Source organism: Orussus abietinus, unplaced genomic scaffold, assembly GCF_000612105.2.
Source record: "Orussus abietinus isolate OABI.00-Male unplaced genomic scaffold, Oabi_2.0 scaffold87, whole genome shotgun sequence".
Lineage (NCBI taxonomy): Eukaryota > Metazoa > Arthropoda > Insecta > Hymenoptera > Orussidae > Orussus > Orussus abietinus.
The window spans coordinates 684-289,041 of NW_019396015.1; the positions used below are offsets into that span (position 1 = coordinate 684).

Here is a 288,358-nt window from a genome sequence, read left to right on the forward strand (position 1 = left end):
TAATAATTTATTTAAACGTAAAGCCTAGTATTGTTTAATTCAGACTTAATTTGAATAAATCGATTTTTTTAAGAAAATCCGTATTTCCGTTTACCCGTCAACTTGACGGGTGCTCGTAGAAATAGGTATATAAAAAAACGCCCGTAAACCTAGCGTTAATCGAACGTTGATCCGTATTGAACTAAGAACGAATAACCATTCGATTTCGCTCTCGATTTTTAAGGACCGGCCTAATGTGCCGCAGATTTTTCAGTGTCTAACTCAAGCTACTTGGTCCGGCACTACCCAGGCCCGTTTCCTACTCTTTTTATAATCGGATTAAAACGATTGATAAGTTCCTCGCAATCAAACACCTCTACGTTCAAGATTTCAAGACCAAGAATCGATCCGATTTCGAGTTATGAGATGGACGGACGAACAAACGCGCAAACGATTGCAGATTAGTAGGCGAAATTGTATGAACGTTGCGGGTCTCTTATACATATGTTCAAGTTGTGAATAGGACGAACGAGAACTACGGCACTCTTGAGTGTATCTTGATATACGTTGGTCGTTGGAAAAGAGTATCTCCTTTTTCTCTACTCCATGCTGCGCCAAGGATTTAAAATAAAAGGATTATCTTTAAGCTTTCGCAGTTAAAAAAAAATCTGTCTTATAGGTGTAATGTAAGGATAATTAATATATGAACGTAATGAGTTTGTTATAGAGTGAATAAAAATAGTCGCATACAAAATATACGGTCGAACATTGGCATGGAATATCTCCCTTTCCGGCTGCATAGAAGTGCATCGAGATCGAAGGCCAGAATTGGCACTAGCTTGGGACTTTATGGATTTTGGAATGACCGAACGAAAGTACGTTGTTTTTAAGTTATGACTAAGAAAACATACGTTTTTAATACGTGCAATTTTAAGATTAATTCTTTGAATATCTCCCTTTCCGGCTGCATAGAAGTGCATCGAGATCGAAGGCCAGAATTGGCACTAGCTTGGGACTTTATGGATTTTGGAATGACCGAACGAAAGTACGTTGTTTTTAAGTTATGACAAATAAAACATACGTTTTTAATACGTGCAATTTTAGAATTAATTGTTTGACATTAGATGCTAGGAATTTACTAATGTAATGAATTCGTTTTAAGGTGAATGAGAATTGCAGTACTCGGGACGTGCAGTCGAATATCCGGTGTCTCTCTACGAATACGGGCCACATCAAGATCGTAAGTCACCTACAGTAACACAGGACAACGAGTAGGGAAAAATACTGTCTTCAAGTTATAATACATAAAAAGTATGCCTTTAACGAGAGTAATATTATTGTAGAATTTTTAACTTATGCGAGTAAAGTGCATATTACAAATAGTGGGTAAGATCTGCTTCTGTCATCCGAGCCGTCATGTTCATAGAGGAGAATAAGGGACGAATTCAACCCTACACCATCAAAAGCAAGACATATCGCGAGTATACAACGGGAAAGGTAAAAAATTTTAATTTCTGGCGTTTTCATAAAAGGCACGGGATTAAGACGGTCAACTTACGAATGTAACCGGCTTACTTTCGAAAGGGATATTGCATTGCATCATTGTGTTAGGAATAGCCGGAGTTATGTTACAGTTATGGTATAAATTTTAGCAGGTGTAAGACGAAGGTGCACGGCTCATAAATATTTAATCTCGGAGAGGAAGGTGCATGGCATTATTGCATAATGTGAAAGGAATGGGTAGACGGTATGAATGGCAAAAGAGTGGGTCGAAGTATAACCTGCTGCATATCGTATTGCAATTGTTTCGTCTAAGCCGGAGACAGGTAAGAACTCAGGATTGCGAGAAACCCGGAAATCTGGGAAGACTGGACGGACATACGCGAAGAGATGTCTGCATTTTGCATTGTATTAAACCCACACGTGTATCTCCGCGTGTACGTGACAGGAAGCTTCTCAATGGAGGATCTCAAAGTTGTATATCTTCGACACCACCTTCTCCTTATTTCTTACATGCATACAAAATGCCCCGGGAGAAAGTAATAACTCAAACCAAGTCTAAAAAGATACGCAGGTTACGACGACGGAATACTTAATCTGCGAGATACGAGCCAGAAGACATATCCAAGGCGTGATATTTGTACTTTGAATTGTGCCAAATGAACGTGTACATCTCCACGTGGACACGAGAGAATGCTTAAAGAATCAGTATCATATCGGTAACGCTATCTACTCGTCACTTCCTTGTATACCTACGTACATGTGAATGCGATAACTCAAGATATATCTACAAAAATATGCAAATTACGTCGAAAAATATTTACTCAGCGAAATATGACTCAAGAGACGGACCTGAAGCGACGTTTGTACTTTGTCTCGTTCACGTGATATCCTTCGCGTGTACACGAACGGACGCGTGAAGGATAGAAGTCGCGTGTACTCGGTACATCCCTGTACGTGTACGCGTATGTAGAAGGCGACAAAGGGAAAGCTGCCTCGAAACGTGTCCGAAGATATATGCAAATATAACGTGGAAAAAGCATTTAATCTGCAAGGCATAGCTCAAACGGTATGCTTGTGCGATATTTGTACTTTATGTAGTGTCGAAGCGTGTATACCACCCCGTATACGTTACTGGATGCATTATAGAGCTAAGTCGTGTCTTCGACATTGCCGACTCATTACTTTCGCGTACATAGATCTTCATGGAGATGTAAAAGTGACAGGCAGAACATGACTAAATAAGTTGTAAGATACACGAAAGGAACATTTATCCCACGAGGTAAAAGCACTTGTAGCCAAATCAATAGTCGAACGGCGACTGTAAAGTAACGCCCTCGGGATGGGGTCTTTGAACTCTGACCCAATTGAAAAGATATCGCTCGATCTCGATTTTTCGTTATTCATTCCTTCCCTTCGTTAATTTCCCGCCGTCCACTCCCTCAGATACCATACATTCCAGTTTACCATCACGTTCCCTTTAAAGATCACCGCTTTCTCGACACTGCCCAGGCAACTCAGGGAAATGTCAGCGACATTCCCTCGAAGCCAGGTGAATCCAATCATCCCAGAAAGGATGACCAATCGATACTTTACTGAAAATATTTGTATAAAGTCCGAACGTTTCCTCCATTACACCGTCTTATTCCCATTAAATGGTTCTCTCTTAACGACACCGCGCGTGTAATTTAATTCCACCTGTTTCTTATGTCATTAACCGATAAAAATAGAGTTAAAAAAGGGGGTTACATTTATTTTCTAAATCGGGTTGAAATATAGTAACAAGATTTACAATTCTTTTTTTCAAGGCTCTTCTATTGCGTTAACTCCTACAATTATAGTTCAGGTGGTTATGGCCCATACGGAAAGAAAAATAATTACCCGAAGAAGCGATAAAATTCCAATTACGGGAGTAAATGGGTTGATAACAAGGAATGAAAAGCCATATATCGTAAGGAGGTTACACAATTTCTCTTCGAAGCATCTGTAACGTCAATTTCTTCGTATAATGCACTTTTTAAACGGGGTTTATTGCCATCGTAATTCCTTGCGGAGTGCCGTTAGTAGTATTCACTTTGGAAAAACTTCTCACGGAGCCTTCAATTCCTTCAACAGCGGCGACTTATTAACGTTAAACTGCGTAAACCCGGTACGTTACCGTCTATCCTCCCATCTTACTTCCCATTGTCCATTCTACCAACTAATTGCACGTATAATTTCATTGCGTTCGCGTTCCCTCGATCTCTGCGTAACCTCCCGTTTCCCCCTCCCGTGGACGCACCTATACGCTGTCATTAACGGCGATAATCGTCATCTATGATAAGGATAATTGTGCCTTCATTACCGTTACCGACACCTCATCGGACGGCTATCTGATTACCGGTTGAACACCCGTGAAAACCTAACGGGACTGACCAAGTCATCGTTTAAAAACCAATTTCCAGCTGACGAGGAATTTAATCATCCCATAGTCTTTTTAATCTTCCGTGATAATTAACAGTTTGTTAATTATTAGTAACCAAAGGGAAAATATCCGGAAATTTTTAATCAATCGGTATATGGTGTGCATAAATTTAATGTGAATTAATAAACAAATAGTATACGCGGATCTGACACAGTGATTCTATAAAAAGATTCCTGCATCACTTTTTTTTTTTCATTTTTCGAAAGCGTATACTCGCGGGACAAAAATTCGATTCATTTAACAAAATCGTTCGATTGACTGCATTTTGTTCATGTCAGAAAACCATTTGATTGAACGAACTTAAGTTTGGTTCATGTGACCAAACTCGTTTGCATCAATCGACTAAACTATTTCGGTTAAATTGTTTTGTTAATTTTAGAAATTATTTTAATCGATAAACCAAGTAATTTAGATAAATACACCAAATGACTTTAATATTTTGTTTGACTTACCACAGTATTTGATGTGATCAGCGATAAATTATTAACCAAAGAATTTAGTCATGTATGACTAAACCAATAAAAATTTAAGGTGAAGTGAAACACGTCGAGGAACTTGATCGACGTCGGTAAAGAAGATTTTTCTAAATACCTACGTTGCAGATGTTCGTTTTTATATCGATAGCTGTGTCGAATTATATTGGGTATTGGACTAAATGGCATACTCCACCTGTCGTTTTCGTACAATAATTATAAAGAAATCGAAGTAAAACTCTAGAAATCCTCCGGATTCATGCTTTCTGGGGCCCTGATTGACTGCAGAGGGACCCTCTGCGCCATCTGTGATTTCCAGGTGAATTAAATTTTCACTCCGAGACCTCGTATTACCATCGTTTAAGCATAGAAGCGCATGCCACACTTTTTTTGCCTTTATCCCGTTCAAATGCGAGTTTATCGACTACCAGAGTGTTCTAAATTGTTGTAAAATTTTCCTGACCCTTTCGATTCTCATATCAGAGCCTTCGATAATTGTATATTGATCGAAATATAAGAGCTGAACGCCATTTTGGTTCTGGTCTGGGCTGTGTTAAAAAATTTTTTTCTAAAATCCAAATTTTGAATGTGTCAGGACAATTCTTAGATGATCAGGAGGGATGTGTCAAAGTTTCGGACAGTTTGGTCTAAATACCCTTAAAAAAAGTGTTGTATTCTAATCGACTGATTTGAAGGGGGTTTCACGTCACCTTAATTCGTTGAAGCAAATTCTTTTCTGCACGCATCCTTCGAGTCTCTTTGGTGTATTCTAGTATTTGTGGAAACAGTTACGCATCGTATTCGTGCAATCATCCAAGTGCTAATTCACGTACTATTTCCAGAATAGAGCATATCGACGTCCGGATGGACGACGGTCGTAAAGAGGTCGAGGAAGATTTTAAGGATACACGAAGGTTTATGCAAGTCATTTAGTACATACGTTTACTAGGGAGATTCCATTGGATCCGGTACCCGCAAAGTATTCCAAACACGTCCGATGAAAACCAGGCCGCGGAGAATGAAGGCTTCGCACTTTTTCTGCACTTATTTTCGTTTTACCGCATAGGCTTATCCGATACATAGTCCGACTTTACGTAACGAGATTCTATTCTGGAGGGGCAATATAAATATCCTTACAGAAACGCGGCAGAAAATCTCAGAACGTATGGTTTCCTCCGTATACACTTCCCTAATTCTCCGTAACCTAAAATGATTCTCCAGTCCTTGAACAGGAATACAAAATAAGATGGATATTGGTTAGAACGATATGCAACGAATCCGTTTAGCGATTTAAAATTTTCTAATTCTATAAATCCTCGCGAGAAATAGACATTCCTGTAATACAAGAGCATAGTTTTAGTGATATTACAAAAATGTAATGAATTTAGACGTATGACCGATATAGTCCAGTGACGATTAGTTTTCCTACGGTAGACTGTCATAAAGTAAAATGAAATGGCTTTTACAGACCCCTTTGTATGTGCCATGATGAATTCGCGAGCTTATCATTTCGTTTATCCTTATCTCCGATACGAGGCATTTAGAATGTCATTGAACAAAATATCGTGTCGGACTTAATGTAAGAGCGAGCAATTCAAGCCTACGCTCTTCTACCGAGCATGAAATTCGCCACGAAGAAGACGAAATTAACGCCGCATTGCGGAACAGCTGGTGCAGATATCTGCACATCTACGGAATTCTAATTTTAATTTTCCGACCAATTCGATGATCAGTCCTACGTATAAGCCGGTAAAGCTCAACGAACGTAGAAAGAAGAACATGTATAAATATAAGTTACACCCATAGTGCGCTTCTTAATTATTCTAAATGTTATATTATTCAAACACGATGCACAAATTGCCAACTTTCAAGTCGTAACGATTTATTGACCGAGCTATTAGATTTTCCGTTAATTTATTCTACGTGATAATGAATATCGCCGTTTGTGTACCCCGCGAGTAGGTAAGCTAATGTGCTGTTAACTCATTGCTAAATACACGTTAAGATGTACTTAAAATGAAGAAAACAGAAATCTGAACCAGATCGGAGATGGTGAAATCTTAAAAAGAGAGTTAAGTGCGTGCCTTTCAGCCGTGCAATTTTCTCACCATTTACACGTGAAAACCGTGTGAACGCGCTTTTACGTTACGATTCCACGAAAATGTGATATTTTCTTTCCGAGAATGTACACCGTATACGGATTCTTTCGAAAGTGGACATTTCATTCTGGTAATAAGCCCATCCGGATTGTACCTCACTTTTTACACCCGACCATTTAATACGCTCTAATGGCGAACGTAACATACCAAATATAAAGTAACGAGTAAAATTGCAGGTCAAGCATTTCTAAGGAACATTTCTAGTTCCTCTTCAATCATCAAAGAGACAAGATTTTTACGTCCTTTTTTTCTTAATTATTTTTAAGGCACAGCTATTTTTCAGAGTTTTATTTTTGACTCCTGTAATTAATAGAAAGAACGTTATATAAGAAAGAAGAAAGAACAAACTAATAAAAAAGTAGCAATCTCCTTAATCATAAAAATTATCTTCCACGTTAAAGGTTAAGAATTAAATTAAAATCCATATATATCAGAAAGCTTTTTAATGGAATTTCTGAACGCGCCTATATCGCTTGATAATGACGGAAGTGTACGGTGGTATAAAAAATGAAGGGGTCTAGGAAGTACGAGCTCTAAGGTATTTAATCTTCGGTTCCCACGCCCTGGGCTGTAATAGAGGGTTTTGCGCCCCTTCGTGCTCAAGGAAAAGTACGCGCAAAAAGACATCGCGGTCGAGAGTACATGGCTTTTTTATTTTCCGAACAAAATCGGAAATTAACCTTCTAAGCCGTCTATAATTCGCGTAAACCACGAGTCAGCCTCGCTTTACGGTCTCGATGGATTAAGTAATTCGTAACGCGATGCAATACATAATTGAACTACTCCTCCTGCAACGCGATTACTTTCGACAATGAATTAATACCTACATCGACGAGGGCCACCAAATTATATCCAACAGGAAGTGAAAAAAAAAGACTCATCGTCCCGTACGAAATAAAAATAGCCACGTTCTCCTAGCATGAGAATTCAAAAATAGAAAATCCAAAAATAAGACAAGATCGCTGGAGTAACGAACGAACGTGTACTCCCAAGTTACATTTCCGACGTAAAGTGACAAATGATAATTTATCTATCCAGGGAAAAATATTCCAAACAACCTACACCTTTCTAATCAGTTTTCTTCTTAGTATATCACAGAGGCAAAGATCCGTAACCACGTCAGCATGCGACCGAGCAGACACGAAGATCCTTCTCTAGCATCATATTCCGATTACGAGTGTACGCCAATTGCGAAGGAACGTAAAAATCCCCGCCCCTCGCTTTCTACGGTAATTACCACCGTTGTCACACTTACCGAAGGAAATTTAACCAGCCGTGTGCTTTCTACGTTTTTTGCGACCATGTCCAGCCTCCTTTTCAGCTTCGAAAGTGGGGAAAAAAAGCCCGTCCGACATTGCCCGGTAAATTCACGGCCCTCGGGGGGATATTTGGCAGTGATCGATGGGCAATCGGTGGTCCTCGATCAACGAGGAAGCGACCTCGGCCAATCGATCCGGCCATCCGATCCGCCTTGCCGATCGATACCGATCGACCTTGATTTAAGTTCAGCGGGGGACCTGACCTGCCTCACTCCGCGCGGACGTGAGGCACGAGCTTTCCAGTCGGTCGTCTAGTCCATCGACTTAATCTATGACCACGTCCGAGCAGAGCTCGATTGCGTGTGGAAAATGGCCGGTTGTATTTCTGCAACGGTGCAATGTCTAAAGAGAAGGTCAAGGCAAGGCAAAAGGTTGACTCCACTCTCCGGACGGTCTACCCGGCGATTTTTATTGGTCCTTTATCAACCGATTCGTTCGATTTCTTTTGTTTTCGAAATCTCAAAGGTTCGATTATATTCAAATCCTAAAGCATAACAGAAGCAAAACTGCATAGAAATACCACATAAAGTATGTGCTTGAATATATATCTAAATATATAAAAAAAACTGCACCGTTTTACTTATAATGTATTTACAGATTTTTTTATTAACGTGGTATGAAAGTGGCATCTGAGGTGTCAATCGTTTATGAAATTTCTCTGCAGACTTGGTATATCGAGCTGTTTGAAATTTTACCGCGCCAATATGGGAGCCCCAAAGAAGGATCCGACACCTATAAAAATGTAGTTTTTATGAAAAATGAGAAACGTATTTGGAACCAAATTTTAGAAAAATGATATTTTATGGGTATCAAGACCTTCCTCAGAGCCTACATAATCGTGTAGCAAAATTTCAAACGATTCGGTATCATCCAATGGAGAAAAATGTTTCTTAAACGAGATCTATCGGATGCCACTTTCATATCATCTAAACCCTTTGCGGACGAATGTCGCCAAATAGCCGCCCAAAAGCCTTTATAATGGAAAAGTCTCGTCCGCAAAGGGATAATTTAATTTAACATAATTCGACGTATAACCAAGATTTAAATGATTTGTTTTACTATAGTGTAAAATTAAAAGTATTAAAGGCATAATTCTCTATTCTTACGTTTTCACGCTAGGAATACGTAACGGGCACTTAATCGTTTTGCAACGATTAATACCGACGATGAGAGAGAAGATGCAATATATACGTAACGAGACCTGATCTACCTCACCTCTTCGTGAGAACGATACTTTCCACTCGTTCTCCTTGCGCACTAACGATAATCGATACCCGAGTAACTTCGAAAATGTGAATGCACCATCGCATGAGGAAGACGGCGAATAATGTACTTGGCAAGTACATAATCTTTGCAAGAAGGTTTAAGGTGATGCAAAAGGTTGGGCGCAGAACGTCTGCATATTGACAATTTCTCTCTTACACAACGTATTCACTCCATTTAACTATATATTTAGATATATTTCTTAGTAAATAATTTTTTTAATTAACTCGTGATACGCAGCCAATATTCGGAAATTCATTTCTACGTTGTCTTTAAAAAAGAAAGAGGGGAACCGCTGAACTTTCAGGCGGTACATTTCATTAGAAAGTACTTATATTACTGCACGTAATTAATCCGCTCCACCGCGGTTAATGAATGCAGTGAGAAGGAGGGTGGTAAAATATATTCAATGAGACCTGACCTATCCCACTCCCATCAAGAATAAGATTTCCAGGCGTTACCTTCGTAACGATAATCAATTCCGTAGTAATTTGAGGTGCAATTAGTCCACGGAAGTGTTAGCACACAATTGCGTGAAACTGATGCCAGCATAATAACATTTGCCACATTTTATACGGCTTAATAGTAATAAGGAAACCGACGTTGAATGCATCTTAAATTTAATCTTCGCCTGGAAATGACTAATAAATGAGGTGCAGACTTAAAGTAGAGCAAAGTCTCAAAGAATGGAGTTCGTGACTTTAGGACGTACACTGTCATGCAAATAGCATAATTTCAGTGCGGCTTGATATTAATCTATCTGTTTTACATATTTTGCATATTTTCCACATTTCGCATACTTTGAGACCGATGAGCGAACTCATTCGTGACACTTCCTGGCAAAAGTTTCAAAACATTCTACAGTAAACGGATAAGAATTCGTATCATGTTACTACGTTACCCAGAGATGATTAATTTTCACCTCCTCTTATCACTAATTATAAGAAATATGATCAAGATCGGCAGATCGAGGCTTAACGAAAGAATTTAATAATCCGTCTGATAAATATTTCCCTAACGCATATCAATCAATGCTTTGATGTTCGCTTTTATTTGTAATTAGAGATGCATGTAAGACTGTTTTCAGGAATTCGGACGATCATAGATCTGCATTACCGCAGCTGTAAAAACATACAAACTGGGCGCCGTCGTTGTTACAATTGACACGGTTTGCTTTTACGACTTGCTATTCCTTTTTGCGATGTATAGATCCATGAAATCTGTTAATTCTAGTGCCGCATAACGGGTCTTTAAAGGTAAATTTAAACATTCCCACGCCCCGTAACGGTCGCACATTTACTGCCATAAATAGAGCAGAATATTCAAGTTATAATAACGAGATATAACCATCCATAGATTTCCATTCAATGGTTCCGTTGTCTTTTTCCGGACGACTACGTTTCAGCTTCAACTTTTACCCCGAAAAACAAAAAATAACGCAATAATTACTAATAAAATCATTTCTTTATATATTAACACAGGTAGTAGCGCACATAATTATTCCCAGTACCAAACAAAAAGTTAACCACCAATTTCATTTTCCTTGAATCATTATAACGTCATAATTTTACAATAAAAATTCCCACGGAATTCTAGGCCTCTCAGAAATACAGAAAAATTTCACAAGAAATGTTAAAACTAAATGATTACCGGATTTATCAAATATGAATTTAATAGCAGTCAGCGACGAAAAATATAAATAAAAATATATGTACATAAAATACAAAAAAGTCTTTCATTCTAACAATAAATCTACGCCTACTTTTAATAAAAAAAATCTATTTCAAGTACTAAAGAATTATTTTTTTCCGACTTCCGTGCGAAGCAAAAATCCAGGCTGCGGATAGTTACTTCTCACACTCGGCACGGCTGAGAAGTTGTCATTTGATTTTAATTGCATGTCGATTATCCGAGGTACTCGTACCTTCGCTAAAATGGCGAAGAGGTTCCCCCCCCCCTCTCTCTCTCTCTCTCTCTCTCTCTCTCTCTCTCTCTCTCTCTCTCNTCTCTCTCTCTCTCTCTCTCTCTCTCTCTCTCTCTCTCTCTCTCTCTCTCTCTCTCTCTCTCTCTCTCTCTCTCTCTCTCTCTCTCTCTCTCTCTCTCTCTCTCTCTCTCTCTCTCTCTCTCTCTCTCTCTCTCTCTCTCTCTCTCTCTCTCTCTCTCTCTCTCTCTCTCTCTCTCTCTCTCTCTCTCTCTCTCTCTCTCTCTCTCTCTCTCTCTCTCTCTCTCTCTCTCTCTCTCTCTCTCTCTCTCTCTCTCTCTCTCTCTCTCTCTCTCTCTCTCTCTCTCTCTCTCTCTCTCTCTCTCTCTCTCTCTCTCTCTCTCTCTCTCTCTCTCTCTCTCTCTCTCTCTCTCTCTCTCTCTCTCTCTCTCTCTCTCTCTCTCTCTCTCTCTCTCTCTCTCTCTCTCTCTCTCTCTCTCTCTCTCTCTCTCTCTCTCTCTCTCTCTCTCTCTCTCTCTCTCTCTCTCTCTCTCTCTCTCTCTCTCTCTCTCTCTCTCTCTCTCTCTCTCTCTCTCTCTCTCTCTCTCTCTCTCTCTCTCTCTCTCTCTCTCTCTCTCTCTCTCTCTCTCTCTCTCTCTCTCTCTCTCTCTCTCTCTCTCTACGCGTCTCTTTCTTGTATGTGCTAATTGCCAAATAGAGTGGTACAAGTTCGAAGACACTCCCCGGCACGCCGTACACCGGACGTTCGAAAATTCTCGAGGAGGAAGAGGAAGAGGGAGAGAGAGAGACAGGTGGATGACTCGAGGAGAGAAAATTACTCTGGTCATCGAACCTCAAACGTCTCACGTGTGATACACATCAACGTTCTTCAACGTTCCGCGCGAAATCGCGCTTTTTTTTTCTCTTTTCATCGAAGTGAAAAGAAGGCGGATCGAGACGTGATCTGATTATATTCTCTGACAGATCGCCTTTTGCAACGATCATTGGCGAGCCTGATTATTCTCCACGGAAGAAAAGAAAAAACGCCTGAAGTTCCGCATTTTAAATACACATTTAAAATGCGCGAAGTGTATAAGTAGATTTAAAAATGGGGAATGATTCATTTTACTTACAATTCTTTTAACCCCTTAACGCACAGATTTTTTGAGGAAAAAAAAACCGGCCAAAATTAATTTTTTTTAATGTAAAAAAAACATTAGAACATTGTCTTGGCAAAAAAATAAAATTCCCGATTATATTCGAGGGTGAAAAATTATAGTAGCATAAAATACAACGCCGCTCGAATTATCTCGAGTGTGCACAGTTTGGCCTTTTTAGCGCGCTCGAATTAACTCGAGCGCACAAGTTAAGGGGTTAAGGTGAAGTGAAACCCCCTTCAAATTAGTCGATTCGAATACAACACTTTTTTTTAAGAGTATTAGACCAAACTGTCCGAAACTTTGACACGTCACTCCTGATCATCTAAGAATTGTCCTGACATATTCAAAATTTGGATTTTTGGAAAAAATTTTTAATTTAGCCCAGACCAGAACCAAAATGGCGTCGAGGTCTCATATTTCGATCAGTATACAATTATCGAAGGCTCTGATATCAGAAACGAAAGGGTCAGGACAATTTTACAATTTAGAACACTCTGGTAATTGATACACTCGATTTCAACGGGATAAAGGCAAAAAAGTGTTGTATGCCCTTCTGTGCTAAAACGATGGGAATACGAGGTCTCGGAGTGAAAATTGAATTGACCTGGAAATCACAGATGGCGCAGGGTGTCCCTCTGCAGTGAATTAGGGCCCCAGAAAGCATGAATTCAGAGGATTTCTGGTCATTTACTTCTATTTCTTGATATTTATTGTACGAAAACAACAGGTGGAGTATGCTATTTGGTACAATATCCAATATAATTCGATACAGCTGTCAATATAAAAACGAACGTCGGCAACGTAGGCATTTAGAAAGATCTTCTTTATCGACGTCAATCAAGTTCCTCAACGTGTTTCACTTCACTTTAATGCCGATTTCAGTTGTCACTAATGATATATGAACATTTTTAAATCAAAAAAAAAAGAGGAGGTTGGAAGAGACGAACATGAAGTTTTATGTTTTTCTACGTTTTTAAAAAATGTGCATTCGGACGAACACTTTTTCGATGTTTTTCTGTTTTGTGTGCGTTACAGGATAATTCTTGTGAACTGTGAGTTCTTTTTCAATGTTAATTTCTTCAGTTTGAATGGACAAAAATTAATTTCTGTTTAGTAAAGTAGGTCGACGTGAAGGGTTCTTATTAAACAATCTTGAGGGGCAGAATTAAAAATAATATCTTTAACGGTAGTCGCACTTTAAAAGTGCTATGTTAAATGTAACGGACAACGGCGCAATTCTTGCGCAAAAATGATCGATACCGATCGGGATCCGATTGCAGGGTTCGGCTTAACGACCGATCGTTATCGACAGGCGTTATCAATGGAACGTGACGAAGACGCGTTCTCTCGTTAAAGAGGTTAGGAATAAAAAGATGCGTTCCTTCCAGATAACCGGCACAGAACTCTCTAGTTGGATTGATGGATCGATTCGATAAATGCATCGTTTATTTTCCTCGAGGAAGACACGTTTCTCAAAGCGGGATTATCGAAATGAATAAATTTCGACACCGTCAAATGTTGATATATTGATATCGATCTTAATTTAAAAATAATAACAGCTTCAAATGACCAAATTCCCTAAGAAATTACTGTTTCTCTTAATTTTAAAATGTCTCCTGCGAATAATATTAATATTATTCATTTTCCCGAGCTTACTGGAAATTTAGAAATCTGATTGGCGAAATAATGAAACGACTAAGCATTCGATCTCCTGAAGTCCCATATTTCTTGGAACTGTTATACTTTCTAGCGTTGTTTGCTATTTTTTTCTTCTTCATATGCAAGACGGATCAGCTAAAGTGTTACAAACTCTTTTCCGCATAAGTATAAGAGATAACGAAACAATTCTTCGCGTGAAAGTTTACTGTTTACTGATGGGAGAAAAAAAATACATTTAATGAGTTCATTATTTCTCATTCTGAACGTGTTAAAATAAAATTTCTATTCTTTATAAAATCCCTTATTTTTATTTACCACTTTTCCGAGCTGCCGGACTACAGGATATGTTTATAAAGACTGTTCATTAATTCATGGCGAAATATCATATATGATTCTTTTTATACATTAAAACGTATAAACTTAAATGCAAATAGCGTAACTAAAATGATTAAAATGATAATAATACATAAAACGGATCTGGACATATATAAGTAATGAACATTTCAAATTAGATGGCAGTAAAATCGCGTGTTCTATTTTTTTAGGTACACCTCTTTTTCCCATGTAATCATCAAACATGAAACGATTCCTATCGCGTAGACGTCCAATTTGATGCTTAGCATATTTGGACTGACAAAATCTTTCTCACAGTAGAGAGTCTCTCTTCCTACATTATATGATCGAGGAGATGAAAAATGTACCTCGTTAAGAAGTCTGTTCTCAGAAATTTCCCACAGACGAATGTGCAGCACTAACATTATATAAATGCACATAGGATCGTCGTTCATTACGCGATTCCAATGATGTGAACCACCAAATCCATTTCGCAAAGTGCATTTAAAATTGTAAACGAAATTTCCCGCCAATTAAATTTTCTATACGCCCCATTAATGAAGAATATACCCTGACATTAAAAATGAACTATTTGTAACTTTTCTCTAAATGTAGTAAGTTTCTAAAGGGATTTAATCTACTTACATCTTTAATTTTAATTACTTTCAGCAACGGAATAAAATTAATTCTCGATTATTTACGTTGCAAACATTCTTTTTGTTCAAGTTAATAATATATTTGTCACTGTGTGCTGTGAAAATACGTTTCAAGAGAAATTCTTTTACTCCAAGATGTCGTTGATATCGCATTAGAAAGTTACTAGGACACCCCCTGGGAAGAAATTACTATCCTTCGGTAAAGCAGCCGCGAAAGATAACGAGATTACGGTCAACGAGTATGTAACTCGCTTCATTTTCATGATCAACGAGGTGACCAAATACTACTCGACTCGATTTAAGTCACAAATAACTGGAATCAACCACATTGGTGAAATTTTCTGGTCATGGTCGCTTCAAGCATCCGAAGGATATCCTCCTTTTGTAATATCTCCAAGAAAACGTCGAAGTATCAGCAATCTATTCTAAATTGCTATTATCAAAACCGATATATAATTTCGCGATAACGGTGAATTCGCTAATGTATATCTTCGCGCTCTGAATATGCAACTGGTGGATATTTTCATGGGTAAAGCGACATCGTTAAGAAATCTCATTATCGCATCCCCCTTTCCTTAAAAAAAATTAAAAATATAATCACCCATTTACGAGATTTTAATGTACATTTTTCCACGAAATATCTTATCAAAGCTGCCCTTTAACTTATTTTTTTAATAATACCACCATTCGCTAAATTTCCTGCGATCACACATAGCGTAAAAAAATAGTGAAAGAGATCGCTCGCGGCATAAATATTATTCTAGTAATTCTAGATGGATGTATTCGAGATAAGTCCGCAAATCGCACCTTGCGTCGAATGGGCGGTCACAGGAATTTTTCTTGTGAATAAAAAAAAAACGACGACTTTCAAGGCCAGGTTTCTCAGGACGCACGCAGCTCCGGGATCTCGCGCAAGTCGGCATGTCGATTTAATGAAATGGTCTTCCATTACGCCCAGGGGCACGAAACGGAGGTACCCTTACACGAAAGAAAGTCACGTTGAATGCGTATCTGGCAGTCGCGCTTAATACACCGGGGCCTTGCAACTTTTGCATGCAACTGTGCCACGCGAGGAGGAAATTGCTGCGCATTTTTCTCGAGAGATTCTGAGTCCGATGACGCACGGAATGTGTTCCTCGCGAATGCACCGCCTTCGAGAGAAAACGCCTTGTCGATGTACCCACCTCTAAAAATTTTAACGGCGGCTTTAAAAGGGACTTTCCATACTTGGGCATTGTTAAAAGCGCGGAGAAAAGTTACCCCGGTAAGAAAAAAGTCTCGGTACTTCGGAGGAGGAACGAGCACGGGTTTTCCAGTACACCAAGTGAATCGAGTGACGCCTGCACCGACGACTTGTACTTTATTTATATTCACGAATTTATCGTAAATTGGTCGCCTCATTTTCTCGAATCTATCTTATCGGCGTTATTACCGGATTATCTGACCGCCTTGTTTTTAACTCTTCGACGATAAGCGCAATTAAACTCATTGTCCCGGGTAGGAAAGTAACGTCGGGTATAAAACCTCGTCGAAGGACATGCACTTGGCGCGGAACTCTGCCAAGTTTCTCTACCAAACCTCGAACATCCTTCCTAGAGAAACCTTAGACAAGTCTTGTTCAATGGTCTAAAAATCCCAAAATCCAATCTTATCCACCAGGCAATAATAAATGTCAGAATAATGTTCAATACCGATAAATGTCCAGCCTCTGCGTTTCGTTCATACTCTAATTAACGGGCAGAAGTTGCCCGCTAGGGAAACATTTTCCTTTGTAAGACCAGAATACCATCTTCACCCGCTTTGGAGGAAAACAATGTAGAAAATTAAATGAATGGTATACAAATAGAAGAAATTCAAATTACTCACTGAAGTAGTTAAGCGTCTCTCGGATCTGATCCGGCGATAACTTGAGATCAGCGTCTTCCAACCTGAGTGCGGGTGCTGGGATGAACCAGTCGGCGTTCTCGTATCCTGAAACGCACCATCAAAGGTTAATTGCGATCCTCATCGCCTCCCTGCACGACTCGGTGTACAAGGCGGTTCAATTTATGCCCTAGGTACACTTGCAATTGGAGCAAGCGCTCCCATTTCTCGGCCAGTGGCCTAGTTCTTGCCAACATGCGACTTAACGCGCTTAAGGTGAAGTGAAACACGTCAAGGAACTTGATCGACGTCGGTAAAGAAGATTTTTCTAAATACCTACGTTGCGGACGTTCGCTTTTATATCGATAGCTGTGTCGAATTATATTGAGTATTGGACTAAATGGCATACTCCCCCTGTCGTTTTCGTACAATAATTATAAAGAAATCGAAGTAAAACTCCAGAAATCCTCCGGATTCATAGTTTCCGAGGTCCTAATTGACTACAGAGGGACACCTGCGCCACCTGTGATTTCCGTGTCAACTAAATTTTCCCTCCGAGACCTCGTATTACCACCGTTTTAGCATAGGAGCGCGTAAAACACTTTTTTTGCCTTTATCCTGCTCAAAGTTTATTGATTACCAGTGTTCTGAATTGTTGTAAAATTGTCTTGACATTTCTCATATCAGAGCCTTCAATAATTGTATATTGATCGAAATATGAGAGCTTGACGCCATTTTGGTCCTGGGCTGGGCTAAGTTAACAAATTTTTTTCAAAAATCCAAACTTTGAATGTGTCAGGATAATTCATGGATGATCACGAGTCATGTATCAAAGTTTGCTCCAATACCCTTAAAAGAAAAAGTGTTTTATTCAAATCGACTGAATTGAGGGGGGGGTTTCACTTCACCTTAAGGTGGTATTCGAATCGACTGATTTGAAGGGGATTTCACTTCACCTTAAGATGAAGGAGGTTTCACTTCACCTTAAGATGAAGGAGGTTTCACTTCACCTTAAGGTGAAGTGAAACCCCCTTCAAATTAGTCGATTCGAATACAACACTTTTTCTTAAGGGCATTAGACCAAACTGTCCAAAACTTTGACACATCACTCCTGATCATCTAAGAATTGTCCTGACACATTCAAAATCTGGATTTAAAAAAAAAATTTTTTAACTCAGCCCAGACCAGAACTAAAATGGCGTAGAGCTTTCATATTTCGATCAATATCCAATTATCGAAGGCTCTGGTATGAGAATCGAAAGGGTCAGGAAAATTTTACGACAATTTAAAACACTCTAGTAGTCGATAAACTCGCATTTCAACGGGATAAAGGCAAAAAAAGTGTTGTATGCGCTTCTATGTTAAAATGATGGGAATACGAGGTCTCGGAGGGAAAATTTAATTGACCTGGAAATCACAAATGGCGCAGGGAGTCCCTCTGCAGTCAATTAGGGCCCCAGAAAGCATGAATCCCGAGGATTTCTGGAGTTTTACTTCGATTTCTTTATAATTATTGTACGAAAACGGCAGGTGAAGTATGCCATTTGGTACAATACCCAATATAATTCGACCCAGCTGTCAATATAAAAACGAACGTCGGCAACGTAGGCATTTAGAAAAATCTTCTTTATCGACGTCGATCAAGTTCCACGACGTGTTTCACTTCACCTTAACCAAACGACAAGACTCCGAGTTGTCAGCGCCATTCTTTAATACGATCGTATTACATTAGTTAAAAATTATTTCTCGCGAAATCAGAATACACGCGTGACGATAAACAGACAAGTAAGATCGATTTCGAGTCGGTCTTTCATCGGTGTTTATGCCAGTTAGCTGTTCGGTGCGGTGTCGGTATCTAATAATGGAGCCAATTAGACCGTCTTTCTTACGAAGTAACATCAGCTATGCATTCGAAGCGATTTCTAATCGGCATTAATACCCGTTCCTGCCATTTGCGTGAACCGCGTCCCGTGGAATGTTGATCGTGCATACTTTTTCATTCGTATTCATTTTCAAGGCAATGGCCATTATTCTTCAACATGATAAGAAGAAAAATTTGGTCCATTTAACAAAATCGTTCGATTAACTGCATTTGGTTAATTTCAGAGAACGATTTGGTCGAATGAACCGAACTTTAGTTCACTTGATCAAACTTGTTTGCTTTAATCAACTAAAGTGTTTGGGATAAATTAGAAATCTTAGAAAATATTTACACGATAAACCAAATATTTTGGTTAAATATATGAAATTACTTCAATATTTGCTGTTATCTGTCACAATATTTAATGTAATCGACCGAAAGTTATTAACCAAATATTTTTGTCACGTCAACCAAATCTTTGGTTCTTTATATAATAACCGTATTCTGTGGTTGCACCAATAAAAATGTTATCGATTCAACCAAATATTTTTCTGCGTGTAGGTGTATCCCAGGTGTGAATATTGAGTAGTTAATATTTATGATGATTAGTGGCTACTTTTAAATGAACGGTAAGATCCAGTAAAACATACTTAAGGGGTTACACCACTTTGACCCACCCAAAAATTACGGTTTTTCAAGAATTTTTTGTTAAGAATTAAAACGTTTTTTATCCAAATTTAAGTACAGTAAGGTATTATACTACTATTAAACAAAAAAAATGCTTTTTTTGTATTTTTCTTATTTACAAAAATGGCGGCTTGAAAGGCGATTTACCGGAGCGCTGCGAAAATCGATGATCGTGCGGTGGGCACGGTAACTCGGTCCAGGTTTAAGTTAGAACAATAAACGAAAAAGAATTAGTTTCTGTAGCCCAAAAGCTAGCGAAATACGTAGCCGTTTTCAAAAATATGCATTTTTCACAAAATGGCATCGATTTGAAAGGAAAGATACGTATTTTGCCCTAAATTTCGTTAATTAATGTGCGAATATCAATACATTGAAAAAACCATACGTATTTCGCTAGAGAAACATATCACGAATAAAATATAAAAAAAATCAAGACGAATGATTGAGAATTGGCGGAGCTAGAGTGCCCACCGATTTTTAAAATGCAGTTTTAAGAAAAACGCGTTTACAGTGTCCGTGAAGTTGGCCCCTATACACCTATACACCTGCCCACCGCACGATCACCGATTTTCGCAGTGAGCGAGTTTAATAGTAGTATAATACCTTACTGTACTTTAATTTGGATAGAAACGGTTTAACGCTTAAAAAAATATTCTTGAAAAAACCGTAATTTTTGGGTGCGTCAAAGTGGTGTAACCCCTTAATCGGTTTTAATAGACCCTTTCCTGACGTGATCCTTTTAGTAAGGACGACATGAGGTGTGCGAGGAATGTAATACGCACCTACGTTAAAGGGACACGATAAAGCTTCACCTCGTTAAATGACATCTGACACGGGGAGAAGTTACGGAGCTTCTTTAATCAGTAACATAATCCCCGTAATAGATTTTACTATTAACAACGCGAATAAGGGTGTGTACAGTTGGAATTTTCGTCTGGCTTTTCGGAGGACGATGGAAGAAAGTCCCTAAACAACTTCCTGTAGAAAACTTGACTCTTAAAAACCCAAAATGAGTTTAATTCGTGCACCTACGAACGAGGGCACCGCACCAAGTGCACAAGATTATTTAATTCGCGTCAACGTTATTTCGTTTTTGCGTACCTTGGTTCTGTGCAATTTATATTAACGTTAATATCAATGGAAATTTTATGCAAAGAGGTGGCGTATCTCCTGATATAATCTACATTAATTAGTACGTCCAAATGGGAATGAAACGGAAGGATACAAAAGTCACATCTGTATGAAAATTTAGTCTCTACCCTCCTAATAGGTTTAATTTGTGCAACTGGAAATTAGGGCACTGCACCAAGCGTATAATAATCTTTTATTCTCACTAACTTTTTCACGTTTTCCCGTACGTTGGCTCTGCGTGAATAATATTAATATTAATATTAATATCAATGTAAATTTATGCGAAGAGCTAGCGTATCTTGATGTCCATTTACGTGAATTAGGGCGTCCGAAGGAGCAAGACAAACTGCGAGTCCGCGAGCTGCCGAGATCTCTCGCAAGTTGAGGTTAGAATCTCCAAGAGGGCTCAGAGAAATGCGAGAAATTTATTTCAGGATCAACTTGACCGCCTGAGGCCACTTGCTACTGCACAGTACCGAGGTTTTCGGCTACTCGGAACTGCGCATAATTGGCGAGAGCATTAAATAAACGAGTACTCGTTTCACGATACAGTTCTCATGGATCATAACGAATTCCAAAGAAAATCTTCGATGCAAAAAAATTAAAAAAGAAAAAAAAATCATAAGAGCAAATATTCTTGACCAAAGTGAAATTCATAAACATAAATGTAACTACTTCGAGATGCTTCTTTTCTTCTCTTCAAATAATTCGTCGTAAAATGTTCGATTAACAGATCACGCTTTCTACCTAGGTGTGGATATTAATCTTCGTTTTTGAATATTATATGAGAGCTGTTCGATATAACTGCATTCAATCTTGTGGAATGTTACAATGTACGATTATTTTGGGATTTATGAAATTCGGGCTTCTGTAAGTTAGGAAAAATCTTTGGAATTCTTTCGGCGAGTATATTCTTGAAAAATGCCCAAAGCTCCAATTTTTTCGGGCTTTGGAGAGTAGCAGAGCATTAGCCATGTGCAAACCGACCTTGGTCTTCGCCTAGTGGTCGATGTCGACTCGAGAGCATCTTCTCTAAGGTCACATCCCCTCTTTCGTCCGACACTTTCGATCTTACCCTCGTTTCCTAGCGTTACCTGCTTCTCCCAGTTCTTCCAACCGAGGAAGAGAGGGAGAAGGCCCAGAGAGAAAAATAAAATGGGAAAATAAACAACGACGGAAATAATTCTTACCTTGAAATTGTGTGATGGTGTCTGCCCGTAAGCGGTATTGCGGTATCTGCTCTTCTAACAAACTGATTATTTCGACTTCCGGTAGCTCCCCTCCGCTGCACACCTCTGGAACATTTAATTTAACAAATGTTAATATTAATAAATGTCGCGTTGCAGCCGAACGAACGAAAAGATGTATAACAAGTACGTGAATAATTCAAATAAGCGATTGGCCTTAAAAGCTAATTTAATCTTAAAAACTAATCAAGCACAAATATATGCTACATCCGGGTGCAAGTTTTCACTGTAATAAGGCGCAGTTTTACGTCCTGCTAGTCCCGCGTCTTCAATATATCAGAAAAAAGAAAACTATAACACCTAAACATCAAAATTATGCAAGTTCGTTTACCACGCGTATCGTTTATCATTATGAAAAGAGACTGGCCATATCTCAGAAACTACAAATATCTTTTTTCATCAATTTAAAATCGCTATCTCTTTCCATCATCCTAAAAAATATATACGTCGTTCACAGGCCAAAGTGATTAACTCGACTATTAGAACCTGTAAAATCTCAGTTCTAAAGCACTTAGTTGAAGCTCAACTTTTTATATCCATCTATTTTCTCTACTTTAATTATACGTGAAGTTATATTTCATCACTTTGTCCTGTGAACGGTTCTTATGGTAGTCTCACATTAATAGATATCGCGGTTTTTTTAGCGAATAGGGTATGCGACAAAAATAATATCAAAACATGTATTACCGATAATTTCAACTAGAAACGTTTTCGTCGTGTAGGAGGTATTTTGGATATGATAAATGCGAATGCAAACGAACATCTCTGTCGAGAATGGGGACGTTGCAACAAATAGAGTGAAACCCTTGCTCGGTTGTAAAGGAAACCTAACCTCTCGCGATCTACCCCACGGAAACAGGCACGGCGAAATTTTTTGGCAAAAAGGATCTGCGGCAAGAATAATATTAATACATGTATTACCGATAACTCCAACTAGAAACGTTTTCGTCGTGTAGGGGGTATTTTGGATAGGATAAATGTGAATGACAACCAGCGCCTCTGATAAGAATGGGGATCTTGTAGAAAATAGAGTGAAACCCTTGCTCGGTTCTAAAGGAAACCTAACCTCTCGCGATCTACCCCACGGAAACAGGCACGGCGAAATTTTTTGGCAAAAAGGATCTGCGGCAAGAATAATATTAAAACATGTATTACCGATAACTCCGACTAGAAACGTTTTTGTTGTGTAGGGGGTAATTTGGATAGGATAAATGCGAATAAAAACGAGCGCCTCTGATGAGAATGGGGATCTTGTAGCAAATAGAGTGAAACCCTTGCTCGGTTCTAATATTATATTATTTCTTCTACCCCACGGAAACAGGAACGGCGACATTTTTTTTGCAAATAGGGTTTGCAGCAAGAATAATATTAATACATGTATTACCGATAACTCCAACTAAAAACGTTTTTGTTGTGTAGGAGGTATTTTGGATAGGATAAATGCGAATGACAATCAGCGCCTCTGATGAGAATGGGGATCTTGTAGAAAATAGAGTGAAACCCTTGCTCGGTTCTAAAGGAAACCTAACCTCTCGCGATCTACCCCACCGATACAGGTTCGCATTGCGTTAGCGGTAAACGCATAGCCCGGCCAGGTTGCGTGCGAGCTTCTCGACTTTCAGCCACGTATTATCTATGTAATTAAATATGGCGTCCGAGGCTCGCAGCCCCTTCGGCTTCGGGACAAGAATTGCTCCAAGGAACGACGGGACGTCAACCTGACACCTGCCACATGACACAGGGGAAACGCGCAAAGTGGATCACCGTCTTTCTTGCGTTCCGGCGGAACGTCGGTCATCGAAAATGATTTGTCTCGAAATAGATTGGATGATGTAAAAGGTCCAGAATCACCAAATGGAAGAAAAGTCATTTGCAGTCCTGGCAAGAACAACATTGCCCACAAAGTTTTGCTTTTACTGCAGTAATAATTCCACTAACGACAAAAATCTTTGCAATTGCATCGAACGTAGACGTAAATCTAAGAGGGTCCTTTAGAAGAAAATGTTTACCAAATTAGCAAATCAATTTGAAAAACGTATCGTCGTTCCTGCTCGATCGAAGGAGTATCATACGGTTTGATGTCAATGATAAGAAATGTTGCAACCATGAATGCAATTTGTGTCACCCAAGTATAGTAATATACTTTTATTGTTTCCCATGCAGCAAGATCGTTTCTACAAGAAAGATTTCCTGGTCCATTTTGAAGCGTTTATAATGTTTGCCAAAGCGAGTCAAATGCATCATAACTGTGAATTATTTTTCCGCGTGAGTGCAGCCGCGAATCTTTATTTTGCGTTAATTTTATTCCTTTCAAGGAATAAGAAATTGGACGATGACGTCGAAAGTATTCATTCGGTCAGCCCGACATGATCATCCGCATGGTGGATAAGAAATTTCAAGAGGAAAGTGATAACACCGACCTGACATGATAGCACGGTATACGTTCACTTATTTAGGTCGTATGCAGCTCTCGACAGCTAAACAACGCCTCGTAGCATGATGCGATCCGTGAACCTGTCGTGTAACGTGATCATAATCCCGGCTTGCCAGTGTTCTATAACGTTGTATAACGACTACCGGTCATTGCACTTGTCGCACTTTTATTCTTGTCATTCTTTCTCGTAATACCGGTCCAGCCACCTTTTGCGAGTACCCGCTTTTATTTCGTTGCATCAAAATCGCGCACACTCTCGTTTTATGCGGTCGTCACATCTTTATGGTGACAACTCTCTTTCGTTCGGTCTACAGGTGGCTCTAAAGTGTTGACGAAAAATACAAACTCCACGGCATGTTACTTCTCCTCCAAAAATAGGGTTAAACTATTTGAAATTATGAAAGAAGTTGCGATTATTTATTTATCATAAATTAAATATATAGGGAGTTATAAAAAATATGTTAACGTTAGAATCGAAGAGTCAGGTCGAATGAAAATTAATCTTTGTGCTCTGTTGTTAACATTGAAGAGGGTCATCATATGACATTTCGATAGCATTTATACGGTTATTTTTAATATCAGGCAATTATCGATCTTATTATACCTGTCCTTAAAACACATTTCAAACGACTTCAAATAAAGAGGTACTTTTTATAATTAATGCAAGAGAATTGCATCGAACGATTATTATTAGTTATATGCATAAGGGATATTACGGTGTTAACGTTTAACTCCAAACATCAAAAAGCGCTTTCTCCTCTTCACACTTGTAAACGGTCTTGAAATTTCTCAAACGATTTCCTAACCGAATTCAAATGTACGCCAGGTAATCGCTAGACAACAGGGCAACCTATTTTTCTAACATCGTGGGAACTCTCAGGCCATTAGACCCTTAAGAATATTTTCGTTGTCAAAGCTTGCAAAGCGGTTTCCTAGTCGCGTACAAAGACTCGTCGGGCCAGTCACTAGACCGCCGGAAACTCCGTGGCTTCCGACGTCGTGGGAATTATTATCTCTGTTTATTATTTAAAAACTAGTAAAAACGACTTCCAAGCCGGATTCGAAGACGCGTTAGCTAATCACTAGACCACCGGACGTCCCCTTTTCCGTCGCCGTGGGAATTATTTTCAGGTTATTAGGCATAGTGCGCATGTGCCGCTGCGCGCGCGAGATCCGCAGTCCTAGACGACATCGCCTGTCTTACGTATATTTGACGTCATCGACGATTACTCCTCTTTTCCCAAAGGTCCTTGCTCACCGACGCCGAGCACCTCCTAATAAATGACATTAGACGATAAATTGTCGTAATCCGCGTGACGCGGTGCGGTTTAGTTACGACAGACATGTTAAAAGCAGCGTCAACTCGACTCTCTACTCGGCAGAGTATTTCCAGATTTTCCTACGTTTTCTAATACGTCGAATTATTCTTCCTTTATTGCACAAATTATAATTGATATTACATTATTTTATGATTATATTTTGCCTTTTCCTTTGCTTTTCATTATTTACCTTACAATTGAGAATTCCCGGAGGAATGAATTTCAATCGAAATCATATGAAATAATGAGTAACAAGTGGGGAATTAAGGAATTTGTATTGATACAATTATAAGCCAACAATACGGTTACCTGCGGATTATCTACCGACTTGGATATTCTCTTCAAATTATCGTAAACAGTTTAACCACGTATGATTGGATCCAATGAAAGGGATAATCGGACTAATGACTATATTTGTATTTTTCTTTTTTTTGTTCAAGTTTAGTTGTATAAAAGTCTCGTAGAGAGGATAATTCGGAATGTGGTTGCAGGTGAAGCGGACAGGTGCTGCCGCGGCTCTTTCGTGCGGTGAATCGCGGTACCACTCGGCAGGTAAGGTAGACCTTCAAAGCATCCGTCGGTATGACAGATCGCGTTAAATAAAGTATCAAATGTAAGAAATGTACCTGCTTACTCTCTCGCAAGATCGCTCCACTAGACAGTTACTTTTTTGATTCTCCAATTTGATGAATAAACTTCTTGAATGTCATTAAATATGATATATTAACCCTACATATTCCCTTTTATCCAATACATTTAATAGTTAAGTCAAAATCGCTAAACATTTTCGTTTCAGAAACACCGCAGAAACCTACGAAACTACCCTTAGATAAATAAGAGTAAGGTTAATAATTTAAGATAAAATTACTTACTAGTGGAAACATCTTTCTCTTTACAAATTTCATAAACTATTAATACCCATTTCATTCATGAAAAATTATACTGATTTGATTATAGATTTTGAAAAGCATATATCTTGGCTCGACATCAAAGTTACACCTACATTTCTGGATTAAACGATTTACGACGTTTTATCCCAAAACTTTCAAGATTTTTTAATAATTCATCTAAAATTCTTCCGAAGTACCAAAAGCGTAGGGCAGGCTTATCAAAAGCATTCTTATCTAGTAAAATTCATTTTAGCAGCCGCGCAAAGCTCTTCGTCAGGAGACCTTTGAACCTTGAGTTAAAGGCTGGGAAAATGTTGGCTCCCTTCCACACGATGCACCGCCGTTTAGCATTACAATGAAATGGTCCATACTAAAATAGAGATAGATATTTCTGAACGTCACGTATCGAGTCGAGGGATGCGAGTTAGTTTGTTTACCTCGGTGAAGTACCAAATTAGCCAGAGCTCGGTGTAACTATATATAAGTCGTTAAGCGCCAGGTAATGGCCCCTAATTCTCAAAAAAAAAAAAAAGTCATACCAACACTCCCCATCCCTAATTCCATTTTCATCATTATTACCATTAAAATGACTTTTTGTAAGAATTTTCTAATTTTTCAAGATTAAAAGCTGTGAACAATTCTAAAAAAACTACTGGTAGGTACATTTGCGGTATTACTTTCCGCCGTTGTATCACAACCCCCGTAAAAATTAAGCACCGTGTAACTTTAAAATTTCATCGCCCCTTCCCAGGAGTGATACTCTGAGGACCTAACGAAGTCCTCGTAAACTCCCCCGGGGAACATGAACTTTTTAACAAGATCCTAAAGTGTGCTCTCAAACCTCAGGTTATCCAGGTCCACAGCATCCCGAATGCACTCCAAACTTCCCACAATATTTCCGCAAGATCGCGATATCCCGTGTCGATGTATTAGTCATGAAAAAGGAGAGTTATGGAGAATTTGAGGAATATTTCGCCCTACCATCGCGCCACTTATTGAGGACAGCTTCTCTTCTCTCGAGGAAGTCCTTGAGCCTTGCAGGGCCTCCACGCCGTCGAGGTCCACCCCCGGCCAGGAACATATCTCTTCATCAACTCCGAAAATACCGCCCTTTCTCTATCATCGATCAGCTGATAGATTTTTCGGACCCCCAACCCTTCATCTGGAGTCAATATCCTCGACAGGGTAAGTCATAGAATGTTTGCGATTTCTTTTAAATTCATTTTTCTCCCTTTCAGAAAATACGGTCCACGAAATGGGTCGTCCACTTTCGCGACAGTTCACGAACAGTTTTTGGGCACAACGCAACCTTTGCGAATACGGAGCTTTGTAATCGATACTGCTTGACTCGGGTACTTGCGTAATTCGACTGCAGAATCAAGAGTGGTTTCCTCGAAGAGCCCCAGCCACGTTCCCTTTTGAGGTTTTCTTCGGCATTGTACGTCGAATCGAGAGTCTCTGATTTTTTTCAAAATTATTTAACCCGATTGATAGATATCGATCAAAATGAACCGATAGTAAGATTGCGTTTACGTCAAGTGATTTATTTATAGATTCCTTTTGTAGCATCTGAGTCACAAAATTAAGCCTGGGGAAATTATTTGAAAATTAATTCGATTTGTAATTTTCCGGAAACCCTCTGTATTTGTATAAATAAAGTAGGAGGCGTTTCTAAATGGAAATAAATTTTACCCATATCTAGACATTTTAGTAGTCCATAAAATAGGCCAGCCAACGGTATCGACATTTGCGCTAAAATAATGAGACTCGATAACTGAAGTTTGGACAATGACCTAATAACTTTCCATGTACGAAGTTAGAATGAACTCGATAACGTTACCTATATTTTGGAACGGAGAGAGATGAATTTTCCCAAATCCCGGAGAACATACAGCAGTTATATAACCGATTTGCGGAAATTTATAAATAACTTTAACCGTGTTTCAGGTCTCGTAACTCCTACACGAATCTCGTCGCATGATTCAATCCTCTTAATTGGGGGTATAGTTGAAATATTCAACGCTTCCAGGTGGGTTACACTAAAGTCTAGGAACTGTGAACGATTCATTAATTTCCCCGGTAAGCCCTACCATATTTATTAAATAATTCATTGGAAAAATTAAGGACCCCACTAAAAAAAGTTTAACCGTTCGTCGAGATAAAAACTCAGTAGCTCGGCGTCAAATGACTTGACACCAAAACCCCCTAATGCAGTTAATAATTTAAGTAATAATAATTTTCCATACTTTTCCTCAGACCGAGTGATAACACGATCATCGACGACAAGATACGTTCCCCCTACAAAATGAAACCTTTACGAAACATTTGGCAACCAATGCCTAGCTAAATCGTTAGTTAAATATTAATTACATTAACACTTCGATAAGGAGAATATCTCATGCCAAAAGATTGAAAGATAACAAATTTTCGGCACATCGAGCGAGCACGCCTAAGCTGACAATACTTATGCAATTCGGCCCGATTAGCGAAGATTTATTAATAACCCTAACCGTGTTTCAGGTCTGGGAACTCTTCAACGTTGTCGGGCTTCTAATTGAAGCCGATGTTGACAGAATAGACCGATGCGACTTCCTAGTGCGTTATATTAATAAATTTTCGAGTACCGGCGAGTGTTTTCCAGGTCGACGTACATCAGGATTTATTGGACCTGTCAGTATTCTTTAATAAAATCCATCTTAGACGAAGAACTCAGGTCGAAGATCGGTAACAACTTCAGGAAGTCTTGCGTTAAGACGTCAACGACATTACGAATGGACGTCTTGGTGGGCGCGCGATAGTTATCCTACAGAACAGGACCTTCACATAAAGCGTTTGTGACAACATGGGCGTAGGACTCGACGGCACTAACATCCGGCACTTGCATAATCCGAGAAAGTCAAACCGAGAAGAAGGAAATAGTCCTAGGACAACGTTTTATACATTTTATGGGAAGCGGAAGGTATGCTTCAAGGAACTGACTAATTTAAAGGTGAAATACGCTCTCATAGGATAAAGTCACACGACAAATAATCGATTTCGAGCCTCCTTAAGCTATACATTATCACGAATCTCGATTTCAGAGAAGGTCTAAATGTGTAATATCGGTTACACATACATCACAAGTAGGTATTAAAAAGAATGTTGAACGTCACCTTTTTGCGTCCTTTGCGAAGCACTATCAGTCCGGGGTTTGATATCGATACTACAAAGAAAGAGGAAAAGAGCGAGAAGTCAAGGAAATCCGCAGTTGAGTCATATTAAAAATCGATCATTATCGTTCATCAAGATTTCACGGACACTTCAAATTTTCCATATATTTTAGAAATCAACTTTTCACATCCTCCGCCAAGCCCTGTCAGTCCAGAACTCAATAGCGATGTTACGAAGGAAAAGGAAAAGCGAGAATTCAACCAAAACTACGATTCAACCGTATGATAAAACCTCCGTTAAAGATAACTCCGATTTTTCAAAATGTCTCGTCCTCGACTAAACATACATCACCACCAACAAGGATTAGGAAGAACTTTCTTATCCGCGCGTATTAAACGTATCTTATTATCCTCCGGATTAGAGACCCATTCCGTCCATCGGCTACATATCCCAATCATGGCAGACAAACAAAAAATTCCGTCACGGACTTAAATTCTCCTGTCCCAAGCAAACCGTAATCCCCGCGAAGCACCACCGATGATAACGAGTCCCGGACTTATTGATAATTCCGCGAGATCGGACACTTGCGTAACCGCCTCGATAAAGCACAACTTATTATTATCCCGGATTAGAAGTATCGTGTATAGAATTGCAGCCGTTCAATTATATTTATCACGTTTCCAATCACTGCTTGGCCGATCTTGACCATCTCTGAGGGAAGCTCAACCGAGGCTTCCGAAAAATCCGGCGACCGGCGAATTTTCAATTTTTTTTTTTTTTCTATTCTCAGGGTGCAACCTACGCGTTTCTTACGTTTGACCGACGAAACTTATATCAAGAGGAGAGACTGCGAATAACTCTATGGATTTCCCAGGTCTCGAGCCGAGACTAGCAAATTTCGAAGACGGTCCTCGCGTCGAGAGACGAGCGGACCAAGACGTGCGCGAGTCGAGGAACAACTCCACCTGGATTCGCTCGGCTAGATAGGAGAAAATAGAAACCGACCCTCGTGATTGGACGTGGGCCAGTTTCGAGCCGACGAAGATCGTTTGCGACCTGTCCAGAAAGGAGTCGAGATCAATGGGCCCGACGGCCGACGACTCCATCTTGAATTAAACGCCGAAGCGATTCACCTCTTACACCTCGTACTTGGCGAGTACTCCAATAATTTATAATTACTTGGAAATAAGCATAAAAAGTGCGGTAGTCCAGCATCTTCCAGAGTAATTTGCTGGTTTGTGAACGCGAGCATCGGTAAAATTTCAAAAATTATCAGTAAAACTGTTAACTAGAAATGATCGCAGACCCCATAGTGCGATGAGCTCAGGAAGTGATGAGTGCAAATCAAAGCTATGTGGCAGATTTTAACTTCTGTGCGGAATTTTACTGGACCAAGAAGAGATTCTAACAAGGAAGGTATCCCAGGTCGATCTCTCCGATTTGATTTCTTTTATAATATGTTGTAGTAGACTAAAAACTAAGCGACACGTATTTTTTTTATCTGCCATTAAACACTTTAAGGGGGTGGAACCACCATCCAAAGTAAGGCATGTCAAGGGGCGATTTGGCAGTTTCACCCACGAGAACGTAATATTTTGTAACCAATCCACCTGGAAAAGCTTTCTCATAAGGAGAAAAGAAAAATATAATTTTATGAATTAAAAAAAAAAATTAAGGGGTGAGCCATCCCTCACAGGTCTTACTTTGGATGGTGGTTTCACCCCCTTAAGGTGAAGTAAATCACCCTTCAAATCAGTCGATTCGAATACAACACTTTTTTTTAAGGGTATTGGACCAAACTGTCCGAAACTTTGACACATCACTTCTGATCATCTAAAAATTGTTCTGACACATTCAAAATTTGGATTTTTTAACAAAATTTTTTAACTCAGCCGAGACCAGAACCAAAATGGCGTCGAGCTCTCATATTTCGATCAATATACAATTATCGAAGGCTCTGATATGAGAATCGAAAGGGTCAGGACAATTTTACGACAAGTTAGAACACCCTGGTAATCGATAAACTCGCATTTGAACGGGATAAGGGCAAAAAAAGTGTCGTATGCGCTTCTATGCTAAGACGATGGTAATACGGGGTCTCGGAGTGAAAATTTAATTGACCTGGAAATCACAGATGGCGCAGGGTGTCCCTCTGCAGTCAATTGGGGCCCCAGAAAGCCTGAATCCCGAGGATTTCTGGAGTTTTACTTCGATTTCTTTATATTTATTGTACGAAAACGACAGGTGGAGTATGCCATTTGGTACAATATTCAATGTAATTCGACACAGCTGTCGATATAAAAACGAACGTCGGCAACGTAGGCAGTTAGAAAAATCTTCTTTATCGACGTTGATCAAGTTCCTCGACGTGTTTCACTTCACCTTAAACTGTTTAATGGCAGATAAAAAAAATACGTGTCGCTTAGTCTTTAGTCTACTATAACATATTATAAAAGAAATCAAATCGGAGAGATCGACCTGGGATACCTTCCTTGTAAGTGAAAAGACTATATGGAAATAAGGGGGGAAAAAAACGACGTGACAGTGAAAGCGCATCAGGTGCACCGAAACGAAACTGCAAGCGGTGCAACGAACTGCACTCGGGTCTGGTATATCGTAGAAGGTGGGTGCGTTATCAAGGACGAGAAACCACGTTATGGTCACCCGTTCATGACTGCGCATAGTTAATACCATTACGGTGCAATGACTTCCTGTGTAGTGACCGACGAAATTGAGACGTTGCATCAGGGGAATGACGCTCATAAAAAAAATACGGTTCTATTATTTTTAATAAAATTGGGACGACGGTGGTGCTGCGAGTTTTCGAAGTATTGGCCATTGCTCTCAACATTTTATAGTTTTATGCACAAAGCTACTTTTGGAAAACCTGTTTTGGCGGACTGTACCGAGCCCAACGCCTTAAATCATGGGTTGCATAATCGACAGGAATAAACGTCCGCTCGTAGCCATTGCGGATCAGCCAATAAACCTACGTCTACGAGTCTTGACGTCTTGTAGAATGGCCGTGTTCTACGCACGCAGATAGTGACCTAGCCCAATAATTCGCGGCTTCGATCTAAGATTGTCGATACTCGATGTATATAAAGCTGGAATTACCACTTTAGCACAATTCAATACAATTTGTTGCAAAATTTATTGCTAATTCATTGCTACTTTATTGCACAAGAAAAACATTTTTTGCTCCTATACTTTTCCGAAAAATGGTGGCAATGTCAGCTTTATATAAAGCTAGTACTGCCACAAAAAAAAACAATTATTAAGTAAATGTTCATCGATGAATTATATACCAGAATTTATTGCTAATTAATTCCTCGCAGAAAAACCAAATTAAAATTTTCTTTTGCTCACCCCTAAAGGGGTGAATCGCCACCCCTAGTGCTGATCGCAGGACAGAAACATGAAGAACATGGGAGAATCGAACTATTTCTTCACGTTGGAATTAATTGCTAATTAATTGCTCCGAGAAGAACCAATATCTTCGTAAAAAACAATTTTCAAACCTACATTAATTCGCGATTGTTCCCACGTGAACAAGTAGTTCGATTCTTCCATGTTCTTCATGCTTATGTCCTGGGATCAACACTAGGGGTGGCGATTCACCCCTTTAGGGGTGAGCAAAAGAAAATTTTAATTTGGTTTTTCTGCGAGGAATTAATTAGCAATAAATTCTGGTATATAATTCATCGATGAACATTTACTTAATAATTGTTTTTTTTGTGGCAGTACTAGCTTTATATAAAGCTGACATTGCCACCATTTTTCGGAAAAGTATAGGAGCAAAAAATTGTTTTCTTGTGCAATAAAATAGCAATGAATTAGCAATCTATTTTGCAACAAATTTTATTGAATTGTGCTAAACTGGCAATTCCAGCTTTATATACATCGATACTAGCCGAAAATGCTCCACCAGCAATGATACAAAGATTAAGAAAATGTAAAACACATTTTTACATCGACTAGGACATCGGTACATAGTCAAACTCAATTTAATACTTGTCCTAAAAGAAAAGATATTTAATATCAATGTGATTTCTTTATGATTCCCCTTTGCAAATGCAGAAATGGAGAAAAAAATGTTTAAAGTGAACTATCTCAACGACTAATTAGAATATCAACGAATTGCTGCGATAAATACTTTTGCAACATTTTTTACGGTTTAGATACTTTTGTTGTAATTTATTTTTGAGATTTATTTATTTACCGTCCGATTCAAATGGATAAAGATTTTCTTCCTCCTTTTGTTTCATCTCTTTTTCGAGACGCCTATATCGATTCACTCCGGCAAACATTTGCTGCGCTCTAGGGCTGAACCGAAGCAAATCATATGAAACTTACGGTTTAATATCATGATCATACATTCCAGATTCCATGGTGCAGTAATTCTTCTATTCGACATTTGCCCACACGATTTTCCGTAATATTCCGATCCGTTCGACAGGAATTTTTTGGAAACTTGTCATTATACAAATTTGAACGTTTTCCAATCTATAAGAAGTCACGAATAGGAAATATTTTTTGAATGTATAAAGAACAATGGATACGTCTGTTTCCGTTTGCATTTTTTAACGCAGTCGTCAGGGACCGGCGCATTTATGCGAAGAATGATGGAGGAAAATGACTCCGTTGTCTGCCATCTTCGGAAGCGAAGTTTGCGGGCATTCAAGAAGAAAATTAAATGGCGACAAGCTCGTAGCACCATCAACGTTTACGAGGGGGAATTGCGTAAACGCGGGTCGCAGTTGAACGACTGAAAAAGCAATTGCTATGACGTATTCGCACTGCAACTGTGTAACCAACTGCAGGAAACATGTGCCGATCCTCGTGTTCTCAAACCGCATTCCGCCACACAAATTTCCATTTTCGATCCGCAAGCCACCTATTCCAACTAAACTGAGAATAACATATAGCCCAGGTAATTAATCGTAATTGCCGACACATCTTCCATTTACCGTTTAAGTACAGCTTCAATTTCCCCTCAGAATCATGAAAGTCAAAATGTCTACTAGGCATACATTACCAATAAAAAAAAATTGTAAATATCCCAAACCCACGGAAAAAGTATCCCAAGAAGGTTTCAAGAAGAATCCAACCAAGGAAATGATCCACCATAAAAAAGTATACCACTGTTCCAAAATCGAAAAAGTGACCTGATTTAAGGCACCACCGAGAGAAGTCATTTCCGCCTACAAAATAACCTGAACTCGTCGTTATAAATCGATTTGTAAATCGCAGAAAAATTCTGCAACAAAGTAGACAGGATTCCCTCTAGTTCCTGAACATTCTAACGTGTCAAAGACCGACCGATCGCGGACTGATGACAATCCGAAGGCAGAAAACCACTGACATATAAAATAGCAGCCTCCATGATGCAGTTAGCCACCTAACACCGGACGGAGCACACGTGGTTTCCTAGGAATAACAATGTTCCATTATGCTGCCAGGAACGCCTCGCAAAAAGAACTCGAAAAATAAAGGCGACGGTGACGACGACGATGAAGATGATGACGGGGATAATGATGATTACGAGCGCACAGGCAGTTAATGTGTCTTACTGGCCAGATGATGATGATGATGATGATGATGACGATAATGATGATGGCCATCGCTACGATGATGAGAATCAGCCCTGGTGCATTATCCACCGCTCCGGAGTAATCATCATTTGGCTCGGACCAATGGGGAACACCATAAGTCTTCCGACCAGCTGAGCCCCGGAGCCGAGTCCTTCATAAAACTCGCGATCCTGCGAGCACCAGGGACAGTTTCTCGCCGAGTCGATTGTAGGCCGGAAGTCCATCTTTCATAAATAATATAATACATTTCAATGCTCCAGGATTGAGGCACTGCGTCTTCGATAGTGCCGGAAGTTCGCGCGGGCTTTCGCCCTGCGAACGAAGGGGTTCCGAATTGAGATTTCAACCCCAAACTGTGAATGTAACCGTGAATGGTGGGACGGAATATTTCATAAGCTTCGGCCGTACTTCGGCTTCTATTTGATGGTGGAAAATTTGGTGAACTTCTACGGAATTTGGTGGATCGTACTTCATCGTCCAAATTATGGACTACCGAAAGCTGGACTGTACAAAAATACTCTGACCGACCCTGGACCAGCAACAGAAAAGTGGGGTCTCAAGCTGCGTGCTAAAACTCCGTTTTACCGAAAGACAATTTAACATTTATAGTGGCTGGACGGTTTTTCGGAATTTTTTTTAAGGAGTCGCAACAATTGTCGTTCGCAAAGTGGTAGATCACGTGGCTGGAGTTAACGAATGCAACAGCTGACATCTGTCGCCTTTCGGTATTAAGTGTCGAGTAGAGTTTTGTCGTTCGTATCCTAAACAGATTCCCCGTTAATTGTTACAGTGTTCTACGTAAACGGATTAATTTTCAAAATTAATCGACACGTGGATCGTCTCCCATCAATGGAATTAGGAATCGGTGAATAGTCACTGGCCGTAAGTCAACAATCATCGATGGGCGTTGTTATACGTAAGCCATTGATTCGATCACCGAGTCCGATCGATCAGTGAATCAGTCGAATCGGTGCTTTTGAACTACTGACAAGACCCTGAAACCAGTCGCGAAAGAAGCAAGGTAAGAAACGCATACTCCAAAAGCAAGTGATCGCATCGCAATGCACGAGACCTTGAACTACAATTATCTAAGAAATTCTTCGCGTTTCATTAAACGTCAATTAAATCCAAATTGCCCCGACTTTAAAACAGCAATTACAAAAACCTTACCCCGGATTAATATTAATAAACCTTAACATCCAACCGCAAGAATAAGCACACCCGAATTAACTGGACGTATAAATTCAATTAGCCTTCCCTTCATTTCCGGGAGCCTTGAGAAATTAAAATCAAAGATAAAGTAAATTCTCCACGTTGACTAAAATCATTCGAAACGTTTCTGCCGAGTTTCCCTCCCGGGTCAATAATTGCATCATTTGGTGCCCCTCGTAATTAATAACCCCGGCTCAATGTAATTTAGTGTACCTTATAAATTCGCACCTTTGAATCCGTTTACGTCGGCGACACGGTACGGCATTACGTTAAAATCCTCCTCGCCAGTCGTTACCTGTGCAGGTGCATCCCGATACGTGTAGCACGCGTAAAACCGCATAGGACTTTGCATTTTTCGCCGTTTTTGCCAAGAGCGTCGGTGTTTCGCGTTAAATACCGAGGGCCGTCGTATTGCCATAGCCACTTGTCGAGGTGTTACTCCTGGTACACGGACGGTGCACTCCGCGATCATTCTCGGTACTTTTTCGTGTGTACCGGTACTCGACTGTGCAGCAAAATTAAATTGGTGTCGCTACGTGTGAAAGTTACTAACATGAGATTTTTAGAGATTACTCAAAGCTTCATCCCATAGAAAAACTGAAAGGAAGGCTGCAAAGAAAACGCGAGTGAAGGTGTGATAAGAGACCGTAGATATTTCAGGTACGTGGACACGTATAAAAAATGATAATCTGGCATTCTAATTTTAAGCTGACAAGTTAGAACTGAAATAAGAGTGCCGACGTACGAAAAGTACCGAAAAGGAAGGGAATTAGTAATTTTGTAAGTTGTCGTTAGTCGTAAAAAAGAGAGAAACTCTGAAATGTTACATTGCAAATTGTCTACGAACATCGATTTTTAAATGACATAAGAATCCAGTTTTTTAAAACCTACTTGTATCGAATTTTAACGTTAAAATGTATTAATATAGTTTTAGAGAGGGAGACTTGATCAAGGCAACTCGTTTCACGTGTCGTTTGCAAAAAGTTGATCGATTTTTACTCTTGACACGTTTGTCTACTTCCGCGAAACCCTTTATAAACTAATTAAGTGCTTTGATGGAATAATGTTCGATGGCTAGCAAAGGTACGCCTTTACCGGCTAAAATGTTCGACCAAAAAATCAACTAAATTGCTTAAATGAGCGCATTTAAGTGCAACGCTTTATATAGCGATATGCAAAATCGATGATCTTAGTTCAATATCACTGCAATTAGTGTGACATTAAACTGGACATCCGATCCCACCTCGTTACGAAATAATGACACGCAGCTGTCGACGAGCACACTATGCTTATTTTATAGGCATGCAAAGACGACACTAGCGAGGTAAATATCTTTTATACACGACTGGAATGAATATGCTAATTGCGCTCAACTCTGTTGCATGCAAAGATATTTCTACCGTGACTCTCAAGTATCCTCTTCTGCCTGCCTCTATAATTTCTAAAGAATCTACTCAGTAAATTCCGCGGTAAATACGACATACATTAAATCATTAAGATAAAAAAATCGAATCAACAATTACTTAGAGAAAAATTTTAAATCCCAGTATTAATTACTCAGAATCTCGAAAAAAAATTAACCAAATATCGGGTTCTAAGAACATATCCTAGAAAAGTATAAGAACACCTTTTTTTTAGCACCAATTTACCCAACTCGATATATTATCTGACATTTTGGGAACCCTCGTCATCGAGTGAAGTTTCCATCAAATGTTAGTATGCGCTTATTTCTAAATGAAAAAAAAAAAAAATTACAAAGTCAAGTTTGCACGCAAAGTAACTATTTCAAGCAGCCAATTAGTAAGTTATTTAAAATACCTGTCGAGGTATAGAGATGAAATACGACTTACCGGTGATGGTCTCGGCGTCACGGGTGCTAGCGGAGGTGGCTAGCCTGCTTCGAGGCGACCGTAAGGATTGCAGAGTGGCCCTCGTTGTGGAGGACACCTTTATGGAGGTGGCGGTGGTCGGGCCTTCGGGCCGCTTTGGACCCACATCCTCCACGGCGGCCAGCTTGGACGCTGTGGCGATGAGCGGGATCGCCTCACCTTCCTGAAACCGACATATATTTCGTTACCTTATTATTTATTTCAAAGAAACGATAAAGTCACATTCTCCACTTTGGTCAACTTGGACACTGTGGCGATGAGCGGGATCGCCTCACCTTGAAACCAACATTTATTTCGTTACTTTATTATTTAATTCAACGAAACGATAAAGTCACATTCTCCACTTTGGTCAACCTGGACCCTGTGGTGACGAGCGCAATCGCCTCACCTTGAAACCAACATTTATTTCGTTACTTTATTATTTATTTCAACGAAAGGATAAAGTCACATTCTCCACTTTGTCAACTTGGACCCTGTGGCGATGAGCGCAATCGCCTCACCTTGAAACCAACATTTATTTCGTTACTTTATTATTTATTTCACCGAAACGATAATGTCACATTCTCCACTTTGGTCAACTTGGACCCTGTGGTGACGAGCGCAATCGCCTCACCTTGAAACTAACATTTATTTCGTTACTTTGTTATTTACTTCAATTAAACGGTAAAATCACATCCTCCACTCTGACCAACTTAAACCCTGTGGCGATGAGCGTAATCGCCTCACCTTCTTGAAACCAATATTTATTTCGTTTAAACGGTAAAATCACATTCTCCACCTTGCCCAGCTTGGTCGCTGAGGCAATTAGTAGCATCGCTTCACCTTAGAATCAATATTTATTTCGTTACTTTATTATTTATTTCAACNTATCCTGTACAACGTGTGAAATTTCAATGCCATGGCAGCAATTGAGATCACCTTACCGCCTTTAACCAATTACTTATTTAATAATTTCATTACTTAACACTTCACCTACAGGAAACCTATTATTCGGTTTTGCGATACCCGTGATCGCCATTTATATCCAAATCCGCCGGTCGGTAAAATGTTAATTACATTAGCAACTAGAACCCGTCCATGAATTAAAAAATCTGCCCGATGAATGTACCTATCGTTAACATTCCACTAACATTTCTTTATCATTTTTCGGATGAAGAATAATTGCGCCTATTCTTTCTATACTTAGAATCTGGATTTACAGTGAACTTAGGTCATGCCTGCGCAAGGAGCAAACTTGATCGATTAATTCCAATTGGTTTAAAGAATCAGGATTAACGACAGCGGCACTCTTTATCGTAATTGACCGTAGAAAAGACTTGTTGAAATGCCAACGCTAATAATACAAGCAATGACGTAACAAGTACGATCTATTTTGTTTGGCTTCCACGTTCAGCACTCGCGCCGGTTAATTTATCCCATATCGACGACAGTTTACGAAATCGCATTAACGACCCAACAGGTATGAAAACGACGAAACTAAAGAAAAGGGAAAAAAAATTCATAAATAACCCTAAAAACCATTAATTCAACGACGCGACGAAAAGCTTACCCAAGACGGTATATCGACATCCCAAATCTGAAGACTGGGCATCTCATCTTCCAAAAAGCACCTTTCAGAGCACTGCGCCCATTCCGTCTGAGAATTCGACATTTTGAGAAGGAAATTCTGAACTCGAGAAAAAGAAAGTCACCGCCACCTGGCCACCCTTTATCGCACACGGAAGAACCTTTTTTTCTCACACCCGCGAAAAACGGCTAAAAAGACGCTGACGAATCGCAAGAACCTCACGTACGCGCAAGAACGAGACGAAAATCACCGAGGTCATGTCTTTCTCGCGTTTACATTTGACACTTGTTTGCTCAACTCGAAGGTCAGACTACGACTAGCCTTGACCTGCCCCAACTCCCTCTGTCAAGCATCGCCGTTCGACTGAGGATTTCGAGGCAACCCCCGTTAGGCATTACCACGTGGTAATCGGCTAGGCTCGCAATACCTTTTTTTCCTCCCTCAAAAGGGTATTACACGGCAATTTGACAGCTAGGTAGAATTTCGGGAACGAACGAGTACCTCTGCCGAAAGGTCATCGGCAACGTTGCCCGGGGTTGACTCAAAGCCCAAAGAGGGGAGAACGCAGCAGGACACTTCCCGGGAGTTGCGTACAGTCCTTGACGTTAATTTTCCGCATTTTGGAGGGGAAAACTGGCAGGTCGGTCCTAGGAAATGGTTACAGGTTTTAAAAGGCTCCAATGAATTGCCTTGCCGACGATTTTAAACGGCGTAACTCAATACTTATCGCTAAAATTACACGATTACCACGAAAGGCTTATTCATGAAAATACATAATTACTGTTAAACATTCGTTGGGAAAATTGTATCATGATTATTAGTAGTTTATCGGTGAAGTTACATAATTTGCGAGTTTTCACGCAATCAAATCTTGACGTGAATCAGAAATCCATTACAAAATACAGTAGAGTCCCGTATAACGCGAGTTCTTCCAACGCGAATTCCTATAACGCGCCAAAGATATTGCGACTGCGGTTATCACATAACGCAACTCTTCGTCCAACGCGCCAAATGACAAAACACATAATGCGCGTTACACGAGAAAAATTCTCGTGCGGAACGATTTCCTATAACGCGAATTCATATACTACGTAACAGATTAACCGCGTTACATGGGAGTCCACTGTATACGATTTGCGAATATACACATTGGATATGTACTTTTACGAACAACTTATAAACCGACGATACAATTTGTGCATTTCCTTCTTTTCAACTGGCATCGTAGAAATAAACAAAATTGTTTTATGGAAAATTTTGACGTTTCCACCTGCAGAGCGAGGTGGTATAAACTGTAGCAAAATTTGCGAACCCCAAATTCCTATACTACGTAACGAATTAACCGCGTTACACGGGAGTCTACTGTATACGATTTGCACATATACACATTGGATATGTATTTTTACGAACAACTATTAAACTGACGATACAATTTGTGCATTTCCTTCTCTTCAACTGGCATCGTAGAAATAAACAAAATTGTTTTATGGAAAATTCCGACGTTTCCACCTGTAGAGCGAGGTGGCATAAACTGTAGCAAAATTTGCGACCCCCAAATTCCTATACTACGTAACGGATTAACCGCGTTACACGGGAGTCTACTGTATACGATTTGCACATATACACATTGGATATGTACTTTTACGTACAACTTATAAACCGATACAATTTGTGCATTTCCTTCTCTTCAACTGGCATCGTAGAAATAAACAAAATTGTTTTATGAATAATAAAATTTCGACGTTTCCACCTGCAGAGCAAGGTGGTATAAACTGTAGCAAAATTTGCGACCCCCCGAGTGTCCTTTCCGTCTCCCGGTGCGTTCGTACACTCCAGAGCATTCGATCCAGGATTACTGGCTACCTGGATCCCTAATTTACCTAGGAGTCTTTGAAGTCGTGTCAGGAGGTTAATCCCCGACCCCATAATTCCTGGCCGGTGCCATTGGGCTGTAGGATTTCGCACAATACCTAAATGCAGACCGTTTTAATTCGTTCCCGTAAGGTAGGAACCGACCTCGAGACTCCGACTGCACCTTGGACATTTAAAATTTCCGTATATTGCACCCGGAGCACCCTAATCAAATACAATACCCTCTGTTTTATTTGACAGCGTTTTGTTACCCCTGCTACACGTCCACGACGTCAATGGACCCATAATATAGAGTCGTTAATGATTCGTCGAACTTTACAAAGTTAAATCTAATTATTGCCATAAAAAGACGTTCAGACTTCCAACTATTCGGGTAAGAAATATAATTTGTCGCGAGGCTCTAGGTCTATTACTTATGCACAGCAAATTATAAAAGAAAAAAAAAAAGGAAAAGAAAAAAAAAAGAAACCTAGTAACGTCTGATGCAGCGTTAATAAAACTGGTATTAAATTCCCATTTCTACAGGAACATACGATTTCAAGTGATAAACGTGTTAGGCTGAAGAATAAATTCCCGCTGTTTTTGACGTAACATAACGTGATTAAAACGGCGGGAACTCATCCCTCAACCTGATACAATATATTTACCTAAAAGAATGAAACACAAAAATTCGATCTGTCGAAATTGATGACGAAATCGAAGGAAAACATACCGTCTCGCCGAGAAAGACCTCGTGGTTTCCGGTTTCGGAGTCAACTGGCCGAGCTAACCAGTAGATACCGACCGGGTCTGGATATAGTGCGTGCTCTCTGGAATGCAAGATGCACGTGCATCTTCAGAAAATGCGCGATGAGACATCGGTCACGTGACTTTGGTTCGGAGGACGTCGCATTTAGCATGATGGCGCCACTGCTCGATGGGTCGTGTTGCTCCCTTTTCGGATTAGGGGAAGGTTTATTTCAGGGCAGTGACTGTTGGACTAAAGGGGGGACACCTCCTACTCCTTCCCAAATTCTGCTTTTCGAGAAATCGGATACGGCTTTCGACTGGAGAACGAGATCTCCAAAATTGCCATAGGGGAAAGCTCTCTCGATCGGTAACGGCGATCTCAAACTTACTCGGATTAAGGGGCTACACCACTTTGACCCACCCAAAAATTACGGTTTTTCAAGAATTTTTTGTTAAGAATTAAAACGTTATTATCCAAATTAAAGTACAGTAAGGTATTATACTACCGTTAAAAAAAATGCTTTTTTGTATTTTTTTTTATTTACGAAAATGGCGGTTTGAAAGGCGATTTACCGGAGCGCTGCGAAAATCGATGATCGTGCGGTAGGAACGATAACTCAGTCCAGGTTTAAGTTAGAACAATAAACGAAAAAGAATTAGTTTCTGTAGCCCAAAAGCTAGCGAAATACGTAGCCGATTTCAAAAATATGCATTTTTCACAAAATGGCATCGATTTGAAAGGAAAGATACGTATTTTGCCCTAAATTTCGTTAATTAATGTTGCATAAAAAATGCGAATAACAATACATTGAAAAAACCATACGTATTTCGCTAGATAAACATATCACGACTAAAATTAAAAAATAATCAAGACGATTGATTGAAAATTGGCGGAGCTAGAGTGCCCACCGATTTTTAAAACGCAGTTTTAAGAAAAACGCGTTTACACCTATACACCTGCCCACCGCACGATCACCGATTTTCGCAGTGAGCGAGTTTAATAGGAGCATAATACCTTACTGTACTTTAATTTGGATAAAAACGTTTTAACTCTTAAAAAAAATTCTTGAAAAACCGTAATTTTTGGGTGCGTCAAAGTGGTGTAACCCCTTAAGGAAACCAAGAGGCGATTTTTCATGTATATAAAGCTAAATAGTTCGATTCTCCCATTTTTTACATGGCCGTGCTGGGCGACATAAGAGGGGTTGGCCTCCCACTTTAGAAGTTGTGCAAAAATTCGAAATTGGGTTCTTCTCGGGGCAATTAATTAGCAATTGATTCCCACGTGAAGAAACAGTTCGATTCTGCGATTCTGTTTTTCATGTTTCTGTACTGCGATCAGCACTAGGGGTGGCGATTCACTCCTTTAGGGGTGAGCAAAAAAAATTGAAATTTGGTTTTTGTGCCAGCAATTAATTAACAATAAATTCTGGAATATAATTCATCGATGAATTTTTACTTAATAATTTTTTTTGTATTGTGGCAGTGCTAGCTTTATATAAAGCTGACATCGCCACCATTTTTCGGAAAAGTATAAGTGCAAAAAATTTTTTTCTTGTGCAATAAAATAGCAATACATTTTGCAACAAATTTTATTGAATTGTGTTAAAGTGGCAACTCCAGCTTTATATACATCGATTTTTTGCTGGTGGTATTATCGACATTGCAGTTTCTCGAGACATTTCGAGGTTTGCGTAGCGATTTGAGTGAAATTTTGAAACACTCATTATGGCTCGAGAGGGTCATTTCCTGACTGGGAAAACGATCTTTGGATAAATGTCTATGAAATGTTAATGCATTATGGGGATTTCGATGCCACTGTGTTTTTTCAAGTAGCAAGTAGGAGGAAGAAAAATTTGTTAAACGAATTTCATTCAGCTAAATGCTATTTTCTTCGATTAACGCGGGTCAACTGTGGTTTTAGTAGTCAGGGGACAAAGTTGAGAGCAAGTTTCCGTACTAAGCTAGAATAATGAGTTGCGAAACACACTTCATAAAAAGTTCAGAATTTACAATGAGGATGTTCTGTACTGAATTTTTTTTAATATATCGTTTTCGAAATCTAAACACTAGGAATGCATCATTAACTTAAACAATTGTCCCAATTGTTAACTAAAAATATCAGAGTGCATCTCCAAGTTTAAAGAAAATGAAAAATGTTGAAGCTGAAAGCATTTCCGATTCAACATTTAGCTCAGACTGGAACCAAGTAATGGTTCATGGATGAACTGAAGGAATTACTTTTGAAATACTACAAACTTTAAATTGGAAAATATCTGAAACATTGAAAAGCCTAAAATTCTACATATATAAAAAAATCTGTAAAAGTTTCGACGATTCTGAAAAGTAATTACCATCTGCATCTTTCGCGCAAATCAATCGGTAAAGCAGAACTTTCGCGTCGCTTTTATAAGCGATTCTTCACTAATTATATAGTAAATCACGGATTGTAATATATATACACTGACTACGCGTCAGTCAATCGGCATGGAAAAAGAAATCAGCAATATTAATGCAGACACAACACGTTGCAACACCACGATCAATGATTACTGCATTGTTTTCAAAATAGGTATCGACATTATAACGAGCATGCAATGAACGGTTCACCGAATTTATTAATCACGGGGATACTGAACCTGCATATCAACCGAGTCATTTACTTGGTGCAACCAGTACGAGAAAAATGATTATGCTTGCATTTGCATTTTATGCACCGCAAGGAGTACGATCCACTCATTTCCGCGCAACGAGCCAACTTCATTATTTTCGATACATTTATATATTTCGTAATCACTTTTTTTATCGCCAAATAATCGATCGCATCGACAGGAAGTGAGAGAAAAAATATTCGATATCAGGGAATCCTCGCGCATGTGGGCAATTTCATATCGTTACTTTCTACATGGAAGATTACAGATCAGACTGATATCCTTGGATCGTCATTGCTCGTTTCTACGGAAATAATGTAAGTACGGTGTTTCGTCACTTTCTTGATCGAGCATAATTTTTAAACATTAATACATTTTTCTAATAAAAATATTCCAAGCGTGAGAATAAACTGCTCGATGTTAAATCTCTGATGTCACTTCTCTAAATTTTGGTTAAACTCAATGCGGCAATTACTTAAATAATTTTTTTTCATTTTCAAAACCTAGTGGATCGATTCCATAAATATAATTAAAAAATTCTCAGCTACGTTCGCAAATTTTTCCTACCCTGTCATCGCCAATTATTTCGTACTTCCGTTGTTGAATTTTAGTAAATAGTAAAAAAGAATACGAGGCAAGCAATTTTTCTCTTAATGTTTCGACTCGGTACAGCAAAAAGCGTGAATATAGACTGATAAGAAAATACCTTTTGCCCATAATCGAAGCGGAAGAATCGCGTAGGTTGAAATCCAAGGCGCATTCGGAGCATCATTTTTCCAGTTTTCGTTTTTCCACCTTGACAAATCAATCTTCTTCCACTCTTTGAAGTTTTTCTTCGCAGTTAAAAAGTCGAGTAAATCTTGTCTCGCTGTAAAACCTTCTTGTAATGATAAAAAAAAATATAAATCCTTCGCTTTCGGGGCACTTTCTTCTTCTCCGCTAATTTCGTTTTTGACGTTCCGTCACTGTTTATTAAGCACACGGTCCCACCCGTTCCTTACATCAAATTTTACGCACAACTGAACAAAAGTTCCTCGCACATTTCCGAGCATTTCCAGTTTTTCCAACCCACTCGCACCCAACCGTCAGAAATCCAATTCTGACTGAAAATACTAAGTCTACAGTTTCCCAAAAATCAGCGATCCCAATAACCGTTTAAAATAAATGTATCCGAATCGTAAGATTACTACCACTATGTCGAAGAAAATCAGTAGGTATAACTCTGCAGCACTTCCGAATATATGCAGAATAGGTTTCGTTATCACCGCGTTATCAGTAGCGCCACTCCATCTAGCGGTGAGCACCGGGATCGCAATATCAAACTCACTGCAGGTCTGATAAGCACCATTAATTCTCCACGCTTTCGGCTCAAATTACAATTTCACTTCTCCGAAATCTCACTTCCCACGTGCACGATTTCCCTACAAGCTGAATGATTTAAAAGAGAAAAAAGAAGAACAAAAAAATCGGGAAAAAGGAAAGAAGCGACTTCAACGATTTTGCAAAATTCGCAATTAATCGTCGCGAGGCTTCGTACAGAGTAAAGGTGGTAACTGATAAGAGAGGAGCACAGATCTGGCAAGTTAAACGGCCAGTCGTGGGTTTACAGACTGGCCAAACGATCTCTCTCAGGTGGGAGGACCCTTGACGACCTCGCCTTCTCTCGTTCAAGTTCCTGTGCAACTCGTGGCTCCTGTCACGTAGTCAGGACCGAGTTTGCGTTATCTACATCGACACCCGCGGCTTCACACATCGCGATCACGAGGAGGTAACGGGAATCCATTTTTTTTTTCAATTACATCCGAGAGAAGCCCTCGACCGTTCACCGAGAGTGCTATATGCATTCAAAGTTGGTCACAGGGTTGGGTAATTTCGCACTTTTCGAGGTTTTTGACGTACATTACGTAAACCAAGTAGTTTACCGTAGAAAATCGTAGAAAATCAGTAAATTACATTTCCAATATGAAGAATGCCGTAGATGGATGACATAAGCATCCGCTAGGTTATAAACATCTTTCAGCACATATCTAACTACGGAAATATTTTAAGAAACAATTAATTAATTTGCCGCATGTATTCAAAATTGTGTAGAATTTTACGCTGAGGTTAATAAGTTCTTTTAGCGCAGAAAAATGGGCGAGGAATAATTTGGCACTTGAGTTTAAAATTCTTTCGACTTAACCCTGTTTATTATCAAAATTCTAATTGGATTTTTTATTTTCTATTTAGAAATAGAAGGGCGTAACATGTTTTGCGCTCGCGTGGAAAACTAGAGACGTATTATACGTTGTAGTATACACGTAGAAACCTCGTATATTACATAACGTGTTATACCTACCCAACTATGGTTGGTTGGTCGTTCCTGAATTAATCAATATGATTTAAATGTAACGTTTTATCAAGTAAAGTGTTAATTTCTCCCAAGTTTTCAAATGTAATAGAGAAAATTGCAACAAAACCTTAATTCTTTTAGATTAGACTCGTGAGTACCCTCAAACGTACACCGAGAAAGCGATATATTCGACATCGACGATGAATAAATTAATAAATATAACTTGAATGTGTTATCTTATATCAGGTGAAACGTTAATTTCTCGTAGTATTTCAAGATCGATGCAAGAAAGTGTCGGAAACCTTAAGGAAATCTCTCTTTAGGTTAGATCCGCGAAACACCCTTGAATATTTTCCGAGATGGCGACGTACTTGCCTACAGCGAGTAATCGATTAATTGAGACGGTTCGAGGTGATATTTTAGTATTTTCATCCTTAAATTTCTGAACCTGGAGAATCTTCGGTATGGACTGAAATCGATTGCTCAGTTGATGTACATTTGGCAAAGACATGATTTCCCTAACTCGTAATCAGCATTTTGAGAACCAAGATGATAAAACCTGCCACGCGTGTCCGAATGAATTAAATCCGACATCTTTATTAAACATCTACGTGTTTAGTCCGCGAAGGTTCAAAGGACACCGAAAAAATGGGTTTCTTTCATTGCATGCACCTGCACTTCTGCATCTCTTTGTAGCAACTGTACTCGCGTGATGAGACCTCTCGCACCTTCTCGGAATACCCGCAATCATAATGCACCGACAGTTTCTAACTACAGTGTTTTCGCACGGAACAACGTCCAAGGTTGGTGGATTGTGGTCGAAGTTGTGAGAAATATCCAACGGATCAGAAATTAAAAACCTTGCATAAAGTACACAAATTTCTGAAGTGCAAAAACCAGTCACAGCCCTCCCCCCCCCCATATTTTTCAAAAGAATACATCCATCTATGACGACATCGGTAAAAAACAATCATTAAGAATATAAATAGTACCTCAGTAAAAAAAAAAAAAATATGGCACGTTTTAATATCCGCAATTACAATTACGCAAGTCTGCCCAATCAGTCAAATGATTGTTTATGCACTTCAATATAAGCCCAACAATGTATGGTAAGAAGAAATCGAGCGATATGTGTTATCCGAGAAAATAAGTAGGTACAGTGAAACGATCGCCAACGGAATAATGAATACACATTACGGAAATAGAAACGGCACTTGCAAGGAGATTGCTTCATCGGCGACATTACAAGGATGTAAATAATCGAAAACAGTTGATACACATAATCGCGATACCGTGAATGCCAAAGCTTTCCAGGATACAGATCAGATCACCGCAGCTGTTATATGTTCATAAGTATCGATTCCATATGATATAATGTATGCATTATATGTAACATGCATTTGTCTGAATGTATGACACAACAAATGGACGGAAGAGACAAATCTGCTCACCAAACATTTGTCAATCTTCCCTATAAGTGTGTAAAACACCTTCCATGCAAATACGCGCACGCATTGTCAGAAAAAAAAATACGATAAAAAATACTAAATTAACATAAACAATTCCCCCTTAACTGTTCAAGGATAACATAAGCTCAACTTCGTAATTCTAGTCTCAGAAAATGCCATTATCAGTCATAGTTTTTACCGGATAAAAATTGCAAAAAAAAATGGTCCGATATAAATACATATTTTTAACATTCAGCAAACCCAACCATCAGAAAAATATTTGATTGAATCAATCATATTTTAGAAAAGTAAAGAGTCAAATGAAAACGTGAGATACAAGTATACTAAAATTAAAAAATCACTTCCTTTAATTCATGCTAAAATTGCCTGTAACAATCAAAGCAGTCAATTTTAAACAATAAGGTAATATAAACTTATAAATATATTAGGCCTACAGCCGCATTTAAATCGATAATTAATTCTACAATAATTCTTCTGGGTGTCAATGTCAATGCGTCAAAATGGATCTTGCACGACACCTGCAGACCAGATAGATGAAGAGGGACCGTCTTATCAACGAACTCCCAATGATAAGGATGACGTACAGCACATCCCGAAAGTGTGGGAATTTTCGCCGCATCATTTATTTCCAATTCAGATGAAAAATGGCTGCACATCGTATTAAAAATTAAAAAAAATAAAAAAATACTTTCCGAGAGAGATCCTTTGACCAGTGGCAATAAACAGAGGAATTACGAGGTGGCAAGTAATTACTGGCGATTGCCACGGTTAACACGCCCATTATACTCCAAGTTTTCCATTATTTAGCTCATGCACAAGCACGGCTGATTAAAACGAGGCATACGTGTGCCGTGCAGGTTGTCGAGCGAGAGCAATACCGCTCTTCCTTATCAACGGAGATACCGAGGGACAATACTAGGAGGTACACTCCGCTCGAGAACCGAAATATTTTTTAACGTTAAACAAGCGACCCGGCCTTGCTAACATTTGCGATCCGGATTACCTATCGTCACTATCTCGGCACTTACGCTCTTTAAATTCCAATCTCTCAAGGAAAATTGTTCGATATATTCCTGATACGATATTACCTAATACATACACAATTGTGAGCTTCATGATTTAACCAAAAAGGGTGATAAGAGTCATGGTTAAAATTTGCATAAATGCATAAATGTGCATGTTTAAAAACTCTTGTGAAACGCAATTTTACCACTTATTATATCTTGGCACCGAGCCAATGTTACGGTTTAATTAAATTCATTGGCTAATAGTACCGGAAGCAGCCTAGTTTCTAGTTGGACATTAATTCCAAAGTAAGGACGTTAGATCTTACGAGAACGTAATTATGAGAATTTCACGAAAGTGTAATAAGCCAGTTTAATTCTACGAGTATGACTATAAATGAACGTAGCATTTTTTGGGCTCGCGCGAATTCATTTATGAATATTCCTATTGTCAGTTTATACTTAAAAAAAGTATTGGGGTTGATATGGTTATGCATTAAAGAAATATTATGTCTACGAGGGTTTAAAGGCAGGACATTATACGGTGGCCTGGCAAAATGTCGTTGTGCTCGGCAAAGCGCTAAATTGATGTACGTATTCTGCATGTGACCCTTATTTAGAGGCTTAAGCTCTGATTCATGAATGACTGTACTATAATGCGAGTGTAACCCTAAATGAGGTCATGAGGTAGTCACCGTATTAAAATATGTAAAGGATACCGTAAATGTAGTCACGAGTACATTGTATTAGCGTACCGAGGACAACGTCGATCAGCAATTTTTACAATGAACACTACTAAAGTATAACGATGATAGAATAAATACGTTTCTTTTTAATTGATTTTTAAAAAAGCATGTTCGAGGTTTTTTTTCGCTTATATTTCCACTTTAATTCGACTTAATTTAGTAGCATCTAAATCTAATCCAGAGAAAATTTTTTTTATTTTTTAAATAATTAATTCATTTTATTAGTAAATTCTTCTCATTAAAATAGAGCTGCACTAAAATAATTTTATTTAACGAAATGAAAAACACAAATTATAAAAATATATGTTGCAACTTCTTGTAATTACCTATTAAATAGTTTAACGTGATTCTACTTTAAAATTAAGCTAAGAAATGAGGATTTCACTGTCGCGACAAAGGTCGAAATAGATCAATAATTCAACTGCGTGATTATTAAATGATTGCATAATACGCCTACAATACTAACTACAGCTAAATAATAGATGACATATCGCTATAGTTAATTACACATCAACGACGACACCAACAGTGGACAGACAAAAAGAAATAAAAAATCACTTCAATATCTATGCCGTTCTTATAACGCACCTGTTTTGTCGGAATATCTTTGATTTCATTTATAGAATTTTTGGATTACTAAATATTAATCAGTAAAATTTACCATTATTAATTGACCAGCAATTCTTCATCTCATTACATTCAATATTTACTAGATGAAAAGGCATTTACTTATTTATCCTTATACAAAACTAATCTGGCGGAAGGAACAAATTATCACTCGGAATGAAATCACGAGACGGAAACTACGAATGAACTGACTCATAATTTTGGAATCGTAAAAATCTTATTTGGTATCATTTATGAATCAATACATTTCTGAATCATTGACACAAGAACATCTAGGCCAACAAAACCTATCTGCCGTTCAAGATTATATTAAATGCATTACAGACAGGGCTCTTCGATGTCAGATTGTAATCACCGTTCCTGAATACAATGTGTTAGATTGAATAAAATTCAATAAACACACGATTTTACATCCTCTGGCTCACTATAAGGAAAATGTAACTTAACTAAACATATCTGTACATCGTAAATCATCGTCCGCAAAAAAGATAAACTAAAGAAAGAATTAACAAAAATTGGGATTTGTCATAATTCGACATTCTATTTAAGTACCAATTATTGTTAACTATTGCAAAGTGAGCTATTCCAGAATTTTATACCTCTATTAAAGAAACATTTCATTAATCAATAAATGGTTTCCTTCGTTCATAAACGGGTAAATTAAAAATTTTAGATAGTTCCTTGCCATCTGAAAACATCTGGCGATACCGAAAATATTGGTTTCAATTCACCTTAACCCTTCCACGTAAATTCCATTTTGACTCAACGTCCTCCCATCATAAGCATACATAAAAAAAAAACCCTGTAAGCGTCGCTCTCTATCATAAATCTCAAGTACCCACATGAAAAGTGAAGATTCTTTATACGACACTGGGACAAACCGACCCAATGTCCGCGTAAGGGTTAAGATAGAACCTCAAGCCTGAAGAGATCTAGGAAAAATATTTGTTAAGAAGTCCCTCTCTAACCCTTTACTTATTAAACTTCACCAACCTCTATCAGCAATTCCGAAGTCGCAAGGGTTCCATTTTCCACTCTCCTGCAGGAGTAATCCCAGTAATCGTAAAGAATCGAGTTCAATGTCGGGTCGATGCAGGTCGCGTTGCGTCGCGTATACGCATATATAGATCGCGACCCGCGACTTTGTATCCCATAATTTCGGACCACGGAAAAATATTTGTTAAGGTGAAGTGAAACACGTCGAGGAACTTGATCGACGTCGATAAAGAAGATTTTTCTACATGCCTACGTTGCCGACGTTCGTTTTTATATTGACAGCTGTGTCGAATTACATTGGATATTGTACCAAATGGCACACTCCATCTGTCGTTTTTGTACAATAAATATCAAGAAATCGAAGCAAAACTCCAGAAATCCTCTAAATTCGTGCTTTCTGGGGCCCTAATTGACTGCAGAGGGACCCCCTGCGCCATCTGTGATTTCCAGGTCAATTAAATTTTCACTCCGAGACCTCGTATTCCCATCGTTTTAGCATAGAAGCGCATACAACACTTTTTAAGCCTTTATCCCGTTCAAATACAAGTTTATCGATTACCTGAGTGTTCTAAATTGTCGTAAAATTGTCCTGACCCTTTCGATTCTCATATCAGAGCCTTCGATAATTGAATGTTAATCGAAATATGAGAGCTTGACGCCATTTTGGTTCTGGTCTGGGCTAAGTTAAAAAATTATTTCCAAAAATCGAAATTTTTAATGTGTCAGGACAACTCTTAGATAATCAGGAGTGATGTGTCAAAGTTTCGGACAGTTTGGTCTAATACCCTTAAAAGAAAGTGTTGTATTCGAATCGACTGATTTGAAGGGGGTTTCACTTCGCCTTAAAAAGTCCCCCTCTAATCCTTTACTTATTAAATCTCCCGAACCTCTATCGGCAACCCCGAAGTCACAAGGATTCCATTTTTCCCTCCCCCGCAGGAGTAATCCCAGTAATCGTAAGAAAACGAGCTCAATGTCGGGCCGATGCAGGTCGCGTTGCGTCGCGTATCGGCGACGAGACGTAAGGTCATCGAGACTTACGCATATATAGAGCGCGACCCGCGGTTTCGCATCCCTCTATTTCGGTCTTGGGGTTCGGACCTCGGCCTCCGGGGAATGATTTCGCGGGTCACCGGCAGCAAGACCGTCGAGTTTATCGCTCGCGGCTCGGATGAAACTTTCTCGCCGAGCTGTACGCACATCGCTAAGTCCGCCTGACTCCTAGCAAGATTAAGGTAATGCCTGCCCGATATGATACAATAGTTATGCAGCCTTTCAGTGCTCTATGGTGCTTCCGCTGGATTGCTACGGCGCGCCGCTCGATCCTTCGCCGAGGACCCGCGAGATCAGCCGTTCGGGAAGGGTCTCACCGAGGACCGCCCTCGCCCACCCTTGCGAAGGTTCTTCCCTTTTCCTATGAATCGTCAGCACCCGAGGAGGCCCGAGTCGACCTCGAGAAACCCCTGCCGTCGTTTTGTAAAAAGGTACGCACCATTTCTCCCTCGTTTCCCGACCAAAAACAAACGAACAAATGGGCCGACGGAAGGGAATGGAATGGATTTAGCAAAAGCTCCATTTTTTCTTCTATTCGCGTCCAAGTGATATAACGTGAAATAAGCAAACACCCTGAGAAGAAAAATTCTACCAAAAAAATATTTGCTTGGACATCGCCAATAAAATATTTTGTTAAGTCAAAAAATAATTATTTGACTGGAATAAATTGTTATCATTTCGAAGAAATGTTGCATCCAATTAATTGGAATTTATTTGAGTGAAATAGTTATTCTTTGAATTAACGATATGTATCCTTCGGTACTATTCGAAGGAATATTTCATTGGTTCAAGGCCATTTTTTTTCTAAATGCATTCATCTTCCGACGTAAACTGACAATTAATTCACAATGTACATGTTAGGGAGTGATAGAACAATAAGGAATACAATAACATTGAGGAACATATAACGATATTGGAACGATGAAAATATAATCGCGGTTTTTATGCGCAATCGGTCGTTAATCACTGCGATTATTTTTGCACCCGATGCATCGAGTTTTATCGAAACGATCGAACAAGACAAAAGATATAGAGAAACGAGGGTATGACTTAAAAGTCACGTGACGTTATAGAGGGTTAAGGTTCGCTTTGATGGTGGAGGGTGGCTCGCGTTTAGGGTAGTAAAGGATCATGAAGGGTTGGTGAATACTGCTCCGAAAGGCCGTGGAGAATTATTCTCGAAACGTGAACCCGAGATGTTGAATGACGTAACGATTGATGGAGTTTAGAGGAGAGTTTTCCTGCGATTTGATTTTGATATAAATGGTGGAAACGTTCGATTCGAATTCGAGTCAATCGTGGAAAATCAAATGGCCTACGTTAAGGTTTTAGATTCCCTTGGAGATAAGTGTCACGTACCTTTTAATCGTGAAGTAACGATGATCGTTATAACGATATGTCAGGCTTTCTAGTTCATTTTATTTAACCTACATAAAAAGGAAATTCGTATCTTTTCGTGGCGTTTAACGCGTGACGATCAAAGTGGCATTTTGACCAAATGAATGGTGGACTTTCCTCGGTGCATAATATATTTCTCTTTATAAGGAATGAGTCCTTGGCAACGTCGTCCTTTCCAACGAATGCCATAATATATAGTCAAGGAGCTCGTGGTCGACCTCAATGAATCCGATCGTCCGTTCCGTAAAAAAGTTCACAAAAACCCATCATCTTTGACGAGACAAATCTTCCTCCCTGAAGTAACGTTTCGTTTGATTCAGTGTACACGATAAACTTATTTAGAGTGTGCTAAATTTCTTCGGATATACCGATAATGGTCCTTTGAATAGACGTAAGAAAATGATCCTCTCGACAAGGATTCAAAACACTGAAACCGATATTTTGTTGGAGCAATTTTTAATCGAATTTTATCCTCATACAGATTGCACTAATTCTTGATATCTACTTCTCTTTGAACGCAATATCTTCGTTTTCGCGTTCCCCTTAATTGCTTCTGAATTGAAAAAGGCAACTCTTAAAACAACTTCGATCTCAATTTTTGTTTAAACATATTTTTCCACGGAGTCTCCTGCTGTATGCATTGTTTTCTAAGAGGTACATTATTGCCCTGCACACTTTTCAGTCAACAATCTTGGTTAATACAATGTACAGTATCCAAATTGTTTTTAATAGGTATGGTACTAAATGGTCCCCATAAATTATGTAATATGAGACATTATGAATTTCTCATAATATAGCCATACCTTCTTTGCTGGGTTCAACCTTGCATCGTTCAAAGATTCAAGGAGAACCACATTTCATCTTCATAAATATATTTACTGCTCGCATTTTGAAAAAATCCTGCAGTACCACGATATTCCTTAGTTTTATTCACATGCTTTGTACATGATAATACTAACAACATCAAAAGTACTATATAATACCAAGAAGCAAAAATGATGTTAAAAGTTGTAACATCGGTTCGGTAGTTCACTCACCGTTAGGTACTACCAGACTCCTGGCTTCCACGAGGGAAACCACAATGATCACCAAACAGAGGTAGCGTAGACGAACTGAAAAATAAAATGATTATCATCAATTTAGGGCAATTTATTTGACAAATATTTTTATAATATCTAAGAGCTGAGAAATTAGCTTTCCATGAATCGATTTGATAAAAATGACAAAAAGGAAAACATGACATGATTCGCTCTTTCAAGCACTTTGTGAAGATAATTTTTGAAAGCTTAAAACTAATCTTATCATTTAATAAATAATTATTGCCGAGCTATTTAAGTGATATAATTCCATAACTGTAGTAAATTAAATAATATAACTTTGCAATTCTATGTAAAATGCAATCAAACTTTATTTGACGATAACCGATAAATATCGCAGCAAATCATCGTTCGTCGAATAACCTTGCTGGAATAAATGTCTCGGCGGTAACGTTACAACATAAGGTTCCTATTAATCGACCAAATTAAGTGTCTCTTAATATATGAACCAAGGGAGAGTAATTAACAATTGTGACACAAAACGATTAAGAGAGAAAAGCGATGCGTGCGATCAAGCAGTGATTATACAAATCTGCAGTGATGCGCTAGCATAGCATCTAGTCGTCGTACATAACGAACGATGACAAAATAATTAATCGACTATATTTATGGATAAAAATTAACATCAATTACTGTGATATCTAGACATTACTTCATTTGTTTTCTAACGGTGATTCTCCAAAAACTTTCTTACTTCGCTCAACATGTATAAACACGTGCACATAACATCAACGACACATTATTAAACCATATTAAAATTATCATTGCCACTTGGAGGATATTAATACATCTATTCTCCCAAGCAATACACTTCTTCTAAATGGTGCAAACTCATCACTGGCCCTAATGGAATTATTTGGCACAGATCGTGTCTCTATTTCACTTCCATGTTCACTCGTAGCTGTCATCGTCGCATGCACCAAACAATAATGAATTGCAAACAGCCAAACAATTCCCCACTTCTCCCCAATAAAACCTCTATTCCCCATCTACCCCCACAATTGAAAAAAAAAAATACTTCCAATCGACAACTGATCATGCCACTACCTTACACTTTTGTATCGTTCACGTGTCTCCTCTTGCACAACCTCGTCACCACGGCTGAAGCATACATAACCATATATAACAGAAAATCCCTAGGAATGCCGAGATCATTCAACGCTTCCAGGAGGCGCCCATTCACTCGACCGATCGGTAGCCAATTTGTAAAAAAGGCCCTCGTTCTCGCAACCTAAAAATCGTTCCAACGGTTCGAACGAGCGACGACGCCTCCAGGGCCCTCCTCGAGGTCGGTGCAGCTCCGCTGACGCCTCGAGAGCCGTCGAGGCCAACGGAACGGCCCGCGCCGTCGAGGATGATCCGGAGGTTCTCATATCGATTGACATCCTCGAAAAGGGTCACAGGCTAGACCGCGAGACGCGGCGGAATTAGGTTAACCGTTCTGTGCGACCGAGGAGGTCTCGGTACCGATACAGCGGTCGCATTGATTTTACCTCGACGCGGATTCTCGAGGAGGATCCCCCTCGTCCCTGCGAGCGAGGCGACCTTGGGCAAAGGACGACTCGTGCAGCTGGCCGAGTAATTCGCGTCGAGTCGTCCCCCGTTTACTCACCGAGAGCTCGGTCCTGCCGCGCATTCTCGCTCAGGGGGTTAAAAACTACGTTTGTTGACTCCCGCCGTTGGCTCGGGCACTTCACCACTGATGTGCCATCGGGGCGTTCGAGAGCGGCCGATGCGAGGCGCGACGCGCGTCCACGGCCCTCCGCCCTTGAAGCGCGACGTCAGTCGCGGAATCACGGCACGGCCGATTCAAGGGTTCGCGAATAATCGGCCAAGCGAGTCATGCGTCTGCCAGAGAGCACGAGCCACGGGTACCCAGCGATGCCGCGAGCCAAGTACGCGCCCGCAGCGGCCGAGAGCGCCACTGCGCCCCGGGAGAGCAGACGACGCCGGCAAAATGGCGCCCGAGCTAACCTCACTCTCGCGTACTCTTGCGCCTCCTCGCGTCGCCGTGCGAGGCGACCCGCCGAGAGCGCTGCCGCGGCGGACCTCCGTACTATGGGCCGTCCCGTGGGTACCGCGTGTCGCGGGTCGAGAGACCTCTTTATCCTCTTCGCGCGTACCCTGCCAAGTGGTGCAACGAAGATGGACGGTACGAGAGGTCCGACACGGTTTCTTGGGTAAGCTTCTGCAAAGAATTCAGAAGTCTCATAGAAGCCCAGATCCTATGTTAGCGCTTGATGCTCTAAAAGTTGGCTAACAAACTAGAAGTGGGGGTAAAAGAGAGATCGCATGTGTTAGCCAACGATATCTCACATATGCGAGGAAGAGACGCATATAGAAAGGCGAGTATTGGGGGTAAGATAAAGAAAGAATGCAATTCGCTATATATCGCCATAAGATTAAGAGAGATGGAGAGATGATTATAGTGCCGCCATCCGTTGTCTAACATGCTATTTATCGAACGACCGTATCCTTCTGGGCTTCTATGGAGACTTATGAATTCTTTGGCTCCTGTTGAGGCTCCGATAAGATGAATGTCGAACGCGATGAAAGAAAGCGTGATGTGTTGTACAGTGAGCTGCAATAACGTGCAATGCGATGAATGATACGAGTCTCTGATACGATTTGATTTAAGGTGAAGTGAAATCCCCTTCAAATCAGTCGATTCGAATACAACACTTTTTTTTAAGGGTATTAGACCAAACTGTCCGAAACTTTGACACGTCACTCCTGATCATCTAAGAATTGTCCTGACACATTCAAAATTTGGATTTTTTAACTCAGCCCAGACCAGAACCATAATGTCGCCGAGCTCTCATATTTCGATCAACATACAATTATCGAAGGCTCTGATATGAGAATCGAAAGGGTCAGGAAAATTGTACGACAATTTAGAATACTCTGTTAATCGATAAACTCGCATTTGAACGGGACAAAGGCAAAAAAAGTGATGTATATGCTTCTATGCTAAAAGGATGGTAATACGAGGTCTCGGAGTGAAAATTTAATTGACCTGGAAATCACAGATGGCGCAGGGGGTCCCTCTGCAGTCAATTAGGGCCCCAGAAAGCATGAATCCAGAGGATTTCTGGAGTTTTACTTCGATTTCTTTATAATTATTGTACGAAAACGACAGGTGGAGTATGCCATTTGGTACAATACCCAATATAATTCTACACAGCTGTCAATATAAAAACGAATGTCGGCAACGTAGGTATTTAGAAAAATCTTCTTTATCGACGTTGATCAAGTTCCTCGACGTGTTTCACTTCACCTTAAAATAGGTGACTTATTCGTAATTCACAAAAAGAGACCGATCGCGCGCTTGAATTTTCTTACTAGAAGTCGTACATATCGGATGTAACTTAGTATTTGTTTTTTACATCTTCATTTTTTTTTTAACAGATACCACGAGGAATCGATTATCTTTAATGATACCTCGTTCTCTGCTGCGTTAAACCTCACTCGCATTTTCTTACCCGCTTGTTTATAAGATGACAGTATTTGAACTTGATAGAACTATCAAAATGGTTAACACTGATTATGTTTTTGTATTCATTTTTTATTTAGCATTGAATTTTGTTCGCCATTAAATTAAGAGATATCAAATTAACAGAAATTAAATGAGACCGATTGAAAATTCTCGCATTTTTGTTTCTTTTTTGAAAAAAAACAAGAATATTCAAGAATCAATAGAAAGTATGTGTTATGCACGAAGTTAACACTAATGCAGGCCCTTTTCAATAAAGGGTAAACCGTTTCTTTTACCTATGATAACATTGATGCCGTTTATAAACGTTTCAGTTACAGCTGGTAAATGATTTATAATTTAATAAAACGCGTCCAATTAAGTTTTTTTTTTTCTATTTTACGCATTTTACCTTCATTAAAGTCCTCGTTGAGTTCTGATAATAGTTATTATAATTGGACTCCATAATGCCTGGTAACTTATGTTTTGTTCCCAAACGAGGGTAATCGGCGATAATGGTTTAAAGGTCAAATCTTTCGCATCGAAAATGCACGTCACTTCGAAAGTGGATATTTTCGGCAATGAGAGGTACGAAATTGATTGGTCCGCCATTTTGGACTAAGGCCCGATTCCACAGTTAACCGAAGTTTAATTGGTTTACGGCACATTTAAACCGGATGTAAACCAGTTAAACTTCGATTAACTCGGGTTACGGAGCCGGGCCTAAACTGACCTTCGCGTTGATAGCACACTATGGTACCGGATGGTGCAATGCAAGAACTGACAATGGTCTGATACAAAGACGGATCTATTGTCCGTGCACCTGAACATATGCCGAACACGTGAACGCCAAAACTCCGCTTTTATTTCATCATTTGTTACCTGCTTTTATAATCTTCAAATTAATTAACTGCGTGGTATCATGCCTACTTAATAAAATGTTAAAACTGGATTCTTTCTATATACACGACGGGCTTTCCATGAACCGATTAGATTTAATAACGCGGTAAGGTGTGGAGTCAGCATATTTTAAAACGCGTTATCTCCGAGCTTATGAGAAGTTGTCTGCATCGAAATGAGAATAACTCCAGGATAAGGAGGCCAGCAAGGAATGAGCTAAGCGGATACATGTATTTATTAGCTCGGAAAACATTTCTGATTAATTTCGTGATCGGTTTCATGAAATTTTACATCTTGGCACGGTTGAACAAAATGTATTCCACCCACGCTTTTTGAGAAAAATCCCATCCAGACGCGTTCGACGTTCCTTCGGCAGATTTTATCTCGGGGATACCCTCGCGTATTGTTCGGAAAGTTTCAAAAATATTGCGAAAAAGTTATTTTCAACCCGCTAAACCTTTCAACGGGTGTCCCTGAGAAGTGTCGCTATCTTACATAAGTGTATTCAGCATCCGCAGGTATTTCTGATCCGATATGACAGAAATATTGCAGGACGACAAATACATATATTTTTAAATGCCCAAGGAGGATATGAAGAATATTCACGAGATCACGAATTGCTATTTGAGGAAACGTGCAAAAAATAAATAAACGTTTCTGGCCATTCGAGGATATCTTAAATTCTTTAAAAACTTCGTTTGGCCACTTTTTCCTTTCTTTACAAAAATGCGCCCTCGAACCCCGAATTTCTTTACATCGACTCTCGCAAAAAACTGCCAAATTTGTTTCACTTCTATGAACATATTTTCGAATGATACATTTCAAAATTTAGTACAAAATTATTAAGTGAGCGTGGAATTAAATACATAAGTCAAACGCCTGGTAACGTGCTTGAAACATTTACGTAATGTATGCATTAGGCAAGTTAAGTAAATTAAGGGTGATATGTTGCAAAAACCATGTGTAACTATTACGTATATAATGTAAAGTGAAGTGTAATGTAAAGAGAAAAAATGTGTGAGTACGATCGCTCGGTAACCAGGAAAGTGAATTTCCTCGTTTTGATGTTCCGTATAATCGAATTTCCCGCTGAGGGACGATAGATATAGGCGAGTCGTACGGGAGGTGGACAGGGAGGAGTTCTCTCCCTCTCTTGCAATATGGTACCCAAAAATTTGTTCGCGAAATTTCCTGAAATATGCATGACATATACATGCACATATATCATACACAAATGAATCTTCATATCACAGTAGTCCCATCTAAATTCCCGAATGGAGTCCCTCGCTGCGTCGCAGCTCCGAGCATCGCGATCCCAATTCACTCATCCAGATCTGAAACAATTAAACGTTGTTAGAAATTACGGAAAAAAGAAATGATGCATCGTAAAAATATCATGGTCCCGTCGGTGAATAAAAAGGAACCTAGAGATCGCGGTGATCGCCCCGACAGTCGTCGCGTCGCAGGTTGGTAGCGCTACGGCATTCGAAAATGTTTTTCAAATCACCCTAGCGTATCTCTGTTTCTTTCTTTCCCGCCGTATGGCTGTAAAGAGTGATCGAGAAAGAGAGAACGTTTCGGAACGTGTTAGAGCTAGTTGCGAAATGCGCAAGAGCGACGTGTTCGTATGAGCACATGTGGACCAGCGGGGAGCGAGGGACGGGAACGGTTCGGAGACCCTCCGATCTCTCATGTATAGGTGTCTCTGTCGCTCTCACACATGAGGCAACGGCCTGGTCTCTCGGCGGGTAGAGTGGGGGTAGCGGATGAGTAACCCTCTGGGAAGTCCTTCGTGGGCGGACCCGCGTGAACGTAGCCGTGGTTCTGCAAAGCCGGCGGCCGTGCGGCTGGGCAGTGCATCCCGTGCTGCCACGAACACTCCCGTGCCTTGAAACGCGTTCGAAATCAGCGGTTTCGTCTCTCGTCCGGCATCTCGGCGATGGACGTCCGGTCAAGCTCGGATCGGGCGATCGGCGGATCCGATTGGTGCGATTAGTGTCGCCTTCGGCCGCGATTGGGCGAGTCGAGTGGCGCGCGCCGCGTCGGCCGCGCGGGAGCGGAAAGAGGCGGCAGCTCGGTGTCGCGCCCTAGAGAATTTTTCCTCCCTGAGGCTGCCAACCTGGTTATCGATTGTCATTATTTATATCGTACGTTTCCTCTTCAGTCATCGATTCCGACTTTTTACATTTTACACTTTTCCACAGTCGGATGAGGGGGAGAATGGGTCTGGCCTGAGAATCGGTGATCGGTGGTCCGGCTTTGTCGAGTTGATATATCGGTGTCCCGATGTGTGCCCGCAGGTGTTGATAACGGCGCCCGAGAGCGGAAGAGAATGACGGATAGCGGCCAGCAGCAATTCTGCTTAAGGTGGAACAACTTTCAGGCGAACATCACCAGTCAATTCGAGGCGCTGCGCGATGACGAGGATTTCGTCGACGTTACCTTCGCCTGCGACGGCAGGCGCCTTCAGGCCCACAAGGTCGTCCTCTCGGCCTGCAGCCCTTACTTTAAGGAGTTGTTCAAGGTTAGAAAACCGCCCACCTCCCTCTATCTCTCTCCTCTTCCCTCCCTCTCTTTCTCTCGCTATATATCTCTATGTATTCTCTATCTCTCTCTGTCTCCTATCCGAATCACCCTCTCTGCCCCCCTCTACCCGCGTCTCCTCATCCTCCCTTGCTTTATTCACCCTATGGATCGTACTCATCCACCGACTCTGCATGTAGTTCTTTCGTTTCTATGTCAATAATTATTTAATTATACTACACTTTGTTACGCTGGTTCTCATCTGTACGAGATGATGCGATACGGTTCATGGCATGGTTCGTGCAGTAGGTCTGCCAGGTGATTCGAGTTCTTTGTCGACACGACGAAGGTCTTCGAGTAGATGGTATTTGCCTTGTTCAGAGGCTTTGCGACGATAAAGAATGTTTTCCTGTTTAGTGAACACATAAATATACCGGTTTTAATTGTAATTCGTTTAAATACATGTATGGTAACAGCAGATGTTAGTTGGTATTTTATCTAGATCTGTTTAAATTACTGTAAATGTACCATATTCTGTGCAATTTCTGGTAGCGAAGAATGAAGATTACTGAAAATTGAATTCATGAATTATGTAGTTGGTATGCCCTGTATATATAGTAATGCTTATGGCTAGAGATTCTTAAAATAGTATGATCGTTAAACTTTTGATAATAATATGTAAGGTAAAGCTGTTGTCTATGTTGGACAAATATCAGTTTACTGTATTAAACACCATCTATTGGATGTACGATGTAAGATCATGAAAAAGTTAAAGAAATTGAGGTGACACAGAGGTTAGCCATGGAAAGTATATCCGCACTCAAAGTTATGAATTTATTGTGCCTCGTGTACTTTCTTATTCTATTTATCTTTCTTTTCTCGTTGTATTTAATGTATGCATTATTTAGACATTTTGTTTTAGGGTATTGCCTATATAATTTCAAAGCTAATGTAGACTACGTTGTATCGAGTTTCATGACTATAATCGCCCAAGGCTGATGGAATGATACATCCACTGATATAACGTCATTAAATTATATAATATTTATTGTTGAAGAAACAAACCTTAGAATTGAAATCAGATTTAGAATTTTTTAGCATGGAAAATAACCTGGAATTCAGTCATAGGGTCTTATATTCTTTGTATATTTTATTTAAAAGGAAAAGACTTGCGAGGAAATCTTAATTTGAATAACATATATCGTTGTTCAGATTATTTGAAATCTGCATAGATACAGCTGTCGAAACAGTCCCGAGTCGTGCCAGATGTAGAATCATGTGGACGTCTTTAATCTTATGACCTTTCCATTGCCGGAGGGAGCCCTGTTTGTGGTGACTATGTTGCATGCCTAGTTGCAAGGTAGCTGGGCAGTTTACAATGTATCCAAGACACATCTATGAGTGACTCTTAGTCATTACTTTGTATGCAAGACTACGAATGTGCTTACAATGATTATGCCTTTTCATATGTTTAATGAAGGTAAATTCATAACGTTGAGTGCGGAATTACTTTCCGAGGCTAACCTCTGTGTCACCTCAACTTCTTTAATTAACTTTTTCATGATCTTACACCGTACATCCAATAGATAGTGTTTAATACAGTAAAATGATATTTGTCCAACATAGACAACAGTTTTCCCTTACATATTATTATCAAAAGTTTAACGATCATACTATTTTAAGAATCTCTAGCCATAAGCATTACTATATATACAGGGCATACCAACTACATAATTCATGAATTCAATTTTCAGGAATCTGCATTCTTCGCTACCAGAAATTGCACAGAATATGGTACATTTACAGTAATTTAAACAGATCTAGATAAAATACCAACTAACATCTGCTGTTACCATACATGTATTTAAACGAATTACAATTAAAACCGGTATATTTATGTGTTCCCTAAACAGGAAAACATTCTTTATCGTCGCAAAGCCTCTGAACAAGGCAAATACCATCTACTCGAAGACCTTCGTCGTGTCGACAAAGAACTCGAATCACTTGGCAGACCTACTGCACGAACCATGCCATGAACCGTACCGCATCATCTCGTACAGATGAGAACCAGCGTAACAAAGTGTAGTATAATTAAATAATTATTAACATAGAAACGTAAGACCTACATACAGAGTCAGTGGATGAGTACGATCCATAAGGTAAATAAAACAAGTTTTGCACTCGAGCACAGGTGAGAATATGCCGGTTTAATTCCAGTTTATAGTTAACCTTTCCTGTACGTGGGATACGAATGCTATAAATATTCCTACTCGACATTAGTAAATTAGATGCGCGTACGGGTCGCTATAGCCATAAGGTTATATAACGTCTGTTGAGTAAACGTCTGGTAAAACCATTGGATAATGTCATTGCTTGTTATTATTCCTTGTTGATTCATTTTAATTTTCATATTCCATGTCTCCGTTATATAATACAGTACCATTGTATTTGAAACTGTACCAAAAGAAACACATCATGGACATATTTGAGTTTAGTACTCGTTATTGTATACGAGTGCGATAAGTACGATTTGATTCAAGAGTTATGTTTTGTTTTTTATCTAGTTTATATAAAATGATTGTGCAAATTGATGCCACAGTGGTAATTGCGACAAAAAGAAACATGGTTATTGCAGGAAATGTAACCATGTGCAACTTCCCTGCAATATCATGATCATTAATAGTTACTCAATCACATTGCGATTCAGGCTATTTAGATTTAGCACTTACTACACGAATGCAGCAAACCAAAAGATACGTTATAGCGACTTTAATACTTAATTCACAGTATCGATGATGTCAGTCACAAAAAAAATTAATAAGCAAGAAGATAGAATGACTAATTTACGCGTTTTATAACTACATTGCAGACAAACCCCTGCAAACATCCGATAATCTTTATGCGGGATGTGGAATTTGAACACTTGCAATCATTGCTGGAGTTCATGTATGCTGGGGAAGTGAACATTTCTCAAGCCGAACTGCCTACCTTCCTGCGTACCGCCGAATCTCTGCAGATCCGAGGCCTCACAGATTCTCAAAGCAATCAGCACAACGAAAAGGTATACTATTGTAATAGCTATACGATTGTGACATGATTATATTTAATTTAAAACATTCTTATTTCTTACTTCCATTATGATCACTAACTGTAGGGGTAGGTTTTTTTTTTTTTTATTTCTGATTCTACTTTGAAATTGCTTCACGCTCGTTTATTTAATGTGTATTTATAGAATAATTCCAGTTACTCTTATCAAGATAATTATCTTGCATACATCTCTAGGACGGAGTTGCTTATACCAGGTCGTGGAAGAAGAATCAAATCGGAGAAATTTTTGAACTTATATCTGTGCTAATTTTAATATATTTTTGGTCTCTTATAATTAGTTTATAATTTAAAATTAAATTTCAAATTATAGCTTTAGATTTGATTTATTACTGTTCTATCATTTACGCGAATCACAGTATTTCGGTCACATTTGCTACTATTTACAAGTTATATAAGGTTCAATTAGTTAAAGGTATCAGATTCGTAAATTAGATGGTATATTATTTTTGACAGCACTCGAAGACAAATAACGTTCACGCATCGAACGGCCGTGGCCTGATCTCACCGAATTTCGATGACGAGCGCAGTAAGACTCCACCACCTTCGAGTCCTCCGCCACTGAAAAGGCTGTGTAAAAGAAGTGATTCACCTCAAAACTCTAGTCCAGTGCCCTCTGTACCACCACCCTGTTCCACCAGCACACCTCGCTCTCGTCAGCTCATCGAGCCCCAGGTTCAGCTTGACTGTTACAAAGAAATCGATATTGTCGAGGTGCGTTACATGCACTCGTACTTTTGCAAGAGTTTATTGATCTCTAAATGTGCTGCTGCCATCTGTACCGATTAAAAGCACCCACGTTGACGCAGGTTATTCTGATTTTTCAGCCAAAAATAGAGTTACCCGAATATGGCAGCGACGATGACTTCAACGAACGTCCTGTCACGAAACAGGAGGTCAATACATTACCGGGCGGCTTTCTCAGCCTGGACGGTGGTATGGAGGTTTTACCCTCCTATCCACCGTCCTATGGTGGAGGTAATGAACATTAACAACATTTATCTTTTTTGTTATATAATCAAGGGTCTGATAGTTTCCGTTTCTCTTACGGTAATCTTGTTTTGTTTGTATCATGCCAAAGCAATTATCCAAAAGTTGAAAAGTATTAGTGAAATTAAAATATGTTCTTATTAATGTTTGAAGCTTAGATCTTTCTCGCTTGAAAGTGCACGTCGCTTTGAAATTGGATATTTTCGGCAGTGAGAGAAACAAGGTCCGCCATTTTGGACTAAACCGATCTTCGTGTTGATTGAAAAGTATTGGTGAAATTGAAAAATGTTCGACAGACTTTTGGATATTTCAATTATTAGGAATTCGTGTAGTAGTTTTGTTCCTGCAAATAAGATTACAAGAATCTGTGAATATCCCTTTTTCTTATATTTATTTATCAGTGAATAAATAAACTTTGAAAGGCGAGAAATACCTAAGATTACTGAAGAGAAATGGGCATCATGATTCTTCCTTTTTTAATCAATAAAAGTTGACATATCGTGTAATTTGAGCTAACACTGTGGCGGGTGATTAAATTTATGCTTGTAATATATAGATATCTTGTACACATACTTACGTTTACGAGAATAATGATTATTGGATATCACCTCTGCTGGATTAATATAAGCAAGATGCGGATGAAAAGATCATTGAAAGAACATATATATATATATATAATAAAATGCATAGTAATCAAGTCGAAGGAAATTCTGACCCTCAAACCTCTTCACACACGATCGAGACGCAATTATAAATGAATAAATCGAGACTTCACACACGAGCGTCTCGATCGTGTGTGAAGAGGTTTGAGGGTCAGAATTTCCTTCGACTTGATTACTATGCATTTTATCGACTCATAAGAAATGATAAAAACTGCTTAAAGCTGGAAGCTGTAGTGAAACGGATATTAAATTTGAAACACTTTGTCGAAAGAGTAACTCGGTTCGCAATTAATTTGTTTAATTTTGACATAATTGTTCATTGTTTACTTGAAAAGGAGGTTACAACATGTAGAAAGTTAACTTAGAACTGTCTTCGTTAATTTGTCATTTCTATAGCTCGAGCAACTTGTTCCATTTGTATGTTTTGGTAGCATGAAATTAATAAATAGTAGATTAATCGATATCATTCATATGCGTTAGCACTTTGCGTGTTATATAACGTTATAAAGATGCGAGAAAGTGCTACGTGGATGGAATGGTTTTCCTTGCGTTTAGCTTTTTTAAATAATCGGTAGCATCGTTATAACGTATGATATAATTGATAAATACAGTCGGCAGAATGACTAAATATATGTGGATTTTTAGGAAGCGGAATCGAGGGAGGAATGCCTGGCCCGTCGCACGGGAGTACCGAACTGAATCAAGAGCAGCAAGGTGAGTCGAAAGTTAATTAACTTCTTGGTAGTGCGAGCACCATTACAAACAGCAACAACCTAGCCGTTACATCACAAGTATCAATGTGAGTAGACAGAAGGAAGGAGAAAGGAGTCTTGACGGTTTGAAATGGTAAGCTCGTGTGTAGCTCGGTAGGTCTTGGTAGGCGTTAGGAGACATTTGACACTCGGAGGCTGCGATTCGGGCCCCAAGTCCGCAGAGTGCAGTTTGCAGCTAATCAGCTGTGTTGTATGAACGTTACCAACGTAACCCAAATAGAGGAGATACACGTGGAATCATTAACAACTACGTCCTGTGTGTACATAGTTTTGTCTAAAAGGATCCCATCCCTCGACGCTTCGTACATCTTTCGGTGTTCATGCTTCTGTATATATGTATACATTAAGTGTACATAAATATACATATATACGCCCACGAAGATGCTACGTTAAACCTTCCACGATTTGTACATATAAACATGCTAATGAATAATCGCTTTAATTCAGATTATGACGAGTCGGACTGACGATTCGTGGTTCTCTTAAACCGCGTTCACTCCACGGTAACATTTGTCGCGGGCATTGTTGGCAACGCTTGTCGACGGTTGTTCCTGTAGTCTCTTATTTGACACGCGTCGCCAACGATGTCGGTGACAAACTTTACTCTGGCGTGAACGCGGCTCTACGGTCATCCTCATCATCTGCTTTATTTGTTTCTTACTAATTAACGGGCTGACGTGCTCGGCGCATCCTTGGCGCAAACTGCTTTTTTAATTCATAACGAGTCATCGACCTGTGAAATTACGGAACAAGATGTTCATACGATAGAGATTGGCTTAACATATCGCGAACAAAACTAACGATCGGTGGCAGATTTCAGGACAATGCTTAAATACTTTGCTTAATGTCATTGGCACCGCGGTCGAGCAATGAATCGAGCAGTGACCAGAGAATCGACGGCCGTTGATTTATTTTGAAGTTCGTCTCAAAGTATATACCGTTTTCCGTTTTCCCTTTTAAGGGAAGGCGTTCTCTGGATTTATATTCGGGTATTTTTTTCTTTGCAAACGTCTTAAAGTTATCCGTCGACCAGTCTGTAGTCTGAAACAAGCATTTCCAAGACGTACTGCGGAGACTTCACTCGTTGATTTTTATGTAATAATTATTTTATACTCGTTGGGATATCTTTGGTATTCGTACCATTCAGAGTTAGGAATTGGTTGGAACCGTAGAAAACTGAGACTGTTTACCGATCTCGGTAATACTGTATTTTTTTTCCTTTTTAAATTGATAATATCTCCCCATTTCTGGCAGGGACTAAAGGCATAGCCCGTTTCGACAAGTAAATCATCGTTACTCAAAACATGAATTTACCTAAAGAGTCCGTTAAAACGTCGAGATTAAAGTAAACTCGCGCGGTTATGCAAAGCTTGAGGATTATCGCTGCAACCACGACAGGACAGGAAAGTCTTCTCGCAAATAATAAATTAGACTTCTAGAACGAAAAGTTAGCCTTGTAACTTATTCCGCCCTGGGGTCCATATAACGAGTTCTTGTATTTCTACTTTATACATAATTACATTCCATAATGTTTCCCTTGTACCGAATTAGTAATACGAGAGTCTTGTAAATCAATTGTGATAGACTCAACATTGGTCTTCCTCGATATTGTTTAAATTTAATTTAAGGATAACTTCATCGATGTTTTTCACGACGTCAGGGCCGAAAGGTTTAACGTTCCGTGGAAATGTAAGTTCAAGAAACGTAATTGTCTCGACGGAGAAGAACAATACCGGCAGTAAATATGACGAGAGTGCTTTCGGGAACTCTGTAGAAACGATCGAGTGCCGTTCAAGTGGTTAACCTGAATTTAATCGAGCACGTTCATCGGCAAACGAGTGAGACTTTGGAAGAGGCATCCGCGTTTCGATTCTACCGGTGAAAATGGAGTGCTCGCGTCTATACTTTGTGTACTCGTTTCCGGTATAGATGGAAAATATTTTCTTCCTTTTTTTTTTTAATTTCTTCTTTGGCACTCGTCTACAACATGAAGGTCGTCAGGAAGATCTCAGCTTCTCAAGTACCAGAGCCGAGTAAGGGCGAAGTCAAGGACCGCGTCGTTTCTCCCTCCACGTCGCGTTACGTCCCCGATGCCTTGGGGTTACCGTGCCGAAAACGTTTTTTCCTTAATAAATAATCGCCAGCATCGTGCGGTATATTCTAGAAGTCAGTTTTATTCGTTTGCTGCCTCTATGAAGATCTTTGGAATCTCCAACTCTTGTCAATAGCGAGGGTTTAGAAGGGTATAGCAGTGTAATTATCCCCTAAATGTTTGAAAATAACAGCTCGGGTTTTAACAAAGCGAAAGAAGAGAATTATTATCTATTATTTCATATTCTTCCTCTCGTTTGAGAATAACACCAAATATATACTAAAACGTGGTACCGTCATCTGGGGTACAAGACGAGAAGCCCAGCTGACAGAGTATATATCTTCTATAAAGTGCAACTTTCCGATTGCATTCGTGGGAATGGATTCTAATCACGAACGCGTATTGATTCCATGACTATTTAAAATCGACATTAATTCTAAATGGTATTAAATCTTTTATTCTTGACCCCCCTTACGTGCGTGGATAGCAAACGAACAAAACGTCCGTTCATAATGGCCGGACAGGCGAACCAGAGAGAAGGAAGGGAACGGAAAGAGCAAGTAAATTCAGTATAAAATTCAGTTCCCACGGTAACCCCGAAGCCTCGGGCTATCTCGCGTCGTGTTCGCGTTAAGGAACTAAAAGTGCATTGCGCGCAGCTAGGGTCTGTTTGCTGGTTGTTGCTGTCCTGTGGTGGGTGGTAAATCGTTTTGATATTGTACGGTGTGAGAAGGTGTGGTGCTAATGCTGTGGTAACGTTGCTATGCTGTGGGCTGCTACCGGTTAGAGCAAGTTGTGTGTGTGTTGCAGCTGACCTGCGTAAACTGCACTCGCTGGACCCACGCCCCTGTCCTGTGTGCAACCGCATGTACAGTAACTTGTCGAACCTGCGGCAGCACATGCGCCTCATCCACAACCCTCAGAGTGTCACATGCCCTCTATGTAACAAGCCCTTCAAGACCAAGCTGTACCTGAAGCGCCACCTCGTCAGCTTCCACGAGCTCAGCGTCTCGGACCGTCAGCGACAGGAGGAGATCTACCAGCAGCAGGTTAAGGTTCAGGCGCAGGCTCAGCCTCAGGCGCAGGCCCAGGCGCAGGCGCAGCCGCCTATGGCGGCCCAGGGGGAGAGGAAGCCCGCCCTGGCCGCGGCCGCGCCGGCCACGCGGCTGGGGGCCGACGAGGCCGCCGGGGGCGCCACCGTCGGTGCCAACGGCGGCCTCGCCGGGGACGCGGCGGGCGGCGCCACTGGTGGCCTGACCGGTGGCGCCGCCGGCAACGAGGGCCCCGCGGCCCCGGAGCATAAGAACTTCAGGCCCTACCAGGCGCAGGTTGGCGACGGCGCCTACTCCCTCGAGGTGGCGCAGCTCGGGGACTCGAAGCACTTCGCGGGGGGCATGATACAGTATAACGCCACCTACCACTAATGTACAGGTTTAGATTTACTTTCGACGACCTCGACCTTTGCCCAGTATCGTTTTGTGATATATAGCTGCGCCGGGCGCGCGCGCCACGCCTGGCCGCGCCCCCTCGCACCTTATTATTTAGTGAACTTGTGATTCAAGTAGGGAACGTATCTTATTATAAGAACGACCGACCGCGTTAGGTAGGAAACAAGGTTTACGATACAAGGCTGATTCTGTATTTAGCGATCGGACTATTTACGGGGCGGGACGACGCGCGGGCGCACTCCTCGCTACGCCTTCGGATCGGCCGCGCTTCCCGCGAGGGGGAGTCGTTGGTCCTCGGGGGTGCCACTGTCTGGAAGCTTTTGTCGTTTTTATTCTTTCTCTTCGACGGACGGGAACACGTAACGACGGAAAGAGGACCAGAGTCAGGGTATATTCGTTCTTGTACGGGGAGGACGCGTCATTATGTGCTCATCGATAGTTTCGCTCGAAAGCAGACTTCTTATTTTTGGAGCGCTTTAATCGCTCTCTGAGTTTCTTTTTCAAATACGCGTTTAGTTTGCTTTGTTAAGTAATCACGCCTTCCGTTTGTTTGGTTTTGTCGGTAAATTACTGTGTATACTTTACAGATATTCGGTCTGTATTTAAGACTCGTTCCTTTCACTGCGCACAAATTATTTCCTTTATGTCGGGGAATGCGGACGCGAACTTATACAGACGAACGGTGGACGGAAACTTGAACTTATGTTCTCATGATTTATCTACGTGAACAAGTTTTTCCAGGATATGAGATACTTTGTGTTCTATTTTTTTGGTATCTTACTTACCAGTTTAGTTTATACTGTGTATGCAATGAGGGGACAGAATTAATTTTTCAAAGTAGGACGAGTAATTAACGCGACCAGAAGTGGCATAACTGAATAACCAATGACGCGGGATAAAACCGGATTATCTATGATTATACATCACGTTAGAATATTTATCAGTTTATCGTCAATTTGTCGTTTTTTTACCGTTTGGCATTAACTCTTTCCATGTCAGGGAAGTCAGTACGACTCCCAATTTTTTTTTTTTAATTTTTTACGTTCCTATGATTCGCTTTAAAAATTCAGCGTCAATTTTAGTTCATCATTTGAAACACAAATAGGTTATTTGCTACATAAGTAAGGAAGAAAATGAACTCCGCCGCTTGGGAAGTTGATACTGGCCTAAGGGTTCACGTTTCATTTCAAGTTGACGTGGAACGAGTTGAGGAAGAAAATTCAAAGTGGATACTAAATCCTGCGATATTTTATAGTTATTCCGGTCGTTTCTTTTTTTTTTTTTAATTCTTTTTAAATGGGTAGATTTATATTTATTTTCTACGTTTTCCGAAGAGAGGAGTGCCTCGCGAGAAAAGTCCCGTGACCGTTCGACGTCACGTAGGAATGAACGTCGACAAAGGGAGAGAGCGACTAAAAAATCCCGCAGGTGGAGCAGCCATCCCACCTCGTACTGATATTTCTGCAGCCGGATACTTGTTGTTTTATTTAATGCTATACAGTGTTACACAGACTACAGATATTTACAACAATATTATATTCTTACAGAGAATTATATTTACTTTATTATTGCAGCGCAATTGTGCAATGACATAGCTCGTAACATGATATATTTTTCACATGCATTACATTGCAATATACAGCCAATCGACAGCTCAACAGAGTAATAATATTTATTATTAAACAGTTATCGACGAAACCGTGATTGCGACGATGCAGCCGATTGAATGAAACGATATATAATAAAGACACGGCGCGAGTCTGTCCGATTCCACTTCCGGTTCCAAGAGGTAGCTCTTTTACAGATACCGGTGATCGATTGGATATCGCCGCCATGGCCTCGGTTCGTTAACATTTTTGCTTTTCTTTTTTTTAATTGTATCCTGTCAAAATAGTCTGTCATTGATTGTTTAACCGATTTCTCTTGAAAACTCACTGGGATAAGCTATGGTACTTAACTACAGCCTTATAAACCTTTAGCCGATGCCCAGACCTCTTATTCGTGATGTAAATAATAATGGTCAACTTCTGGCGAACGCTATACAACATAGGAAATGGTGTATTGCTGAGTCGATTTTTAATTTTCGTCTTTAGACGATAAAATTAGTTATCATTTGAAATGTTACGTCATGTTAACAATGGGTACTAACAAGTATCCCGAAGTGATATTTAACCGTTAAGACGAGGAAAGCATTTCAGCAAGGTGATACACAGAGTAATAGAGAGTTACCTTTCGAAATGTTCCTTGAGGATGAATCTTTCAATATTGATCGTTCGGAATGTTTTACAGAGAATCTTAATTTATCCTTTCATACTTGCGTGAGTTTTCACTTTCTTATATTTTTTCTAGAGGGAAGGATAACGTTGAAATTAATGTTATTTTGTATTTTTATAGTTGCAATCATCATTTCATAAGCGGTTCCGAAATCGACCGCACTATTTTTACAGTATTTACATCGCGAATTACCCCCGAAGTACTTATTTGACAACGAAGTTTTTAATGTTATTTACATTACTACATTGTTAAACGATGTATAAGTTTTACCATTGGTTCCGTGCGTACGGTGTGTTTGTTACACGTAATTTGTTTGATTTGTTTGTACGATAACCGTCGAGGTCGATCGGTGCAGGCTTGCGCCGTAGCAATTCCATAGCCATAGTACCACACAGTACAACTCAGGATCTTTTATATTATATTTTACAGATGACAATAGTTCCATAAAGTGCGATTCCCGCCGGTGACCCCGCGAAATCGTGCAATTCCGAAAATGGGCTCATTTTGGACAGTCCGTTTCGGAATTGGGCGATCTTATTTAGGGCGATCACCGAGCTGGTCTCGTGCCGATCAAACAGGCTCCTTACCTCACATACAATCAAATTAACAGATGCAGCTATATATTATTATAATATATTTACATACAACAGTTTACAATAGTGCCGGGAGGTTGCAACGACTGCAACTCATTCGCAGATTACCGATATTATACTAACGGTTTTTTATTATCCGCTGTTACTACATTGGTAAGCGATTGCAATGTTTCCTTAAAGAGGCGAAGACGTACCCACGAGCGGTACTACCGGAATACTTTTGGTTATAAGACGAATGGATGCCCAGCATAACTGACAATTAGTAACGAAATAAGATTAGATTATAAATCGTTGCATATCATATTATAATATTGTTATACAATTTGCCAAGCAGTGTTGCATTCGCCAAGCCTCAGACTTTGGATCGTGCCGCGATTTCCACAACCTTGCGACCATTGCTCGGCATCTGCGCCGAGCAAACCAGTAGATACCGTTTCCATCGAAATTATAACGAGTTTCCCCGCGATTCTAGACATTGTATAAACTCTACCAACGACTTACTCGGAATCCAACTTATAAAAAGTCCATAACTGAAACACAGTAGAGAATAATTGAGTGAAATTACACGTTCATCCAGGATTCAGGATAGCTACGTTTTCCGCGATAGAGTCCCTATTTATAATTTCCAGGCTAACCAATTGTCCACGTAAAGTGCCACTCTTCGACCATGTAAACTCAAGCGTTGGGGAAAGCACCTCGCCGTTACCGGTGATTGCCAATTTCTTACGACAAATAGTATTTTCCCCAGCTCTGGAGAATTATATATAATAAGGCTCTTATTTCCTAAGACGATCCATGGCCTGAGGTCATCCGTATCACATCCGTTGCCTAATATATCATCCAAGCGAATACGTTACAGAATATAATGATTAGAGGCCGGACAAGTCACCGCGGAGCGTAGGCATTGACAGCCACTGGTGTTTGACGAGGGAGGGGGATTTGGGCTCCAGATCTGTACAACCGATTGGCTCGGCCGTTTCCCCCTCTCTTTTTCTAAGTTCATTCGCCAGTGGTTCTCCGTGCAGGGAGGCTGAAAGCTGCGGCGACTTTTCCGGGCACTGGTTATGGATACCGAACGTCCTATGTAGAGACGATTACACAGGCTGGTCTTCGCTGGGCATTAAAACCGGTTACCTAGTTATATCACACTACAATTTGACACTCATGCCGTAAAATAGCTGTGATCGTGTCTCGAGTTCCGATTCACGTTCCGCGTATCGAACAAATCGCAAACAACCTTTCTTTCGTTATTGCAAATGTGCACGACTCACGGTGTTTAAAAAGTACATAATTCAGGAAAGACGCATCGCGGTTCATAGGGTTCATTGACTAAATGATCTTGGGACTGGAGACACCCCTTCATCGAAGCCCAGTCCTTCCCTTTTGCGTTTCCGTACTACTATTGTAACCAGTAGGCCTCTCCTTCGAGTGTTTTAAGATGACGCGAATGACCCTAGACATTACTGAAATTTCCCTTCGTCGAGAATCGTCATCGGTCGGTCGGGCCATCCTTTGGGGGTGGTCCCGATTTTAAAGACGAAGGATTCGAAAATTCACGATTTCGTATCGAGCCCTCCCTCGTTCTTTTTTTTTTTTTTTTGTAAGCTAAACTCGAAGCCACTCGAAACCGATAATGGATATTCGATGATTTCCACGTTTAGTTTTACTACCGAGCTGCTTCGCTCCAGTGATCTTAATGATTATGCATAACCAGTACGTATTCATATGCCCATTAACACCCTCGATTATATGCGTTTGTATATATGTAAATTATTACGCATTTGTATTCCCACCAGGAGTCACTTAACACGTACTCGATCGCTGATAATTAACGTTAGGTCTTAGGCGTAGGAGTTCCTCTATTAAGAGCTGGTTGATCCACCTCGTCGTGCGTATATTCGACAGTACCTCGATAATGAGTCGGATGACTCGTCTCGAGGATGCCGAGGCATCCCGTAGGAATTTCGGGAGGAAATTCCGGGATGAATTCGAACCGTGTACCAAAAAGTATAAGTCTGCGCTTTGGAAAGTTTGTTTTTAGGCAGACTTCGGCGAATAGTAAAATTAGACACCGGTGGAACAGCTGACTCTTAACGTTCTCATGCGGTTCGTCATGTGCTTCTTATTCAGACAATTCGGCAGGACCGTTCGATACACTTAGAGACGTTAGGCCTTCGCGAACTTGTATTAAAGCACGCTGCCTAGTCATTTTTGCAACGGAATACTATTCCTCTAGTCGAGACGATTACTCCGCAATTTATGCGCAATCGAAACGCGCGATTATCCTCGTTAATTATGTATTAAGTTGGTCCTTTTACTTTTTCTTGCGTAAAATCCAGTTTTCATGGATGTGCTCTTTATTAACACTATTTCTACCGAAGGTGTCAAAAGACACCTTTTAAAATTTTAACTTGAAATTATTTTCAAAGTTTAATAATTTTTTCTCAATTAATGTTTTGAGTTTTCGTATAATAATTGTTACATTTATTTAGCGGTATCATTTTCCTCCAGCTCATCAAAACCTTTTGGTCGAAATAGGTATACACAAAATCGTGGTAGAAATAGTGTTAAAACTTATGTAAGCTCAAAGTTCAAGCATTCAAATGTGTGTCGAATCTCGGTATTAAATCAAGGCAACATATAGGACGATTTGGTCAGTGAAAGCGCAATAAATTGAATTGCACTTATCGTAATTGTTGGAAAATGACGTAATCGTTACAAATTATCGTAGGAGAGTACTATAGGACTTCGATCTCCAGGGCGTTGAAATGTCATTCAGGACACGATTTAAAGGTTGAAATTAATAGTTACTAAAATAGTTAATAAAATGCTAATAAAGTCGAGCATATGTCACCCAGATGTGCCGGCTTTTGCCAGAAGTTTCGCAACGGTCAATTTAACGTGTCTCATCAAACTTTGCTATACGTGAGTTGCACTGTCGTGTCAGCGATAGCGTGACATAACCTTTTGCGTTTCCTGGGCTCTTGAAAATTAACCGAATTTGTTTAATTACAAAGGTCACCGTTTTTATGACGGTTATTTCTTTTCCACTCATCGGTAAAACAATTCTGACCAAACAACTCGTTTGACTCTATTGAATTCACATTAGGTGTAACTTTTGTTCAATGAAGAATACATCCTATTTAATAAAGCGTGTTAAGTCAGTTGAGTAAATTCTGTTGAATAATTCCAGATGGAGCTAAAATTGCATTATCAAATGCGGAGTCATCGTTTCGGCTTCTAGAGGGACGCCATGACTAGAGTAGTAAATGGCGTCGACCTCGTCACCACGTATTACGTAGAATCGTTCTATATAAACTTTTTCTACTGTATTCGTAACGATATTATACTAAATACTAAATAGTTAGCGATTATATAGGTATATTAACGAACATTTGTAGCATCAAGGAAAGTCTAGCACTTATTTCGGTCACCGCCATTTACGCTCTTTTTTGGCGAGAAAGGACACACGTATCTAGACCCTTTGGTCACAAAATGGAGCGAGTTAGTTTTGCACAAAGCTCTTTCTTGTAGATCATTCCTTCGAGTACAAGCTTTATAGAAAATGTGCTCGCTTCGTTTGGTTTTAAAAAAGGAATGTCACTTTGAAACGTTTGCTAGTGTTTTTTAGTTTCCTACCGAGGATTAATAATCTCCTCGTGGTCGCTTTCGCTGTATATAAATATGCCCATAAATGGCCAAGTCCGTAAGCTCGATAGAGACTGCATTTCCAGCAGGAATTGGTAAAGTCGCTTAGAAATTAATAGACTGCTGCGTTAACGAGTTCGCTCGTAGAAGGAAACTCGAAGAAACTTGTACTTCGGTAACGCAATCCTATTTAACGACGCAGAGAATTTGCAACCAAATTTTCGACGTGGTTGTCGGAAGCGACGTAAAAAAGATCTCTGCGACATGGTGCTGCGTTTCGAGGAGTTTGTCGGGGTTTTTGGGTTTCTGGAGATGCCAGCGAGAGCGTACTTGCTCGTTAAAAATCTAAGTGAACCGATAGCTTTGAAATGCAGGCGGACTGAACACTTTTAAAATTAGATACCAAAGTTGAGGGGCTGCGAGAGCCTCATTTCGTGGGTAGTTATCGTTAAGGGGACTTTTATGGACTTTACCAATTCCTTCGGTGCACTTTTGTATCTACGATTTTGTTGGGGCAGAGTCTACGACATGTAGAAGACGTGTAACGTTTGCGATGACCTGCTTGGTGGACTCGCTGGCAGATTCGGCTGGTTTAGATGTCGGTCGCTGCGGGGAGGCAGGGTGTTGTCTGAATAAGAATTCGAAGACTTTTTTTATGGCAACAACCTATATTTGCTATGCACTTAATTTTAAGGAAACGGAGCTACGTAAGCTCGCGATAGTCTTAGGCTCGCCTATGCGAGGTAAAAGTGAAATTGAACTGTATATAGCGATACATTTCTGACGCGTTAGAATAGACTACTCTCTCTTATCCATCGCTTCAACGTAGTCGCGCTTATACTTAAAGATCGAAATTCGGGGATTGATTCTTTCGAACTTGCCCCTTTGACCGGTTCGTCGAGCCATTGCTTAATTTAGGGCCAAATCCTGGCAAGTGATAAGAATTTTATTTAATGGATAGACAGTTGTTACACCGTGATACAGGGTACAGCTATTCCGTGGCGTGATTTTATTTCTTTTTGTACCTTTTTTTATTTTGTGCGGACTATTGACGTTATTTCTAGTATTTCGTGTCCATTTAAAAGGATCGAATGAATCGTTGCATGGCTCTCTGGAGCATCGGAATTGCTCGAATAAGAGAAATCATGTGCAGGGATTTGAATAGCAATGATACGGAATTTTTGTGTTATGATTGAGGTGATGTCGGAAAGAGAAAGCATTTCCTTTATTTAGATTGACGTTATTTTTTTAATACAACAGGTATTTTACGCCTTGTTATGGTGAAGTTGTATTCTAACTTGTGCTCGGATTAAATACACGTTATTCGCGTCGAATCTAATCGAGATGGCCGAAAAATGTGTAGCAAGACTTTTTACAATGTGTCGAAAGTCTGCACATTTTTCTGGGGATGTGATGTAGAAATAGAGGCGAAGTAAGCGTCGAATGTCAACGTGATTTATGATTGACACGTTCATTGTTTTATGAACGTAATTGATAGTAGACTGTACTATTTGAGCCAAGCCACGATGATCGATGGGGGTTAATGAATACTATTTACGTAACTTTGTATTGAAGTAACATGTACTCTCGGTAAAGTTTCATTACTTCGAGCACAGCTATTAATGTCCGCACAACTATTGATGTTTTTTTCTTAATAAGAGTCTGAATGCTTGCGTCTACCAGGCCTTGGAAAGATAACATTAACAGCGGTTATTTTTGCGGCTTTCATTTTTTTTTTTGTGGTTAAGTAATGGCAAAGACGACCAGGGGCATGTAGAGAGAGAATTAATGTCCGAGCACATTAGTTACGATATTTATTCAAGTCACGGCATGCCGAGGTAACTTATGTATCTGAAATCAATGGTACCTTGAGCAACTATAGGCGTAATATTGGTAATAGTAATAGCTGAAAGGGCTACCAAGTGACTGACTTCAGAAAGGCCCGTACATTTAATACAAGTCTCATTGCGTTGATAATTATCACGGGGATTAATGAGACTCGAATTTTGCGTCGGCACGTGTTCCGATCGAACGATTGATTGATTTTGAGGTGGTCTACAATTTTCCGAAACTTTTAATCTCGCATTTTGTTATCGTCTCTGCGTAAAAAAAAAAATGTGGCATGGATGTTGCATTAAATGCAACCCGATTTGCCACGCTTTGAAAAGCAAGCAAATGGGAAAAGCTCTGACGAGACATTTTATAAGTTATGTTTTTGTTGTCTTTATTAAATTTCAATGTAGCCACTCGAGGGCTTCTCGAGTAATCGCGTGCTCTGGAACTTTTTATACATTTATCACTTAGCATGTAAGCGGACATTTTGTTGAAAGAAAGAAAAAGGAAGTTTTGTACACGGTTCTTGACGTCCTACGAAGTTTACCCTTTTGTTTAATATTTCGCAAGAAGAATTGTGAACGTCAGTTCTGCACGGTGAAATTGTTTTGCTTTAATATTTATTGCAGTATGTTACGCAAGTAGCGTATAAGTGATGTGTCGGTAGGGTTCGTTAGAGAAATTAGCAATAATTGTAATCGACGAATCTTGCGACACGACGATGCCGTAAAGTAGTTAGCTAGCTTTCATCCATTTCGCGGTAATCGAGATCAGCTATGCGTGATAGCGGACTAGTTCACTTCTTAAATCGAACAATGTTAGAAAACACGTGTATCACAATTGTATAACGATTGTTTAATCTCTCGATTTTTTTTAAATTCATTCTCTATTCTAGATCAGATTAGAGAAGAGATACTTCGATGTTCTTGCATCAACAAACATTCTGCGCAAAATTATCACGTAATTATTTTTTCACCATTTTATCACGAATTTTCGATCCGTATCAATAGGAAAGACTTCTGAATGATTCTCAGCATTTAATTGAAACATTAACTTCGGTACGTAACCGATTGTTTAAACCAAATTATACAAAAAAAATATTGATAATTAGTACAATGCGCATTCCGTTATTTGATACAGGCATAAGTGTTCATGTAACTCTGTCGTTACTCTTGGTGCACTGTGTCGGTACGTAACCTTGCATCCATTGCGAAAAAAAATTCGGACCTTATTAATTTCCTTAGTTTAGGAAGTACTATCAATTTACGTCGAATTTGAAGGAGCATTTATGCCGGCGCACTCGAGTCTGCCTTTAAGCATAATCGTAAACAATTTTGCATAATTGCACGGAGAAAAGAAATTGAACGTTTTGACTCGACTTGGTACTGGTGAACGACAAAGGTCAATGTTAATGATAATAATTTCTCGATTACTTGAAATTTTACAAGGTATTACGCGTTTCGTTTGAACGTTGATAAGGTATCGTTAACGCAATACCAACTCAATTTATTACTTTCGTTATCCGATTTTATTATTTTGTATTTTTTACATTCAATGCCGAATGACTACGTTTTTACTAGAAAGTCTGTATTTGTATAGTTATTTTTTTAGAAAGTTTTTTTTATCCCTGTTAATTTCTTTGATAATTGCTCGTTCGACGGTAGAATAACTGCGTTCGGAATCCACTGTTAATTAATTTTCCACTGTTAGTTAATTTTACGGTACGCTACATTAAATGTAAATACGGCTCGTATTTATTTAGAATTCCCGGTCATGCTTTTTTATTATTCTTTTGAGCGTCGTTTTGTTTCTCAAATTGACTGGAGGCATAGTGTTGAGGAGTACGTGAAATTCGTATTTTTCACGAGAATATGTGATACGGCTGAAAGAAGGCTTTTTTCGACTTTTATAAATAGAATCCCTAAAGTGGGAAATATCGGTGATTGAAATTGATCTTTTTAGCTATGGGATATATTAAAACCAATACCGAGTCATAATGTCGATAAAAGTAAAAAATCGTTTTAAGAGGCTATTAATGATTCGCACGGATTTGACGCAAACATAAGAGGCTATTTGTTATGGATGTCACGTCTTATCGATGCGTTGTAAAGTTATGCAAAATTGTCTGCGACCGATATGAATTTCTAGCATTATTCCACTTAACATAAATGGAACGGAGAATACTTGGGTCTCAAACTTTTGCGCACTATAAATCATGCTTGGCCTACCACGTATGGATGATATGTAATGAATGAATGTGTCCCCAAAGGGTTCAGTTACTTACCCACTTGTAATTCCTATATTTTGATGGCGATATCGCAAAATACAGATTTTCATTTTATATCTGGAAATATCCCTTAATTGTTTCAATTCTTTTACGAATTCTGTTCTATGAGAAAATTTGCATACCTAAAATTTTTCTTTTAAAAAGATCACAACATGCATACGTGATGCAGAAAAAATGCTCTGTAAGGGTATGACTATTTAATGTAATAAAAAAAAAAATGATTAATTTCCTACATTGTCCTTTGTTTATATAAATGTTGAAACGTGTTATTCCATTGAAAAATTGGTTTAATAAAAATAATCTCCCTGAAAATTATTAATTGCACGGGTTGATTGTTCTTGATTCGATGAAGGAGTTGTGCAACTTTTCCAATTTTTCTTTCAAGTAGTTTCACTCCGTACATTTTCATGGTTAAAATACTGAAATAATAATTATCGTCAAATCGTTCCTTTAAGATCGTGCGATTTCGTGATAATAGGAATTACGCAAACTTTTACTTACCGTACTTCCGTCCGTTTAGTTAGTTGCCATTTTAGTTTACTTTTTAGTGTTTAGAGGTTAGTGGCTGCTAAGTGTACTTACTTTTTTTTTCAATTTCTTCAATCAAGCGTCCATTAAGGATTTTTGACATACTAGTGCCAATGAGACGGTATTCTGGAAAGCATATTGTTCCGGTAGGCAGTGCTTAATCCTCCCTCCCCTTTTTATTGACATTTGTCAAGGAACCGTAACTATAATTCAATCGCGTTTTCAACGAAGTAGATTTCGTCTTTAGCCAAATATGTCCTAAGATCTCCAAAGGTATACGATTTTAACGAAACTATATTAGCAATGAAAACATATTTAACCACATGTATCTCGTATTTTTAACCCGCTTGTTATCCAATAATTATTAACGCAAAGCAAAGCATGGTCTTCGACCCAACATCGCAAACGCAGAAGTAACATTTTTGTAAGGCTTATCGCGGAAAATCCTTCCTGGACCTTCCGAGTATCGGGGGAGAATTATAAAAAAAATTCGCCATCGATCCGTGGAAAATATCATTAACATACCCTAACTGCCATAAGCCAGTTAACAGGTTCACGATGAAAGAAAAAAGAAAACTATACATTAGAATCTTTTTTGAAGCCCTGGAAGCCACGGAGGAATGTTTCTGTGCGAATTATAGATTGCAAATGATGCGCAAAAGATTGAGATTAACAAGAGAGAGAGACCGGAAGACTTATCGAAGCTTTTTTACTATCACTGTCGACACGTAAGGAAAACTGAAACGGCAACAATTTGAAATCCAGGGATGCTCTATATTGGTTCGAATAATTGCGGAAAAACTTCGAGGTCGTTCCAGGTCTCTGTCGCGGTCCAGGCCCTGTACATACCGCACTTATTCTAGATGTATATTTTAGTATGTACCTATAGGCCCTTGTAATCGAGCGTGCTTTCTCAGCGTAACCCTTAGGCGTAACTTTTTTCAAGCGAGAAAATTCGTGAGCGCACTTTGTCGGGACTTGCCTGCTCCCTTCCGTCACGTCTTTTAAACGGAAGCGTAGTATTACGCAGCGCTGTCGTACGCAATAGCCGATGTTCCTATTTTGCGTTTGTTTTATACCCATTGTCCTCAAACAATAAACGAACACTCTTTTCTCGGCTAAAGAGGCTTCCCTTATTCGCAGCTCTACCCCGTTCTTGAGGGAAGAGGGGAGGATATTTTTCATCCTTTGTTGGTTTCCAAAGGAAAATGTCTATCATATTGCTGCGATAGATGGCAATGAAACGTTAAGCCGTGCTTCTTTTTTTAAATATTCAAATGCTTAACGGTCCGAATGTCGAGAAAATGTTTTGATCTTTTAAACGCTTTTGAATACACGTTTATAGCGAAACCAGAAACACCGGCACTCGAAATGAAAATCGGACAAATGTATACTACGTTTCAAAGAACGTCATTTCTACGAGATAATTCGTACATAAGTATACAAAATATTGAACAAAACGGTAAGATGAGAAAAGAAGTCGGTACAAATCTTAAGAAATCTATGAGAAAGTGCTTTTCTTAAAACATATACGATTGCGCTTGCGTGCTTGATCGAAAATGAATATACAAAGGTATCCGAGCGTCGGTACGCTTGTCTTATGACGGTCGTACACAATTGTCAATAAATTCTCACAGGTGTGATCGAAAATTGCTATACAAAAGATTTCACGATTTAGTACTCGGTCCTTCTGAAATTCGTATACTACAATCCTAAAAGCAATTGAATACGTAATTTCGAAATATCTTATCTTGAGAAAACTTCGATCACACGTGTGCCATATTTCGAGAAGATATTTATACCGGTGTCCACCTCACTTTCAAGGAAAGAGAAAAGTATGAAAAATTTTCAATTTAGAAATCGGAACGGTAAGGAAGGGTTAAGTACTCCCATTCTTCCTCATTTCCTTTTATTTGTCACGCCCGGGTACAATCGGGTTTTTGCTATCCGGATTCTTAAAAAAGGGAGATCCGATCCCGATTTTCGGAGATTGCGGATGATCGAGCTCGTTTATGAAATTGGGCGAAATTTGGTGAAATTGCGCAAAGTCGAGGCACCTGGAAAAGGGGGGAAGAAAAAAACGTGGCATTACCGGAAGGGGCACATACCGGGTGCAAAACTGGAGTACCGTTCTCGCGAAGGCTTGATATACATCTATATAATAGCGAAAAGCGTAGGCGGCAGGGACTGGATATTGGATATCGGATATTGCATGTACAGCGCACACCTCGCGCACTCGATATTGAGTTACAGAGCAGAACGTTCTACTTGTCCCGAATCGATGGAAATTCATTTCCAATTTAACGGGCCGATCGGTTGCAATTTCTGAAGCCGGAGGCATCCCTTGCCCGCCGATGTTTCTTTTCGATGTTCTCGAGATGTTCGCGGCTGAATTTTGGCAAATGGCGTATTTTTATGACTACCTTTTTCACGTAATTTGCGCACCGTTAATTGCACTTTGCATGAAAAAAAAAGTTCGCGAGGCTCTGCACCTACTTGCACTTCGGAGCACGAAACGGAATAAAAGTAACATTATTTAAAAGTGAAATTACGTAAATCATGTAGGGCTTGACTCTGGAAAGTAAGAGGTGGTTTCCTGTATTTTATTATTTTTTACTCCACCGAAATTAATTCGTTTTTGGCGCCGAATAAATATATTTTCCATTAACTGGATTATTCTCGTGTATTGTAAAATATGTGCTGAATTTAGGAAAGGGGGCCTATCCGTGTTGATAGTTAAATTGGTGTTCTTAATGTAATTTTTTTTATGCGCAGATCTAAATTTTCGAATTTTATTAGACGTTATCTACAATAGATGATGTCTGACTAATGCAAGTGGATTTATGAAGGACGTGAATTTATGAAATGATGAAAATGCTACAACAATGGGAACCTTGAGCAATTTGGCGGTTTCACAATTGCTCGTTTTTCGAATTCAACGCGGTACAGTTTATTTGGCAACGTGTCGTTATCTGTCAACGCACATTGTCAGTCATCGTGACTTTTCCGCTACATCGATCGATGACCCGGCGATACACGAGATATCGATTAGGAAGTAATTGGAGAACCGTTTTCAGTGACGTGCTTCCCTTTCAACTACCGATGTGTGACACTTTTTCGCTTGAAAGTTCACTCTCGTTGATTGCACTTTTAGTATCGAAACGACGAGGAGCACTCCAGCACTGATTTTTCGTACATTGCCTTCGTCACCGAAATGTTCACACTATTGAAAAATGACAAGAACCTCTTTTCCATTTCAAGATAGCACTGTAAAGAGAAAAGCTTAAAACTATGCCCATACAAATTTTATTTAAATCATTGTTCTTTTTTAGTATTTTCATGACATTTATTTGTAGCCGTCTCTTATCACTCTTTAGGAAACCGCACTTTACGAGGTCTCTACTTGCACCGTATTGCAAAGCCATTCTTGCAGGACAAGTTACCGGCGACATACGTAAGCGTCAGTTAATGCTAAGTAAAACCGTTCCGGGTGGACCACTAACTTCTAGTTGAGCGTAAAATAGGTTGGAGTGTTTCCCATCTATCGAGCGAAATCCCCAGTGTGATACGGGAAGTGTCAGTGATAAGAGTTAAGGCCGCACGTGACCGCTCGGAATCTTAGATCACGGTGCAACTGGGTTTCAATTCGACCTCCGGACAATTACGTTTATGGAAATTCGGGCTACTCGGTTAGAAACGTTCACGTAACCTCTTATCAAAGGAGAAATTTGTCTGCGTGAAATGCTAATTAGTAGTTGACCTTTATAACATTTTCTTCGATGGGATGTCGAAGAAAGATTTCGTGTCGTGACATCTGGTAAAAGTTCTAATTATGTGGTTAAAAAGATCTATTGAGGTTACGAAGGCATTACATCCGAATATGTTTAAGGTGAAGTGAAACCCGTCGAGGAACTTGATCGACGTCGATAGAGAAGATTTTTCTAAATGCCTACGTTGCCGACGTTCGTTTTTATATTGACAGCCGTGTCGAATTATATTGGGTGATATACCAAATGGCATACTCCACCTGTCGTTTTCGTACAATAGTTATAATGAAATCGATGTGAAACTCCAGAAATCATCTGGATTCATGCTTTCTGGGGCCCTAATTGACTTCAGACGGACCCCCTGCGCCATCTGTGATTTCCAGGTCAATTAAATTTTCACTCCGAGACCTCGTATTACCATCGTTTCAGCATAGAAGCGCATACAACACTTTTTTATGTCCTTATCCCGTTCAAATGCGAGTTTCTCGATTACCAGAGCGTTCTAAATTGTCGTAAAATTGTCCTGACTCTTTTGTATCTCATCAGAGCCTTCGATAATTGTATATTGATCGAATATGAGAGCGCGACGCCATTTTGGTTCTGGTCTGGGCTAAGTTAAAAAATTGTTTCCAAAATTCCAAATTTTGAACGTGTCAAGACAATTCTTAGATGATCACGAGTCATGTGTTAAAGTTTTGGACTGTTTGGTCCAATACCCTTAAAAAAAAGTGTTGTATTCGAATCGACTGATTTGAAGGGGGTTTCACTTCACCTTAAAAAATGGTAGATCCGATTAGCTGATAAATCATATCTTGGTTAATCAATAAGTGCGATCGAAACAACTGGCTCATCCCTTGCCAGGAACAAGTTTTGCCACCGTGATAAACCTATTACGGTATTTTTCGTTCATTTATATCTCTTTCACATTTTTACAGAATTTCATCTAGTATTGTCCAATAATTTTATGAAAATAACAAAAAGTTCTATAACATTCGTTTACACTCAACATACAAATTTACATATTTATACGTAACATTGAAATTGTACGCTGTTAAAAATCTTCATGAAATTCATACGCTTTTGGTGCACAGGATTGTGGGAATAAAATTACGTATTTCATGTCTCGAAAGTGAATTATTATATATTTATGATGAACTTCAAGATAAATTTGTAATTTCGCAACATCACATTGGAAGTTTGCGAAGTTTTGTGGAAAAATGAGTACACTTATGTCTTAAGTTTATAACATATGTTATAAATGTAGTTTGGAAATGTTACAAAATTAACATACCATGTCTGACTAAACCGTGCAACAAAAGTGTTATAAAATTAAAATATTTTTTTTCAACAGGTTACTTATAACGCTTGTTCAATTTTGAAAGCGAGTCCTATTCCTCGCAGACAAAATGGCGGAGGACTCTTATCGCGGAAAGTATCCCCTCATCGGCGTCCATTAATTCCAGACTTGTTTCGGCACTCGTTGAACGAAACGTGCCCAGCTGTGCCGCTAAATCGCGTAATTTTCCTGCCGCAAAAGACACGGAGTCACGTTTCCGTGGGAACTCGATTTTCTCAGGCATTTAACCTTTGTTAGTCAGGGACGATTATGCGCTTCCAGGGTTTCCCGGGGTCCCGGTTCCGTTTAATCCCTATCCGGTACGTTCCGTTCCGCGTTACCAGCCGGGACTTCCGGGCGCGCCGCCACGTCGTGGGGTTACGTCGTTAAGTTGCGAGCAAAAGTCGCGAGCTGAATGTTAAGTGGCAACTTGCCTCGACTGTGCAGAATGTTCACACCTGGGCCGAGGGTATCGTTACGCGCGAATAATATTTAAGGAGACCATTTCGCGGCCAGTTTCGCCGCCAGTTTTATGAGCGATGGATTTTAGCCCCGAATCTTCCGAGCACGGAAATATTTCTGAGAATTTCAGTCATCTTGTCGAGTTGAAGTACGTCGCGCGAGGTTATTGCCTCGGCTCTTTGGTAATTATAATAAACTCGGTAGAGTTTCGCGCCAAGTACGTTTAAAAGCATGCGCGAACGGCACCGGATACTTAACGCCAAAGTTCAACACTTCAGTTCCATAAACAATTATTCTCTTCACTGTATATCGATACTTATTAAATAATTGCATTCCATGATTGCATTTTCGAACGCGCGCAGTTGAGGTGAAGTGAAACACGTCGAGGAACTTGATCAACGTCGATAAAGAAGATTTTTCTAAATGCCTACGTTGCCGACGTTCGTTTTTATATCGACAGCTGGGTCGAATTGTATTGGGTATTGTACCAAATGGCATATTCCACCTGTCGTTTTCGTACAATAAATATCAAGATATCGAAGTAAAACTCCAGAAATCCTCTAGATTCGTGTTTTCTGGGGCCCTAATTGACTGCAGAGAGACCCCCTGCGCCATCTGTGATTTCCAGGCCAATTAAATTTTCACTCCAAGACCTCGTATTTCCATCGTTTTAGCGTAGAAGAACATACAACACTTTTTTTGCCTTTATCCCGTTCAAATGCGAGTTTATCTATTACCACAGTGTTCTAAGTTGTAAAATTGTCCTTACCCTTTCGTTTCTCATATCAGAGCCTTCGATAATTGTATATTGATCGAAATATGAGAACTCGGCGCCATTTTAGTTCTGGTCTGGGCTAAGTTAAAAAATTGTTTCCAAAATTCCAAATTTTGAATGTGTCAGGACAATTCTTAGATGATCAGGAGTGATGTGTCAATGTTTCGGACAGTTTGGTCTAATACCCTTAAAAAAAAGCGTTGTATTCGAATCGACTGATTTGAAGGGGGTTTCACTTCACCTTAAAGCTCCATCGGCTAATTGAATATGGGACTCCGCGAAAAAGCGGAACTTTTGAAACAGAGCTGGCCTATTCCGGATACGATCCGAAGAGGTCGCCAATAAATTGACAAGATGGCGACCGGGTGTTCGATACTTAATTGCGTAGGCAACATGTCGCGCTGAGTTGTTTCTACGCTTTATTCGTTCCTTTGTGGTTCATCCTATTCGTATACTTTATCTTTCGTCACTGCAGCGGTGTAATTGAATTTTGGATAAAGCGTAACTGGGGGTAACTTTTGTTGGATCGGTACGTTGAAACTTCTAAAATCATAATTGTAGATTATGGTACGTTGTAACTTTTAAACCCATACTGTACAATTATGATTTTAAAAGTTACAACAAGCCGGTTTACGAAATCATAATTGTAAACAGAATTATAGTCAGTCACCGCACTTTGCAAAGATATTTGAATGGAATGCCTAAATAGTTAGCTGGTTGGCTGATGATGAACGTAACTAATTTTTATAATAATTCTTGTTTGTGCAATAAATTCGAATATTATATTATTAAATTTGCACAGCTATTAAAGCTCTCTTGTTTTTATTATACTTTCGAGGTAAGCAACTCTCATTTAAATTTCAACCGTAATATTTACAATGCAATAAACATGTGCTACCGCGCATATACCGTTAGATAATCATTGCTATTACGTTTCTAGTCTTGGTGGCAACAAAATCAGGCGACAATCCCTGTAATATATGTATGTTTCATTACTTATGCTTTATTCGCAAGAATATGATGTTAAACAATATGCAACCCAACATTGCAAAACAAAAGTATTTTCTCATTTTTAGTAGTTACAGTTAAAAGGCTATAAATTATAATATTAGGCCTTGATGTTAAGGTGATGTGAAACCCCGTTCAAATCAGTCGACTCGAATACAACACTTTTTTTTAAGGGTATCAGACCAAACTGTCCGAATCTTTGACACATAACTCATAATCATCTAAAAATTGTCCTGACACATTCAAACTTTGAATTTTTGGAAAAAATTTGTTGACTTAGCCCAGACCAGAACCAAAATGGCGTCGAGCTCTCATATTTCGATCAATATACAATTATCGAAGGCTCTGATATGAGAAACGAAAGGGTCAGGACAATTTTACAATTTAGAACACTCTGGTAATCGATAAACTCGCCTTTGAACGGCATAAAGGCAAAAAAAGTGCCTTATGCGCTTCTATCCTAAAACGATGGGAATACGAGGTCTCGGAGTGAAAATTTAATTGACCTGGAAGTCACAGATGGCGCAGGGGGTCCCTCTGCAGTTAATTAGGGCCCCAGAAAGCATGAATCCAGAGGACTTCTTAGGTTTTACTTCGATTTCTTTATAATTATTGTACGAAAACGACAGGTGGAGTATGCCATTTGGTACAATACCCAATATAATTCGACACAACTGTCAATATAAAAACGAACATCGGCAACAGTAGGGATTTAGAAAAATCTTCTTTATCGACGTCGATCAAGTTCCTCGACGTGTTTCACTTCACCTTAACCCTCTCGCTTTGTGAATTTACTGGAGAACTTACGTACTACCCATGTATACTCATTACTCGGTTTACTAGGCGGGGTGTAACTTATTACAGGGCAAAGGGTTGAAATGGGTTATCGCGTGGAATGGTTGTTTCGTGTGTAATTATTTTCAGAAATCCGTAATTAAGCGTAACGAACGTTTCTACTTGTTTATTACATATTTTAAGAGTTTTAAACTTGCGCAAGGTTAGAACGTCGGAAGACATTTAACGTGCAATTAATCCTTAATTAATCGAGCTGACGAGGACTTTCCTCCGGAAGTCGGAGCAGGGGGGAGACGGAAAGAGAGAGATTTTCGCGAAAATTGCTTCCAATATAAGTTTCCTCTGGCCGTTGAGGTAATTTCTCCGGAAGAGTTGCCGAGGTGTTCGCTTGCCGGAGTTTTGACGTTTTCCTCACAAATTGCGAACTTTTTACCTTGCGACGATTGATCCAACCAAAGTATCCAGTATTTCCATCCACCTTCCTTTTTTTTTCTCTCCCTAGCTTGCTCTTTCCCTTTTTTTTTCCTTCCTGCACATCTAAGAGTTTTATCGAAATCGAACTTCTCTATCATCTCCATCGGTTAACTCTTCGAGACGCGAAGATGCACTTTTGCGAATTAATTGCTTTCGCACGTATACACGCAAATACCGATTTTAATACAGCGAAATCGTTAGCACATTTGCATTTTTGTGATTTTAATTTAAATTAAACTGTTAATTTAAGAAATGTTTACCATCTACGTGTGAAAGCTCCCAATGGAGTAAATTATGTTAAGTCCAATCGGTTTTCTGCAGTTAACTTTGATTCGTGCAAACAGTTCGAGCGTACTTAAGAACGAACGAGAAAATTGCCTAAAATAATAACAACAATGAATATCCTTAAAATATTGAACGTAATTTGAATGATGCATTAAAAGGACGGTAAAAGGGATGGTAAAGTATGATTTTCAAACAACATAATCAAATTCAAACATCATCTGAAGTACAGTCAATTGCTGATTTTATGTAACCAATGAATATCGGAACATTAATTTTCTTTGACATTTGCAATTATTACAGCATTACTGTCTCGTGAATTTAGTGGAATTTTATTTTCTCGAGATTTACGGTCTTTCGCGCATTTATTCCGCTACCTTCGGGGACGTTACGTGTAGGCATGTGCACGGGAATAACGAAGTTATTCGAATATCCAGTCCGAATATGAAATAGTCCTGCTGGATTCGATTATTAAATGGAGTTGCACGGCACTGGTAACCGAGTGCCTCTAATTATTTGGTCGCCAGGGGATCATTTGATCCGACCGTCCGATCGTTAACAATTATTCGATTAACTGCTCAGAATAATTATCCGACCGGCAGCCCAGATCTCGACTTAAGCATCAAATTGATTCTAAATGACTATATTCATTCGACGGCATACAGAATATCTATTTATACTTTTATATAATTTATTGTACAAATTAGAAGCAACATTGACGCCTGCTCAAGCTTCGTTTCGTTAATTAGCGTTCCTCAGCTAATATCTTTTTTCATCCACCAACGGTATGACTTCGTTATGAAGTAATTTGTTTGTAGAAGTGATGACTGGAAAAGTGTATTCTTAGGGAATGTTTATTTAAATATTATCGTACCAGGGTTGGTCACACATCCTCAAGTTTGGTCCTTTTAGTCCGGAGACTATTTACGAAACTTTCCTTCTTTCGGAATTCTTCGTGTGAAACACTTTTTTTTATAAATTCGAAATCTGAAAGCATTTAAAACGGATTTAACGTCCAATTTCTGGTATTAGGAAAACATTATGTTCGAACTGATTAGAAAAGAAGAAACAAAAAATTGTTAGGAACCCAAAGTCCCTCGCTCTGTGCTCAAAAGGATAATGTATGACTTGTAGAAATGTCATATTCCAGTGAAGGTTCCATATACAATGATGTAGGATTATATACATGGATTTTTGGAGAAGATGAAACAGTTTTTTCCAGGCATGTAGAAATAAAAAGGGACACCCAAGTACGGGCCGAACGCTTTCTTTCGGTGCAGCGACAACTTCGTTTTTCAAATTGTAAATTTCGCAACTTTACGATTAAAAAAACCGGATATGTATTTACTTTTACATCGAGTTGCAAAATAAATAAATAACTCAAGGGTTTAATGCCTGATATATTTTCCTCGGTCTTGGCGTCGGACGAATGGGGCGCTTGATGAAAAAATAATCGAGCGTGCGAAGTTCCTCGGGATGAAGTCCATTCCTTCGCTTTTTTTTTTTCGCGAAATACGGGAGGCATTCTTTTTCTAGCGCAAATGGATCGACTGCGAGCAAATTCATCGGTGCCAGAGACAGAGACCCGATCCGCTCATCCAATAACAATCGAGCCTGGATGGTTTTGCGCTGGAAATCTGCGTTCTTGTCGTTTGTCGAATCGCTTCAGGAAATTGTGAGAGTACGCTCATCGAGACGGGCATTCTCTTTAAAAATGGAGAACTTTCGAAAAACCACAAGGTTTTTTCGCTGCCCGCCGTTCGAACGGAATTCTGTTCCAGTTCGCGGATGAGGAAGTGTTTTTTTTTTCTTTTTTTTTCCCCCTATGAATCCATGCAAAATATCGCACAATCGACGAGCGATGGCGGCGGTGAACGTGAAATACGTCGTTTTCGGGATCCCTTCCCCGGAAAATATTATAATGGGATATTCGGGAGCGAAAACCGCGGACGAATCATTTTCACCGGTAATTTTGCGTTGGAATTCACGTTAAAATCACGCGTACGCCTTCGAAGCTAACGATTTTGCTACACGTGTTATCGTGGAATACACGGTTTATTGGTTGCATCAATTATTTGATTTAACCCGAGATAGATCTTTCGAGGTAGCTTTAAATTCATGTTGTCCGAAGCTCATTTATACGTATGAGTATTCATCAGTAATTAATTGTACGTGCGCATTCGATTCTTATAAATGGAAACGGTATATTACAATTATCTACAATATGTTCTACTTGAAGAGAGATTTCGCGATTTAAATCGACAGTTCAATTGGAACTGTTGTCTTTACTACTGGATTAGTTAATTTGACCTTTGATATACAGTAATAGCAGAAACGATTAAGTTTTTAATTCGTAGGGGTAGTTTAAAGGTAAACACGAACGAGTGCTTTTACAAGTGCACCGAAAGTGCAACTTGTGAAATAGGCACCAATCCCTGAAAGGGTTACGAAATACAGCTACAGGGAGAAGGAATAACGTTACATTACAAATCTTTAATAATTTGTAACTTTGCAAATATCCTATTCAGAGACTGCGCCTATTTTACAGCTCGTGTGGTAATGTTTAATACTATTTCCTCTCAGGGTGCAGCTATCGCGGAATATCGTTTGTCGGGTCGATTTGTCTACTTTCTTCGAATTCATTAAATTCTCATCGAAGCGGATGCCCCGATTAATCGATTAGCCTCAACCGCGGAATATTTATGGACCGGCGGCCGACAGCCGTGAAAATCGAGCGGCTACACGACTTACCGGGAAATTTCGTTAGCGCCTTCTCCCGCGGCGGTGTTTAATCAGCGGCTCGGAGTAACGAGAAGTCAAAGTACACCCCTTTTGGCGAAATAGCCGCCGGGGATTTATGCTAATTCATTGAAACGATCGCGACCGTACTCCGCGGATTTCGTCGCGCGGCCCAGTCCCGGTCGCCATGGCGACCGCATCGACGAGGCGTCACTTCCGGGATTAAAGGAGGAATTTCGGAAGGGTACGAGCTCGCCAACCTCGAAAATCCCGCCTTCCCGGTCTCGGACGGCGTGAACCACTTCGCCGCCCTTTGCATTCGCGCGAACGTAATTCCTGGCGATCCCTGGACGTCCACGAAAAGTGCGGCCCGGTCGCCATCTTGGAGCGCGGCCCTGCCCCCGTAATCTCGCCGACTTCTTCGACCCTAACCGCGTTAGCATACGATTATCCGTCTCCGATGCCGTTTTCGTCTCTTCCGGGGTCGAAGAAGGAGTTTCGGGATATCTCGGTCTCCTTTAGATATCGCGAATCGTTTCGCCGCCCTCTCCGGTGGGGCGTAAGCACCTTTGAAAAGTGCGCCGCGGCCGCAGCGTTAGTTCGCGACGCTGCCGCCTAGCGGCGTTGCCGTCGGCGTAATCCCGGGCGGCTTCTTCGTCCCTAAATGGGTTTGCATATGATTATTCAACCGCAGTACCGGTTTCCTCGGAGATCCTACCGAGTGACTTCCGCGGATTTCATCCCGCCAGCAATAAATGGGGTTACTTGCTCCACTTGGTCCCGGAAATTTCTGCCCGAGAAAAAAACCTTAACGAGCCGCTTAGGGTCGTAGCTCGTGTCGGACATTAGAGGTACACTGTCAAAATATTGTAATTTCGTAACGAGTTCGTTGGAAGTGTATTTTCGTACGCGATATACTAACTTTGTGGCGTTTCATTTTCATACAATTATAACGCTATGCTGTCATTTAGAAATTTACTTGGAGATTTGTAATATGTGTAGACTAATACACTTTTAAAAAGTGAAATTTATAACTTTAACCTTATGCACTGAAAGTGTTAGAATTCTGTGAATAGTTTTAACGGAGTACGGCTTATGATTAGTTATATTTGTGTAATTAACACGATGTAGGATAATTTTATGAAATTAATTGGAAGGTGCCATTGTTGGCTTGATAGAGAAATTTCATTTACTGTTTTTGGGGTTACTTCACAATATGGAGTAGTCAAGCGGTAGTGAGATTTATTTACATCTGTGTTTTAATTGAACGTACGTTCATCTAGTTTCGTACAATTTGTATGTACCTGGATTACCTAATTATCTCTTTCTAGATGACGCTACAGGTACAGGTAATCACGCGTAATGCATACGGTAGTATTGACGCCTTGTCGTCGTAATGGGATGCAAACTTAATGTCTCAATGGCGTACCCGTCATGGATGAACTATCAGCGTAGGTTACGTGAACCGTTTCAGCATTCATGACGCAATTCGCATTACTCTCCTTAAATTGCCCCGCGGATTGCCGTTTTGGTAGAAGATGGATTGTTACATTGTTGGCTTTGCCGTTAACTAGGAGAAGCTAAATTTTGTCCCCGTTCCCATTTTAGTACTCGAATTTAAATTACGTATTCCAGTGAAGGTTCTACGTGTCATACTTCAGGATTCAATATACCATACAGGAATTTCCTGGAGTGGGTCAAACTTTAGAATCCCATGTAAATAAAAAGGGCACGTACCCTGATAAGAAAGATTAGTTGGCTGAAACACATTCTTGACACTTACATTGTCACCTGAATCACGTACAATTCCAAGAAACAATTGAGAAGAAAAATTGAAGTTGATTCAAAGAAATTTTGTCTACTCGATCTGATATTTCTTCGGACGTATTTGATCGCAGGATTTTGTTGTCGCAATACATGTTTCTTTGAATCTTGTAACTGCATGTTTTTTTAAATTGGTAATTTCGCGATTTAAAGGATAAGTATGTACTTTAATATTCAGTTGCAAAGTAGGCAAATGACAAAGGTTTGTTTATTGTATTTTCCTTGGCAGGTGCATAATTGATTTTGCACTTAACTACGGAAGGCTAGAATTTTCTCACTCCGATTTTAGCGGTCGGATCAAAAACGGATTTAAAATAGACATAAGGTAGTTTCAAGCTCGAAGTAAAAATGATTTTTTTATGAGAATCATGACCCGGTGATCGAGATTTCTTCGATGAACTCGAGAAGGCGGAATCTCGGTGTCGAGGGGTGTTCCAATGGACGCCTTCGCATTCGATCGAAGCTTTTAATTTGAATTTTCCTTTAATTTTCTCTCGGTTAATTAGTTCCACCGGAGCAGTATCCGAGGGGAAACGAGTCGTCCTAGATTTTAAACGAGATTTTTTTTTTAAAGGTGGTCGTAGCCTTTGCCTGGCTCTGGAGTAAATGTAAGAAGTAGATTAGATTCACCGAGTTTAGACCTTTCTTCGTTCTCTAATTATGGAGTCTAATTATGCATCCCAATAAAAGAAAAATGTTAAAGGTTCTCTGCGAGTTCGATACGATGTCGAACCTTATCGCTCACTTTGTTTACTTGAATAAACACCAAAATGTTTCTACCGGTATAAGATCGTTTCAAATCTCGCATATCTTCTACTGACAAATTTCCGATACGTTTCCTCAGCCTGACTTGCGGTATTCAACGGAATCTTGTATCCATTTAATAACAGGAGTGATCGTTACTAATTTCTGTAGATAGACGATTTCAGATTTTTGTACACAGGTGCCCTTTTTCAAGGGCACGAAGTTAGTCGAAACGGTTGGATGAGATCCACTGCCTTCATTAAAGTCAATGGTCTCTTTCTTCCAAGGATTTCTGTGTACAGAGGAGAGGAAGTTATCCTTGCGACAAAGTTCCCTGAAATTGCCCCCTGATTTAACCGAACGTCTCTGTTTGGTCTTCTCTGATCTCAAGCGCAAACAATTCTGAGACCAAGTTGGAGGTAGAGGCCGAATGACGAGTCTTGGTTATCTAACTTTTGAGTCTCCCTTCGAAATCCGTTTTATCTATCTCGTGCGACGAATCAAAGAGAGAGTTACGACACGAAGAAATCTATAAAAACGATTTTTACTAATCATTTTATTTAACGAGCTAATCTTATATCAGCTTCGTACGGATACCATTTTAACCCTTTTAGTGCCGGAGCCGATATATCGGCCCTCGCTGCACTGGCGAAAAGTGCCAGAGCCGATATATCGGTCCGCACCTTGTAGCGCTTTACTATTCGCTTTGCGAGAGATCTCTATCTCAAAATAAATTTATAATACGTTATAAATAGTCTAATTTCATTACGAGAGAATTAAAATAACGATACAACAACACTTATAACAACCTATAACCTATAACAATTACTTGTTTCGGATGAGATAATCCGTCCGGCGCCTACCATGTGCCTTGGAGTTATTTTTTCTGTTTCTTGTGCAATATTACTTATTTTGTTAAAAAATATATTGGAAATGTAAAGTATATACTTTGCAATAAACGGTCTATATAAATTTATGATAAAAAGATGACTTTTCCTATGTGCAATTACGTTTTGAAACGGAGAACTCAATTTTTCTTTTCTTTTTGATCACTTATACCTTTGTTGTTTATGTAATTTTCAATGAATATAGAAAAATTAGCGTCACCGTTTTATTCTCTATTTTGTCCTTAATACCCTGCTTTTTGAATTATGTAAATATTGCTTTTCGTTTGGTTTTTATGAGCCTTTTTCCAAATCCTAGTAAAATTGTAAAATTCGGCCGGTTATCTTCGCATAAGCACCTCTTTTTCGCCCGGCACTAAAAGGGTTAAGCGAGTTCCACAATGAGTTAGCGTAATAATTTCTGCCGCACGTACCCCCTTACGTTTATCAATCCTTATGATATCTTATTTCACGACTTTTGACCTCTCCTGAATACGTAGGATCTCTCGAGAGGTGCAATCTCGCGTATTATCAGAAAAGAAATTGGAGCCAGAGATTCCACCTCGAATCTTAAATCCTCATATCGTATGCGACACGTCACTTTCTGCCAATTGCACTCCGTCGTTATATATATATATGTAACAATCTCATAAAACCGAAAATTGCAATCGATATGAAGCACTCGTGACTTGATAATAAATCCGCTCGTTAAGGAATGTCAGTAACGTATGACATACGTATATTTCTGAGGAGCACAATTTAATTTCAGTTTTGAAGAATATTATTAAAATAAGATTTACTGCGTAGGAATATGCTGAATATATAAATATGTGTTCATTGATGCCAGATAATAATGTTTTTGTCAGAAGTGAGATTCTACATTCAACATATTCTGACGGATATGGAGATGACGTAGTTGTTGCCATGGGCTTGGTAAAATTTAATTGTCGACTCGCGATAGTCATTATTTTTCTGAGAAACTTTGTATTGGGCAAAGTGATGCTAACGTTTATTGTTCTAGTCTTCCTAAGAGTATCGATTACTGTATCCCTTATCTGATACAGCAGAATAGTTTAACTGGGAGAGTCGAAGCCGAGAACTTTGGAAGTTTAAGCATTAGTTAGCGTTCCAGTTCCAAGATGGCGACGCAACCGTTAGCACACGGAACGATAAAGTTAACTATCCAGCTGGAACAATTGCGATCATGAGATCAAGTAGCCGTGAAGTTGCAACATCTTCTTGAAATTGGGAGTCTAACGTCTCAATTCTCCTGTTGCTGGTTTTTGAAATCTACATACGAAAATGGTTCTTTCAAGTGCGATTTACTTTACTCGAGGGCGCGAGGACGGCGCTCGCTGCGTCAGAACTTGAAACTATTAAATGAATATGTCACGTGACACCACTCAGATATTATTGAAATGATACTTATGACATGGTCGTACGCGTAAATTGACGTACGATGAAAGGGGATTCTGAAAGTTAAGCGCTCTTTTTTAACAGTTAAGGGCGTTCACCACTCCAGCGATTTTGCAGGGCTCCACGGGGACAACGATTCCGAACGTATTTCTAAACCGATCGAGCTTAACGAGTGCTCATATCGAAGAGGAAATGTTGACCTGTGTTTATATGGGAGCGATTTTCGATAAGTGGTCATTATCATATAAAAAAGTGCAACGACATAATTTCAATGCCCTTTTACCTAGGAAGGAGGTGCTTGATCGAAAATCGCTCCCATATAAACACACGTCAACATTTTATCTTTAAAACGAGCACTCGTTGAGCTCGATCGGTTGAGAAATACGCTCAAAATCGTTGTCCCCGTGGAGCACCTTTTTCAGGATTTTCGAGTTTCTCGCGAGGAATTTGGGTATTCCTTAGCAACCGTTGCCGACTCTAGGCGGAGCGTCCACCTGGCGTGTACGTGCGGCCGGAGGTCACCCACGTTTCGGCACCTAGTCCAGAGGCGTCTAGCCGTTGTGTGAGTCCTATACGTGCAAAATACGCACGCATTTTTCACCCGTTGCTAAACACCGCCCATTATGCGTCGCGTCTCTCTCATCCGTGCGAGAAAGTACGTTTTGGTTCCCTCCCAACGAATTCGATGCTAATGCCATCTAGCGGTGGAAGTCATCGTCCCCACTTTGGTGGTGAACGCCGTTAACGTCCCCCAACTTCCACCTTCTCCCGAAATTCCGCGCGTCGATAGGCCTGATCACGGTTCGGCGTATAAGAAGTCGATTTGCGAATTGCATAAGTCGAAAGCCTCGCGACAAACGATGCGTCCAATGCGAAGTATAAGACGCGAGGTTGTAAAATGCGAAGAAGGCGGAGAAAGAAATCTGGCCTGGATGCGACTGAAACTAACGACAGACGCTCGAGACGCTCGAGATGCGAGGAGGTTACGGCGGCAGGGGCGGAGGACGGTGGCGCGGCGGCGGGCACGAAGTGGTACTAATCTAGAATTTGGTCGTTTTGGCTGGTGTGTTGCAGTCGGCGCCGGCGCCGCGGAAGGATTGGGCCCGTCGGAGGGGGCGTTAGCGTTAGCGGGAGCGGGGTCGGGCGCGATGCCGATGTTCGGCCCGGCCGGGCCCGAGCCCGGCGGCACCTGGGATTCGCCGCGGCTCTGCCCCCTCTGCGCACGCGTCTACAGCAACAACAGCAACCTGCGCCGCCATCTTAGGTCGGCCCACGCCACTGCCACCGACCTCCTCGAATTGACCTCGCTCCAGCGAAGGCCCCCGCCACTCCCCGCCCCAGCCCCCACCCCGCCGGGCCCGGCCAACGGACAGGCGCCATCTTGCCTGCAGACCAACTCCCAGCCGATCGCCGAGCAGGCCAAGGCCCTGCCCGTCCGGGTCGACCTCTACGGCGACGTCCTCGGCACGTAACTCGGCCGGGCCCGACCTCGCGAGGAGGCCCGGCCTTAGGCCATGTATATCTAGACCTCGCATCGGGCCTCCCACTCCCAGATTCTCAGGAAGCGGAACGGCTTTAACTGGGTGGGTGAGTCGTCGGGACCCGCGGTACATTCGTTTACCCCTTCCACTGCTACGCGAGGTCTAGATATTTGTGGTCTAAGGGTCCGGCCGAGTCCGCCATCTTGTGAACTCCCGGACCCGTCGGGGAACCTGGGTATGGGTTGACGGGAGTGGCGTGGAACTGAGACTGCTCTCGTTCCACCCGAGGTACAGACTCGACGCCGCGCACGAATTAATCGTTTTGGGCACGAACGGCCCACAAGATCGGGCAATGTATCGTTTCAAAGGGGAGAAACGATCCTTTGCGATCGGTAGCCAAAAGGGAAACGTTTGACGATACGTGAAAGTGACGTCGGCGTTTTTCGCGTTAGCGGCCTACAGGGTGTCCAAGTCTCTCGGACCTTTTAGGGAACGAAAGAGGGCGACGTTCTCGGTCGAAAGTTGGACTTCCATTTTTTTTTCCCGATCGGCCCTTCTCGAGCTATGACGCAACGAAACTGACCATCACGAGCGCAGGGTGCATTTGAAAAATCAGGACCGGTTTAATAAATTCGAGAGCCTCCGATTTCGTTTCTCATGACTCTTTTTCTTTTTTTTTATATATATATGCCGGCCGATCAAATTTAGTTTATCAGTGCAAACTTATTAGCTTATGGGTTCATTGGCCGATTATATGTACATCCAGAAAGAATTAAGAAGAATGAAAGAAATAAAACTATGGGACCTCCGCACCTGTTAGTTTTATTGTGTAGTAACTCGGTAAGTAACGATCGGAGGGAGAAATGGAAGCAGAACTTTCGAACGAATATGTTACCCCCTTTCGTCCCCATAAGGTCTGACGAGGGTTCTGGGACACCTTGCATACAATCACTCATATCGGGCTAACGGTCCCACGCGGATTAATAGTGAAAAGTGATTATTTCACCCATTTGACATTTCGTACATAATTCCACGTGCAATGTTAACGTTGCGGCTCTGTCTGAAGGATCCAACCTTGGGAATTTTTTTTGTTGTCTTTTTCTTTAGTAGGAACTCCTAGGAGTCCTCATGTTACCGGAGATGACCAAAGGTTTAGGTACGGTGATTGACGTGGGGAGACAATGGGCCTACGCGGAAGTGATGTATATATCTGTGGACCTAATTTAGGTGCAAACTCGCGACCTGTGTTAGGTACGCATATCGAGTCACCCCGTTGATTAGCGGTTCTCTGTCTCGATTGCAGGTACTCTATAGATTGCGGGTTTCGAGGTGCGATCAGCGCCTCATGATTTGACCAAATGCGTTTGAGAGATTTCTTGATCGAATTTCTCGCTTTAATGCGTGGGATACGTCGTGCAAGCGATTGATCCAAATCTAGCAGATACATGGACATGCTACTTGTCTGGCCGCTGACGTTTAATTACTCGTTACGAGTACGACGGACCATCGACTCCTGATCAAGGAGCGTAATTCGGGCTAAAACCCACCGACTGTTACCTTTTGTACCATTAATTATGATCATTACGTGGGAAATCGTTACCGAGATCCTTGAAGCCGTCATTGCGAATCACGTGACCAAGTGAGCCGGAATTATTTGTGATATAAAAATCAGATTTATCTTCTAAATAAAGGTTTCGTCCAATCGCGGAATTTGGATGTGGATTTGAGGAATGGCGATTATTTTCGAGAACAAATGCTTTTGTATGTATAATTATATGTGATTTATATCCGGTCCAATTAAGCGTTTTTGTACGTGTTTGAAAAATAATTTGTATATTTACGGTGATACGTTCATTTTCCACTGCAAAAATTCATTACGGAGTGCTAGTAGTACAAGTACGATAATGATCGGACGTAAGTGGTGCAACTCGAAGTAGAGCTGACGGGAGTAATGAGTATTTAATAATGTAATTACTCTAACAGTGTCGATGTTCCTTGATTTGAAAAAGGCCATCCGATACATTGGTTGATCGAGAAAGTTAATTGCAATCATTGTATATTATGCATTTCTATTTAAAACGTCGTTTTAAGAAATATTGCTTCCCTTCCTGTTGTATAAAAGAAGATAGTTATATTTCTGTTATTGAACGGTATATTTTGCATAAAACATTCAATCGGGATAAATCTTTTAAAACACTGAACAAGGAGATCCCAAAAATATGATAATTTATATTTTCTCGATTAATCAATGAATTGAGAGAATCCGATGCCGATCATTCAACTGATATCTGACGCAAAGGTGATTTGAAATTAACCTCTTGACCGAAGATCAAACTTGAAGAGAGTATATTGATATAAGGTTAAGGAATCACTGCGGTGATGTGTAAAGTGTTATTAAAAGTCAGATGATTTTCATATTCGTGTTAGTGTGTGAAAGAAGAAATAATGACTACTCGACGAATCGTTAAGAACGATGATTGTGTACCATATATGTGTATATCTCTAATGTCGAGAGTGATTAAGATAGTTTAATAGGTACCGTTCCTAATTTTCTCCAAAAGTCGTCTTTAATTTATCGTTAATTCCGTTAGTTATTGCAAAATGGTTACTACTCATACATAGATCTAGGACTTTATTTGTTTTATCAATTCGGACAAGGACTGTAAATGTCACTTTTGTAATGTAGGCTAGGTTATGCTACCCTTTTTACCTCGTAATTGTTACTTTTTTTACGCTTGCTTGAAGCTTTTGCAACAATACCGAAAAGACTGCGTTTCGTTATTACATTTTTTTTTGGCGTCACTTTTTCATTAGGACTTTTGTCCGATCTCTCAAAGAACCAGAGGATTCTGTGTTTATAATACAAAACAAATACAAAGTCATTTATTGTATTTCTTAATGTTCGTTTACATTGGATTAGAAATAAGGTTGCTGTGAAAGTTGTTTAATGATTCAAAACTTATTATTATATGTTTTGTGTTATTTATTACAGCATCTCTTTGGTCCTTTTAAAGTAAAGTAATGGCACTAATTGTAAAAAGGTATCACCATTTCCATCTTCTTGTACATCTCAAATGAACTGATTACAGAATTTTGTCGGATAGAGGTACCCGTTCATATTGAAAATCGATTTTGATGACTACTCGACGAAAATGCCGTTGATTGTACAAATAGATTACCCGGCATAATGAAAAGAGGGAGCAATAATAAATTGAAAATGCATCCTGAATACTTACGGTTTTTGCAATTCTAATTGTGTTTACAAGCAGAAGATCCATTCTTAAATCTTCGATAACGGTCGGCAAAATGTTAGTAGTTAGAATAATTTTAGTATTAATAAATTGCAAATATTCTGTAACATTTGTGAGATACTTACATGAAAAAACCATATACAAATCATGGTATGAAAATTATCCGTGCACGCGTTAGAAAAAGGGGATATTTGATATATGAGATATTCGTGTAAATCATAGTTTTTAAATGTTGTTAAGCCTACAGCCTCCTTTTTTTATTTCGTATCTCATTATACGTGTACTAACTTTTCCGTTTTTACGTCTCCCTTAATAATAAGTAGAAGGCTTTTCCCCTGGTGAGTTTTCCATTTTAAACTCCATACCGTCTGCCTTCGCATTGCGTATGACACTCGAGGATCTAATTACCTGGGAAACATGGCGAGTACTCCTTGGAATTAAAACGCAAACTTTCCGGCCCCACTGACGTGCTCTCAAGTTGAAAGCGAACAAGTTAATTCTTAGATTAAATCATTCCTGAAAGAATTTTAAAAAGCCCCGTGAATATTCATGCGTGCCCGCTGAAGGATAATGAAACCCGCGTTGAGTTTCGCGCCAAGTGCACATATACATATGCGTACGTACGCTCACCGAACTGCCAGGTTTCTTTACGAAAAAGACCTATATGGCAATCAAATAAGCGTTGATATCTAAACGTTTGGAGGTTATCGATACAATTAATTTATGTAAAAAGGTAATTTCAGGTCAGGAGGATCGCGTTGAGTTTCGCGCCAAGTGCACGTATACATATGCGTACGTACGCTCACCGAACTGCCAGGTTTCTTTACGAAAAAGACCCATATGGCGATCAAATAAGCGTTGATATCTCAACGTTTGGAGCTTATGATATATTAATTGATGTGAAAAGATAATTTCAGGTCAGGAGGATCGTGTTGAGTTTCGCGCCAAGTGCACGTATACATATGCGTACGTACGATCACCGAACTGTCAGGTTTCTTTACGACAAAGACCCATATGGCGATCAAATAAGCGTAGATATCTCAACGTTTGGAGGTTATCGATACAATTAATTTATGTAAAAATTTGATTTCATGTGAGGAGGATCGCGTTGAGTTTTGCGCCAAGTGCATGTATACATATGCGTACGTATGCTCACCGAACTGCCAGGTTTCTTTACGAAAAAGACCTATATGGCGATCAAACAAGCGTTGATATCTCAACATTTGGAGCTTACCGATATAATTAATTGATGTAAAAAAATAATTTCAGGTCAGGAGGATCGCGTTGAGTTTCGCGTCAAGTGCACATATACATATGCGCACGTACACTCACCGAACTGCCAGATTTCTTTACGAAAAAGACCCTTATAGCGGATCAAACAAGCGTTGATATCTCAACGTTTGGAGGTTATCGATACAATTAATTTATGTAAAAAGATAATTTTAGGTCAAGAGGATCAAATACTTCGAATATTTTCAGATCTCCTCGTATTTTCTTAACGAGGACATAACTCAGTTCGTTGATACGCAGTGCACCGGCAATTTCAGAATTGTTTGGAACGATAAAATTTGCTCGTTACTCGGTCAAGAACACTCAACAAAATTGGTTCTGCTCTGGAGTTATTACCTTACGCTGGGGGATTCTTTTACGCAGGCCTTAACGCATCGGATTGTTCGATGCTCGAAGTGCGTGTCTTTTGTCTCCGACAGACGTTATGAGAGTTGTAACTGCGGAAGCTGTGAAAAGATGGCGAGTTTTATGGTTCCGGGCTAGCTGGAAGGTAAGACAGAGAAGTCGAGAGATGGAAAGTCGAGTCTCGCCCACTTTTCGAGGTGTTCTACAGGGAAGGATAAGAATAAAAGTCTTTCTGGGGGATGTAATGACTTTTTTCATTTCACGAATAGGTTTCCGAAGCATCGCCGAGGCCGCGAAAATGTAATCTTGAACATCTTTTCTTCCTCTCTGCTCGAGGTAAAATTTGCATTATTCAAAGGAAGAAATGACAAGTCTTTCCTGAATTCCTGATAAGGTTCTAACATGGATTACGCTGTTTTTTAAAGATACACTGTCACCAGAATTTTTCATTTCCATTCATTATTTCACCGCAGAATATAGGCCGATGGAATAAATGCTCTTACTTTCGAATTAATCGTTATACCAATATTTCCTTCAGGGCAAAGAATATAATAATAAATATGAAAGAATATAAATATATATATTTTTTTTTTACATGCAGAGAACGTCATCGAAAGGCAGCGGGTACAGGGAGCAAGGATCCCTTAGATTTACGAGGGTGCATTTATCACGCGAAGGGCGTGCAAATAGCACTCGACATGAATTATATGACTTGTTGAAAATATACAGATATAATGGATCGAGTAATTTCGGGGATCCGCATATTAAATGTCCCTGTATATTATTTCCGTCGGAGGAAATATTGATTTCGGGGAGGGACCTTTCGGTTCACTTGAAACCTCGATATATTTTCACCTCCGACCATCTTCTGGGCGCTGTATATACCACATTGTATATGTATTTTGTTGGCATACAGGTTACAGCATTCTAGTTTACACTTTCGATGTTATTACACGTGATGCACCTTTCTCACGAGAATTGCATATTACCTGTCAGGAGCACCTCAATCAATTTCGCTTGATAAAATACTTGCAGGAGTATCAAATTTTTTCAATACATACGTGCAAACCAGGATATTAACCATTTATAAGATCTTATCATTCATTCTTATTTACATGTTAATTTTCAGAATAACTCGAAAGGCCAAAAAATTGGTATAAGGTTTTACCTCCATTTTCCTGTATTTTTGCCGTCGTTATTTGCGAGATATTATCGCTAAGCTTATTTGGTAAGTTATTTCTGGGTAAATTAACGAGCCTTGACGTTATCACCTCGAATTTGCGACGTATTCAATTTTCGCAGGTAGTGGTGTCCAGTTTATCCGCTTAAAATCTCGAGCCCGGTTTTGTTAATCCGATGTAATTACAGTTTTAACATTTCCGGGATTTTTCAACAAAGCTTTTTTATTATTAATACCGTGGCCATAAATTGGTCAAGTTTTATTAAAATAAAGGATTATGTGATCGAGGAGATGAAATATGTTGGATATAATCAAAAGTATTGTATGTATGTTCGGTACATGGAGTTGCTACAGTCATGTAATCAAGCGATACTTAACCTGGTAATTTGAAATCATGGAAAATGGAAAATGATAGTCAGTTGTTCTCTGTAGATCATGACGATGTACTGTAATGGTACATGATCTCTGATGGTGTATTTTAATGATGTAAAAATTGCTGATAAAGATATATCACGATGATATATGTGAAAATTAACGGAGCTGAAACATATGGGTCATGTGCAAGTAAGTCGGTACATCGTCGTTACAAATCCGTTGCATTACTCTTCTCACTTGCCGAAATGCGCGATCAGGTGGGAGCTCTAGAAAAATTTCAAAATTGGGAAATAACTAATCGATCATAATGTTTCAAATGTGGGGGAGATGTTTTCATTCTAAAGGACCACGAAAAAAAAATGTAAACCTTTGTACATTTTAATGATCACTGAAACTCAAAGTTTAATTAACATGCTCAGCGTTTGTAGGAATTTTATTTACCCGAAAATGATCATTTTTCAAAATTGAGGAACATCGAATGGTATTTAGTGGTACCCATTCCGGATAAGTTTTCCCCGAAATAGTAATCCATCGCTGAGTTCTGTGTAGACTGTTCGACTTTAAATTTATTGAACGTATTTCTACTGAATTTCAATAGCTCAATAGTTGAGAGTTCAAAGGGCGTCCAATTGACTCGCAATACTGCTGTCACGCAACTTTTTCCTGGACTTTTCAGGAAAGCACTTTGATCTGCCTCGAACTTTCCAACTGGTCCATTTCGTGGATTTAATTGCTCGTGATTTTCACCTTTCACGCAGCAAAGGTTTGTCATCGTTTGCAGTTCCTCGGCAAACCCCGTGATATACAGTTTCGTCATTAAATCCGAATGGTGCACTCGAAACTCGAAGTGCATCGTTTGCTGAGTTATTGCACTTGGCAAGTAGTCGCTTTAATAATATCACGTACAACGATACAAATATAATCAACGATGTATACAATATTCACGATATTAACGTTTTACTTCCACATATTCTTACGATAGTGATTTTCTTTTTGTTTCAGGTAAGTTCACGTCGTTTTACAAAGGCTGAACTGTAAGTACTGTGAAAAGACCCAAATATCATTATTTTCGTCTTGGCAGAAGAAAAGGCAATGCCCAACCCCAAAACATTCTTTCAACCCTCAAGTTTGTTAAAAGCCTTTTAATTAGTTACGAAGAAGTGACCAGAAAGTCGAACACGGGATTTGGTACCTCCTAACTATTGCGTACAACTCCACCAAGAGGAACCCCTTTGTTCATCCCTCGACATCCTCGGAGTAGTATTAATCCCCATTCACCCCCATATTCCGAGCGAACTCAGTTTTTCACAAGAAGCTCTCGAAGTTCGCGAAGCCCCCGCAAAAAGTCGTGGGTTTCTTTTTCCCCCAGGGGTAGCATTATCTCGCGATAAATTATACCATCCCCTTCGTGCCCGAGTATACAATAATTTCGATGGATAATTATCCACCCCCGGTCTCGCTTTAAGATGCACGTTCTAATTACTAAATTTCTATTAGCCGTTCTTTGTTGGCGAGTCTTTCGCGCCTGCATGATATTACATTAACCTATATTACATTAAGCTCGCGCATAGAAAGGAGCGAGGCGGTCTCAGGGCGAGAAAAAGTGTCGCCATACGACCCTCCCCTCCGCCATACTTTCCGCGAGTTAATGCAAGAGCGACGTCAAAGAACCCCCATAAAAAATGCAACCGGGAAGACCCATTCCTCTCGGTCTCGCGCTATCGTTATCACCGGTTTTCGTCGAGCGAGGAAAGCACGTGCCGGGATGCGAATTCCTGGGGGAGGCTGCGCCTCCACCGCCCTCGATCTCTCGTATCGATCATGTGTTTCCTTACAGATGTGACCGCCCCCGAGACCGAGGGGTGCACTTCTCGGAATGTCTATTCTTAATACCCGTTAAGACGCGGGGAGAGGCCCTTAGACGGCTTATTACTCGCCGCCATTGTTTATGGGGTAGTAACATTAGGGGCGGTCGCGGGGAATTGGTTTGTCACATTTAGTTTGATAGCGGTTGACTCGTTACGTGGCCACGGTACGGCGAATTTTGCGTGGTCCGCAAATCTCCGGATTTGAAACTGATTCCGATCGCAGTCGGCGTAATGATTTATCTCTATTTTAAGGGGATGCGAAACTGTTTTAAGGGGATATGAAAGCGGCATCCGAAAGCTCAATCGTTCATGAAACTATTCTATGAACTAGGTGTACCGAATCGTTTCAAACTTTACAACGTGAACATGGAGGCTGTAAGGAAGGACTTGACCCTCGTGATATTTCATTTTTTTAAAACAATTTGGAAATTATCTATAAACAAATTTGAACAAAAATTGAAAATGTACGAGTGTGGATACCTGCCTTATAGCCTCCATATTCACATTGTCAAATTTGACACGATTCGGTACAGCCAGTTTGGAAAAATGGTTCATAAATGAGACCTCTTTGACCCCACTTTCACATCACCTTAATGATAGCTCGAGTAATGTGGGAGTTTTTGTGATAATTTTAATTATTCACATTTTTTCCGAGGGGGACGCACCGTGCGAATTCTTCCGCTGTCTTCGATCTCCTTATCGATCATGCATGTCCTTAGAGATGTAATCGCCCCTGAGATCGAGCAGGGCACTTCGCCAAATGTATATTATTAATACCCGATAAGACGCGAGAAGAGGTCCTTTGATGGTTTATTATTCGTCGCCGTTGTTTATGGGGTACGAGCATTAGGGACGGTCGCGGGGGGTTGATTTGTCAAGTTTCGTTTGATAACGATTAACTCGTTACGTTGCGACGGTATCGTGAATTTTGCGTGGTCCGCAAATCTCCGGATTTGAATCTGATTCCGATCGCAGTCGGCGTAATGATTTATCTCTATTTTAAGGGGATGCGAAACTGTTTTAAGGGGATATGAAAGCGGCATCCGACAGCCCAATCGTTCATGAAACTGTTCTATGAACTAGGTGTACCGAATCGTTTCGAACTTTACAACGTGAACATGGAGGCTATAAGGAAGGACTTGACCCTCGTGATATTTCATTTTTTTAAAACAATTTTGAAATTATCTATAAACAAATTTGAACAAAAATTGAAAATGTACGAGTGTGGATACCTGCCTTATAGCCTCCATATTCACATTGTCAAATTTGACACTATTCGGTAGAGCCAGTTTGGAAAAATGGTTCATAAATGAGACCTCTTTGACCCCACTTTCACATCACCTTAATGATAGCTCGAGTAATGTGGGAGTTTTTGTGATAATTTTAATTATTCACATTTTTTCCGAGGGGGTCGCACCGTGCGAATTCTTCCGCTGTCTTCGATCTCCTTATCGATCATGCATGTCCTTAGAGATGTAATCGCCCCTGAGATCGAGCAGGGCACTTCGCCAAATGTATATTATTAATACTCGATAAGACGCGAGAACAGGTCCTTTGATGGTTTATTATTCGTCGCCGCTGTTTATGGGGTAAGAACATTAGGGACGGTCGCGGGGGATTGATTTGTCAAATTTCGTTTGATAACGATTAACTCGTTACGTTGCGACGGTACCGTGAATTTGCGCGGTCCGATAATCTCTGGATTTGAATCTGATTTCGGTTGCAGTCGACGTGATGATAAGATTTATCCCTGTTTTAGTAATAGCTTGAGTAATGAGAGAGATTTTCCGATAATTTGACTTATTGACATTTTTTCCTGAGGGTGACGCATCGTGCGAATTCTTCCGCCATTTTCGATTTCCTTATCGATCATGCATTTCCTTAGAGATGTAATTGTCTCTGAGATGTAGGAGTGCACTTCACCAAATGTGTATTATTAATACCCGATAAGACGCGGGGAGAGGCCCTTAGACGATTTATTATTTGTCGCCGTTGTTCATGGGGTAATAACATTAAGGGCGGTCGCGGGGGACTGGTTTGTCAAATTTGGTTTGACAAGGGTTAATTTGTTACGTTGTGACGGTTCCGGGAATTTACGTGAGAAACAATAGGATTAAACATTACCACGCGAACTCTGAAATAGGCGGCAGTCTCTCAAAAGGACATGATGTGATGAAGGACATGTTGAAGGGATATATTATATCCCTTTCGAGAACTGGCGCTTATTTCACGACTACATCTTCTCACTGTAGACGGTGTAGATGTTTTTGTGATAATTTGAATTACTGGCATTTTTTCCGAGTACGATGTACCATGCGAATTCCAAGGCGATGTCTTCCCTTGCACCGCGCTCTGCATTTTCGATCACGCCCTTTTTTTTTATTCGCACGAATGCCATCATGGGAGAATTGTACTTCTTGCTGCGTGCTTCCTAATATCCTGTCTAGCCACGGAAAGTTACGCGTTTATTGCATTGTTTCACTGAAAAACACTTAACGATCTAAGCTATTTGTACCTGGTAGCTGCATATACTTTTTAACATTATGCCTATATTTTTCGTTCTTCTAATCTTTGCAGCTACTTTTTGCTGTATCGATAATGTCGAATTCTTTTGTACGTTTTTGGAAATATCTTCACTCGCGCACTGTCTCAGTGCACGTGAAAAAGATGAGAACTCCCTAGGGAAGATGCTTTCTGCTTCACCCTCAATCTCCATTATCGATCATGTGCTTTCTCCTTGATACGCGAAGCCTCTCGAGCGAGAAGTGCATCCTACAAAATGCACCTTGTTGGTTTTGGCAATGTTTTCCTGATCGAAAAAACACATGAATTCCGGTACCTATCTCTTTTTTCTTCGTACAGGAGGGATGCGATTTCCACAGGGAAGCCAGCCTCCCTTCTCGCCTCGAATCTCCATTATCGATTGCGTCTTCTTCTCCTAGATGTAGGAGATTTTTCAACAGTTGGAAGTTTTTTGGCAAATGCCCTTAATACTTGATAAGTTGTAGGGAAAGGCTCAATTAATATCAGTTTACGATGCCCGAAGAACGCAAGATGTTGTAAATCGACCGGGCTGACGTTTTCGTAATTAAAGCTCTAATTATTTAGTCTTGCATTACCGATTTATAACTGCAACTTACGGTATCTTATTCTGTTGGGGTAATGCATTAAATATCACATTGCAAAACCGGAGAGGAGAGAAAAAGTGCTCGTAGCTCCAAATTACTGAAAAAAAACTCGGTTAAGTATCGCGCCAAGTACATTTCTTTTTTTGTAGAACTTTTACCAAAGGAAATAAATTTTAGTACCGAGAGCTGAAAAATAATTTTTTGATTCGTGATTGCAAATTGTCACTTGGGAGACAGTCGAATTGTCCCTAGACTCTTGCTTGGAAATGGGATTCTTCGGTTTCCACATTTTTCAAATCCAGAATTTATAACATTTATTTTTATATACGAGAGACATGAATGTTTCATGGAAGGCGTCTCCTGTTTTATCCGCAATATCTGGTATAGATCCTGTGCTTCCTTCGAGATCCGAACGCTTCCATACGAGGAATGCTGGGTTTATGAAAGGCTTGTTCTAAACTGCACACGTACATGCACCATGAAAAACACATTTTAACGAATTTCACGTTTGTGTGGGAGAAATAACATTGCACCGTTTACGATAATTCTTTTCGAAGATAATTTTGTTAAAACATCAACAGAACTAGTATACTTTCGACAAATACCACTTTTATTTAACTAATCAGAATGGCCGCATATTTATAACACTCTACATTGTCGTCATACTTGGAAACATGTCTTGGGTTTTTTCCCACCGTCAATATTGGCATTCTTACAAAATCAAAGAAGAAACAAAATTCCCAGGAGATGCCGTCACCCTCGCAATATCCATTATCGATCACGCCTTTCTTTGTAGATATGAATTGCATGCGATATGTATGAACCTCTACGAAGACTTTGTTCTTGACGTCAGGCTGTTAAAAATATGCCGAAATAAATTCATGAAACACGTTGGAAGATTTATTCATACACGGTGTACTATGTATATTTGTATTAGGCTTGCTCTATATATAACATACTTTACATTTTTACAAGCTGGTTGAAGAAATTTCCAATGAAGTGTCATCAACTTTTGAAGTTTGCTCATCAATTTGGAAACATTGCGTACAAATTTATATCGTCATGTAAAATCAAAATAAGATTTTAATATGTCTGTATACTGTACCTTTTTTTAAAATGTGTCAAATTTACAAGAATAGTTTAACAGCTCACGTTTTTCCTCCAGTTTTAAATGCTTCTTAATTAAATCGTTAATACTTCCCTCGTTCACTTTTGTTGATTTATGTTTTGGGAAACACCTCGTATCGGGAACCTAACTAACGAAAGGGATGTAATCACGGCAGTTAACTGCGCTAAGTATCGAAGGAAGTATGATTTGTCGCACATAGTGGGGGAAATTGTTAGTAGCAAGTCGATCAGTAGTCCGAGGACGATATCAACGCGATTGCGAGTGGCCTTTAGTGCGCGATTAGGAGTAAGGAAAAAGCCCCAAAAATCCACCTCGGATGTCACGCCATGGCGACGGTGATGACATTCCAGGGGGTTGCCTTATATTTCGCTATATTTATTATTTTCCTCGCGTCGGCAGTTCGATACGCTATTCCCGGTAATTGGAAGGCCTTTCCCTTTCCTTCGGAACCAATTTCCACGGTGATGTCAGGCGGAAGTTCAGATTTGTTCCCGGGGAAAGAATGAGGGGAACGGGAAAATTAAGATTTATCATGGACACAAAAACGTGCGTAATTGTTTTCCACGATTTTATAGTTCTAGCTTTTGAGTAGGTACATTTCTGAGCCCAGTTTGGAACTGGAAAATCGTTTCTTTGCAGTCCGTTTCGGCAGTAATGCCGGATGGAAGTAGAGTTTCGTTCCAACAGAAGGGAGAAATTAAGGAAACAGGATAAAAGGGGACATTGGTACTTACCGTGGACCCAGAAACGCGTGAAATTAAATTCAATGTTTGTGTAGTTTTGTTTTTTGAATTCCGTGAACATCTTCCGTACCTAGAAGATCGGTTCCTTGAAATTCGTTTCTCCAGCGACGTCTGATCGAAGTAGAGATTTGCTTTGAGAATAGTGAAATGAGGGGAACGAGGTGAACGGTAATATCGAAATTTAACGTGGACATGAGGGAGTGAATATCGAAATTATCATGGACATAGAAATGTACGAGAATGTTTTCGAAGATTTTATGGCACTAGTTTTTGAGTACATCCGTGAGCATCGTTTGCAACTGGAAAATCGTTCCTTTGCAGCCTGTTCCCGTAATGATGCCGGCCGAAAGTAGAGATTCGTTCCAAGAAGGGAGGAAATGAAGGAAATAGGATAAAAGGGAACATTGATACTTATCGCGTGAAATTAAATTCCATACCCGTGTAGCATCGTCTTTTGAATTCTGGGAGCACATTCGTGAGCATCTTTCGCATCTGGAAAATCGGTCCCTTGAAATTCGTTTCTCCAGCGACGTCTGATCGAAGTAGAGATTTGCTTTGAGAATAGTGAAATGAGGGGAACGAGGTGAACGGTAATATCGAAATTTATCGTGGACATTGAAATGTACGAGAATGTTTTCGAAGATTTTATGGCACTAGTTTTTGAGTACATACGTGAGCATCGTTTGCAACTGGAAAATCGTTCCTTTGCAGCTTGTTTCCGTAATGATGCCGGACGAAAGTAGAGATTCGTTCCAAGAAGGGAGGAAACGAAGGAAATAGGATAAAAGGGAACATTGATACTTATCGCGTGAAATTAAATTACATACCTGTGTAGCATCGTCTTTTGAATTCTGTGAGCACATTCGTGAGCATCTTTCGCATCTGGAAAATCGGTCCCTTGCAATTCGTTTCTCCAGTGACATCTGATGGAGGTAGAGATTTATTTTGAGAAAAGTGAAATGAGGGGAACGAGGTGAACGGTAATATCGAAATTTATCGTGGACATTGAAATGTACGAGAATGTTTTCGAAGATTTTTTGGCACTAGTTTTTGAGTACATCCGGAAGCATCGTTTGCAACTGGAAAATCGTCCCTTTGCAGCCTCTTTCGGTAATGATGCCGGGCGAAAGTAGAAATTCGTTCCAAAAGAAGGAAGGAAACGGGGTAAAAGGGAACATTGAAACTTATCGTGAACCCAGAAACTCGTGAAATGGAATTCAACGTTTATGTAGTTTCGCCTTTTGAATTCCGTGAGCACAGTCCTGAGTATCTTTTGCACCTGGAAAATCGTTCCCTTGGAACTCGCTTCGGCAGTGATATCAGATCAAAGGGGAGATTTTTTTCCGAGAAAAGTGAAACGAGGGGAACGGGGTAAACCGTATCATCGAAATTTATCATGGACATAGAAACGCGCGAAAATGTTTTCCAAGATCATTTAGTTTCACCTTTTAAGTTCGATAAGCACGTTCGCGAGCATCTCTTGCACCCGGAAGATCGTTTTCTTGCAACCCATTCCTGCAGTGATGTCGGACGGAAGTAGAGATTTGTTCCGAGAGAAGGGAGGAAATGAGGGGAAATGGAACCATCGAGATTTATCCTGGGCACAGATGCGTGTGAAACTGTTTCCAACGATATTTCATTTTCACCTTTAAATACCGAGTACACGTTTCTGAGCATCTAGTACAGCTGAAAAATCATCTACTATACCTTGCAATTTATTTTCCCAGTGATCGTTGCAGCAGAGATTGTCGTGGTGTTGCAGCAATTCTACTGTTGGTCGGAACTAGAAAGTTCTTCCAAGATAAGAAATGCAGAAACATTGTACTACTTTTTCTTGAACTTTCTGATGAACAATTTTAGTTACCAAAGGGAATTCGTATCTTCGAATTAATTTTCCTGATATGTCAGGAGCAAGAATATTATTTTGTAAGCAGCTTTACTATTAGCACGGATTAAGTTAATCCTTAAAATTTTTCTTAAACGGACGTTTTGCTCGTTAAACGTCGCTGAGTACTCGAAACTGCAGGGTGTCTTCTGGTTCCTCATTGGGAGTTCCGCGCGGTTATTAGCCCGAAGTGTGATTGAATAAGAATTGCAGATTTCCCCGACCTCGGTGCAGCTTTACCGGTAACTAAAGCGAGCGGAACTGTGAAATTGAACCCTGTTACTTGCCGTCGTTCGCGGCCCAGAGTAAAGCGTGCAGGTGCACCATAAATTGCTTCTATTATTCTCTTCCCGTAAGAGAGAGACAAAGGGAAACGGCAAGACTCGGAAGAAAGTTATTAAGAGTACCCTATCTACCGAACTTGGTAAATTAGAAAAGCTCGAAGGACTTTTTACCTTTTTCCCTACCCCGATGATTTATGAATCACTCGCAAAAAGAAATAATTTAAAGAAGTCCTCGCAACTGATAAATCGTTCTCTGCTTAACCCCTTTTCTTGGAGCGTTTACCACATTGCGATAAAGAATTATTCTTTTCCTTGCCAAAAAATAAATAAATGTAATAATTGTAGGTATTAAAAAATAAGATAAAGAAGTAATTCAATTGTTACAGAGTAAAGTGAGAAAATGCAACTTTTTCCTTTAAAGCTTTCGAACTTTAACTTTTATTTTACGCAAAAATGGGAGATTTTATTTGTTAAAAAATATGTCCAGGCGTGATGATTAGTAAAATTGTGTGGTTTCGTTGCTTCGATGATGTCTTGTGGCAACTCGTCAAGAGACTACCGGCAAAACAATTTGTAATACGATTATCGCTGAAACCATGTGTCAATGAAAGAAGGGGAAGATTATGTATTAGTTTTCAAATAAGGTTTAGAATATATTGAAAAAGTTTGACTTTTTTTAGTACTCTCGTTCCAAAAAAGATAAAATATTGTCATTATTAATGTAACGATACTGCAACTTTCGTTAAAATGTAACAATAATTCCGTTACCATATCGTTCTAATCATTTTTTTCATCCTCTTCTTCTGAGAGAAATTTGCTGTCATATGAATTTAGAAAATTGAAAAGGAATAATTACTGAAAGGAAATTCGATCAATGATCGAGTCGGCTTATCAGATGCACACAAATGCGTCTACACTTGTATTGCATCAATGATCTGCAGTTTCCAATTAAAGCCGCTCGCTATATTTATTTGCTTCTGCATGGTAGCAATTAAAAACATTACTAATGACGTTTCAGATGATACCATGTCGAATACACGGATTGAAAAAGAAATTGAAACTACTTCAATATTTTATTTATTTCCTCTTCAGGGAGAAATTGACGACGTCAAGCGAATTCACAGCGACGAAGAGAATTAATTGCTCAAAGGAAATTCGAACAGTGATTAAGTGGACTTACCGAATGCATCCAAGTGCAGTAATCATCTGCAGCTTCAAATTAAAGTGAGGTCAAAGAAAATGATTAGACCTCGGTCCCTAAAATTTGTGTAATTACAGAGCTGTTCTATGTCGACATTTCAGATCTCTTTTTCTCTATCTGGTTTCTTTGCATTATATATCACTTCCCTTCTTTTATGTTTACCATAGTGTGTACATTTTACTGATAAGCCACTGCACTCTTTCTCAACATCTGCCATTAAACATAAATTTTCATCCGCGAATGTGCAAGAGTCGTAACTTCGTGTGACAAACCACACTTATGCGAAAGTGTCGATCGATAGTAACATAAATTGTAACGGGCGAGGAAACTTTATGATTCTTGGCACTCGAGGTGAAGAGTTATCGACTTTTTTTTAATACCCGAACGGATGGCCATTTTTTCCCGTAATTACACATGCCTTGTCTCAATAACCTCTTTTCCATACATATCTGAATAAGTTTATTAGAACTACTACATTTTTCCATAATTGTCTCGATGTCATTTATTATTGTCTTAATTTCCACTTCACTCAGCATCCAAAACGAAACCGTCGCAAAGATTACTTAAGATCTATTTTTTCTGTGTCTTTAAACATAAATTCACATTTACTTACTTGCATTGGATTAACCGAAGTATTCTAAAAAAAACTGGGAAAACAAGTGGAATATCTATGAAATATACATTAATAATGTTACCCCTTAAAATCGTATTTAAATGGGATCGGAATTATTGATAACGAGATTTTGATTTACGGGGAAAAATAAACAAGGTCGGGAGCGAAAAACACGCGAATCGGAATCAGGAAAAAGCGAGTACGTACCCTCTCTTCACGAGATCCATCGGAAAGTATTGAGCGATTCCGAGTTAACGTCGAATCGTAGTAAAATCGGTAACGAGATTCCCATAAATCACGGAATGATAAGGCAAGGGAGATTATGAGATTTCAACGCGGGCAGACGCCGCCAGCGCATCGCCTTACGCGATGCCGAATTCTTCCATTTTGGCGGGAAAAGAAGATTTCGCGACGGTTTACGAGCAAAAATTACGGAGCCAATCGTCGAGATAAACGAAGAGACGCGGTTCTACGATAAACCTGCTTTCTAATGGTGCGCGGGGAAGAAAAACTAGGTTTGCAAACCGTTTCCTAAAGTGTTTCGACTTTTCGGACGATCCAGTCGATGCGGACGCTCGAAGAGAACTTCCTCGGTTGGAATCATTTTTTACTTCGTATCTAAATTGTAAGGACGCATAATAGGACCTTGAAATCCATTTAGATGTAAGTTTAGGAAATTGAAAGCATTTTTAGTCGAGGAGAGATTCCTTTTAATCAGAAAAATAGATCGGTGTTAGAACCTCCTATGTCAAAATAGGTGTTATGATCCGTAAGTCACTCACATCAGGATGCGATTCCTAGTCGGAACTTCCAATCCATTAAGTTGAGGAATAAGTTCCCGCCGCTTTATTACGTTACTTTACGTTAAAAACGGCGGAAACTTATTCCTCAACCTAATATTATGTTCCTCTTTTACGCGAGACAACTGACCTTCGGAACAGTTCAGAAGAGGTTTAGGATTTTTAGTGGATGAAAGGTCCTCTTATTTCTATATAAAAATAGATCAGAAATAGAACTTTCTGTATCAAAACAGGTGCCATGACCCGAAAGATACTCACATCAAGATACAGTTTCTACTCCGAACCTCTAATTTATAGTGCTCTTTTTTCTACGTGAGAAAACTGACCGACGTATCACAGATCGTCTATAAACTATTCCTGACACGGTCGTTGTCCATCTTGGATCTGCTCCGCAATATCTGGAGAAAACCCCGTGGTTGGAAGAGGGAGCCGAGTGCTCCAATCTCTGAGCCGTTTGGATTAACTTAAAGATTGTATATTCTCGTGAATCGTAATTAGTTACTGATGCTACTTACATCGAATCCCTGTAAGTGGTAGACCTACTTAAGAAGACCAATTTGTTCCTGATTGAAGTAGTTGTTATACTTACCTCGTCCACGCTCTGATCTCTAAAGTCTTTGGGCAATCCGGGAGTTGCTTTTTATCGCGATACCTAATTACATGTCCCGTTACTTATACACTATTGCTACTTCACGTTAACGCTGCGGATTATATGAAACTGCTTCAAAAGATCCGTTTATTACCGAATGAAGTATTCGTCTTCCCTATTTTTAATTTACGCCCTCGATACGTTGATCAGCACTTTAATCTTTATACTGTCTGGAGAGTCTCAGAGATTTTTTTTTCGTATCTTCTAATTAATTATAAATATTTCATCGTTCTAATCTCCATGCTATCTGGACAGTCTTAGAGATCTTTTTCTCTTAACTCCTAATTAGTTGCGAACACTTAAACTCTTAAGAGCATACGAGAAGCGCTAAGACATTTAATCGACGTCGACAAAGTAAAATTCGTCTATACCATTTTTGGGGGGAATGCCGTTTTGAATACTCAAGTGGTAACATAAGCTTGCGCGTCCCATTACCGACATTTATATTTATGTTGAAGTTTTTTACAGTCTACGTTGAGAATTATACGAACTGAAGGGTTTTATGTGTCATTTCGGTAAAGTAATGATAAAAAGATCGTGTAAAACTGCAGAAATCCCATGAATTCATGGCTGTTTATATTTTGACGAACCAACGTCGCCATCTGTGACGTTTAGCTGCAACTAAATTTTTGCTCTAAAAACACGCGTTAGCCGCAGGACAATCCAGTATTCTCTTGCAATCGTTGGTGAAAGTATTTACCACATTTTCCCATGTGACTTTGTAATATTCCATTTCTACGTAATTCTAAATTGTTCGAGCTAGGTCCTGAAACTCTTAATTTTCGATTCTAAACCTCTAAGAAGAGTAATACATCAAAAACGTGGCCGGGCCACGCCATGTTGATTCTAGTTCATGATAAATAAATAAATGTTTGATGATAAATGAAATTTCATAAGTTTCAGGACCTACTTTAGGGCCTCAATATCTACATGGTATAATATGAACTGAATCGGTACACCCAATTTGGAGAATACTTTCCCCAACGATTTGACTTCTCAGATATATATAGGCTGACTCTTTCATATCCTCTTAAGGTGAAGTGAAACCACCTTCAAATCAGTCGATTCGAATACAACACTTTTTTTAAGGGTATCAGCCCAAACTGTCCGAATCTTTGACACATGACTCCTGATCATCTAAGAATTGTCCTGACACATTCAAAATTTTTGATTTTTTTAAACAATTTTTTAACTCAGCCCAGACCAGAACCAAAATGGCGCCGAGCTCTCATATTTCGATCAATATACAATTACCGAAGGCTCTGATATGAGAATCGAAAGAGGCAGGACAATTTTACCACAATTTAGAACACTCTGGTAGTCGATAAACTCGCATTTGAACAGGATAAAGGCAAAAAAAGTGTTGCATACGCTTCTATGCTAAAAGAATGGTAATACGAGGTCTCAGAGTGAAAATTTAATTGACCTGGAAATCACAGATGGCGCAGGGGGTCCCTCTGCAGTCAATTAGGGCCCCTGAAAGCATGAATCAAGAGGATTTCTGGACTTTTACTTCGATTTCTTTATAATTATTGTACGAAAACGACAGGTGGAGTATGCCATTTGGTACAATACCCAATATAATTCGACCCAGCTGTCAATATAAAAACGAACGTCGGCTACGTAGGCATTTAGAAAAATCTTCTTTATCGACGTTGATCAAGTTCCTCGACGTATTTCACTTCACCTTAATATGGTATAATCGTTGGAACCGTTTAAGAAGACGCGTTTGTCGCCGATCGGAGCATTTGTGACACAGTTTTCCCCATTCCGCAGAACCTGACGAGCGTACCATTCGATGGAGCGTCCACAGATCGGAATTGGAATCGAAGTTGCGTTCGTATAAGCTACGTGATCGATAAGCCACCTACGTGCGACTCTTTTCGTGAACCTCTAGTCAGCACGGTTTCTCCCCTAGGCGGAGAAATCTGACCACGACCCACGGTCATTCCTAGCTTCGTAGTTGTCCATTTCGGATCAACTCCCAAACGCAATATCCGGGAAAGTCCCTAACTTGCAACTGGGTCGTACTTGCGTCCCACGTTGCTCCAAATAGTGCTCCACTACTCGACCGTGTAAGCCGCCCTTGCGATTTTTTCTCGGCTCTCCCTCAATCCGTGGCACTTGGCCTCTACGTGAGAAAACTGATCATTCCGTCTCTGATCATCCATAAACTTCTCCCCATTCCCGTGATCCGTGTCCATCACCCTTTCGAGTGCTCTTCCTTCGGAACTTTGCTTATCGCGGAGGTCGTATCTGCACCCCTCCAATTATTGCGCTTATCATTAACCCACATTAAATCCCCCTGCGATTACTGTTTGAAGCGGTAAGACCTAAGGTGATTAATGTGCTCCAGTTATTGCTCTTATTATTAACGTATCTGGAATACCTTTGCGATTTCTTCTTGAAGATATCTCATATGTAACGTACTTTTCGGAATTATTATTACTAGGTCGTTTCAAAAGTTCTGTCGCGTCCTGGCGATTCTTTTGGCGTTTTACTGACTTTGCCGAACTCACATTGCTGACTGACGTTACGTTACCGATTAACTTTCCGAGATCGGAGTGATGTTACTTCAAAGTTCGTCTTTGAAAATGAGTGAACTTTTGGAATGACCGGGATCACGATGACGCTTCCACTATATAACATCAGATTGTCAGCTACTTGAATTGACTATTTCCTTGATGTTGATCCGCAACGGAGAAATACGTTCCGTGGCAAGAAATTTTCGACATTGCGACTAATTCCTAAATTACTGTTAGTAATTCTTCGTCTACTTCGGTGAAATTGCGGAATATAACTATTCAGTAGAGCCTCCTTATCGATCTTGCTTTCGTATAAGCCAAGGAATTACTTCATCCCTAAGCCACCCTTACACCAACGACTTCTTTTTACTGACCCCTAGTCAGCATCTCGTTTCTCCCCTAAGCGAAAACCCTGACCATGGCTGTCACAGGTCATTTCTAGCCTAGTGGTTCTCCATTTTGGATCTACCCCCGAATGCAATATCCTAAGAAAGGTTTCTTTCTTGCAGCGGAGATCGCTTTCGGACCCCTAGACCTCCAGTCAATACTCCGACCACTAAGTTCTCTAAACCGACACGTGATTTTCTTTCTCTGGACCCCCAATCTATTACGAGATCCGAGTCTCCTTTAAATCTCCTACTCGATCTTGAAGAATAAAGTGAAACATGGAAAACTTCTGGGTAGGGTGGATACGTAGGTTTTTCAAAATCAATCAATCTAAAAGAGGTTGGGATGTCAGACGTATACACCTGCTCACAGACTGGGTTATGATTAGCGTCAGGTTCCCCAAAGAAAGTTCGATTATGATCCGAGTTCGAGAGCATGATAACATCCAAAACTTGATATTCGTGGAGAGGTTGATCAGTTTGGGGTAATTGATAAGCGGACTTGAAAGTTCGAAGACACTTAGAAGTGGTAAGAATTCGGCTAATTTTGGAGTCATGAATTTCGGTGATTACGAAGGGCTAGGAAATGTTCAGCAAATGCTTCAGCAATTAGGAGGATATGAAAGGCGATAAGAAATTTAATCGACGTCGATAAAATAAAATTCATCTATACCCTTTTTGGTGGGAATGTCGTTTTGAATACTCAAGTGGTAACATAAGCTGGCGCGTCCCATTACCGACATTTATATTTATGTTGAAGTTTTTTACAGTCTACGTTGAGAATTATACGAACTGAAGGGTTTTATGTGTCATTTCGGTAAAGTAATGATAAAAAGATCGATGTAAAACTGCAGAAATCCCATGAATTCATGACTGTTTATATTTTGACGAACCAACGTCGCCATCTGTGACGTTTAGCCGCAACTAAATTTTTCCTCTAAAAACACGCGTTAGCCGCAGGACAAGTCAGCATTCTGTTACAATCGTTGATGAAAGTATTTACCACATTGTCCCATCTGACTCTGTAATATTCCATTTTACGGTACTCTAAATTGTTCGAGCTAGATCCTGAAACTCTGCATTCTCGATTCTAAGCCTCCAAGAAGCATATGACATCGAAAACGTGCCCGCACCACGCCATGTTGGTTCTAGTCCATGATAAGTAAATAAATTTTGGATGAAAAATAAAATTGCGTGAGTTTCAGGACCTACTTTAGGGCTTCCATATCCACGTGGTAATATTAGAAAGAATCGGTACACGCAATTCGGTGAATACTTTCCCCAACAATTTGACTTCTCAGATATACATATATAGGCTGACTCTTTCATATCACTTTAAAGATGGCTATGAGAAGAATAAAATGTTGGAATCGAGTATTCTAGAACTTAGAAAGGCACCCCTTGCCTAGATTCGGGTTTCCTGGTTTTCTTCCATGAGGTGGGAAATTGTGCCAATTCAATTATAAATGACACGTTCCGTTTGTACCGGCGATAAGGTAAGTAGGTACGCGGAGATTTCAATCAAGTCTGGGAACAAAGCTGAAAATATACGCTGGGTCGAGAGCGTATTTCGTTTTCCTGGCGACTTATGGTGACGGAATCCCGTAACACATTTTCCACCCGTATTCCGTAAACGAGGCCATTTGGTCGCCATCCTTCTTCCGAAATGTAGGGGCCGCTTATCTTGCTCGTTATAGTTTATCCTTCCGTGATTTTTAGAAGACGCTGACATCCCAAATGCGGCAATCTTAAACGAAGGATTCGACATTTAGTGAGGAATTCCCATGTAACGCTCGTCGTTCAAAAAGCAGGAGTCGTGCCAATATTTTTCACTGTATATAATTTTAACAAATTGACTTATTATGTCTCTCTTACGGGTGTATTTCATGAAATACAATATCATACCCTGTAAATCAAAAACATTGTAATTTTATTACATACGTTATCAATTTAATACATAAGTGTTATTATCTTCCCGATTAGTCTTCACAACACGAATTCGTAGAATTATAGCATGATGGCATAAAATGATACATTCATTAATAAAATGTATAATGTATGCTGATTAACTTTTAAAACCTCAGATTTATAATTTTCCCATAACATTGTGTAGAGAAAGTGTATGAATTTCACGAATATTTTTAACAGTGTAATTGTTTTTGCCTTAAATGAGAGAGTAAAGGGTGCATTGTTGAGATCTCGTTATTGGTATGACCAGGAAAGTATTGTTAGATGTATTAAAATTTTATAATAAAAATTAAAATAACACCTAATTAAATAGCACCTTAAAACAAATTATGAAGTCTAGTTTCACTTAAAAAAAAAGAATCGTAGGTGTATCGAGTGCTTCGGATTTTTCGAAGTACAGGTGAAGAGCGTACTTAACACGGTTTCCGATTCCCGCGAAGGAAACAATTTCTCCTCGCGTGATCCCTCGATGTAACTTAAGCCAGTTTTAGGAGGAAGGCAAATCGACCTTTTCCAGGAAGATACTCTGTATTTAGATGTTCGTGCTGTTCTCTTTCAGTACATTAAATTCCTTCGACCGTTACAGAACTCGTTGGCCGGAATACAAAGTTTAAGTGAAAAATTGAGGAAGTAACTTGAGATGTTCCTACTTCGTACTTATTACATGATCGTTCAGGATTTCGATTATTTCAACTTGAAATTCCTAGTCTCGCGTAAAGATTAATATTTAATCTTCTATTTTATCTCTTCCATTCGACATATTCCCTTCTAAATATCTATGAACGTTACAATGTCATTATATAAAAAATGAAGCGGTAATTTACGGAAATTCAGAAGACATTAATTTAAACTGTTTCGCTTTTCGTAACATTGAAATAATCCGTCAAAATGACGGATTCAAATGCTCCACCAAATGCAAAAATATCCGCTGGGAGTTCTGATATTAAACAGTCCTCCTTAAGTTCGGAATAATTCAAACGATGTTAATTTCATGGTCCCATGCAGTTAAATATTAAAATTGTCATCATTGGCTTTTACGAGGAGGCTTCACCCTTAACTTTTTTCGCCCTTTACGTGCTTCGGCAAAGAGGTTAACATTTTAATATTTTCAATTTGAATGATACCTGTGGGATTCCGTAATAACTTGTGAGGTATTATTTTCACACCTGTTATTATTGATATATTATATGAAATTATACTTTTGTTCCCTACCGGAATCCCGAATCCCTTTTCCGATTTGTGGTCGAATAGGAAGGATTACGAGCCTCGGCAAAGGGGTTCACATTTGAATATTTTCAATTTGAATGATACCTGTGGGATTCCGTAATAACTTGTGAGGTATTGTTTTCACACCTGTTATTACTATTATATGAAATTATACTTTTGTTCCCTACCGGAATCCCGAATCCCTTTTCCGATCTGTGGTTGAATAGGAAGGATTACGAGCCTCGACAAAGGGGTTAATATTTTAATATTTTCAATTTGAAAGATACCTGTGGGATTCCGTAATAACTTGTGAGGTATTGCTGTCACACCTGTTATTATTGATATTTTATATGAAATTATACTTTTGTTCCCTACCGGAATCCCGAATCCCTTTTCCGATTTGTGGTCGAATAGGAAGGATTACGAGCCCGAATTTAACGGGTTCAGGTACAAGTGATAACAACCAATGATTGGAAGGTTACCCCCTCTTCGCGATAACGCTACGCGGACGCTAGGAGTTACCCAATACTTCTAGAGTTAGTCAATGTCTAACAATTGAATCGAAAACAACAGAGTGAGTGATACATAGAGAAATGACCTATTATTTGCTCCCATGGTAGAATAACTCAGGTGAAGGTATGTAAACTGGAGTGCCCAGTCGTGGCGACAATTTTTCTATAATATATTAACCATTATTGAAATACTATAATGTATGTTTTAAACACAATAGTTCTCTGTGGGAAACACAATGCTATAAAGTATCGCTGAGATGGTAACTGCATTAGGTTAAAATATTTTCAAATGAAAATAGTTAATGACGCGACGAGATGGACGTCACGCGAAAGTCGTACTAAAATTTCGTATTCATATTGTTTTTTTTTTTGTTTTTTTAACGGCGGTTGGTCATGTAGTCGGAGTTGGATAAATGACGCCATTCTGCGAGTACAGAGCATTTAAATTGCGTGCAGCTTTCAGCGTTGTCTTTTACGAGAACCTCCTTTTTAGCTCTCCTTCGCTCCAATTCGTGACGAGGAAAAGGCAAAAATGCTAATGATCTAAACGCGGCGTGAAATGCCGGGTAAAATTTGAAATTCATGTTTCTTTTAATACGCTTGATCCCTGTACCCCGTAGTCGAATAAACGACGCCATTTTGGCTGTATGGAACAATAAAATGCGCGCAGCTTTTACTGTCGACTTTTATGAGAACTTCAGTTTTAGCTCGCCATTGTCCAGATGCACATCGCGGAAAAGGCAGGAATTAACAACGAACTAGGTTTCACGTTGCGCCGAAAAGTTATGTATGCAAGTGCTTTGCCCTCTCGTTGCTTTATTTCCGGTTGCATAATTACGTGTAATACCTAACCCAGGTTAAACGAGAGGGAGAATGAATACGAATTTAGATGTCTCTCCTTTCCCCAAAAACTTAAATTCCGAAACCATAAACGGATAAATTACTAGATTCTCAATCAACGATATAAATTAGCTATTTTTTAACATAAACGAAACATTCGGCAACAGGCTAAAAAAAAATTTAAGTAATTTCTAACGAATTATTGTTCTTCGTGTTATCCATTGCCGACTATTTCTTGATTTACTCTGAAATGTCTTTGTTCACGATTAAATTTCGGTTTGTTCAGAATTAATCGAGCAACCGGGAACTTCTTAAATTTGGTAAAGGAAAGCACGGATTCGTGTGAATGAGACACAGTACGTAAATTTGAATCGTTGGTGCCGCTAATTATTTCGCATGATGAATTACCCAGTCGAGTGCCATGATTAATCCTCGCAAATCTAACCGTATCGTAGATTGTTAGCGTGCTCGGTGCATTCATTTCGCTTCTGAATTTATTTGGATGTATGCACGCAGATATTGCTGCGAAGTACGTAACATTACTCACCGCCTTCCCGGCAGTTGAAAAAAAAAAAAGAAACTGGAAATAATATATGCTTAGGCAGCTTTCATGAAACGTGCGACACGCCAAGAACAGCTTAGCCATCCAAAATTCGAAAAAAATTCAATATCAAGTTTTCTCCTATAAAAAGAGTTTATTAAAAAATTATTACTAATTGAATGATTCGAATCCGAGTCGAAATTATTCATCTCATTGTCAGTTGAATCTTTAAATCATCTAATATTCTGATTATTTAGTTCGTCGAAAGAAATTATAACTTGTTTAGTTCATGAAGAACCTCGGAGTTTACTTTTTTATTACATCGAATCTCAAAATGGAATAGTTATTCCATGTTGTACGAGTTACCTCTGAAAGTCTTCAAGTACAATTTACTATTGCAAATTAGGTATGCATATTTAATAAAATAAGCCTCGAGTACCTAAACATTAAGGTTTCCGAGGTTTAACCGAGTCTCGATCATCATTTGGATTCATTTGGATCTGGACCTTACAAAACGAATAAAAGTATATATATATATGTGAGGTTTAAATGGGAATGGTTCCATTAACATCTTATTTTTAATTCTCTTATTATATTCCAAATCTTCGCGTATTCATGAGGCATATATTAGGCAAAAATGTTCAATTTGAGGAAATATTTCACTTTTAGGAGGAAACATTTGATAATAATGAATTATGGAACAATTTAAAGCATAATTCACGTTATCTGGGTTAAAAATGTGATATTTTGTTTTGGTACCATATAAAGATATAATTTTGGGAAACTCTTTGTTACGTCTGGGGATAGGAGTGGAAGGGAATTAAACGTGAAAGGAAAAGAATATTTGTATGTGGAAGGGGAAGCGAGACCTAGCCCCCGCGCCCTTGATACCGTCGAAAGGAGTTATGGGAAAGGAAATTTTCTGGGCCTCTCAGCGAGTCCTACGCGGACTTGTTGATATTGGTGGAGGTGTAAAAGTGACGACGCGAGGTTTAAAGTGTAATAGGTTTATTGGAATAATAACGAATTATATGGGATACAAGAGTGATTGAGTGCGCATATGAGTATGTGTGTATGTGTGGGAGTATTTTTAAATACCTTGTGTCAACAATTTTGTATGTTGATGTTGATCCGGCTCGAAGGACCATTATATGTTAACGTGTTAGTTCACGGACCCGCGCACCCGTCCGTTCAAACCTCTATAATTCCGCCAATTTTGCGAATTTCTTAACAATATTTGGAGGAATATTTTCAAGACTATAGGCTATATGGACATGCAAAAAACCGAAAATCTATTTTTTGATCGAACAGAATGCATCTTCTCCCTTAAGGTGAAGTGAAACACGTCGAGGAACTTGATCGACGTCGATAGAGAAGATTTTTCTAAATGCCTACGTTGCCGACGTTCGTTTTTATATTGACAGCCGTGTCGAATTATATTGGGTATTATACCAAATGGCCTACTCCACCTGTCGTTTTCGTACAATAATTATAAAGAAATCGAAGTAAAACTCCAGAAATCCTCTGGATTCATGCTTTCTGGGGCCCTAATTGACTGCAGAGGGATCCCCTGCGCCATCTGTGATTTCCAGATTAATTAAATCTTCACTCCGAGACGTCGTATTACCATCGTTTTGGCATATAAGCGCATACACCACTTTTTTTGCCTTTATCCCGTTCAAATGCGAGTTTATCGATTACCAGAGGGTTCTAAATTGTCGTTGAATTGTCCTGACCCTTTCGATTCCCATATCAGAGCCTTCGATAATTGTATATTGATCGAAATATGAGAGCTCGACACCATTTAGGTTCTGGTCTGGGTTGAGTTAAAACTTTTTTTTTTTTAATCCAAATTTTGAATGTGCAGGACAATTCTTAGATGATCAGGAGTGATGTGTCAAAGTTTCGGACAGTTTGGTCTAATACCCTTAACGGCGTTCACCACCAAGTGGGGACGATTACTTCCACCGCTAGATGGCATTAGCATCGAATTCGGTGGGAGGTAACCAAAACATACTTTCTCGCTCGGATGAGGGTGACGCGACGCATAATGGGCAGTGTTTAGCAACGGGCGAAAAATGTGTGTGTATTTTGCACGTATACAACTCACACAACGGCTAGACGCCTCTGGACTAGGCGCCGAAACGTGTGTGACACTCGGCCGCACGCACACGCAAGTTGGACGCTCCGCCTAGAGTCGGCAACGGTTGCTAAGGAATGCCCAAATTCCTCGCGAGAAACTTGAAAATCCTGAAAAAGGTGCTCCACGGGGACAACGATTTTGAGCGTATTTCTCAACCGATTGAGCTCAACGAGTGCTCGTTTTAAAGATAAAATGTTGACGTGTGTTTATATGGGAGCGATTTTCGATCAAGCACCTCCTTCCTAGGTAAAAGGGCATTGAAATTATGTCGTTGCACTTTTTTTATATGATAATGACCACTTATCGAAAATCGCTCCCATATAAACACAGGTCAACATTTCATCTTCGATATGAGCACTCGTTAAGCTCGATCGGTTTAGAAATACGTTCGCGTGAGGCCCTGCAAAATCGCTGGAGTGGTGAGCGCCCTTAAGAAAAAGTGTTGTATTCGAATCGACTGATTTGAAGGGTGTTGCACTTCACCTTAAGCAAAAAATGTAAGTTATATCCCTTTTTGAGGAGCCTAGGCCTCCCGGTCCTAGTCCGACAAGCCGATGCACGTACAGGGCACATATGCATGGGCAGGGAGCGTTATGTGGGACGTAACACTTCGTCTGGGTTAGGAATGTGATATTTTGTTTTGGTCCAATGTAGAGATATAATTTTGGAAAACTCTTCATCGACTCCTGATTTTTCGCCAATTCGTGACTCTATTATCCGTAACCTCCGAATTACTCGGCTGCCCGGTTAATTTCAATTCCACTCCGGTTTCCCTCCACGTCGAAGAGAATCCTGATGAAATTAGCTTCGTAATTCGGTCCCCAGCGATTTGTCAGACGCACGTGTTGCCGTTTTCTGTGACAATCGACCGTTCGCTTCCACCGCGAGCAAAATTCCCTCTCACTTTCTTTTTCTCAAGCTTTTCTCTCCGTGCATTGCTAGGATCACGAAGAACTTACCGTGCCGAAAGTACTTACAATCTATACCAAATATTGTGGAACACTTGGCGAAGTTTATGAATTTCGGAACAAACGAACCAGTGAAACGAATGATCATTACATGAATCAAGAAGTATTAATCACGAATTGCTAGGATATGAACTATTGAATAAATTAATAATTACATAAACCAATAAATAAGTAAAAAAAATAGTTAATTCCTTATCGTTATCCTGTACGATTAAGGGGCGTCGCCTCAAAATATATGAGCGATAGTGTAAACAAAATTGTTTTGGAATATACCCCTTGGAATATACAATTTGTGCGATGGTATGTAAAACTATCATGGATGACCATACCGCTAAGAAATTCTAATTATCTAATTATTTTTTAATATCGTTGAGTATATCGGCAATATAGTTGATACGTAGTTATCAAATTCCCAAGATATATCGATGGGTCATATGTATTGTAAATTGTGTGTTTAATTTGTATATGGAAGCTTTCAAGAAAAGAAGCCCAGATGAAAAGATGTATGGAGTGGAAACTTGGGAGGGTATAAAAACATGTTGCTTTGACCTCGAAAATCCGAGAACCCTCGTGTAGAAAATATCGGAAGTTTTGGCGAGCGCGTTGCACCTCATCCATAAGTATCGACCTCATTGACCGGTAGGTGACATCGGGTCCTCGACGTTGAAGAGGGCCTCGAAGAAAGGGCGAAAACCGAGGCCGACCCGAATGGGATGGGGAAACAGTGTCGGCTTTTGAAAACTCCCCTCGTCTCTTGGCGTGGGTGTTTTTCTTCCTACGATAGGGAAACCGGATCCCTTACCTTTCCACGTGGAGGCCCGGATCAATTACTTTTCTTTTATGGCTAAAGACACCGCAAGAGACCGTCTAAATATGCCGGCAGTCGACACGTGGCAGGTTATCGTTTTCTAAAGGGGAATTTCTTACTCAAATCCAATGTATCACTAAAAAATGATATAATGTCAAAATAATGTTACTTTCAAACCGTTATTTATTTATTTTTTTTTTCCAGGAAAGAACCTTTCGGTGTCAATGTGCTATATGTAAAATGTCATAAAACATGGTTAAAAGAAAATAAATGGTAACTCGAAATTAAAAGAAGGGATCTTAAAGACACTCTGTATAATGAATGAAACATTATTAGCTGTTTTGAAATGATATATTTACATGGATTAAGATTAGACATTTTATGTTGAACTTTTTCAAGACATCGACAATTCATATTTGACCGTTGTCAGTTTTAGAAGGTCGAAGAGTTCGTCGCGGAGATTTTTAAAATTTCATTTTTTGAGGGAGAAACCTTATGACGTCAGTATGGTATATTTAAAATGTTCATAAAACATGGTTAAAAGAAAAGGGAAGGTAACTCGAAATTAAAAGAAGAATTCTTAAAAGGGACACTCTGTTCCATGTATTAAACATTATGAGCTGCTTTTGAATGATGTGCTTTCGTGGATTAAATTTAAGCACTTTATGTTGAACTTTTTGAAGAGATCGACGTCAATATGCTATGTAGGATCAAATTTCAAGTGTCAGGATTAACATGAACGGTTGATTTATTAATAAAAAAATTAATATAAAGAAATTGAATACGTTGAAGAGTACGTCTTAAAGATCTCAGAAAAAGGGACTTGATTTTCCCTCCGACTTCGCTCGAGCTCTCCTCAATCAGAACTAACTCCCATTCGATCATTCNCAAATTTCAAGTGTCAGGATTAACATGAACGGTTGATTTATTAATAAAAAAATTAATATAAAGAAATTGAATACGTTGAAGAGTACGTCTTAAAGGTCTCAGAAAAAAGGAACTTGATTTTCCCTCCGACTTCGCTCGAGCTCTCCTCAATAGGAACTAACTCCCATTCGATCGTTCTCATCCAGCCTCACTCTAATTTCTTTCTCACTCAATTCATATTCCTCACTCTCTCATTCCCACACTTATCGATACATTTCTTTGTGCGCCAAAATTCTTACTCACTGAGTCATACGGTCGCTCGCACTTCACGAACTCTCAACCACGCATAAACAGTATCACCTATCGAGCTGTCATTTAATCTAAATACTTCTCATTTCACCCCACAATCATACAAACATTACATTTCACTCTAACTTCTATTTAGTCTTATTCTTAATCTTTTTTGCCTTATTGGCGACACAACTATTCGTATAGCTAAACGCTTTCATCTTTTTTTTATTGTATTAAATTTATTGGACCGCACAGGGCACTGACACTACATGCTATATTCCAAAAATATTCATAAAACGTGTTTAAAAGAAGGAAAAAAGTAACTCGAAATTAAAAGTAGGGATCTTAAAAAGGACACTCTGTGCAATTAATTAAACACTACGAGCTGTTTTTGAACGATCTGCTTATGTGGATTAAGTTTAGGAATTTTTTGTTAGACTTTTTAAAGAGATCGACAATTCATATTTGATCGTTGTCAGTTTTAGCAGGTCGAAGAGTACGTCGCGGCAGGCCGCGACTTGGAACCAGAGGCGGAAGACACCTGTCGTCCGTACACGCGAATTCTCCCTCGAGGAACGATTGGTTGCCACTTGACATGAGGACGACACCACCGGCGATGCCTGCTTTTCGTGGATTCGAGGAACCCTCTTCCGACGGCGTGGTGAGTGCTTTAATCCTGTGCATTATTTAATTACATATTTATCTATTCGTTAGTACAGGTAGTTCCCGCCTTTACGAAATAATTGGTCCCTGGCAGCCGTTCGCGAGTGGAGTATTCACAAAGAGGAACTTATACGTACATAACTCACATTTGCATTCATTTTTCACCGACATCGTCTAACGACTGCCTAACGACTATTATTTTGGTCGTCTTTCGGTAATGTTCACGAATTATCTTAGTTCAATTCGATTTAATGGGATTTTAAAGTCATTTATTTACTAGAAATGAGTGATATTAGTCACTTGGTCGTAATTTTATTCACGTGATCGGATGTGGGTTAAGAAGGAATGTATCGAGTATAAACATTCGTAAAGTGTGAACTACCTGTACCTGAACTGATCAGATCAGTTATCTGGATAGTCACGAAGAACGTTTAGGAAAATAGTTAAAGAAATGTTCTCTCCTCCGTGCCATTTTCGAAGAGCTTTAAAGCTATTAAGAGGATGCCGAAGAAATAGGAATCGTATACCGTTGTTTTTATGTATATTAAAAATATTTTGCGAACCACTGGAAATAGAGATATTTCGCGCCTCTTTGGTCGCACATTGCTTCAAGGCACGTTTTGGAAAGAGGTCCGATTGGAAACGGATGTCAAAGGACGCGGCTTCCGACACCGTAGGTCGTGCAGGAAAATTCCAATGGAAAGATGGAAAGGGAAGTTCGGAAAAGACTTTCCGCTAAAAGCTGTCGCGGTTGTCATCGGATGTCATGTTTATACGTGTACGCAGTCGCAGCCAATCCATTGGTGCATGTGTTGGGCATGCGTATTTTCCAGTTCTTATAACCTCAAACGACAAGTCTTTTTTACGTTAATCTTTCCGTTTGTACAGTTACGGTGTTTTATCAGAAACTATCCACGGTACCACCGTTGTCCAAATTAAAAACTAAAAATAGCTTCTTCCCTTGTTCTCGCACTAACCTGAATTTATCTTATTACTATTAAATTAATTGCACCCATGAAGTGGTATAAAGTCAATAGATGGTTCCAAAGAAAGTGACCCCAAGTATCGGGACCCAGGATCTCAGATTTTCGCGGATCTAACGATGCAAGCCCTACTTACGGAAAATGAGGGAACTTGGATCCTACGTGACCAAAACACTTCCTATTCATGCAAATGACCTAAAATGCTTTTAATTTTGCATTTAAGGTACGCAAAGCGAAACGATAATCCGCGGATGATGTACAGAATGTGATGTTTTTAACGTGATAAGGACTAGCGGATCGGCTAGCGGACGATTATATTTTTATTTGCAAAATTTCCTCGAAGAGGCCCTCTTGGCGCTGGATGGGAAAACATCTGAAGATCTTGGACCCCTAAGGTGAAGTGACACACCCTTCAAATCAGTCGATTCGAATACAACACTTTTTTTTAAGGGTATTAGACCAAACTGTCCGAAACTTTGACACATCACTCCGGATCGTCTGAGAATTGTCCTGAGACATTCAAAATTTGAATTTTTGAAAAAAATTGTTTAACTGAGCCCAGACCAGAACCAAAATGGCGTCGAGCTCTCATGTTTCGATCAATATACAATTATCGAAGGCTCTGATATGAGAATCGAAAGGGTCCGGACAATTTTACAACAATTTAGAACACTTTGGTAGTCGATAAACTCGCATTTGAACGGGATAAAGGCAAAAAAAGTGTTGTATGCGCTTGTATGCCAAAACGATGGTAATACGACGTCCCAGACTGAAGATTTAATTAATCTGGAAATCACAGATGGCGCTTGGGGTCCCTCTGCAGTCAATTAGGGCCCCAGAAAGCATGAATCCAGAGGATTTCTGGAGTTTTACTTCGATTTCTTTATAATTATTGTACGAATACGACAGGTGGAGTAGGCCATTTGGTATAATACCCAATATAATTCGACACGGCTGTCAAAATAAAAACGAACGTCGGCAACGTAGGCATTTAGAAAAATCTTCTTTATCGACGTTGATCAAGTTAATCGACGTGTTTCACTTCACCCTAAAGTGGGGACGATTTCAATACATGGCGTTATATCTCGTACTACTTCGTAATGACACATTTAGAGATGCAAATCGAGATGCGTATATTTTTTATCTCGTCACAAATATTGTTCCACGTATTCTTCACCAATCGACGGGCATATTCCATCCACTTGATATCGTTTCCATCGATTTCTCAAGCTGCAGCGTCGACGAACCGTGCGGCCCTGACCGTATCGCATCCTTCGTTTCCGTAATCGAACTCGCGCCGAGGGAGCAGCATCCTTCGTTATCTCTGGACGTATTAGAACTTGCCGAAGTTCCGCTTTCCGGTTGGAATCGACAGGGTGGTTCAATCGTAGTTGGTGTTGCGGGAAATTCGAAATGTGCAACCCTCGAAGTAATTGGCTCGATGAAGCGCGAGCTTCCGTGTATAAAACGTGACTTCGAATCGAACGAAATGTATATAAAAAGTCTCATTACGCGTCCGTTTTCGTGCCGAACCGTGTAAAGTAGTACCGTGAACTGAAAACGAGGAAAAAAAAAACTGCTTACTTATTTGAGAAATTAACATCGACATCGCGGTTGTGGTAAGAAGTAGACTTTATAATTTTGAGAATTATTATTACTCATCCTGATTATCGTTCACTTTTTTGTCAAATAGAAGGGAACGATTACGAAGACCACTTTGACGGCTAATTTCAATTAATTTGACCTAGTCTGATTCTTTTTATGCTTTTCCTGTATACGCTGTCGAGATGAGTTTATGAATTATGAAGATATATATAGAATGACCCTTTTGTATCACCTTAATGATAATGTTACGCATCTTCATAGTATTTCATAATACTTCTGACTTTTTCTTATCGAAAATAACGTATCGTATATTTGTAATATTTCGTAATATACATGTGAAATATAATCCTATTCCAAAAATGTGTATCACATGGAAAGTTTCCATACAAAGAAAGACGCTTAAATCATATTACAGAGCCAAGTACACAAATCACAATTACATATCTACTTATTTTATCAGTCAGGGTTGACATCAATTTATTTTAGTGTACTTACATCCCCGTAAAATATAATATGGAATCCCTAAAGGGGCCTGAAGCATAATACCGTTCCTCGTGCGACAATACTCGACGCTTTATTGATTTTATTGATTCGCTCCTCGGGAAAGTAATTTGCCATTTCCAGCCCGGCAGTATCGTATTAACGATGTTATTATTAGAGATTACTCCGAACTCAGTTGCCTCCACGTGGCGGACCCAAAACAAATACCTGAGCTTTCTCGTGCAAGTCGCCATCATTCGATACTCCCGCATACGTTCGAGGGGGAGGAACCTCTTTCGAAATCTTTACTCTCCTCGCTTTTCTCACTTTTCCCAATAAATAACCGGATTTATTTTGATGGACTGACCCGGACGGTCGCCCTCGGCGCGGCCCTTCCCGGTGCAGAGTTTCTCCTTTTCTGGGATGTGTTGGGTAATATTTCAGAATTCTACAGCAGATCCTTTCAATATTTCACCGGGATCTCGGTGTCGGTTGCATGATCCACTTGCGGCTTGGAATGAAATTTTCGAGTCAGGACGTTCATGGATCTCTGATTACATTTCCGCCTCGATTTTTGTCCATCCTTCGACTTTGATCTTGATGGAACTTAAGAGGATATGAAAGGTGCTAAGAAATTTAATCGACGTCGATAAAATAAAATTTATCTATACCCGTTTTGGTGGTACTGCCGTTTTGAGTACTCAAGTGGGAACATAAGCTGATGCGTCCCATTAACGACATCTATGTTTTTGTTCAAGTCTTTTGCGGTCTACGTTGAACATTATACGAACTGAAGGGTTCCATATGACATTTCGGTAAAGTAATGATAAAAAGATCGATGTAGAACTGTCGAAATCCCATGAATTCATGACTGCTTATACTTTGAAGAATCAACGTTGCCATCTGTGACGTTTAGCCGCAACTAAATTTTTGCTCTAAAAACACGCGTTAGCCGCAGGACAATACAGTATTCTCTTGTAATCGTTGGTGAAAGTATTTACCACATTTTCCCATGTGACTTTATAATATTCCATTTTTACGGTATTCTAAATCGTTCGAGCTAGATCCTGAAACTCTTCATTTTCAGATTCTAAGCCTTCAAGAAGCGTAAAATATCGAAAACGTGCACGGACCACGCCATGTTGGTTCTAGTCCATGATAAGTAAATAAATGTTTGATGAAAAATAAAATTTCATGAGTTTCAGGACCTACTTTAGAGTCTCCATATCCACGTGGTAAAATTTGAAACGAATCGGTACCCCCAATTCGGAAAATACTTTTCCCAACGATTTGACTTTTCAGATATATATAGGCTGACTCTTTTATTTCCTCTTAAGGTGAAGTGAAACCCCCTTCAAATCAGTCGATTCGAATACAACACTTTTCTTAAGGATATTAGACCAAACTGTCCGAAACTTTGATACATCACTTGTGATCATCTAAGAATTGTCCTGACACATTCAAAATTTAAATTTTTGGAGAAAATTGTTTAACTGAGCCCAGACCAGAACCAAAATGGCGTCGAGTTCTCATATTTCGATCAGTATACAATTATCGAAGGCTCTGATATGAGAATCGAAAGGATCAGGACAATTTTACGACAATTCAGAACACTCTGGTAATCGATAAACTTGCATTTGAACGGGATAAAGGCAAAAAAGGGTTGTATGCGCTTGTATACCAAAACGATGGGAATACGAGGTCTCGGAGTGAAGATTTAATTGATCTGGAAATCACAGATGGCGCAGGGGGTCCCTCTGCAGTCAGTTAGGGCCTCAGAAAACATGAATCCAGAGGATTTCTGGAGTTTTACTTCGATTTCTTTATAATTATTGTACGAAAACGCCAGGTGGAGTATGCCATTTGGTACAATACCCAATATAATTCGGTACAGCTGTCGATATAGAAATGAACGTCGGCAACGTAGGCATTTAGAAAAATCTTCTTTATCGACGTCGATCAAGTTCCTCGACGTGTTTCACTTCACCTTAACGACTGGAAGAGAGATTCGAAGATACGGACGAATCGTGGGAAAGGTTGAATTTTTATTCAAAAATTAATGGGTGTTATAGATTCAACTTTCTAAGTGGATGAATATAGAAGAGGCAGAGTATTTGAGTATAGAGATATATACGACTTTTTGTACCTACGTCGACTTAAACATTTTGCTTAGTATCGCACAAAAAACACGATTTACTTCTGCATCGCAAGGGTAAAGGGTAAGAAGTTCATTTATAGAAACTCTCAGAGAAATTTCACCGCAAGGCAAAATTGGAATCGGATAACAAAAAAGTAACAGTAATTGCACGTCGGCGAAACTTCAACTTATGGGCCACTTCAGCGATTTGCGGTGTTTCTCGCGTGGGCAAAGATCGTGAACGTATTTTTGAACCGATAGAATCGATCAGGAGTTCATTTTAAAGATAAAAAATGGGTACGTGCATTCCAATGAGTGGTCAGTTACATATAAAAAAAATCCAACACCGTAATTTGTAAGCAGTGTTAACTAGGAAGGAATTACTTTATCAAAAGTCACTTCTATACGGGCACGTATCGACATTTTACCTTCTGAGTTCGAAACGAAACTCAGTCGGTTATTAGATTCCGATCGAAGCCGCCTGCAGCATAAATTTCAAAACCGTTCCGAAATTCCAGGAATTAGCTAAGCATAGATATTCGGATAAATGTGGAGGAAGAAACGAAAAGGACGGGTCGCGACCTGGAATTCTCCGAGTATCGGGAAAATGTAACTCGAAAAAGGGGGATCACAAGAAGAAGCTCGCATATTTCCGGGAATTTCATGGGTTACGACCAAGAGGCGCATCAGAATTTCTTGAAATCCCGCGGGACGCTTGAGGTAACTGCACACGTTGGAAATGCGATGTAAGAAACGTACTCGCTTTGAGCCCTCTGCACCGAGGGTGTAAGACGTTCCTCCTCGGTAAAAGGGAAGAGGTCCACATGCTCCTCAAGGGGGTGGTCCGAAATGCGGCGACATTTTGTCCTGTCCGCGCCATTACCCGGTTCGTTGGTCGCGTCGAACCAAGGAAATGGGAGAACGTCCGAGAACGTGGAGGGCGAAAATCGCACCTTCGTGAGGGCTCGTCTTTCGTACAATGACGTTCCACTGGCGTCACGTGGTGAACGTGTCCTCGCGTTTTTGTCGTCCTCTTTCACCTTCACGTCGTTTCTGTAAGAGTAGACGGTATTCCAAGATGGCCGTCCTCGAGAATTATGGATATAAAGGTGGATTCGTCATTTCAAACTCCGAGGTGATCCGAAACTTTTTTTGACATTTAGACCCGCGAGTCGATGAAATGTTGAATTTTACCTTTGGTCGAAATCGATGGTCAACTGCTAAGTTATGAAAATGTGAGAAATAATAGGTTCTACGGAAAGTCGTTGCGTTGTTTACTTTTCAAAACTTAACGCTTTGTTTACGGATAAATTTATTTTTCTTTTATGTCCGAGTGATGTATCATGTCACAGCGCGGACTTCGCTTTACAGTTTGATAACAATGTGTTGAGTTAATTCAAATTCATTCATTTCTATTTTATTTAGAAATTCAATTAAATATGAAGAAAGGAACATTCGGGCGATTTTCTTGTACGAGTTCTATATGCGCCGTAAGACAGATGTAGCGATTTGCAATGTTATCTATTTGTCCCAGGAAATGTTAATAAATACACGGTGCAATGGTTACAACTTAGACGTACGGGAAAAATAACTTTATTTGAATATAAAGCGGCAAATCTTAAGCACCAAAAACCGTAATAACTTTCTGGACAACCTGATAATTAGCGTCGTTGTAATTGATCTGGAATGGATGCATGCATTTTAACATTTTTTTAAAATAACACATGCGTAAATTGGTAGATATTCAATTATCGTTATACAGGGAGCGCTTCTTTATTAGTCCTCGTGTTTATTCATTTCTTGCATTTTCTGTCTCTTCTACGGGAGTTGCCGAAGTTTCGAGATAGCCACCTCGGGGAATTATTGATAAGACTCGCGATTTCACACATCGAGGTGAAACCTGTTAAAGTAATTAGAAATCTGCAAATTGATGAAAATGTGGTATCAGGACGTTCATTACTTAATTGCAAGTTGCCGAGAGAGGTCTCCAGGGTTTATATAGATGCTTTTAAACGATCGTATGGATTTTTAAATTTACTAAAAATGGCACACGCGAGTGAAACTGCGGACGTTCTCCTAGTACATACCGCACGTACTTGTCTTCTTTTATCGGTCTTCACGTTTATACGTTTCTTACTTCTGCACGTCTCTCCTGCGGGAGTCGTCGTGGTTCCAAGATGGCCGCCGAGGAGAATTATTGATACGACACTAGCCTCACGATTTTACCCTTCCTAGTCATCCGCAAACCCCCAGGGTATTTAGATTTCCTCGAGTCCACAGAAATTAACATCCACTTCGCTCGATATCAAATAAAAACATCTACATCTTTAACCTCGTCTAACCATACATTTCTGCAGATTCAACAAGATTTAAGGTGAAGTGAAACCTCCCCCAAACGACTCGATTCGAATAAGACAATTTTTTTAAGATTATTTCACCGAACTGTCTAAAACTTCAACACGTGACGCATTCAAGGACTATCCTGACTTGACTCACATTCAAAATTTGTATTTTCAATACAAATTTAGTTGTCTTAATACAGACTAGAACCAAAATGGCGTCGTGCACTTATATGTCGATTCTTGAAGGCTCTTATATGAGAAACGAAAGTCGTGGACCGTCGCACAATTTAAAAAATTCTTGTAATCGAGGAACGTGCATTTGAACGCGATAACGGCACAAACAGGTTCTTATGAGCTTCAGTCGAAGGTAACACGACGTTTCGTAGAGAACCTTTAATTATCACCGAACGCTACAAATGGCACGGAGTGACCCTCAGTCAATTACGGTATCCAAAATCTTGAATCTAGGGAACTTCTTAAGTTATTGTTCAATTGGTTTATTATCGTTATACGAAAACGACAGATGGAACATACTTCTCCGCACGAAACACAATGCAATACGACCCAGTTGTCGATATAAACACGAACGTCGGTAACGTAGATAATTAGAAGAGCCCTCTTTACCGACGGCGACGAAATGTCTCGACGTGTTCCACTTCACCTTAATGCCTCTCTACAAAATCTAACAAGCTTCACTCCAATGTCCCTGGTTCCGAAGAACTTTGTAAACGTTTCATCGTTACAAATACGTTCCGCAGGTGTTTCATTTCTGTTTAACCATAATAACTGTTAGTCTCATGAGGGTTCACCGACAAAATAAGTTCCTCTAACCATGGCGTTAAGCAGCATTAGCCCCGTCGCATTATGTTTCCATGGCCTCCCGAAGTTGGTCCTCTCCGAACACCGCGGCTTACAATCTCGCAGTTTATCTCGCATAGTTAAGGAAAGTCTCGAGTTGGTAGTTAACGTCACCCCCCTCCCCCGCCATAAGGGAGGGTCAGCCCCATTTGCGCGGCGACGTACGAAAGTTGGACGTCTGTCTTATGACTCGCATTAGCATGATTTCGAGGGTGAAGCCGTCGCAGCTGGTTTTCCGGTTGGTGGGATACCGACGACTCCGCTCGACGTTTTCCACCTCGTGCTCAGTTTGTGCCTCGGAAATGTCGATTATCACCCCCTGAATTCGATTTAACCATGTGATTTTCGTGTATTATTATCGGGAACGAAATCGTTGGTCCAGAAGTTCATCTTTTCCTGCGCGGCGGTGCGCGTATCCAAGGTGGCGGCGCGGGCATTAGACCAAAAGAGATTTGCGAGTCGATGGAGTCGACAGACTGTAAAGTTTAAAAGCATTGTTTTGTATCGTTTAGGAGATTATGTAATGCAAAAAGGTCTGAGAAGCGATATTTCGGGTTTACAGTAACGATCTTTTGCAGTGTTTTAAGAGCATACGAGAAGCGCTAAGAAATTTAATCGACGTCGATAAACTAAAATTCATCTATACCCTTTTTGGTGGTAATGTCAATTTGAACACTGAAGTGGAAACGTAAGCTGGCGCGTCTCATTACCGATATTTATATTTATGTTGAAGTCTTTTACAGTCGACGTTGAGAATTATACGAACTGAAGAGTTTTATGTGTTATTTCGGTAAAGTAATGATAAAAAAATCGATGTAAAACTGTCGAAATCCCATGAATTCATCACTGCTTATATTTTAACGAACCAACGTCGCCATCTGTGACGTTTAGCTGCAACTAAATTTTTCCTCTAACAACACGCGTTAGCCCCGAGACAAGCCAGCATTCTCTTGCAATCGTTGGTGAAAGTATTTTCCATATTTTTCCATCTGACTCTGTGATATTCCATTTCTACGGTATTCTAAATTGTTCGAGCCAGGTCCTCAAACTCTACTTTTTCGATTCTAAGCCTCCAAGAAGCGTAACACATCGGAAACGTGCCCGGCCCCCGCCACGTTGGTTCTAGTCCATGATAAGTAAATAAATTTTTGATGAAAAATGAAATTTCATGAATTTCAGGAACTACTTTAGGACCTCTATATTCACGTGGCAAAATTTGAAATGAATCGGTACACCTAATTCGGAGAATACTTTCCTCGACGATTTGACTTCTCAGATATATAGGCTGACTCATATCCTCTTAAGTTTAGGGGTGAGGGTCGAATGATCGTGTAGGGTGTTCTTTGAGATGTACAGATGTACAAGGAAAAATAAGGGATTATTGATTGATTGCTACCTTTACTTATTTTTATTTACTACGTAAAAATGTTATGAATTTAATGAACGTGAGTGCCATTATATTGAAAGTGTCGAGAATAATAATACAGGTCCAGAAGTTCGTTTTTTCCTGCGCAGTGGTGCGCACATCCAAGATGGCGCCGCGGGCGTTAGGCCAAAAGAGATTTGCGAGTCGATGAACTGTGAAATGTAAGAGCATTGTTTTTCATAGTTTAGGAGGTGATGTAATGTAAAAGGGTTTGAAAATCAAAATTTCCGGGTTTAAAATAGTAATTTATTGCGGTATTTTATGTCTGGGGGTTGAGGGTCGAATGATCGTGTAGGATATTCTTTGAGATGTACAAATGTACAATGAAATAAGAGATTATTGATTGATTGATAACTACTAATTTTTATATACTCTCTAATATGTTATGAGTTCAATGAATGCGAGTGACGTTATATTGAAAGTGTCGTGAATAATAATACCGGTTTTGAACGAAAATGTGATAATCGAATTTCTGAGGAAACGTATTGAAGATCTTCCAGCTTTTTGTGCATTGTCTCATTTCTTTCAATATTAATGTTAACATTAAAAACGTAAATCACGTAATTTAATGCCTCCGCAGCTTAGCGAGACACGTTGGGCGTTCCGTTGAATATTCGTTCAGTTTTACGCGGTGGTGCAGTAAATTATTTGGAAACTGAAAGTGGTATGCTTTCCAAACCGTGTTGTAACTTCATTACCGGATAAGTTTTCCACTAAATTTTCCACTAAAGGACACCCCAATTGAATTAGCGGTTTCGCCTGAATTTTGGGCGTCAGTTTCGCGTGCATGCACTCGCATACAGGATTTCTGAATCCCTGCGAAACCCGCAAACCAGGTAACGAACGTTGAAAGAAATTAATTAAACAGGGAATAAAATCCAATATTAAGGTGAAGTGAAACACGTCGAGGAACTTGATCGACGTCAATAGAGAAGATTTGTTTAAATGCCTACGTTGCCGACGTTCGTTTTCATATTGACAGCTGTGTCGAATTATATTGGGTATTGTACCAAATGGCATACTCCACCTGTCGTTTTCGTACAATAATTATCAAGAAATCGAAGTAAAACTCCAGAAATCCTCTGGATTAATGCTTTCTGGGGCCCTAATTGACTGCAGAGGGACCCCCTGCGCCATCTGTAATTTCCAGGTCAATTAAATTTTCACTCCGAGACCTCGTATTACCATCATTTTAGCATAGAAGCGCATACAACACTTTTTTTGCCTTTATCCCATTCAAATGCGAGTTTATCGATTACCAGAGTGTTCTGAATTGTCGTAAAATTGTCCTGATCCTTTCGATTCTCATATCAGAGCCTTCGATAATTGTATTCATCGAAATATGAGAACTCGACGCCATTTTGGTTCTAGTCTGGGCTCAGTTAAACAATTTTCTCCCAAAATTTAAATTTTGAATGTATCAGGACAATTCTTAGATGTTCACAAGTGATGTATCAAAGTTTCGGAAAGTTTGGCTAATGCCCTTAAAAAAAAAGTGTTGTATTCGAATCGACTGATTTGAAGGGGGTTTCACTTCACCTTAAATTCCTCATAGTGCAAAGAAATATTTTCATTGCTGGTACGGAAAAAGTCTCCTCGATGTCAATTCAACTTGTCGCTCGCATCCCGTGGAATCTCAAATTCGTTCAAGATGAAATTTGGAACGCGACGAGAGTTCATCGTGAGATAAAAAGCCGCCATAATGAAAAAATACGTCGAAACTAGTCCCGAAAGATTCTATTTGGCGGCCATTTCGACAATATCCTTTGCTCGGACGTGATTTTCAACCCCTTATAAAGTCAAGAACCCTTCGAACGTAGTTTAGCTAATAGAGATTAAATTTAACTTTGGGTGGCCATCAAGTTTCAGAATCGGTCGGGATTTTCATTTCAATCCCCTAAATTTAATCAATTTTGCCATTTGCATGAGAAGAGTTCTCTTCGAGGTGAAAGCCAACGTTATTTGGCGGCTATAAATCTAGGCACTGTCCCCTGTCAAGAACCTGCAATTTATGTGAACCTGGAGGATTTTTTCTCCAGTGCGGTAAGAACTACCGATAGATTTATAAGCTTCCTAGCGAGCGACCCTTGTCAGAAGCAGCCAGGACCTCCCCTAGTGTTTTACATTCTCGACGGGCCTCTTCCGGATCAAAGGGATCGGTCCGAATTCCTCCCAGGAGCGTGTCCTCACGACTCCTCGAATCCCTCGGTGACTCTAGATATGGAAATACATCTGGGATTCTATCAGCCAGAATGCCGACAGGAAGTCGTCCTTCGGGCACGGGGTGGATCCTTAAAGGAGCCCTAACATGGAGGTGCTTACGGGGCACGAACTTTCATTCTGGTTGTTCCTTCGTCGACCGGAAGAGACCTCGGTTCCTGCCCAATCGCTGGTCCACCGCATCCCTAGGGAATTCGGCACCTCCGAGGTCCTGGATATCCTGCTGATTCGGGAATTAGAGTCTCGTGTTATGCCGGTGATTCCTTTTAATGCACATTGTTCGAAATATTTCTTCCCCCTGTAACAACGAATATTGACAATGGTTTGGTGTAACATTTGTCGAATATTTTCTGTGTGTATAGCATTATCGTTTATTAGCCAATATTTCGCGTCTTGGAAAATATTAAATACAGGACAAATGTAGTTAGGTACATTAGTATTTTGTCATGTGATTGCAATATTGGAGAAATTCTCACAATATTTAGCCACTGTATGAATTACGGTTTAACAATATTATGCCAATTAATATTGCTATGTGGGATAATATGTCTGTAGTCGAGGTTTTTTCAAGATGTGACGTTTCTAAATTCCGTACAGATTCGTGATCGGGATTTTAGTAGACGAATGTAGGAATTTCAGAGAGCATGTATACTAAATTTTGAAATGTGTATATTTATGTAATTTTCGGTCAGATACACATATGAAATTGTATGTATTTTGAGAAGAGCGCGGTGTACTTATTAACATTAGCATTGATTTCCTTTCGCGTTTTACCGTTTTGTTCAAAATTTTTAATACTTCTGTACGAATTTTCATATATATATATGATGGTCTTAGAGACGTAGTTTGCATTTGTCCGGATTTCATTTCGAGCGTTGTTTTTTCCGGTTTTAGTACATATTTCTATAACGAAGTTCGAAATATTTTTAACAATGTACACGTACGTAGTAATTGAAAGCTAGATTTATAAGGCGAGGATACGAGCCGGGAATATTGGATAATCAGTCTGTAGACTGATAGCGATGAGCAAAGACGAAGAAAGTGGGTAATTTTGAGGGAAAAAAGTATCACGTAGCGGCATGCCAGCGAAACTCCGGAAAAGGACCCTTAAAAGCGGTGGTTCCTCTTTTATCACTCAAAGGAGGCCATTTCGGTCCCTGCCCACTAAGTGGAGCACGAATCCTGAGGGAAGTTTGGGAGTGACTCCCTACCTAGAAATTCAAGCGATTCAGCAGAAAAGTCCGACGTCTCTAGCGATTCTTTTTAATAAGCATGCAAAGAACGACTGGAGGTTAATTGCCTATAAAAAAAATGACTCCAGAATTATTGGAATTTCAAAATCTTGTATCGTACGTTCCAGGACAATAGAGGAACAAAAAGTGAAATTAAAAGGGATCAACTTAGAGAAAGAAAATATGATATCTTTTTTCGAGCGACACACGATCTTTTCTGGCAAACAGTACTCTACGGTAAACTATCAAGTTGCTACTTCCTAGTCGATGTTTTCGTGTCCAGACGAACTTTCTTATTTTTCCCTCGTGGGCGGTGTTATCTTCCTCGTGATGAGACATGAACACCTACAGGACGAGCTCGCGTGCGGACCTTTCAGGATGTTTTTCGCAACGTCGGCCGTATGTGCAGAATCTATTTACAGAGTTTCGTCGGGAAAACAGTTCCTAGAATTTTTCGTCGTAGGTGCATCTATTTCAGGGTATTCTTCCTAATGGGGAGCAACGACCAGCTAGAAGTATTTCGAAATGCTTATCGAACGTTCATTGCGATTAGACTTGGCAGCACTTGTGCAGGAACTACCCTGGGTCTTCTTTCCGCGAAGCCATGGTCTAAATGAATAAATGTTGCAAATGAACAAATTATGCAGGAACTGTCGGACCGATATAATTTATCACTGAGGATGGATCTTCTCTCCTGAAGTACTACCGTATAATAAAAATAACATTCACATCTCATATTTAATTGGTAGACCGAATTTCCCTGAGATTTTTCAATATCTAATTGTGTTGGATACTATTTTCTGAATAACCAAATTTATATGGTATCATGGAATTCATAATGAATGTTGGTTTGATTATCCTTATCATGGGCGCGCGTTGAATGTTAAGTGCGGAGGGATGGTCCATCATTTTCGAAGTCCCTTCTGAGCATTCCTCTTCGAACCTGGACCGAATTTGCCCCCTGTCGCTTTAAAATTCTCAAGGCGAGATTTTTCAATATCTAATTGTGTTGGATACTATTTTCTGAATAACCAAATTGATATGGTTTCATGGAATTCATAATGAATGTTGGTTTGATTATCCTTATCATGGACACGCGTTGAATATTAAGTGCGGAGGGATGGTCCATCATTTTCGAAGCCCCTTCTGAGCATTCCTCTTCGAACCTGGACCGAATTTGCTCCCTGTCGCTTTAAAATTCTCAAGGCGAGATTTTTCAATATCTAATTGTGTTGGATATTATTTTCTGAATAACAAAATTTGTATGGTTTCATGGAATTCATAATGAATGTTGTTTTGATTATCCTTATCATGGGCACGCGCTGAATGTTAAGTGCGGAGGGATGGTCCATTATTTTCGAAGACCCTTCTGAGCATTCCTCTTCAAACTTGGACCAAATTTGCCCCCTGTCGCTTTAAAATTCTCAAGGCGAGATTTTTCAATATCTGATTGTGTTGGATACTATTTTCTAAATAACAAAATTTATATGGTTTCATGGAATTCGTAATGAATTTTGTTTTGATGATCCTTATTATGGGCACGCCTTGAATGTTAAGTGCGGAGGGATGGTCCATCATTTTCGAAGCCCCTTCTGAGCATTCCTCTTCGAACCTGGACCGAATTTGCCCCCTGTCACTTTAAAATTCTCAAGGCGAGATTTTTCAATATCTAATTGTGTTGGATACTATTTTCTGAATAACAAAATTTGTATGGTTTCATGGAATTCATAATGAATGTTGTTTTGATGATCCTTATCATGGGCACGCTTTGAATGTTAAATGCGGAGGGATGGTCCATCATTTTCGAAGCCCCTTCTGAGCATTCCTCTTCGAACCTGGACCGAATTAGCCCCCTGTCGCTTTAAAATTCTCAAGGCGTCTCCTCTCGCCCTGACATCTCTTCGGCCACTTTGCACCCCTTGTCTTCCCGAGTGACGAAAACAGGATGCCGGGCAATGGATGGTAGCTTGATGTTTTGTATTCTACCTTCCTGGCGAGGGGATAGCGGGTTCCTCGGCACGTTAGGTTGGCCGAGGGATGGTGAAGCTCGCTAGTCGTGATTTACAGGAATTTTCGATTAAACGCAATCTCGTGCCGTGTTTCCTTGGCGGATGCCCAAGAAAAGCAAGAATCTAAGTACGCAAATAATTACGTCGCAGGGTTAAGATGGCTTCTAATATTCTACCGGTGCGTGAAATAATTTCTACGTTTACGTCTTGGCCCTCGTAAAAAATCACAGCTCATTTCTACATTTGCCTCTTTACAAACATATCCAATTGTAAGAGGTGTCCTTTCGTATTTAAAATTTCACTCTCCGTAATGTTGGTTTTCTAATTCCCCCCTGCAGTGGTAACCCAACCACTTTTGTTTATTTTCTTAAGGGGATGTGAAAGTGACATCTAAAGAGTCAATCGTTCATGACGCTTTTCTCCGAACTGGGTGCGTTCAATCATTTCAAACTTTACAACGTCAATGTAGATAGAGGCTATATGGAAGGTTCTGAAACACATGAAATGTCCTTTTTCATAAAACTTAAAAAAAAATTGATATTTCGTGAATGTCAGGACCTTCCTTGTAGCCTCCATATTTATATTCTAAAGTTCGAATCGATTCGGTGGACCCAGTTTGGAGAAAAGTTTCACGAACGAGAACTCTTTGACGCCACTTTCACGTCACTTTAAATTTAAGCGTGCAGAAATTCTAAGGTTCGCCAGGATTTAGGCCATTCGGGATCCTCGTTCCTAACGTGAGCTCCGATTTCAACATTCTCGTCATTCTTCGCGGTCCTTTGGTCGGTCTTCATTTCCCTCACGCCTTTATCCCTCTTTCCTGGTCGCCATCTTTTTCCTTCATCGTGAAACTAACGACCCGCCGGCTCTTCCTTCCGGGCCGACACGACCCCCCGCAGTCAACCGGGGTTCTTTTCATCCCCCGAGCCTCGAGCGACCTTCATCATCCGAGATTCACGTCGGTGGATGTAACCGCGTGGCACTTAACCACTACGAATGATATATCGACTGGAACCTCGCGACACCTTGCCTTGTGTCACTGCGGTTATTAATTACACCGCCTAATGGCCGATTATCCTATCTGCACCTCGACCGATTAGCCCGAGCCTCCTGTGCTCGTTACAGCAGGGTCTGTACACTCTCTACCCGGCCCAGGTCCCCTCCATCAACGTTTACGTCGTTTATCTACCTACCCACCTACGTCTTCTAGTCGGTCACGTTAGCGGGTCATGAACTTGCAGTGTTCGGACTTTGTTCATTCTATTCGCCACAAAAAAGTGCGCTTCAAGGACCCGGGGACCTGGCTAATCGCAACTATTTGTCTTAGGGATAAGAATGATGGATGATGTAGTTAATTCCGCGTGACTAAATGATCTTGGGATGGAGACTTGTACCGTTTAAGTTCCTTCTTTTGGGCAAAAAGATGAGCAGACTTTGAAATTATATTTCTTCGAGTTTGTTAATTCAAAACTATTTTACGTAGATCTGTTGAGTTTACGTATGTGAAGTTTTGGCTAATCGCAACTATTCGTTTAGTGGATACCGATGATGGACGTCGTTAATTCCGTGTGACTAAGTGATCTTGGAATGGACTTTTAGACAAAAAATGAGCACACCTTGAAATTATTTTCCTTCGAGTTTCATTTATTCAAAACAATTTGATATAGAACTGTTGAGTTTACGTATTTGAAGTTTTGGCTAATTGCAACCATTTGTTTTATGGATATGAATGATGAATGGCGTAGTTAATTCCGGGTGACTAATTGAACTTGGGATCGAGATTTGCACCGTTTAACACTAGGTTTACGGGCGCTTTTTATATACCTGTTTCTACGAGCACCCGTCAAATTGACGGGTAAACGAAAACACGCATTTTCTTTAAAAAATCGATTTATTCAAATTAAGTCTGTATTAAACAACCCTAGGCTTTACGTTTAAATAAATTATTAATAAGTAATAAGTCCTTTTTTAAAAATTATCACGGAAATGATTGGAATGCTCGTCCTCTCATCCTCGGAGTCAGAACTAGAAAGAATGCGCATCCTTTTCTTGCTACGACACCCTTTCAAGAAGTTTTCCTCTTCACTATCCGAAGATCCTTCTGTTTCTCCACTTTCAATGCAAACTTTCACTCTCATCTTCACCTTACACTCACTGCAACGAAGCAAATATATATGGATTGTTTATAAAATTAGCTAGTTCGTCAATTTGATGGGTTTCGTAGAGATAGGTATACTACATACGGATTTTAATAATTAGAAGGCTTAGGAAAAAATAATTGTGTGTACAAATTCTTTGGATGAAATGATTAATTTCCGATAGAAAAATGGTTAAAATTAATGCTATGGTTTCTTCGGTATTTCTTTTTGAAGTTTGAATTCCGTCAAATTGACGGGTCTCGTAAACCTAGTGTTAAATGCTACCGTCTAATCAAGGAAATTAGCAGAATATGAACATCTAAGTAGTTTTGACTTTTTAATCCGAAACTATTCGACGTAAAGATGTCGGGTTTACGGGCTTTGGATCTTGGCTAATCGGAACTACTTGTCTTGCAGAAATAGAGACATCACTGAATTATTCTCAACCAGTCAGAGAAATCAAATCATGAAATTGTACCGTTTCAAGAAATAAGCAGATCACGAACGTGTGGGCCGTTTCGACTTGCCTTATCCGAAACTGTTCACTGAAATGATTGATACATCTTATAGTAACAAAATTTGAGGTTAAGTCTTTTACCTTTTGAATACCTTCCTGTTAGCGACAATGACAGGTTTCATGTCGTGCAATTACCTCGACCAAACCAAAGTGGTAGCGTGCAGGTTAGTTATATTCGAATAAATTGTTTGCCTCAGGGAACGTTCGTTGACTGTTTCGTTCACGTGTTCCATCGGCTAAATAGTAATGCGTCGTAGGTAGTACGCGTCGACGGCAGGCCGAAAATTCGCATGCAAAACGGCTCACTTGGTTGCAGGTTCACTTGGGGGAGGGCATAGCCGTCTGCGAGGAGCAGTTGAGAGCGGTAAAGTGGAGCGACTATCGGAAGTTGACCAGGGGGTTGGCGGCCATCTTGTTTAGTCCGACGGAACTGGCGACGTGTTCCGTTACGGGTCAACGCTGGAGCCGTGCCGGAACCGCGACGGAACGTCCGGTCAAGCCCGCTCTCGACAGGGCCAAGGTGCAGGCCATCATATGTGAGTAAACGCTCGTTTTTCCAATTTCTCGCCACGATTTTAGTTTACATCTATCCTCCAAACTCAAGCTACAAGTTGTTATTACGCCCGCACGAAATGACGTTCTCTTGAATTATCATTGTTTAGGGTATATTGAAAAAAATAGCATTAAGGTGATGTGGAAGTGGCGCCAAAGGGATTTCGTTTATGAAACTTTTCTCCGAATTCGATCCAGCGAATCGTTTCAAACTTTACAATGTCAACATGGAGTCTATAAGAGAGGTCCTAACGCTCCTGAAATTTCAATTTTAACCCTTTCGTTACCTTGGACGAGATATCTCGCGACCCAATACTGGCCGATTAACGCTTTTGACGAGATATCTCGCGACCCGATACTGGCCGATCAACGCTTTTGACGAGATATCTCGCGACCCGGTAGTAGCTGATCAACGCTTTTGACGAGATATCTCGCGATCCGGTAGTAGCGGATTAACGCTTTTGACGATAATCTAGCTTCCTAGCACTAATATTTTCCAACCATGTTTTGAATTATACCACGGAAAAAGTAAATAAAAATAATTTCATTAAATTAATAAAAACTGTATTTATTTCTTCCTTTTAGCTATACGAATAGAATTAGTTATAAAATATATTCATCTAGAATGTCAAAATATTGCTGCTAGGAAGCTAGATTATCGTCAAAAGCGTTAATCCGCTACTACCGAATCGCGAGATATCTCGTCAAAAGCGTTGATCGGCCAGTATCGGGTCGCGAGATATCTCGTCAAAAGCGTTAATCGGCCAGTATTGGGTCGCGAGATATCTCGTCCAAGGTAACGAAAGGGTTAAGATAATTTGGTTATAAGTATTTTTAACTTTTTGTGGTAAAAACTGACATTTCGCAAGTCTCAGGACGTACCTTAGAATCTCCTCATTTACGTGGTAAAATTTGAAACAAAGTGATACACCCAATTCGGAGAATGTTCTCATGATTGATTCCTCAAATGCCACTTTCGCATCCTCTTAAACATCGCCACATGAGCTGATGAAATTGGTTCCTAGAAAGTTCTGAACCAGTTCCTATAAAGGATATAATGTACAACTGCAGAAAGGATGACTTTACAAATCGTAAGTTTAAAAAAACTGTAGCTGTGTATCCTTTTTACGGGTTGGCAGCTATTTCATAAGTACTTTTTCATAGGATGGATCATCGGTAACCCATGACGGAATTTCCGTCCAGGTTATTTGATATTTTGGTTGTAAGAGCCAAAAACATGAAATACTTCAATCATGATGTATAATATAATATCTGTATATGGGTTACCCACGCGCCCTAGGGAACAAATTACATGAAATTGGTTTGACATGAAATGTCTTGACTCGCTGTAGATTCTTTGAACAACGGGCGGTATGTTGTTTAAATCCTTCACCGTGATTTTAGGCTACATCTCGACCATCGAATTCGAGCTGCAACCTGTTAATTAAACATACATGAAATTACGTGTTCTTTTAGATCATAATTTTGTTTACCTCGTTGTAGATGATTCCTTGAACAATATGGAGTGCAGTATAATAATTGATTTTTGAAATCAGGCTCCTATTTTTCTCAAAAATTATTGGGGTGATTGACTTATAACATTACACACATATTAAGAGAATAGGTACGTATAGCCGAATTAGAATTATATGGATAGTTTGACCACATCTCCTGCATCCCCTTGTTTTAATTGAAAATTTTACAAAAACATTGAACCAACTTTTAAACAACTTTTAAACAGCTGCATAAATACACTCATGTCGATTAGGAATTTTTTTTTTGTTTCGAACGACTAGGACGAGCGCAATTCATGCGCCCGATTAGACTAGAATTTTACGAGATGACATTTACATCGGCGTATAACTTAAACATTTGTCGAAAATACCCTGTAAAACGGTGTTGTTAGTTTACATATTACAAAATATATGTGCGATACGTCTGCCTCGTAGGTTCAATAGTTTGTGCAATAGATTGTACAAAATTGATTCCTTAAAAACACCTTTGAAACGTGTATCTACAGTAAAAACCGCCCTAATAACTTTTGTTCATAAAAATGACAAATTATTGTACACGCAAGATAAATAGCGTTCGGGGGTGGTTACCCCGGTCAATATTTTTTTTTTCGGGAAAATCCAAAGACACGTATTTCCTTCGTGTTCGTACGCAACATATATTTTTTTCAGATTTTTAGGCTTGAATTTTGCCATTGTTTGCATACACGCAAGATAAACAGCGTTCGGGGGTAGTTACCCCAGTAAATATTTTTTTTCGGAAAACTCCAAAAACACGTCGTATTTCCTTCGTGTTCGTGCGCCGTATGTATTTTTTTTCATATTTTTAGACTTAAATTTGACCATTTTTTGCATAAACGTAATCATATTTAGAGGTGGCTTACCCCTTAATTTTTTTTCTTTAATTGAGAAAATTGTATTTTTCATTTCTCGTTATGAGAAAGCTTTTCCAGGGGGATTGGTTAAAAAATATTATGTTCTTGTGGATGAAACTGCCAAATCGCCCCTTCACATGTCTTACTTTGGATGGTGGTTTCACCCCCTTAAAGTGTTTAATGGCAGATAAAAAAAATTTTATGTCGCTTAGTTTTTAGTCTACTATAACATATCATAAAAGAAATCAAATCGGAGAGATCTATCTGGGATGATACCTTCCTTGTTAAAGGGATGTTAATACAGAAATAAATAAGTTGATGTGGTTTACAGGTATAATGATTTTTTAGTTCTTTCTTTACGTCGTTCATGAAAGTTATGAAATGACAAGAAAAAGAAAAGAAGAATTTGAAGCTTTCCGATGCTTTATTGGTAGATTATAAAAGTCGTGTTTTGAAGGAGTTGAAGCTATTCGTAAAAGTCGTGTTTTCTGGGGAACTTAATTTTTATCTCCCTTTGACTTTTCCGAACGACCAGACGCGACTATCGAGCAAATTCACTCGTCGGCGATCAGATGTCGCGAAAGTGCCCATTAAAATTCGCCCGACGACTGTGCCCAACAACTTTAATTAAAAAACTTGGCCGAGACAGGTTAGCCCTGTAGCACAGCTTTCCTAATCGATCACGATCGAAATTCTTCTTTTCTTGTTACGTTATGTTAATTACCGGAATATTTTAATGGTTCCTTGGCGTTTCCCTTTTGCCGCGGAAGAAGTCGTCCAGTAGATAATGACTTCCGCCATTTTGGTGGTCGAAGGGAATCTAACCGCCACGAATAATCGTCAATTACATTCCGGCATTTAGAAAAGAATCCCTGAAAAAAGCTGAACAATTCATAACTAAACATGGGAGGTATTTCCAGCTTGAAAGAAGTTAGTCTCGCCAATCCATCAAAGAAGGGAACAATAAGAAACGTTTCATCGAAGAAAAAAAACAAGGGATCTCAATATTTTCACGAAAACAATTTAAGAGCTTCCATACAATATAAGTTCATATGAATGATATGAATTCACCGTTCACTCTTAAAGTAACAGAATGGTATATTGTGTACCAAGGAGGTAAAGTGGGTCTTTTTACCCAGCGTGAACTTGCGATACGAGTCGTAAGCTCGCATCCGTTAACCGTAGGCGAATGAGACAAACACGAGCGAAAAATTATAATGAATAAAAAAGAAAATTATAATTTTTCCAAACAATGACAGTTTTAATTTCATTAATTCTTATAGTTATGTATTTCGACAGTGCAATTATTGAAAATCATAGTTTCATCATTTGACAAAGTTCTTGTTGAGGTCGACGGTTCAGGATTTGATAAATAATCAACTTTTTGGTGTTTAGATGGTGGGCTTCCAAAGTCTGATTTTTCGGATGTTTGTCCTGGAGTTAACATTTATCGAAAACGATAAAATGTTGCTGATTTTAACCTTGTTTTGAATCGACTCCTCAATGTATCCCTCTGCAACATTGCTCGATTTCCATCCATCATTGTGTGTTAAAGTTGTTATATCTGCTCCGGAAACGGCGAGCAATGTTGCCGAGGTTCTACGAAATGCATTTCCCTTTTTGATAATTGAGGAAAAATCTATTGGTTTTTGCTGTTGCGGGACGCAAGGCTTCATATTTTTTTTAGTTTCAACAAATTCTTGGTTAATGACGGTTCGATAAGTTGTTAAAAAGATTCACTTTGCCCTGGGATTTTTGTGCTGCATTGCAGTGCTCTAAAGGAATGCGGCCACAGCCAAGGAATACCTTGGAGCTTTGAGGTTTCACGTTTTAATCAAATGTGAAGTTTTGCGTTGACATTTATGAATTTCGTCAGAGAGTTGTATTCTTTCTCAGAGAGTTGTATCTCATGGAGATGAAAAGATTCTCGGTCGCGGTATCTCGAGAGATTCTCCCTCCTTCCGTATGTATGCGCATTTGTTCCTTCCCACGAAACCCTCTTATGTCCTTATCCGAGGATAAGTGGAAACCGCTTTTATTTCAAGTATCATCCTTTTCGTATTACCTCTAAATAGACTCTTGGCTCGATACGTCCCAAAGTTCGCTTTCGAACTTTACGAGTATTCTGAGAGAAGTGCAACGCATATGTCACGCATTCTCGTTTTAGTAAAATTCTGCAATGTCGTACTCTGTACTTTACTCTGTGATCTTTGTAACGGTAACGACTTCGACAGAGCAATTTACTACCGTTAGTACTTTGTTCAAAAAAGAATGGCGATTATTAAATCGAAGTGTGAAACGTACACGTTACAAGATTTACCAACATAAAAAATGCATCAATGATGCAATTAAAATTATTCTATGACGTGCATTTTTTATATGTTTAGTAAATAACGATCGATACGTGTTTATTATCAATTAATAGTTTATCCTTTCATATGCTATTAACTCTTCGGCTACTAAGAGCGCCTAAAGGTGCCCGACATTTGGTCCTATATTGCCTGCACGGTCAGACGAATTTCACCCGTATGTCAAAATGGCTCCGTGTTCAAAGGGTTAATAATTCATAAAATCGTGAAAAATGCTCTATGAATGGGGAAGAAAAGTGAAATAGTAAAAACGAGGAGAAGAAATAGAATGCGTAAATGGTGTTAGGGTAGATTCAACTCAATTTAGGTAAAAGTAGTTTGAAACAGTTTTCGGGAAAACTGGTTCTACAATGATAAGACCCGGAGTCTGCGCGAATCTTTTTGTTACTAGACTTTCCCTTGCGGCGCGATGGGTGGGGAACTTTTTAATGCCCGACAAAAAAGGGAGTTATTTTCGGTAACCAAACAAAGTACCTCTTTATATATCGTCCCGGTGCTTCTTAACTCTTTCTATTTCTCCGTCTGATTCTCCACTCGCCATCTCTCCCCTTCCTCCTTTCACCTTCTTTCTGCCTTTCCCTTAAAAGAAGTTAAGCTCTTATTCAAGGTAAATCGGTACCCCTTTTTCCCGCCCAGCCAACTTTCCAGATTGGTGTAACTTTTGCAATCTACTGCTTCTTTTTCATCTCCACTCAAGCTCTTGTTTTACGCTACGAGTATTCCGCGAATACATATCCCGAAGTTCAGGAGCTTCAGGTAATCCTCTTGCAAGGAGAGCAAATACTTCACGCCTGGCCCAACATATCGCATTTAACAGTGGAATTCATTTTTTCAAAAGTCCCTACTTGTCACTCCATTTACATAAAACTTCACACTAAAACAGCCAACCTCGTCAAATGATCGGTTTGACAGTTTGTATTTAAAATCATTCCTTAAATTGTATTGCTTTTGCTTAACGGCGTTCACCACCAAGTGGGGACGATGACTTCCACCGCTAGATGGCATTAGCATCGAATTCGGTGGGAGGTAACCAAAACGTACTTTCTCGCTCGGATGAGGGAGACGCGACGCATAATGGGCAGTGTTTAGCAACGGGCAAAAAATGCGTGCGTATTTTGCACGTATACAACTCACACAACGGCTAGACGCCTCTGGACTAGGCGCCGAAACGTGTGTGACCCTCGGCCGCACGCACACGCAAGTTGGACGCTCCGCCTAGAGTCGGCAACGGTTGCTAAGAAATGCCTAAATTCCTCGCGAGAAACTTGAAAATCCTGAAAAAGGTGCTCCACGGGGACAACGATTTTGAGCGTATTTCTGAACCGATCGAGCTCAACGAGTGCTCGTTTTAAAGATAAAAAGTTGACGTGTGTTTATATGGGAGCGATTTTCGATCGAGCACCTCCTTCCTAGGTAAAAGGGCATTGAAATTATGTCGTTGCACTTTTTTATATGATAATGACCACTTATCGAAAATCGCTCCCATATAAACACAGGTCAACGTTTCATCTTCGATATGAGCACTCGTTAAGCTCGATCGGTTTAGAAATACGTTCGGAATCGTTGTTCCCGTGAGGCCCTGCAAAATCGCTGGAGTGGTGAGCGCCCTTAACCGATACCACTACTTTTCCTATAATATATTGTAGCGAGAATATTTGTATCCGTCTCGACCAGGGTCGGAAGTTTCTATGTTTACGTTTCGAGCGCTAACGGTTGGTTTTCCCCGCGGCCCTCTCTTTCCGAATTTTGCGGACCGAGGGCCCAACTTCGAGAGGAGAGGTCCACTTTGTCTTGAGTCGTCATGGAGGAAACCCGCGTCGTCTTCCGTTTGAAAGTAACCGGCATTCGGCTTTCCACCGATTTCCGCAAGTGCAGGGTAGTATAGTCATCGGCACCGGCTCTCGACGCACCCCCGGCATCTATTGAGGATTCGGCCGTCCACGGTATCAATAAAGTACTTCCATAGTTTTAAGGAAAAGTAAGTCGATCGCTTCTTTTTCCTCGAATCTGATCCTCCTCGAGTCCCCTCGCAGATTAAGGGGGGATCGTGAGGTAGAAGGCAAAAAATCGTTTTTTTCATGTATAACTCCTTTATTAATAATTTTTAAACTATGTGGAACTTATTTAATAATATTAGAACTGCTTGAAAAACAATTTTCTTTCTTTCTTTTTTTGTAACAAAATGGCGGCTGAAGGACCTCGAGCATAAGATAACGGCTGCAGCATTATGAAACCTGTGCGAGATCTCCTGTCCTTATTTTCGAACCTAAAACAATCGGGGAAAGAAAACTGGTTTATAACATGTATAATTTATCGGTAAACCAATAAAAAGTGGAAAAAAAATTAATTACCTATAATTAATTTAGAAGAAAAAAAAAACGATTTTTCGGTAAAAATTTTGAGATAAAAACTATGAAAAACACGGTTTCTTTTATAATTGTTTAAAACTTATAGGTTAATAGACAAATTGTAAATATATTAAAAGAGCATACAAAAATTTGCCCCGATCGGTTGAGTAGTTTTTGAGATATCCCTTGCACAGATTCTGAAAATGTTTCGGTAGGGGAAAATCGAAATCTATCTTGACTTACCACCTATTGAGCGATCCCAGCTCCATACAATATCTCTTCAGCCTTCCCGTAGAGTTCATTTTGCTAATGGTAGTCTATGTATATATACACTTCTATATACATGGAACAGCTGTCCTTTAAAAAATCACAACAGAAGGGAGAAACGGCCAGCGCTCCGCCTCTGATACGCGAAAGAAATCGTGTCGAGACTAATGAGGCGCGTACGCTGCAATTTGAGAAATATTTTGAATATCGATTTCAAATTTATGCAACATATTCTACATAGGATCTCCAACATTTTAAGCAAATAAAAAAAAAATCGAAAATTTTTTATTTTCTACCCCACGATCCCCCGTTAATAACCCCAGCCCCTCCACCAAGAACTGGTGCCAGCCGTGGTACGGAAAACTGTCTTTGATCCGTATCCGAAATTTGCGTCCTCCGAAGGATGCCTGGCGTCCATCTCGAACGCGTGGACGATTGTCCGAGGCCGCGATTTCGGCTTAAAAAATGATCCCCCCACGTCGCCGAATTCTTGTCAACGCGGCCACGACTCCGTGTCATAAATATGTATAAAATCAATTTTGCATTGTTTACTTCTTTTCTCTCGCGATTTCTTCTAACAAGGAAGGTATCCCAGGTCGATCTCTCCGATTTGATTTCTTTTATAATATGTTATAGTAGACTAAAAACTAAGCGACATGTATTTTTTTTATCTGCCATTAAACACCTTAAGGGGGTGAAACCACCCAAGTAAGGCATGTCAAGGGGCGATTTGGCAGTTTCACCCACAAGAACAATATTTTTTAACCAATCCATCTGGAAAAGCTTTCTCATAACGAGAAATGAAAAATATAATTTTCTCAATTAAANAAAAAAAAAATTAAGGGGTGAGCCACACCTCACAGGCCTTACTTTGGATGGTGGTTTCACCCCCCTAAAGTGTTTAATGGCAGATAAAAAAAATACGTGTCACTTAGTTTTTAGTCCACTATAACATATTATAAAAGAAATCAAATCGGAGAGATCCACCTGAGATACCTTCCTTGTAAGATATATACGTAGTAATAAATGACCGGTTGAACACTTTATTCCAAAATTTTTATTTTCAAATGAATTGGGTACTACTCAGTATAATTTCATTGCATATATAGATGTCGGCACATGTGACATATTTGGATACTCCCGTTTAATTTATCTGTACCGGTTGAAAATTGTCATAATAGAGTCGATATTCAACTTGCGCACATATCTCATCAGTTTGCTTTAGATTATCGCACCTGTTATTAAAGTAAGCTCATTGGGAAATAATATAAATGCTGAAATTAAAATAGGAAATATTTTATTAACTATTATACTTAAAGGTTATTTCGTTTATATCCTCTTACTAAATTTGTTATTACTAGCATTCGATTGACAGGAATATAACTTTTATCTACAAACCTGCCATTCGGGCGATTGCAGTAGAAATATGCATACACAAATAATCGGTGGTTTTAACGTTAATACGTCAATGTTATCGGTTCTAATAGAAAGACACAACTTTCCTCCTGCTCAAATCACGCATAAAAGTGTGCCATTCAACAATTAACAGTATTACAGATCACGCCCTCGTATACAAGGCTTAACAACTCGGTAAAAATTGATTGTCCAACAATTTCCAGTACCAAAAAGGATTTCTACCCAGAGCTCAGCGAAGGGCTCTTTAATGCTGCACTTGAGAATACACATTGACAATGGCGGATAATTTCGGTGCTCGGTAGACCGTTGACATACTTTTTTATGTACAACCGCGGTTTAAAGGATTATACGTCAGTAGTAGTTGTCATCCGCATCGACCGTCGCAGGAAACAAGACTCTTCCAAGCCAGCCATCTTGTCATTCGTTGTTATTGTTGGGCTTTAGTGCGCCTTAAATGGCACCAGGGTCTCGTAAATGTGTTTTCCCAGGCTTTTGCATCTCTTTGCTGCGGAAACTGCAGCCATCGCGACACTCTTAAGTGTTGGTGCTCGATGTCTGGTGAGCCGGGAATGGTAATCGTAAGCTCGGGAAATGGAATGAACAATGAAGCTCCTACCTAGGAAGCTTCGCGAAACACATAATAATTGAGAGACGAACTGGGTCGTGTTATTGCGACCGAGCTTTGTTGAAACTCGTTGGTACATACCGAGGATCATCCCGGGACGTTTCGAAATTAGCGTGTCTCTCTAGGCCGGGATGAGAGCTCTTCCTAATTATCTCGCTCATCTTTCATCTCCGATCTGCAGGCGTTATTGAATTCATTCCCCGATGTAAAATGACGTTCTGTTTTATGGAGGCACCCAGGTACTCTGCCGCCAGCGGGGCTGATTACTGGAATTAACGAGATTCATTACGCAATTAGTCACTTTAAGGGATCCTCGTGTACATTTTTTCTCTCGGGGACTTTTTGCAGTATTTATACGCGTACCGTGATTACAGGTGCGCGTATTCAAACGACTGTCTGTACGAATAGTTCGGGGTAATTTCGCGGACTATTTTTATACGTCGTTATATCATGGACGTATTAGGTTGTCCAGAAAGTTATTACAGCTTCTACAGTTTCAGATTTGACGCTTCGTTTTCAAATAAAGTTGCTTTTTCTTTATGTATGCGTTGTATGCTATTTTAAAGTGCAGCCTTCGCTTTATATTTTGATAATAATAAATATATTTTAAATTCTTCTTTCTTTTGTTTTTGCCTGAGTAACTCTAGGTTAACCAGAATGCTCTTGATCTTTATATAAGGCTTTCGTTTCCGCCATTAAATTTTTAAAACCACCATGCACTGTGCATTCGTTGGAAGTTTCTGGACTAAATTCATGATTAACATTGCGAGCCACTACATCTATCTTACTGTCCATTTTGAACTCTTACAATAACTGAATTCCCATCTTTTCCATATTTAATGAAATAGTCCAAATAAAACAGAAGTTAATATTTAAAACCTTATAATTGTTATTAAAATGAGGTGAAGTTTGCGCTTTAAACTGATATCTAATATGGATGTACAGGAAACACAATTTCATTTGAAAACAAAGCGTCAATTCTTAAACGACAAAAAAATGGAATAATTTTCTGGAAGACTTAATATTTTGAAGGAATCGTGACAACTCTCTGTCACTCGATATTACAGTTCAATATTTCAATATTCTGTACGGTCACGTGAAATTTTATAAGACCTTGTATCGTGATATGTTGATTACATTTCGAAAAAATGTTATTTCTACGTCGAGATGTATTGGGTTGTCGGAATAATTATGACGCATTTTCGTAACAGATTTTCGTAACGAAATGCGTCATGACTTTTCCGACAACCGAATAATTCCGCTGACAAAGAATTGTAGACTCGTGTGAAGCAGGGTCATGGGGCATTTCCATGAACCAGTAATCGACGACGGAAAACTAGTAACTACAGTGGTAGGGCGTAATATCCATACGTATTTTTACTCATACTCTGCAAATTCATTCTATGTAGGATTGGGTCGTTTTTTTCTTTTGGTTTTCATTCGGTACCGATGATGTATGCGAATCCTCGATAGCGTGATTGGAGCGCGCACTGATACGTTACTATGCCGTATTCATGTTCCGATTGATGTTTACTATTACTCTTCGTCTTTAAAAACTCTAGTAAAATTATTTATTTATTCCATTTAGATCCACAATATTGCGCAATAATATTAGTATAACTGACGTGTCAGAAAATGATCGCTGCAGTTGTGCAAATATCAATGTATTCCGTTCTTCCATCAGGGTCCATTGATTACTTTTTATTATTACCCAAGTATTAATACAGAGCGGCATTTTTCTCAGCACACAATGCGTCTGTCACGGTAGATATTTGTTTAAACCTATAAGGTATATTCATAGAATTGGTTCAAAAGGCTTCGCAATTATTTTATGAATGGAGATGAAAGAATTCCTACGAATTCTCATTCTCATGTTTCCAACGGCAATGCAGGAGGTTCACAAAGCAAAGGGAAAAAAAACCAAACGTGAGAAAATAGCGAAACAACGAAAAGCCCGCGGGGAAAAAGAATACAATAATTCCGCGTGTTTCGAATTCGACAATAGGCAAAACAAAAATAAGGAGAGAGAGGCGCTCATCCGACGTGTCCGACTCCCCCTGTATATGAATTTCCCCCGTCGGTACGTCCCCTCCATGAGATAAGTCGCGAATAAAGTGGCGATGAAAGTTAAAATGTGACGATATTCCCTGGCAGGGGCTCGGGATAATTATCGAGGAGCTTGATGGCGAAGTTTCGAAGTCTCTTGCCGGGATTAGGTTGAATTTCGAAGTCTCTTCTCGTGGTTCGACTCGATCCCGAAGCCCCTCTATGGGGTCGGGCTCGATTCCGAAGATCAAAAGTCACGGCGCCCCGGCTGCCGAGCTCATCAATTATGGCTCCCGTTGATTTGCCTCTCTCGTGGGATATCCTCTCGAGTTCGACTCGGCTTTCGAAATTTTCCGTGGCATTTCAATCTCGCTTAATTTCAAATCCCACGCTGGGAGCTCTCAAAGGCCGCGGGATCTGACGTTAACGCGGGGCTGTCGTCGTATGAAAGCTTTGGCGCTAATCGTATGTCGCCAACTGACGCGCTTCCGCGATAAAGCCCTGCTGGGGGTGCGGACGATGCACGGGGGTTGTAAGCTCCATGCCACCGCGGCTTTACACCTGTATATGGTGCGTCTGTGGAGATGATCGATGATCACGTGGCCATAGGTGCTTCAATGGTTCCGTGGGTTAAAGTGCAACCGCGTCGCGAGACCTTGCATTGTGATCTGAAAAATAATAGGAATAATTCACAGTAATGACATTACACGCGATACTTTATGTACCAGAAGAAGCACGGGTTGCGCGTTGTTGAATCATTCGACCATCACTGAAACATAGCGATCATTTGTCAACAATTAGGACCGCGATTTCATTAATTAAGTTCTCGGATTTGTTAGGATTATACGCAAAACTTTACTTTCAATCGCATCTTCATTTCTGCAAATGCGGAACTGTTAGGACTAATCCGTAATCTAATAATTATAACGCTAAATTTTAATTGGAATACTCTCTGCAGCGATCTAGGTGTTCTATTTCTTCCTTATTTCAAATTCCGTTTATTTTTCCTCGTGTCTCTCCATGTCATCTAGCACCATTAATTCAGTAACGTATTATGCTCATAACTTAAATTGATGTCTAAACAGAAACTCTAGCGCTTCGCTCTCTTATCTACTATCGCGGTCCTTTAGCCCATGATTTGTTTACTTCTAGGAACTCCTGTTCCTATAGCCCACTTTTTTTACTCCCCACCTAAGCCTCCTTAAACAACACTAACTTTTCCCTTTCTCAGTACTCATTAACCAATCGCCTTCGATTATCAATCCCACTTTTATTTCGCCATGCCTATCAGCGAACGCTTTGCAAAAAACTCCGCCCTAGAGGACAGCATCCGAAAATGCTTTAAAAAAGGAGTCCCTCTGGGCACAGTCAGAATCTTCTACAATCTCCGGCGGACTAACTTCAATCGCTTCGCACGCGACATTGCACTGGACTTATTGTTAGTTAGATTTCCGCGCGTTATCAAACACATTGTACTTCAAGAACCGGACTTCAATTGTACACCTTCGAACATAAGCTCAGATCGTTAAAATAATTTGTTAAATTTTTCAACGATCCAACACGCGTCTTTTTGCGCATGCGCGGAGCGCAAATACGGCCACCCTTTCGTCCTACGTCGTTTTGAGGCTCATTTTGGAATTGCCTCTGTTCTCCCTCGTTTATTTATATTCACCGTCGCAAAAGGACCAACTTTAGGTGCCGAAGATTGTTGCGAAAAGACGCGTAAACCATGCTTGCGTTACATAAAATAAGTATTATACTTCCTGAAGGAAGTTTTCCTATGGTTACATCTAACGTTTGGTACAGTTGCAAACGTTTTTCCTGTCCGTGCAATTATAACTGCAGTAGGAGGTATACTTTGTCAGGATTTGCCGTTCGTTATTGAAAGTATAAATGCCTTTTTTCCGTGTACACCGTCCCAGATGTTTAATAAGTTATCAGGTGAGAGCCTATTAATTGTCTATTCTCTTGTCCCTGTAACTGTCCGGTTACTTGTCTGTGCAAACTCTTGATTATCTATCAATTGAAAATTGGAGGTGGTATTTTCAAATAAATTTTGAATTCGCTGATATAGTAGCGAAAATGAATTCATTGATAGCACTATGTTCGCAGCGAGTGCATTCATGCCCTTCAATGTTATCACGCTTTAGTCATTCACGCTGGAAAGGCGTACATACTACGTCTAATTGCGCCATTCCAGAATTAATTTTACTGCGCGTAGAAAACGAATTTGAGTCATTGAACAAAATCGTTCGATTGGCTGCATTTGATTAATTTCAGAATGTGTTTTGGTTAAGTGAATTGAATTCTAGTTCACTTGACCAAACTAGGGTGCTTCGACCAATCAACGCGTTTAGTTTAATCATTTTGTTAATTTTAGAAAAAATGTTTGGCAATAAACCAAATATTTTGATTAAATGTAGCAAATTACTTTAATATTCGGCGTGATCTACCACATTTGATGTAATCAATCAAACGTTGTCAACTAAAGAATTTTATCATATCGACCGAATATTTAGTTGCCCATATAATAACGGTATCCTATGATTGAACGAACAAAAATGTTATTTATCTAACCAAATATATTTCTTTGCGTTTCCGTTCGACTTGGCCCGCGAAATGTTCTATTTGACTTGAATTTGAATTGGCTTGAAATTCATAGTCGCAGATTTGAAATTCTTAAAAGGAGATTATGCGAAAGTTTCGTGCATATTAATCACAAGTCGCGAATCGACGTTTTACATTATAACCCAAGTGGAGGTCTGAACAATGCTCGGGAATTGCAAGCTCCTCAGCTTGCGCAGATTTACTGCTTCGCAGTTACAGTGCACTTGTAGGGCAATATCGTTGCACTGTAGCATGACTGCGTGATTGCGTGATTGCGCAGCCGGAGGTTCATCTGCAACAAGGGCTACCCTATATCCTGTGATTTGTTCCGTGCGGATGTCGGAAGTTTTTTTAACACTTCATTGACCCGGAACCTATCACTTAATCGGCTTTTCAGAGCCCACTCTTGTCGATCGATTTCGTATCCGCTGGTTGATAAATTGTTCAGAGGAAATGGTTTTCTATTCGATCTCGAAATTTTCCATCGCGTTCCAATTCTGCTGGATTTCAAATCCCACGTTTTGGGATATCAAAGGAACTATCGTTGCATGCAAGCTCCGGGCTTCCCGTATGTTCCGACTTGATGCTTCTGGGTGCAAGCTCAGGTGCAGGTGCAAGCAATGCACACGTGCTGCAAGCATCAAGCCCGCATATAAAATAATATTTGGTTGAAGACAATTCTGTCGTTTCCAAGTAATCTAATCTTTACAGGACAGAGCGGTGGACTTTGGGTTCCCAAACATTAATTTTTTTTTCCTACTAATTTTGAAAATAATTTTTTTCCCGATATCAAAAGATACAGATTGACATTATTATTAATGTTCTTTTATTAGAAAGGAAGTGTAAAAGAGGAATTTCGAAATTAAACTCAGTACTCTAAAACTTATAGGTTCTGTCAACCTTTAACCCTTTTAGTGCAAGAGCCGATATATCGGCCCGCACCTTGTAGCGCTTTACTATTCGCTTTGCGAGAGATCTCTGTCTCAAAATAAATGTATAATACGTTATAAATAGTCTAATTTCATTACGAGAGCATTAAAATAATACAACAACACCTATAACAACCTATAACAATTAGTTGTTTCGAATGAGATAATCCGTCCGGCGCCTACCACGTGCCTTGGAGTTATTTTTTATGTTTCTTGTGCAATATAACTTATTTTGTTAAAAAATATATTGGAAATTTAAAGTATATACTTTGCAATAAACGGTCTATATAAATTTATGATAAAAAGATGACTTTTCTTATGTGCAATTACGTTTTGAAACGGAGAACTCAATTTTTCTTTTTTTTTTATCCCATATACCTTTGTTATTTATGTAATTTTCAAAGAATGTAGAAAAATTAGCATCACTGTTTTATTGTCTATTTTGTCCTTAATACCCTGCTTTTTGAATTATGTAAATATTGCTTTTCGTTTGGTTTTTATGAGCCTTTTTCCAAATCCTAGTAAAATCGTAAAATTCGGCCAGTTATCTTCGTATAAGTACCTCTTTTTCGCCCGGCACTAAAAGGGTTAAGGTGAAGTGAAACTCCCCTTAAATCAGTCGATTCGAATTTTCTTTTATGGGTATTGGACAGAACTTTCCGAAACTTTGACACGTGACCGGTGATCACTTAAGAAATTGTCCTGACACTTTCAAAATTTGAATTTTCGAAAAAAAAATGTTTTAACTTAGCCTAGACCAGATCGAAAATGACGTCTAGCTCTCATACTTCGATCGATATACAATTATTGAAGACTCTGATATGAAAAACGAAAGTGTCGGGACAATTGTACAAGGATTTGGAACACTCTAGTTATCGGGAAACTCGCATTTGAACTAAAGGCAAGAAAAAGTGTCTTGTGCTCTTCTACGCTAAAATGAAGGTAACGCGAGATCTCGGAGACAAAATTTAGTTAACTCTAAAATCACAGATAGCGCAGAGTGACACTCTGCAGTCAATTAAGGCATCAAAACCATGAATCCAGCGGATTTCTGGAGTTTTACATCGATTTCTTTATAATTATTGTACGGAAACGACATATGGAGTATGCCATTTGGTACAATACTCAATATAATTCGAAAAAGCTGTCTATATAAATACGAACGTCGGTAACGTAGGTATTTAGAAGAATCCTTTTTACCGATGTCGATCACATTTCTCGACGCGTTTCACTTCATCTTAAAAGAAGAGAATTTTCGGAGTGACCTATTAAGTATTAGGTATTTAGGATATTAGGTATGAACTATTTTCTTTTTTTATTATTATTCATTCATATATTAATCATTCATTAATCAATAATCATTAATCATAATCATACATTAATCAAATATGAATTAATCATAATTCATATATTCATCATATATTAATTCATACATTTTTTTATTTTCTCGAGTTTCAAGCTCAGGATTGTCAAAGAGACTGCTCTTGTGTAAAGGTTTCACGTTAACCGTGCCCTGCAAGCTGACGCTTTCGCATTAATGCTCAGGTAGAAGTGCGGACAAAGCACGGTCGTTGCAAGTTGCGGCAAGCACAGCTTTACAGGTGTACAGGAGAAGGTGCAGCTGCAGCTGCAACAGGAATCACCTCGTATGAATCGCCAACGCGCGCCGAGATCGAACAGGATTGCGTTTTCCTTGAAATTCAAGGCGATTCCTGGATAAACGAAACTACGGATTTTATATTCCGGATCTTGTGAGCACGTTAATTCTTTTTCGAGTGATCCTTCCGACGTGGAAATCGTTCCAGACAAGGACAAGCTTAGACTTTACGAACAGGGAAATCCTATCAATTTGGGACAATGAAGGATTAGCTGTTATATTGAGAGCACTTAGCTTTTTCAGATGGAGGGCCATAAGAAAAAGAATAGAATTTCTAACGGGAATTTAATTATATTAATTATTAAATATCGCTTTTTAGGAAAACTCATTTTTTTTTTTAATAAACATTTCATTGCTGAATCGTATTGAGCAGAATTGCTTATCAAACTGTCCATTGTAAAATGATAGATTTGATACCACTTACTTGACAAAAATGGTGTACTTGAGAAAATATGACAGAGTTGCATTTTTTAGCAGCACGAAAAAATTTAATACAACATTAAACGCATAACTGAGTGCATTCCTCGTTTCATGTTCTCGATTACATTCCTCACCAGCGTAAATGATTCATTATGCACCAATGATGAATGATTTATTGCGTCGGGCTGCATTACGATGGTCAGGTGCACGTTAATTAGAAAATACTGTGAGGTTTTGCAAAGGCAAATTAGGAATTGTTATGTAAAATACTATCACGAGATGTCTTCTGTTAAATATTTTTTACCATTATTTTTGCACTTGTATGCCGTCATCTTTAGTCGGCTCCGCGTCTTGTAGATGATAAAACCGACCTGGTGTAGTAATTCATGGAATCTAGCAGTTGTCGGGAGCTGAGGCCCAAACGATGTCTTTGCAAGACTGCGAAAAGATTTAAGGCCGGAATGTAATTTTCCGAGGAGTTGTAATGCATAGTACTTGAAGCTTACAGCGGGCGATTTATTGCAGAGTATATGTCTTGAGAAGTTCCTGCAGCATGCGGCTCAGGAATGATGTACTCTGCGCTTTTAAGCATAAATAAGACATCTGCTCCCGCCATGATTTTAAGACAATGTCACTTTGCAACCCTTAGACAAAAACATGATCGAACATAATACCTATTAATCCTTCCATTTTCCCGCGTTGTCCAAGTCTCGATACTTCCTCCTTTCAAATTAAAATGAGGTAATAAACTTCAGAGAGAAAAAAACATATACCTCTTAATACATTTTTAAATAAATGAAAATGTAATATCGGGGAAGGAAGTTGCATTTCATCCGAAATTGTATTTCCAGTCCCGTAGTGTTTTATTAAAAGTTCCCCTTAGTACCTGCAAACAATTGATTTTTGAACAAATCTGCTTCCACCGTAAGAGGAAAACGATTAAAATTAATTTTCTTTCTATATTAGTATTTTCTTTTTTCTTTTAATAATCTTCATTATTATTTTCGTGAACCCAGTCGTTCTTTTACGTAAAATGAAATTAAATTGCCTTTAATTGTTTTTCGCATTTGAGAAACTGTTCTGATATTTGGCAAAAGTAATTTCATCGCCTTTGTAGGAGGATGCGTAACATTTACGTTTGTTGCAGAGATTCCATGCAGCGATATTGATTTAATTACGTTTGCTGACTTAATCATTGTTTTATTAGTATGTTTTTGTAGAATGTAACTGTGCAAACGCGAGTGAGTTTAGCATAGCCTTTTTTACACCGAAGGTTGTTTCCGGAGGCATATGTCGGTCAGTGGAAATTGCTTCTCGGGGTACAATATCCACTGTTTGTCGTTCCAATATCGCTGTGCTTGTCAGGGATGAATTAACGCGGAAACGCATGAGGTCCTCTTCCCTGCTGTAAAAGTCCTAGGGAAATGGTTTAAAGAATCAGTCGAGATACGTTATCGAGGAAAATCTTCAATCTCCCAAGTTATTACGAATAATTGTACGAATAAAACAATTAATCATACTTGATTACATTATTACTCTAAACTTATGTGAGGTGAGAAGTTTCGAGAATTGATTTCATAAAATCCTAGAATTTTTATTTTTCGACTTGTTGAACATTTCGGGAAATTACGATCTAAAAAAAGGAGCGTTGTGTAATTGGGATTCATTTTTTACAGCAGATTTCGAACCAAATTTTACTCGATTGTGTACATTTGATGATCCTCCATAGTGTCACGGTGAATTGCAATTTATTTTTATACAGGAGTATGAAGTGTGCGCATCTAATTCCAAATGGCATTATGGTGTTTTCGTAATCTACCGAAATTTATGGTCAGATTATCGACTGACTATTTTCTTAAATATTTCAGCCACTTTTTTATGCCTCTATGAGAAAACTTTGGTCGTAATTTTTGTTCGCTCTTTCTCCCTTTTATCTACTTTATATTTAAACCTATTAAAAAGTCGGGAGAACATTTTTAATTCGATCACCTTTTCTCCTTCACATAAAGCAGATGTGAGTACCTTGAGATCTGTGAATCTTCTCAAAGTGACTTACTTTTTTGTTTTTCGAAATCTACTTTATTTCAAACTGCCTTTTCATTTCTATTTTTTAGTGAGCGAGAATATTTGAATTTATTGTATACTTATATATGTTTAGAATATATGGCGATGTACGTATTAATATTTTTCTCTGATTTGTATATCTGCCTTAAATTACGGATTCACTTTATGATATGTACACTTGAAACATGTGTCAAAAGCGTATATTGAGCGTGCGTGCGTCTCAGTAAAAGAAAGAGAGGAGAACTAACGAGTTTGCAGAGAAACGAGTTACTTCCAGTTATGAAAGATTTTGTATTTTCCAATAATCCTCAAACTGATGAATCCTGACAATAGCTTGGAATAATTCCGCATGTAACACCATTTTTTGCACTTCTTGCGATTTTTCTTTAACTCCTACATATTTTCTTTTGACATTTCTGATGCGGACCACGTGCGCACTTTAGAATGTGCATACGTGTCATACGCGTAAAAAACATATGTGCACTGGCTGGCAAACGTGACTTTAACCGGAAGTGGTTGCGATTTATGGAAACTAAGCAAAAAAAAAGCGACCAAGGATGTGTTTAATATAGAAACAAGACTCTTTGACAAGTCAATTATGGACTTCTAATTGCGCGAAAAATCAATCCAAATGTCGCTTCTATCGGGTTTGGGGCGGGGATGAGATCATTCTCAGATGATCTCTCGAAACCAATTGGAAGCCAGTCTCTCGGCAAATGGTATTGCAATAACACAGATTATTAGTCCTCTCGGTACAACAATGTCGACCGAGTAGCAATTATAAAGTACAATAGTGTACGTCGGCAACGTTCACTTCGGAGCGACAAGATTACGGGATCATGATCATGATCATGAGATGCTCCCAGAGTATCCAATTGTATCAAATTGTTGCCCCTCGAACAAACTGGTAAAATAAGGATTATGTAAAACTAACGTTTATTTAATACATGTTAGTATTACTTCGGGTCTTGTACAAATTTCAGTATTTTTTTATACAAAGGAATCGTAATAATTTATGCGATTAGAGGAAATTGAAAGTATAATTTTAGGTGACACACCTTAAAACTATGTTGTACCTACAGATCGATATAAAGAGGAAAATTGTCATCGGTAAATAATTAATTTTCTAACAAGTAATTGTAAGACAAATGTTCAAGTAAGTATGGATTACTAATTGTCATCCAGGAAAACCGACGGGGTCGATAAAAGATGGAATCTGTTAAAAATATACATAAAATTCATACGCTTTTAGTATGTAAAATTGTAGTAAAATTATAAACACTATGCCTTAAAAGTTAATTGGAATTATAAACTTAATTTCTAATTAAATTTCTAATTTTATGTGTTATAATTTTGTGAAATTTTTGTAAGGACATGAATATACTTATGAACTACTGAATGTACGATACATGTACATTTAACATTAGTATACCAAGTCCGAATAAAACGTCCAACAAAAGTGTCACAAAATTGCAATATTTTTTAAACAGAGTAATTAGTTTCGCAAAGTAATTTATTTCTGTCTGGAAGGAGCCAGAATTCGCGAAAGAATTATCACGCCGATCAACGTAAGAGATGGAGCGAGAGAGCCGGTAAAGGAATAAGTTAATCCCGATTATTAAAACCTCTTGCTGAAGAGGAAGATTTTTATTTCCGGGAAACGGTGAAACCAAGGCGGACGACTTCCTCTCCGAGGAGGCATTACTTATTAAAAGGAGTCACAGGCAGTCCCCTAAGAGTTAATCCTATTCTACCGAAAGAAAGGAAGAGTGACGCGATCCTCCTTCACAGAGGAAACCAGAACTTTTAATTCCGGGATTGTCCCCGTCACTTGGTCCCACTTTTCACTTGGATTACGTCGACTCGGTAATGCCTCCTCTGCCTTTGCATCTCATTGTGCTCGACTTCGAGGACGCGTATCTCTTCCCGAATGAATACTGCCGGAACTTCGCCGTCAGAGGAAAGCGCGTTGCACTTAAGTTTTCCAATTGTTTCTCCCACGGTAACTTTGAGACAAGGGGCCAACAAAATGTCAGCCTACGGTACGATATACGATACCCGGGAATCGAGAAAAGTCCAATGCTAAAAGATTGGGGTTAAAGAACATCGAAATATTTACTGATGTTCAACTATAGATACATATGTACACATGTTACTTGCACGTGTGGGGTCTAAATGGTACTTTGTATAACGTCTTTTAAATGAAAATTGTTAGACAATTATATGTTTTATGAAGGTATATCCCTGCGTTTATGCGCATCTTTAAATTAGACGAATCGTTCTCTCCTTTAAGGTGAAGTGAAACACGTCGAGGAACTTGATCAACGTCGATAAAGAAGATTTTTCTAAATGCCTACGTTGCCGACGTTCGATTTTATATTGACAGCTGGGTCGAATTATATTGGGTATTGTACCAAATGGCATATTCCACCTATCGTTTTTGTACAATAATTATAAAGAAATCGAAGTAAAACTCCAGAAATCCTCTGGATTCATGCCTTCTGGGGCCCTAATTGAGTGCGGAGAGACCCTCTGCGCCATCTGTGATTTCCAGGTCAATTAAATTTTCATTCTGAGACCTCGTATTACCATCATTTTGGCATAGAAGCGCATACAACACTTTTTTTGCCTTTATCCCGTTCAAATGCGAGTTTATCGATTACCAGAGTGTTCTAAATTGTCGTAAAATTGTCCTGACCCTTTCGATTCTCATATCAGAGCCTTCGATAATTGTATATTGATCGAAATATGAGAGCTCGACGCCATTTTGGTTCTGGTCTGGACTGAGTTAAAAAATTTGTTTGAATAATCCAAATTTTTAATGTGTCAGGACAATTCTTAGATGATCAGGAGTGGTGTGTCAAAGTTTCGGACAGTTTGGTCTAATACCTTTAAAAAAAAGTGTTGTATTCCAATCGACTGATTTGAAGGATGTTTCACTTCACCTTAAGAATCTCTCCATTGGCTTTACCTTAAGACACATGGTCTGCACTCAAAAGCAATCCCCTCACTTCATTTCATGAGTTTCTGGACTCGCTCCAAGTGCACGTCGTGCCAATGATCAATTGCGCCGTCCATTGGCTTGATCGATTAACTCCACAAAAAAAGTTGAGAAAATTGATAAATGTTAAGCACCGATCAAGTGCTTTGGCATTAAAACTAAACAAGATTCTAAAACGTGGAGTTAATCGCAGGGTGTAGTAAATTGCTCAATTTTCGGTTCTCAATTCCACATCTCCCTAATCGTTTTTTTTTTCTTTCTTGTCTTCTATCTAGTAAAATTCTATCTGCCAGCTCTATTTATCGTACATATGTTGCATATACGTATATATCGATGAGGGAATAATTTCCCTTTACTACTTGTCGCACCAAAATGTCGACAAATCACGCTCCGCTTTCTCCCTCTTCGATCCTCTTCCTTGGATTTTTACAATGTAGTACCTTAAAAAATGTCGAAACAAAGTACACACAAGGTGACTAAATGTTAATTTAAAATTAATACTATCGCTTTCGTCATAGGAATATCCTGAAATAAATCGTTTTCCTTGACTAGGCTGGCGACAATCTGATCATTCTAAATATCCATCGACCCGACATCGCGATCGTCAATTATTTTTCATAATCAATATATATTTTATCGATTAAAACTGAGAGTGGCGATTTCCCTCTTGTTACAGCGTACGTGACGTCGAGGTTTCCGTCGGTGGATGTGAGTAGCGTGAAGCAAGTACTCGCGTACAAGTGCAAGGAGAACTCGACCGCCCTGAAGATGAAGTCCATTCGGTATATCTGGTGAGTAGAGCCTTGCTCGCCCTCCACCATGGCGAGACAAACCGCCCCTCCGGTTACCCGGACTTTTCAAATTGGCTCGGTAAATTCGTAACTTCGTCGGGGACATTTCTCGGATACGAGTTTCTCCTCCACCAGAGTACACCTCGATGTACTTCCGGTCGGCGGAAGTTACTCGTTTCAATCGAGGGATATTTTCGATCGCTGCACACGAGACCGATCTATCATCTGATCGGTGATATCCACTTCGGAAGGGGAACGGAAAAATTCTATCAAACCTATTTTTAAAACATGAACAGGGTAAATTCAAAATGAATGTTTTTTCAGACAGAGATAACACTCATACCTCGATTGTGTTTGCTGCTCAAGCCCGACTACTTTTTGTTGGACTGTGGCAGGACATTTTGAAATAACTTGGCTGTTGGGCAGTGCAATTTTTCAAGAGTAGGTTGAGGGTCCACTTAAACCACGCGATGAAAATGTTCCTATTATTGATGGGGGAAAAAATTACTAGGGAGAATTTTCTTTTTGTTCGGTAGGTTCGTTTAAAAAATCGAGATCGGTGTTTTTGCCAGAATCGTGTTTCTGGTGACGATAGGGAATCACGAGGGTATAAATTCCTTTATCGGGATTATGCATGGCAATTTTCCAGGTTACGTAGAGGTACAACTGCAAGTAAAAATAAAAAAAAACATAAGTAAACTTGTAGAAGTTTACTTATGTTTTTTTTTTATTTTTACTTGCAGTTGTAGATATTCGCTGAATTTTGATATATTCACGCAGATATGTAAGGAGGAATTTTGATATATTCATGTAGAAATATTGTTTCCGACGACTCGAGGGTAAATTCTGAAATCCCCCCGAATTTTGCAGGCAATTGTTGCATTTTGAAGATTGTTCTCTCATAATATTGTAAACCTTGAGGAGGGTATTTTGGACGTTAGGGGAGCGAGTTATTTCGGCGCTATTCGTCGTTCTCACAGAAGACGTAATTTAAGGAAAACGGAATGCTCATGTCGCATTAAGAGGCTATGAAAGGCGCTAAGAAATTTAATCGACATCGATAAAGTAAAATTCATCTGTACCCTTTTTGGTAGGAATGCCGTTTTGAATACTCAAGTGGTAACATAAGATGGTGCATCCCATTACCGACATTTAAATTTATGTTCAAATCTTTTACAGTCTGCGTTGAGAATTATACAACCTGAAGGGTTCCATATGTCATTTCGGGAAAGTAATGATAAAAAGATCGATGTACAACTGTCGAAATCCCATGAATTCATGACTGTTTATATTTTAACGAACCAACCTCGCCATCTGTGACGTTTAGCCGCAACTAAATTTTTGCTCTAACAACACGCGTTAGCCCCGAGACAAGCCAACATTCTCTTGCAATCGTTGGTGAAAGTATTTTCCATATTTTTCCATCTGACTCTGTAATATTTTATTTCTACGGTATTCTAAATTATTCGATCTAAGTCCGGGAACTCTTCATTTTCGATTCTAAGCCTCCAAGAAGCGTAAAACATCGAAAACGTGCCCGGACCACGCCACGTTGGTTCTAGTCCATAATAAGTAAAATTATTCATGAAAAATGAAATTTCATGAGTTCCAGGGCTTACGTTAGGGCCTCCATATTCACGTGGTAAAATTTGAAATGAATCGGTGCACCCAATTCGGAGAATACTTTCCCCAACGATTTGACTCTTCAAATATATATAGGCTGACTCTTTCATATCCTCTTAACACTATTTCTACCAAAGGTGTCGAAAGACACCTTTTAAAATTTTAACTTGAAATTATTTTCAAACTTTAATAATTTTTTCTGAATTAATGTTTTGAGTTTTCGTATAATAATTGTTAAATTTATTTCGCGGTATCATTTTCCTCCAGCTCATCAAAACCTTTTGGTCGAAATAGGTATACACAAAATCGTGGTAGAAATAGTGTTAAGGCGACGCGAAACCCGCCTTGAACCAGTCGATTCTAAATGAGATACTTTTTTTTTTAAGGATATTGCCCTGAACAGGCTGGAATTTTAGCACGTGACTCGTAGGCACGTAAGGAAAGTTCTAACACTGAAAATTTGGATTTTCGAAATTTTTTGGACTTGCTTTAAACCAAAACCAAACTGGCGGCGTGTTTTCATATTTCTATTAATATATCATTTTTGAACTGTCACGTAAGAAATGAAAATGTAAATACCGTTGCATAATAATGTAGAACACTTTAGTAATCGAGAAACGTGATAAAAATAAAGGAAGTATCTTGGTAATTTTCGTGGTAAGATGAAGGTAACACGTGTGCACTTTGAAGTGAAAAATGTAATTGGGACAAAATGCCACGGATTGTTTCACTTCATCTTAAATGTACTTGGTGACATACAGAGGAATGCCAAATGTAGATCATATCCTTGAAATTTACCGGGAATTATTTCTCGAAATGTTCCTTGCATATCAATGTACAAAAACTTACAAGTGCAATGTTAGTTAACGCTAGAGATGTAATACGTTTATACAATTTTGGTTTAAAAAGTAAATAATTAAGGGACATAGAAACTCGCTCTTGTCACCTCTTAAACTGGAAGGAACTTGAAAATGGCGGTTTTATTCAGAAAATAATAAAATTGTCGTTTTTTTTTCCATTAGGAAATACAAATTTACCGAGATCGATTGGCAAGGGATGGTGTAAATATTCGTAGATATTAATTTTTGCCGAATCGCGCAGGTAGTTGTAATTCCCTGGCAAATTTCGCCACGACGTAATGAGAAGCACCCGCGGATTTCCCTACGGGATATATTCGCGGCAAATTCAATTACTTCTTGGGATAACGCCAACAATTATTGCGTGGTTTGAAACGTGTACCTGCACTAACAGTTTGGTGCATTATGTTTGTTCTGGAATGACATAAACAATCGCGCATTATTTGGCCGACTCTCGTTCGAACATACAATTTTACTATTTCTATTTTAAAATTAGTTTAGTTTAGTTAGTTCTATTTTAACAATTAAATCTTGTGCCCCTTTTATTCAATACTGTAAATACATTTTGTGTTATACCCGTAAAAATATTTGACGCAAAAGACTAATTTGAATCATTTTAAAGTATATGAAAGATTATTGCTTTTTATAAGATAGTATTTTCATCACTTACAAAAACTGTGATTGTTTATGAACACTTTGTTTTCTAATTGTAAACCAATTTCTGGTATAATGATGTTAACATGATACATTTTTTCCAAATTTTATTCATCGAACTTCATTTTCAGTGAGCGTGCAATAGCTTCATAAATAATAAAACTCAAGAGTACTTGCACGTGTCTTAATAGCATTTAGAGACAAAAAATTACTTATTTACGTTAAGCATGCATATAGATATTGTTTGGTATATCGAGAAATTCCAATTTGCACTTTCGTCAGAATTTCGGCATATTTCCGGGATCGAATAGTGTCAATCGCACTTCGAAGAAACGGAATCCATTCTCGTTGATTCTGCTCCGTCGAACAAACATTGAGGAGGGTTCGATCTGACGGAAACGAAAGACGGACAGATTAATTAATCGCCGACTTGTTCCGGCATTGCATCGCGGAAGAAATCGTTCCAACTTCCGCTCGCATTATTCCGCGACTTGGAGTTCCGGAAGAGAACAAGAGTTGAGAAGAGTTCGGAAACGATCCGAGTAGAGAAATCGCCATCGAGCTCGCACTTTTTAATGACTTTAATAATAATAACGCGGCCGTATATGTCGGACTTATATTAAATCGTCCTACCATAAATTGCGCTAATCCTCTTTATTAAATCTAATAAGCGATTAAATTCAACATGACTTTCTATCCAAATTTAATTATATTATATTACTAACGCGAGGACCATTGTTTAATCCGTGGCAAAGTATTGGATCGGTGCATAAATAAAATTTGACGAAATAATTCACGGAAGTTTAGGAGTAATTGGTGCTGAGTAATAAATGATATCGTTTTTAACCGAACACCGAGTTCCCTTTTAATGTACAATTGAGAAGTGGTCATTAATCCGGGACATTTCCACCCGAAAACTCAGAGACATACGGCGGTAATCCGCCTAACTTTCCGGTTTTTTTTCCGGTACGTCATGATATTATATCCGACTTGAGAAATGACGCGGGGTGACAGTGACCTGTGAAATATAATACGGCCACCCTCCCCTGGATGCTTGCAGGGCGGGAGAAGAAATGTGGCTCTCTTTGACAACAAAGGAAATAATGTACGGTACCGCGAAATCCTGTATTGGCCCCAGCATCCCTCGTCTTAACTCTGAGATGCCCCAATCGTGACAGGACACTAAAGCAATAGTCCCCCTAGTGGCTCTTCAGAATCTACTTCAGGATTGGGGGCGATGTGCATTTACCATTTTTAACCCGCAACTGGCTTGACCTGATCTCTTTAAAACTTAAAAGATACTGATTTTTTATTTTAATTATTTTATTTATTTTGCAATTAATTTAGATTAGTTCATGTTTTAAGGCAAACCTTGTAAACCTTTCATTTAACCCTTTGCCCTAGACGCCATCTCATCTAGACGTACGATGTCCCCTCAGAGGGGACAGCCGAGTGCAAAGGGTTAATAATATAAGTACATTTTGTGTTAGGGGCGATGTGCATTTACCATTTTTAACCCGCAACTGGCTTGACCTGATATCTTTTAAACTTAAAAGATACTGATTTTTTATTTTAATTATGTTGTCGATAACAAGAGATTATAGCTCGTACTCATACCTCACGTGTGGTGTTAAAAGACGTCTTTTAGCCACTTAAGGTATAAAAATAAAAGACGTCTTTTAACCCTAAAAGTTAGGTATGATTACGGACCTACAAGTGTGGTCAAAAATTTTGGAACGATTGTTTTAGATATTTTTCATTGAGGTTGTATATATTTTTTTTTCTCTTCTAATTTCCCGTGCTTTGCTGATAATAATGTTACTTGAAAGTTCATCTAGAACATCGACAGAACTTTTAGAATTACCTAAAAAATACATTGCCATCACCTTCATTGACGAGGCCACTTTCGAACCTCTTTTGTCTTTGTCTTCAGAGACGATGATCACTATTTTGGGTCGACTTCTTCATTTCTTCGAGATCGGTTGACTTCTTGAAATCCTGCAATAATTGATTTGTTACACAAAGTGTATTTATAACTTAAAATTTTGAACCAAACAGTAAGACGAAAAATGAAATCTGAAATGTTAATAAATGCGTTACAATGCGCTCTTTTCAAAATACATACAATTGTGGGTGAGGACACGATAAAAAATCGCTGTACACAAGTACCCGAATTTTCGTATACACGTCTTATGACCATCATACGAGTACCTTCGTGCTCAATCGTCTATCAATTCTCACAGATGTACCGACAATTAGTATACAACAGATTTTTAAATTAAGTATTACATACCCTCTGAAATTCATGTGCCCGCATACTAAAATCCCTAACATAATTATATACGCGAAATTTCAAAATGTCTTAAAAATGATATTGTATAACAACTTCGACTACGTGTACTTCTGCTAAATTTCGAACTAATATTCTTAACGGTATAGTCAGTATTGCCGTAGATTGTCGCTCAAGATCATCCGACGATTCGATATTTCGAATGGGTTGAAATTCATCAAAGAAAGATGTCATGCACATCACGTACATCCGGTTTTCGGTCAACATTTCGGAAGCACAGACGGCCAAATTCGCTGCGGAATTTCCGCGTCGCCGTCCCCGGAGGTGCGGATTCCTTTGGCGGCCTCTTCGGCGTGCCGACGTGGCTTCACAGGAAGTTCAATTTGGCGAAAGATGGAGATACCGGAAGGTGGGATTGAGATGCGTGGAATCCCTTCTGAAATTCCTAAGCCAATGCCGAATTTCAGAAAGTGCGTCCGTCTTCCCAACTAACACAATAATGTCGGCCAGCAAAGAGCCTCCTCATAAATCATTTCCATCCACTTCAATTTGTCCTGTGGTCATTTTCAAATACATTTCATAAAATAGGGGTACAAGAGAGGATTATTCCTGAAACGTGAATTCGGTCTAGATCGTTTCATTAATCCCTGATCGCTTTTTTACCTTCCGATATTGTTCACCACATTGGAGCAATGATATTTCTATATACTTCAATTTGTCCTGTAGTTGTTTTTAAATAAATTGTTGCAGATGGTGTCGGATCGTTGAAAAACTTAACAATTTATTTTAACGATCTGAACTTATGTTCGAAGGTGTACAATTGAAGTCCGGTTCTTGAAGTACAATGTGTTCGATAACGCGCGGAAATCATTTCCATCCACTCATAAATCATAAATCATTTCTATCCACTTCAATTTGTCCTGTGGTTATTTTCAAATACATTTCATAAAATAGGGGTATAAGAGAGGATTATTCCTGAAACGTGAATTCGGTCTTGATCGTTTCATTAATCCCTGATCGCTTTTTTACCTTCAGATATTGTTCACCATATTGGAGCAAAGATATTTCTATATACTTCAATTTGTCCTGTAGTTGTTTTTAAATACATTGTTGCAGATGGTGTCGGATCGTTGAAAAACTTAACAATTTATTTTAACGATCCGAACTTATGTTCGAAGGTGTACAATTGAAGTCCGGTTCTTGAAGTACAATGTGTTCGATAATGCGCGGAAATCCAACTAAGTCCAGTGCAATGTCGCGTGCGAAGCGATTGAAGTTAGTCCGCCGGAGATTGTAGAAGATTCTGACTGTGCCCAGAGGGACTCCTTTTTTAAACGTTTTCGGATGCTGTCCTCTAGGGCGGAGTTTTTTGCAAAGCGTTCGCTGACAGGCATAGCGAAATAAAAGTGGGATTTATAATCGAAGGCGATTGGTTAATGAGTACTGAGAAAGGGAAAAGTTAATGTTGTTTAAGGAGGCTTAGGTGGGGAATAAAAAAGATAGGCTATAGGACCAGGAGTTCCTAGAAGTAAACAAATCATGGGCTAAAGGACCGCGGTAGTAGATAAAAGAGCGAAGCGCTAGAGTTTCTGTTTATGCATCAATTTAAGTTATGAGCATAATACGTTACTGAATTAATGGTGCTAGATGACATGGAGAGACACGAGGAAAAATAAACGGAATTCGAAATAAGGAAGAAATAGAACACCTAGATCGCTGCAGAGAGTATTCCAATTAAAATGTAGCGTTATAATTATTAGATTATGGATTAGTCCTAACAGTTCCGTATTTAATTAATGAAATCGCGGTCCTAATTGTTGACAAATGATCGCTATGTTTCGGCGATGGTCGAATGATTCAACAGATGGTTATATTGAGAGGGAACTTTTTCTGAAACGTGTATTCAGTCTTGATCGTTTCATTAATCGCTGATCGCTCTTTTATCATTAGATATTGTTCACAAGTTGGAGCTGAGTTGACGGTAAATTTTGTCGATTGGCCTCGAATGGCGACGGACCGGAACCTTAGAAACTCTCGTGCCATTTCCTGTCGTAATATCCCTCGATTCGAAGACTTTAAGGCGATTTTGTCGGTGATATCCCACGAGATTGCCCTCGCGATCGTTCAGCAATAATCGTAAAAGTGCATCAGGGATCATATCCGTGAATTTGGTTTGCTTCGGGGAAGCATACGCCGCCATAAGTTTCCGGCTTTCCTTGCACTTCCGATTCGTTGAATCAAGCAACCGCCCTCTTCGTTGACCGGTGACGTAGGGGAATCGATATGCAACTCGAAGGCGACTGTTTGGGTTATTTATATCTTCCCCTTTAGAAACGTCTCCTATTGTAGTTCTACTATCGTATGCCCTTTACTCCCTCGATGGCTCTTGAATATTTGCCATTTCTAAAAAAGGAAAGGATCGATAATTGACTCCCGACTCGATACTTCTAGGAACCCTCCCCGGAAAGATCAGAAAAATGACAACACACGTTGCTTTTTATTCCTTTAAATCACCATTTCCTGAGAACAATTATTAACTTACAAGACGTAATAACGAGACGACGGACATTACACTTGGTCACGTCATTTTTTTTCCAGTAATTACCGAATATATCACTTTTCGGTCGGTACCGGTAATCAGGTACCCCTTTGTGCTCAATTTGTTAACCAATTTGTTATCGAGAGTTGTTTAATTTTTAGTCTTGGTCCCTGTTCTTTCTGTTTTGCTACGTTGAATATTTTTGTTAATTTAACGCGGTTTGGTTTACAAATATCTCACTTTTCCAATGTCCGGGGCCCATGGCTTTAGCAAGAATTAGGAAGGATGAAATTGCTACCGAAGTCGGTATCGTTTGGCAATATGGCGTCGGAATTTGGCAATGATTGGAATCGTGGGTGTGATCGTGTCGGAGGATTGGTGAAAAGTAACGAGGGGATTTCCAGCAGCTAACTCGGACAATCGCCTCGTTTCCTCGGAGAAGATGGCGCTTCTGGTATGGCGTCGTTCGCGCGAGTTCCTTCGGCGGTCGTCACCGGTCGCCATCGGTCTCTCCAGTGGTCGCCATTTACGGAGGCGTCAGGTGATATCCAATTTCCTCCCTAGAGAGTAACTCAAGCTTCCTTTTCGCCTCTTCGTCTTCCGTCCTCGCGAGGTGATGTTTCGCGGTCATCTTTCCATCACGGTTGAGGAACATTCGGAGCGCGATGTGCAGACAATCCGGAAAACGTTCCACATTTCAATCACAAAATCTATCTCTGCAGACTTATTATGGCGTTATTAAAACCCTTTTAGTGCCGGGCGAAAAAGAGGTGCTTATGCGAGGATAACCGTCCGAATTTTACGATTTTACTAGGATTTGGAAAAAGGCTCATAAAAACCAAACGAAAGGCAATATTTACATAATTCAAAAAGCAGGGTATTAAGGACAAAATAGAGAATAAAACGGTGACGCTAATTTTTCTATATTCATTGAAAATTACATAAATAATAAAGGTATAAGTGATAAAAAAAAGAAAAATTGAGTTCTCTGTTTCAAAACGTAATTGCACATAGGAAAAGTCATCTTTTTATCATAAATTTATATGGACCGTTTATTGCAAAGTATATACTTTAAATTTCCAATATATTTTTTAACAAAATAAGTAATATTGCACGAGAAACATAAAAAATAACTTCAAGGCACATGGTAGGCGCCGGACGGATTATCGCATCCGAAACAAGTCATTGTTATAAGTTATAGGTTGTTATAGGTGTTGTTGTATTGTTATTTTTATTCTCTCGTATTGAAATTAGACTATTAATAACGTATTATAAATTTGTTTTGAGATAGAGATCTCTCGCAAAGCGAATAGTAAAGCGCTGCAAGTTACGGGCCGATATATCGTCTCTGGCACTTTTCGCCAGTGCAGCGAGGGCCGATATATCAGCCTCCGACACTAAAAAGGTTAAAGATGTACTGCATTACCCCTCCGTAATGCCAAGTGACTTTCAAGACATTCGTATTTCTATATTTTTAAGTCTTATCTGATTTTTCCAGCGGAGCTTAAAGTATTAGGTTGAGAAATAAGTTCCCGTCGTTGTAATTACGTTACGTTACGTTCAAAAGTTTCCTTAACCTAATATCTCGTAATTGCACCATTCTTTTGTGACCAAGAGATTTCAATATAAATATAAGATTTATAAACATTTTAACTTATACAAAGTTAAATAAATTGTAAATTTACAAGTAGTTGATAACAGAAGGTTAATATTTGCGGAATTCACGTTAGATTAGTTTTTTTCATGTTGCCACTTTTAATGTGAACGTGAAATGATCCACAAGTTTAAGGACACGAGAGTTTTCTACAAAGTATAACAAGGATCTCATTACTCAACGGTTCGTCCTTCCTGAAAGAATCAAAATACACGTATAGCTTTTTGAAAGTCGATATCGTCGAAGGATTCTACAGGCTCCTCCACAATTCTTGGCTCTTGGCAGTTCATTTTTGATGTCATAACACCAATTCGAGTCCTTAACTTTACAGATATTTTACTGCCTTGTTAATGGCTTCACGGTACATTATCCGTTCCAGTGCTTCTTTCGCAATGCACATTAAGAGTTGCACTCCGACGCGTCTCAAAAAAAGCTCGCTTTTATGGTGACGTGAAAGAGTAACTCCTCTTGACCCAGAATCACTCCAAAGTAACGAGGCAAGGAGCAATTACAATGCCAACAAATGTGCGTTACGAATTCGACCCCCAAGTGAGCCCTTTTCGGTTGTAAATTCCCAAAGTACATTTCCTGGAGGGTCGTGTCCAATTGACTCCCATTCAACAAATGGCAGTTCGGCTGCGACATTGTTTCGATGAGTTCCTTTGATCGTGGCCATTGGTCCCATAACCCTTTCTTTTTTAAGAGTATTGCCCGAAACCCAAACTGCCCGAGACATTAACACGTGACTTGTGAGCACTTAACACTAGGTTTATGGGACCCGTCAATTTGACGGAATTCAAACTTCAAAAAGAAATACCGAAAAAACCATAGCATTAATTTTAACCATTTTTGTATCGTAAATTAATCATTTCATCCAAAGAATTTGTACACACAATTATTTTTTCCTAAGCCTTCTGATTATTAAAATCTGTATGTAGTATACCTATCTCTACGAAACCCGTCAAATTGACGGACTAGCTAATTTCATAAACAATCCATATATATTTGCTTCGTTGCAGTGAGTGTAAGGTGAAGATGAGAGTAAAAGTTTGCATTGAAAGTGGAGAAATAGAAGGATCTTCGGATAGTCAAGAGGAAAACTTCTTGAAAGGGTGTCGTAGCAAGAAAAGAATGCGCATTCTTTCTAGTTCTGACTCCGAGGATGAGAGGACGAGCATTCCAATCATTTCCGTGATAATTTTTAAAAAAGGACTTTTTACTTATTAATAATTTATTTAAACGTAAAGCCTAGGGTTGTTTAATACAGACTTAATTAGAATAAATCGATTTTTTAAAGAAAATGCGGGTTTTCGTTTACCCGTCAATTTGACGGGTACTCGTAGAAACAGGTATATACAATACGCCCGTAAACCTACTGTTAAGGAAAGTTGACACTTTCAAAATTCGGATTTTCTATACAAATTTTGTTGACCTAGATCGAAACCAAAATGGCGCCGTACTCGATGAGTTCCTTCGATCCCAGCCATTGATCCCAACTGATAACCGCTGACCTCCACGGGTGCCATTTGTTGTCATTTTCCTAATGCACTGGACGATATCAAATTTCCTTCTTTTAGGGGTGGCGCGTTCATTTTCGTCTTTTCCATTTCGCAGAATCCTCGGGGACACTTTTTTTTTTTCACCGCGAGAAAACTCACAATGTCGAGCTAAAGGAGGTGGTTTTCAAGAAGGACTCGTTAATGGAGTCACGCAACGAGCGTGACGATTGGGACGAGGAAAGTTTCTCATTTTGCTCTGTTTTTTCCTTTCGCTCCCGAGTTGCGAGAAACCCTGGAATTACTGTATGTAAATTTCGATCTCATTTTGGGAACGCTATTTCTGTACCATAGAGGTATAAAGTAGGAATCCATATTGGCGAAAAAAGATGCGAAAAAGGGACTCATTAAGATTGATGTGAAAAAGAATTTCGGGAGACGAAGTTTTTGCAACCATCTCCATGTAACTCAAATTTGTTAAAAATCATGTAAAAGTAAATGAAGCACATTGCTTCGAGTAAATAAAATGGGTTATAAAACAGTGTAAAAGTAAATCGCATTAAAAAAATACAGGATAAAAAGAGTCATGAGTGTACTTATATAATTTTTTTTTTTTCTATTCAGGATGGCGGATAAACGTGCACATTTTGGTAATAGTGGAATTTGATGTTTCCCATTTGAAAATTTACAGAATATTCCGGCATATCTAGCGAGCATATTTCAGCATACATAAGTATCATGTGTTTTCTACATAACGTACTTTAATCAGTGCTTTCGAGATGTGCCGCAATGGCGACAGGAGGGGCAGATTTCGTAATGACTTGGAGTAACGAGCATGACAAAAGTGACGAGAGAAGAGCAACCCTTAACGTCTCGTTCTCCCCGTACTTGCAAGTTTTAAAAAGCCGTGGAAGGCGTAATTGTTGCATTCCACGAAAACAGTATCGAAACGATGTTCCCAATACGTGGAAAAGAACCCTAACATACAATTGCAGATAGTAAAGCGTTTTAATAATTGTTTCTCATTTCCAGTCACTTACAAAGTATATTAAAATATTTTAGTATTGAAATATATATAACTACATTTATTAAATTCGTTGTAAGCGATCGAGTTGGACGAATTTCATAGACACGTGAAGTTATTAAAATAGCTGTATATGAGTAGTCAGATAATGTGTGAATTAATTTGCCAGGAATTTGTAGGGTCAAGTTTTGACAGATCCGTTCGGAACTTAACGCGATGTTTATTTCGCATCCAAAATCAGAGACTAGTGAACTGCGAATGGTGTAATGTATTTCTCGAGGCTGGGAGTGCACAACATTCTGGCGTCATAAAATGTCCGACGAGACGTTTAACTTATAAGGGACCAGCAAGGGTATAAATAAATGTTTTATAGCGCAAAGAGAGCCGCGCAGCCCCGGGGGACATTTCTAATCGGGGGAATGAAATTCTGCTGCACTGCCCCTAGCTCTTGGTAACCGCACTCGACGAATAAAGAAATAATGACAACGATCTTCTCAGTTAACGCGGCAGGGTTAATGCTACCCCCTTAAGGGCGCTCACCACTCCAGCGATTTTGCAGGGCCTCACGGGGACAACGATTCCGAACGTATTTCTAAACCGATCGAGTTTAACGAGTGCTCATATCGAAGATGAAATGTTGATCTGTGTTTATATGGGAGCGATTTTCGATAAGTGGTCATTTTCATATAAAAAAGTGCAACGACATAATTTCAATGCCCTTTTAACTAGGAAGGAGGTGCTTGATCGAAAATCGCTCCCATATAAACACACGTCAACATTTTATATTTAAAACGAGCACTCGTTGAGCTCGATCGGTTGAGAAATACGCTCAAAATCGTTGTCCCCGTGGAGCACCTTTTTCGGGATTTTCGTGTTTCTCGCGAGGAATTTGGGCATTCCTTAGCAACGATTGCCGACTCTAGACGAAGCGTCCAACTGGCGTGTGCGGGCGGCCGGATATCACACACGTTTCGGCGCCTAGACCAGAGGCGTCTAGCCGTTGTGTGAGTCCTATACGTGCCAAATACCCCACTTTGATGGTGAACGCCGTTAAAGTGAAGTGAAATACGTCGAAGAACTTGATCAACGTCGATAGAGAAGATTCTTCTAAATGCCTACGTTGCCAACGTTCGTTTTTATATTGACAGCTGTGTCGAATTATATTGGGTATTGTACCAAATGGCATACTCCACCTGTCGTTTTCGTACAATAATTATAAAGAAATCGAAGTAAAACTCCAGAAATCCTCTGGATTCATGCTTTCTGGGGCCCTAATTGACTGCAGAGGGACCCCCTGCGCCATCTGTGATTTCCAGGTCAATTAAATCTTCACTTCGAGACCTCGTATTACCATCGTTTTGGCATACAAGCGCATACAACCCTTTGTTTGCCTTTATCCCGTTCAAATGCGAGTTTATTGATTACCAGAGGGTTCTAAATTGTCGTAAAATTGTCCTGACCCTTTCGATTCTCATATCAGAGCCTTCGATAATTGTATATTGATCGAAATATGAGAGCTCGACGCCATTTTGGTTCTGGTCTGGACTGAGTTAAAAAATTTGTTTAAAAAATCCAAATTTTTAATGAGTCAGGACAATTCTTAGATGATCAGGAGTGATGTGTCAAAGTTTCGAACAATTTGGTCTAATACCCTTAAAAAAAAGTGTTGTATTCGAATCGACTGATTTGGAGAGAGTTTCGCTTCACCTTAAAGTACGCTCTTTAAAGCGTCGTTTTCCTCCTCCCGATATTCGGGACAGCTGGTCTAAATAACAGAGTATATTGATAAGAGAACGCGCAAAAAACGGCACCGACCCCTTGAAATGAAATGGCGTCGGTATTTTTAACATTTCGTGAGTTCATGTGACCGGAAGTAGTTCCTAAACATGGACTCAATTTACTCGGACCTCTCGCAACGTAACCTTATTGCAATTTCGACTAATTGGCTCGTATATTACCTACCTTCATTTGAAGAGTTTGGTTAAATTCAGGCAATATCGTTACTCCTCTGCTTCTAAAATTATTTGAACGAGTTTTTGTTAATTAACTTTTTTATTCGGGAGAATAGTAAAATTCACGGATATTTTAAGGAAGTTAAGAAGAGATCGAGAGCTACGTTTCATTTTGGTGAACCGAAGAATTCAGAGGAAGCTCGATGGTATGTGCCGATGATTATGAAAGTGCCTACGTCATTTTTTTCGTTTGGAAACTAACTTCATAAAATCGTAATTAAGCTGAATATAGTACAAAGTATGTGTTAAATTCATTTTTTGTTATTGTTTACTTAGACCACTTTAGTAATTATGGGTACAATTAGTACGTCAGCCAACCGATAACGCTGCTGCGATCGTCTCTTCCATATTTCTTTATCTTATAGCAATATATAGCGTCTTATATACTTCCTTGCACTACCTTTTTTATACAGTTACAAGTTTGTTACAAGAATATCATTACTCCCTTTAAAGTCTTTCTCTCATTGAGGCGAAACTCCTCGTTTGCATACAGAAAATGTAACGATACGAGTTAAACTACTGCGGTGAAGTTCAGCTCAAGAGAATATTCAAGTTTCGTTCAAAATTTGTCTTAACGGCGTTCACCACCAAAGTGGGGACGATGACTTCCACCGCTAGATGGCATTAGCATCGAATTCGGTGGGAGGTAACCAAAACGTACTTTCTCGCTCGGATGAGGGAGACGCGACGCATAATGGGCAGTGTTTAGCAACGGACGAAAAATGTGAGCGTATTTTGCACGTATACAACTCACACAACGGCTAGACGCCTCTGGACTAGGCGCCGAAACGTGTGTGACACTCGGCCGCACGCACACGCAAGTTGGACGCTCCGCCTAGAGTCGGCAACGGTTGCTAAGGAATGCCCAAATTCCTCGCGAGAAACTTGAAAATCCTGAAAAAGGTGCTCCACGGGGACAACGATTTTGAGCGTATTTCTCAACCGATTGAGCTCAACGAGTGCTCGTTTTAAAGATAAAATGTTGACGTGTGTTTATATGGGAGCGATTTTCGATCGAGCACCTCCTTCCTAGGTAAAAGGGCATTGAAATTATGTCGTTGCACTTTTTTATATGAAAATGACCACTTATCGAAAATCGCTCCCATATAAACACAGGTCAACATTTCATCTTCGATATGAGCACTCGTTAAGCTCGATCGGTTTAGAAATACGTTCGGAATCGTTGTCCCCATGAGGCCCTGCAAAATCGCTGGAGTGGTGAGCGTCCTTAATTTCATTCGATCGACTCTACACTTAGAAAAGTTTCTTTGATGCCACTTTCGTATCACCTTAAGGGTGACGGATGTTTATCCGTAACCCTTCCAAATACTTATACGTAATCGCTACAGATATTTATCTGCAATTTTTACGGATTCGAGGAACAAAGGCTTCATCCTAACTGTTCCAACGAAAGGAACGATTGCGGGGTGCACGAAATGGAACGGTCAAGCTAACCAAAAAACGATATCTTAATCCTCGCGCTCTCTTGCCAGATCGGATCTCGAAAAGAAGCACCATAACCGAAAAACAATGACGGTATAAAATTATAACAAAATTAAAAGTCTATGGAATAAAAGCCCATTAGGTTGATCTTATGCAATGTGGTCGCGAAACGTGAAATTAGCGGGTGACTGTAAGAAGTCGCGGTGAGAACTCGTGTAGTAGGTATTTAAAACACACGTGTCTACTATTGACAATTTTCCTATATTTCGTACATCTCGTAGCCTGGGATAATGATTTATTATAAGACAAATATGCGTGTATGCCTCAAAACTAGAGTATTCCGAATAAGACCCAACTGCTCGATTCCGTGGTCCAAGACCGAGTATATCCTTTTTGTCCCGTGTTCCTAGGGACAGTCTTGGTTTAGCCGTATCAGTTGTTTAGGCACCGATCACGTCTTCTCGCCCATGACCCCTGGAATAGGGCCGCCCATGGACCTCCGATCATTTTGCCTTCATCCCTTTGCGAATATTTCCTTCAACGGTAACGCCGATGGAAATAATCCTGCCGTCGTTATCTAAATGAATAAAAATGTGTAGATTTTACGGATTTCTTCCTCCGTTTATCGCATCCGACATTAACGAAGGTCTGTCTGTTCCAGCGAGCGCCAGGACACGGAAACGTCGCCCAGGGGCGAGTCCGAGGACAAGTGAGGGCCGGAAAGGGATGCGCGCAGGGTGCAGCAGCCCTTCCTGCGCCGGCGCGTCCTCCCGCACGGCCAGTCCCGTCCCAAGTCCCCGAGTCCGACCCAGCCGCAGTCGCCCGGCTCCCTCGGGGGCCTGATGCGCCTCCACGCCATCCACCGCGCCCTCCAGGCCACCCTCCACGCGGCCGCCTCCTATCTGTAGGCGCCGCCACCAGGAGAGGTATTTCCGGCGCCGCTACTTTCTTACAGGCCGGCGCCACGGGAACTGCCATATCGGGCGCTCCACCGCTGCTCCGTTCATTCGTTTCGGGAATTTCGACCGACTGCCCGCGAGGAGGGAACGGGTCGAGGCTCCAGAGGAACTCGGAATGTTTTATAGTCAGAACTAGGAGAATTGTCTTTCTTTTTAGCGGAGTTTACGTAGTTAGAAGAGGGAATTGAGAGGAGGGGATCGAACGGTCCCGACTGGCTGGAGGCCGTTGGGGAAGGGACGTTGGGCATGGACCGAGCGAACGGGTAGAGCGGATCTACTCGATCGTGACGGAAATGTCGTCGACTCCTTTCCGGGGGGGCTGATACGAGCAAGGCGGATCGGTAAGGATCGAACCGCTCGTGTTCGGTGTTATTAGGAGAAATTGCCCCGCGACGAGACGGCGGGCGAAGATGGATCCGCCGAGTCGGGGGAGGGTCGCCACTAAACCCTGGAGGAAATTCTGCTAAGTAGGATTTAAAACCTGGAGACTGGATAGAGGTCGAGCGTGTTAATAGGTTACGGAGTACTTCGGATCGTTGGTAGGGATTTTACTATGTGAATTATTAAACGAATTCGGGAAAGTAGCCAATTGAATTAAATCGAACGAGTCGGTTATGTTGGTTATGGCGAGATGCTTGCCGAGCGAACCGATGGAGTTGATCGGATACGAATCCAGCGAAGTAGGGGCAATCTATTTCTACTTAATGTTAAGTAGTCTCGTCGTGGAAAATCGAGGAGCTGGTTGTTGAACGCGTTACTTGAACCGGTAGCGACCTTCATGTTTGCCCGAATCTACCCCCGTTGGGCCAGTTCACTGATTTGTTATCCGATTTCTTGTCGGAATCTGGACCGTATACAGTCAATAATCGTCAATTCAACGTAATGCTGTATCTTTCTACGAATTAACCGGTCTACGAAGGTAGATTAACCCGGTCCAAATAGTGATCTTGCACCAACGGTGATGTACAAAGAAGACACCGTTCGTCGGAACTATGTGCACCTTTTTCCATAGTTTTGACCGATCACGATCTACTGAGAAGTCGCAGGTACCCAAATGAAATTTTAGTACTTTGTAGGGGTAGTTACCTATGTGACTTAAGTAAGCCCTACTTTAGGCCCGCGAGTAGAAAAAATGACAATATCTGCCAATGTTGAGATCCGAGATAGGACCAAAATTGTATAAATGTTACTCGTCTTTGTACTATCTGAAATGCCATTTAAGGTGATACGAAAATGGCATCCAAAATGTCAATCGTTTGTGAAACTTTTGTCCTAACTGGGCGTATCGAATCGTTTAAAATTTTACCACGTGAACATGGAGGCCCTAAGGAAGGTCCTGACATCCTTGAAATTTCGTCTTTTTCTAACAAAAAAAAGTAAAAAATGTCCATAAACAAATGAAGGAAAATGAAATTTCACGGGTGTCGGGATTTTCCATAGGGCCTCTATATCCGCGTGGGAAAACTTCAAACAATTCGGTACACCCAGCTCGGAGTTTCTTAAGGAATACGTCACTTTCGAATCACCTTAACACTACCGATCGGCAAATTTGGAAGTAAATGGCGATCACGGGTATCGCAAAACCGATTAATAGGCTTCCGGTCGATAAAGTGTTAAGACCTGCGATTATAGATTTTAAATAGGATCAAAATTCCGACTGACGTGTGACCATCGGCTTTAATGATTCTGCCACGCAAACCTTCCCAAAACTCTTCGTCAATTAGCCTCTCACCCTCTAATGTGTCCTCCAAGATTGACCGTACAAGTCAAAATCGATTGATCTGGTCAATGATACGTGATCGAGCCAGCTCCTCGATTATTTGCCGCGGTTCCTCGTGGATGAGCAATCGGTCGTCGACACCCCATCGACCCGACCAAGGTGGCTTCCGGTTGTTTTTGGAAGTCCTCTTGGTTTGGGATGCGACGAGGCTTGACCGAAACACGGCTGACAGGTCGAAATGCAGACGGGGCAGAATGGCGGAGAACGCAATTACACTCGTGGAGGACTCTCAAAGGCTGAATAAGGTCGCTAACGAGGCCAGTCGGTAAGCAGGGCGCCGAATAACGCCGACAAAGTTACCGACCGAGCTCTCTCTCCTGTGCGGACTTAAGTACCAAAGCTGCTCGCTTGCGGACGTTTTCGCTGATTAGACTCTCTTGTGGACGCTGAAACGTGCTGCCGATATTTATCGGCTCTGACCGGGCCTTTGGGTGCTGCCGGAAGTGCTGCCGAGTCTGGACACGTTCCCCACGTGGGATTTGATATGGCTCCCATGAACGTTGCAGTGCCGCGCAAAACGGTGAAATTTAGTATAACGAAAAGTTCCCGAGAAATTGTCGCTTCATCTTTGGACCCGGAACAAAAAGAATGCTGTCAATAATATTTTGCGTACATTTTAATTTTTATTTGGACAGGTTCCCTATGGGATTTGATATGGCTCCCCTGAACGTTGCAGTGCCGCGCAAAACGGTGAAATTTAGTATAACGAAAAGTCCCCGAGAAATTGTCGCTTCATCTTTGGACCCGGAAGAAAAAGAATGCTGTCAATAATATTTTGCGTACATTTTAATTTTTATTTGGACAGGTTCCCTATGGGATTTGATATGGCTCCTCTGATCGTTGCAGCGCAAAATTTATTATGACGAAATGTCCATGAAAAATTGTCGTTCCATCATTGAACCCGTGCCAAAAAGAACGCCATTAATAATATTTTGCGTACACTTTAGTGTTCATAATGAAAGGTCCCTCAGAGACTGACAATTTTGTATTCATGGAAAAGGAGACGTCATTAATGACATTTCGCGTGTATTTTGTTTATCGTTTAACGTAAGTTTCATTCGGTTGTTGTTAAACAACGGAGTGCGTAAGACTTTGAAATCTGATGTAGAGTCCTCTTTTTTGTGCAATTCAAGAAAAATATCTTGAGCTCCCTGTTTTGAAAGATGGTTTACGTAGGTTCGTTCTGTAAGCATGATTTTTGGTTGAATAACTTCATTCGATAACTTTGAGTTTGCAATGTTAGTCTTGGGAGGAATGGTGGTTGGCTTGTTATTTATCTTCTCGTGAGAAGGTAAGGTAAAAATTTCACCTACTTGGCAAGTTATGTTACATTTTCTCTATATTCAAATCTGGAAAATAGGGTACAAAATTACAGGGCATATTTTGCAGCTGTTGATAGTCACTTTTATTTATGCGGATGTTTCATTTCATACTGCACCCTTGAAATCGGGTTACGAAATGCCTGGCGCATTCATGTCGGCCAAATGTGCTTGGTCGTGAATGAAATTTGAGAAAGGAATCCGAGAAGTACTAAAATTAGTGATCGCCTACTCTCGGTCGAGGAAAGGTGATCCTTTGGAAATACCGAAAAATTTTGAAATTCCCTCAGCTGCCTGTTGATTCGAAAGGTTGGGTCAATAATAGCACTGGCCAGATCTGTTTGCTCTTGAAATCTATTTGCAGACCAATTTCCAGAAAGGTTGAATGAAAAATCCCACGTACTCGTGGCTCGTTTCAATACTTCAAGCCGCGAGGATTTAACTTTCATTAAACTCTTCTCAATCCTTTTGAAACGGAACGGACGATTCCCGGAAAACAAATATAACTAATTGAAAGCAAGATTTTTCCAAATTGCCAGAGGTTCAATTATTTGTTTTCATTTGTTTCTTAAATTCCCCGCAGAAAGCGCAACCAATCTCTCTCTCTCTTTTTTTTCATTTGTTTAATGTTCTGCTCTAGAGTCTCTAAAATGGCAAGTGCCGAAATATCCTGTAAATCTCAAAAGCTAACAAATCTGAAACAAACATCAAATTACCACTTTTGTTATCATTCTTTGACAGTATTTCAAACGTTAAATACAGTGGTTCTTGGCCCGTCTTCGAACTTGTAACAAAAGTTCCACACATACATATATATATATTTCGTGCATACATTTGCATACTTTGCCGTTAGTTTCATGACCCTCGAGAGATTTTGGAGTTGCGTAAATGTTCTTATCGGGTGTTCCGTGATTTTGAAAAGTTTAATGCGATATGAAAGGGTCATCCTATATATATAGAACGTCAAAATACCTAAAAAAAACTTTTCTCCAAACTGGGTGTACCAAATCATTTGAAACCTTAACACGTGATTATGGAGACCCTAGAAAAGACCGCGATGCTTGTGAAATTTCATTTTTCACAAAAAAAATGTGATCTTGGTTCTAGTCTGGGCTAAATAAAAAAAAGTATTTTTTTGAAAAATGAAATTTCGCGAGTTTCAAGACCCTTTATTGGGACCTCCATAATAGCGTGTTAAAGTTTCAAATAATTCGGGGCACCCAATTTGGAGAAAAGTTTTATTAATATTTTGACGTTTGATATATAGGATGACCCTTTCATGTCACCTTAAGGTGATTTATGAAACATCTCTCCGAACTGGGTGTACCGAATCGTATCAAACTTGACAATGTTAAAATAAAGGCCATAAGAAAGGTCCTGGCAACCATCAAATTTAAATTATTTTTTAAATTTGCTTATAGACATTTTCAAAATTGATTATAGAAAATGAAATTTCATGAGTGTCAGGATCTTCCTTATAGCCTCCATGTTCACGTTGTAAAGTTTGAAAGGATTCGGTACACCAAGTTCAGAAGAAAAGTTTCACGAACGATCGCCTTTCGGATGCCACTTTCACGTCCCCTTAAGAACCACTGCTTTCCTGATGGAATTAATAAATACCTACAAATTCTCACGTGTCTTTTCTTCTCGATTGGCAGTGTTATTTCCAAATAAACCACTTTTGGTCAATTAGCTTCGGCTCGCCGAGTTTCATGAAGAAAAACGATATGTCGCACAATTGTGTGCGGCACTTGGCAAGGCACTTTTCCTCTCTATTAGGCAGCGGTTCTCATGCAAATCGTTCGCGGGCCGTAACGCCGCATTAAGCACGAAGCTCCGACAATGCCGGAAGTAATTCGAATCGTTCGTTCTTGAAGTCACGGGGCACTTAGGCACGATTTTAGTAGAGCCTTGGCACGAATTACCCTCGAGTTAAAGGGGGGAGATATGCGAGAGCGGTGCCTCAATTTCGCGATGCTAAGTTTCCGCCCGCGAGTGCCACCGACCCTCACTTATGCCGAGAAATGGCGTTTTATTGGGTGCCATAACATTATGCGTGGAATTCCGGTCTGCATTAAGAATTTGACCACGTCGTGGAGGAACGCAAACGACCGCCTCGCTTTTGGAATACGAGTTGAGTGTCCAGGACGTTATTTTCAAGTGAACCAGAAAAATTGCAAGACCTGCAGGGATAAAATCTCGGGGATGGTTATTTCTTCATTTTTTATTAGGCTAGAAATCTGCCGGGAACTGAAAAATCGTGTTGATTCTAAAGATTTGGAAAAGGTGGAATTTATTTATTAAATGGATAACGTTTCACAAAAGTAAAGGTTAACATGTTTCAAAATGAAAGGTATACCTAGGTCATTTTTTTAAGTGTCGGAAGAAACGTTGGATATAGAAATTTAAGCATGGTTCGGTATTNATGGATAACGTTTCACAAAAGTAAAGGTTAACATGTTTCAAAATGAAAGGTATACCTAGGTCATTTTTTTAAGTGTCGGAAGAAACGTTGGATATAGAAATTTAAGCATGGTTCGGTATTTAACAAAAAAGAAACTAGTTTTATTATTTCATTAAGTTCATGTATACAGAACGAACATAAGCCAGTCGTATCGATAAATAGTACACGCTTAATCATGCAGAATGGAGTACGTCGAGTCACTCTCTAGGACAATACAGTAAATTACTGCTATCGCGTTCCAGAGAGCTGATAATCGAGAAGCCAATCAAAGGCTACGGAATTTGTTAATAATTGACACAAAATGAATGATCAACCCCTTCGATCGGACAGGTAGATATTAACCTGGTAGGAGTACCTATCACTCGGTATATTCCACAAAAAACTCGCCCCCTCTCCACCCAATCCACTGTAACATCTCTGGAAACTCCCCTAAAACCGCTGAATTTATCAAATTAGTCCATCGGAAATAAAAAAACCACCTATAGACCGAGTACATACGGCGTTACGCATACGCCTTGCAGAAAGACCCCGAGGAACCGTCCAGACTCGCGGCGCTTTTTATCTCCCCAAAGAGCCGCCATTTCCAGGGTTATTTCCCTAAAACGGCGTAAAACGTTCGCCAGCGCGGCCTTAAAAAAGGAAAGACACGAATGACGCGTGTCCGGCATGCATTGACCTTGGAAGCAGGGAAGGAAAAAGAGAAAAGTGAATAAAGCCTCGATCCCTCGGTCCTGCGGGTCCGATAAAGGACGCCGAGCGTCTCGACGCTCGGCGTTCCCAGCGAATTGGGCTCCCGGGACGCGGCAATGGCGCGGACTTTATTACGTTCCGTGCAATAATGCGGGGACCTAATTTATAACGAGAGTGCAATACACGTACCGCCCCGTGCACCGCGAGGTGCGGCGAAAGCGCGCGACGTCGACGACGGCGGATAAAGAGGGAGGAAACGCGAAAAGGGAGAAAAAGGAGGCGAGGAGGAAAACGGACTCGTCGCGGCGGCGGAGGAAGAGAGAGGGCGCTTCGGCGACTCCGATAGGTGCGAGAGAGACGAACGGATGCGACCCGAGGGCGATGGGAAGGAAGATGGAACGGGAAATCGCGGGTTTGGTTATGCGAGAGTCGTCGGAAGTCTCGTTGCAAGGAGACTCGGAAAGCGCCTGAATAATGCGTCTTGTGCATGGACTATGCATTTCCGGTGGGAGATGAAGAGTGCATCGGTGTCTCGAAAGATACCATGTAACAAGGTTCTTAAGGTGGCATGAAAGTGTGGTACATCATACCAAAAAGTCAAAATATTTATAAAACTTCACTAAACTGGGTGCATCAAATTATCTAAAACTCTAACACGTGATTATGGAGGATCTAAGGAAGAACGCGCTGAAATTTCATTTTTCGAAAAAGAAAACCTTTTTTTTGGTTCTTGTCCGAGATAAGTACATTTTTTTTACGAAAAAAGAAATCTCACGAGTAGCGCGTTATTCCTTAGGGCCTCCATAATCACGTGTTAAAGTTTTAGATAATTTGGTGCCCCCAGTTTGGAAAAAGGTTTTATAGATATTTTGACTTTTTGTTACGTATATATCACACTTTCATATCACCTTAACTCCCCCAGGTTATCTCTGATAACAGATGGAATCTCGAGAATTTTTTCCATCGATTCTTAGAAAGGTGGGGAAAATAATGTGTTCGGATTATCTGCGCTTTTGCACTTAGTAAACGCTTTCGTCAAATTTCGTGTCGGGTTATAAACGACGTATATGTTCGGTTTATGTGACGACATAGACGGGTGTTCTGGTTATAAGTGCAATTACAGTTTTACACTTTTTAGGATAAAAGTGTAGCACTTGCTGCACTTCTCCTCGAGGAGGTGCAGCGGGGACAAAAAGGTATCGTTTGGTATAAAGAAGCATAAAGTTAATACATGACCCCGTGTGACAAAAAATATTTGTTTTTTTCATTATTTGTGCTGAAAACTAGCTCGATGGAAACTGAAAAACTTCATTTTGAACTTTCTTCCGATTTCTGACGTTCGGAATGGCCGACAAAAATGTAATTACACTTTCGCCCTTCTTGTGAAAAGAGTAGGACAGTTAGTTACACTTGTTACCTTCAAGTGCAGAAAGTACAGCTAATTCGAACGAACCTAAGGGTGAAATGTTAAATGCAGAGGAAAGAGTACTCTAATTAGCACATAAATGAAAGGAGAATTTCCTTGTGAAGGCAATATGAATTACATATTCAAGAAATATTCATTTCTAAACGGTATTAGTACGCATTGACTACGAAGAATGCGGAATTTATTAAAATAAAACATGCGTCCATAATACGTTAGAATCGAAACACGTTCCATTAATTAGTATCTTGGTTTATGCACATTTGTCATGTAAATTCTAAAAACCTGAGTCAAGTATACCTTCAATTAATTAAGCATTATGCACAGATGCGATATATTTTCAAAATCAAGAAGAATTCACGAATTAATTTTGGTTTATCGTAAACATTAACTCCAGGGGATCGATTCTATAACTTTGGCGAGAGTGCTCACTTGTCGCCAAAGTTACTGTCATCTCTTGTGAATTTATTCACCCGATTCTCCGAGTGAAAACGCGAAATCTCGAGAGTGAAGGAACTTGGTCCGAGACCTCGGAGTTTCTGGTCGAGTAGTCTCACGCGAAGTATGTCACACTTTCACCATTGCGAAAATCACGAAGTCGCTTGGGATGTTCACTTTCAGAATTTTCCCTAGATTCGAGTTACATAATCGACCCACGGATCAATTGTAACTCGATGCAAACTTCATTTCGTTGGAAACGAATCCGGAAAGCGTAATCGTGCACACGACGTTTAATCTTTATAGTGCCGGACAACGATATATCGTTTTACAAGCGCTAACAACTTCGACCGGCACTAAAAGGGTTAAGAGAGGCGACACCGACGCCACCGAGGTTACGCCGCCGGCCACCCGCGGCGCCCTAACCTCAACACCGTGCAATAATAATCTTTATCTAGGGTATTTATAAGCGTACGCATTAGGTTATCGAATAGCCGTGATCGAGCCTTGACGGTAGCCTCTTCTTCTTTCGCTTTGGATTCCTGCTTGCTCGGACCGCCAACGAGTGTCCGGTCGAGAGGACGAAGCGAAAACCCGGCGTTTCCGGCAACGAGGGACGAGCGAACGGCGGACCGGAAGCCGCCATTACGGGAACGGGAATGGATGGAAAAGGGAAGAAAGGAATCTCGATTTTCGAACCGTCGTCGCGATCTTGCCAAACATGAGACAGTATTTTATCTGGACGACTTACGAGCGTCACCGTTCTTTCCTTCCGTTTGCGGTTAATGTCAGCCGATTGCGACGCGATTTCACGCAGAGGTTGACGCGTTTCCTTCTCTGGTTGATTTGGGATGTCCGCGAGCAAGGGAAAACGTTAACAACGGCCTGGAAGGGATTTATGTAGCAATAGAGAGGTCGCACTGGCAGTGGGCTGTATATAGGTATATAGTAGGATGATGCGAGGGCCGCCATCTTGGCAGCGGTGCCAATTTTTACGGCGCCTAATAAGTAGTTAATATTGTTGAAAAGTGATCTTACGCTCCACGCCACGTTGGCACCGATCTCACCGCCTTCGAGGGCACTTCCAAGCCGAGGTTAAATTTCACCTTGCCCCGTAATTGAGACGATTCAATTAATCGCTTTGATTGACTTCTTAGCTACGCGCGGAAATGTTGAATGTCCGTTAAACGAGGACTCAACATTTTGAGATAGAAAAGGATTTACTTCACTCGTGGGAGAACGTTTACCGTCTTGTAAATAATTCCCACGTGAAGCTTTCATCGAAAAGGTCTTACTGTCGCTCCCAAAATGGTATTTACCGTATATGTAAAATTCCATTGTTTTGTTATATTCGTATTAAGGTAAATGCCAACGAGAGAAGAGGACGCATCGGCCTCGTATTCTACGATAAAGAAGCTAAGACTTCTCGCCTTAACTCGAGTCTAAGTGCTGCCCTTCGAGGTTAGGTTCAAGATGGCGTCCAAAATGGCCGCCGCGGCGCGTCCGTCGATCGGCTGACCTTGTCCACGAAACGGATCCACTCCTTTGCATGCTACAGGAGAGGGTATAGGTTGTGATATATCGTTCCGCTAAGACAGCGATTAAACGCGAGCGAGGCAAAATGGAGGCTCGATGCCGGCCACGAGGTCTGATGTACGCGGAAGAACGGCTCCTCTGGGAAGTTTCGCATCTAAAAACCGGGTCCCTGAACTATCGGTTACCCAGACCTAGATGGCGCCGTGGTTTTTGTCGCGCCGACCTAGGCGTCCTATGTAGGACAGTGGCGATTTTACCGTCCTATGCGGACAGTACAATCGCCATTGTCTGACGTAGAACTTGCGCCGCCATCTTGCGTCTGGGAAACTGAGTGTCTGTTCTGGCACCGCAGTTTTTCAAGACGAACGTCCCTCTGGACTTTTCACGGTCTTACACAACTCTGGAAACTTCCTGGGAAAAAGACTCTTGACGCCATTTCCAATAATCGCTAGAGGCGCTGCTAATATAGGCATGTGGCGTTATATCGACATTAAATGGAACATTGTTCCATTGTTTCTCGATGTCGCACTTTGAAAGAGTGTTAAGTACCGCATAACAAGGAAACACGGCAGACGGAGTATCGTGCGATCGTAAATTGCAATTGCCCGGGTGAACTCTTTGTCCATAAATTATTAATTGCCTACAGCTGCGCCGAATGTCTTTCGACATTCGTCGTAACACTTGCATGTAAAACTCCTTGCAATTATAATTTTAATTTACGTCACCGTGTGTTCACTAGAGAAACGCCCGTAGTGATTCTCCGGCCTCAAGGTACAGCCACATCCCTAGCTGGTAACGCCCCCGGTGGCCATATTGAGAACTAGCGAAACGGCCTCGGTGACAGAGTGACCTAACCAAGGGAAGTTTCCACACTCAAGTTTACAGTTTTTCTTTGTACGTCCGACATCGTCGATGCCGGGAGTTTGCGGCGGAATATGTATAATAAACGCGCCGCAAGTGAGTAAGATAAAAAAGAGGCGCGAATAGCGCGGTGATTCCGATCACGACCAATCGCTTTGGCTGTGAAGAGCGCATCGTGAGACCACGTGCGAGTCGAGGTTAAGAGAAACGCCACGAGTTGGGTGGAGATCTAGGGGAAAATGACGAATAATTAAAACGTGGGCGGGAGGGAGGGGGGATGGTCAAAAACGTATAAAAAACGAAAAACAGAGCGGGCGGTCGAATCGACCCGCCCTATCCGGGATACAANTATAAATATATTTAGGATATTTATTTGTTGATTTTTGGTGATATATGATTTTATAAGAACGCCGATGCGAGCCCGCGGACAACTAGTGGCGTGGCAAGCGGGGTGAAGTTTGTAGGTAATGCAGGACGGTAGGGGATTTCCGTTGGATCCGTCGGCCACGAATCGATGCTGGGTCTTGGGGAAAGTAGGGAAATTACGACAGAACCCCGAGTATTTTGACCATTTTTATGAACGCGTGGACGCAAGTGTTTCACTTTTCGAGACCATCCCTGTTTTTCTACACTCCTCCAGCGTGGTATTAGGGCGAAAAATACGCACAACGTTGATTGGAACGTTCTGCGGTCTCCGTATGCGAAAGACTTATATTTGAGGTTAGGAAAGCGCGAGACGCTTGCTAGGGGGAGTGGAAACGAGGGATGGGGGCGGAGTGAGATGTAATGTGTAACTTTGTATATCTGGGATCGGGAAAGCGACGAAATGTCGGCGTTCTGTTGTCGAAATGTGCGAAAGGTGTCTCTTATTCGGACACGGTCGATGAGAGGAAGGTTGGGTGACTTGTATGTTCAAATAAACGCGGGAAATGCGAAGGCTCGCGGATTATCATGGCGGCCTTCCATCGACGCGGCCCGGTTGTGGCGGCCTCGTGTACATAGGCGTAACGTCGTTGACACACACGTGCACATCCAGAAGAAACATAAACTACAGGAAACACTAGACACACCCACGTTGCCACTCACTCTTTAAGGGTGCCCGATATAAGCGAACTTGCGATGTACAGACGTTGTCTTAATGCGGTATAAGAAGTTATTTCACAGCTCCAAAGACATGTTCACTATTCGGAAAATAACACTTCAACGTCCCTGGGAAAATGATTTGAACCCGTTGATCAGTATACTTAAGCTTCTTTTAATCCGCTGCCCCATCAGGGAAAATATAGTTTTAATATTTTTTATAGTTACTCCAAAGATAGTATTCTGCCAATTAAGTTTTTATTGCGCGGATTAATCACGTTGTCACGTGCGAAGGAAGATGTATAACATGATAGCGATGCTTCAAATAAGATTTTTTTTTAATTGTTGTTGATTACTCATGGGATGGTTAATTGGTTTTGACGAGAGGAATGTTTTTTGCTTGTTTCGAAGGACTTTTGTTAATATATTGATATTGATGAATATTGAAATTGATAATAACTTTAGAGCTTTCCTTGGGTATCATGAAGGGTTTCGGTGTAATTAGAAACGACGGTGGTATTTATAATTGCAAACGGATGGGTTTTAGTGAGGCAATGGTTAGGTACTCGACAAGGAGAATGACTTATCGCTTATGCCACTTGATAGCAGCCTGAAAACTCGTAGCGCCATTTAATCGCGAAATAAGTCTTATATGACTTTCTTTTTTCACTCGTTTGTATTCGCTTTACGTGCGAATTAACGGCAATTGCGTGTCAACCAGCAATGCACCGTGAGTGATATTTCAGTCGTGACTTTGTGCATTGCATGATGCATGTCCGAACCTAAATCCAGTGATAGGGCGGTCACTTTCATTTTACGACTTTTTTTCATCACTAAGGTACCCATAGAATGTTGTAAAAGTTTATACAGATTCGTAGTCATTTCCATATTCTGATCTCGCCAAGTTTAGTAGTCTTTAAAATATTCGTTTCATATCACGAAGTAGTTATACGTGTGTGGCTTTAAATCTTTTAAGTTTCAAGTACAAGTAGTTTGTATCGAATATGATACTTGTATTATTTGCAGATATCATTAATGTCGTAGATGACGTAGACGGGTAACAATTTTTCTAATATTTTGTAATATTTTCCCAGCCGTGTGCTTAGGGTTTTTAATTCATCAATAGTGTTAGCCAGGTAAAACCTCGTCTGAAAAAATCCCCTTTTCAAAGAACCCACGGGGGCGAATGTTTGACCTATTTTTACCGTTTCATGACAGTGACAAATCGGCCAAAGGGACCGGTCAAATTGAAAGATATAATTCGATGAATAACACTGATCGATTGCGGTACATCGCTGGTGACCCAATTTTCTTCCGGGAAATACTTTCCAATCGGTAAATATCTTCTCCCCGTTAATTAAGCGCCGATTAAATTACTGTTATTAGCCGTTCCATTTCATACAAAATCCGAATGAAGGATGTCTAGGTTGGTTGGCAAAGTGCTAAAGTACATTTTCCTCCGTACTTCATATCAATACAATCTCTCTCCATACTTTTTATCAATTTAATTCGGTTAATGCAATGGTTAACCTTTCCTAAAAGGCTTAATTTTCCTACAGAATAGGTATTATATGCATTTTCTTGTGAAAAAATTGAAGCGATCTCTCAGGCCACGTGTCTGCATCCACGATACTAAAGTAGCATGTCCGTCGTTAAAAGTTAATATATCCAGGTTTGTAAGTCTGTAGAGAGCACATTTTTTTATACAGTTAGGTTGCACGTGAAAGAAAAGTCATTTATTGGAAAATTTTCCTACAGAATCGGTATTATTTGCATTTTGTTGTGAAAAAATTAAAAGCGGCCTCTCAGGTCACGTGTCTGTCGTTAAGAATTAATATATACAAGATTCTATGTCTATAGGGTGCACGTTTTTTATACAATTTGCTTGCACGCGAAAAAAATTATTAATTGACACCTCAATTTCCGATTATTGCGAACAACGGGAATGAAAGTGCTACTTTTGTTTCCTCTTCATTCAAGTGTCATGGTCGACATGTAAAGCGTCGCACGTCGACGTTATTACTCGTGGCCGGTATTGCAGTTGCAAACTTTAGTAGCTCGAACGAGCCGGCCACAATAATCGCGATTAATTGCCCGGCGTCGATAACTCAATAACAGAGCCGTGGTGCGATTTCATTTGGTTGCGTTCGGGCAATCTCGTGGGAATAAAAAGAGCGCCATTCTCCCCGAGATTGACCAATGGCCGTTCGCCGTGAAGATTGTCCGGTTCCATCGATCGCGGCGCCCCTGGCGGTCGGATTCCGTACTTCCCGGCAGGTGTAAACCCATCGCCAAATTCGCGCCCTGACTGCAAATTACGACTTTATTTTCATTCGGAAGATGCCGCTCGACATAAGAAATACCAGAAATATATTCCCTAGATGAAAATGTCTAAAAGTTTCTAATTCACTGCGTCGATTTTAACCCTCTAATCTATTTTTTTTCTCATGAAACCAAGAAAAACTGATATTACATGAAATTTGCAAATAAATTTCTTCGTTACAAAGGAATGATACAACAATAAGGTGCTACATTAAATTTCGTCGGAAAAGTCGAACAAAATTTAAAAAATATCGATATACAGCCAAGGACTTCAAAGTCACATGACGTTACAGTGAGTTAATTTCACTTGAAGGTGTTTATATGGTTTTGAAGTTCAGATAACATGATCGATAACGGCTGAGCGAAAGAACAAACATTTACATCTATATAAAATAAAAATATGGTATATTTTAAGTCATGCAGCCAACTTCACCGCGATATGTTCACGGGATCGAATACGTGAAATATGTGAAACGATAAAATATCATAAAAGGACCATAACTTAATTAAATATTTAACCAAGTTTACTAAGGCATCCTTGATAGTTACGGTTCTTGTCTCTGTATTCAGTTGGTACACTTTTTTCACCGATCTCGTTGCTTTAGCAGGTTGTATAAATTCATCCGCCTCGTTTGGACATCTTGTATTTACCGTGTAAATAAGTATGAATTTATGGTCAGGGTACTTTCGCGATCCTCTCGGGGATATCGCTACCGAGTCGCCGCGATCGATCGGCCGATCGATCAGCGCCCCTGGCGGGTAAAATCGTAACGGCTACTCCACCTTTTCCGACAAATATTTGTCCCGTCGCGGCCGTTTCGGCGCCGGGGTGGTAAATTTGCACGCCATCCTCACCCATACATAATTGAACACGCACTCGGCCTGAGATACGGCAAAGAATGCACACAGGCAAATACGAAACCCATCCGTTGCCACTTGGAATGTACCACTGCGAACTTAAGGTGAAGTGAAACACGTCGAGAAACTTGATCAACGTCGATAAAGAAGATTTTTCTAAATGCCTACGTTGCCGACGTTTGTTTTTATATTGACAGCTGGGTCGAATTATATTGGGTATTGTACCAAATGGCATATTCCACCTGTCGTTTTCGTACAATAATTATGAAGAAATCGAAGTAAAACTCCAGAAATCCTCTGGATTCATGCCTTCTGGGGCCCTAATTGACTGCGGAGGGACCCCTTGCGCCATCTGTGATTTCCAGGTCAATTAAATTTTCACTCCGAGACCTCGTATTACCATCGTTTTGGCATACAAGCGCATACAACACTTTTTTTGCCTTTATCCCGTTCAAATGCGAGTTTCTCGATTACCAAAGTGTTCTAAATTGTCGTAAAATTGTCCTGACCCTTTCGATTCTCATATCAGAGCCTTCAATAATTGTATATCGATCGAAATATGAGAGCTCGACGCCATTTTGGTTCTGGTCTGGACTGAGTTAAAAAATTTTTTTGAAAAATCCAAATTTTTAATCTGTCAGGACAATTCTTAGATGATCAGGAGTGATGTGTCAAAGTTTCGGACGGTTTGGTCTAATACCCTTAAAAAACAGTGTTGTATTCGAATCGACTGATTTGAAGGATGTTTCACTTCACCTTAACGCGACACCCTCTGGGTCGGGATCACCTCGGAGGGAGGATTTGGCGCAATTGAAAGCATTCATACGCGCACTTAGGAAAGAGACGCGCGCGGAAAAGTACGCTGGAAGGAAGGTGTTACAGGGAAACTGGAAGGGGACTTTAAAAAGGGGATTTCACGACGCAAAGCGGAATGTACAATGGGGGTTTGCGCGCGGACCGTCAATTAAGGGTGTGTAAAGTTTCCGAGTACGAGCTGCGAGCCGGATTGTAAAAAAGGTGTTTTTACCGGAAAACGGGGTGGACGAATTCAATGCCGGCAAGTGTGGACCCATAGTATATCCGGGGACGAGGCGTTCGGCAATGAACACCGGGACACGCGTTTTCGCGATGTGAACAATTGCTGCGTTTAGTGGAACCCTGACAATCATCTCGTTACTGTTTTAAATGTTATCTAGGTATTTGGAATTAAAGAGAGACCGTTTAAAATTTGAATTTGTTGAAAGCTTCAAGATATACCATTATCTGCTTCGTATGTTATTGTTACAGTGAAACACCGAAATCTGGAGAATGTCGACTTTCACCAGTGAATGACAACATTCACATAGTCGCTTTGTGTATGTCCGAAATATTTGCTAAATACCCTTATTTCTGACTTACACCGGTAAATGTTGACATTCACCGTGCCCTAATATCTGTGATTGTCGACACACACTGGAGAGGGTCCGAATGTACAACAATGTAATGAAATATTCGATCTTTCACCGACGTATTTGGTATCTGTTGACATTCACCGGTGAAAGTCGACATTCTCCAATTTCGGTCATTCACGGTAACATTATCATGAAATGATAACTTCTCGCTGGTTCAGCCTATTTTAAGTACCTTTTCTGGAATGTTTTCCACTATAATTTATATTTCCGCGTGAAATGTTACCAGAGATTTCACATCTCTTGCTGTTAATTATTCCTTTAATTGCCCACGTTCATATAGGTGTATGAGCTTTTCAACTCGAGGTTTAATAAAAGAACTTTGGATGTACAGTTTACGCCCCGATGTCAACATGGTATGCTGTGATAGGGATGTTTTCCTTGATGGTTCGAATAACCACTGATAGCGCGTTTCGAAAATTGACTGTACAAACGTACCGTTCGCCCCAGGTGTACACGTATACCCATTAACACCTCCAAGGTCCCATTTGCAATGAGTATTACAGTCGCACTTTCGACCGTGTACGTTTGAATTCGATTCGCAATTTTCCAGAGAGCACAAGTGTCTTATATACAGGGTGGTTCAGAAGCGATGATAATATCTGACCGATATGCCGATGACGCAGTCAATGATTGCTTCAACGATCATACGGCTAAGATAACACTAAGCTCGTAATAAAGAAATTATTGTAGCCGTGGAAATTGTAATTGTCCATTGCAAATGGATACTAACGGACACACGTACACGCGAGTCGCGGGACTGTTTTTCGAGTTATGAATTCTACGCGATTTGCCGACTCTTCGTAGGTACATATGTAAATAGCCATGTCGGTTATGTTTCTTGAGCGTTAACGAGCTATTGTGATGGCGGGCCGAGAGCTTCTTCGGGTTCATTTGTGTACCAAACGGCTGCGATTAGCGAGCGATGGAGATTGTGATTCGATCTGAACAGAGTCGGCGCCATTGCGATGATTGTACCGATTATCAAAAATCACTTTTCGCATTTTTCTGGAATAAAAGACACTTACATAGTCGAGAGGGGAAGCGTCCTAAACTTTTTGCGACTTTAGTGGATTCAAATGATCGATTGGAGCATATAATTAGCGAAAGAACTTTGATAAAATTTAATAATGCTAGCTAATTGTTTAAGCGTTACGAATTATTTACTTGGTCAGTTGCGAGGGATTGCCTTCTGTTTGGAAATATTAATTGATACATTTAAAGGGACACGTTTATCCGTTGTTTCCTTGAAACAATAGCGATAAACTGCGGAGTTTTATACACGTTTTATGGAGGCATACCGTTTTGTTAAGTACAGTGTAATTACTCATAGTGCAGCACAATACACAAAAGTAGGGACATGGTGTAGTACTTACTACATGTCGAGGATTTAATGATATGAGAATTTTATTAACATCGGTTTACGTTCTCCTGTCATTAGATATTCGATATTTCGTTGATATCGGTATAGAAAAGAAATAAGTGCTTTATAATGATCGTAGGAGACCCTAAATAAAATGACTTTGAGATGATCGATAAATATCGCGGAGGGTCAAAATCAATTGTCGAAAAATTCACATTCGTTTTCGCTTTCGAACTTTTTGATTATTCGGCTTCCAGATTCCATTTTTACGGGATCACTGGAGGGATCAAAGGAAGATATCATCTATGAAAATCATTCAATATTTCCCACAGAGTGATGGATGATGAATCGTTATTGAACACCTAAATGATTTTCCACGTGGGCAATACATCGGAGTGATCGAATCGATTACCGTGTCGAACAAAAAATTGTCACTTTGTCCAGTCAATAGTAGTTGAAGGTTTAAAAAGCGTTTTCAGCTCAACTTCAACTTTTATGATCTTTTGAATTCAAGACCTGTTACATAGATTTACAATTAATTCTCATTAATGCATAGGTCTCATGGCCGCGTTACTTATCAAGGCAACGATTTATTAATTTTTGATTTCGCCGGATCTCATCTTCATATCGATAGTCTATTTTTCCATGAAGTTTTCGAGTTACATTTTATCCAGTCATTTCGTACATGCCGAATATCTTCCCTCTAATGACTGTCACACCTTGGGCATTCTCTCGCGCCTTAAAACGTGAATTAAATTGCAATTAACCGCAATAATGCGAGAGAAAAGTCATATCTCGCAAGGAACAGCTAAAATGTTAATTGCAGAAACGTTTACCAAAATCTACGAAATATCTGAGCTAGACAGCGTGCACAGGTTCTCGCAAACATTTATGTACATTAGCACCTTTATCAAGAGCTATAAGAGGGCAATTAGTACACGCATTTACAATTATCGGTTTTTTTACATCGGGTGAAAAATCCATACTTTGAGATACAAATGAGATCCTAGCTCGAATCATAAAACACTTAAGTTTAAATTGCGCGATACATAAATGTCCAATTAAAAACCCAATGTCGCGTTAATCGGTACTACAAAAAAAGAATTTAAAAAAAATCACATGCACACAGTTGCTCCACTTTTCTCTCGGTACATCACTCCTACAAATACGAGTACATACACATTAAGTCTCCGCAAGTGGTCCCGCCCAATTCCAGGAGGCAAATGAATTATTCCCGCAACGGTAACCCCACGATTACCATTTAAATCGACGCAGTAATGGCGTCGGCGCCTCTGTTCAGAGAAAAATGCGAGAAATGTACAGCGGGCGCGTGTGCGAGTGCGTAATAACGAAAGGGAGGAAGAGCGAGATGCGTTTAATCGAACGCGAGCGAGCGAGAAAGCGAGAAGGAAGAAAGGGAGAGCGAAAGCGAGACAGCAACCATGTGCATACTTACCTACCTGTGTATTAGGTATACCAAAATAGTTTCAACGAAGGATTTAATGAATATTTAAAGTACATAGCGTGTAAAGAGCTTAGAGGAATATGGCGCGGCCGTGGCATAGGTAGGATTAGGAAAGTAGCCGAGAAATTGGATTACGGAGGGGAGTGACGTCACTCGACACAAGTAACATACTCCATGCCTTACGATAATAGATAATACGGACTAACGCGTAAGCATAGCTAGCTCTACTTAAACTAGAAAACCGTAAAACGTAAGCAGGTTGGAAAGGCACCGAGACACTTAGGGGGTGTCTTCTATTATTCACGGTGAAATTTCGAGTTTAGACGCATTTTAGGCCATATTGGCGGGGGGTGAGGTACGGGACCGGAAGGGGAGAATCCGGAAATGCTTTATCCGGAGTGCGGATCTCTCGCGGCAGCCTTCTGCCGCTAGGGAATTATTTATGAATTTTTCGAAACTTCGAGGGGGATCAAGCTCGTGTGGAGGGCTTTAGGTAGGGTCGACTTTTTTTACGGATTTTCGACCACGCGATTCTCCCTTCCGGTCGTTATCGATTCTCCTGGATTTTTACCCGTAGCTGATCCATTTAGCTCGCATCATTAACGTAGGGAGGTAAGATGGCGGGGGGTAACCGAGCGATGCTCCGACATTTCTTCATGGGGTGGATGTTCTTTGTTTCTTGATCGGGGAATGAGACTCGATGAGTACTTTTCATCATTTACGCAAAGTTTCAGGGATTCTGGGTATCGGACATATTTTTGAAATTTATTTCAGGATGTAAGAAAAAAATGAAAATCATTTATGTCGGGAAATGTGGGCCAGGAAAGATGTCCACTTTTGAAGTTTATGTAGAGGGGTTGGTTTGGATTGGTTAGGGATATTTTTATAAAATGTTCCGTTTACGGGACGTTTCTATACTTTAATTCAATTTTTTCCACTGATTGTTGTGTCTTGCCGTTGTATTTATTTCAGTGGTTTGAACGCCTCGTTGTTTGCTCGTAGAATTACATTTAGTCCTATTGTCTGCATGATGACGATATGAGATGTAATAATTACGGAAAGAGATGTATCGGCAAAATATACTTGTCAGGGAGCCGCACTTATGGGGTGAAAGTACTCGTCGAAGAACTTCATTTCTCCGAATGCTGTTCGTGGTCGCGGGGGATTAATGTCAGTGGCTCGTTATGAAATGAACGACTTGAAGAAAATTAAAGGAAGGAAAAGAAACGTAACGAGATAATAAAGTAACGAGATAATTTATTTGAAATTTTTTTTTAAACACACGAAGTACGTTACCAAACTTCGACAAATTTCACGAATTCTTCTATAAACTCGGTTTTGAATTCCAGCTATACGATGTTAATCGCGTCAGTCAGTTTCTCCAATTTTGTATTTTACTTTTTAACTCTGAACATTAATTGGAGTAATTGCAATTAAACGGAACCTTTGCAAAATGACGTACTTTCGAAATCACGGAAACATACATAGTTAACAAAATCAACAAAAATTTAATCATAAATGAAAAATAATTTACTCTTCGCGTCTTGGTCTTGTATTTCAATTACCTGGAATTTCAGCCGAGCGGTTTAACGAAACAAGTGGCTGTTCGTTTATTTTTTGCAAATAGAGTCCTTCGTGTTTACTCGACGAGTTTCGTGGAACGACGCGACACTTTCCCCTTTCGTTTTGGAAATCGCTTGCCATCCTGCTGGGAAATTAAGGAGACGGTTAATTAAGCTCTCGCGTGCTTTACTGGAATTCTCTCAGCGGAAGTAGAGCGCAAGCACAATGGCGGCTCGCTTTTGTTCGATTACGTAATTATCTGAGGGCATTCTTTGATCGGCGATCGTGTGCTTTTGGGTTTCGGCATTGAATGGCCACGTGGCTTTACATTGCTTATGAATCGGGGGTACTTTGCAAAATTTAATGGCTGCCATGACACCGATATTATCGGGGTTGAAACTATTTCAATAAAAAGTTTCCCTGAAAAGATGTCCGACGAGCACATTACAGGGAACGAATTAAATTAAGTGATAAATTTGCCGTATAGTCAGACAACGAAAAGGAGAATTTTTTCTGGAATTGTTTGAGAAGAGCAATGTCCTGGAATGGGCACAAATACATCTATACAATTAATTAATATTGGAACATTAAACGTTGATCTCCTTCGTTATTTAGATCATTCAAGAACTTATTGATATTATCGAATTATCAATGACGTCATCGAGCAAAAGAAATTTCTTGCGAGTCTGTTGAACTTCGTTCAAATTACGAAGTTGTGCAATTTTATTTGAAAATAAAATGTTTTTTCAAGTCTCGTGACTTTTTTTACGTTTTTTTTTTAGTTTTCTACGAGCGTGCATATCGTTGGAATAATCTACATTTCGCAATGTATGAGTTCCGTCGATGCTGAAAATATTCGCCAGAAAATAGTATGTTGCGAGCTCTCGCAGTGACGAATAAAATTCCGTTCGGTTTCGGAGCCATTTATCAAAAAAATTGAAATCCATATCGAAGGGTAACGAGGGAAATGTCGAATGGCGGCCGTAAAAATCACAATATTAAATTTCGCCTCTCTTCTGCCGACTCTTCTGCGAAACGACGTAAAAGTCCTTTACTGGCGAACTTCAGGGTGTAACTTAATTACTTTTGAGTCGTACGAATTCCGTAGAAGATCGCCACATCTTTTTTTTTTTTCCTATCGTGCATAAAAACTTGTCACGACTAATTACGGAGTTTCAATTTATGGCATACTTCTCTGAAATGTTCCTTACGTTAATACAGCGAGTTATGCAGCTCGGTAATCCCACTTTCTGATATAATCTTAGCATAAAACTATAAGCAAAATTTGAATCGAAGAATTTTTAAAGAGGACGTAATGATCCCCCTGTTTTCCAAGCTCATAAGACGGCGTAATTAATTCCAATCGGGATATAACAATTTTTCCATTTACTTAAATCCAGAGATTTCGTTTGAACTTTGTTCATTTGGGAGCTTCAATTTATTGGATTGTTGTATTTTCTAATCAGACACGATAGTGAAGTACTTTGCTCCTATAATCGTGATAGTCTGATTTATAGACAAGAAATTTAGTTAACACTTTGAAGATACATAACATAATAACTCTCGACCATAATTGTGACGCATCGAATTATATTAATTAATCTAAATAAGTGTCTAAAAAATTGTAGTAAATTTTAAAATATTTTACTTTACGCTACTTGTTTTGTATACATTTTTTCGAATCCGTACATAGGGATGAATAATGGATGTCGTTAATTCAGGAAGAAATGAAACATTGGAACAGAGGTGAATGTTCACGGTCTATCAAATTATAATTCAGCCACTTCTGTATACTTGTTACCTACGAGGAAGTGCACGCCTACATACAAACTACACACCATACAAATACTATACACACTCAAGATATATTATTAATCAGTAGAAGCTGCGTCCAAAAATGGAAAGAATACCATAGTTTATGGTTACCACTTCGTAGCAAGTAGCGGAGGCTTCCTAGACAGTTCCAAAATATTTTTGGATCGTTAAGCTATCGTTAACTTATTTAACTGCTTAGGAGTAATGGAAGTGGGTGTTAACTCGTGCGTAGATTCGTATTAATATTAAACTTAATTCACGGCCTAATCCCAATGTTGCGCAAAAAGGGTGTATAAACATAGCAAATTTAATCCCAGGCATGATCGACCTCCTATTTTTCAATTGAGCAACTTATAAAATTATTATACGCCGGTTCCTTAATCACGGCCATTCCGTGAGGCGTCATTAACGAAAGATAATTTTCACATTTCTCAGCGTATACGAGCAATATTTACCCGACAATTGAAAGATTAATGAAATTCGATTTGAGGCGCTTAAATATTTCTAAAATTTCATTTCGTTTGGTTGTTCCGTGCGTCGGAAATATTTCATTTTACCATATTGCTATTGTTTATTCCACCGTTTATACCACACACGTCGCCTTGTTTTTAATCGCCTACCTCGTGGCATGCTCTCGCTTATCGTCAAGATTTTCGGAAATTCGGAGGGCACACGAGGGTCAGGCTTCTTAAGATTTCTTTAAAGATCCACAAGAAGATAATTGCTATTATCGTGTCGCTGAAGATAATAATGTTTTCTTTGCGTTAGGCTAGATCGCGAAGTCCGTTCCGAGAGATCGAAGGAAGAGCCTGAAGATGATCGAACTCGGTCTCGTGCCGAAATATACTTGGCGCGAGACTCTACCGAGTTTCTCATCTTCAAGCGCTTCTTAGCGGTTGTAATACCAGCCCTTAGTTCAAGAACGATCCGCAATTTTGTTAGGTACCTCCGTGATAACGAAACGTCATGTCAAGAGCGTTTCGGAGGGCCTATCGTGCGGTTGTGATAAGCTAACTGTCAGACGCTATTTATCATGTAGAACGGCTTATCCTGATTTTTTTGTGTCATTACGAATTTCTCTGTGTTATTTTTAATAAATTTATGGATTATTTTGTTTTCCCCGTTTCCCTCTTTGGTTTTTCACGGTCCCTTGCCTCTGTTCCTTTTTCTTTTCCTCACTTTAGTACCTAGGGTGTAAGGATATGTTTCTCTGAATTTATTTACGTTTCCTTGTTTCTACTTTTATTTATTAACACTTTATTGTCACCGCTTTAAGGAGATATATTCTTTCAATATTTTAGAAAGAGAGTGCATGCAATGACTTTCTAAATGTATTCAGGTGAGTACTCAAAAGCTGGAGTGTGATAACTCCCTTTAATATTTTCATTTTCGTTGTAATCGGTATTTCTCATTTCCTCCTCTTCTTTTTTTTAATATTAAGATTACTTTTACGCGTCCATATTTCAAAATAAATTACTCACTTTTTTCTGTACAATCACAATCATGGAAGGAAAGCATGTGTGAATTATATGCCTGCGTCTACGAAATATTTAAAGAATTATTACTTGGAACTTTACTTTTCACGATAAATAGGAAAATGTTCATTCCATAAATTACAATTTATTTGAATCTATTTTCAGTCATGATTTCTATTTTTCTCAGTATTTTCTTCATGTATATGCGCCTGGTATTCAGATCATGCATTGTACCATCCAGAACGACATAAATCACGGACATTATGCGAACGGTTTCGATATATGGACAGCAAAAATGCAGAACGTGAGTGTCATGAATGAGAAAGAGTGCATATTCTAGATAACAAATTTGACCCATGTATAACAAGTGTCTGTAGCCATAATTTATACCCTGGAGACTGAAAATAGACATTTTTCTTATTTCGGGTATACAAGGACGTACATTTAAATCGTATGTTCTCTTCAACGATTTTGACCCTACATAAGATGAATTTATAATCATAGAAAATTAAATAATTACATCTATTTCTAGTGTTGTTGCAAGTCTTCTTGGTCGTAATAATTAATAGTAACCTACTTTTGATTGTTTATTAGATATTGACGAATTTTTTACGATATTAAATGGATATAACACCCCGAAATTAATTAAAATGAATTACATGATTCCATATGAAAGTTCTTACAAAAATGTATAAAATAATAGTTACTTTTTTCGAAACTTCCCTAATTAATCGTTTGAAAATGTCAAGGAAAGTAAAATTGGAATAATTATAAGAGCGCCGCGGATAATTTTAAATTTAATCGTAATTGCCCTGCCTAATAGCTTATAACTCAGTACTCTGAAAGTAATTACCAAGATCTCCTCGTTATCACCGTAACGTGTAAATATTAATGAATTTATAGAGGGGCACGACCGAGGGAAGTAACCGCGAGGAAAATATGCCTAACCGAATTTTCATTACCAGAAGTGGGTCGATCGTAATAGAGAAACTGTCTCGGAGCACTTGAAGTAATAATTACTACCCTTGAAGAGTCAGATATTTTCACGATTAAAAAGCAATCATTATCATGCTAAAGTGGGATCAACGAGGGGTGGGCCAATTTATTCTCACAGAGTTTCTTCCGAACTTCCAGCCTCTCTCATTAGCGAATTTAAGTGGCTTCACAATAATTTCTTTTAAAACCAATTTAGAGACAAGCTGGACGAAGACAATGAAAAAATTGCTCTGGAAAGAACTCTGACAAACCATTGAAAAATAAAAGCGTTATTTGATGAAATACGTTGAACAACCAAGTTATTAAACAATATAAATACCTTTTAAATACAAATTTAACGTAAGTGAAAACTGCAAAAAGATGTAGGGTGAAAATGAGAAAACATTGGGTATTGTAAAATTGCGTGAAACATTTCATTTCAACTGTTATTTGAGATGAAACCTGATATCGCTTATCATTTAGCAAGAAACTGGATACCTCTTATTGATTTATCCGTCGAATCGGCTTTCCGAAAAAAGCTGCCGTGTTTGCCTTTGTCTGGCTGTCATTATCACCATTGTCAAAGGGAAACACGGAAATTAATGGAACGTATCAGGGTTAGGGCTCGGTTTCAAGAACATTATTCGCGTAAATGATATTTTTTTTCAAGCGATACATTTCATTGAACGGTACATTTCCCCGAATGACGTTTTTCCAGATAGCATATTTTCTTGAATGGCACAGTTTTTCAAATTACTTTTTTTTTTTTTTTAATAAACTCGTCCGACATAATCATTACTCCGCGAGAAAAAATTCTCCCTAAATTTTATACACGTTTACGTTGCAGTATTCGTCCTCAAAATTCATCGAAAAAATGAATGCCAGAGATTAATTTTTTCTAGCTTTCACTCTGACGTATTTTCTAGTCTAGCGGTAACGTAAAAGTTATTTAATTCAAACGAAATTATTGAGAACTTCGGAGGCGATCATCATGTATTATGAATACCGAAGCAGCAAACATTATAAATTTTCCAATTTTTTTTCAAGATAACACGAGTAGCTCTTCATTTTGTGGGGGTCTATAAGGAATAAGTCTATGAGACTAATTGTCATCGAATGTCATGACTAACTTATTGGGACTAAACAATTGAAAATAAATCCAAAGTTTCAGTTTCGAGCGACGCAAGTGTACAGACATTTTCGACAAGGACGAAACGATTTATCCAGGAACGTATTCGTCCTAAGAAATTTAGTCAAATGGTCATCTTTTATATTTCATCTTTCTAGCGAAGGTCAGTTTTTATTCGGTTATCACTTTTATTGAATTAATTTATACATAGCGATTACAGAGCGCGAGATGTCATTAGGTCTTAAAATAAATTTCGCGATACTTTCAACTCTTTTCGGACGCTGAGCGACATTTATTTAAATTCCGTGGTCACTGTTAAACTATTGTTCAAACAACCCGTGTGCAGTCATAAGAGAAACAGTAATGATGGGAAAGAAATTATTTCAACTAAAAATCCTAGACTATCCTTCGAGTTACCGCTCTTTTATTCTTTTTCTGAATAATGTAAAGAACAAACATTTGGTCTCACCCAACTATTATGATAAGGTACACGTGCCAGAGCTCGGAGACTATGCAAATTTAGTGTCAAGTCGATGTCGAGTTGCATTTCACGCTCAATGATCAAATATTTCATGAGGATGCGTTCAGCTCTGAGTTCCCCGAATTTTAGCTCATTGAATTTTCATTGATCCCCCAAAATGCGCATTTACATTAATGAACCTGCAAGCTCCTTTAGGTGAATTTGCCTAGATTTCTAAAATTGACTATGCAAAGCGCCACCTCAATCCTCAATAATAATGCAAAAATGAAGCTTTAACATTTTCCTGCATACCGATTAATTGCCCCCCCCCCCCCCCCATAAAATATTCTGAACAATTTCTAACCGTTAGAAAAATAATAAAAAATTCTTCGGTAATTATCTTTCCGTTATCTACGTGGAATAAAAATCTGACAAGTGGCTACCCTTCGGGGTAACGACCCGGGCCAAGATAAATCCTTGAAATTTTCGGAAAATTCGGTCAGAGGTCCTACCTTTTGATTCATCCCGTCAAATATTGCGATAGATCAAAATACATATTAAAGTAATTTATTTGTTGAGTAAAGTATTTTCTAAGATGAACAAGACGTTTTAATCAAAATATGCTAATTGATTGAAGCAAACGAGTTTGGTCAAGTGAACTAAAAAATTCGATTCACTCGACCAAAAAGGTTTTCTGAAATTAAACAAATGATGTCAGTCGAACGATTTTGTTAAATGAAAAAATTTCTTTTGCGCGTTGTACATGTAAGTTTGCAAGTTACGAAAGGGACTCGACCCGAACAGTAAAACGATTTTCTGTTGGTTTTTGATTTATAGTACCATTGACATTAAAATTACGTTTTCGTTAGTGTGATTTGATTTCAATGTGTTGTTTAAAAATTTAATCAGCAGCTGCGCTTCAGGCTTCGCGAAGTTGACATTAAGATCGTCGGTCCTTATTATTAATATCTCGAAATTATCTTTCCGTTATCTACGTGGAATAAAAATCTGACAAATGGCTACCCTTCGGGGTAACGACCCGGGCCAAGATAAATCCTTGAAATTTTCGGAACATTCGGTCAGAGCTAGGAGAAAGTTCCGCGTCGCGTTAGGAAAGTACTTAGAAGTGATAAAGCACCGCCGAGTTAACGTCGTCCATAATTCCCTCATTATTCGCAAATTTTATGCTTGAAAGGTTCTATTAACACTCGAGTAGGTCGGCAAGGTTGGCGAGACGGGAAGGATGGTCGATTTGGAAAAGACGTTAGTCTCTCGAGGCGCAACAGTTGGCAGAACTGGATCGAACTTTTACAGTATCCGAGCTTTAGCACTTTATCGCTGACCTCTTCTTTTTAGGGGATGCTCAGGGAAAACATTACCTCTTATATATAACATGTTATCTCCCCTTTGCTTTTAGGCACGAATTTTAAGAGTTAAAGTCCGATTATCCTCAGACTTTCAATTACCAGTATCTGGTCGACGCGAGACCCCATAAGCTGAGCAGGGAGCAAATTATTGTTTACTTCTTAAGATTTTCACAAACGGGAGATTTATATGGTTTATCCTAATTCCATGATGCCTGGAGTTATTGTTAAATTGATGGATAATTAATGAAAATATTTTTAGCGGGACCTCTCTACATTTGAGTTTTGTCAATAGGAAGCAATAAATTCATTTTCGTTGTCGGCATCGCGAATACGTTTTTAATGGTATAGTTATGAGATAGAGAGCAATTTTTTAATATTTTTTGGCATAAAATTGCATTCGGAGCTTTTGTACGATTATTTACGATCGTTCTCTTTTCAAGAGAGTAGATTAAAAGGAATTAGGCAATTAGCATAAGTATGATCATCATTTGAATCCGGCAAAAGGTTAAATTCAGGGAAATAAAATGTCTTTTTATAGGGTTAATGGGGCGCAAAAGCAGAATTTTGTCTGGATGATTACTCTTGGCAAGTAACGCTGACGCGATAAGCTATACAGGAACAAATTGCGCAAATAAGCTGACAAATGACATTACTTTTCTGAATAGTAGACACAGGGACCTGGTTTTACGTTGCCGGTCTGTTTTGTCTAAAGTTAGTCCATTGTTCAAATTGTCCACGGACACTGGAGTGATTAAACTACACTCGTTGGTTAACACACGCATTATGTGAAAATAACGTAAATTAATAGATTTCGTTAATTTAAGAAATGTGTTTCGATTAAATAAAATCGCTTCTACCCGAAGAGGATATTCTCACTTGGTTAATTTCTCTCTACGGAACTGCATTACTTTTTATTCCGTCTTTTTATATTGATCAACCTGGCTCGTTCTTTTTGGGAATTCTTAAAATTTCCAAAATCGGTGAAATGTGCCGTTAATTTTTCGAGCATTCCAATAAACCAGAGGTGTTTCGGTTTGCCACGTGCAAGGAAAGGGACCCGAAATATATTTTGGAGTAAGAATACCTACATTTTTGCAATTAAGATAAGTCAGCCGTCTCTCCCTTCAATTTTCTCCCTCCAAGGGTAGAATTCCTAAATAGGGAAACGGAAAATCAAATCGTAATTTCTTCACGTTCACTCTTAAGTTTTTTAAAACAATCTACCCACGATTTCTAATCATTTAAGCTTTAGCGCTCCGTTGGCCCCGCTACGGAGACATTTGTCATAACATTGTTAAACTTACGGAGTGCTAAATGTTAAAACACAACCGAATAAATAAGAATTACGAAAACTGTTTGCACAAAATCTACATTTGTAGTCATTTCGAACCGGTTGCACGAACGCTCGAGTTAAAATGTTTAATCAAGGACACTTAACACGTAATTACAGTTTAATTGTCCGAATTCAGCTTATCACCTACCAGGGGATATTAATCTTCGATTAGCCCAACTTATCTCGAATATATAACGAATTTCACTAATTTGAAATCACTGATTAGAATTAAGGAATTCCATGCCAATCACGGTTATCATAACCGCCCTTAAGGTAATATGAAAGAGTTAGCCTATATATATCTGAGAAGTGAAATCATTAGGGGAACGTATTCTCCGAATTGGGGGTATCGATTCATTTCAAATTTTACCACGGGAATATGGAGGCCTTGAGGTAGGTTCTGAAACTCATGAAATTTCATTTTTCATCAAAAATGTATTTATTTATCATAGACTAGAACCAACATGGCGTGATCCCGATACGTCTTCGATGTTTTACACTCCTTGGAGGCTTAGAATCGAAAATGAAGAGTTCCAGGACCTAGGTCGGACAATTTAGAATACCATAGAAATAGAATATTACAGAGTCAGATGGAAAGATATGAAAAATACTTTCAACAACGATTGCAAGAGAATGCTGGGTTGTCCTACGGCTAACGCGGGTATTTAGAGAAAAAATTTAGTTGCAGCTAAACATCACAGATAGCGACGTTGGTTAGTCAAAATATAAACAGTCACGAAGTCGTGGGATTACGACAGTTGTACATCGATCTTTTTATCATTACTTTACCGACATGACATATAGAACCCTTCAGTTCGTATAATTCTCAACGCAGACTGTAAAAGATTTCAACATAAACATAAATGTTGGTAACGTGACGCGCCAGCTTATGTTACCACTTAAATATTCGGAATGACATTACCATCAAAAAAGGTACAGATGAATTTTATTTTATCGACGTCGATTAAATTTGTAAGCGCCTTTCATATCACCTTAAGGTGAAGTGAAACCCCCTATAAATCAGTCGATTCGAATACAACACTTTTTTTTAAGGGTATTAGACCAAACTGTCCGAAACTTTGACACGTCACTCCTGATCATCTAAGAATTGTCCTGACACATTCAAAATTTGGATTTTTTAAAAACATTTTTTAACTCAGCCTAGACCAGAACCTAAATGGCGTCGAGCTCTCATATTTCGATCAATATACAATTATCGCAGGCTCTGATATGAGAATCGCAAGAGTCAGGACAATTTTACGACAATTTAGAACACTCTGGTAATCGATAAACTCGCATTTGAACGAGATAAAAGCAAAAAAAAAGTGTTGTATGTGCTTCTATGCTAAAACGATGGTAATACGAGGTCTCGGAGTGATGATTTAATTAACCTGGAAATCACAGATGGCGCAGGGGGTCCCTCTGCAGTCAATTAGGGCTTCAAAAAGCATGAATCCAGAGGATTTCTGGAGTTTTACTTCGATTTCATTATAGTTATTGTACGAAAACGACAGGTAGAGTATGCCATTTGGTAGAATACCTAAAATAATTCGACACAGCTGTCAATATAAAAACGAACGTCGGCAACTTAGGCATTTAGAAAAATCTTTATCGACGTCGATCAAATTCCTCGACGTGTTTCACTTCACCTTAAAGCCTGAATTTTATGTAACATTAAACAAGTAGATTGATTACAATATCCTCAACTTTTGCATACTATTACCATCCCTAAATTGAGAACTCTCCATTTTTCCCCACATACCGCGTATTACGAACGAAACCACGAATACCCTCTTTACCCCCGCGGCCCCGTAACTCACCCCGTAACAAAGGTTTCCTCCACCGGAGCGTAATCGCGGGACGTGACACCCCATAAAGAAGTAACATTGGGAGATGTTAAGCGTGAAATCTATTCGGCGAATGGTGGGCGTCCAAAAAGTAGGAAACGTCCTCGTCAGAATGAAATTTGGAGACGTCTGTCCGGAGAGGTCCCGGGTAACAAATCGGCTCTTCTTTTCCCTTCTCGAGTCGACCTCTCGGCCCTCGAAGAGGTTCTCCACTCGGACGCGCGGGGCTGCGATAAATCGCGACTCCCTTGGGGGAGTTCACCCCCCGGAGACGGGCCATTTACCCCAGCGACTCCGCCGACTCTGGTTATCGAGATCTGTGGAAAATTGTTATTTGTCTTGGTCGCTTGACGCCGGCGTCGCGACGGATCGATCGGCGGACACGTGCTTTTTCCGGAGAATCGCCAAACGGACCGGAAGTCGTCACCACCCTTATCGGGCCAACTTCCCTATCATTTCCGGCGTTTACTGCGACCTCGTTAGCTCGCGACTTGTCCTCGTTTCCGCTCTGGGATGAATGGAGTTTCAGTGAAGGATGAATTAAGATTCGAGATAATTTTCAAGCCTGGCGAGGTATTCCGTCAGGAAATCATTTAACATTTTAAGAGGATTTGAAAGGCGCTAAGAAATTTAATCGTCATCGATAAAATAAAATTCATCTATACTCTTTTTTGTGGCATTGCTGTTTTGAATACTCAAGTGCATAAGCTGGTGCGTCCCATTACCGACATTTATATTTATGTTGAAGTCTTTTACAGTCTACGTTGAGAATTGTACGTAAAACATCGAAAACGTGCACGGACCACGCCATGTTGGTTCTAGTCCATGATAAGTAAATAAATTATTGATAAAAATTGAAATTTTATGAGTTTCAGGACCTGCTTTAGGGCCTCCATATCCGCGTGGTATAATTTGAAACGAATCGGTAACGCAATTCGGAGAATACTTTCCCCAATGATTTGATTTGTCAGATATATATATAGGCTAACTCTTTCATATCACCTTAACGCTTGTAATCATGTAGAAATCAGCTGGAAATAGAACGCAGAAATCAGGAGTAATCGTTGGAAATCACCGAACACTCACAATTTTAAGGCCGAACGTCACTTTTTATCAAATCGTATTGTTGTTTATCATATGACATCAAAGGTAATCGGCTCTCAAAGAAGGATATTGTTTTTACTGATGACAAAGTCAATAGCTCCTTGTTTCGAGTAGAAGAGTCTTATTTTGTTTTTATTCTTAAGTGAAACTGATGGTAATAGGATAGTAAGGTACGTGCAGAGAAATGTTTCGTTGAATCGGTACAATTTTTGTTCATTTAACCATAGAGTACGATTATTATACGGACAGCCAAATATGTGATTGACGTGACTGAATTATTTGGTTCCTACCTTTTGATTCATCCCTTCAAATATTGCGGTAGATCAAAATACATATTAAATTAATTTAATTCACTTAACCAAGATATTCGATTTGTTGAGTAAAGTATTTTCTAAGATGAACAAAACGTTTTAATCAAAATATGCTAGTTGATTAGAGCATACGAGTTTGGTCAAGTGAACTAAAAAATTCGATTCACTCGACCAAAAGGTTTTATGAAATTAAACAAATGATGTCAGTCGAACGATTTTGTTAAATGAACAAAATTTCTTTTGCGCGTTGTAGATGTAAGTTTGCAAGTTACGAAAGGGACTCGACCCGAACAGTTAAACGATTTTCTGTTGGTTTTTGATTTACAGTACCATTGACATTAAAATTACGTTTTCGTTAGTGTAAATTGATTTCAATGTGTTGTTTAAAAATTTAATCAGCAGCTGCGCTTCAGGCTTCGCGAAGTTGACATTAAAATCGTCGATCCTTATTAATAATATCTCATTCCAATTCTTTTCTTTACACATAATTATCATTTATATTCATTTTTGTGGATTAATATTGAGACAATTACCGTAAGCCTTTCCGTTAGTTTTGGTACGTTATTCTATGATTTTATTTTTTATGTTTAAACTGAAATTAATATTATATTGTGTGTCAAGGAGATAAAGTACCCCCAACTTGATTTTGTAGTACGAGTCGCAAATACGCATTCGCGTTTAAAATTGATAAAAGTTTTCGATTCGTTCTTCAAAATTGCCTTTTTGGAACGAAGCCGAAATGTTTGAAAATTTTTTGTCGTCTGAGAAAAAGAGGATGAACTTTTTAGAGATATTTTTACCATTGAAAAGTTATTCTGGAAATTGAACAGATGTGTTGTGGATTTTCGTGAAATTGTTACAAAAGTTAATCTTTGGGGAGTGTAAATCGGTTTTCGGAAAATTGGAACTCTCGGCTTCAAATATTGCCATTCGCTGGACGCCAGTGGCATTGAATCGTGGTGAGCAAATCCTTCTTTGATTACACGGATGTTCGGTTGGTTGCCTACCACCATATTTACATCCCGTAGAGAGTTAATATGTATGATCATGACTAGTGTTTCCATTGGAATTCTTGATAATCCTTTCGGCGTTTCCAAACCTACCCTAGTAGCATAGAATAATTTTTAAATATTTCTTTGTAATCTTTGCTAAATATCTCAAGCGACAGATTTTATAAGATTTCTTGTAGATTTCATTCGAAGATATCAGAAATATTTGTTGAAAATCTTAATGACATAATTAGTTTCAATAATTTATAAAAGATATATAGAAATTATATTTTTTAATTTATGAACGTATAATAAAAATACATTTATTTTACTTCACGACTATTATCGGACACTTCATTTGGTATAAATTTCTAAATATTTCTATATAATCTTTGCTAAATATCTCAAGCGACAGATTTTTTAAGATTTCTTGTAGATTTCATTCGAAGATATTTGAAATATTTGTTGAAAATCTCAATGACATATTTAGTTTCAATAATTTATAAACATATAGAGAAATTATATTTTTTAACTTATTAACATAATAAAAATACATTTTTTACTTCACGACTATTATCGGACACTTCATTTGGTATCAAAAAACACGAGAAATTTTTCTAATATTTTCGTTCCGCTATTTCATTATGGGAGCAAAACGTGTGATTTTGATTTTAAATATTTTTAAAACGTTTATAATGTATTCGGCAGATAATATTTAAAAAATACTTGTATTAAAATGAAACGAAATGTTTTGTATATCTGGTAGAAAAATATTATGAAAACACATGGAGCTAATATTATATAAATATTATAGAGATAATATTCTAAAGTAAACGTTTTGCAAATATTTCAAATGTCTGGTAAATATTTACAAAATGTACGACATTCGTTAAATATATAGAAAATATAGGACAAATATTTTGTGGTATTAGGGTACTGAACAGAATTTTTCCTTCATTTCCAGAAAACCATGTAACGTGATAAACTCGATTAGTACCGTTAACAATAGAATGTCTTTATGGTGGATAACCTATCAACCATGAATTTCTAATCTTCCTTTAAAGCACCGATGAAAAAAGGAATTCTTACCAGAATCCGGTCAACTTCATTACGCATTTTTTCAACTAAACTCTTCACAAATTCTTCTACTATTTACTTCCATTCTAAATTTAAATTTTATGCAAGATGTGAGCACGGAAATTTTGTTCCATCGACATGGGGAGGAAAAAAGAAATTGTAGATTATAATATTCGCATAATACCGAACAGGAAATGAAGGATCCAATAAATTCGTGGTGCACAACGTTCGCCATATTTTCGCCGAAATTGTTATTTGGCGGTCCACGTCTGGAAAGTGTAACGATAAGAAACTCAACCAAGTCAGGAAAGGAGAAGAATTATGAAAGCAATTGGCTGACTACTGTAGGAAAAAGAGTCATCTGTAGTTTCCACGATACTGTGTGTCGTGACTTTGCAGACTTCAGGATGTTCTCACCCTTTTTCTGTCTATCAAGAAGGATCGCTCGTCCCTCCTAAAAAGTTTCCGCGATAAATATATACCGGTCCAAGTAAAAAAGATAAACAGAATAACGTCGCGATTTTATTTTCTTCTTAACTTTATAACAGAAGTTCTAATGGAAGACAATTGATCATCTGGTGTAGACTCTGAGAAGTTTGTTACACGGCTTAAGAATACAAAAATCTTCCGTTGAGTTATGACTGTATGTAAAGTAATTTATTTCACGTAAAATGTAATATGGTGACTCCTATTTATGTGGAAAATTTTTAATTATTCAGTAGGGTTGTTAACGTAACCTGTAGATATATATAATCCTAACTCACTGATTTAGAAGTAATTAACGCCCAATACAAACCGCTGGATCTAGAAAGTTGAAATTTTGGGAAAGGCTTCTCCTGAAATCATAAGCGCCTCCAAGAAGGAATGTTTTGAAATTCGGCCCCTAAGGGAGTGAAAAAGGTGTTCAAATTTTATGCTTTCTCAAAAACGAAACAAATTAAATCTAGAGGCATGCGACTTGGCAAAAATACTCTTTGTCGATCTCTAATAAACACATGCAAGATGAAATTTCGATTTACATTTTTCCAAGAGATGAAAACGGAGATGGGAGGTAACTTAAAGAGTATTCGTATCTTTGATGTCGCAAGAATCAGAAACTCGATATTTGGACGGTGGAATCTTCTTGCACCAGCACAAAGCACAAGTAATTGGTTCGTTAATCATAAAAGAGCATGTGGAAATATCATTTTATTGGTGCGTTCAATATAGAGGATTCGTATTCTTTGCACCGTCTCGTCTTTCATCATTGAGCCGGAAATACGTTGCTTCGGTCTTCTTCCCCACTCACAGTGTCCCACTTATATCGATAATTCACGATACAGTGAGCATTCTAAAAGAGGAGCAGATAATAAAAGTATTTTTTCGAAACGTGCCACCTACGCGCAATTTTCTCTTTTAATGACACGGAACTAACGTGGGAGTTATTTTTTGTGGAATTCTGACGTTCCTGCTCCTTTCGATGAAACTGTTCATTTCCGAAATAACAATGATCCTTTTGAAACAAATAGAAAAATTCCATTACAATTTCTATTTGATATCCCTTTAATGAAAATATTTATCGATATTTTATCAAATATGCTGTCTTTTTTAACTGAAAATATCTCGCAATTCGGACGTTGCCTGTGCTATACAGTAATTGCACATGCATATTCGCAGGTTCTTACGAAAATAAATATCGACGAGACAGTTTATTAAATTGTGACTGCAATGCACAAAGTACTACTGGAAATTGTGCATACCGTGGTATATAATATTTATTTAAAATTGAATACAAAAATCCTCAATATTCTTTAAAGTATCTACACGATGCGCATCCTTCATTGCAGAAAATATTTTGTAACTTATGCATTGGTCACTGCAATGCAACAGTTACACATTCGGATATTCTCGGAGATAAAACTCGCCAAAAAATTGTATTTAAATGTAACATTCCCGTGCAATTCAAATTCTACAAGGAATACTTTATCTTCTTCCCCCATAAATTTTCGGTGAATATTCATTGAAATACCCAATACACATTCTTCCTCCACAGCAGAATATTCATCCAAAAATATATCATTATTATATAATTCGCCCCCTGCAGTGAATATTTATAATCTCGCTAATTCTGTAAAATCTTCCAATACTTCTATATCAATAATTTTTAAGTAAAATATACAATATACATTCCTTCCTCCACTGCAGAACATTCATCTACTTCTCTACGGGTCGCCACAATGCATTATCCGCATCCGAGTTTTCCGGGGAGTTTGTAAATTAAAAAATTGCCAATGTTTTTCAGCCTAACCACAGAATTACCGTAATACATACTGAAGAATTTGAAGAAGAATTTGTAATTTCGCCCTCCCTCTAAAATCTTCCAGTACTTCCATAACAAATAAATGATATACAAATTATATTATTGATTTATTAATAACGAATANTATATTATAATAGGAATTTTAAAAAAGAATCTACATTACTTCATCGCATTTCTCAACTTTTTCTTTTATGGAGTTAATCAATGTGTGCACCGAGCGGCTCATGTATCGGCCTTGGTTGTGCAAAATCTGCAGCTGCGCATTCCCAGGCGATTGCGGACATAAAATTCGCCGGGGCGGTTTGTAATAAAGGGAAATTGTTGTGGGGGGCACAGTTGCCGTAACTGGGTTTCCCTTTGAGCGGGGAATATCCGACGAAGGGGGGAAATTTTCAAGTCTGAATTCGCGACGGAGGAACACAATTTGGGCTCGGCACTCAAAAGTTAGACTGGAGAAGAAGCCTCCGCGAGTTATGGAGCTGGCGCAAAATTGAGTCGTACCGGGATGTTACAAGGGGTTGGAAGGCCTGGGGGTGAAAATCCGTCCTCGGCGGTTGAGGAACGCAGAAATGCCGGCCGGGTTTCTCAAATTCTGTAAATATTTGCCCGAGGTGAAACTTAAGGGCGGTTGCTAGGAAGTTGTCGCCGCGAAATAACCTCAAAGGCGATGGTAATCGAGATGGCGGTGATTTAACGCTTGCACAACGATTTATAACAGCGTTTAAGGTGATGTGAAAGTGGCATCAAAGAGGTTTTGTTTATAAAACTTTTCTCCCAACTCGATTTACCGAATAGTTTGAAACTTTACAACGTGAATGGGAAGACTATAAGGAAGGTCCTGAAACTCATGAAATTTCAATTCTTTTCAAATTTGTTTATAGGTATTTTAAAAATAGTTTATAAAAAACGAAATTTCCCGAGTTTCAGGACCTACCTTAGGGTCTCCATATTCACGTTTTAAAGTATGAAACGATTTGAAACACCCAGTTCGTAGAAAAGTTTTATAAATGACTGAGCTTTCGGATGCCACTTTCACATCCTCTTAACGAGCACCGAAGGCCGAGGATGATTTTAACGGGTTAAAGTGATATGAAAGAGTCAGCCTACATGTACATCTGAGAAGTCAAATCGTTGGGGAAAGTATTCCCCGAATTGGGTGTACCGATTCGTTTCAAATTTTACCACGCGATTATGGAGGCCCTAAGTTGGCCCCGAAACTCATGAAATTTTATTTTTCATCAATAATTTATTTACTTACCATGGAATAGAACCAACATGGCGTGGTCTGGGTATGTTTTCGATATTTCACGCTTCTTTGAGGCTTAGAATCGAAAATGAAGAGTTTCAGGACCTAGCTCGAACAATTTAGAATACCGTAGATATGGAATATTACAGAGTCAGATTGGTAAATGTGATAAATACTTTCACCAACGAGTGCAAGAGAATGCAAAAATTTAGTTGCAGCTAAAAGTCACAGATGGCGACGTTGGTTCATCAAATTATAAACAGTCATGAAATCATGGGATTACGACAGTTGTACATCGATCTTTTTATCATTACTTTCCCGAAATGACATACGGAACCCTTAAGTTCGTATAATTCTGACGTAGACTGTAAAAGATTTCGACATAAATATAAATGTCGGTAATGAGACGCACCAGCTTACGTTCCCACGTGAGTATTCAAACCGGCATTACTACTAAAAAGGGTATAGATGCATTTTATTTCATCGTCGTCGATTAAATCTCTTAGCGCTTTTCGTATTCTCTTAAATCGCCCAGTTTTGTCGCGACGAGTCTTTTTAAACGGCTTTTGACCCGGCATTACCTCACTTCTACGAAGTAATTGGGCGGACGCGGGTCTTGGGATAATTAGTTTCTTTCTGAGCACGAGAGCACTCGTTTTTACCCCGAAATACGTGTATGTCCTGCTCAAAGCTTAATTAAATTACGCGCACTATGCGAAACTTGACAAGGGGGGAAGGCTTCTTTTATATTAAATCTCCTCTAAATGCCTAACTCCTACCGAATTTAAAAAAAAAAAAGAACGTGTCCTTTTAATACAAATCTTCGGTGAATTATTTCAACTAAAGTCCTTAAGTAAGCACTACTGTGTGCTCCGAAATAAAAGGTACGCGGACGATTATGTATTACTCAGATTACTTGGACAATTGAGCAAATTCCGAACACGCGGCCTAAGGATCCTGAACGGTTTTTTTCGTGTAAACGGTGGGTGATGAACGCTCCAATTAAAAAAGGTAATCCGGAGGGTCTTATCCGTGACAAGTTACTGGGATTATAACGCGAATTTACGTCGGTTATACGCAGAATGGCCGTCTGGGTCGGGGACGATTATCGGATAATTTTCCACGCTATCTCTTACTGGGTCTGATTGTAGGAACGACGACAAAATTAGTTCGTAGATTGAGGTAATGACATTGAAATCATTTCGTGGATTGAGGTAACGATACACTGGTGAGCTTTAGTAAAATTACGCGTAACCGCGGCGATTTGTGGAAAATACTGCCTGCATCTCGGGTGGCTGTGGCGCATCCCGAAGGAATAAATAAATAAATATATATATATATATATATTCCCTCGGGATACGCGATATATATATTTTTTTTCGATGCTGGATGGGATACAAAAAATATGTACTTCCTTTTTCAAATATGGACTCCGAGCAGTCGGGATTACGCCGATGGAAAATGAGCGGATGCGACGTGCGTGCTCATCGATGATGACACGCGCTCACTTCGACGGATTTATAGAGTGGGTACTCCGGGGTAAATAAATGTAGCCGCAATTGGATTCGGTCGGAGATAAATTCGGTGGCTGTGCGAGGATTTCATTCGGAAGCTCGCGAATCGAATATTTCGAAAAAGAACCCGGGCTCCAATAAATTCATTTTTCCCTCGATCGGGGCAAAGTGATTTAATTCACCATGAACAGAGAAGAGATTCTTGCTCGGTGAATGTAGAACACGGACCTATATAAATTGAAATCCCGAAATACGTGAATAAAAGTAAAGAAAGTCTACAGTTTAACGAATAAACTAATTTGCAAAGTTCTCGCGTCGAAATTTAATTGGATAGATTTCTTCAAATCTGGAAGATTTCACGTGATTCGTCGCGGAATAAACTCCTAAAAATCGTTTATTTTCTTAATGTAATTTTAAGAAACTTAAAAGCGGTTCAAATACTTTAACATGTTTTACATATAAAATAGATACGTCATACCTTGCACGATATTCCTTCTAGATTTATGTAAGGTTTTCCAAAAGTATTGTTCCCATTCGTTAGCGAACTTGTAATACGTATATATTGCGTTTAAGATTATTGATAAAATCTTCTGTTGGTGGGTGCGAGAGGTATAATTAAACAAGGTTTACTAATTATAAGTAATCGACGCGGAAAATATGGGAAGTGACGGAAGCTGGAGTGGTAAAAACGGTCTGTCGGTGCACTTGAGCTTCCCAAGTGTGTGGTGTTAACATATACAAATTAAAGCCATGCTACCCCGAGGAAGCAGAGGAAATCCATTTGACATAATCGTTTTCGCACAATGGCTGCCTGCCGTTTATGGGTCGACTCGCGTCCCAAAGGAATCGCTCTGAATGCTTCGAATATACGTCCGCAATGAAATTACGTTACGCGCATTGTGCGCCTCGATATATTAATGCAGGAAGCATGATCCACCACTACTCTTTGCCGGAAATCCCAGAACGATCAGGGCCTGCTTTTGATTTTATAAACTCCCACCCTGGATCCGCCACCCCCGCAACCATTTCCTGCTGCGAATAAATCCCTCCGGGAGGGATTTCCAATTCGAGATTTTCACGAGAACGCAGACCCGCCCGCGATTTAACATATTTTTACTTTATCGGTGCCTAAATTAATTCTGCCTCCTAATCATACATACAGAAACCCGTAGATATTTGAAAAATGTAAAGATACGAGGAAATTAAGATTGCCAAGGATATGCAGTAGATATGCGGATACGTGTCTCGTTATGTTTGCCAGTTTATTCACGGCGCCCGTTACGCATTTATATTCATTCATTATTTATGCTACACGTCGTTCGTTACTTTAAACTTTTAAAACATGAAGTTTTATGTGTTCACCCACGTTGTGAGGGGGAAAGATACGTATGTGTATGCGTTATAACGAGAAAAGGGTCGTCCCTCTAGAGGGAAACATTCAGGGACGTTGTGATATTTAGTTTGCTCGAGAAAAATGGGCTCTTCATTTCCTGGGAGTTGTCGGTACGGGTAATCGTAATTAATTTTGAGTATTTCGGTCGGTACTAAAATATACAATTTGAAACGATGCCATGAGAAAGGTTTGTCCGATCATAGCTTTATACTACTACTTTGGGAAGCCGATACTTGTCTAGATCAGGGATAAAGGACGTTACAGGTCAGACGTTGGATGCGTTTTTACCCTATACGTCAGTCGCAAATAATAGTTTTGCATATATCAACTATAAAACTGCCTATTTAACAACGGAGTATTACAATCATTGTTCGATTACCCTATTAAAATTGCCGCGATCGAAATTATTTATCATGTATGTTCATTGCATCCGTTGGTCGTAATAGTCTCAATATATCATCCTTACGTGCGTATGTGAAAATTGTGAACAATATTGATATTCAGTGCACATATTTCCGCCAAAGTATGCCTCCTATTTTCTGAATCGCAGAATTTGGCAAATTTGTGAGCCGCGATTGAAATATACAATTATAAACGATACAATCGTTCTCCGATTACCCTATTAAAATCGCCTTGGTCAAAATTATTTATGATGTTTGTATAACATATTCGACAACCGTGAAAGTCTTAATACATCCCCGCACGTGCGTGTTTGAAAATTGTGAACACTAATGTCATTCAGGGCACATGTTCCCGCCCAAGTATGCCTTCTATTCTCTGAATCGCAGAATTTGGGAAATTTGTGAGTCACGATTGAAATATAAAATTATAAACGATACCGTATTAAAATCGCCAGGGTCAAAATTATTTATCATGCTCGTATAACATATTCGTCGATCGTAACAGTCTTAATGCATCCCCGCACGTGCGTGTTTGAAAATTGTGAACACTAATGTCATTCAGTGCACATATTCCCGCCGAACTATGCCTTGTATTTTCTGAATAGCACAATTTCGCACATTTGTGAGTCACGATTGGAATATGCAATCCGATACGATGGCGTGAATAGAAATTCTGTTCTGACCGTAGCCATCCTTTACTACTTCGGGCAGTCGATAACTATACGGCCAGAGTGCAACGCAGTGATGCATAGCACTGCTGGTCAGACATCCGATGCGTTTTTCATGCAACGTCGGCTGTGGGTAAAATTTCAGATCAAATGTTTGATAAATCCAGTATCTCCGCGTAACTGTCCGTTTTCAGACCTTGCTGACAAAGCTTCTAATATAATTCTTAAAGTTAATCTTTCCCCGGAACAATATTAATATCAATAAATGAAATGTAATTCGTGTGGTATTTCTTTATATTTCCAGCACTTGCCAATTCGGAAGAGATTTAGGGGATTCCATCTATGTAAAATGGCGAACAGTCCGTGCTGGAAAATTGCGTTTGGAAATTCAGACCATTGAATCGTTTAATTTCGAGTTGGGGGCAAAAGTTCGTCGTTATGGTGATACGCGGTGAAAATTACGTGCCCCGTACATAAAACACCATCGTTCCTATTCAACTAACTCCAAAAAACTATCCGCGGAGGAAATTTATTGTTACAATTAAATTTAATTGCCGATGGCCAACAATCTTTGCAGCGTCATTTGTCACAGAGAAACGGAGCACGCTACGTTACAAAACTCTTTATCGAATTTCATTTAATAAACATGTAAATCCTTGTCATAAAGATATAATATTGACAATTTACGTCTGGTCAGGGTGGCAACATGATCCACGTGTGAGTACATTAATTGAAAATTAATTCCTCTGAGTTTCAACTTTACCGATGTAACCGTGTAATCAATGACAGTAAATATTTATCAACAGACATGTCAAATTATTTATACGCAGATTATACCTGGATTCGCTATTGATTACTTTTTCTCGTTCAGTTCATAACGAGCCGTGACATTTTTACGGTAGAAAATAAAATGGCGAATGAGAAAGATTAAAGCAGATTATAATAAACTTCTGGAAAAACGAAGTTGAGAATGTAGAAAAATAGGGGCATCGCTCGTTTTACCCGCATAACGGCCCAAGTCAATGCACGAAACAACAGCAATAACTACCATAGATAACGATAGTCGATAACGTAAATTAGCGGGTTTTTGTAAAGAGTATAGAGAATACGTCGTGGGGGTGAGGATAAGTATTATCAGTGGCAGTCGATGCGGCGACTTTTGCATGACGTGCTAAATTCTATTTTCGAGAGATCCACCGTCCTCAATTGACCGTGGATTTATTTTCTTTCACATTGGAAGTAAATTCAACTAGGGGGAAAATCGATGCCGTTTTCCGAAGACTAGTCCATGCGATTTCGTCGCATCGTCGATACGCGGTGCTGCTGTCTGTCTCCAAATCTTGTGCGACCTTTTTACCTAATTATAGAATTTTGTCTAGTCGGAACATAGTCCGCATGTTCATATGAACCAATATTAAAAGGCAGCCTTAAAACCGTATCTTTTTTAAAACAAAATTCTCGGGAAACGTACAGGCCAAATAATCTGGCCCTAACGTGACTGTAATACGTACGCTATAAAACAGCAATAGGAGAAATACAATTGACGAAACATTGAAATACAACCACGAGTGCATCCGAGTACCGAACTGAAATTACCGGACCGGAATAAAAATGCAATACATCCAAGTGAAACGTTAGAACGTATGGAAGCACTTCGTAGCTGAGTTCATCTCGTATTCATCGTCGACAGTTAATATTACAGTCATCGAGTTCCAACCCAGATAGAAATTCATGTTCATCATATGATAAGGAAAATCAATTTACAAACAATTTGCGGACAATTTACTGCATGAAATGCCTGCAATATATGTACGCATATTACACAATAAATGTGAAGAAAAATTTGCGATAAATTTGTCATAAATGGTTGTAGCAATATATTTACCGCATACTCGAGTCATATGCCAGTTATACCATAGCCGACATTTATGAACTGAAACTTTATGGAAAATTTCACGGGAGCTATAGCATCATTCCATGACGTTAATTTACGGACATTGTATGAAGTTAGTTAATGCCACAAATGTGAGCTAAATGTGACGTAGCTCCATGTTCCCATGACTCAAATGTGAGCTACAGATGCTGCAATTGTCAATCAGCAATGCGTGAGAAAAATTTAGCTATACATATGCGGACAAACATTGCGACACTGCATGTACTTAACTTTGTCTCGTGTTTAAATATTTTTGATTCGTCATTGTGTTCTGCAGATGAGTTCCAAATGAGGACTCATAAGCAACACCCTCATGACTCATTTCGTGATCCTTTATGAGGCAAATTTCATGCAAATTTTGCGTCACTGTCTATCTGGGAGTGATCTCAAGTTTTTTAAAAGATGACTTCTGCGCTCCTTGCGGGAAACGTAATTTGCGTAGAAAAAGAGAAAGAACGTAGGTCGAGGTCGTTTCGAGGAAGGGGAAAAATAAATAAATAAATATATATATTGTAGAGAGCGTATGTATTAGAAAATGTATACTTAATAGTTCGGGGAGGAGGTTCCCCGAAACGCCGAGCGTCTTTTGGTACGTCAATTCGACAGAGAGCAGCACTGACGTAATTTCGGAAATAATTGCGAGAAGATGAGAAGAGAGAGAGGAAGAGAGTTGGTCGAGGGGAGTTACGTGCAGGGGTGCCAATTTAGCCATATTGAATGACCGGCAAGCGCAGGTGATTCGCCACTTCCGTTATAGATAGCATATCATTGGTGGCTCCGGCAGAATGGGCCAATCAGGTGCGCTTGTGCGGGATCCAATATGGCGGACCTGGTAACCACCTCTCCGGGTGCTTGGCGCTCAAAACGCAGGCTAACGATAATACCGTACTTGTGATAAACCATTAATAATTAGAGAGTAACGTTATTATATACTGATATATCGACGCGTCGCCATAATGGCGCCCGTTAAGCGGCGAAGAATACATACAGGGAAATATGAAGATTAAAGGCGAGAAAGAATCATTATTAGCCGAGATTAAGCGAACAGGTAGCTCGTAACGACCCGTAGCCGATAAATAACGAGGAAGGTAAACAATATTAATTATCGACTATTACGATTATGTAAACGAGTAATGATGTAATTGCTAGTCAATGTTCAATGTTGAGATATTTATCTGAATAAATGCATATACGTTGTTTACACCATACAAGTGTGTCATTGGCGACGGTCCCAACACGTAGCGTGACGAAATATATTACCAAAAATATATATTAATAGAATGATCGAGGTTTATATATCGTTTAAGTAACATGAGTCGTAAAATGATAAATATTCAGAGAAAAATGTTCTCTTGCAAGCGTTTCTTCGCGCCTGAAATATTTCTTTGGGGTGTAGTAAAGTGCGTTATCAATTTGAAAAGGCATTTTAGACTTGCGGCATAATCTCTCGAGTAGAAGCATATTTTTATAGCTTTTCCGTGTGATCCCTAAATATCGAAAAATGTGATTTCGAGGCAATTTTTACGAGCCATTTTTTCTCGGATACAAGGAAGGATCGTCGGGGGTAAGTAGAGGCTCGTGCATGCTATTTTGCATAAGAATAGACGTTATTTATTACGGTACAGTCATTATTTATTACTACGCAATTTATGCGTTTGAAAACGAAGTAACCGAGATAATCCACCGATGCATTATTAGTTATCAATATCCACGGATTTCCAATTTAACGGATGAATTCGAGCATAAAGTGCGTACCTTTCATGTATCCGCAACGGAATGTTATCAATTTCGTATATCGCATACTCTCTTATTTTCCGATACATCGAAATTAAAAAAAAAATAATGCCAACATTGTAAAAAGAAAATATTTCCCGCACCGAGAGAACTTTAGTACCAAAAATGTACAGAGGTGTCCATAAAATGTTTCCAATTTCACCGAATCTTTTCGATTCCTCCATTTTATATATCTTCCTTTATTCATAAACTGTATTTTCCAAAACTTCGCTTTTTATCTGACCTGGCGTTCCCTTACGCTACATTAATGAGCGGTATTTGCACAGAGGGAAATGGTCCGAAATAATAAATGCCGCCATTTTTCATGGTATTTCCACTTTTATCTAAAAATTCCCTCCCTTCGTCGGGATCCTTTCATCGAAAGTTCCTATCTCCCGGGTTCCCCCTGATGGAAAAAGAGCAGTTCGCCGGTTTAATGTCTGGGGCTATAAAGAAGTAATATGTTTCGCGCAGTTCCGCGGAGCGCGCGCCCCTGGTGGCGAGCATGTGAACTATCTAGACCTCGAGTCCGACGTTCGGCGAAACCTCCACTTTTGAGGAAGGATATAAAACTTTTAATTGCCCGTGTTAATTTTTTAATTAAAGGAACGCATGTCCGCCCGCCGCTCCTCCGAGGAATAATCTTCGCCCGGAGTTTCGGGAGATTATTAAGGGCGAAGAGATTCCTCGAAGAAAAAAACACGAACTACCAATGAAGCCAAAATGTAAGTATACACCCTTGCTCTAACATATACGTACGTTAGACATTCGCCGTATTTTATGGTTTAATCAGACTGTGTTTTAATTAATTCCTTCTTGCGATCGTTACCTGGTCTGCAGATTTTGCACCCTAGGTTTCTCGGCAGCATCTCTTCTTCGTGCAGGTGGATAAATTATAACTTGAGAACGTTTTCGGCAGATGTATTAACAAGATTTAAGTAGCACGTGTTCCGACGTTAAGTCGGAAACTAAGACGCTTTAGGTGACTGTTAAAGGCGTTAATATCTTCGAGTTTAGCTTCTTTTACGCCTTTTTCTTTCATGCTTTTTGTTGGAAAGGATCCAAAACTTCGCTGACTAGAGAAACACTCGTTTCACCATCGTTAATCATTTACAGCATGTGATAAAGTGCGGCGACTTATCTTCTTTCCTTAATACTAAGTAAACGTTAGAAAAATCAATTTCGTTGAAACATTACGAATGGTTATTTCAATTCACTTTGAAAAATTATGACAAGCTAATCGATAGTAACTGAGACACGGATAAGCTCTGCCGTTGAATACCTATCGAACCCCCTTAAAGTTCATATTAAAAAATTAAGTGATGGGAGATTTTATTTGCCGTTATTTCAATTTTTAATAAGAATTCGAATGAAAAATTTCTCGGCAGGAGGTTAACTGCATGACGTGTCAATGTTAAAATAAATGAGAGGTTTTATTTGCCGTTATTTCAATTTTTAATAAGAATTCGAATGAAAAATTTCTCGGCAGGAGGTTAACTGCACGACGTGTAAATGTTAAAATAAATGAGAGGTTTTATTTGCCGTTATTTCAATTTTTAATAAGAACTCGAATGAAGAATTTCTCGTCAGGATCTTAACTGCATGACGTATAAATGTTAAAATAAATTGTTTCGTTGCAAATGTGCGGCAGCCATGCATTTATCGATTTCGTATGGCTATTTCTCTTATAATAGAAAATTACTCCTGCAATCGGCCAGTTCGTTCCTAATGGTGACACATTAGGGGGGTAAAGGCATCACGTAAGACGTAAATTCAGCGGAAATTGACTTTCGATTTCCCGTGACCACTTTCACGGCCATCTATCTACCGCCTTAAAGGTCGCGAGGTAATCGGGGACAGTATTGTTCTCGTAGAGACCTCTCGTCTTCGGGATCAAGAACGAAATAAATCAAGGCGAAGGTTGCTCTACGAGGAAGACATTTTAATTGATAGGTTCCTACTGGATACGGAATATCTGTGTCTTCCTTTCGCATGTTCCACTTTATATGACCTCGATTGTCTCCTGTGTAAAGGTGGAGGATGCAACACAACATTCGTTCAATACTCGAATATTGCAAAAACATCTAGCATACAATAAAGGTCAATGAAATTTCGTTTAATCTGGAAAGAGATATAAAAATATTGGGAAATAAAAGAGAATTGGAATCGATTTAGAATAAATGCATTTAATCACAGTCTTAAGAGGATATGAAAAGCGCTAAGAAATTTAATCCACGTCGAGAAAATAAAATTCATCTATACCCTTTTTCGTGGTAATGCCTTTTTCAGTACTCAAGTGGTAACATAAGCTGGTGCGTCCCATTACCGACATTTATGTTTATGTTGAAGTTTTTTACAGTCTGCGTTGAGAATTACACTAACTTAAGGGTTCTGTATGTCTTTTCGGTAAAGTAATGATAAAAAGATCGATATACAACTGTCGTAATCCCTTGATTTCATGACTTTATATTGTGACGAACCAACGTCGCCATCTGTGACGTTTAGCTGCAATTCAATTTTTCCTCCAAAAACACGTATTAGCCGCAGGACAAGCCAGCACTCTCTTGCAATCGTTGGTGAAAGTATTTACCACATTTTCTCATCTGACTCTATAATATTCCATTTCTACGGTATTGTAAATTGTTCGAGCTAGGTCCTGAAACTCTTCATTTTCGATTCTAAGCCTCAAAGAAGCGTGAAATATCGAAAACGTACCCAGACCACGCCATGTTGGTTCTAGTCCATGGCAAGTAAATCAATTATTGATGAAAAATGAAATTTCATAAGTTTCAGGACCTACTTTAGGACCTCCATATCCACGTGGTCAAATTTGAAACGAATCGGCACACCTAATTCGGAGAATACTTTCCCCAACGATTTGACTTGTCAAATATATATATATAGATTGACTTTTTCATATCCTCTTAAGGTTTGGCATTGTTATGAAAGAACGATTAAAGCGTGAAAATATAAGTAAATATTATGTTTATTTATAGAAAAGCGGAATAAATAGAGAAACAAAGAAGTCCGTATTATAAATATTGTTAGAATTTTATTTTAAGGACTTCAGCCGCAATTTTGTTGTATTCTAGAATTTGTTTTAACACTAAACCTACCGACGATTTATAACCTTATTACAAATACTATTTAAACCGGTCAATTTGATCCGCCGGTGGTAGGTTTAATGTTAAGCTTTTGTGATGCTTTAGAATATGAATTTTTATGTATAGTGGTTATCTAAATGTTCAATAGGTAATGCGGTTTCCGTGGCACTAGTTTTTCGTTTTTATACCGGTAACACTTTAGATTACCATTCCTATTCAGTTTCATTATTTGAGTTTAATATATTCCATCTAGTGGAAGATTCAAGATATGGCCCTGTACAAAGATGAAGCTTAAAGCTCTCGAGATTTAACTCCGGTATTACACGTAGTCTATGTACATAGATTCCCACCCCGACACTCTAGGGATCTTCCTTTTAATAACTAAGCGTATACGGCCAACCATTAATAGCGTAAAGATTGCAAAACACAGACATAAAATCGCAGCACGGCATACGGAAGTAGTAAACTTCGAGCGAGCACGTTTTATTAATTTTCCGACAAGCAACAGTAAATATGGTCGAACGACTCCCCTGTGCCTATTATTTCCCAAAACCTCAATTTTCACTGTAATTACCCGTGCTAATCGCCTTTCGAAATATTCATTTCATAACCCGCAACAGGTATTAAATATTTTGTAATTCGATCGAAACGCAGTACGTTAGAATTAAACAAACGAATTTATAACTTCAAAATGTTTGGCTATACAATTTTTGGAATTACTCAAATTAAGTTATCTATACTTGTTCAACGTAAGGGCATACTTGGACCATTTTTAAAAAACATCAGATAAGAATATTAGTTACTTCTATTCGAGACTTCGGAGTTCATTAGCTTGAAAAATATTTGCTGTAAACGTAAGAGGTATAGTTTTGTTCGAGGTTATAGGTTGGATTTGCAATTTAAAAACTACGTGCCTGGTTTTGCAATCGGACTTCGATGTCAGTTCTCGCGTTTCAATTATTGAATTGCACGGAACGGGATTTTCTGATATCATGTTCCAATTCAAAGATGGCCGCGCACGTCCCGAATGAGAATACCCGTTTTACGCACGGAAAAAGACAAAAGGGCGCCCCTGCACGTAAATGGATTTAGAACCTGTTGCATGTAAACGAACCTGTCGGTCCTCCCCTTTTCCGTTTAACTTCGCGGCTCCGCAGCGTTCTTTCGATGCGAGAAATCGATTCTACTCTCGTTCTTTGCCACCCCCGAATACGTAGAACTTGCAACCATTACAACATCGAACCGAAGGTAGTTCTCCCTTCTTATTTTCTCCTCTTCCCTTTTTTACCTCGTCGAAACATCTCGAGACTGTAAAATCCACCTTTTTTCAATTTCAACTTTTCCGCGGGTAATTCTCGAATAACTCTTCCTCGAGAGGAAGATATAAATTCGAAAAATAAAAACCTAGTTAATGGCTTCGTTGTTATTCCATCTCCTGGGATAACAAGGGAAATAAAGGAAATGTGATAATTAGCACTCTTATTGCGCTTCTGTGCTTCTGTTTACTTAGCACACTACTTTGCTCGCCTGGAAATGTACAGTTTAGGATCTAATGTAAGTTCTAATACTTGAAAATGCGAAGAAGAATTTATCAGGGTGGATGAACTGTTTTTCAATCTACTGTGAAAATAATTTAGAGATTTCGAGAGAAATTGTTGTTATAGAGTAATACAAACATGTTCTAATGCGCGTACTTATATCAGAAATTTTTGACATAACGCAGACAGAAGTTTGACAAAACTTGAAAGTCCTTCTTTTTTCAATTACAACTTTTCCGCGGGTAATTCTCGAATAACACTTCCTCGAGAGGAAGTGTCCGATATAAATTTGAAAAATAAAAACCTAGTAAATGGCTTCGTTGTTATTCCATCTCCTGGCATAACAAGGCAAATGAAGGAAATGCGATAATTAACACTCTTATTCTGCTTCTGTGCTTCTGTTTACTTGCAATTAGCACACTACTTTGCTCACCTGGAAATGTAAAGTTTAGGATCTAATGTAAGTTCTAATACTTGAAATTGCGAAGAAGTATTTATCAGGATGGATTAACTGTTTTTTAATCTACCGTGAAAATAATTTAGAGATTTCAAGAGAATTTGTTGTTGTAGAGTAATACAGACATTTTCTGACGCGCGTACTTACATCAGGAATTTTGACATAGCGTAGAATGAAACCTTAATTTGAAAGTTGCTCAAATTTATGCATGTTTTTTTATGGCTGGGTGTTTTGGGTTTGCAGACTTTCAAGATGACTGTTATCTTTCTATCTCACTCTCGTAACTTTTTTTTCACAAAGGGTAATCTCATCCCGTGCGTGCTGAGAGAACGAAAAGGGGAGAAAGCTATCCTCAGCTTCTATCAGCCGACATGGTAGAATCTCGCGCCAAATACAATTTATGGCAATTCTTTTTCAGTGTAAACTTTCTTGATACAAGTGCACAAAAGTTGTTTTTAATTAGATCCAAAAGAAATATCGATCTCTTCGACCCGATTTTTCAATTTCCCGAAAAAAAGGTACTTTACCAAAATAGTTTCACAAACTAGAACTATTTTAGGTACACTTACATATTTTGGAACATCGATAATTTCTTTATTAGTAAATGTTCTTCATTTATTAAGATTGCAATCTAGTCTTAAGCCTACATATAAATTATCGGTATTAACCTAATATTTTGCATGACGAAATATATGTGCCTTACAGATATGTACATCTTTTTACCAGAGATAGATAATCCATTGCACTTTCCACACACCTTCTTCTCGTGAATCATCCAAATGAAATATGTATCCCAATTACTGTACTCATGGGCGATTATTCACCTCTCTTGCGAACATTACTTCAATCACATATTGTTCCCAGGGGCTAACGAGCATTGAAGGAACTGACCTCAAATTACTTCTGGCGGACATTCACGATATTACTCGTGCCTCGGTAATTGCAGTTGCAGTTACAAGCGCGAATTCGTGCCTCGATTCCGAAGAAAAACGTCAAATGCGACATTTTTACTCGAAAAGGGGATGAAAAAAAAAATTGACCCCCACAGATTTCGGGTTAATCGATTCTGCAAAATACTTGTGCGGCACTCCACAGAAGTGTGGGGTGCAATGAAAAGTAGAAAACCGGCGAGTATTCGAGGAAATTGAAGCACGGTGTAATTGAAACGTGCACATCCTACTTTTCCCGATGACCTGACCCGTGCCAGAGACCCTACGTACATACAGGTAATTGCACTTTAAAGCACGGTTAGGCAGCCGTTAATCGCCTCGGCGGAATGTCGATATTTTCCAATTAAGAGGGTATTTTTCATTTAAGAGAAAAGCACCAGTATTAGCGAAATTAAACAGGGCACCGATAGCATCCTTTTCTTCGAGGCGAAGTTATCGACACGTTTTCTTATCTTCAAGGCTACTGTGAGGAAGTCTCCGAAAATTTTTCATATAAATTGTTTAGGCCAAAGAATAATTTTTGTTAAATTAGAAAATTACGTTGGATTAAATGAAACTTGTGATAGAAAGATATGAGAGTTACCGAAGAATCTCATAACAGACTAGCTGCAGCCAACATTTCTTTCTTCAACTTTTAGTCCTAATTGGATTAAGCCAAATTCATTGCTAATTTTTTATTCGTTCAGAAATTATGTACAGTAAACAAATATTCTACTCGGTACAATTTGTCAACAAGTGCCTGCGAATAATCGTTAATTTGAGTTAGATCATTTACGGGATATTTTAATTAACTGAATAAAAGGTATACAGAAGCAGCGTCGCCATTAACGAGGAAGTTGGAATCAATTGTTGCGAATATTTAGTCGTAGGAATACATTTAACAGGTGCAACCTGTTATCGGTTAGTTTACTTCTCTGCACTATTTCCCTTCACCAGGCGGTGAGAACATTGTTCTTGACATGTAACACTGTTAATACGATTTTTTTGATCTCATCTGCCAAGTGTCGGGGATAACGAAAACCCATTGACCGCCGGAATTCGTTGCTTAACAATCGGAAATCAATTTCAATTTGTTACGCGGGATCGTCTCGATTCCCCGCTCAGCGGTTTGCCCCGATAAAGTTTCGTTAATCTTTAACAGGATTACACGAAAAGGTGTAAATTTTACTTCCCGTTTTAATTATTCAATCAATCCCCGGTTCTTTTTCACTCTTCTTTTTTACCGAAGAGCATTTCAATTGACCCAGACAAAAAATTGAATTGCTGTTTCTGAGACTCTTTTCTCGTCATTTCTACGAGTGGTGCCATGGAAATTATCCATTCAATTAATATTTACGTATATTACGTTTGTAATAATACATTTATCTTGTGTAAACGAACGTCATTGTAAATTCTAATGTCACGTCTGCATGACACGTTATCAGGTGTTTTGTTTAACAACATAAATGATGTCGATTTAAAAAATATTCCCCGAATTCTGAGAATTATTATTTATTTCGGAAGCATCTCGCGTGCTAAAATCCTTGAATTGTCTAGCTTTTCACAGAAATTCAACTCAATTATACGTTTTCGAATGATTAAAAAGTATATCTCATGGGTCAAGTGAAGTACACGACTTACAGATGACAGCAATCCGTAAAATCCTCATCATCAATGAAGATTAATTTAACCGGTTCATCAAGCAGAGGGAAATAACCCTTACAAGAGAACACTTAAATTAAGTTATCTATACTTTTTCAATGTAAGGATATACTTGAACCATTAAAAAAAAAAACAGTTATGAAACATCAGTTATTTCTATTCGAGACTTCGGAGTTCATTGGCTTTAAAAATAGCATTCCACGTTTGACTAGTGTTAACTACCTAATGGACCGTCCTATTTATTAAGAAAAATATTTTTCTTTATAAAAATGCAGTTCAAAGGTATGCTCCAGTCCCAATCCTAGGCATGACAGGTGCACTCGGGGATACGAGCTCAACCTTAACGACCTTAACTGGTTTAGGGATCGTCGTTCGGCCAATGAAGAAGACAAAGCCTCCATTCGTGGTTCCATTTACGGCCACATACGCCCCTCTGCCAGGGTGGACTTAACAATCAATACCAGAGAGTATATCCTTCCCTATAGATATACGTATGTGTCACGAGGCACACCCTACGTATCCCATCCCTCCCTCGGTCAAGAATTTTTCCACGCGCGTTCACACCCTCACTCGAGAGTAGGACACATGCGGCGAACTTTCACCCCTGGCGAAAAACGATTTTGACTTTCGACCGGAAAGAATTCCCCCCACGAACCCGGAAATCGTAAATGGCCTGATGGATAACTCGAGCCTTTGTCAGAGGAAAAAGAAATTAGGAAGGGGTCCGCGGCTTGACCAAACTTAGGTTAGAAGGGATTTTTACGGCGGAAAATTGAAGAATCGCTAGGGGTGATAAATCACCCTTAGAGAATAGCGTCCCGAAGGTAGAGAATCTCAGTTCTTTTTCAATGATACATAATTAAATCCGCATTAACTTTTAAATAATATATTCGGAATAAATTAATTGCGGATAATTAGCTACTTAATGAAAGAGGGAAGGAAATGGACTTTTTCAATGATACATAATAAAATCTGCACTAATTTTTAAATAATGTATTCGGAATAAATTAATTGCGGATAATTAGTTACTTAACGAAAGAGGGAAGGAAATGGACTTACACGGCGGGAAATGTAATAATTGCAAGGATTGATAAATCCTTATTAAAAAATGAGTGGCCCGAAAATAGGGAGTCATACACCATACATGTAATATATTAGTTTTTGAAAAAAATAATTTATGGAGGAATAATCCTATAAAATGTAGGTGATGCGTACGACTCTTCAATGAGCGATTATTTAAAGCAGATCATCTTGAAGTTATACTTTTAATTCATAACTACTACTGTTGGCTCCAAACGTTAACAATGGTCATCCAAGATTCCCTTAGTGACCGAGATGACAGAATTATTTCTGCAAAATTCAATGCCGGGGCAAGGCAGTTGTTTACGACGGAGAATATCGAATAAGTACGATGTACTTCGATACATTCTCTTTTAAACATATAATGAATTTCGTTTCTTTTTTCATTTTGAATTTTGCGAGTTGAAAATCCAGGATAGAGTGCATTGATGTGAGTATTCTCGCATGATGATACCGTACACATCGCGTATTCATATGTCAGGTAATAGACGTTTCGAGTAATGCGAGTTTCCAGTCGAAATGACAGCTTGACGTTTTTCAGTAGTAGTTAGGGCATGCCCGAATGTTTCCATATTCGCTCATTTATGGCCGTACGTGCATAACTCTATTACGCGTTACGCGAGGTCGGGATCGAAGGTAGGAAGTTATGTCGGCTAACTTTTATTTAGCAACATATTAACTGGCCAAACTAAGGAGTTTAACCCGCGCACTAGCCTGATCGGATTAATCCATGCCAGTAAAGAGCCACGGGCGTTTCCCGCAGAGAGGTTGAAATCTACAAATTTTGCAAACTACCTCCAATTTTACAAACGACAAATTTTACAAACCGAAATGGATAGTGCAAAATCGCAGTAAAGCACCAGTTGCTGAAAATAGAAGATAATTTCCGCATCACCTACGCATATTTATATAATTTCATGAACAAATTTAATTTATACTCGATATAAGAACCGTTAAATCAAAGGATTAATTATTTATGAAACGGGACAATTATTCGGCTTACAATTCTCTCAAACTGGGGAAGTTTTCCACTGATTATGTCAAATGAGATGCCTCGTATTCGTAAATATTTTCAATTTCTCGTATAAATTAAATTAAATAATAAAATTCAGATGTAAAGAACGATGAAGGGTCGTCAAATAGCCGTCAAGTTTTTCAAATATTTGCTCCTGACGAATGTCATATAATATCTGCACGTGAAATAGACAAGGAATGAAGACTTCAAAAACAGAGGGAAAAGCGATGGCGAGGGAAAGACAGACGAGGACATTTTTTGGGGTACCATCTTCATAAGATGCCTAGTCAGACGTGAAATGCACTGAGCTGACTCGACTCGACTTTCATAATGCAATTTTTTTCGAAAATTTTGCCTTATCGTTTACCTAGCGTTTTCGAAATCAAACTCAGCAGACTGCACAATTTCTGAAAACACTGCTTCGAACACTATAAATCAATATTTCTATTGACGTTTAGACGGCTCAGAATTATTTACTGAAATTTCATTAATAAAGCTAAAATATTGCTTCAGGGTTTTTATTTGATTTTCGGGAACCTGATAAGGTTGAAGTTTAATTAGCAGTTTGTAATCCTGATTGCTTTCCCTGTGTATGGTGATTTTTATTATTGTTAGTTTTCGGAACCTCATAAAGTAGAAGTTTAATTAGAAGTTTGTAATCCTGATCACATTTTCCGTATGCTGATTTTTTTTTTTGTTTAGTTTTGAGAACTTGATAGGGTAGAAGTTAAGTAGTAATCTGTAATTCTGATCGCCCTTCCAGGGTGTTGATCTCACTTATACGCGACTTATAATGTATATGAAGCCTGAGGGATTCTGGGGATCTGTCTTCGATTAGGATTTGCAATCTTTATCTAGTATATCTATCTTATAATGTGGCGGATATCTCCTAAATTGCTCTGTAACGTGAAATCCCTGATACCAGCTGGAGCAGATACCAGATATCAGGACGCTCACTTGAGGTGATTTGCTGCTACTTAGACAATTCACTAAATGGGGTGATTGATAGTATCTCTTTCGGTTACCACCTAATTGCCATTAACCTCTTTTCTGTTATCGGAATTATTAAATATCTGGCTCCTTAAATATATCTGAAGTGAATTGTTCTATGGCATGGTAGTACATTGATAAAAACGCTCATGTAAATTTACATACTCAATCACTGGTTATTTTGATGCCTCAATAAATTGCAGTAAAGTAGTATTGTCTTTGTAATATCGCATTCAGCATCTAAGTTCAGTTAAAGAAAATTATAATGTAATATTACATTTATTTCAAGTAAATATGCACCAATACGGTAAATATACAATGTTAAGTGTATGCATATGTTTTCTGATTTGTAGTTTTTGCATTTTACGTTTCACTATGGAAAGTTTCAGTTTTGAGGTATATATAAATGTATGTAAATTTCCATCGATTTTTACCAGTGTAGGTATGTATAAGTTTGCATGTATGAAAGTAGCTCCATTTGGAAAGTGAAACGCTATTTTTTACAGTTACTGTTTACAGTACAGTTTACAGTACAGTTAATTATTATTTATATTAGTTGTTGTGTTTCAGTACTAATACAATTTGCGTAAATGTTTGAGTTAATATTATTTAATTTTAATCTGTTGTCTAAGAAGTCAATCGTCGAAAGTGTCTGTGCTCTTGACTTTGTGAGGTTGACATTAAAATCACCACTTATTATTATTGGTATTTTATTCTCTTTTTTTCTCAGTTAATAACTATTTACATTAATCTTTGTATTTCAATACCGATAATTTACGTAAACGTATTCATCAATGTTATAGCGCTATTTTCTTGCTTAATCAATGACGTCTAAAACAAACCACAGATAATAGAAATAAAAACTGAAAATTATTATACTCCAATGAACCAGTACCAAACGCGTAAGAGGAATTCCGTGGATGAATAATTAAGAATAATTAATAAAACCTAATAACTCTCTTTACCTTAGAAGTTTCAATGTCAACGCGCGTGGTGGCCACTCACCAACATTTTCATTACGTATCAAAGTGCTGAAGACTTAATTGGATAAATTATTTCTCATTTCGAATAATAGAACAGTAATACTGTAAAGCTCGAGTCGAAAGCTGGCTCACCGTTTCCATTGAAGAAGATTTACACATGGTTAAATCTAAGTGACTTATGTTGGCCAAGTGACTTACGCCGGTCGGACATTTGACAAAACTCTCTCGCTGTTTGCATATCGTTAGACTTTATGTACCCGCTTCAATATATAAGGATTATTCAGCTCGGCGAGATTCAGTCTATTTAGTAACAAATCCGGGTCCCGAGAAACCTGCGAGTCGAAAGCGGAGTAGAATTGTGAGCCCTCAAAGTGCCTTTATTTACGCATTAGTGGCTTTTCATTTCCACGAATCAGTCCACCGTATTCCACCCGCTCTATTTTCATATCACAGATTAATATTTACTCCAGTTACTCCATTAAGGTGAAGTGAAAGAAGTTGAGGAACTTGATCGACCTCGATAAAGAAGATTTTTCTAAATACCTACGTTGCCGACGTTCGTTTTTATATTGACAGCCATGTCGAATTATATTGAGTATTGCACTAAATGGTATACTCCACCTGTCGTTTTCGTACATTAATTATAAAGAAATCGAAGTAAAACTCCAGAAATCCTCTGGATTCCTGCTTTCTGGGGCCCTATTGACTGCAGAGGGACCCCCTGCGCCATCTGTGATTTCCAGGTCAATTAAATCTTAACTCCGAGACCTCGTATTACTATCGTTTTAGCAAAGAAGCGCATACAACACTTTTTTTTTGCCTTTATCCCGTTCAAATGCGAGTTTCTCGATTACCAGAGTGTTCTAAATTGTCGTAAAATTGTCCCGACCCTTTTGTATCTCATATCAGAGCCTTCGATAATTGTATATTGATCGAAATATGAGAGCGCGACGCCATTTTGGTTCTGGTCTGGGCTAAGTTAAAAAATTCTTTCCAAAATTCCAAATTTTGAACGTGTCAGGACAATTCTTAGATGATCACGAGTCATGTGTCAAAGTTTTGGACTGTTTGGTCCAATACCCTTAAAAAAAAAGTGTTGTATTCGAAACGACTGATATGAAGGGGGTTTCACTTCACCTTAAGGCCTTACTTTAATCAGTGACAGTTTCTAGTTCAGAACTCACGGCATTGCGTATTTTATTAAGACCATTTTCGTGATTAGTGGTGTCCGCACTCGCAATACGGCCATTGCACTTTAAATCTGGTTCCATGACCCCACGGTAACATTTTATACTCCTCATAACTTTATTTTTATGCCAACGACTTTTTCTCATTTACAATGTACTGCATTGAAATTTTAATTTCCTTGTATATCTAAAGAATTATCTTTTCATAGATAACATGAAATGTAATACATTTCCACTGTCTGGGAATTATAGAAAAGGATATATTTGATTTTTGGAAATAATGGAAGCACACATATGTGATTGTCGGATTTTTTCAAATTTACTTGAGGTTCCTGAACCCGTGAATGTATAATGTTATAAGCTCTTAATTAAAGTAGAAATGAAAACTTAATTCTTGGTCTTTAAATAAACTTCCCGAAACGATAACAATTATCTTCAAATTCTAACAAGCAATATATTTATATTTAAGTTTTTGTTGGTAATTTTCTAATTGTAATGTCTTTTTCAGTCATTAAGCGAGACCAGAATGATAACACTGTAAGTATCTAATATGCATTTCAAGCTCTTGATTAAAATCTAAATGAAAGCTTCCCTAGTAGCATAGAATAATTTCTAAATATTTGTTTGTAATCTTTGCTAAAAATCTCAAGCGACAGATTTTATAAGATTTCTTGTAGATTTCATTCGAAGATATCTGAAATATTTGTTGAAAATNAGAGATAATATTCTAAAGTAAACGTTTTGAAAATATTTCAAATGTCTGCTAAATATTTACAAAATGTACGATATTCGTTAAATATATAGAAAATATAGGACAAATATTTTGTGCTACTAGGGTTCTCACCCACTAAATGGAGTTATTACTCTGAGAAGCGGAAGAGTGATTGTACAATAAGAGATGTCGCATGTTTTAAATTTTGGTCAATATTTGTAATGGTGGTAAGCTACAAATAAATAACTTTCGAGTGTTTTCCAACCAATTTGAGGTTTAAAAACGATAACTAATACCGTGTAGCTAAAATATGGTATGACCAATGTTGCGAGCTACTTCCTAAAATCAAAATAAAAACTTCACGCCCTATAAATAGAGTCATCACTCCGGAAAGCAGAAGGGTTATCTACAAATTATAAGCAGGTAATCCATATTTAAATTTTAGAAAATTGTTATCTAATGACGAAGGTTTAGATGAATGATCGTTGGATTTTTTCCAACCAGCCTGAGGTTCCAGAACGATAGCCGTGTAGCGAATATTGCAAGCTCTTAATTAAAATCTAAATGAAAGCTTCCCGCGCCCTAGATGGAGTTATCACCCCTCGAAGCGGAAGAGTTATCTATAGATCCACTCCATTCGTCAGGTAGTCACAACCGAGGTTCGCATAGCAAAATTCTCCGCAATCTTTTCAATTTTGCAGTTACCTCTCCCGCGAAAATCTAAATTGAATCTTCGCCCGGAGCGAGAGGAAAATAGTCCTCGCTAGATAAAGCGATTGACCCCAACACTTTTCCGTTTAAACAAAAATTGAGATATCGCTGGTCACTCGGAAATAGAATTTCCTTCGACTTCCTACTTGAAGTTAGAACAAAGAGAAGTATAGATATATTCACGGAATCCTACCGAATGAACGAAAAAGAAACAGCAAATGTCGTGAGCAGGGTTGTGCAGTAACGCGTCACTCGAGATTTATTTTATGTAAAATCCAAGTAAGATTCATACATACATACCATACATAAGATTCCCTACATTCCATGGAAAAATTTGAATTTTAAGCGTGTCAGGAATAAGAACTGCAGAAACATAAAATCCCATATTTATGTAATTTACGTCGCGTACGAAATTTGCAAAGTAAAATATCTAATAATATACTGTAAAAAAAACTACATTAATTACTCATCCAACCTTGATCCTGGGATTAAAATTGGCTATTGATCACCTAGATCGTTACTTTCCGGATGAGAACGATGAAATTCACCATCGATTAATCATTATACGTCATTTTCCCACCATTTCATTTTTTCATACTTTCACATTGCTTCCCCACAATTTTCCCGCCGAATAACATTGGACTTTTACTACTCAGTTTTTCCGACAACCGTTTATTACCTCTAGAACCGTATGTGTCGTTCCAGCATTGCCTCTTCAGCGGTCGAGGACAAAAGTTCGTAATTCTTCATTTCTCTTTCCCATTTCCTACCGAGGACGTAACATGTGAATTTCTTACGGGAATGTACGATGCGAGTACGCAACCGCAGGGTTTTGCATTTTCCGCGGATAGCGCAGGATACGGGATGCATTTTCCGAGCATCTGCAAACCCGGGCGTGAGGAGAAATGTCAATGAAGAGTCAGACCACGGTTGGTGCTGCTCGTCGACGGGCTCTTAACTTTTGCTTTCTTCACCGTTCGCCTCTTTTTTTGCGGATGCTCAGAGAAAATTAAACCCCTCGTGGCCGCCAGGAAGAGTTTTCCGCTCTCGAGCGGACAGGATGAAAATCGACTTTTATAAATACTGTCCACCAGGCCACGCCTTGTTAATGTAGAGCTTTTTACCGGGAAGTAGAATGCATTCAATGTTTTCTGGGAGATTTTCAAACCAGCCGTTAAAGTAAAAGGGATTTCTGATGATGCATCAAGGCGAATGCTACGAGTTATTAAGGTGAAGTGAAACACGTCGAGGAACTTGATCGACGTCGACAGAGAAGATTTTTCTAAATGCCTACATTGCCGACGTTCGTTTTTATGCTGACAGCCGTGTCGAATTATATTGGGTATTATACCAAATGGCATACTCCACCTGTCGTTTTCGTATAATAATTATAAAGAAATCGAAGTAAAACTCGAGAAATCCTCTAGATTCATGCTTTCTGAGGCCCTAATTGACTGCAGAGGGACCCCCTACGCCATCTGTGATTTCCAGGTTCATTAAATCTTCACTCCGAGACGTCGTATTACCATCGTTTTGGCATACAAGCGCATACAACACTTTTTTTGCATTTATCCCGTCCAAATGCGAGTTTATCGATTACCAGAGGGTTCTAAATTGTCGTAGAATTGTCCTGACCCTTTCGATTCCCATATCAGAGCCTTCGATAATTGTATATTGATCGAAATATGAGAGCTCGACGCCATTTAGGTTCTGGTCTGGGCTGAGTTAAACAATTTTTTTAAAAAATCCAAATTTGTAATGTGTCAGGACAATTCTTAGATGATCAGGAGTGATGTGTCAAAGTTTCGGACAGTTTGGTCTAATACCCTTAAGAAAAAGTGTTGTATTCGAATCGACTGATTTGAAGGGTGTTGCACTTCACCTTAATTAACGTATTTTGCAAAGCGGTGCAATCCTTATGCTCGTGATAAGGGAATTTGACCTTTTTTTGGAGTATGTATTTTAAGTCACGTTAAGATTGCATGTGTAATTCATGAGGAAAAGTGATTGAAGATTTTATTAAAATTTATGTACACGGATGTTCCAAAGTTTATGATAACCGAGGAAGAAAGGTAATATCATTTAGACTTCACATTATTCCCACTCTCGATTATTAAATCCAGTCGTTAACGTGGAAGGCAATGTTATCGGTGTAGGTATTTAATAACGCTAAATTGTGAAATTTTGTTCAATCATTTTTGCTGTTAATTCTTACATATATATATATTGTAGAAACAGCTGTAAAATCAAATTCAGTTTTTCGAGCATCTTTATCAAACTTTATTGACTAATGCGTAATCTCTAGTTCATGAGGAAAAGTGATTGAAGATTTTATTACAATTTATGTACACGGATGTTCCAAAGTTTATGATAACCGAGGAAGAAAAGCAATATCATTTAGACTTCACATTATTCCCACTCATCGATTATTAAATCCAGTCGTTAACGTGGAAAGCAATGTTTGTCGGTGTATGTATTTAATAACGCTAAATTGTGAAGTTTTGTTCAATCATTTTTGCTGTTAATTCTTACATATATATATATATATNTGAAATTCGCCAGAGAATCCGTGGGAATTTACGCAGGAAATCGTGATTAGACTATTAACGCTAAATTGTGAAGTTTTGTTCAATCATTTTTGCTGTTAATTCTTACATATATATATATATATTGTAGAAACAGCTGTAAAATCAAATTCAGTTATTCGAGCATCTTTATCAAACTTTATTGACTAATGCGTAAACTCGAGTTCACGCCTCTGCTTTGTTCACAGGGTGAAATCACGAACTTTCGTATCTGAGACTAAAAGCTGAATACGTTGACATTATTGAAGGATGCGCCCGTATTAAAACTATTAATCAAGTTATCAAGCCGGCGAGTTTACGCGCAACTTCTGAGAGTATACTTTGTCACTTTGCGTCGTTGCACTTTGCCAGATAATAAAGCACGAAATTCCACGAGCGGTATTATCAAGTTTCGTAGAAATAGTGCTACTCCAAGAGCCTCCTAAATGCTTGTAATCCTTCATCCTCTACTCTTTTTAACTAAAAATTGTCCAGCAAAAAATAAACAGGATTAAAAATATGCCTTGACTACCTACCAAGAGTAACAAAGAAAAAAAATGGACATCTACCAAATTAATCTTGGACGTAGACTCGTTCATATATCAAATTAATCCTCATAAATTGAACAAACTAGACATCCTCTGGATAACAAATTAATTATTAATAATAGTCTACGCGTATGTCCCAGGACGTATCAGTAGCAGAAACAGCATTTGGTGATATTAATTACCAAACTTCAACAATGCAAGATAACAAAGTAATCTCAGAAACAAGACGTCGTGGGACACACATAAATAATTATTACAAAATGAATTTGCTATCCAAGAGGGGTATTTTTCTTTTTTAACTTGAGAGGATTTAATTAAAAGGTTTCGACAGTCCTGGACAATAAATTTGATTGAATGCTAAATTCTTGCAGATCGCTTAACAGGTTTCACAACAGATTAACTTAACGATGTATGAGCGAGTCTAAGTACAGCCACAAATGTGTTTTACTCTCTTGGAAAGGACTGCAAGCGAAGTGAGCGATAAAACTCCTTTATGTACTCTTCTATGACATCTTTTGCTCCCCGGTCTAATGGAAGTGACCAGCGGAACTGCGTTCCTCTTAAGAGCCCTCGAAGCCTCCTTAAATGTACAGACTTATAGGTAATTGATTAATTTATATACGACTTAGGACCCGAAAACGATCCCGAAGGGAAAACCTCATTCCGTTTCCGATTTTCTCTTCATCGGATACGCGATGTGTGTATTTCGAAAGGATTATGGGAATAAGAGAAACGAGACATTTTTATGTATATTTCACTTCCACTAAGTCTGATAAACAAGATTGTCTTCATGAAAGAAGTCATCAAAAACTTCTCTAAATTCCATAGGAATTCAGATTAAGGCATGAACGTTATAATTGTTTTGTAAGTAAAAAGCTATTTCTTATTTTTTATGAAAAAATGTCGGTATTTTTGGAAAGAGCTGCAGGAAAATAATGCATCTCTTATTAATCCTCTTTTTAATGTATTTTCGTTTTGCAGTGACAATGTTTATAATTATCTAGGTAGCAGTGGGGAAATTGAGGATACGTTATACAGCATTTATTTGCATTTAATTGTGTTCCACAAAAGATGTCTGCAATTCATGAACAGTTTATCGGATACCCATAGGAGCAATTCGAAGCCGACTGACATTTAATTAGAGTTGAAAAGCAATCATTAATTGATCGGAATTCAATTAAACGCTCCCAGAAGCAATTTGTAATTGATCAAAGTTTAATTGTACTCATCAAAGGTGGTTTATAATTGATCGGATTTTATTTGGACCTTTGGAGGAGCAACTTGTTGGTGAAAGAGTTTTCATTTTACAAAGCAAGAATAATTCGATATCGACGCAATACTTTGTAGCTTTCAATTCGACATAATTAAAAGCATCATACAAATTGATATTAAAATTCTGGTAAAGAATATGGTCTATTGGATTTAAAAATTGTACACATTATGTGAAGAGAAATCCGAAATCAAAGTCCAAAAGTTCCCAAATGATCTGTCCCAAGGAACCGAAGAGGTTCTAAATGTACACTAAGGCCCGTTCCTCAAAGATTGCAAATTTTGAAACTGTAAAGTACAAAAATAAACTTAATTTTTTTCGTCGCTACTAACCAGGCTGTTGATGCGACGTCAAACAAGCAAAAAAGAAGAATATCATTCAAATTATATAAAAGTAAGTATTCCCAATTCCTCTCGATTCAATTGTACCACTTTCATTCCAACCCTTCCGTTTGAAACAGGATTAGATTCCTGAAATAACGAACCTAAATTTTACAAACAAAATTCTGTCAGATTCTAGATTATCCCTATAAATCCTGCGACAAATCTCTCGTTGCGTACGGTCAAGGAAATGCATATTTTTCCAAAAAAGGTTTCCGGAAACCGGGAAGACTGCTCAAATATCCGGCGCAGATTTCATGAATAACGAACCTAAATTTTAAAAAGATAATTTCTTCAGATCCTAGATTATTCCTGTAAATCCTGCGATAGATCTCTCGTTGCGTACGATCAAGGAAATACATATTTTTCCAAGCAAGGTTTCCGGAAACCAGGAACGCGGTTCACATTTCCGTCCGGAAATGCTCCCATTTCGCCAAACGCAGTTCGTCGGAAAAGCTGATCCTTTCGTACATTCCCAGAATGCGTTCTTATTAAAAGCCTTACCGAAGTTAGGTAAGAGCGTGCTCCCGCGTAATTTGGAGCGCAACACTTTATTCCTCCTCCACCTTTTGACACGGGTCCTGGCGTCCTGTGTAAATAGAGAGGAGCAGGATACGCCACCAGATCCCCTCAGTGAAATTCGCCAGAGAATCCGTGGGAATTTACGCAGGAAATCGTGATTAGACTATCGGGAAACCCCTGCTAGGTAGATCCCTAAGCGCATTTACTCCGTTTGCGGGAGTTCTCGTGCGAAATTCTGGCATTGCGAGGACATGCAAGAAACGATCAGACACCGTGATCACAAATTAGCGGTTCTCTCCAGTAAATCAGTATGAAATATTCCGGAATTTCTCGGGGAATTTTAATTCTTAATTTATCAAACCGTTGTCTCTTAGGTTGTATAAAAGAGTCATTCTATATAACTATATCAAAACGTTAAAATAATTATAAATCTTTGTTCCGAACTGGGTACACCGAATCATTAGAAACTTTAGCAGGTGATTATGGAGGCCCTTAAAAAGAACTCAATGCTTGTGAAATTTCATTTTTCCAAACGAATATTTCTTTATTTATCCCAGACTGGAACCAAACACACACTTTTTTTTTGAAAAATGAAATTTCATAAGTACCGCGTTCTTCCTTAGGACCTGAATAATCACGTGCTGTAGTTCTAAATGATTTAGTGCATCCAGTTTCGAGAAAAGTTTCATACATTTTCACATTTTATATGTATAGAATGACTCTTTCATATCATCTTCATCTGTGGGGTCAATCGTTTATAAAACTTTCCTCCAAATTGGATGTTCCGTGTTATCTGACGTTTTACAACGTAAATATAGAGACTCGAGGGAAGGTCCTGATACCCATCAACTTTTAACCCTTTGCACTGGAAGACTTTGCCAATCTAGTTGTCAGGGGTGACTGAAAATCACCTTTCGAGCGCAAAGGGTTAACATTAGTACAATGTTTTCTAGAATGTTTATAAATAATTTAGAAAAAATGAAATTTTGTGAGCCTTTAGACCTTTCTTAGGGCCTCCACATTCATGTGGTAAAGTTTCAAACAATTTGGTACACTCAGTTTGGACAAAACTTTCATAAACGAAGACCCCTCAGACGCCACTTTCAACTCACCTTAATCAAGGAAGTAAGAAGAAATAGAAGGTTACCAATGTTTTTCAATTGGTCTACGTAATTATTTATCGAATGTTGCAGCATCGACGGCGTAGACAATACTCGTAGAAGGTCATTTTGTAGCATTTTTGAATCGGTGCAATATTTTAAATATATATGGGAAAAAAATTTACTTCATCATGGGTTACTGCAAGAAGTATACTTATTTCGAGCGTTGCTGCGTAAAAGAGAAAGGTAAAAATAGCTGTGATGGGATTTACACGGACATGTGGGTTTCTTCAAAGCCAGTTAATAAAGAGGGAATCCCCTCTTTATCCACGGCGCAATTTACACCGAACGTGCTTTGCGAATAGATGCATGAGGGGTGAATACGCAAAACGGATTACCCACGTCTCTGTACATTCCACTTGATGGTAATTGACTCGCAATAACTATTACATGTAAACGTATTTCAAAATTATACGATAAAACGTTCGTGTCTGTTTTTATCAATTTTTATCCCCCTACTATCAATCCGCTGACTCGTCAAAAATTCTTACGTTTTCATAATTCATTCATATAATCAATTCTGAAGAACTGTTTTCAAAAAACAGGCAGGGAATAAAATAATATCTATTTGAAATGTATATGATAATAATTTAATAATTAATTAGCCATGTTCCTTTCATTTATATTGACGTTACTGTATCATATTCTTTACTTTTGCTCAGTACCTACTTCTGCAGGCAGAAAGGGCGGAATAAATTCATACCGGAACTGAAATCGAGCAGTCAAATGAATCCGAGGAGCTTAAATTTCATTCGCGAAACCTCGCGGCGAAGATTTAATTTGAAATTCGACCTACTATTTCCTGAATGAAAGCTCACTCCGCGTTTGAAAACGAATCTCACGGCCGATTCATTAAATCGAAGGAGGAAGCCATAATTCCAGTGCTTTTTCCATTTCAGCTATGCAGAAATTTATGTTCAACGAGGAACAGATTCTCGCAAAGGGGAAATGCAAAGGAAAAATAAGGAAACTAAGAATACAACTATTTCAATATTTAGTGACAAATTGCTGCACATTAATCGTATAACTAAAAACGCGCAGAAAATATGATTTTAATTATTAAAAGAGTTCCAGTTTTAATATTTCAGATCGTTAAATTGTAAGTGTCTTTGAATGAATCTTCTCTCGCGTAATTAAATTTAATTGAACAATTCTTTTACTGTTGCTGTCGGTTAATAAACGGTTTCAAGGCAGACAGTCGACTTCTAATGCACAGAATATACAAAACGAACTATCAGACTGATTTACTGTATTTTTGTGCGATTATACAAATTATGATGATGGGACATTGTCTATTTCTTCTATTTTTATCGCCTGAACAGAAGTTAGACTTTAATAAATTCACTTTGAACTTTGGTGATGCTTTTAAGAAATCGGGTGAATTTCTGGGTCATCGTAAGTTCATTTAATTTTCACAGTAGAAACTTATAAAGCCCCAACTCTCCTCTAAAATAGTCCGACAAATGTTTTCACTTATTTTCGGTTTCGTATTTTGTAGCCTTACTTTCTTGGCATGTTTCGTGAGACGATTGCAGTCGGAATGAAATTGCTCCGATCCTTAGACGACTCCAACTCAGGGTAAGAATAAAAGTTTAATAGATTCCTTGAGCTTCGAGTCTCGAAGTTCTTCGGAAAGTTAACTTCGAGAAAGAGGAGGCAACTTTTTAGAGATTGGTCCAACTTGCTACGACGAGTGCGGAGACATAAAATGTAAAGAACGGAGACAGAATCGATTCCTGAAAACAACTTGTTTTGGTCACCCGCTTACAAGGAAACTCCATTACATTGACGTTAAAATTTCATTGGCACCACTTCACGTATGTACATTTGTAATCGGAATGAAAGAAATAGAAAGTGTTTTCTGCCCAAAATAATCAAGCTCCTATTTAACATCATTTTATAAACGTTATCGCCAATGTATCTTATTGTTGCATACAGTCAACTACGATCGATCGTTCCGATACCTGATATTCCTTATTTCTAATTCTTAAAAAGAACTCTGCTTCATAATAATTAAGTATCTTTCTTTGTATACTGAAAAAAATTCCCATGTAAATTTATTAAAAAAAAATACACCCTCAATCATTGGTTATTTGGATGCTGCAATTAATAGCAGTAAAATTACATTGTCTGTGTAATATGACATTTAGCATCTAAATTTACACAAAGAATGTATTGTAGGCGCACATTTGATATGTCAACATAAAGTGTAATATTACATACAAAGTGTAACTTTACATGTAAAATATATAAATTGACTAGGTAACTTGAAGATTTACATACATGGTAAAGGTTTTACAAGCCGCGAGAAAAATTACAATGTAATGTTATATTTAATTCAAGTAAACATGCCCTAATGCAGTAAATATACCATGTTCCGGGCATTTAAACGTTTTCTCATTTGTAATTTTTCCATTTTACGTTCATTTCATGTAAAACTTTAGTTATGTAGGATGTAAAATTCTATGTAAATTTCCATCGATTTTTTTCAGTGTCATTTGATAAGTGCAAAAACAGAAAAGAAAAGTGTACAATTTATATGCAGAACATAAATAACGCATGAAATGAATATCCAAAAGTATCCGCGACGCCTCCATGGAGTTTGTTTGTGACATTTACTTGAATTAAAATTTATATACCTAAATCTAAAAAAGGTGTATTTCGAATGTAGTACTTGTGCTTAAAGTTCGGTATCAAGTACTATGCATCAAAGTTTCAAATGACATATGAATAAATTGTACGATTAATATCTATCGTATTTGTTTTACTATTTTCTAAATTTACCTGCTTGCTTTGAGCATGCTGATGTGATGTTGACGTTGATGCGAACATCGTCTGTATCCATGACACTCCACTTTTGTCTTATCACCGGAGAAGGAAAACGAATATTTGAATAAATTGTATGATTAATATCTAGCGTGTTTGTTTTACTATTTTTTAAATGTACCTGCTTGCTTTAAGCATGCTTCCCGTATTCAATTCACCTGGGACGTCACGGATAAAAGGAGATATCCAACGAGTGTCTTGAACATCATCTGTATCCATGACGCTCTACTTTTGCCTTATCACTGGAGAAGAAAGGAGGCAAAGGCGACGATATACTTAGGGGTACCGACTTTACTAGAGTTTCCTGAAGGAGGGAAGGTGGCTGACTGACGGCAAACATGTGAAACGATGTATCAACATGGCGGGACCTCTCAAGATTTTGTTATTACATTCCGGGGAAGACTCTAACACCTAAGCAAAATAAACATGCTCCTCTTTCGTTCACACTGTCGAGGAATCTGCGGCACGGCGATATTCAGCCTCGCGTTCTCTCGATCCTTGGAAAATATTTTTCAAACCTTTATCGCCACCAGGAGAATATTTGCTTTGCGAAGACTCAGACCTTTTGTTGGGAAAATAAATCTGACTGACCCTGCATACATCGGAATACTGAGCATACTTTCCCGTGACTTCCATAATACGCGTTTTCACATAATCCAGAAAATCTGGAAAGTCGGGACGGAGTGGGAATAATTTTCTTTGAATACTTCATCCGAAGTACTTGACGAAGAAAATACTGAACAGCTTCGAGGCATCGATTCACGGCACAAAGTATTTAAAAATTTGACTTTTTTAAAATTGAAAATGATATAATCTGCTATGAGCAACTTATGTCGTAAATTACATAATTCCATCCAAATGAATTCTTCTCGTCTTAATTTAAAGTCAGATTGGAAGTATAATTTTATAGAGCCATGGAAGATTTTCAGCCTTATTCTTCAGAGGAGAAAAAACCCTAAAGAAAGATTTTCTATATACGGATAGTTTATTTTAAATGATCTGATACCCTTTTAGACCAAACTTGAATCTGCTAATCGGAATTTTAACCATATTTTAAACCTTCGTAACCTAAGTAAGTCTTCTTTTTGTTCCATTTCACTTTTTTTACCTTAAACATCCTGTTTAATACGAATTAAGTCCTCTCTTCGGCGTATAAGCAGAAGAAATGGAAGTATCATCCACTTTTAAGGTCTAAAGTAGATCCTCAATTGTGTAAAATTCACCCTTCTTTACACCTACAATGTATTATCTTAAACTTCATCTAAGTCTTAAAATTAGAGGTCCTAATCAGAATCAAAATTTTAACTCGGGTCGTGCTTCGTAAAAATTCATGAGAAATTTTCATATCAAAAAGAAAGTATTCCCTGTCTCTCAAGTCGAGCAAACAAGTTCATCAAAAACGGCTCTAGAAACCCCGTNACTCGGGTCGTGCTTCGTAAAAATTCATGAGAAATTTTCATATCAAAAAGAAAGTATTCCCTGTCTCTCAAGTCGAGCAAACAAGTTCATCAAAAACGGCTCTAGAAACCCCGTAACTTTTGAAGAAGTTACAATGCACCGATTTGTCAAAAGAACTGGGTTAATTCGTTGGAGCAGTTCATCCATTGATCCGTGCCAGATTGCATTTTTATGCTCCCTGTACAAGTTCGCGTAGAATAATGCGTCTCAGCTCGCATTAGCGATAATGCCTTTACCGAAACCACGTAGCTGCACTTTCAAAAAGAAATAAGAAAACGTAAAAAGGAAACTACACCCCATTCTTCCTTAGCACCGGGTAATCCATCAAGCCTGAATAAACATCCTGCACGCCCATATTTGCATACATATTAAATAAATAGTGTACATCATCCAAGTAGCGTCTTTTTCAGCCGAGTACACACTTTTATCCGCGAATTTTCTCCTCGGCTGAACTTTTGGCCGTTTCAAGCCGGATTTCCTCTGCATTAATGAGGGCGTGCTGTGCTCAGCAAAGTGTACAGCATTCGCGCAGGACTCGCCTACAAAGTCGCCACCGTGTGCTTTTATGTACGTTTAACCGTGGTTTCGAGGTAAAAGGGGAAAGGCAGAAAGGTTCGACGGTAGGTTTGTTACGTGATAGTCGAGTGGTCAGCGAAACCGAGGTACATCTTGTCCCTTGGGAAATTAATACAGGATGTCACCGCAGAAAATGTAAAGGATACCATTCCTTACAGAAATGTAATTTTTTTGTATTATTGTGTTTAATGTATGAGAAGGCAAAGAATAAAATGCGGCATCCTGTATAACTTGAATGTTTCATGCTTTTTAGCTGCTAATGAACTGGACTCGATGCTAAGGAGCAAACTTGTGCTTTTATACGTTTGTTCCGTGCGCGACAGTCATCTATTTTAAATTCATAGCGGCTTTACAAATGTCAGACAAATTTCCAAAAAGGGACTTATTGCCTGCTTGGGCCAGTCAGGCCGTTTACCAATTAAGCAATTTCCTCACTCCGAAACCCGTTCGTAAATTTTAGTTTTTTACAGTACGATTATATTGCCCCGTACATCCCATCGCAGAGGTTTAGGGTCCTTTAGAATTTTCTCGGGTTGACCATCGCTATCCTTTACCGTCGTACCTTTTTTAACTTTACCGCCAACTCGTGCGCGCAGCATGTACACGTACACACAGAATTTTTTTTTTCCATCTCCACAGCAACTAAAAAATTTCCGTTTTTAACCAACCGTATTGAACAACTATCGACCAATCACGAGGCCGACTATTCGATTTTTAACCGCCTTTCTTAAAATCATTCGTCAATCTAATGTTGTAATAAATTCAGGTTTTGTTTGTTCACTCCAAATCTCACTTTATTCGGGTACGTTTCTTTTTTCACGTGAGCAGTTCTACGAATGTCCCATTTTGCAATTCTATTTGCAAAAACAATCGGGATTCGTACAACAACTGCCCGACAATCTAGCCGGGCAGAACGACGTTTGTATATATTTGATGGTGGTTTAAAGATCAAAGGGAATGCGAAAAATTTAACGTTACTTTTGTTATGTGATAACCAAGGGTAAGGAAACTAAGATATTTTTTGCCCCTCGTTGAAAATTTATGCAGATTGAAAAAGATATCACTCCTTGCAAAAAGTGTAAAGGGTACCGCTCCTTGTCAAAATGTTTTTCATTATTGTTTATGAATGTCTTTTCTGCGGATGTGGTGTTACCAATGGCATTTGTATCCACTAGTGTATGTTTGTACACATTTTATAAGGGTTCTAAGATAAAAATGAAACGCAGAAAACATCGATATTACTTTTATTACGTAAGAGCTTTAGGGTCAGCGAAACTGAGATATTTTTCACCCCTCCTGGAAAATATATGCAAAGTGTAAAGCATATCACTCCTTGCGGAAAATATAAAAGGTGCCACTCCTCGTAAAAAAGTTATTTTATGTTATCGTCTTTAATTTTTGAGACGAACTAAAGTAAATGCAACAATCTGCACAGTTTATTAACTTTTTTAATATGAATATTTTCTGAACTTGATTTCTTAACAAAGTGTACAATGAACACAGTTAATACAAAAAAATTAACGTTGATTTTATTGCGTAGTAACAAAGCAAACAGGGAACCGGGATATTTTTTTACCTTTGTGGAAAATTCATGTAGAATGTAAAAAATATCATCCTCCTTGTTAACAAAGTATTTCGTTATTATCTTTCATTTCTGAAACCAAAAAGAGTACATTGCGTCGCTCTGTATATCTTTCTAACCATATTAACGAGGATATGTGTTTCCTTTTGAAATATTAATAAAGTACAGCGAACTGTATCGCGTCACAGAATAGAGTACTAATGGGGAGAGACATTCTTTTGTAAGTCCGTGTACATTTTATGGTGGTTTGAAGGTAAAAAGAGGAACAGTAGAAAGACCAGGCTATCTTACAAATCTTGTTAATCTTCCTTGAGGATCCACAATAGTACCGGGCACACAAAGAACGGCTGTAAAGCTTTCTTTACTGGAATAAAAGTAGTACAAAACGGTATCCATGCCCTATCATGTAACAAACGATTCAACTGGGACATCAATGTTCGGATAATTTAAAATGTATTACCAAAATATCTTCTTTGAATGAATTAAGATTTGTTTGAATTAAATATAATCCACTTACCAAAATTTACATCTAACGTCTCACATTTAACAAATTCACCCAAATTCCATGGCATTTCGACAATTCAATTAAAATATAAGTTATAGTTAAGCTACAGTTAAGGTACAGTGAGAACGGAAGTTCATGAAACCCTGAGGGGAGCATTAAATAAAATAATTCAATCAAAGTCTTCCTCAAGCCACCATAGTAAATGTTTCTCTAACCTTCCCATTAGATGCAACCAATTTATAGTAATATAATAATTTAGTCTTTTCTGAAACATCTACAAAAGAAATATACAGACCTTCTTCGTGAAACACTTAGAACTTGGCCGACATCAATTGTAAAAAATTCTTTCGAAATTTGCACAAAGGAAAAAATGTCTTCTCCTCTTAGCACAATTTCATACCATTCCTTCATTTTCTTGTGAAATATATATACATGCAATGCCCATCAAGATGTCGCCATGTAATCCTCCGGGCATTTCTACGTGATTTCCTTTGTCTTGGTAAAGGGGGTAAATGAAAAATTCATCTTCCCTTTCGTGCAATTTCAGATTTTGCCGCGTTCGTCATTTTCTGGCGTGGTGCGGACACTCGACAAAATGCGTAAAATGTACATCGGCCAAGGTGATACTTTGTACTCCCTTGTACATTTCTAGGCTGTTTTAAGGTAAAGGGAAAGGAAGAGGCGGAAAAGACCCACTGCCCTACAAATCTTCTTGATCTTTCTCGAGCTATCACAGAAGTACCCGGCGCGTAGAGCAGAGCCGTAAAGCTCTTTAATAGAATCGGTATCCCAAGCCGGACCACGTAGGATTCTTCCGGATTTCTCGCGATGCGCGGAAGAAGGATTTATTACTCGCAACCGTTGTCGAGATCCGTAAATCACGCGGATTTATATCGACGATTTATGTACTCGTGTGTTCGTCTAGAACGCGCAACTTTTGAACTACCGAGCCGATATACATAACTTTTAAGGTGAAGTGAAAGAAGTTGAGGAACTTGATCGACCTCGATAAAGAAGATTTTTCTAAATACCTACGTTGCCGACGTTCGTTTTTATATTGACAGCCATGTCGAATTATATTGAGTATTGCACTAAATGGCATACTCCACCTGTCGTTTTCGTACATTAATTATAAAGAAATCGAAGTAAAACTCCAGAAATCCTCTGAATTCCTGCTTTCTGGCGCCCTGTTGACTGCAGAGGGACCCCCTGCGCCATCTGTGACTTCCAGGTCAATTAAATTTTCACTCCGAGACCTCGTATTACCATCGTTTTAGCATAGAAGCTCATACAACACTTTTTTTGTCTTAATCCCGTTCAAATGCAAGTTTATCGATTACCAGAGTGTTCTAAATTGTCGTAAAATTGTCCTGACACTTTTGTATCTCATATCAGAGCCTTCGATAATTGTATATTGATCGAAATATGAGAGCGCGACGCCATTTTGGTTCTGGTCTGGGCTAAGTTAAAAAATTGTTTCCAAAATTCCAAATTTTGAACGTGTCAGGACAATTCTTAGATGATCACGAGTCATGTGTCAAAGTTTTGGACTGTTTGGTCCAATACCCTTAAAAAAAAGTGTTGTATTCGAATCGACTGATTTGAAGAAGATTTCACTTCACCTTAACCGGACAGTTCCGAATCTCCTCGAATTTTAAGGAAACTCGTGCCTACCCAAATAGACAAAGTGATGCAAAATTTGCATTAAATTTGCCTCATAGAAGATCATGAAATGAGTCACGAGAGTGTTGTTTACAAGCCCTAATTTGGAACACATATCTGCACAATGACGAACCAAAAATACTGAAATATGAAACAAAGTTAAGTGCATGCAATGTCGGTTATGGCATAACTGGCATATGACTCATGTATGCGGTAAACATATTGCTACAACTATCTGTGACAAATTTACCGCAGATTAATGTTCAAATTTAGGGTGTAATATGCGTACATATATTGCAGACATTTCATTCAGGAAATAGTGTGCAAATTGTTTGTAAATCGATTTTCCTCATCATATGATGACCATGTATTTCTATCTGAGTATCAACGGAGTGAAAATTCCTATTTTTTAAACAAGTACAAGAATAAATGAAACACACGTACGTCCAATATAAGCGTGTTATTAGCCGTACTTTCAGGTATATATTACCAATTTATATAAAAAACTGGTTTCATACTTTATTTTGCATACATGTTGATAGAATCTGCAGTTAGAAAAATGACCTCTGATAACTATGTAGAAGCAAAGTTACTGTTAATTTTAGTTATCTATTCTTTTTTTTCCTTGAACTGAATACTTTGAAAAAATCACTTTTTAAAATAATTTAATGCTATCGGAAATGACTGACCATCATGATCATTGAAGAATCATGATCCTTCTGAAAAAGTACGGCAAACGAGGATGTACGAAATTAACGATTTTTTACAATATATCATAACTCAATCATTTTGTATATAAAATAGTAAATGATTATATCAATGTATACCTAAAAGTATGGTCAAAAGCACGCTTACACTGTATTTAAATGTTGTTTCATTTTTTTTCTTGTACCTGTTTGAAAAATAGGTAGTTTTAACATCATCAATAGATATGAGCTCCTTCGAAAGCAACCTTCCTGAACGAGCGCTTCTTCACTCCGGGGTTATAAATCATACTTACCTACTAAAAATACAAAAATTGTATGAATTAACTGGGTGCCGATGTCGACTCATTTTTCAGTGCCAAAGGTAGCTTTATATTCAGAAAGTTTGGCTCCTTTGGGATATATTTTAATATTTATGAATTTTTTAAATCAAGCATTGACACCTAGGAAAAAAAATGAAATTAATCTGCGGTATCTTTGAGGAGGTTTGAGAAGATATTTATTACCCCCTTAAAAACAGGGGGATTTAATTGTACGATAGGAAGAGGATCAGGTTGATCATTTGTTACGTGATTATGCCTTACAGAAGGGGAGCTAGGAGTCTGAGAAGAAGAGGTGGAAGGACCGAGGAAATCCCATTTCTACTGAGGTTATGCGATTTCCGCCGTATTCTCAAGGAATATTTCATCGGTAAGACAATGGATCGATGGAAGTCTGCATTTAGTATAGAAGTACTTGAGGTTTCAATGAATCCGGACTAATTTTCCCATCTATGAATATCGATTCTACCTGCATAGGAAACCACAACGGATTAACTCTTTAAGAAAATTACAATACCTTTCATGTGGTGCATCCAATCCGTCGATAAGACAATGGATCGATGGAAGTTTGCATTAAGTATAGAAGTACTTGAGGTTTCAATGAATCCGGACTAATTTTCCCATCTATGAACATCCATTCTACCTGCATAGGAAGCCACAACGGATTAACTCTTTAAGAAAATTACAATACCTTTCATGTGCTGCATCCAATCTCGTCGGTAAGACAATGGATCGATGGAAGTCTGCATTAAGTATAGAAGTACTTGAGGTTTCAATGAATCCGGACTAATTTTCCCATCTATGAACATCCATTCTACCTGCATAGGAAACCATAACGGATTAACTCTTTAAGAAAATTACAATACCTTTCATGTGGTGCATCCAATCCGTCGGTAAGACAATGGATCGATGGAAGTCTGCATTTAGTATAGAAGTACTTGAGGTTTCAATGAATCCGGACTAATTTTCCCATCTATGAACATACATTCTATCTGCATAGGAAACCACAACGGATTAACTCTTTAATAAAATTACAATACCTTTCATGTGCTGCATCCAATCTCTTCGGAAACTCCTGCCAAAAGTCCTGAAGGAACACTTGCAAATGTTGCAAGATTTCTAGAAAGTGTCAACTATCCATAAAAATAGATTCCACGTATATAAAAATAGTTGATATATTTCCGTACGTCTCATTCGGGGCTGATACTTGGTGGCGGTCGTTATATGGATCCACAGATTGTAAGTGATAGTTATAAATGTTGTTCATCCGGTTATCCTCACATTTCACGGTAAACGGCTTAAGGAGTCAAAAGTGTCAAATTAGGTAGGATGAATCCAGAAATTCATCCAAACTCCGCTCAGAGGGTCTCCTGGCGACAAAGTTAGCACGGTGTAGGCTTGGTAATTTCCCAGAGGTGTGCACGCACATTCAAGACCGGAAGTAACCCCATGGGAGCCGGAAGACGAGTGCATCTCTCGTCTGGAGCAGCTGCAACGACTTGAGTCACGTCTTCGAGCTCTCTTTCGTCTTCCGAATTAGGTCCCCGCTGCAAAAATCAGTAATTAATTAGTTTAAGTTGCAAATGAGTCGTCACACATTTTTCACATTCAACAATTTCGACCGATGTCGCTTTCAGATGTTAACAAACCAATCGGTTTCGTTCATTGCTCAAGAAACGTAGAAAAATAGTCCAATCTCGATGACCTGGCTAAAGTTTACATAACTCATTCAAGAGGTTCAAAATACATTCTTTGTTCAGTTTGACGCGCCAGGCTGAACATCGTAGATAATGATTAGGTAAGTGTTTCGTGCCTATACGTACATATATATCTTAATTGAAGACAACATCTGCACTCGCAATTAGCCCATGTAGATTCCTTTTTCGTAATGTTCGCAATTAGAACAACCGCCTGTAATTTGGGACATATTGTGGGTGAAGTTCCGCAAAGTACATATCTCCGATTAATTTGAAACTTCCTACATTTACTTAAGTATTTTGACTCACTGATATAAACACAAATGTTGTATATTTTCAAAAGCTACAACTTTTATACGAAACTTTTTTCTCTTAAACCTGTACTAATCGAAATAATGTGAAAATTTGCAAAAGCTGTTAACAATTTTTTTCACCTTGAAGATAACAATTGCGCCAATTTTCACTAACATACTCGTAATCGACGAATCAGAATACACGGTATACGAATTTTCAAATTAATTGAAGACATGCAACTAGATCCGATATTATAACTTAGACAGAATAAATCGTAAACTCAATGCTCCATAAAAACTATGTATAATCTGCGAATTTTAAGATGATTTTTATTATTTTCATTTTTTAGATCTTTCCTGCGATGATCGCTTGATTTTAAATACTTTTTTCGGACATTTGTCATTGTACCGAGGCATAGATAAATCCCTCCCTCAATTTACGCGGCAACTTATAACACGATATACGCGGTTTTGAAACGTCATTATTTTCTTTTGTTAAACTTTTTGAATTAAATATGTATTTCTAAAATTTATATGTCCTAGTTTTTACTTCCAATATTTTTTTCTTTTGCCCTAACAGACTTTATTTGCGGGATTTTAATTCGCGTAAAACGAATACACGTGGAACAGATACTCCGCATAAATTGAGGGACGGCTGTACCTTTTGTTCAATAGAGTCCAGAATACTTAACGATGAAGTTGGTATAATATAACTTTAACGGAGAGATTTGATGGAGCGTGCAATAGTACGGTGGATTTTGGACGCTCAGTTAGGTGACCCGAGTTAGGAAATTAACCTTGGAAAGTAAGGGTTAATATATCACGACCTCGCAGGTCGTCCAGGAACGTGTGCAAAAGGATAACGCCGGGTGGAGGTGTCAGCCTAATTACCCCAGAAATTCGATTCACTTACCTGTTTCACCCCTGGCCTTATCGTTATCTATTTCGCGGCGAGTTCCGTCCCTCATTATATTAATACAGCTATTAAAATTTGGTGTATCTACTTACCTACGTCATAGGCCTTACCGTAATACCCATTCCTCAGCGGATGATTTCCCCAATTACATTCAAACTGCTGCTAAAATGTTGGGGATCATTACAATAATACTTCAAACATACAATTGAAAACAGTTACACTTGTAAATAATATAGAAATTAAATCAAACTGTAGACTGTTAGACAAAAAATTAAAATGATTTCTTTAGATTCTTTTGTATACAAAACGTATGCATAGTTACATGAAGTAATGGCGTTTTTAACACGTAACGTAACGTGTAAAAAAACGCCATTACTTTTGCATCAACCTAATATATCTTTTAAAATAATAATAATANTACAAATGTTTTAGTATTTCCAGGATAAGTTAGGTATCAGGTGAGGAATTATCTTATTACGTTTCCTGCCATGGATGAAGGAATCCACCAACGGGGTATATGAAATCCTGCTGAAGGCTTTGCAGACAAGGATGAAAGAGCTGGAACAAAGCGAGTCGCGCATCCTTAGTCGCACAGAAATCTAGCAATTACCCTAGACATAAGAGACAAACGTACACGGCACATCTTGATAGAATACCATTTAAATCCGAATCCGCCTTCCGCCTTCATAAGCACTTATATGGCGTAAAGCTTCATCTTAAGCATCTTAGTAAAGTTTGAATGGATTCAATACATCCAGTTTGGAGAAAAAGTTCATGAACGAGAACTCTTTGACGTCGCTTTCACATTACTTCAATAAATAGTATCGGTTAAGTAAAAAGTCTTGACCGTGAAAAATAGAAAATGGAAACGGAAGGGGGAAGGATTTCACTTCCGATAATTGCTTTTCTTGGAAGAGGATGGAGTACCATGGCTGTAAACCGTTAACGTGCTTTAAGGATGGAGTTCCTCCAACGACTCCTGTGAATTGGCCTTATAGCTTCGCCGCTGTTCCTCAAGTTTCTGAGTTTCGAAGCGTTAAAGCACCAGAGCTCTCTTTGAAACCGCAGATCGGTCAGGTAGCTTGGAAGACGTATGAGAATTGGCGTAAACTTTCCGGCAGAATAAAACAATTAAGACCGAGAGAAACGAAAAGGAGTTGAAAGTCTTGATACTCTGCACTAACCTGCGAATTTACCGTCAACATCATACCATTACCATGTATTTTTGTATATTTCAGGGTGCGACCTAAAAAACGAGAAGTTGTTAATACACCAACAGATTAATTGTACAATATTATTAATAGAGAACTGATAATGATTAATTGCAAATAATTTGGCATCTCAGATTCAGATTCAGAAACGGATTCGTTCTCAACGGAGCTGTTAATACTGTAGGAAAATATTGCTAATTAGTCTTCCGATTTAATTAAATGTACTTTGTATTTCCTTTCCGCAGCAACGGCATTACATTTTACGTGTCGTACCCTTCAGACATTTCTATCTGATAATGTAATTGGCAACGTGACGGAGTCTGCAATTAAAACTTTCTTCTCTCTAACATGCCGAAAGTACGCTGCGCGCGCATAAGGGTATCGGTACACGAAAATTTAAGCGATAAGATGAATGGTAAAAAAGATGTCAAGATACTAGTTTCTCACCGAGAAAGTTCTTTACATTGAATGAATTAATTTGACGCTTTTTTTCTGATCTTTCTTGTAGTTTATTCGTATTTATGCAAAATAGGGCAGTCACAACAACATACTACAGCATATGCTACGCAAAAGCTTCTGGTAATCATCTAGAAAGAGAAGGGATCTCTTTCTGTCTAATCTCCTCCTATCACCTCCACTCCTACCTATGTCCTTTCCATGTCTATTGTACAACGGCGGACATGAATGCCTCCCCTGCAGATACGGCATCGCCTGTGCAGAATGGGAGGGCATTGATGTCTCCCAATGTACAAGCTCTATGGGGTCCTTTCTTCTCCAGATACGAACACAAGAAGGACGCTCGACAATTCTAGTCCCCCTAACTTTTAGATTGGTCGTTACTGGTATGATTTACTTGTTTTTCTAATAAGCTAAGTTTACGCGCGTTTCCTTTTCAATGCTTGAGCGTATGTGGAAGGTTATAGAGAATGTCTTTATGAGCAACCATAAAATCGGCAGAACAAGCACATGAAAACCGGTGGTTTGGTGGAACGAATAACCTTATTGTTAACTTTGAGGCCACGATTCAATTTTCGAGATCCGATAAGACCTGGAATGCTGACGTAATGTATCTTGATATGACTATATGTAGGGCGGTACCTAAACAATATACGTTGCTGTCTTGAGTTTCATCACAGTAAAAATTCCGTCGTCCCTCCTGAGCTTTGTTTTAGCGATTAAACTATTAACCTTCGCCGTGTTTTAATTTCAATCGGCGATTTAATAACGATGTAAAGAAAATATCTTTGAAAAGTAGTCATTTTCTGAAATCTTACGCATTGAAATATACATAAATTATGAAAAACAGATATCCACGAAGTATATAATAAGGCCAGGAAACACGTATCGATAGATGTATAAATAAATAACTCAAAAGGTTATTACGTACCTACAAATATACGTTATTGAAATTGTACAGAGAACATATATGTGCAAAATATATAGATAATATATAAGAATAAAGTGGAAGACATTTTTCGATATGAATAATTACTTAAAGAAATATTTATATGGAAAGAAATAACATTCTGAGAGTGGTTGGAATTACCTCATCCGAGGAAAATATAAATATTTTATATTGCTTTCCGTCTAATTTCAATATTCCTGCTTTCAATATTTCCATTTTAAAATCTTAATAAAGCAAGTTTTAACGTTCAATGCTCGCGACAAATTGGGTAAAAGAGTTTCAACTACGTTTCCAACGAAATAGTTGCAGTTTTGTACATTTATGGTCCGTTTAACTGTTACTTCTATATTGCGAATACTGAAGTGAACCTTTCAGCGATTCTTCCTGTAGTAAAATGATTGTCCGAAATATCTTTAAGAAAAAAAAATTGATAATATCCACCATTCGAAGTTTCATAAATTTTATTTTTGTATTTAATAGCATTTTCAGTGAGACTCATCTCTCTGGCCAAGCTGCGATAATGTCCAATAAGGGTGACCTATTAGAAAAATTGAACTCTTTGGTGAAAATGACCGATTATATGATGCACACTCTCGCTCTAACGGAGTCTCAAGCTGAGAGTATCGTAAAAAAAATTACAACAAAGCTGCACTATAAAGGATGGACTTTTGTGAAACATTTCCTTTCTGCTTGCGAAGATGAAGGGGTTCGCTGTTGTTTGAAGAGTACGAACACGCTTGCGCAAGCGATTACTCATATTGGTCCGAAATCGGATTTAAAACTAGTCATTACTCTCGACAAATGTACTCAAACGAATTTCGAAGACACGCCTGCGACCAATCCACGAAAAACATAAAGGAAGAGAAGGATGCCCAAATAATAATATTCGAACATTATCTAACGCGGTTATTCTTACCGACATCTGAAATGATGACTTCAGTCAGAAAGTCAATGACGACCTCGAGTTATACTTTAATCAGAAGGCATTATTTTTTATTTAAAATGGATGTTTAAACACTTGCTTTATGCCATAGTTTAATCTGAAAACATTGTTTTCGATTTAAAATGTACGTTTAAACAATTGCTGCTTCATCGGCAGCAAAGTTCACGCTGTATGTGCAAACAAAATCTTAATTATTTTCACGACGGGTTCAGTATTAATGTATTACTTAATATCGGCTTTCCTTACATTATTAGGATAATTATGTTACTTATTGTTAGCAGGATTTTGTAAGATTCGCAATGATTTTGTACCCTTCCAACTATTCTTATTGGATTTCGTTTTGCTTTCTTGACTAGCGTTGAAATTATAATTGGAATCGTTCGAATGACAATGCATTTCAATTTGTTGAGTATTTTTATATCTTGATTTATTTAGTTGCGGAACCCAATCTTTCTCGTTCTATAAATACTGGTAATTATAAAAGTTGTGAACATGCTCAGTTTAGGGTTACTGAACAAGTTAAATCGTTTTCAAATTTCTGTACTTCTTCCTACGGAGAATATTTCTGTTCCTATGAAGTCTGATTACGCGTATCGCATATTAAAATGTTGCAAAGAGAATTTAAAATTTAAGCGTCGTTATTTCATCGAATTATAAATCTCATCTCATTTCAACTGTTTACTGATCCATGAAAGATAACAATAAACTCATAATTTACGAAGGTAGACGATCTTCTTCTGTTCAAATATATCCACGCCCAGATATTTCATTTTACGAGGTTCTTGACCCAAAAACCGTTCCTTGAGCCCTCGATTGAAAGTGCCTAAATCCAGTCCACCTTTATTGTTTCGACTTTATATAAAATCATCACGGCGGCAAGAAACAAAACTACTTTAAGTGAGAGCGTTAATGGTCTGCAAAGTTTCTTTGATCAGTTCCACACGCTGACGTGCGCAATTTATCACACCGACGTTTCTCTGCGTGAAAAATGCTCAGAAAATGCGTTGGGTAATGTACGACAATAACAGTAATTTGTCAGAAATCTTTAAGATGAAGTGAAACCTTCCTCAAAATCCGTCGATTCGAATAAAACACTTTTTTTAAAGGGTATTGGAGCCATTTGTCCAGAACTTTAATACATGACTCATGAGCTTCTAAAAACTATCCTGACGCTTTAAAAATAAGAATTTTCCAAAAAAATGTTGCCTCAGCCCAAACTAGAACCAAACTGGCGTCGAACTCTCATGATTCGATCAATATACAATTATCGAAGGCTTTGATATAGGAACCAAAGTGTCAGGACAATTGCATGATAATTTAGAACACTCTGGTAATCGAGAAACTCGCATTTAAATGGGATAAAGGCAAAAAAAGTGTCTTATGCGCTTGTATGCTAAAACAATGGTAATACGAGGTCTAGGAGCGAAAATTTAGTTGACACTGAAATCATAGATGGCGCAAGGTGGCACTCTGCAGTCACTTAGGGCATCAAAAAACATTTATCCAGGGGATGTCTGGAGTTTCACTAAGATTTTGTTGTAATTATTGTACGGAAACGATATACGTAGTATGTCATTAAGTGAAATACCCAATATAATTCGACACAGCTGTCGATATAAATACAAACATCAGTAATGTAGGTATTTAGAAGAATCTCCTTTACCGACGTCGATCAAATTTCTTGGCGGGTTTCATTTCACCTTAAACCCTGATACTTCAATTGCAATGCCGATTTTATCCACTTCTTTTGAACAGTATCGTTAATTTGGAACGAGAACGACGCCGTACGTTGGTAATTAAATGCACGATCTACTAAAAGCAGGTGGCCTATTCCTCTTCAAATATTCACAAGTCTGGGCGAGTTTCCAACACGTGCGTGACATACGATTTTTATGGAAACACCGCAGAGTAACATATGTGGTTATATCGATATTCGGTTTCGTAGAAGAATATATAAGCAAGGGGTGTTATTGGAACACTGAACTCTATTATGGAAATCGTCCGAATTCCACGGAAAGATTTTCTGGAAGTCTTCCAAAATTCTACGAGTTGTATTAACGTGGAATTCGCAATGGCCTCTATCGTTAACATTATAAAAGAAATATTCAATTTACTCTGCATTTTCACTGTCTAAAACTAACCTAACTATACCCGCCATTCTCGATCGCTAAATCGTCCTCTTAATTCCGACAAACCTTTTCAAATATTTACAAAACTCATAATGTGCATATCTTTTGAAGTGAACATCTTGTGGCACGGTAGTACGTGTACATTTGTATGTCATAAAAAAGGCCTATTACAGGAAATACTGGTATAGAAACGATTTATGATAAACGGTTATCTTCATATTAAAAAATGTAACAATGTAATTTCACGAGAAAGTAATTGCTTTGTCGAAAATCGTTCCCACTCGAGCTATATCGAATTTTATCTTTAAAACTTGATCGATTTCTAAATATGTTCAGAATCATTGTCCCCATAAAGTCTCTTTTTCGCGATTTTCGGGTTCCTTGTTCGCGCTTTGAGGCGGCCTTAAGGTGAAGTGAAACACGCCGAGGAACTTGATCGACGTCGATAGAGAAGATTTTTCTAAATGCCTACGTTGTCGATGTTCGTTTTTATATTGACAGCCGTGTCGAATTATATTGGGTATTGTACCAAATGACATACTCCACCTGTCGTTTTCGTACAATAATTATAAAGAAATCGAAGTAAAACTCCAAAAATCCTCTGGATTCATGCTTTCTGGGGCCCTAATTGACTGCAGAGGGACCCCCTGCGCCATCTGTAATTTCCAGGTCAATTAAATTTTCAATCCGAGACCTCGTATTACCATCCTTTTAACATAGAAGCGCATACAACACTTTTTTGCCTTTATCCCGTTCAAGTGCGAGTTTATCGATTACCGGAGGGTTCTAAGTTGTCGTAGAATTGTCCTGACCCTTTCGATCCCCATATCAGAGCCTTCTATAATTGTATATTGATCGAAATATGAGAGCTCGACGCCATTTAGGTTCTGGTCTGGGCTTAGTTAAAAAATTGTTTTAAAAAATTCAAATTTTTAATGTGTCAGGACAATTCTTAGATGATCAGGAGTGACATGTCAAAGTTTCGGACAGTTTGGTCTAATACCCTTAAAAAAAAGTGTTGTATTCGAATCGACTGATTTGAAGGGGGTTTCACTTCATCTTAACCCTTTGACTACTAAAGACGCCTAAAGGCGTCCGACGTTTGGTCCATTATTGCCTGCACGTACGGATGAATTTCGCCCATATATCAAAAGCGCCCGTACTCAAGGGGTTAACAACCGTTGTCGAAAATCCGAGGATCTAGGCGGAGCATCCAACTTGCGTGTGCGTGCGTGCATGTCGACGCACGCGAAGCGTTTAGATCAAAGCCGTCTAGCCATTGCGTGTGCCCTGTCGTACAGGGTAACGCACACATTTTTCAATCGTCGCTAAACGCCTCCCATTCCGAATGAGAAACATTTTAGATGCCGGTGCCATCTAGCGGTTCGAGTCATCGTCCCCGCTTCGGTGACGATCGGTTACACGAAGAAAAATAAAAGCCTAGAGTTACAGATGCCTATCTGTTGGAAATGTCTGTTTTAGGTACAGTTAACAGCGTTCACCACCAAAGTGGGGACGATGACTTCCACCGCTAGATGGCATTAGCATCGAATTCGGTGGGAGGTAACCAAAACGTACTTTCTCGCTCGGATGAGGGAGACGCGACGCATAATGGGCAGTGTTTAGCAACGGACGAAAAATGTGAGCGTATTTTGCACGTATACAACTCACACAACGGCTAGACGCCTCTGGACTAGGCGCCGAAACGTGTGTGACACTCGGCCGCACGCACACGCAAGTTGGACGCTCCGCCTAGAGTCGGCAACGGTTGCTAAGGAATGCCCAAATTCCTCGCGAGAAACTTGAAAATCCTGAAAAAGGTGCTCCACGGGGACAACGATTTTGAGCGTATTTCTCAACCGATTGAGCTCAACGAGTGCTCGTTTTAAAGATAAAATGTTGACGTGTGTTTATATGGGAGCGATTTTCGATCGAGCACCTCCTTCCTAGGTAAAAGGGCATTGAAATTATGTCGTTGCACTTTTTTATATGAAAATGACCACTTATCGAAAATCGCTCCCATATAAACACAGGTCAACATTTCATCTTCGATATGAGCACTCGTTAAGCTCGATCGGTTTAGAAATACGTTCGGAATCGTTGTCCCCGTGAGGCCCTGCAAAATCGCTGGAGTGGTGAGCGCCCTTAAGGGTAACTAACAACACCTAATCATTAGTTTCAACTTAAACGTTTCACTTCCAAAGCCCGTGGAGACCGCTCACCGATTGTTTTTAAAAAGCCGCTCCGTGGACGTTTCTCGAGAAACTTGGAAATCGTCGAAAGAATCTGAATTCAGACGTGCAATCGCGTCCAGTGTTAGGTCCCTACCCAACGTTTCATTTTAAGGTCGCTCACCACTCCAGCGATTTTGCAGGGCCTCATGGGGACAATGATTCCGAACGTATTTCTAAACCGATCGAGCTTAACGAGTGCTCATATCGAAGATGAAATGTTGACCTGTGTTTATATGGGAGCGATTTTCGATAAGTGGTCATTATCATATAAAAAAGTGCAACGACATAATTTCAATGCCCTTTTACCTAGGAAGGAGGTGCTTGATCGAAAATCGCTCCCATATAAACACACGTCAACATTTTATCTTTAAAACGAGCACTCGTTGAGCTCAATCGGTTGAGAAATACGCTCAAAACCGTTGTCCCCGTGGAGCACCTTTTTCAGGATTTTCAAGTTTCTCGCGAGGAATTTGGGCATTCCTTAGCAACCGTTGCCGACTCTAGGCGGAGCGTCCAACTTGCGTGTGCGTGCGGCCGAGGGTCACACACGTTTCGGCGCCTAGTCCAGAGGCGTCTAGCCGTTGTGTGAGTTGTATACGTGCAAAAACACACGCATTTTTCGCCCGTGCTAAACACTGCCCATTATGCGTCGCGTCTCCCTCATCCGAGCGAGAAAGTACGTTTTGGTTACCTCCCACCGAATTCGATGCTAATGCCATCTAGCGGTGGAAGTCATCGTCCCCACTTGGTGGTGAACGCCGTTAAGTAGTATTAGGAAAAGAAACTCTGAGCAGCGCGTAACGTGCTCCGAAACGCTCCTAGGGACTCGCCCTCCTTCACCCCTTATCTTAGACAAATACTAACCCTAAGACTCCCCCATGATTTTCCTGGGTACACCTGCACCCCAAACCAGATAACTACCCCTGAGAAAAGCAAACATTCAGATTCTCGAAAGAAAAGACGACTTTTCCACCTGTTTCCCCTTCAACCCATCCCCTGACCAATCACATGAGACATTACCCTTCTCGACCTTAAAAATCCACCAGCAAGCATCTAGGAACCCTCCAGTTTAGTATAAAAAGCCCACTCCGAAGGGCTTTTGGCCTGACCTGCCTCAACTCTGTAAGCTCTGTAACCTCTGTAACCTCAGTCGAGCTCTCTGCTCTCAACCTGCGTGCGAGGCACCTGTAGCCCTGGGCGAATAGCCCTAAATCGACGAGTCTACGAGTTATTCCTGGATACCACTAGGCACCTGAAATAAAGTATCTTTGTTGCCTTACTGTTAAGGTCTTTGGCTGGTTTCAACCATCTGGAAGCGAGTCTCCAAAACGACCCACGAGGTTCGATCGATGTCCTCAGGCAACCGTCATCCGCCACTCCTGAGCAAATGATCCCCGACCTAACACCAGCCAGGCGTTGTAATGTTCTAGAAGGCATTCCACGCCGAATCGGTAACAATGAATAAACTTCCTGGCATAAAACACGTCCATGTCGAATTTCCGGACCGCTTGGCACGGAAAGAGTTGGCAACAACTCCAACGGACGTCTACTTCTCCCTGTTTGGCTTGCGAGTAACAAATCGGGCATTATTCCCCCAACTCTCTGTGTATTATCTCTTCGTTCATTGTCCCTATCAAAACTTATTGTTCTATTAATCCCGGCCGCCTCCTGGCAGTTCGCATTGTGCCAAATGTCGCGTCCATAAAGTTTATGCTCGTTTAGATATTACAGCGACGGGGATTCACCGTTTCAGAAGTAATTGTAAGATATAGATGGCGGGTGTTGGTGCGGATTAAGCACTAAGGTTTAAGCGATGCCGAACTGGAACTGCGTGCTCAAGAACGTCGCGTTTAATCGAGCACACTTTGCCGGCCAACTTTTCACGAAGGAACTTTCCTACAGCCTGAATCTCTTTTTCAGGCCGACCGTCACCTTGTGCATAATTCCGGAAAAAGCGGAGTGGAAAGCGCAACTTGTTGGGATTAAAAGTCTCCGGGTCGAGTCGAGCAATGCGATGTCGAAGTTCAAGACGTCGGAAAATTGCTGGCGTGAAGTAAATTAAGGCAAGAACTGATAATAACAGTTCCGCAGGTCGTTATAGAACAGTTTTTTAGTACATACGTTCTTACACGTACTTTTTCGTTTGCAGTGGGTGGAGTTTCTTGCCTTGTAAAACAGTACAGTCTTGAATTCTGTTACTTACAGATCTCCTGCACGTGGTATTAGGAAAAGAAGTTACACCGATGCGATTGGTCGGTGTCCTATGAATCATTTTCTCAATATGAGTGAAATTCAAATTTGAGGAGGTTTATATATTAGGTCAGTAAAAAGTTTCGCCACTTTCTGACCTAAATAGAATTAATTTAAAGATTGGCAGGGAACGATAACTTTTGGAATTACCTAATAGTATGTTTAAGGAAGGATGATAAGTGCAGGATTATAAATATAAAATCGAAGGCTTGGGGAGGTAGAATAAGCAATCTTAGAAACTGTATGCTAAGTCTATTTACAGACTTGCCCATTTCCCATTAGGGTAACACAGGAAATAGGATAGGCTATATTTTCCCTCGCTATAGTGTGCTCTACGAATTGACCTTTATTTTCACAAACCTTAAAAGATCTCAAAATTTTATCGGTAATCCAGTTTGTTATTATATTGTACTCAGAGGTCCACGTTTAAAAAAATAATTCCACCCTCTCCATGACTGGTATCGGACATATACGTGAAACGCGATTAACCAATTTCTAAAGTTTCTGCAAATGTAAAGTTGGTAAATAATTTTCATTCCAGCACTGCGCTGAAATTTGCGGGACTTAAAATCTCAGCACGTTTTCGCTTAGATCTTGCAGACATAGCACAGCAATATGAAATGAAACGGAGTGGAACTTAACAGAGCTTTAAAATTTATTTAACGATGTCTCGCCAAGATGGCGGAGCACAAGAACGCTTCCTTTCCATCCGGGAGAAATGGTCGAAGGAATCGATGTGGTAATCTTGGATCACCCTCGAAAATTAAATAAAGCGCATAAATACCTGACATTCTCTTACAAAACTTCCAACAAAAATCAGAAATAATCGTAACGAAACTATTGATAAAAACTGAGTTAACGACAGTTTAGGAAATAAGAATATGTATCAATGTATGAGACATGATTAGTTGAAAATTTGTAAGAGAAGTCTTAACTATAATGTTACTACATGGAGCTAGATATAATTCTTTTTCCTTTAACATGTTTACGCTGGCGTGTACCACCGCTAGTACACCCTGAAAGGCAAAAACAATAGTTTAAAATTTGCCCCGGCGTCAGTGTTAAAACAATGCTCCTATTTTATTTTACTTACTCCACGCATTTTTGTAACTTTACAACCAACTAGCTGATTACCCATGTTTAGCGCTGGTGCGAGAAGAGTCCATTTCCTGAATATCACGTTCCTTGCACTTGCGATTTCAGAAATACCGATGCCCTTTAGACCATCTACAACCACTATAATCACCGCTTCAAAAAGTGAAAATCGAAATTTCGCCCGATTCATATCCAATCAATTTCAACAGAGTATTTCTGCCAAATTTCAAGCTTCTAGATCAAGAAACTCGGTAGACTTTCGAGCCAAATACATTTTTGAGCAAGGAACTTCTAACTATTCTTGTAAAAGCCTAAAATTTCAAACCCATTTTTGGCCTCCTTAGAGTTGCAATTTCGAAAGATCTCTTCTTAGTGGTTGCTTACATCTTAAGGTGAAGTGCAACACCCTTCAAATCAGTCGATTCGAATACAACACTTTTTTTTAAGGGTATTAGACCAAACCGTCCGAAACTTTGACACATCACTCCTGATCATCTAAGAATTGTCCTGACACATTGAAAATTTTGATTTTTTTACAGCATTTTTTAACTCAGCCCAGACCAGAACCAAAATGGCGTCGAGCTTTCATATTTCGATCAATGTACAATTATCGAGAGCTCTGATATGAGAATCGAAAGGGTCAGGACAATTTTACGACAATTTAGAACCCTCTGGTAATCGATAAACTCACATTTGGACGGGATAAAGGCAAAAAAAGTGTTGTATGCGCTTGTATGCCAAAACGATGGAAATACGACGTCTCGGAGTGAAGATTTAATTGACCTGGAAATCACAGATGGCGCAGGGGGTCCCTCGGCAGTCACTTAGGGCCCCAGAAAGCATGAATCCAGAGGATTTCTGGAGTATTACTTCGATTTCTTTATAATTATTGTACGAAAACGACAGGTGGAGTATGCCATTTGGTACAATACCCAATATAATTCGACACGACTGTCAATATAAAAACGAACATCGGCAACGTAGGCATTTAGAAAGATCTTCTCTATCGACGTCGATCAAGTACCTCGACGTATTTCACTCCACCTTAAAGAGAAGCCTTTTCCAAAGTTTCAATTTTCTAGCAATCAGTCTAGTAGCTTATGCTGGGCGGTGATTGCGAAGAAGTCAGTGAGTTACGATCCTATGTGTAGAGATTAGTGAATTATCTTTTTTCCACGTATAGCCATAAAAGTGCTTACAAAATAGATAATATAATGCCATTCCTGGCACTATCATGTATCATCGCTTATGCCTCATTGAAGGAAGTTTGTCTACCGCCATTTCCTCATGGCAGTAAAAGGGTTTCCTGAAGTGCTCTGAATTAGGCGTGTATGCACACTCCGGTGCACCTTAATGCAGAATGCACTTGCTACTGGGCATTATGTAGATGAACACATCCCGTTGGTGAAATACGTATAGTACTAACCTGTGCCATGAGTACCATTAAGTATTCCACCTGGTGTTATGAAACGATAAAGCCGTCACTGCTGCTGGAATCTCGACACGTGATGTCCCTCCAATCCTAACTGCGATTTAAATGGAGCTTTCAATGTCTGTGATTTTTTCCCACTAAAGCACGATTCGATAGTTTCGAATTACTGTTATATTAGAATAGAATTATTTTTTAACTGTAAAATTGAGAGGAAAGGGCTAGTTCGTTAGGAAATTTTTAAAGAAATAACGTTTCTAAAAGTACGAGGGTACACCGAGCGAAAAAATCACTTTCAAGAATAAAATTAATTCTTATGTCGAATGGATCTTTACTGGCTACTATCAATGAAATAAGATCAGCGAAACTAACGCAAATTACAAGCAGTACTCAATTATCTTAAGCTCAGCTTCACTAAATATGTTTGATTATAGCTACGTTGTTTGTGCATAAACGTATTAAGAATAAATATTGTTTCACTTCGGAATGGATGGCTCTGAAATAATTAGTAATGTTCTTGTAACAAACTAGAATTTAATAGAATTATTAGGGTGTCCGATGTTTCTCCTCAAACCTCTAACAGCTACAGATGAACTTCAAACAATATTTAATCGCCATTAATAATTTTTTAAATGAAGTACTACGTTCATTAATATTCTCAATACTCCAGACCAATTTCGTACATGAATATTATTTAAATATTTCTCGGAGTCCAAAATGTCGCTACAATGCCTCTCCGCCAGTACCACTGATACATGTCACCTTTCGATTAAATTTGTTTAAAAATAAACTTATGTAAACGATCATAAAATTAAAAAGTCATCTAAAAATTTTGCAAACAATGCGTACTAAATGACTTTTGAATATGAAATTTATAATTTTTCTCCCCAATTTCACAAAATTACAACACGGTGTTATAAAGGTGTAAATTTACTTAGAGTTTCATAATAAATGTATACTAATTCACTGTTAAGACATCAAATTTATAATTTTACTGCAACTTTATGTACTAAGAGTGAAGGGAATTTTATGAACTTTTTTAACAGGGTAAACCGTCTAACTTCGGCTTCGTGGATCAATGGAATGGAAATTCTGAAATAAACTCGAATCCAGCTGAATGTACTGTACGACTTGATGCACACTCATGGCGACGTACAACAGAGTGTCATCGTTACTTAGCGATCTCCTCTCGTTTTTGCGGAATATCGCAATTTCCATTTTCATGACTTGCTCGGTCAATTGCAGAGAAGACGGAGCGCAGTGAAGAAAGGGACGAATGACGGTGAGGAAAATAAAAATACGTCGAATTCAATCGGGCAGAACCCTACCCTCGGGAGGGCCGGAAATTTATTCCACTTCGGAAATCGAATTGAAGTTGCCCTTTTTCGGCTACGTCCGATACCCCCCAAGATATTCTTATGCGCGATATTTCTTAGATTTCGGCGGTGAGGGTAATTTATTGCTATAACGCAGGAATACGAAGGAATTTATTTTCAAACCTAATTCCAGCGAAATAAATGTTGCGTAAATATTACGGAAGGGATTTAGATTAAATCAGCCGGTGAGACAAATTCCACGCGTCATATATATAAAAAAAGGAACAGATTCTGCATCTTCGTTGCGCAATTTTAGTTAATAATACTACAAGTTCCTAGATATGCTTTCTATGGTTTCCCGAATGGATACATTTTGGAGCATGTTGCGTCGTCAGTTTAAAAAAATAGTAAAGAAGGTAAGAATATTCATTTTAATATTTCAGTTTGAACAGAGGTGCTATGTGACGAAAAATTAAGATACTGGACCCTGTGTATAGATGATGCATGATGACCCATGTAAGAGTGGACGTAGAAACATGCCCATATCTCTGTATCTTTTAAAAGGAAAAAAAGTAACCATTAAACGCGTCATCAAGATTCTAATTTAGTTTCCTGTTACGTAGGTCGTAACTCGCGGTGAATTTCTGTATCGTCGGGTGTCATAATTACCTCGCTATGATATATGACTGTACGATGACATCTAGGAAATTTTTATGCATCCGCGTTGTTGGTTGCACAGCAGTAAAAAAAAAATTGTGATCGAATCTACTGTTAAACTCCATTACCGCATCTAGTATCTATTAAACATTGTTGAATTTTCTGCTCTTCTTTTCCTCGTTAAAGTGTTACAAGATTAAAGCAAATTTATTCAAATTTGACATTTTTATCGTATCGTTCCGTTTAACGTATTGACAATCATGCCATACCCAAAACCAATCAGACAACAACAAAATTCTACATCCGCGATTTTTGGCGGCACCTTAATGCGGTTATGACCCTGAAAAGCGTTTCTTTACATTTACTTAATAGTGTTATATTTTCCTCAAGATTTCTTGGACTGGTTTTTATTCCAGGGAAGTGTTTAGTAGTAAACTAGTACACTCCGTGGCCGTCTTTTCATTTTTCAAGCAAATCTGACACAATTGACTTGCAAAGAAGTTAGCACGAATAGCTTTTCTGCATATTTTCATTTCTCTATCTAAACATGTATACGCAAATATATTTATACCCAAATTTTTGTATTTGATATTCACATCGAGAATATGACAGCTACCAGTCCTTGAAGGAATATCTCGTGTTTCAAGGTCTCCCCAAACGTCAGGACTCGTTAGGGTGTCGTCAGGAAAAAGAGTGACAAACTGTAACAGAGTTTTCTCTTTCATGCTGAAGCCAGACTTCATTGCGGCAACTTATTAATAGAGAAAGGGAACTTCTAACACGGTTAACCTTCATAACCCATTTTCGTTGACAGTTCCGACGAGTCTTGACGTTCATGAGACGATCCGATCCCATGAAGCGTTTTTGGTGACCGAAAAGTGAGATGTATTGTTACGTCCCGTCCTTCTTGATGGTAAAAAGGCGAAAAAGATTGAAGAGATTATAGAAATATGGAAAAGAAAGGGAAGTTAAGATTCGGGATACCGTCAGATGGTCCTGAGACTAGCTCGTCTAATCTATTTGGACTAATTTTACTTGGGGTTCTGGGTTAGGATTGGCAAGTTGAGAAGCTGCCAGTCGAACTATATGACCAACTGACGATTGGATTCCGAATAGGCCAATTCGATATGGGCCAAACGAATTAGGAGAAATTTGACCACTAATGTGGAAAAAGAAAATAATAAGCGGTTTGAATTCCTTAATCAAGCATTTATTATGAATAGAATAAAACAATAACGATATAATAGATAAGGTTTAGAGGAAAGATATTAGTGTTATTAAAGAAAAAATCGTGTAAAGTTAATTAAAATACAAGTATATAAGCTTAATTAGGGAAAAAAGATGTAGGCGTACCTGGATTTAATATAATCCACCAATAGAAGAGACTGTGCTCTTTTGAATCGACACTTGACTTTGAGAATGGAATTGGATAATGCTGCGGACGTATTCGCATGGACTCGTCTGAACTGAACTGGAACTGAAACTGAACTGAATTCGCGCTCTTGTGACATGAGCCCTTTTAAGGTGAAGTGCAACACCCTTCAAATGAGTCAATTCGAATACAACACTTTTTCTTAAGGGTATTAGACCAAACTACCCGAAACTTTGACACATCACTCCTGATCATCTTAGAATTGTCCTGACACATTCAAAATTTGCATTTTTTTTTTTAATTGTTTAACTCAGCCCAGACCAGAACCTAAATGGCGTCGAGCTCTCATATTTCGATCAATATACAATTATCGAAGGCTCTGATATGGGAATCGAAAGGGTCAGGACAATTCTACGACAATTTAGAACCCTCTGGTAATCGATAAACTCGCATTTGAACGGGATAAAGGCAAAAAAAGTGTTGTATGCACTTGTATGCCAAAACGATGGAAATACGACGTCTCGGAGTGAAGATTTAATTGACCTGGAAATCACAGATGGCGCAGGGGGTCCCTCTGCAGTCAATTAGGGCCCCAGAAAGCAGGAATTCAGAGGATTTCTGGAGTTTTACTTCGATTTCTTTATAATTAATGTACGAAAACGACAGGTGGAGTATGCCATTTGTATAATACCCAATATAATTCGACACGGCTGTTAATATAAAAACGAACGTAGGCATTTAGAAAAATCTTCTTTATCGACGTCGATCAAGTTCCTCGACGTGTTTCACTTCACCTTAAAGGGGTTCGTCTTTCCTTTCAGTGACCTAACCGATGGAGTGAGATTTCAAGACGTCTAAACATCGATATCCTTAGTTTGATAATCGATCGGTTTGTCATGCTGTCTAAATTGATATCAGTACGCCGTCTTCCGATTTCCCTTTACAGTTTATACGATCTTAGCCTAAATACGTGAGACGCTCGTGATTCAGCTACAACGCGTGATAATAAAACTCGTTACTACATACAGCTAGAGATAATCAATCGGGTGGGTACATGGGACGTAACAGTATCCTCGACATCCCGAAATCGTATGTCACCTTTGTCATTTTTTTCATGTTTGTCATTTTTGTAAGCATCCTCGAAACGAAATATGTACGTAATAACCTCGATAATTGCGTTTTAGATTGACCGGACCCCCTGTAGTTGGCGGCGCTGCCTGCAAATCACGTTTTACAGACCCATTATTGGATTTACACAATGATGCCGGTTGTGGAAATGATGGGCCAGTGCAGGCTGCACTACTGGACCGATTTACTAGTAGCACTATGGCCATTAGCAGGGCAAGCCAGCTGCAAGTTACCGATAATTGCGTATTGACCGCGTAATGAGCATAGAGCCAGTGGAATTCTTCTTTGACAATTTGGAAAGTGCTCGAACAATGGTAGTTTACCTAATACACCGAGGTTCACTTCTGTAGCTTACATATCTTCAGTATCATTTTTCTGTTACCCCGTTCATATTTATAACGAAGAAATAGCGTTATTTTAAATCGTCAAATATGTGTCGGTGGAAACGTCCAAACTGTGAAAGGCTGACAGTATATCGTAAAACCGCATTAATTAAAACAACTCTAAGTCGGTTTTCATTTTGCAGTATTTTAAACACGAACTTGGAGGTAAAGCACAAATGACTTGGAGTAAATTTAATAATGAAGTATCAGAAGTTGACATTGTTGGAAAATAATTATTGCTCGGTCATAATGGTAATATTTTCCTCGTTTTAATATCAATTTGGAAAGTGCTCGAACAATGGCAGTTTACCTAATACACCGAGGCTCACTTCTATAGCTTACATATCTTCAGTATCATTTTTCTGTTACCCCGTTCATATTTATAACGAAGAAGTAGCGTGATTTTAAATTGTCAAATAATATGTGTCGTTGGAAACATCCAAACAGTGAAAGGCTGACAGTAAATCGTAAAATCGCATTCA

General features: G+C 39.1%; 2 protein-coding genes across 6 annotated transcripts; one reads left to right on the plus strand and one right to left on the minus strand.

The window, feature by feature from the left end:
- Positions 1 to 16,729: 16,729 nt before the first annotated feature.
- On the minus strand, positions 16,730 to 57,593 carry LOC111674382. 2 transcript variants are annotated; one of them, XM_023434657.1, is made up of 4 exons: positions 45,689 to 46,180; positions 38,125 to 38,326; positions 21,619 to 21,723; positions 16,730 to 16,857 (listed from the first exon to the last, which is right to left on the minus strand). In XM_023434657.1, exons 1-4 carry the CDS (start codon positions 45,752 to 45,754, stop codon positions 16,745 to 16,747), a joined length of 486 nt encoding a protein of 161 aa, XP_023290425.1. In that variant the 5' UTR covers positions 45,755 to 46,180; the 3' UTR covers positions 16,730 to 16,744. The 2 variants fall into 2 exon arrangements, 1 of the variants encoding a protein (XP_023290425.1); XR_002762422.1 differs by lacking the exons at positions 16,730 to 16,857; positions 21,619 to 21,723; positions 45,689 to 46,180 and adding exons at positions 55,645 to 55,719; positions 57,317 to 57,593 and having other exon boundaries at positions 38,203 to 38,326.
- On the plus strand, positions 46,681 to 195,356 carry LOC105703790. Of its 4 annotated transcripts, none has more exons than XM_012432454.2 (10): positions 46,681 to 46,750; positions 62,377 to 62,600; positions 65,469 to 65,660; positions 66,161 to 66,418; positions 66,532 to 66,682; positions 68,002 to 68,070; positions 133,095 to 133,276; positions 151,542 to 151,761; positions 174,589 to 174,703; positions 190,957 to 195,356. In XM_012432454.2, the coding sequence occupies exons 2-10, from the start codon at positions 62,409 to 62,411 to the stop codon at positions 191,006 to 191,008; spliced, it is 1,431 nt and encodes a 476-aa protein (XP_012287877.1). In that variant the 5' UTR covers positions 46,681 to 46,750; positions 62,377 to 62,408; the 3' UTR covers positions 191,009 to 195,356. The 4 variants fall into 4 exon arrangements, with proteins under 4 accessions (XP_012287877.1, XP_012287875.1, XP_012287878.1 ...); XM_012432452.1 differs by lacking the exon at positions 46,681 to 46,750 and adding an exon at positions 53,460 to 53,640; XM_012432455.1 differs by lacking the exon at positions 46,681 to 46,750 and adding an exon at positions 57,861 to 57,884.
- The last annotated feature ends 93,002 nt before the right edge of the window (positions 195,357 to 288,358 follow it).

Coding starts and splice junctions, on each gene's coding strand:
- LOC111674382 (XM_023434657.1), bottom strand. CDS start 45,754: ATGATGCTCCGAATGCGCCTTGGATTTCAACCTACGCGATTCTTCCGC. Junction 38,327..45,688: donor GCTTCGATTATGGGCAAAAG/GTATTTTCTTAT, acceptor TGTCGGTTTCAG/GAAGGTGAGGCGATCCCGCT. Junction 16,858..21,618: donor CACCATCACACAATTTCAAG/GTAAGAATTATT, acceptor GGTGCGTTTCAG/GATACGAGAACGCCGACTGG.
- LOC105703790 (XM_012432454.2), top strand. CDS start 62,409: ATGACGGATAGCGGCCAGCAGCAATTCTGCTTAAGGTGGAACAACTTT. Junction 151,762..174,588: donor CAAGGTGCAGGCCATCATAT/GTGAGTAAACGC, acceptor CTCTTGTTACAG/CGTACGTGACGTCGAGGTTT. Junction 174,704..190,956: donor AAGTCCATTCGGTATATCTG/GTGAGTAGAGCC, acceptor TGTCTGTTCCAG/CGAGCGCCAGGACACGGAAA.